This window comes from Musca vetustissima, unplaced genomic scaffold (assembly GCF_032173495.1).
Source record: "Musca vetustissima isolate MV318-11 ecotype Yass unplaced genomic scaffold, APGP_CSIRO_Mvet_v1 utg1268, whole genome shotgun sequence".
Classification (NCBI taxonomy): Eukaryota; Metazoa; Arthropoda; class Insecta; order Diptera; family Muscidae; genus Musca; species Musca vetustissima.
The window spans coordinates 54,375-301,968 of record NW_026882850.1 but is presented as its reverse complement, the minus strand read 5'-3'; the positions used below and the strand labels follow the sequence as shown (position 1 = coordinate 301,968).

General features: G+C 34.2%; 14 protein-coding genes across 16 annotated transcripts; 8 read left to right on the top strand and 6 right to left on the bottom strand.

Annotated features, from left to right (window-relative positions):
• Positions 1-73,729: 73,729 nt before the first annotated feature.
• On the top strand, positions 73,730-75,488 carry LOC133329524 (ADP-dependent glucokinase). Of its 2 annotated transcripts, XM_061538000.1 has the most exons (4): positions 73,730-74,117; positions 74,194-74,358; positions 74,434-75,166; positions 75,228-75,488. In XM_061538000.1, exons 1-4 carry the CDS (start codon positions 73,762-73,764, stop codon positions 75,486-75,488), a joined length of 1,515 nt encoding a protein of 504 aa, XP_061393984.1. In that variant the 5' UTR covers positions 73,730-73,761. The 2 variants fall into 2 exon arrangements, with proteins under 2 accessions (XP_061393984.1, XP_061393983.1); XM_061537999.1 differs by lacking the exon at positions 75,228-75,488 and having other exon boundaries at positions 74,197-74,358; positions 74,434-75,181.
• A 1,701-nt stretch (positions 75,489-77,189) lies between these two features.
• On the bottom strand, positions 77,190-78,699 carry LOC133329537 (HMG box-containing protein 4). Its single transcript, XM_061538012.1, has 2 exons — positions 78,675-78,699; positions 77,190-78,598 (listed from the first exon to the last, which is right to left on the bottom strand). The coding sequence occupies exons 1-2, from the start codon at positions 78,697-78,699 to the stop codon at positions 77,190-77,192; spliced, it is 1,434 nt and encodes a 477-aa protein (XP_061393996.1).
• A 4,512-nt stretch (positions 78,700-83,211) lies between these two features.
• LOC133329521 (phosphatidylserine synthase) lies at positions 83,212-98,279 on the top strand. Of its 2 annotated transcripts, none has more exons than XM_061537995.1 (7): positions 83,212-83,526; positions 92,434-92,692; positions 92,762-93,214; positions 94,590-94,702; positions 94,772-94,982; positions 95,077-95,161; positions 98,172-98,279. In XM_061537995.1, exons 1-7 carry the CDS (start codon positions 83,264-83,266, stop codon positions 98,222-98,224), a joined length of 1,437 nt encoding a protein of 478 aa, XP_061393979.1. In that variant the 5' UTR covers positions 83,212-83,263; the 3' UTR covers positions 98,225-98,279. The 2 variants fall into 2 exon arrangements, with proteins under 2 accessions (XP_061393979.1, XP_061393980.1); XM_061537996.1 differs by lacking the exon at positions 83,212-83,526 and adding an exon at positions 86,419-86,518 and having other exon boundaries at positions 98,172-98,257.
• Positions 98,280-101,760: 3,481 nt separating this feature from the next.
• LOC133329523 (vesicle transport protein SFT2A) lies at positions 101,761-105,570 on the bottom strand. Its single transcript, XM_061537998.1, has 4 exons — positions 105,476-105,570; positions 102,164-102,333; positions 101,976-102,093; positions 101,761-101,902 (listed from the first exon to the last, which is right to left on the bottom strand). The coding sequence occupies exons 1-4, from the start codon at positions 105,545-105,547 to the stop codon at positions 101,771-101,773; spliced, it is 492 nt and encodes a 163-aa protein (XP_061393982.1). The 5' UTR covers positions 105,548-105,570; the 3' UTR covers positions 101,761-101,770.
• Positions 105,571-108,365: 2,795 nt separating this feature from the next.
• LOC133329536 (possible lysine-specific histone demethylase 1) lies at positions 108,366-111,270 on the bottom strand. Its single transcript, XM_061538011.1, has 2 exons — positions 109,580-111,270; positions 108,366-109,513 (listed from the first exon to the last, which is right to left on the bottom strand). The coding sequence occupies exons 1-2, from the start codon at positions 111,268-111,270 to the stop codon at positions 108,373-108,375; spliced, it is 2,832 nt and encodes a 943-aa protein (XP_061393995.1). The 3' UTR covers positions 108,366-108,372.
• Positions 111,271-113,830: 2,560 nt separating this feature from the next.
• Positions 113,831-126,257, top strand: LOC133329534 (PAX-interacting protein 1). Its single transcript, XM_061538010.1, has 11 exons — positions 113,831-113,906; positions 114,194-115,606; positions 115,670-117,220; positions 117,413-117,642; positions 117,760-117,994; positions 118,298-119,900; positions 121,052-121,272; positions 121,636-121,720; positions 121,820-122,842; positions 125,332-125,554; positions 125,621-126,257. Exons 1-11 carry the CDS (start codon positions 113,832-113,834, stop codon positions 126,255-126,257), a joined length of 7,296 nt encoding a protein of 2,431 aa, XP_061393994.1. The 5' UTR covers position 113,831.
• A 13,121-nt stretch (positions 126,258-139,378) lies between these two features.
• On the top strand, positions 139,379-144,240 carry LOC133329533 (uncharacterized). Its single transcript, XM_061538009.1, has 2 exons — positions 139,379-140,434; positions 143,683-144,240. The coding sequence occupies exons 1-2, from the start codon at positions 139,379-139,381 to the stop codon at positions 144,238-144,240; spliced, it is 1,614 nt and encodes a 537-aa protein (XP_061393993.1).
• A 3,210-nt stretch (positions 144,241-147,450) lies between these two features.
• On the bottom strand, positions 147,451-175,027 carry LOC133329532 (alpha-protein kinase 1). The gene is made up of 12 exons (XM_061538008.1): positions 174,353-175,027; positions 163,266-164,423; positions 157,439-157,747; positions 157,013-157,399; positions 155,848-156,913; positions 151,487-151,665; positions 151,048-151,338; positions 150,076-150,213; positions 149,755-150,004; positions 149,405-149,688; positions 149,147-149,329; positions 147,451-147,550 (listed from the first exon to the last, which is right to left on the bottom strand). Exons 1-12 carry the CDS (start codon positions 175,022-175,024, stop codon positions 147,470-147,472), a joined length of 4,998 nt encoding a protein of 1,665 aa, XP_061393992.1. The 5' UTR covers positions 175,025-175,027; the 3' UTR covers positions 147,451-147,469.
• Positions 175,028-178,932: 3,905 nt separating this feature from the next.
• On the top strand, positions 178,933-179,622 carry LOC133329531 (clathrin light chain). Its single transcript, XM_061538007.1, has one exon. It carries the CDS (start codon positions 178,933-178,935, stop codon positions 179,620-179,622), a length of 690 nt encoding a protein of 229 aa, XP_061393991.1.
• A 2,435-nt stretch (positions 179,623-182,057) lies between these two features.
• Positions 182,058-182,711, top strand: LOC133329530 (probable deoxycytidylate deaminase). Its single transcript, XM_061538006.1, has one exon. The coding sequence runs from the start codon at positions 182,058-182,060 to the stop codon at positions 182,709-182,711; it is 654 nt and encodes a 217-aa protein (XP_061393990.1).
• A 9,099-nt stretch (positions 182,712-191,810) lies between these two features.
• Positions 191,811-196,383, top strand: LOC133329529 (phospholipase B1, membrane-associated-like). The gene is made up of 5 exons (XM_061538005.1): positions 191,811-191,864; positions 191,943-192,283; positions 192,345-192,798; positions 194,714-194,840; positions 196,235-196,383. The coding sequence occupies exons 1-5, from the start codon at positions 191,811-191,813 to the stop codon at positions 196,381-196,383; spliced, it is 1,125 nt and encodes a 374-aa protein (XP_061393989.1).
• A 15,707-nt stretch (positions 196,384-212,090) lies between these two features.
• Positions 212,091-215,990, top strand: LOC133329522 (phospholipase B1, membrane-associated-like). Its single transcript, XM_061537997.1, has 5 exons — positions 212,091-212,210; positions 212,264-212,604; positions 212,668-213,121; positions 215,640-215,766; positions 215,832-215,990. Exons 1-5 carry the CDS (start codon positions 212,157-212,159, stop codon positions 215,978-215,980), a joined length of 1,125 nt encoding a protein of 374 aa, XP_061393981.1. The 5' UTR covers positions 212,091-212,156; the 3' UTR covers positions 215,981-215,990.
• Positions 215,991-231,102: 15,112 nt separating this feature from the next.
• LOC133329528 (glycosyltransferase 25 family member) lies at positions 231,103-238,501 on the bottom strand. The gene is made up of 6 exons (XM_061538004.1): positions 238,260-238,501; positions 236,785-237,013; positions 236,100-236,680; positions 231,977-232,105; positions 231,654-231,911; positions 231,103-231,586 (listed from the first exon to the last, which is right to left on the bottom strand). Exons 1-6 carry the CDS (start codon positions 238,499-238,501, stop codon positions 231,103-231,105), a joined length of 1,923 nt encoding a protein of 640 aa, XP_061393988.1.
• Positions 238,502-243,377: 4,876 nt separating this feature from the next.
• Positions 243,378-244,423, bottom strand: LOC133329527 (cytochrome c oxidase assembly protein ctaG-like). Its single transcript, XM_061538002.1, has 3 exons — positions 244,181-244,423; positions 243,803-244,126; positions 243,378-243,539 (listed from the first exon to the last, which is right to left on the bottom strand). Exons 1-3 carry the CDS (start codon positions 244,421-244,423, stop codon positions 243,378-243,380), a joined length of 729 nt encoding a protein of 242 aa, XP_061393986.1.
• Positions 244,424-247,594: the final 3,171 nt, after the last annotated feature.

Here is a 247,594-nt window from a genome sequence, read left to right as displayed (position 1 = left end):
TAAACAATAAAAAATGTTCCACAGAAAAGATTTCTAAATTAATTCAAAATGTTCAAGCCATTTTCATTAGCTTATATTAAAGCTACTGAAATCTGTTGTTTGGAGACCTATAGTGAAATTCGCTAGGGAATATTTTTTCCACTCACACCCTTCCCCTAAAGTGTAGCAGATTAGAAGATATAGGTTCCAAATTGAAATTACTAAAAAAGTAACCATGAAAATAAAAGTTTCTCTACAAATCGATTTTGGACTAGGTATTTTGACTATATATACCTAGCCTACAGATTTTTCTTCTTCGGTGACTTATAGTGAAATTCGATGAGAAATATTTTTTCCATTGGCATCCCTCCCCTAAAATGTTGCTGAGTGAGAGAAATTGGCCCCGAATTGATATAACTACAAAATTGTGCATTGTGGCGTATACGTTGTGACAATAGTTATACGCAACCAGGTCCATATGTGAAGAAAGTCTTATTTTATTTTTATAAAAATAATTATTTTTTATAAAAAAAAAATATTTTTATAAAAAATGAGAACTGAAATTGATGGGGAAACATGTTTCCCTTAACACCACTCACATAAAATGTTGCTGAGTGCGAGAAATTGACCCTGAGTTGATAAAACTACGAAATGATCATGAAAACCTTTCATTTTAAGACTAATTTTGATCTGATATAACAACTGTATAGATCTGATCTACAGATATGTGTTGTTCGGGAACTCATAGTTAAATACGATGAGGAATATTTTTTTCATTAGCATCACACTCCTAAAATGTAGCCGAGTAGGAGATATTGGCTCTGAATCGATATTAAAGAAAATAACCAAGAAAACATATTTTCGTTTTTATATCGATTTTGAACTCGGGATTTTGACGATATATACCTAATCCACAGATTTCTCTTATTCGGGACCTTATAGTGAAATTCGATGAGGAATATTTTTTCCATTAGCATCCCTTCCCTAAAAAGTTGCTGAGTGGGAGAAATTGGACCTGAATTGGTACAACCACAAAATTAGCTTGGTATTATTCTATTTTTTTAAATGCGAAATTCGATCGTATCTAAAGTGTATATAGAACTTATTTATAGATTTCTCTTGTTCGGAAACTCATAGTAAAATTCGATGAGGAATATTTTTTCCATTAACACCTCTTCCATAAAGTGTATCAGAGTGGGAGATATTGGCTCTATATTTACATAAATTACAAATTAACCACTAAAATGAATTTTCATCTATATATCGATTTTGGACCAGGAAATTTGACTATATTTACACGATATACAGATTTCTCTTGTTCGGTAATATATAGTGAAATTCAATAAGGAATATTTTTCCGTTAACACCCGTCCCCTAAAATGTAGCAGAGTGGGAAAAATTGGCCCTGCATAGATATAACTACAAATTTCGCATGGAAAATGTGTTCCCTTTGTAAGGCGAATTTCGTTCTGAGATATCGACTATATATATCGTAGCTACAGATTTCCTATGTTCGGAGACTTATAGTGAAATTTCATGAAAAATATTTTTTTCATTAACAACCCAACCCTAAGATGGTTCAGAGTGTGAGATATTAGCTCCAAATTGAAATACATAAAAAATTAACCACGAAAATAAAATTTCATTCAAATATCGGTTTTGGATGAGATATTTTGTCTATATATATCTAATCTATAGATTTCTGTTGTTTGAGAACCCACAGTAAAATTCGTTGGAGAATATTTTTTCCATTAACATCCCACCCCTAAAATTTTCCGAAGTTGGAGAAATTGACCCGGCATCGATATAACTACAAAATTAGCATGGAACATTAATTTCTCTGTAAGGCGAATTTCGATCTGAGATATCGACTATATATATCTTAGCTACAGAATTTCCATGTTCGGAGACTTATAGTGAAATTTGATGAGGAATATTTTTTTCATTAACACCCGTCCCCTAAAATGCAGCAGAGTAGAAGATATTGGCTCTAAATTTATATTAATAACAAATTAACCACAAAAATGAATTTCCATCTATATATCGATTTTGGACTAGGAAATTTGACTATATACAACTTATGTACAGATTTTTCTTGTTCGGAGAATTATAGTGAAATTCAATGACGAATATTTTATCCATTAACATTCCACCCCTAAAACGTTACGAAGTTGGAGAAATTGGCCCTGAGTTGACATAATTACAAAATTTGCAAGGAATATTTTTTTTCATCTGTAAGACCCATTTCGATCTAAAATAACGACTATATATACCTCATCTATAAATTTCTCTTGTTCGGAAACTTATAGTGAAATTCGATGAGGAATATTTTTTCCATTAACTTTCATCCTCTAAAATGTTGCGGAGTGGGAGTAATTAGCTCGGAATTAATATTAATAAAAAATTTCGTTAATATTTCGATTTTGAACTTGGGATTTTGTCTATATAAATCGTATCTACCGATTTCTCTTGTTCGGAGATATACTCTGAAATTCAATGAGGAATAATTTTTCCTTTAACTCCCAACACCTAAAATGCTGCTGAGTGCGAGAAAAATATCAAAAATCAAAGTAAAGGTAATTATTTTAATGAGGGTGAGCTGTGGCGTATACATTGTGACAATAGTCATACGCACCCAGGTCCAAAAAGAGAAACCCCTTATTTTCTCATTATTTTTCATAGAAAATTAAAATTTTATTTCCCTAAAAAAACATTTGTTAATCCCTTTTGCCTTTTAGCCCATCCCAAATAATGTTCTCACATTTGTTTTACAAACTATTTAGCCCCTGAGATATTTGCATTACACATATCTTGGCAATTAATTTTGTACCTATTTTAATACTTTTAATCCGGAGAATATTTATTCGGAATTGTGTTCGGAATAATGATGAAGAGAGTAAGTAATTCAGCTCACATGTATGAGTAGCAGTTTATTTGATTGTAACAAATTTTATTTATTGCCTGTGGGCTACTAATAATTCCCAACACATGATGTTCTCGTGAAACTGGATTAAGTAATGAATTTCCTTTGAAATGTAAAACTCATACACACAATTTTTATTTGCATAGTAAATTTTCCTGAGAAATCGAAGAAGAAGAAGAAAAAATTATTCAAAATCACTTTTTCAAACTAGTTGTTCCCCCCAAATTATTCTAAATTCGAAACGAATTCTCATTGACAAAACTTATAATTAGTTGGCAGGGCAAGGGAGAGAGGAAGGAAGGAAACAGGAAGAACACTTCTTGGTTACATGTGTGGCCCAAAAATTTTAAATTACTTTCCGTGAAGGGAAGTAGGGGCTCAACATCACATGCCTGACTAGTTACGTGCGAGAGTAATTTAAATTTCCATTCTAACGAAAAAAAATTATTACAACTGTAATTAAAGAAAAAGCACGTTCCAAGTTGTTTTTGTTTTAGTTGAAGGATGTTTGAGAATTAAGTATTGTGTGCTCGCATGCAACCAACGAACCAGAACATTGTATGGAGTCATAAACTCTCAAAGCTAATTAGGTAAAATAAATATGTTGGCAATAAAGAAATTTTAAAACAAGAAATAAAAATGTGTTGGTAAATTTTTCAATTTGCTGTCTACAAACATGCAATTTTTTCTATAGAAGATTTTTACTTCTGAAATTATTTTCCATTGACAGCAAAAACCTCCCATTTTTAGTATAAAATAATAATTAAATAAGGCTTTTTTTACTTATGGACCTGGGTGCGTATAACTAGTATCACAACGTATACGCAACAATTCCCTATTTTGTAGTTATATCAATTCAGGGCCAATTTCTCCAACTTCGGAACATTTTAGGGGAGGGGTGTTAATGGAAAAAATAATCCTCATCGAATTTCACTATAAGTCTTCGAACAAGAGAAACCAATAGATGAGGTATATATAGTAAAAAATCGTAGTCCAACATTGATAAAACGATTTTTTTTTTTGTCGTTAATATTTTATTTATTAATATCTAATCCGGGCCAATATCTCCCACCCTGGAACATTTTAGGGGAGGGGTGCTAATGGAAAAAATCTTCCTTATCGAATTCCAATGCATATATCCTAACAAGAAAAATCTGTAGATACGATATATATACTCGATATGCCCGATCGAAATTTGTCATGCAGATGAAAAAAAAGTTTCATGCTAATTTGGTAGTTATATCAATTTAGGGTCAATTTCTCCAACTTGGGAATATTCCAGGGGTGGGATGTTAATGGAAAAATTGTTCCTCATCGAATTTCACTATAAGTCTCCGAACATGGGAAATCTTTAGCTAAGATATATATAGTCGATATCTCCGATCGAAATTTCTCTTACAGATGAAAAAAAAGTTTCATGCGAATTTTGTAGTTCTATCAATTCAGGGCCAATTTCTCCAACTTCGGAACATTTTAGGCGAAGGATGTTAATGACAAAAATAATCCTCATCGAATTTTACTATAAGTCTCTGAACATGGGAAATATGTAGCTTTGATATATATAGTCGATATCTTTGATCGAAATTCGTCTTACAGACGAGAAAAATGTTGCATGCGAAATTTGTAGTTATATCAGCTCAGTGTCAATTTCTCCCTCTCAACCACATTTTAGGTGAGGGATGTGAATGAAAAAAAATATTTCCCATCGAATTTCACTATGGGTCCCAAAGAACAAAAATCTATAGATTAGTTCTATATAGACAAAATATCTCATCTAAAATCGATATATGAACGAAAATTTATTTTCGTGATTCATTTTTTATGAATTTCAATTTAGAGCCAATATGCCGTACTCTGATCTATTTTCGTGGAGTGGTGTTAATGGATAAAAGATTCCTAATCGAATTTCAATATATATTTCCGAACAAGTGAAATCTATAGGTATGGTATATCTAGTCGTTAGCTCAGTTCGAAATTCACCTGAAAACGAAATAAAGTGCTTATATGCTAATTTTGTAGTTAAATCGATTCAGGGTAAATTTATCCCACTCTGCAACATTTTAGGGAAGGACTGCTAATGGAAAAAATATTATTTATCAAATTTTACTGGATGTTTCCGAGAAATCTATAGAAGCTTCAAAGAGAAATCTATAGATAGGATATATAGTCCTTTTTCAGATCGAAATATTTTTAAAAAGAAAAAAAAATATTACCCTAATTTTCGAATTATATCGATTCAGGTTTAATTTCTCTCACTCAGCAGCATTTTAGAGGATGGATGTTAAGGGAAAAAATATTCCTCATCAAATTCCACTATAGGTTTCCGGATAAGAGAAATTAGTAAGTAAGTTGTATATAGTCGTTATCGCAGATCGAAATTCATCTTTAAACGGAATAAAATATGTCCAAACCAATTTTGTTGTCATATCGACACAGACTCAATTTATTTGTGAAAAAATTCTTGTCTAGCCTCCGAAAATATCATGTGCTAAATTACATCGATTTTGATTGGGATATGTGGCTAAAATCGTCAAAAAGCTTCAACTTCGATGCCATTTATATGGAGGTACCCCAACCTTTCCATGAGCCGATTTGAAACCAATTCCATTAAAACATGTGGCTTAAATCGTCAAAAAGCTTCAACTTCGAGGTCATATATAAAGGGGATCTATGACGAAATGTAAACCGATGCCAATAATTTTTTTGCATAGAGGTTATTTAGCCTCCGAGAACTTCCTGTGGCCAATTACAGACAATTCGCGTGGAACATGTGTCTAAAATCTGTAAAAAACTTCCACTTCGAGGTCAATTATAAAGAAGTCTACCCCTTAATGTGGATCTATCTTCATAATTTTTTTGACACAGGTTGCCTAGTGTCCGAGAACTCCATGAGTCGAATTACAACCAATTCCATTAAAAAATGTGTCTTATATCGTCGAAAAGCTTCGTCATTTATAAAGGGGGCTATGCCGAATTGTAAACCTATACCTATAATTTTTTGCATAGAGGTTCTAAAGCCTCTGAGAATGTCATGTGCCGAATTACAGACAATTCGATTGACATATGTGTCCAAAATCTTCAAAGAGCTTTAACTTCGAGGCATGTATAAAGGAGACTATGCCTAAATGTGGACCTATATTCATAATTTTTTGCACACGGATTGGTTAGTGTCCGAGAACTTCATGTGCCGAATTACATCTAATTCGATTGGCAAATGTGTCTAAAATCATAAAAAACCTTCAATTTCGAGGTCATTTATAAAGGAGACTATCCAAAATTGTGGACCTATGACCACAATTTTGTACATGAAAGTTTTTCAGGCTCTGAGAACTCCATGAGCCGTAATAAAATCAATTCGATAGAAAAATACTTTTAAAATCTTCTAAAAGCTTCAACTTCGAAATCACTTATAAAGAGAACTATGCCGAATAGTAAACCTATACCTATAATTTTTTGCATAGAGGTTATACAGCCTCCGAGAATATCATGTGCCGAACTACAATCTAATTCTCATAAAAAATGTGTCTATACTCTTCAAAAGGCTCCAACTTCGAGGCAATGTATAATGGAGGCTATGCCTAAATGTGGACCTATATTCATAATTTTTTGCACACATGTTGCCTAGTGTCCGAGAACTTCATGTGCCGAATTGCATCTATTTCGATTAATAAATGTGGCTTAAATCGTCGAAAAGCTTCAACTTCGATGACATTTATAAAGGCGACTATGCCGAATTGTGACCCTATAACTATAATATTTTGTATACAGGTTCTATAGCCTCCGAGAACTTCATGTACCGAATTACATCTAATTCGATTGACAAATGTGTCTAAAATCTGTAAAACAGGTTCTACATCGAGGTCATTTATAAAGGGGGCTATCCCAAAATGTGGACCTATGACCATAATTTTTTGCATGGAGGTTCTCTAGCCCCTGAGAACGTCATATGCCGCATTGCAACAAAATCGTTTCAAAAATAAAAAATCAGTTGGTCCTCCAATTTATTTCTATGCGATTAAAATGTTTTTAACTGTGTCCATTAGTGCGTATAACTGTTGTCACAACGTATACGTCACCGCAAATATGTTCCGAGTTGCTTCTAATTATATTTGCCTCAACACGCAACTGAAGTTATAATTCACTCACGTTCTCTGTCTATTTTTGTTGGCAATGCGGAAACTAATGGCTTTGCGGTTTGGAGGGCTATGATAATCGCCATTATCGTGACTGGTTATTTGGGAACATTTTCCTCCGTTTTGTTGGACAATGATGATAAATGGCAAATGTTGAATGGGTGTTGGGATGTAGATGTTCGAAGTAACTGTATACCTAGAGCTAATTAGAAGTTTTTGTTGTTAATTTGCCACCATAATTAGAAGTTGAGCAGGGCAAATGAAGGGGTTTTTCTGATTAATTGGTGAGAAAGAAATTTTGGGTAAATAATTTTTCCACAGAAAAAAAAAATGGAATTTAATTTTATAGGGCGGATCAAAAATGCCAATTTAGGATCACATTTTTTGGACGAGTTCTAAGAACTCCAACTAAAGTTAATTTCATTTGAATATTAATCGGATATTCAATTGCAACTCATCCCTTCTCCTTAAAAGTCTACTTCATCCCATAAGTATGCAACAGATTTTTCAGCTTCCTTTTCCCTCAGCCTTTAAGTCATACAAAGAAAAAAATCGGATATAAGAAAAAAATGTCAACAAGAAAATTTCCATAGAATTGATATGATTATACGATTACATACATAGTAAATCGGATTTTGATTTATCGATTCATCCTTCGTCAAATTGTAAACGAGACTCTTAAGGAAGGTATGACAGACGTAGCAGGACTCAAATGCATGACAACTTTTTATTATTATTTTTTTCCGCTTCCATCGTGGATTCAACGGAACGACACAGCAACCTTTAAGATGGCTTTTTTCCTTCCTCTATATCCCTCTTCCTTGCCTTCTGTTTATCTCTCTGCTCATTGTATATTGTAATATAAGATTATGTCGAGCATCTGATCCGAACTGCTACAATTTCCCATCCTCCCCGATTGCCTTGTTCCGCATCACCATCTTCATATCAGCCACATAATTTCCAATCCTCCGTCGTTTTCTTATCTTCCTCTTCTTTCGGATTACAAACACAAGTTCGCCTAGTTTGGCCATATGTGCCAATACTGCCGATGCAGATTTCCTATAATGAAGTAACTTTTCTGTAATTCAATAACGTGAATGGAAAACTAAGGCAATCGTTTTTTTCTCGAAGATAAATCCTAAGAAGATGATGAGGTGGAAAAGTTTTTCTCTTCTTCCTTCTCCGTTTTCAGGGCTGAAGTTAAATTAAAGGCTAAAGAATTTAATGGAAGGCTAAAGACGTATACGTTGTGGCAATAGTTATACGCACTAAGGGCCAAAATAAAAAAAATGTTTTTTAACCATTAAGTGTCAAGCGAATTGTTTGAAATTCGGTATATGGAGTTCTCGGTGGCTAGACAACCTCCATTAGGGTCCAATTAGGGTCATAGGTTTAAATTTTGGTATAGCTCTCTTTATAAGTGGCCTCGAAGTTAGATCTTTTTTGAAAATTTTAGATTAATTTTCCTATCAAATTTACTGCAATTCGACACACAGGGTTCTCCGAGGCTGGACAAACTATGTGCGAAAAATTAGGGTCATATGTTCGCATTTTGATATAGCCCTCTTTATAAATCACCTCGAAGTTGAAGCTGTTTGAAGATTTTATACACATTTTCCAGGCCGAATTGAATACAATTCGGCAAATGGAGTTCTCGGAGGCTGGACAACCTCCATGCAAAAAATTATGGACATAGGTCTATATTTAAGCATAGCCTCCTTTATAAACGTCCTCGAAGTTGACGATTTCTGGCGATTTTTACCACATTTTCTTATACAATTGGTTTTAATTCGGCACATGAAATTCTCAAAGGTTTTGGTACCTCCATGCAAAAAATTAAGAATATAGGTCTACATGTCGGGGTAGCTGCCTTTATAAATGACATCGAAGTTGAAGCTTTTTGAAGATTTTCGACACATTTATCAATCGACTTGCCTGAAATTTGTTTCATGAAGGTCTCGGAGGCTGCGGAACCTCCACGCACAAAAATATGCTCATATGTCCACGTTTTGGTGTAGCTCCCTTTGTAAATGACACCGAAGTTAAAATTTTTTTTAAGATTTCGAACACATTCTTCAATGGAATTCGGTTCATGAAGTTCTCGGAGGCTGGGAACCTCCACGCACAAGAATATTCTCATAGGTCCACATTTCGGCATAGCCTCCTTTATAAATGAACTCGAAGTTAAAGCATTGTAGCGATTTTAGCCACATTTTCCAACCGAATTGGCTGCAATTTTTCTCAAGGAGTTCTCTGAGGTTGATCAACCTCAATGCAAAATATTATGGTTCTAGGTCCACATTTCGGTATAGTTTCCTTTATAAATGACCTCGAAGTTGAAGCATTTTAACGATTTTAGCCACATTTTCCAACCGAATTGACTGTAATTTTGCTCAAGGAGTTCTCTGAGGTAGAACAACGTCAATGCAAAAAATTATGGTCCTAGGTCCACATTTAGGTGTAGCCTCCTTTATAAATGACATCGAAGTTCAAGATTTTAAAATATTTGAGACTCATTTTCTTATCGAATTGGATGAAATTTGTTTAATGGAATTCTCAGAGGTTGTCGCATCACCATGCTAAAAATTATGGTCATAGTTCCACTTTTCGGTATAGTTCCCTTTACAAATGACATCGAAGTTCAAGATTTTTAAATATTTAAGACTCATTTTCTTATCAAATTGGATGAAATTCGCCACATGGGATTCTCAGAGGTTGGACAACCTCCATGCAAAAAATTATGAGCATAGATCCAATTTTCGGCATAGGTCCCTTTACAAATGACATCGAAGTTGGAGCATATTGAGGATTTTCGACCCTAATTTGCTAAAATTCGGTTCATGACGTTCTCATAGGTTGAGGAACTTATATACTAAAAATAATGATTATAGGTCCTCATTTCGTTATAGCTTCCCTTATAAATGACATCGAAGTTGAAGCTTTTTTGAGGTATTCGGCACATTTTCCAACCGAATTGGTTGTAATTCGGCACATGAAGTTCTCGGAGGTTGAGGAACCTCCATGCTAAAAATTATAGTCATCGACCCATATTTTGGTATAGCTGTCTTTATAGATCATATCGAAGTTCACGATTTTTCAAGATTTTAGCCTCATTTTCTTATCAAATTGGCTAAAATTCGGTTCATGGTGTTCTCAGAGTTTGAGGACCCCATATGCTAAAAATAATGTTTATAGGTCCTTATTTCGTTATAGCTCCCTTTATAAATGATCTCGAAGTTGAAGCTTTTTTAAGGTATTCGGCACATTTTCCAACCGAATTGGTTGTAATTCGGCACATGATGTTCTCGGAGGTTGAGGAACCTCCATGCTAAAAATTATGGTCATGGGTCCGCTTTTCGGTATAGGTCCCTTTATAAATAACATCGATTTTGACGATTTTGAAGATTTTCGGTACATTTTCAAACGAATTGGTTGTAATTTCTGCTCCCTTACCCTATCCTGTGATCCTGCCTACGTTTTACCAATTTCATGCCGTTTTCGAAAAGATTTCCCCCTTCCACCCCATTCCAGTTCCATTTGTTTACACTTCGTGCCAAGATTAATAGTCGCTATAAAAATAATCCTAATGTGTCTAAATTGTTTGTGAAATGTCCTAGTCATGACTAGATATCCTGATTTGAGCACAGTCATGTAGTGCCTCCTGTTGTGAGAGAACGGCGGGGAGGGTCATTTCAAATGTGCTACGTGAGTGACTAAATGCCAATGTATTGTGAGTGTGTGTGTATGTGTGTGTCTGCAAATGTCACATGCCACCATGTCGAATGACTATATGAATGGGCATGAAAACAATGTTAACTGAATATTTCACTAATATTTACCCCACCCTCCTCGCTTCACCCTCACTCTTCGACCATATCATTTGTCCAATGATATTTGCAATTACATCTATGAAAATCCACTTGAGTAGGACATTTATCGATAACTTCTACTCCAGATACGGATATTTGTGTAATGTAAACATATCCTTCACATGTATGTGAGAGTGTGTGTATCTGTGTGTCTCTGTGTGTGTGCATTTGCGTGTATGCCTCCTTCATATCCTTAATTGATATTAAGTGCTTCAGAGATTATGTCGAATGTTATGGTCTTTTCTGGCTGCAACATTGCATGTCCGAACGTAACGAAGGAATTCAAATTACTTCTTCAACTCGGTTGTCAGTCAGTCTGTCTGTCAGTATGTGAGTCCATCAGCCATCCAGTCAATGATAGTGGTTGTTGTTGCTGATGTCAGGAAGCTCAAAAGCGAAAGGCGATGGCCAAAGGAAATGATATAGAAATTTGTATTGATGTCTTGGGCGGAACTTTTCGAACGGAAATTTTCAATTTTTCAAAAGGATTTTGGCTAAGTTCTCCATCCATGCATAGCATGTGTGGACATGGAGGGCAGGATAAGCGAACATTAAGTGGTAATTTTCCACAAAAATTCAAATAGGAACCCTCAAATAAAATGATTTAAATTATTACCAGGAATCCCATTGCGTATACGTAGTGACAACACGTATACGCCACCACCACCATATGTTTAAGAGAACATCGAACAAAGACATTCCCTGTGATATTTTCCGCAACCCAAAGAATCTTTCGGAATCCCAAACTACTGTCATTTCAAATAAAATATCTAATAATTTGAACATTGTTAGTTAGATGACACGCCGGAGAAGAAGAAAAAGAAGAAGCAGAAGACTATATGCCATGAATGCGTAACATGGTAGTTCTTCTATGCTTATGCATTCATCCTGAATGAAAGATTTCATGTTGCAACATGACACGTTTTCCTTTGAAACAATTTTTTGCTTCGCACTCGGTTGCCGGCTGACGGCAATCTGTTGAGGTTCCATCGGGGAAAATATTGCAATTTTTATGGTGTAAAGTTTGTGGCATGCATAAGCAATTTCCTACAGAGATTTTCCGCAAGCTATTTGTGAGCTCACAACACAATGTAAATGTTTGTTGGAGGCAGAAGGCTTACAAACAGTGGAAGATAGGAAAATAAATATTAAAGATTTTTGTATGGGAACTTCATGGGCCGAATTACAAACGATTCGATAGAAAAATAGGGCTAAATTCTCCAACTTCGATGACATTTATAAAGGGAGCTATACCGAAATGTGGACCTATATTCATAATTTTTTGCATAGAGGTAGACCAACCTCTGAGAAGTCCTTGTGCCGAATTACAAACAATTCGATTGAAAAGTGTTCCGAAAATCTTCAACTTCGATGATATTTATAAAGGGAGCTATGTCTAAAAGTAGACCTATATCCATAATTTTTTGCAGGAGGGTTGCTCAGCCTCAGAGAACCACATGTGTTGAATTATAACAAATGCGGTTAGAAAATGTGGCTGAAATCTGCAAAAACCTTCAACTTCGATGTCATTTATAAGGGGAGCTATGCCGAAATGTGGACCAATATTCATAATTTTTTACATGGAAGTAGACAAACCTCTGAGAACTCCTTGTGCCGAACTACAATAAATTTGATTGAAAAATGTCCCGAAAACTTCCAAAAAACTTCAACTTCGATGGCATTTATAAAGGGAGCTATGCCTAAATATAGACCTACATCCATAATTTTCTGCAGGATGGTTGCTCAGCCTCAGAGAACTACATGTGTTGAATTATAACAAATTCGGTTAGAAAATGTGGCTGAAATCTGCAAAAATCCTCAACTTCGATGTCATTTATAAGGGGAGCTATGCCGAAATGTGGACCTATATTCATAATTTTTTGCATAGAGGTTGTGCAGCCTCTGAGAACTCCTTGTGGCGTATTGCATCCAATTTGATTGCAAAATGTGCCGAAAATCTTCAAATAGCTTCAACTTCGATGGCATTTATAAAGGGAGATATGCCTAAAAATAGACCTACATCCATAATTTTCTGAAGAAAGGTTGTTCAGCCTCAGAGAACTACATATGTTGAATTATAAGAAATTCGATTAGAAAATGTGACAGAAATCTGCAAAAATCCTAAACTTCGATGTCATTTATAAAGGGAGCTATGCCGAAATATGATCCTATAACCATATTTTTTTGCATAGAGGTTGTGCAGCCTCTGAGAACTCCTTGTGGCGAATTGCATCCAATTCGATTGGAAAATATGCCGAAAATCTTCAAAAAGCTTTAACTTCGATGTAATTTATAAAGGCGGCTATACCTAAATATATAGACCTATGGTCATAATTTTTAGCATGGAGTTTATGCAGCCTTCGAGAACTTCTTGTGCCAAATTACAACCAATTCGCCGAAAATCTTCAAAAAGTTTCAACTTCGATGGCATTTATAAAGGTAGCTATGTAGGTAGGAGGGTTGTTCAGCCTCTGAGAACTACATGTGTCGAATTTTAACTCAATCGGTTAGAAAATGTAGCTAAAATATGCAATAACCTTCAACTTCGATGCCATTTATAAAAAGAGCTATGACTTAATATGGGCCTGTACCCAAAATTTTTTTCATAGAGGATGTACAGCCTCCGAGAACTTCATATGCCCAATTTTATCCCATTCCTTTGGAAAATATGTCTAAAATCTTCAAAAATCTTTAACTTCGATATTATTTATAAAGGGAACTATGCCGAAATATATGCTTATGACCATATTTTTTTTCTCAGCGTTTGTCCGGCCTCCGCGAACTCCACGTGTTGAGTTACAGCCAATTCGCTTGGAAAATGTGCCGAAGATATACAAAAAGCTTCAACTTCGATGACATTTATAATAGAGCCTGCACCGAAATGTTGACCCACGACAATAATTTTTTATATGGAGGTTCACTAGCCTCCGAGAATTTCTTGGGCCGAATTACAGGCAATTCCAACGAAAAATGTGCCGAATATCTTCAAATAGCTTCAACTTCGACATCATTTATAAAGGAGGCTAGGGTAAAATGTGGACCTATTTTCATAATTTTTGGCATAGAGGTTGACCAGCCTCTGAAATTTTTTTGTGGCGAATTACAACTAATTCGGCTAGAAAACGTGCAGAAAACCTTCAAAAAGCTTCAACTTCGATAACATATATAAATAGAGGTATATCGAAATGTGGTCCTATTACTATAATTTTTTGTGAGGAGGTTCACTAGCCACCCAGAAGTCCATGTGCCCAATTACAGCTAATTTGATTTGAAAAATGTGTCTAAAATCTTCAAAAATCCTGAACATCGATGTCATTTATAAAAGCAGCTATACCGAAATGTGGGCCTATTTTCATAATTTTTTGCATAGAGGTTGTCCACCCCCACGAGAACTTCATGTACCGAAATACATCCAATTTGATTGAAAAATGTGCCCAAAAACCTACAAATAGCTTCAACTTCGATGTCATTTATAAAGGGATCTATAGACAAATATGGACCTATGACCATAATTTTTTGTATGGAGGTTCACCAGCCTCCTAGAATATGATGTGCCGATTTTCATACCATTCGTTTGGAAAAGGTGCCGAAAATCTTCAAATAGCTGCAACTTCGATGTCATTTATAAAGGGAGCTATACCGAAATTTTGGTCTATGGCCATAATTTTTTGCATAGAGTTTGCTTAGCCTCTGAGAACCCATTGTGCCGAATTACTTACAATTCGATTTGAAAAATGTGCCGAAAATCTTCAAATAGCTTCAACTTCGACGTCATTTATAAAGGGATCTGTAGACAAATATTGACCTATGACCATAATTTTTTGTATGGAGGTTCACCAGCCTCCTAGAATATGATGTGCCGATTTTCAACCCATTCGTTTGGAAAAGGTGCCGTACATCTTCAAATAACTTCAACTTCGATGTCATATATAAAGGGAGCTATATCGAAATGTGGACCGACGACCATAGTTTTTTGTATGGAGGTTCACTAGCCTCCGAGAACATCTTGTGCCGAATTACAACCAATTCGATTGAAAAATGTGCCGAAAATCTTGAAATAGCTTCAACTTCGATGTCATTTATAAAGGAGGCTATGCTTAAATGTGAACCTATATCCATAATTTTTGGTATGGAGGTTGTCTAATCTCAGAGAACTCCATTTACCGAGTTGCAACTAATTCGATTGAAAAAAACCTTCAAAAAGCTTCAACTTCGATTTGATTTATAAAGGGAGCTATGCCTAAATAAAGGTATATATGGATAATTTTGGGTATGAAGGTTGACCAGCCTAGGAGAACTCCATGTGCCAACTTGCAAACAAATCGGTTGGAAAATGTGCCGAAAATCTTCAAAAAGCCTGAACTTCGATGCCAGTTATAAATGAGACTATACCAAAATGTGGACCTAAAACCAAAACATTATGCATATGTATGCCGGACAAACATTGAGAACTCCACGTGTCGAATTACAACCAATTCGTTTGGAAAATATGCTGACAATCTTCGAAAATCTTCAACTTCGATGTCATTTATAAAGGAGGCTATGCTTAAATGTGAACCTATATCCATAATTTTTGGTATGGAGGTTGTCTAATCTCAGAGAACACCATTTACCGAGTTGCAACTAATTCGATTGAAAAATGTACCGAAAACCTTCACAAATCGTCAACTTCGATGTCATTTATAAAGGAGGCTATGCCAAAATGTGGGCCAATGATCATAATTATTTATATAGAGGTTGCTCAGCCTCTGAGAACTCCTTGTGGCGAATTACAATCACTTCGATAGGAAAATGTGTCCAAAACCTGCAAAAATCGTTAACTTCGATGTCATTTATAAAGGCGGCTATGCCTTAATATAGATCTATGACCCTAATTTTTTGCACAGAGGTCGTCCATCCCCCATGAACTTCCTATGCGGAATTATAGCTAATTAGATTGGAAAACGTGCCGAAAAACCGCAAAAATCATAAACTTCGATAGCATTTATAATGGGAACTATAGAAAAAGTTGGACCCAAGACCATAATTTTTTCCATAGAACTTATTTAGCCTTCGAGACCTCCATGTACCGAATTACAGCCAATTGGATTGGAAAATGTGTTCAAAATTTTCGAAAATATTCAACTTCGATGTCATTTATAAAGGGACCTATACCGAATTATGGGCCTATAGCCATAATTTTGTGCATGGAGGTTGGCCAGCCTCTGAGAACTCCTTTCGGTGAACTACAGGCAATTCGACTACAAAATGTTCCTAAAACCTTCAAAAATCTTCAACTTCGATGTCATTTATAAAGCGAACTATGCCTAAAAGTAGACCTATATCCACCATTTTTTGCATGGAGGTTGTCCAGCCTCTGAGAACTCCATATGCCAAATTACAATCAATTCGATTGAAAAATGTGCTTAATATCCTTCAAACAAATTAGCCTGTTACCCGTTGCGTATGACTAATAACATTACTTATACGTCACCATAATTAATCATCCGAAAAATTTGGCATGTCATTTCACTTTTCCTATTATTTTTTGTTTTCTATTTTTGCCAGCCTAGGAGAACTCCATGTGTTGAATTACAACCAATTTGATCGGATACTGTGCCAAAAACTTTCAAAAAGCTTCAACTTCGATGCCATTTGGAAAGACGGCTATAACGAAATATGGACCTAAAACCAAAATATTTTGCATATATGTCGACCAACCATTGAGAACTCCATGTGTGAAATTATAGACAATTCGGTTGGAAAATATGCCGACAATCTTTCAAAATCGAAAATTTCGATGCCATTTATAAGGGAGGCTATGCCTAATTATAGACATATTTGCATAATTTTAGGTATGGAGGTTGACCAACCTCTGAGAACTCCATGTGCCGACTTGGAAGGAATTCGATTGAATAATGTGGCGAAAACCGTCAAACAGCTTCAGCTTCGATAACATTTATAAAGGAGGCTATATCTTAATAAGGACCTATGCCCATAATTTTTGGTATGAACCGAGAACAATCTGTGTCGAATTACAATTAATTCGTTTAAAAAATGTGACGAAAATCTTCAAAAAGCTTCAACTTCGATGTCATTTATAAAGGCGGCCGTACCTAAATGTGGACCAAATCCCATAATTTTCTACATGGAGGTTTACTCGCCTCCAAAAATTACTTGTGTCGAATTACAACCAATGCGATTGAAAAAATGTGCTGAAAATCTTCAAAAAGCTTCAACTTCGATGTCATTTATAAAGGGGACTATGGCTAAATGTGGACCAATTTTCAAAATTTTTTGACTGGAGGTTATTCAGCCTCCAAGAACATCATTTGCCAGATTACAGTAAATCCGGTTAGAAAATATGCCTAATACCTTCAAAAACCTTCAACTTCGATGTGACCTATATATATGCATAATTTTTGGTATGGAGGTGGAGCAACCTCTGAGAACTCCATGTGCTGACTTGCAACCACTTCAATTGGATAATGTATCTAAAACGTTCAAAATATTTCAACTTCGATGTCAATTATAAAGGAGGCTATGCGAAAATGTGGTCCTATGATCATAATTTTGGTATGCGAGTTTTCCAGCCCCGGAGAACCTCTTGTGTCAAATTAGAACCAATTCGAGTGGAATATGTTTCTAAACTCTTCAAAAAGCTTCAACTTTTTGTATAAGGAGGAATATGCCGAAATATGAACGTATGACTATAATTTTTTGCAAGGAAATTGTCCAGAATCCGAGAACTCCGTACACCAAAAAAAATCGAATAAAAGAACCATCTAAAAGCCTGCAAACAACATATTACCCGCTGCGTATGACTGATGTCATAACGTATACGTCACATTAAAATAATTTTTAGTACCAGTAGAAGGTGTGTATTTATAAAAGAATATTTTTTAATGAGCCTATTGAAGGCGTGGATTAATAAAATAATATTTTTTCATGGACCCATAGAAGGCGTGGATTTATAAAAGAATATTTTTTCATGGGCCCAGAGAAGGCGTGGATTTATAAAAGAATATTTTTTCATGGGCCCAGAGAAGGCGTGGATTTATAAAAGAATATTTTTTCATGGGCCCAGAGAAGGCGTGGATTTATAAAAGAATATTTTTTCATGGGCCCAGAGAAGGCGTGGATTTATAAAAGAATATTTTTTCATGGGCCCAGAGAAGGCGTGGATTTATAAAAGAATATTTTTTCATGGGCCCAGAGAAGGCGTGGATTTATAAAAAAAATAATTTTAAGGACCTATACAAGGCGTGGATTTATAAAAGAATATTTTTTCAAGCCTAGAGAGGGCGTGGATTTATAAAAGAATATTTTTTCATGGACCCATAGAAGGCGTGGATTTATAAAAGAATATTTTTTCATGGGCCCATAGAAGGCGTGGATTTATAAAAGAATATTTTTTCATGGGCCCATAGAAGGCGTGGATTTATAAAAGAATATTTTTTCATGGGCCCATAGAAGGCGTGGATTTATAAAAGAATATTTTTTCATGGGCCCAGAGAAGGCGTGGATTTATAAAAGAATATTTTTTCATGGACCCATAGAAGGCGTGGATTTATAAAAGAATATTTTTTCATGGGCCCAGAGAAGGCGTGGATTTATAAAAGAATATTTTTTCATGGACCCATAGAAGGCGTGGATTTATAAAAGAATATTTTTTCATGGACCCATAGAAGGCGTGGATTTATAAAAGAATATTTTTTCATGGACCCATAGAAGGCGTGGATTTATAAAAGAATATTTTTTCATGGGCCCAGAGAAGGCGTGGATTTATAAAAGAATATTTTTTCATGGACCCATAGAAGGCGTGGATTTATAAAAGAATATTTTTTCATGGGCCCAGAGAAGGCGTGGATTTATAAAAGAATATTTTTTCATGGACCCATAGAAGGCGTGGATTTATAAAAGAATATTTTTTCATGGGCCCAGAGAAGGCGTGGATTTATAAAAGAATATTTTTTCATGGACCCATAGAAGGCGTGGATTTATAAAAGAATATTTTTAAGGACCTAAACCAGGCCTGGATTTATAAAAGAATATTTTTTCATGGACCCATAGAAGGCGTGGATTTATAAAAGAATATTTTTAAGGACCTAAACCAGGCCTGGATTTATAAAAGAATATTTTTTCATGGACCCATAGAAGGCGTGGATTTATAAAAGAATATTTTTAGGGGCCTATAGATGGCGTGAAATTATAAAAGAATATTTTTTCAAGGTCCCAGAAAAGGCGTGGATCTATAAAAGAATATTTTTGAAGACCTAAACAAGGCGTGGATTTATAAAAGAAGATTTTTTTCATGGGCCTGTAGATTTTTTATTTCAATAATTTTTTTCATTTATTTTCCAATAAAAAATATTTAAAACATTTTTCATATCTTTTCTTAATAATTTTTCTTCCTCACACATTTTCCTGCTGCATCGAAAAAAATTAATGTCTTTGCCAGAGATTTCATTCATTTTGCATTGTTTTTTTATAATTTTTGGCACTGTGCCCATTATCATTTCCAAATATTTTTCTTTTTGTTTAATTTCTAGACAATTTGGCAATAAAAAAATTCAGCGACACGACATATTAACAATCTGTGGTCCAGATGAAGAACAGATATTATATGTGTAATAGCCAGCCAGTCATTGAATGCTTTCACTCAGGGGAATGTCATAAATAATTTTCTTTGGAAGAAAATGTATATTTTTTTTAAATATAATTTTTTTTATCTTATAGACCCACTTAGCTTCTAGCTATATGAGAAAATTTTTTAAAATTAAAAATAAGGAAAATGAAAGTAAAAAATTACATTGAAAATTATTTAAAATACCGATGAAGCCATTGTGACGTATGAGTGCCGACATGACTCATACGCCAACATGGGAGGGCAATTAAAGGGAATTGATTTGAAGTCAAATTTTTAATGAGAATTTAAATTTAAAAATTTTTTATTTACAATTCAATAAAAGCATCTGAGGGTCCTTGTAACAAAATTTCCCCATTTTTATAAAAAAAAATTGAAAATACCTATGAAGCCATTGTGACGTATATGTGCTGACATGACTCATACGCCAACAGGGAGGGTAATTAAAGGAAATTGATTTAAAGTCCGATTTTTTTCATAGAAAATTTAAAATTTTTATTAACAATTCAATAAAAGGATCTGAGGGTCCTTGTAATAAAATTTCCTCATTTTTATAATTTTTTTTTTACCATTGTCCCCCCTGTAATATTATTTACGACTTAACATCAATAATTTAATTTTGTTGTTATTTATTATTTGTGTCATGAATATTTATTGCAAAATAAAAACACAACTCAACGATAGCCTCCTCCTGCATTGCCTTTAAATAATTGATTTATATAACACATAAAAATTACCACTGGCCTCTTGACCTCTAAGGCCTACACAAACACACAGCCTACACACCACACACACAGAGCAGAACAAAATGAATTATTGGCCTATTAGTCAGTGATATCCTGGCAGTCCCATTTATTGTTTGTTTTTTTCAATTTTGGTGTGAGTGTGGTATCACTCATACACACACACACATACCCACATTAGTTACCATTTCTATTCGCAGTGACAACATTTTAGGCTGCCGCCACCAACCCATCCATTAGAAAATATCCATTAAACTATTAGCCAGCAACAAAACACACACACACCCACAATAATAAATGTTTGCAGAATTTTTTTCCTCGCTCTAAATTTAATTTAAAATGCGGAGCACATACAACAATAAACAATTAATTTCTAACAAATTAAATTTAATAAAAAATACAAGTTAATGGAATTTCTAAAATTTTGTTAAAGGAAAAAAAAACAAATATTTACTAAGGAGGTGAGAAATTAATTGTGGGGCATGCGTGGCGTATGAGTAGTGACACTACTTATACGCCGTGGTAGTATAGGAGTTATTAACGTGAAGCTCCTTAAAAAATCTTCTTTTATAAATCCACGCCTTCTCTGGGCCCTTGAAAAAATATTCTTTTATAAATCCTCGCCTTCTATAGGCACATGAAAAAATATTCTTTAATAAATCCACTCCTTCTATAGGCCCTTGAAAAAATATTCATTTATAAATCCATGCCATCTATAGGCCCTTTAAAAATCTTCTTTCATAAATCCACGCCTTCTATAGGCCCTTTAAAAATCTTCTTTCATTCTCTGTGCCCTTGAAAAAATATTATTTTATAAATCCACGCCTCCTTGAAAAATATTCTTTTATAAATCCACGCCTCAGTTGGCCCTTGAAAAATATTCTTTTATAAATCCACGCCCCAGTTGGCCCTTGAAAAATATTCTTTTATAAATCCACGCCTCAGTTGGCCCTTGAAAAATATTCTTTTATAAATCCACGCCTCAGTATGGCCCTTGAAAAATATTCTTTTATAAATCCACGCCTCCTTGTATGGGGCCCTTGAAAAATATTCTTTTATAAATCCACGCCTCCTTGTATGGGGCCCTTGAAAAATATTCTTTTATAAATCCACGCCTCCTTGTATGGGGCCCTTGAAAAATATTCTTTTATAAATCCACGCCTTCTCTGGGCCCATGAAAAAATATTCTTTTATAAATCCACGCCTTCTCTGGGCCCATGAAAAAATATTCTTTTATAAATCCACGCCTTCTCTGGGCCCATGAAAAAATATTCTTTTATAAATCCACGCCTTCCTTGGGCCCATGAAAAAATATTCTTTTATAAATCCACGCCTTCTTTTATGGGCCCATGAAAAAATCTTCTTTTATAAATCCACGCCTTCTTTTATGGGCCCTTGAAAAAATATTCTTTTATAAATCCACGCCTATTGTAGGCCCATGAAAAAATATTCTTTTATAAATCCACGCCTATTGTAGGCCCATGAAAAAATATTCTTTTATAGATCCACGCCTTCTCTGGGCCCATGAAAAAATATTCTTTTATAAATCCACGCCTTCTATGGGGCCCTTGAAAAAATATTCTTTTATAAATCCACGCCTTCTCTGGGCCCATGAAAAAATATTCTTTAATAAATTTCAACTTCCATACCACCATAATGTATACGTACTGTCACTCCTCATACGCCACCCATGTCTCAGAATTAATTTATTCGATAAAATCTTAAAAATACCCTCGCAGACTACCTTTAAAAAATATTCCTAAACAAATCGAGGCTTCGACAGCCTTTAAAAATTATTCTTTACAAAATCTAAATCTTATAGAGGCTTTGAAAAAATATTTTTTATGAAATACACATTTCTGTAGGCCCTTGGAAGATATTAAATAAATCCAGGCCTCCAATATAGGCCTTTAAAAAAAAACTTTTTTTATTTAGTTTCAGTGACGTATAAGTAACAACAGTACTAATACGCTTCCAGTACTATTAGTCCCGTGATTCCTTTTTTTGAAATTCAGGCCTAGTTCAGATCTAAGAAAAAATATTCTTCTGAAAATCTACGTCTTATATGGGCTAAGAAAAAACATTATTTTAAAAATCCACGCCTTATATGGACTTTAAAAATGATCTGTTTTGGTCCTTAAAAATATTCTTAAGAAAATCCACTCCTTTTATAGGCTCATGAAAAGTTATACTTAAATAAAAATGTGTGGGACCTTAAAATGTTCTTTAAAAAAATCCATGGCTTGTATAGGTCCTTAAAAAATATTTCAATTGTAAAAATAATGATCCGCTAATTCTTGTGACGTATAAGTAACGACAGTAAGCATACGCCATCAGCATTTTTCATACTGCACTTTCATTGTTTTTTTTAATCTGGTCCTTGTGGCTGCCTCTAGAAATGTTTAAGAAAACAATACAGGCTTTGGGAATGTTTGAAAAATATACTTTAAAAAGGGCTAGGTCTTATGGATGCCTTGAAAAATATTTCTGAAAATATATACGCCTATGTGTCCTCCCAAAAAAAATTTTTTCAATATAGGACTGTCTGGCGTCTTAAAATAGTTTTTAATCATAGATTAGCTCTTTGTAGAAAGACGTTTTTTAATAACCATTTAAAACTTTTATCTCTCCAGCCTCCATAACGTATAAGTATTGTCGCTACTCATACGCCACCCATGACCCATAAATAATTTCTCACCTTTGCAGTAGATATTTGTTGTTTATTTTCTGATTTCTGTCTCTGGTCCTTGTGGATGCCTTCAAAAATATTCAAGAAAGAATTCCAGGCTTTGTGGATGCCTGAAAAATATACTTCAAAGAGGTCTAGGTCTTGTGGATGCCTTGAAATATATCTTCGATATCATATACGCTTATATGTCCTCCCAAAAAAATATTTTTTTCAAATGTAGGGCTGCCTTGCTTCTTAAAATGAAGGTTCTTCTAAAGGTTTTTAAATTAGTTTTTTTTCAAAAAATACCACATTTATCTCTCCAACCCCCATAACGTATAAGTAACGACACTATTCATACGCCACCCTTAACCCATAATTAATTTCTTAACTTTGCCTTGTAAATACTTTGGAAAATATTTAAGAAAAAAATTTCAGACTTTGTGAGTGCTTGAAAAATATACCTTAAAAATTCCAGGCATTGTGGATGCCCTGAAAAATATTTTCGAAAATATATACGCCTATGTGTCCTCCCAAAAAATATTTTCTTAGCAATCTAGGACTGTTTGGCTTCTTAACACATGTTTTAATCCCAAATTAGCTCTTTGTCGAAAGGTGTTTATTAATAAACTTTAGAAAATTGCCATTTTTATGTTATTTATTTTCTGATCTCTGTCTCAAGGCCTCGTGGATGCCTTCAAAAATATATTTATGAAAAAAATTCCAGGCTTCGTGAAGGCTAATAAAAAACTTTGTAGAAAAAATATCCCTACCAAAATTTTGCTTGCAATCTAGGGCTAATTTTCTTCTACCAGATAAGCTCTATGGAGAAACGTTTTTTTAATTACTATATAAAAATTACCTTTAGAAAAATTTGCATTTTTATCTCTCCTGCCACCATAACGTATAAGTAACGACACTACTCATACGCCACCCATGGCCCACATTCGATTTCTCACCTCTTCAGAAGATATTAGTTATTTATTTTCTGATCTCTGTCTCTAGGCCTTGTGGATGCCTTAAAAAATATTTAAGAGAAATTTCAGGCTTTGTAAAGGCTTGAAAAATTTACGTTTAAAAACTCCAGGCATTGGGGATGCCTTGAAAAATATTTTCGAAAATATATACGCCTATGTGTCCTACAATGTAATATATCTTTTTCGAAGGTGGGCTGCCTGGCGTCTTAAAATATTTTTTAATTAGCTCTTTGTAGAAAGATTTCTTTTCATAACCATTTAAAAATGTCCACTTTTATCTCTTTTACCACCATATCGTATAAGTATCGACACTACTCATACGCCACCCATGGCCCATAATTAATTTCTGACCTTTCCAGTACATATTTGTTATTTATTTGCTTTATTCTATTTCTGGTCCTTGTAAATGCTTTACAAAACATTTAAGAAAAAACTCCATGCATTGTGGATACTTTAAAAATGTACCTTAAAAACTCGAGGCATTGTGTATGCTTTGAAAAATATTTTCGAAAATATATATACGCCTATGTGTCCTACCAAAAGAAATTTTGCTTGCAATCTAGGGCTAATTTTCTTCTAGACAATTTTTTAATCCCAGATAAGCTCTATGGAAAAACGTTTGTTTTTTAATTACTATATAAAAATGCCCACTTTTATCTCTCCTGCCACCATAACGTATAAGTAACGACACTACTCATACGCCACCCATGGCCCATAATTAATTTCTCACCTCTTGGGTAAATATTTGTTCTATTTTTCTGATCTCTGGCCTTCTCATAACAAATACAATTACTTACTAAATAGAGATTTTCAATTTCACTTATCCTTTCCAAAATGTGCGCTTTATTAAGATCTCTAAAAAAACATTTTTAAAAAAATCCAAAATCCAAATCCAAAATTTTTTTAGAAATATATTTTTTGAAGTTTCCGATTAAAGCTCCAATAATCTCAAGAAAAAATCCCAAAAAAATGTACATCAAAAACTCGAAATCAAATAATTTTTTACTTTGGTCCCTGGTGACGTATAAGTAACGCCACTACTTATACGTTATCGGCATTTTCCACCCTGCTGGTCGGTTTCTCGTGCATTTTCCCAACAAAAAATCGTTAATTGCTTTCTCTCCTCGTAAATTTATTTAACTTTTTTATGTTTAAATTGAATTTCCAATACAACTCCAAGGAAACTCTATTAAGGGTATGCATTAGGTACAGGTCTCCACCACAACTCCTCCCTCCGATGATGATGATGATGATAATAACTTTATAATAATATTATTCCATTAAAAAATTACTTCAACTTCGTATATCAAAAAAAAATAATAAAAAATGTATTTTAAGAGGACAAAAAAAAAATAAAATAAAACAAAAGCGGTATATCTCCTTGTAGTTCTCCTCACAAAGTCCTGTGTGTGATGGTGAAAAGTCAAAGTAACCATTTTCAAATGAAAAGGTGTTCAAGGTAAAATAAATTTCACTTTGTCTTTTTGGGAAAAGCAAGGGCGTTGATTGTTCGGATGTGACAGAAGATTCTCTCCCTCATTCTCATTCTCTCCCTCTTCCTCTTTGGTTTATATTCAACGTATTTGGAAATTGAACAAGGATAATTATAAGATGCTAAAGAGCGTCAGGGTGCTGTCAGGGAAAGTACATTGCCTTTGTGCCACAAAAATGTTCACAATGATGATGGAGTCGAAGTCGTCAGAGACATCTTTTCATGCCACTTTGTGGCTGATGTTAACATTTCAGGTGTTGACTTTTACACTTTCACCTTTGGCTCAAACGATAACACGATAAATGCATTTTCATTTCGGGGAAATTTCGATTGTTTTATCTGCCAAAAATATATATATCTGGTGGTGGTGGTGGTGGAGGTTTGTCAGAACGTCACTTCCCAATTCCTCTTAACAAAAGAAATGTTTCCAATTGTCTTCTCAGCGTTATTTTTGGTGAGGTTAAATTTTTGTCGTGTGTCTTTTTTTTTGGATGTGTGTTAGCTCTGAGTATTTCATTATTTTTTCCATTCAAAATAAATTAATGCAATTTATTTTGTTCGGTTCCACTTTAAGCCAGATTTCAGGTGGAAAAAAGTGTCTTGCAATTAATAATGAAATTTAGTAGAAAATGGAGAAGTTTTTTTTCATTTTTTTATTTGAAAGAATAAGTGAAATTGGAAATCTCAATTTAACCAGTAATTGTATTTGTCATGAAGGATCTCTGTCCTTCAGAAACAAAAAAAACAACAAATAGTTACTCAAGAGTTGAAAAATTAACTACGGACCATGGGTGGCGTATGAGTTGCGACAACACTCATACGCTATGGCGGCTGGAGAGATAAAAGTGGGGAATTTCTAAAAGAAATTAAAAAACTTTCTACAAAGAGCTAATCTAGGATTACAAAAAATATCTTAAGAAGCCAGGAAACCCTACATTGATGAAAGAATATTTTTTGGGAGGACACATAGGCGTATGCATCTACAAGACCTAAACCTATTTAAAGTATATTTTTCAAGCATCCACAAGGCCTGAAATTTGTTCTTAAATATTTTTTGTAAGGCATCCACAAGGCCTAGAGACAGAGATCAGAAAATAAATAACAAATATCTACTGCAAAGGTGAGAAATTAATTATGGGCCATGGGTGGCGTATGAGTAGTGTCGTTACTTATACGTTATGGGGGTTGGAGAGAAAAAAATAGGTTTTTTAAAGGAATTAAAAAAAACCTTTCTACAAAGAGCTAATCTACAATTAAAAATGTGTGCAGAAGCTAAGCAGTCCTACATTGAAACAAAATATTATTGTGTGGGACACATAGGCGTATGTCTTATCGAAAATATTTTCAAGGCACCAACAAGGTCTTGACTATAAAGGTTAATTTTCAGGCATCCACAAATCATGAATTTTTACTAAATATTTGTTAAGGCATCCACAAGGATCCTAGAGACAAAAAACAGAAAATAAATAACCAATATGTACTGCAAAGGTGAGAAATTAATTATGGGTCATGGGTGGCGTATGAGTAGTGTTGTTACTTATACGTTATGGGGGGGTTGGAGAGATAAATGTGGTATTTTTTGAAAAAGTAATTTAAAAAAACCTTTAGAAGAACCTTCATTTTAAGAAGCCAGGCAGCCCTACATTGGAAAAAAAACTATTTTTTTTGGGAGGACACATAGGCGTATATGATTTCGAAGATATTTTTCAAGGCATCCGCAAGACCTAGACCTCTTAAAAGTATATTTTTTAGGCATCATCCACAAAGCCTGGAATTTTTTTCTTAAATATTTTTTTTGAAGGCATCCACAAGGCCTACAGACAGAGATCAGAAAATAAATAACAAATATGTACTGCAAAGGTGAGAAATTATTTATAAGTCATGGGTGGCGTATGAGTAGTGTCGGTACTTATACGTTATAGAGATATGAGAGAGATAAAAGCGGTATTTTTTAAATGTAATTAAAAAACGTTCTCCAAAGAGCTAATATTAAAAATAATTTAAAAAGCCAGGCAGCCCTACATTGGAAAAAAAAACTATTTTTTTTGGGAGGACACATAGGCGTATATGATTTCGAAGATATTTTTCAAGGCATCCGCAAGACCTAGACCTCTTTAAAGTATATTTTTTAGGCATCCACAAGGCCTGAAATTTTTTTCTTAAATATTTTTAATCATTCACAAGGCCTAGAGACAGAGAACAGAAAATAAATAACAAATATGTACTGCAAAGGTGAGAAATTAATTATGGGTCATGGGTGGCATATAAGTAGTGTCGTTACTTATACGTTATGGTGGTTTGGAGAGATAAAAGTGGAGTTTTTAAATATAATTAAAAAAAGAGCTAATCTATGATTAAAACATGCGTTAAGAAGCCAAAGAAAATATTTTTTTTTTTTGGAGGACATATAGAGGTATATCTTTTCGAAAACAGTTTTCAAAGCATCCACAAGACCTAGACCTCCGTAAAGTATATTTTTCAAGCATTCGCAAAGCCTGGATTTTTTTTTTTTTCTTAAATATTTCTAAATGCATCCACAAGGTCCAGATAAAAAACAATGTAAGGGAAGTATAAAAAATGCTGATGGCGTATAATTACTGTCGTTACTTATACGTCACAAGAATTAGTCTGAAGAATTAGCGAATCATTATTTTTACAATTGAAAAATTTTTTTAGGACCCATACGAGGCATGGATTTGTTTAAAGAACATTTTAAGGTCCTACACAAGTCGTGGATTTTTTTTAAGTATAATTTTTCATGAGCCTATAGGAGGAGTGGATTTTCTTAAGAATATTTTTAAGGACCAAAACAGATCATTTTTAAAGCCAATAGAAGGTTTGGATTTTTTAAGCCCATATAAGGCGTGGATTTTTTAAAGAATGTTTTTTAGCCCATATAAGGCTTGGATTTTCAGAAGAATATTTTGTCTTAGATCTGAACTAGGCCTGAATTTCAAAAAAAAGGAATCACGGGACTAATAGTACTGATAGCGTATTAGTACTGTCGTTACTTATACGTCACTGAAACTAAATAAAAAAAGTTTTTTTTAAAGGCCTATATTGGAGGCCTGGATTTTTTTTAATAATATTTTTCAGTGGCCTACAGAAGGTGTGGATTTCATAAAAAATCATTCCGGGACCTATATAAGGCGTGGATCTATTAAAGAATATTTTTCAAGGGCCAACTGAGGCGTGGATTTATAAAAGAATATTTTTCAAGGGCCAACTGAGGCGTGAATTTATTAAAGAATATTTTTTCAAGGACCTAAACAAGGCGTGGAGAGGTAAAATAATATTTCTTCAAGGCCTTATAAAAGGCGTGGATTTATAGAAGAATATTTTTTCATGGGCCAATAGAAGGCGTGGATTTATAAAAGAATATTTTTTCATGGGCCCATAGAAGGCGTGGATTTATAAAAGAATATTTTTTCATGGGCCCATAGAAGGCGTGGATTTATAAAAAAATATTTTTTCAAGAGCCTATAGAAGGCGTGGATTTATAAAAGAATATTTTTCCAAAGGCCTATAGAAGGCGTGGATTTATAAAAGAATATTTTTCCAAAGGCCTATAGAAGGCGTGGATTTATAAAAGAATATTTTTTCATGGGCCCATAGAAGGCGTGGATTTATAAAAGAATATTTTTTCATGGGCCCATAGAAGGCGTGGATTTATAAAAGAATATTTTTTCATGGGCCCATAGAAGGCGTGGATTTATTAAAGAATATTTTTCAGGGACCTATATAAGGCGTGGATTTATAAAAGAATATTTTTTCACGGGCCCATAGAAGGCGTGGATTTATAAAAGAATATTTTTTCACGGGCCCATAGAAGGCGTGGATTTATAAAAGAATAGTTTTTTTGGGGACTATACAAGGCGTGGATTTATAAAAAAATAGTTTTTTAGGGAAAAGAATATTTTTTCAATTTTATATTTTTATAAATTTACTTACTTATTATTGCATAATTTAATTGATTTTTATACCTGAAAATAAAATAATGTGAGTTATTTTAATGGCATGTCTATTTATTTCCGAATCAATTAACAAAATTTATAAAATAATCTAAATTAATTTATGTACATGGCTGCGTATGAGTTGTGACGTTGCTTATACGCCACTTTATACAGAAACGGTGTATGGTAGCGTATGAGTTGAGGCGTTACTTATACGCCTGATGTAACGAAATTGATTTTAAGCCCTCTGGGCAACTAGAATTTAATTCCATTGCAGAAAAATTAAACATATTCAATTTTTATTTTTTTAAACGTTTTTATTTTTTAATTTTTTCTATTCCCAATATAATTTGAAAATTTATTTCAGCGTTTTAAATTATGAATAAATATCTTTTTTTCCCAAGTCTAACAATGTCCTGTAATTTGTGTACCTATTAATTGTAATACGATTAAGAAGTTTTCTTACCACCACCAAAAAATTAACAACAATAATAGGAACCTCTGAAAATACCCACCATCGTTATCTGCTGACAATCTTATTTTTGTCATCATAATAAATTTGAATTTCAATTGCCGGGCAGGTGAGGTTAGGTGGGTGAGAGCGTGACTGACTGACTAAGTTTCTCAAGCAGTTAGAATAAATTATTTTTTGGCACACGTGCCCAGTTGTGTTGTGAGAGACTTTTGTCATAATTCATTATTTTGTTGGCAAAACGATAAAGTCTTTAAAGAAGTAATTAATTTAGGGCAATGAAGAGAGACAAATTTTTGGAGAAGGTAGTTGCATATATTTAAAACAATATTTCAGGTAGTAAAATAACAATAACAGGTACCGGGTCCAATAATATCCTATACGATTTTTTAGAAAGTAAATTGAAAATCTCCATATAGTCAATAATTGTATTTGTCACGAGGACAGAGGTCAGAACAATACAACAAATATTTACTTGAGAGGTGGTGAGAAATTAATTATGGGCCATGGGTGACGTATGAGTAGTGACAGTACTTATACGTTGTGGTGGTGTGAGAGTTAAAATTGGGAATATTTCCAGGGGTTTCTTCAATAATGTGTAAATAGGCCCACAGGGCCTGGATTTTTTTGCCACGCATCTTTAAGCCCTGTATTTTTTAAGGGTCAATGGATAACGTTTATTTTTTAAAGAATATTTTATCAAAGGTCAAAGGTATTTACTTGAGAGGTGGTGAGAACTTAATTATGGGTCATGGGTGGCGTATGAGTAGTGTCGGTACTTATACGTAATGGTGGCAGGAAAGATAAGGGGGTTTCTTCAATAATGTGTAGCTAGGCCCACAGGGTGTGGATTTTTCTTTTTGCCAGGCATCTTCAAGCCCGGCATATTTTTTAAGTGTAAATGGAAAGTGTATATTTTTTAAAGAATTTTTTTATCAAAGGTCTTTATAAGTCGTGGATTTTTAAAAAATATTTTTTAAAGGCCTTTATAAGGCGTGGATTTTTAAAGAACATTTTTTCAAAGGCATTTATAAGGTGTGAATTTTTAAAGAATATCTTACATTGCTCGTATTTTATAAATCTGAACCGATTTTCACGAAACTTAACACCCATCACTCTAGACTCAATTCAGTACTCTATGCCAAATTACGTGCAAATCGAAAGATATATAGGGACTTTGGTGCACCATTTACCTAAAATCGGACGAGAAAATATATGGAAGCTATATCTAAATCTGAATCGATTTTCACAAAATTTAACACACATCATTCTAGACTCTATCCAGTAAGCTATGCCAAATTTCGTGCAAATCGAAAGAAAAATAGGGACTTTGGTGCGCCAATTACCTTAAATCGGATGAAAACATATATGGGAGCAATATCGAAATCTGAACCGATTTTCAGAAAACTTAACGCACATCATTCTAGACTCAATTCAGTACGCCATGTCAAATTTCGTGAAAATCGAATGATATATAGGCACTTTGGTGGGAGCTATATTTAAATCTGAGCCGACATTCACGAAATTCAACACACGTCATTCTAGGCTTAAAATCTGAACCGATATTCATTTAACACCTATCACTCTAGACTTAATTCAGACGCCATGCCAAATTTCGTGCAAATCGAAAGATAAATAGGGACTTTGTATAAAATCGGACGAAAATATATATGGGAGCTATATCTAAATCTGAACCGATTTCCACGAAATTCAACACACATCATTCTAGGCTTTATTCAGTACGCCATGCCAAATTTCGTGAAAATCGAAAGATATATGGGGACGTTGGTGCGCCATTTACCTAAAATCGGACGAAAATATATATGGGAGCTATATCGAAAACTGAACCGATTTTCACGAAACTTAGCACACGTCGTTCTAGACTTAATTCAGTACGCAGTGCCAAATTTCCTGCAAATCGAAGGATATATGGAGACTTTGGTGCACCATTTACCTAAAATCGTACGAAAATATATATGGGAGCTGTACCTAAATCTGAACCCCGGAAACATATATTAAAAATCTACGCAGTACTGTGGATCTTTACTTTTTTTTAATCTGGACCTCTTTGACATTTTTTTCTTTCCTACAAAAATGTATCATTCTGTTCTTTTAATTTATCTGTCATCATCATTCCTTGGAGTATTTTTTTCTAATGATATCCCAGCAGGATAATTTCACATATATAATAGCATAGCATATTTACTTAGATATAAACATCAAGTTCGCACATACTCTCGTTAATATCTGGCGGCAATGATTAAAAGATTATTCTTAATGAAAATGAAAGTGTATTTAAACTTTGACCTTTTCAAGACAAAAAGACGTCCGGATCCTCTATTTAACATTTCACGCCCTTATGAATGTTACTGCAAAACATAATGATTTGTTATACTTCGGCGTGTGTGTGTCTGGTTGTAGAGGTTGGGGTTAATGGAGCGGTTACTTTGAGGTTGGTTAACTGGCAAGTTTCGCCAACAACTAACTAACTTCGGCAGCATACCCACCAAAGGACCATAAACCATATCAGCAGCAAAAAGGAAAGGAAACAAAAAAACAACAAACCATAAAAGAGCTAACTGACATTGGGACTCATCCAACACACACATGAAGTTTACTGTGTGTATGTGTGTGGCAACACAGTGGCAAACAAAACAATAGAATCACATTTTAAGTCGATTTATGCATGTCCGTCCGTCTGTCTGTCCATGTTAAATTGTAAACAAAGTACAGGTCGCATTTTTGATTCGAATTGGATGAAATTTGGCACAGCTCATTTATTTGGCCCACGGACGAACTCTATTGAATTTGGTTCCGATTTAGATATAGCTCCCATATATATTTTCTTCCGATTTTAGGTAAATAGTGCAGCAAAGTCCCTACATATCCTTCGATTTGCACGAAATTTAGCATGACGTACTGACTTAAGCCTGGAATGATGTGTGTTAAATGTCGCGAAAATCGGTTCAAATTTAGATATAGCTCTCGTATATATTTTCGTCCGATTTTACGTAAATGGTGCATTAAAGTCCCTATATATCCTTCGATTTGCTCGAAATTTGATATAGCGTAATGGATTAGGTCTAGAATGATGTGTGTCAAGTTTCCTGGAAATCGGTTCAGATTTAGATATAGCTCCCATATATATTTTCGTTCGATTTAAGTTAAATGGTGCACCAAAATGTCTATATATCCTTCGATTTGCACGAAATTTAGCACAGCGTACTGAATTATGTTTAGAAAGATGTGTGTTAAATTTCGTGAAAATCGGTTCAGATTTAGATATAGCTCCCATATATATTTTCGTCCGATTATAGGTAAATGATGCACCATGGTCCCTATATATCCTTCGATTTGCACGAAATTTAGCACATCGTACTGAATTGAGTCTAGAGTGATGTGTGCTAAGATTAGTAAAAATCGGTTCAGATTTAGATATAGCTCGCATATATATTTTCGTCCGATTTAAGGTAAATAGGGCACCAAAGTCCCTATATATCCTTCGATTTGCACGAAATTTGGCACAGCGTACTGAATTAGGTCCACAATAATGTGTGTTAAATTTCGTGAAAATCGGTTCAGATTTAGTTATAGCTCCCATATATATTTTCGTCCGATTTTATGTAAATGGCTCACCAAAGTACCTATATATTCTTCGATTTGCACGAAATTTAGCACAGCGTATTGAATTATATTTAGAAAGTCGTGTGTTAAGTTTCGTGAAAATCGGTTCAGATTTCGATATAGCTCCCATATATAGCTTCGACCGATTTTAGGTAAATAGCCCACTAAAGTCCATGGAAACGAACGATGAGTGTTAAGTTTTGTGAAAATCGGTTCAGATTTAGATATAGCTCCCATATATATTTTCGTCCGATTTTATGTAAATGATGCACAAAAGTCCCTATATATCCTTCGATTTGCATGATTTGAATTAAGCCTAGAATAGTGCGTTTTGAATTTCATGAATATCGGTTCAGATTTAGATATAGCTCCCATATATATTTTCGTCCGATTTAAGATAAATGTTGCACCAAAGTCCCTATATATCCTTCGATTTGCACGAAATTTGGCATAGCGTACTGAATTAAGTCTAGAATGATGTGTGCTAAGATTAGTGGAAATCGGTTCAGATTTAGATATAGCTCCCATATATATTTTCGTCCGATTTAAGGTAAATGGGGCACCAAAGTCCGTTCGTATCCCTCGATATGCACGGAATTTGGCATAGCGTACTGGATTGAGTCTAAAGTCCGACTTTACTACTTTCCTTACTGGTTTTAATTTCAAAATAGCCTTAACAAAATTTTTTGAAACATTTTTTTCCAAATTTTGTCCTCTACTGTTAAAACTCCTTTCAATTTTCCATGTCATATCAGTTGTGTTTGTGTGTGTGTGTGTAAGATTCCGTTTTTCTCGCCCACGAAAAAAAAATTATTAATCATAAAAAGTTAACTCCATTGATAATCATAAATATTCGTTTCCAGTTTCCATTTTTCCAAATGGTTCGGAAAAGTATGGCAGGCAGCTGAAACTAGTTTTTTGGGAAATATTGACATGGCTATGAATTTGGTTTCGGAGTTTATTTTTTTAATTTAATTCCATACATCTGTGTGGCACACACATAACCAACTAACCAGGCACTCCTAAAATTCCCCAACAGAAAGCTATAATTCCAAGGTGCTCCTAAAAGGCTGCTATAGTCACACACACACTTTGCAAATGAATGTAAAAGAAACAGACGTACCGAAGCTACCGACAAAAAAGAAACCCCCCTATCAATGTAAGATCACCGATGCGTGATGGTGTGTGTAATTTTTTTTTTTTTTTTTTTTTGCTGAGAAATAAAACAGATGGCAGTCACAGAACAAAAAATAATAATAATTTTAGAGCATACTTTTAGGAGACCAGCAGCATGTAAATTTGCTGTACTGCCTTTTTATGAAAGGGGTGGGTCTAATAAGAATCGTATGCATCATTAAATATAAAATATGCAAGATATAATTAAAGTAAAGTAATTTTATTTTTTTGGAAAATACAAATTTTGTAGCATACTTTTAGGAGTCTGCTTAAAAATTAAATATTTAAATAAATCAATATTTATTAATCAAAAATATCAATGTATTTATTTCGAGGCTTATATGAGGCGTGGGCTTATAGAGGGCGTGGATCTTTTTAAATATTTTTTCTAGGGACCTATAGAGGGCGTGGATCTTTTTAAATAATTTTTCTAGGGACCTATAGAGGGCGTGGATCTTTTTAAATATTTTTTCTAGGGACCTATAGAGGGCGTGGATCTTTTTAAATAATTTTTCTAGGGACCTATAGAGGGCGTGGATCTTTTTAAATAATTTTTTCAAGGACCTATATAAGGCGTGGATTTTTTAAATAATTTTTTCAAGGACCTATATAAGGCGTGGATTTTTTAAATAATTTTTTCAAGGACCTATATAAGGCGTGGATTTTTTAAATAATTTTTTCAAGGACCTATATAAGGCGTGGATTTTTTAAATAATTTTTCTAGGGACCTATAGAGGGCGTGGATCTTTTTAAATAATTTTTTTCAACGACCTACATAAGGCGTGGATTTTTTTCCTTCCCCAATGTTTTATTGTTGTTGTTGTTGTATTTTTTTCTCCACGTCACTTTAAATTATAGTTGATGTTCCGTGTAGGCTAGCGGAATTTTTTTCCTCCTATTTTTTTTTTTTTTTTTTTTTTGGTAATGATTTTTTTTTTTCTTTCCTCCCACAAAGTATGTTAACAACAAAACGAAATACATGGCATATCCCTAAAAGTATGTCACAGGCTTTAGAGTTGGTTTTATTTTTATTATTGTTTGTTGTTATAGTTGGTTTGTTGCTCACACACACATTACCAAATGGGAGGACAGTTGATGTGATAATTTTTTTTTCTATAGGCAACAAGTTGAAAACTATACATCAGCCGAACCACTACTTTGGTTGGTATCTGCGAACGGATATGAAAGATTTATATTCTGACAAAGGGGGATATTTAAGGCGAATAGGGGGAGGAGGGATTCACTGAACCCAAATTAGAATCTGTGTGTTATATGAAAATTTGAGAGATATGAGAATAAGGGAATCATAAAAGTATGCTTTAAAATATTAATTATTTCCACATTCTATTTTAATTGAAAATTAAAGCATACTTTTAGGTAAATTGAAATGGCCTATCTTTATTATTTCTACGAGAAAAAATCTTTAATTTAGAAAAAAGATAATAAATTAGAAGAAAAAAGGTCATTGAAATAATAGTTTCAAAAAATCTACGCCCTCTATAAGTCTCTAAAAAATTATTTAAAAAAATTCTACGCCCTCTATAGGTCACTAAGAAAATTATTAAAAAATATCCTCTATGGGTCCCTAAAAAAATATTTACAAAATGCCCTCTATGGGTACCTAAACAAATTATTTAAAAAATCCACGCCTTATATAGGTCGTTAAAAAAAACTCTTTAAAACCAGTAAGGAAAAAAGTAGTAAAGTCGGACTGGGCCAACCATATGATACCCTTCACCACTTTGGGTATATTCTACATATATATCCTAAAACACATCATTCTAGACTTAATTCAGTAGGCTATACCAAATTTCGTGCAAATCGAAAGATATATAGGGCCGTTGGTGCACCAATTACCTAAAATCCGATGAAAATATATATGGGAGCTATATCTAAATCTGAACCGATCTTCACGAAATTTAACACACAACTTTCTATACTTAATTCAGAACGCTATTGCAAATTTCGTGCAAATCGAAAGATATATAGGGACTTGGTGCACCATTTACCTAAAATCGGACGAAAATACATAGGGGAGCTATATCTAAATCGGAACCGATTTTCATGAAACTTTGCACACACCATTCTAGACTTAATTAAGTAAGCTATGCCAAATTTCGTCCAAATCGAAAGATACATAGGGACTTTGGTGCACTATTTACCTCAAATCGGACAAATATATATATGGGAGCTATATCTAAATCTGAAATCTGAACTATGGGAGCTATATCTAAATCTGAACCGATTTTCACGAAATTTAAAACACATCGTTCAAGACTTACTTTAGTACGCTATGCCAAATTTCGTGCAAATCGAAATATATATAGGGACTTTGGTGCACCAATTACCTTAAATCGTATGAAAATATATATGAGAGCTATATCTTAATCTGAACCGATTTTCACGAAACTTAGCACACGTCGTTCTAGACTTAATTTAGTAGACTATACCAAATTTCGTGCAAATCGAAACATATATGGGGTCTTTGGTGCACCATTTACTTAAAATAGGGCGAAACTATATATGGGAGCTATATCTAAATCTGAACCGATTTTCAAGAAATTTAACACACATCATTCTAGACTCAATCCAGTAGGCTATACCGAATTTCGTGCAAATCGAAAGATAAATAGGGGCTTTGGTGCACCATTTACATAAAATCGAACGAAAATATATATGGGAGCTATATCTTAATCTGAACCGATTTTCACGAAATTTAACACACATCATTCTAGACTCAATTCAGTAGGCTATGCCAAATTTCGTGCAAATCGAAAGATATATAGGGACTTTGGGGCACCATTTACATGAAATCGGACGAAACTATATATGAGAGCTATATCTTAATCTGAACCGATTTTCATGAAACTTAACACACATCGTTCTAGACTTAATTCAGTACGATATGCCAAATTTCGTGCAAATCGAAGGATATATAGGGACTTTGGTGCACCATTCACCTAAAATCGGACGAAAATATATATGGGAGCTATATCTAAATCTGAACCGATTTCCATGAAACTTAGCACATATCATTCTCGACTTAATGCAGTATCCTATACCAAATTTCGTGCAAATCGAAAGATATATAGGGACTTTTGTGGACCAATTACCTAAAATCGAGCGAAACTATATAAGGGAGCTATATCTACATCTGAACCGATTTTTACGGAACTTAGCACACATAATTATAGACGCATTTCAGTAAGCTATGCCAAATTTCGTGCAAATCGAATGATTTTCAGAGACTTTGGTGCACCAATTACATAAAATCGGACGAAACTGTATATGGAAGCTATATCTAAATCTGAACCGATTTTCATGAAACTTAGCACACATCATTCTAGGCTTAATTCAGCACGCCAAGCCAAGTTTCGTGCAAATCGAAGGACATATATAGGGCCTTTGGTGCAAAATTTATCTTAAATCGGACGAAAATATATATGGGAGCTATACCTAAATCTGAAAAGATTTTCATGAAACTTAGCACACATAATTATAGACGAATTTCAGTACGCTATGCCAAATTTCGGGCAAATTGAAAGATATATAGGTACTTCAGTGTATCGTTTACCTTAAATAGGATATATATGGGAGCTATATCTAAATCTGAACCGATTTTCATCAATTTCAATAGGCTTCGTCCTTGGGCTAAATAAATGAGCTGTGCCAAATTTTATCCAATTCGAATTAAAAATGCGACCTGTACTTTGTTTATAATTTAACATGGACAGACAGACGGACATGCATAAATCGACTCAGAAAGTGATTCTATGCATCCCATCCAAAAATTATTATCTGATCATCATCGAAAATTATAGGCATTGTCCTTGTCTATACCAGGATCCTCATGGACAATTTCAAAGCGATCAGCGCTATATTGTCGCCCTCTAATGTGGTAATGGGTTACTAAATAATATATGAATACGTAAGCACCTGTAAATATAGAAGTGTAACTCGCACATCCGAGTACATACGACAATATAATTGTTATCAATTTAAAGGTCAACCACTCCTCTTCGATATACTATCAACTTCTAGGGTATGCTTCACGAGTAAATACATACGCCATCGAATACAAATTTTGTCATTTTTCACACAAAAGTTAGGGTCCATTTGACCCGCAAAATATTGACCGATCTTTATCAAAACAGGCGGGCATATTCTTTGGCCCGATTCCTTTCTCCATGTAAAAACTATTTGTGTTTGGGATGTTTGGGCCATAATTACGGCCTCTGGAGCGACCAGAAAAACCGACAAAAATAACGTTTTTGGTCCATTTTATCCCCTAAATATTAACCGATCTTTACCAAAAACAATATAGGTCATCATTGGCCAGAACCCATCCTACATGCAAAATTTCGTGAAGATTGGTCCATAACTGTGTCATGTATCGTGTTTACAATTTATAATGGACAGACGGACGGACACACATGTCTAGATCGACTCAGCTAGTCGAGATATGACGATCGGTATACTTAAAGGTGGGTCTAGGACCAATATTTTGGGGCTGCACAAAGCTATAATACCCTGACAATATATTGTATAGGGTATAAAAATCTGACCTCTATAGGTCCCTTAAAAATGTATTAAAAAAATCTACGCCCTCTATAGGTCCCTAACAAATTATTTTAAATAAAACCATACTTTTAGCCAAATATAAATTTCTGAGCAAAAATCGTTAATTCAAATAAAAAAATCCTGAATTTGAACAGAACCTAGTACCCTCTGCTTATTGGTTTACATAACCGTTTAACAATTTATTTAACTTTTAAGCCAAACGAAATAAATAAACAATTAAATTCTAAGTAAAGAAATCCCTTTCGTTGTTGTTGTTGTTTTTTAAGAGGAATTCTTACAACAAATTTTGTAAGGATTCCAAGGATTTGCTTTCATCTTAATTCAATACTCAATAGTCCTCAATAGTGGGGAGGAGGCAAAGGGTAGCGCAAAAAAATTGATGACCACCAAAAGAATCGGGATAAGTGGCAATACAAGTTTTACAAATTTTTGTAGCCATTATGGCCATTGAATTTTTTTGCGAAGGATCCGCAATTTTTTAGCTGAGATGGATTTTTTTTCTCTGCCACCGAAAAATATGTTATTGAGTCGGAATTAAATGTTCGCAGCAACGATTTAAATTGTATACAAAATGTGCCTTTTTGTGAAAGTTGTTTTCTAAGAGGTTCGGTTTCTAAGAGGTTCGGTTTCCTCCAATGCCTATTGAGGACCTTTGGCATTTTCTTTTCCTTGTGGTATTTTTTTTTATTTTTTGTTGGTTTTTTCTCTCTTTAATGTTTCTTCTTCCAAAAAATTGAAAATTATGCACAAAAGAAAATTTGCTGATATTTCCATATTTTTCTTCTCTTATTTATGTTCCCGGCCAAGAGCTGTGAAAATCGAAAACAAACTGAGGCAAGAAATTGAAAACCCCCTCAAGGTTGTTTAGGGGGGAAAATAAATTTATTTAAACTTAAAAAAATATATATGGGGGTATTTTTTCCTCTCATGTCAAGGAAGCTAAAAAAAACCTCCATGGGCAAGATAAAGGCATCCTCACTAGACCAAACTGAAAATACGCTTTATATGCTAGCAGAATGGGGGTCTCTTCTGCTAGTCTATAAAGCGTATTTTCAGCTCGTCTAGTGAGCCTGCCATTATAGTGCCCATAGAGGTTTTCTTTAGCTTCCTTGACACGAGAATATGTTTTCCTCTCAAAATTTTTCAATTTATTTTTGAATTGAATGTATTTCAGCCCAATATGTATTCAAAATTCAAAGTTATGCTACACAACTTTGGCGCCTTAATGTTAGGCAATACTTTTTTAAAATTTAAAAATATTTTTCAATTGTTGTTCTATGACCCCAAGGGAATTTAGTTCTCTAATATCACACACACACCCAAAGTGAAGAGAGAGAGAGAGGGAGAGAAAAATTGTGTAGAGAGAGAACAAACTAATTCATTCTACCCCATATTTTAAATTGTGGTACCTAAAAGTATGCTTCATTTATATGTTAACAATAACCCATTCTCTTCTCTATTTAATATGTGTTACCCCAAAAGTATGCTTCACATTATGACAATACCTAAAAAGAACTGAAATAAATACCTTCTAATGGCAAGGGCAGTTTGCGGTTTAAATTCCAACACTCCATCACCAGAAAAAGAAATTATTTTTCAATTTAAAAAGGATTATTTTTATTGTGACACCAGCACACACACACACCCAGGATACCCCAACCCGTCACCTGTTGCCATGAAAATAAATTAAAAATTGTACATTTCATTAACCGAAACACTTGACGCCTTTTTTGTTGCCTAGGTGTCACACACACACACATGTTATTTATAATTTATTTTCAAACACTCCCTAAAATAAGGCTATAAATATTTTGTGTGGTGTGGTGAAAATTGAAAACAAGGGTAATGGGAACTGAGGCGATAGAAAATATAAAGAATTATTTTCTGTAGACGAAAATAGGTCCTTGAAAAATATTATTTAAGAAATCCTGCTTTTCTGATCGCCTCTCATCATACATAAATAATTCCCATTATTTCCTACCTTTATGGGCAATGGGTGGCGTATACCTATTGTCGTCATTCATACGCCACCCCATGTCTTTGTTTTTATTTCGATATTTTTATTTTATAATAATATTAAAAAATATTTTTTAACCCATTGCAGGATCGCATAAGCAAACAAATTTTTCTATTATGTTGTTGTTTGCTTTTTTTTTGTTATTTTTAAAAATATCTATCAAACACACAGACCTATACACTCGGAGTGTGGCAAACACAAATGTAGATAATTTGTATTAATTTTTTTTTTTTGGGGGGGGGGGGGGGGGGGGGGGTGTTTGGGTTCCAGGACTTATACAAGGCGTAGATTTTTAAAAAAACTTTTTTCCAGGACCTATACAAAAACTTAGATTTTTTAAACAATTTTTTCCAAGACCTATATAAAGTGTAGTTTTATATACCCTTCCCCACACTGTGGTACAGAGTATTATGTATTTGTGTATATGTTTGTAACAGGCAAAAGAAAACGAGATAGACAAATGGTTCCTTTTGAGAATATGCATAGAATCACTTACTGAGTCGATTTATGCATGTCTGGATGTTAAATTGTAAACAAAGTACATGTCACATTTATGATCGAAATTGGATGAAATTTGGCACAAGTCACATTTGACCCAAGGACGAACCCTACTGAAATTCAAGAAAATTGGTTCAGATTTAGATATAGCTCCCATATATAGATTCGCCTGATTTAAGGCAAATGGGGCACCAAAGTCCCTACATATATTTGGCAAAGAGTACTGAATCAGAATGATGTGTTCCAAGTTTTGAGAAAATCGATTCACATTTATATATAGCTCCCATACATATTTTCTTCCGATTTTATGTAAATGGTGCAGTAAAGTCCCTAAATATCCTTCGATTTGCACGAAATTTTGCACAGCGTACTGAAATAAGTCTAGAAGGATGTGTGTTAAATTTTGTGAAAATCGGTTCAGATTTAGATATAGGTCCCATATATATTTTCATCCGATTTTAGGTAAATGGTACACCAAAGTCCCTATATATCCATCGATTTGCACGAAATTTGGCATAGCGTGGTGAATTGAGACTAGAATGATGTGTGTTAAATTTCGTGAAAATCGGTTCAGATTTAGATATAGATCCTATATATATATATATATATATATATTCGTCCGATTTTCTGTAAATGGTGCAACAAAGTCCCCATATATCTTTCGATTTGCACGAAATTTGGCAGAGCGTTCTGAATTAAGTCTAGAATGATGTGTGTTTAGTTTCCTTGAAATCGGTCCAGATTTAGATATAGCTCCCATACATATTTTCGTCAGATTTTAGGCAATTGGTGCACCAAAGTCCCTAATTATCCTTCGATTTGCACGAAATTTGGCATAGCGTACTGAATTAAGTCTAAAAAGATGTGTGTTAAATTTCGTGAAAATCGGTACAGGTTTAGATATAGCTCCCATATATATTTTCGTCCGATTTTAGGTAAATGGTGTAACAAAGTCCCTTAATATCTTTCGGTTTGCATGAAATATGACACAGCGTAATGAATTAGGTCTAGAATAATGTGGGCTGAGTTTCGTGAAAATCGGTTCAGATTTAGATATAGCTCCCATATATATTTTTATCCGATTTTAGGTAATTGGTGCACCAAAGTCACTATTTATCTTTCGATTTGCACGAAATTTGGCATAGCGTACTGAAATGCGTCGATAATTGAAATATAGAGGGCGTAGAATTTTTAAAATGAGACCTATAGAGGGCGTAGATTTTTTTATAAATAATTATTTCAATGACCTTTTTCTTCAAATTCATTATCTTTTTCTAAATTTACGATTTTTTCTCGTAGAAATAATAAAGATCGGTCATTTAAATTTACCTAAAAGTATGCTTTAATTTTCAATTAAAAAAAGAATGCAGATAATAATTAATATTTTAAAGCATACTTTTAGGATTCCCCTATTCTCATATCTCTCAAATTTTTATATAAAACACATGTTCTAATTTAGGTTCAGTGAATTCCTCCTCCCCCCCCCCCCCCCCCACAGCCTTAAATACCGGCCTTCTTCCAGAATTTAAATCCTTCATATCCTTTCGCAGATAACAACTCACTATTTATTCGTTTCGGTTGATGTCTTTTTTCAACTTGTTGCCCATGGAAAAAATTATCACATCAACTGTCCTCCCATTTGATAATGTGTGTGTGAGTAACAAACAAACTACAACAACAAAAATAATTACAATAATACCAACTTTGAGGCATGTGACATACTTTTAGGGATATGTCATATATTTTGTTTTTGTTAACATACTTTGTGGGAGGAAAGAAAAATAATCTACTGCCAAAAAAGTAGGAGAAACAATTCCGCTAGCCTACAATGAACATCAACTATAACTTGAAAAAATTATTTAAAAAATCCACGCCTTATGTAGACTCTCGAAAAAATTATTTAAAAAATCCACGCCTTATGTAGACCCTCGAAAAAATTATTTAAAAAATCCACGCCTTATGTAGACCCTCGAAAAAATTATTTAAAAAATCCACGCCTTATGTAGACCCTCGAAAAAATTATTTAAAAAATCCACGCCTTATGTAGACCCTCGAAAAAATTATTTAAAAAATCCACGCCTTATGTAGACCCTCGAAAAAATTATTTAAAAAATCCACGCCTTATGTAGACCCTCGAAAAAATTATTTAAAAAATCCACGCCTTATGTAGACCCTCGAAAAAATTATTTAAAAAATCCACGCCTTATGTAGACCCTCGAAAAAATTATTTAAAAAATCCACGCCTTATGTAGACCCTCGAAAAAATTATTTAAAAAATCCACGCCTTATGTAGACCCTCGAAAAAATTATTTAAAAAATCCACGCCATATGTAGACCCTCGAAAAAATTATTTAAAAAATCCACGCCTTATGTAGACCCTCGAAAAAATTATTTAAAAAATCCACGCCTTATGTAGACCCTCGAAAAAATTATTTAAAAAATCCACGCCTTATGTAGACCCTCGAAAAAATTATTTAAAAAATCCACGCCTTATGTAGACCCTCGAAAAAATTATTTAAAAAATCCACGCCTTATGTAGACCCTCGAAAAAATTATTTAAAAAATCCACGCCTTATGTAGACCCTCGAAAAAATTATTTAAAAAATCCACGCCATATGTAGACCCTCGAAAAAATTATTTAAAAAATCCACGCCTATACTAGTCCTGCTTCTCTGATCGCCTCTCATCATACACAAATACTTGCCATTATTTCCTACCTTTAATTCCAGCAATGGGTGGCGTATACCTATTGTCATCAGTCATACGCCACCCCATGTCTTTCTTCCTATTTCGATATTTTGATGAAATAATAATAATAAAATATGTTTTTAAACCATTTCAGGATCGCATAACCAAACATTTTTTGTTTGCCCTCTAAAAAATACTTCAAAAAATCCTCGATAATTGGCTCCTTGGAAAAATATATCTTTAAAAAAATTATGCTTGACCTAGTCCTTGAAAATTTGTTGACGGTTGTTGTTAGTTGTAAATTTGTACCTTCCATCAACACCTACAGACACACACACAGTCATAGCCCCAGCTTGGGCTCAGACTTCTTGACCATCATATTAGCATGACTAGACATCTTCTACTTTAAATATATGGAATATCATTAAAATAAAGCAAACAAGAAAGTTGCGATTTCGAAACTAAATCAATTTTGAGATGGTAAATTAATTTTCCATAGGATCTGGGATGGGAAGGGTATGATGGGCTTTATACCAAAAATTTTCTCAACAAAGTTCTGCTAGTGATTTTCAACTTAAATCGAATCAAATTAAAAACTCTTACAAAATAAGAATACCAGAAAAGGAGGGCTCTTGCTGTTAGGCTTTCAAAGGACTACTCCTCAATTTTCAGGTTTTTTTAAAGAAGACTTCAAGGCCTTGTTAGCACATTTTTCAGTATGGTGGTGACATATTTTTTATTTATACCACATTCAAATATTCAACCCCAACTCTCAACCTTCCATGTATCCCTTCCAACGTGGCAAATAATGGTCTGCTAAATGACCAAGGCTTTTATGTTACGCCTAGAGGAAGTAGCCGTACCGATACGATGGCTGCTCCATTCTATTGAAATATTTCCCTACGTAGGGGATTATAAAAAAATAAAAGGTCTGAGGGTTGGAGTACGGGGCGTATGACTGGTGACAATATGTATACGCCACCCATAATACAAAAGAAATTTCCAGGACCTATACAAGGCGTAGATTTCTTAAATAGCTTTTCCAGGACCTATACAAGGCGCAGATTTTTAAAATAATTTTTTCCTGGACCTATACAAGGTGTAGATGTTTAAAATAATGTTTTCCAAGACCTCTACAAGGCGTAGATTTATTAAAGAATATTTTCAGCGACCTCTACAAGGCGTAGATTTATTAAAGAATATTTTCAGCGACCTCTACAAGGCGTAGATTTATTAAAGAATATTTTCCAGGACCTATACAAGGCGTAGATTTTTAAAATAATTTTTTCCTGGACCTATACAAGGTGTAGATTTTTAAAATAATTTTTTCCAAGACCTCTACAAGGCGTAGATTTTTTAAATAATTTTTTCCAGGACCTATACAAGGCGTAGATTTTTTAAATAATTTTTTCAAGGACCTATATAAGGCGTGGATTAATTTAAATAATTTTTTCAAGGACCTTTATAAGGCGTGGATTTTTTAAATAATTTTTTCAAGGACCTATATAAGGCGTGGATTAATTTAAATAATTTTTTCAAGGACCTTTATAAGGCGTGGATTTTTTAAAGAATATTTTTGTTAAGGACCTATACCAGGCGTGGATTTTTTAAATAATTTTTTTCAAGGACCTATATAAGGCGTGGATTTTTTAAAAAAGGTTTTCAAGGACCTATATAAGGCGTGGATTTTTTAAATAATTTTTTCCAGGACCTATACAAGGCGTAGATTTTTTAAATAATTTTTTCCAGGACCTCTACAAGGCGAAGATTTTTTAAATAATTTTTTCCAGGACCTATACAAGGCGTAGATTTTTTAAATATTTTTTCCAGGACCTATACAAGGCGTAGATTTTTGAAATAATTTTTTCCAGGACCTATATAGGTTCTTTGAAAAAATGTATTTAAAATCCCCGCAATTTGTGAATTTTTAAATATTTTCTTTTAATTTTTCATTCCTTAAGACCATCGTGCCGTATGAGTTATTTAAATTCATGACACCACGGGTGTCCATGGGTTGGTATGAGTAATTGAAATTTACATAGTTGTCATACGCATAAATATTAATTTTTAAATATGAATGGAGGAAGCCTGTCAGCCAGCCAGCCAACCAGCCAGTCTCTTAGTGTGGGTGTGGGTGTGCATGTCAATGTTGTGACTGTTGTGAAAAAATCCTTAAAAAGAAAATCCTCAAGTGAAATTTATTTTTAAAAATTTTGTTTTATTTTATGCTGGCAAAGCCGCTGATGCTGCCAGAGTAAAACCCAAACATATGGTTACATATGTCATGTTATTGGGAACTTAACTTAAACCATGTCAGAATGGAGGATGGCATTTTTAAAGGATATACATATTTATTTTTAAGGATGTGTGGTGCTATTAATGTGTGGTGTGACACCAAAAAAATCGAAAAACATAATCGTTATTTTAACATGATAAGCATGGCAAATGTTGTGTTTTTTTCCAGGGAGGGGTTTTCAGATGATAAGGAAGGAGGTTACCATTCCTCCTTTGCCTCCATAAAAATGCCATGAAAATATTCCTAAATACTAACACCCTCATAAATATCAAGTATGTGGAAAAATATTAACATCAAATGTTTACCATCACCCCCACCACCACTCATAAATACCATTAATCAAATTTATGTTGCATATGTTAAGGCGCATATGAAAATATGTATTTTTATACATATTTTTATGATGTCATCAACCTAGAGCATCAAAATTTATAGCCAACGACCATCATCACTTAAATCCTCATCATATTTATTTTTCGCATTAAAACTGATTTTCTCCGACATTAAGGTGTTAAACGGTTGGTCTACCCTCCCTCCCTTCCTTCCCCTTCCCCAAAAAGTGGGGAACCTCTTGTCCAGCCTGCCTGAGTATAATATGTCTAGACAATCGTGATGACATTAATCAAAAAGTTTTTTTTTGCACCGAAACACTTGAAAAAATAATTATGACATGGAAAGACCTCTCTCGCCCTCTACCCCGACATACAATAAAAACTTAACGAACAAAACTTTACTACTGACATTTTGGCGAGGAAATCACAACTTTTGAATTATTAAACTGACATTTAGGAGATCATAAAAATTGCGATGGCAGGCAGGCAGGGTCATTATTATTATATCAAAAATAAAGGCGAAATAAAAGATTTGAGGGGGTGGAGTATGAGGCGTATGAGTGGTGACAATATGTATACGCCACACGTAATCTATACTAATAAAAGAGTAAAGAGATTGACTGACTGATTTAACGATCAACGCCCGAATCAACGCCCAGACGGAACGGCTGAAGCTAGAATCTTGAAATTTTGGGTGAGGGTCACCATTGGTCCAAAGGTGACAGATAAGGCTGAGTTTTTGGAAATTCGTACTAGAACGGTACGAAAAGTACTAAAAAATACTAAATATGGTATCATTTGTATATGACGAACCAGTTGAGCTAGAAATCTGAAATTTGGATTGAGGGTCACTGATGGAGTGTAGAATAGACATATCAAAGGAAATTCGAACTATAAGTATCGGAAAAGTACTGAAATTTACTAAATTTGGTACAATTTCGTAGCAAGTGAATGGATAGAGATAAGACTTGAAATTTGGAATGCAAATTAAGGTTGAGAATTAGGGTCGATATGAGGAGAGTTTGGAAAGCGTGTACTCATGTGTATGAAAAGTACTATATTTGGTACAAATTTGATTTGGAGGTACAAATCGAGCTGGAATCCTGGAATTTGAAATTAAAATTACAGTCGGAGTGTAGGATTGGGATATGATAGTTTTGGAAATTTGTTACGTATGTGTACGAAAAGTACTAAACCGTACTATAATCGGTACAGTTTGGATTTGGGTGATCTATAGAGCGGGAACAATGAAATTTGGAGTCAGGATCACTATAGGGGTGTGGGATTGGAGTCAGGATTCAGTTTACGAAAATAATACTTATGGGTACTAATTGGTATTAAATTTGGTACAATTTGAATTTTAGGTGAATCAATTGAGCTAGAATCATGAAATTTGGAGCCAGGATCACTGTTGAGGTGTAAGATTGAGATATGTAGGAAGTTTTAGAAATTTGTACTAATGTGTACTAAATTTGGTACAATTTGAATTGTGAGTGAACCGATAGAGTTGGAATCCTGAAAACTTGGATTTGGGATCACTGTGGGGGTGTAGGGTTGGGGTATGAAGGAAGGTTTAGAAATTTGTACTAAGTGTACTAAATTTGGTACAATTTAAATTGTGGGTGAAGCGATAGAGTTGGAATCCTAAAATTTTGATTTAGGATCACTGTGGAGGTGTAGGATTGGGGTATGTAGGAGGGTTTGGAAATTGGTACTACTATGTACTAAATTTAGTACGACTTGATTTTTTGGGTGAACGGAAAGAGTTGGAATCTTGAACTTTTGATTTATGAACACTGTGGAGGTGTAGGATATGTAGGAAGATTTAGAAATTGGTACTACTATGCACTAAATTTGGTAGAATTTGAATTATGGGTGAACCAATAGTGGGTGGGTGAATTTTGGCACTGCTGTGTACAAAATTTGGTATAATTTGAACTGTGGGTGGACCGATAGGTTTAGGTGTAGGTTTGGGGTAAGTAAGAGGTTTTTGGAAATTCATACTACTGTGTACTAAATTTATACAATTTGAATTGTGGGTGAACCTATGGAGTTGGAATCCTGAAATATGGATTTAAAATCACTGTCGGGGTGTAGGTTTGGGTTAAGTAGGAAGTTTTGGAAATTCTACTACTAAATTCGGTACAATTTCAATTGTGGGTGAATTAATAGAGTTGGAATCTTGAAATTTGAAGAAGGACTGCATTTTCTAAATAGTTTTTAAGGAATCTTAAAGCGTGGATTTTTAAATACTTTTTTTAGGGTCTGAAATAAGGCATGGATATTTCAAATGATTTCTTCATATTTTTTATTTATTTAATTTCAAAAATGTTGCAATCCCAAAACCATCAAGAAACCCATGGTACGATCGGGAGTGTCGTAATGCTACTGATGTGAAAAACACAGCGTATAGGGCAACTCTGCAGACAGAAGCAACAAGTAATGTGAAGGAGAACTATCAGAAGAAAAGGAGAGAGAAGAAACGTGTTTCAGAAAAAAAAGAAGAAAAATGTGAGCGTGAGCAAGTCGAAATGTACAGGAGTCAGAATGAAGTCCGAAAATTCTACCAACGGGTAAAACACCAAACCGAAGGCTTTGGCGCAGACACATCCTCCTGTAGAGATGAAGAAGGAAACCTGGTGACAGATTCAGACAGTGTGCTGAGGATCTGGAAGGAGCATTTTGAAAAACTTCTGGTATCAAATATTAGCGGTGAAGTGGATACCCCAGAACCTATAATAGATGACGGTATAGAGCAGCAACGACACAGGATTTCATTTCGGGGGGCGGGACCGGTAGTACAAAATGAAAAAATTCGATGTTGCAAACATAAATTTACTGTGAAAAAAATTCATTTCAGGGGGGGCGGTCGCCCCCCTGCATACCTCCCTGGTATAGAGTGTATACCACCTAGCCAAGATGAAGTCATAAAAGCAGTTAATCGGCTCAAGAACAATAAAGCAGCAGGAGCCGACGGGCCGACGACAAGCCCAACTATTCAAGATTGGTTGTCAAATATTGGTATGGAGCATGCACCAGCTGATTAGTACAATTTGGCCAGAGGAATGCATGCCCAATGATTGGAACCTCAGCATCCTGTGTCCCGTGCACAAAAAAGGAGACAAGACGATATGTGCCAACTATAGAGAAATTAGCGTTCTTCCCATCGCATATAAAGTGCTATCCAACGTATTGTGTGAACGATTGAAGCCAATGGTCAATGTCATTATTAAACCATACCAATGCGACTTCAGACCTGGCAAATCCACCATTGACCAGATTTTCACTCTGCGCCAAATTCTGAAAAAAAAAACCCACGAAAAACACATCGACACATACCACATATTCGTCGACTATAAAGCCGCATGCGACAGCCCTAACCGTTCAGAGGTGTTTAAAGCCATGTCTGTGTTCGGCATTCCTGCAAAATTAATACGGCTAGGCAGCATAACTTTAAGTGGCACAAGTTCAGCAGTTAAAGTCGGAAAGGACATCTCGGAGCCCTTTAATATCGAACGAGGATTCAGACAAGGTGATAGTTTGTCGTGTGACCTTTTTAACATCCTGCTGGAAAAGGGGTCATTCGAGAGGCAAAAGTGAACAGAAATGGCACTCTGTACACCAAATAACACATGTTACTCGCCTACGCCGCCGATGACATCGACATAATGGGTCGAACATTGAGAGCGGTAATATCCACCTTTGAACAAATTTAGAAGTGGGTTTCCCAAATTGGATCCGGCAGTAAACGTCGAGAAGACCAAGCTGATGGTATCAACGCGCAAGACGTCCAGTACACTTGGACCAACTGTGAAGAGAGAGAACTACAGCTTCGAGGTAGTTAAAGATTTTATATACCTTAATAGCGCCATAAATAAAACGAATGACATCAGGTTTGAAATTTGGAGAAGGATAGTGATGGCCAACCGATGCTACTATGGTCTGAGTAAGCCGTTTAGAAACAAGGCCACCTCCCGCCAGACCAAACTCACACTCTACAAAACGCTGATACTACCCGCCGTGTTGTTATATGGATCCGAGGCATGGCTACCAGCGCAAGCAGATGAGTAACACTTTCTATTCATTTGGGCAATATTTCCAACCCCGAAATTTGTATACAAATTATCTACATTGTATGTCCATGTGTGTGTGTGACAGCTATATTTAGAAATCACACAAAAAACAACAACTACAACAAAATGGAAAATCAATGAACTTTTTGTTTATTTGGTTGGTTGGCAAACATGTGCGTTACACTTTTTTTGCTGAGCCATTGCCACAATTTTCCGTTACGGAAGGGTGTGTGGGGTATATTTGTAAAGGTTTCATTGTTTCCGTACACTTTTTAAAGGTAGGTCGGTTTCTATTCCAGACAAAAATTGGCAAAAAAATAAATCCCCTAAGTATGTTGGGAAATATTTCAATTGAATGGAGCAGCCAGCCAGCCTGCAGTGCGGCTGTTTCCTCGAAGCGTAACATAAAAGCCTTGGTCATTTAGCAGGCCATTATTTGTAATGTAGGAAGGGATAAATGGTGGGGGCGGGGAGTGGGGCTGAGCATTCAACTGAATGTGAGATAAAAAGTGTGTCACTCTACAGAAAAAAATCTGCTAACAAGATATTTTTCTTCGAAAAAAAAATAGAAAAATTAAGGTGGAGTCGCTTTGAAAGCCCTTTTCAGCAGGTCCCCCTTTTGTATTCTTATTTTGTAAGAGTTTTAAATTAATTTGGTTTTAAATGAAAATCATCAACAGAACTTCGTTGAGAAACTTTTTTGTATAAAGCCAATCCTCCTTACCCTTCCCACCATAGATCTCCAAAGAAAAATTGGTTAAGTTTTGAAAATGAAAGAATTGGTTTTGAATGCGAAATTTTATCTTTTTGCGTTATTTAATATTTTTTATATATATATATATTTAAAATACAACATGTCTAGTCATGCTAATATGGTGGTCATGAAGAAGAAGCTTAAGCCTAAGCTGATGGCAAATTTTTGTTTTACAAACCGTTGAGTTGAAAATTATTCCCCTGTGAGCGATTTGAAAATGCGATGTAAGTTGACCACTAGACTGAAATGAAATCATTTAGCTTTTTTTGTTGTAGGCTAGGAATGTAGGTATGTGTAGGTGAGTTATAATGGAAACTACATGTATAAACATACAACAACAGACATAAATACATTTTTAAGGATTTACAAGGGCTTGGACTTTTCAAACTTGTTTCTTTAAGGCACCTAGCAAGGAAAGCATTTTTTCAAATATTTTTTTAAATGATCGCTAAAGGATTTTGTAGAATCTGAACCGATTTTCACGAATTTTGACACTCATCGTTATAGACTTAATTTAATATGATATGCTCAATTTCGTGCAAATCGAAAGATGTAAAGGGACTTTGGTTCACCATTTACCTAAAATCGGACGAAAATATATATATATGGGAGCTATATCTATATCTGAACCGATTTTTACGAAACTTAACACACATCACTCTAGACTTAATTTAGTATGCTATGCAAAACTTCGAGCAAATCGAATCATATATGGGTACTTTGGTGCACCATTTACCTAAAATCGGATGAAACTATATATGGGAGCTATATCTAAATCTGAACTGATTTTCACGAAATTTAACACACATCGTTATAGACTGAATTCAGTACATTATGCCAAATTTCGTGCAAATCGAATCATATATGGGTACTTTGGTGCACCATTTACCTATAATCGGAAGAAAATGTATATGGGAGCTATATATAAATCTGAACCGATTTTCCTGAAGCTTACTAGTCATCATTCTAGACTCAATTCGTTACGCTATGCCAAATTTCGTGCAAATCGAATCATATATGGGTACTTTGGTGCACCATTTACATAAAATCGGACGAAAATATATATGGAAGCTATATCTATATTTGAACCTATTTTCACGAAATTTAACATGCTTCGTTATAGACTTAGTACAGTACACTATGCAAAATTTCGTGCAAATTGAATCATATATGGGTACTTTGGTGCACCATTTACCTAAAATCGGAAGAAAATATCTATGGAAGCTATATCTAAATCTGAACCGATTTTTACGAAACTTAACACACATCACTCTAGACTTAATTTAGTATGCTATGCCAAATTTCGTGCAAATCGAATCATATATGGGTACTTTGGTGCACCATTTACCTAAAATCGGAAGAAACTATATATGGAAGCTATATCTAAATCTGAACCGATTTTCACGAAATTAAACACACATTGTTCTAGGCTTAATTCAGTACGCCACGCCAAATTTCGTGCAAATCGAAGGATAATAGGGACTTTGGTTCACCATTTACCTAAAATCGGACGAAAATATATATATATGGGAGCTATATCTATATCTGAACCGATTTTCCAGAAACTTACCACTCATCATTCTAGACTCAATTCATTACACTATACCAAATTTCGTGCAAATCGAAGAATATATATGGACTTTAGGGCACTATTTACCTAAAATCGGAAGAAAATATCTATGGAAGCTATATCTCAATCTGAACCGATTTTTACGAAACTTAACACACATCACTCTAGACTTAATTTAGTATGCTATGCCAAATTTCGTGCAAATCGAATCATATATGGGTACTTTGGTGCACCATTTACCTAAAATCGGATGAAACTATATATGGGAGCTATATCTAAATCTGAACTGATTTTCACGAAATTTAACACACATCGTTCTAGACTTAATTCAGTACGCTATGCCAAATTTCGTGCAAATCGAATCATATATGGGTACTTTGGTGCACCATTTACCTAAAATCGGAAGAAAATGTATATGGGAGCTATATATAAATCTGAACCGATTTTCCTGAAACTTACTAGTCATTATTCTAGACTCAATTTATTACGCTATGCCAAATTTCGTGCAAATCGAATCATGTATGGGTACTTTGGTGCACCATTTACATAAAATCGGAAGAAAATGTATATGGGAGCTTTATCTAAATCTGAACCGATTTTCCTGAAACTTACCACTCATCATTCTAGACTCAATTCATTACGCTATGCCAATTTTCGGGCAAATCGAAGAATATATAGGGACTTTGGGGCACTATTTACCTAAAATCGGAAGAAAATATCTATAGAAGCTATATCTAAATCTGAACCGATTTTTACGAAACTTAACACACATCACTCTAGACTTAATTTAGTATGCTATGCCAAATTTCGTGCAAATCGAATCATATATGGGTACTTTGGTGCACCATTTACCTAAAATCGGATGAAACTATATATGGGAGCTATATCTAAATCTGAACTGATTTTCACGAAATTTAACACACATCATTCTAGACGCAATTAATTACGCTATGCCAAATTTCGTGCAAATCGAAGAATATATAGGGACTTTAGGGCACTATTTACCTAAAATCGGAAGAAAATATATATGGAAGCTATATCTAAATCTGAACCGATTTTCCTGAAACTTAACACACATCACTCTAGACTTAACTTAGTACGCTATGCAAAATTTCGTGCAAATCGAATCATATTAGGGTACTTTGGTGCACCATTTACATAAAATCGGACGAAAATATATATGGAAGCTATATCTATATTTGAACCGATTTTCACGAAATTGAACATGCTTCGTTATAGACTTAATACAGTACACTATGCCAAATTTCGTGCAAATCGAATCATATATGGGTACTTTGGTGCACCATTTACCTAAAATCGGAAGAAAATGTATATGGGAGCTATATCTATATTTGAACCTATTTTCACGAAATTTAACATGCTTCGTTATAGACTTAGTACAGTACACTATGCAAAATTTCGTGCAAATTGAATCATATATGGGTACTTTGGTGCACCATTTACCTAAAATCGGAAGAAAATGTATATGGGAGCTATATATAAATCTGAACCGATTTTCCTGAAACTTACTAGTCATCATTCTAGACTCAATTCATTACGCTATGCCAAATTTCGTGCAAATCGTAGAATATATAGGGACTTTAGGGCACTATTTACCTAAAATCGGAAGAAAATATCTATAGAAGCTATATCTAAATCTGAACCGATTTTTACGAAACTTAACACACATCACTCTAGACTTAATTTAGTATGCTATGCCAAATTTCGTGCAAATCGAAGGATAATAGGGACTTTGGTGCACCATTTACCTAAAATCGGATGAAACTATATATGGGAGCTATATCTAAATCTGAACCGATTTTTACGAAACTTAACACACATCACTCTAGACTTAATTTAGTATGCTATGCCAAATTTCGTGCAAATCTAAGTATATATAGGCACTTTGGTGCACCATTTACCTAAAATCGGGTGAAAATATATATGCGAGATATATCTAAATCTGAACCGATTTTTTCCAATTTCAATAGGGTTCGTACTTGGGCCAAATAAGTGAACTGTGCCAAATTTCATCCAAATCGGATCATAAATGCGACCTGTACATTGTTCACAAAAATACATGGACGGACATGGACATGCATATATCGGCTCTGAAAGTAATTGTATGCATATTCTTAAAAGGAACCGAGGGTCTATCTCGATTTCTTTCCTAGATGCTTGGGGTGGCGTATGAATGATGACAATATGTATACGCCACCCATTGCTACATATATAAAGGGATGTCAGCCTACATAAGGAATGAATATTTAAACAAATTAGTATTTCAATGGGCCTACATAGGGCAATGATTTTTTAAAAATATTTTTTGTCGAGGCCTATATAAGGCCTGGATTTAAAAAAAAAATATTTTTTTTTTCATTTTTTCTTTCCATCAACAACGAATAAAATTTCGTAAATAAAAATAAAAAAAACTTTTTTACTGCCATTGAACTAATTCGAATATTACCATTCATTTGGAAACATATTGTCCTTTTGTTCCGCCATTTCGGCAGGTTCCTCCATCCACCTTTAAATGCCAAATAATAATCATTTAATATGCCATGGTAAAAACAAAGTTCTTCAAAAAAAGTTTTTCTTTTTTTTGGTCTATAAAAGAATTTGAATTCCTCAGCTTGTTCTGAAAATTCCCGAAGAAGGGAAACAATTTTCTTATTGTTTTAAAGCCGATTTGCAATTGACAGATTTGTTTCAGTTCGCTTCGGTTTGGTTGTGTGTGGCGCTTTTGGTTGTTGACAACTTTTTTGTTTTGTTTTTTGTTTTTTTTTTTTTTTTGGGTAATTCATAAATATTGAATATTGTTGTGATGAAATGCAGACGTGGCGGGACAGGGGGGAGGGGGAGGAATTGTTGTTGTATATGAAATTGAAATTATATACCCAGAAGTTGTTTTTCATTTGTAATTGTTTTCCAGCTACAGCCACTTTTCGGATGGTGGTATTGACAGTTGGAGTTGTTTTCCGGTGTGGTGTGAAGTGAGCGGGAAGTGGGGATGTTTCTTACCCATCAGTCATTTGAAAAGTTTTTGGTTGTTGTTGAATTTTAAATGAGTTGGAATTTAAAGAGATTTAGGGAAATTTGAATTGAAATAAGTTAAATAAATACAACAGGGATTACAACATTTTTTTGGAATTAAATAAATTTTAAGAAGAATTAAAGAAATATTTAAAAGAAATCCGTTGCCTGTGTTTGTGCTTTAAAAATATTTTTTTAAAAATCCACGCCTTATATAGACCTCGAAAAAATATTTTTTTAAAAATCCACGCCTTATATAGACCTCGAAAAAATATTTTTTTAAAAATCCACGCCTTATATAGACCTCGAAAAAATATTTTTTTAAAAATCCACGCCTTATATAGACCTCGAAAAAATATTTTTTTAAAAATCCACGCCTTGGCTAAAGCTCCAAAAAATATTTTTTGAAAAATCCACGCCTTATATAGACCTCGAAAAAATATTTTTTTAAAAATCCACGCCTTATATAGACCTCGAAAAAATATTTTTTTAAAAATCCACGCCTTATATAGACCTCGAAAAATTTTTTTTTTAAAATCCACGCCTTATATAGACCTCGAAAAAATATTTTTAAGAAATCCACGCCTTATATAGGCCTCGAAAAGATACTTAAAAAAATATTTTTAAAAAATCCACACCTTATATAAGTCTCGTGAAAATATTTTTAATAAATCATTGCCCTACGTAGGCCCATTGAAATACTAATTTCTTTAAAAATTCACTCCTTGGCTGTCATCCCTTTATATTGAGCAATGGGTGGCGTATACATATTGTCATCAGTCATATGCCACCCCAAGCCGTTATTTTTATTTTGCGTTTTTTATGTAATTCTAATCACCCTGCCATTAGAATTTTTATAATCTACAAAGTCTTTTGGCGATCCTTTAAAAAATATATTTTAAAAATTTCTTTCCTGGTGAAAAAAAAAAAGCTTTTGTAAGTCCTTTCATCGTGTGTTGATGGAGCCATCATCCCTCATGAACATTCCTAAAAAAATTACAAAAAAATCCACACTTTTCCTGGCGAAATATTTTGAAAAAATCCACGCCTTATAATCGAAAAAATTTTTACAAAATCCAAGGCATTGTAAGCCCTTATATAGTCCTCAAAAATATTTTTAAAGTCATTGCCTTATGTAGGCCCATTGAAATACTAATTTGTTTAAATATACACTCCTCATTTTGGCTGCCATCCCTTTTTATGTAGCAATGGGTGGCGTATACATGTTGTCATCAGTCATGCGCCACCCCGAGCGTTTCTTTTTATTTCACGTTTTTTATGTAATTCTAATGACCCCGCCAAGAGAATTTTTATAATTTACGAAATAATTTGGCGATCCGTAAAAAAAAATAACTTATCTACACATACACACATTCCTAGGCTACAAAAAATGCTAAATGATTTCATGTCAGTCTAGTGGTCAACCTGAATCGCCTTTCAAATCGCTCACAGGGGCATAATTTTCAACTCAACGTTTTGCAAAACAAAAATTACCCCCAGAATAGGCTTGAACTTCTTCTCGTCCACCATATTAACATGACTAGACATGTTACAGATTTCAAAGGAAATACCTATTTTTCCTTGGGATCTAAAATGGCAAGGGTAAGATCTGCTTTATACACAAAATTTTCTCTGCGAAGTATTGTTAATGATTTTCATTTTTAATCGAATTAATTTAAACCGATTACAAAATAAGAATACAAAAAGGGTGGGAGCTGCTGAAATGCCTTTCCTTATTTTTTTTCTTGCCTTAAAATTGAAGGCTTCAACGCCTTGTTAGCACTTCCTTTTCGGTATGGTGGTGATGCTTCAATCGAATGCTCAGCACCATCCCCAACCCCCTACATTTATCCCTTTCCTTCGTGGCAAATAATGGCCTGCTAAATGACCAAGGCTTTTATGTTACGCTTCAGGGAAGCAGCCGCACTGGCTGGCTGATCGATTCTATTGAAATATTTCTCGGACTTATTTGGGGATTTTTTTTTTGCAGAGATTTTCGTCTGGAACAGGCCTACCTTTAAAATAGTGTACGGAAACAAATAAACCCTTACAAAATTAGGCCATTAACAAAGGCAGTGGATATAAACAACAAAGCGTAGGATTTTTTAAATATATTGCTTCGAGGCGTATAAGTAACGTCAATAGTTATACGATCCCATGTACCACTAGAAAGGATGGAAGTGGATTAAAATTAAATATTTTCTGGGGCAAAATATAATTTGAACTTTTTATACCATACACAACTATGTTGCCAGGTTATTATAGCTTTGTGCAGCCTAACGCCGCGAAATATTCCACCTTTAAGCTCCTATTTCGATGGTCCGACACATGTGTGTCCGTCCGTCCGTCTGTCCAAATTTTTACACGATAGTGGCCACTGTTATGGACCAATCTTCACGAAATTTTGCAAAAGATCGGTTAATATTTAGGGTGAAATCGGAAATTTTAAATTTTACATGGAGAAGGGGATCGGAAATTTTACACGATAAAGTTCGGTCAATATTTAGCGAGTCAAATGAAACCTTACTTTTGTGTGAAAATGCATACACATTTGTTTATTCTGTAGCGTATATATTTACCCCTTTTGGGACATAGACCCGAGATGTTGATAGTATATCCAAAAGGAGTGGTTGACCTTTAAATTGATACCAGTTATAGTGGCGTATGTACTCGGATGTGGGAGTTACACGTAACTATTTACAGGTGCTTACGTATTCAGATATTATTTAATAAACCATTACCACACTGGAGGGCGGAATTATAGTGCTGATCGCTTTGAAATACTCCACGAGATTCCAGTTATGGTCAAGGACAACGCCTATAATTTTCGGTAATGATCGGATAATAATTATGAGATGAAGTAGATCGAAAACTTAATTTTTTGTGTTTTTTTTTTCGATTCGGTCCATAGGCTACAATTATAAGGCGAACATTACAACATATTTTTTCAGGTATCTATACAAGGCGTAGATTTTTTAAAAATGTGCTTTCGAGGCCTCTATCAGCCGTGGATTTTTTAAAGAAATTTTTTTTCGAGGCCTCTATATAAGTCGTGGCTTTTTATACCCTTCACCACACTGTGGTACAGGGTATTATGTTTTATGCATATGTTTGTAACAGGCAAAAATAATCGAGATAGACCCATGGTTCCTTTTAAGAATATGCATAGAATCACTTTCTGAGTCGATTTAAGCATGTCCGTCCGACCGTCTGTCCATGTTAAATTGTAAACAAAGTACAGGTCGAATTTATGATCCGAATTGGATGAAATTTGGCACAGCTCATTTGTTTGACCCAAGGACGAACCCTATTGAAATTGGGAAAAATCGGTTCAGATTTAGATATAGCTCCCATATATATTTTCTTCCGATTTAATGTAAACGGTCCCTATATATCTTTCGATTTGCACGAAAATTGGCACAGCGTAATGAATTAGGTCTAGAATGATGTATGCCAAGTTTCGTGAAAATCGGTTCAGATTTAGATATAGCTCCCATATATATCTTCGTCCGATTTAAGGTAAATTGTGTACCAAAGTCCCTATATATCTTTCGATTTGCACGAAAATTGGCACAGCGTAATGAATAAGGTCCAGAATGATGTATGCCAAGTTTCGTGAAAATCGGTTCATATTTAGATATAGCTCCCATATATATCTTCGTCCGATTTAAGGTAAATTGTGTACCAAAGTCCCTATCTATCTTTCGATTTGCACAAAATTTGGCAGAGCGTAATGAATAAGGTCTAGAATGATGTATGCCAAGTTTCGTGAAAATCGGTTCAGATTTAGATATAGCTCCCATATATATCTTCGTCCGATTTAAGGTAAATTGTGTACCAAAGTCCCTATATATCTTTCGATTTGTACGAAATTTGGCACAGCGTAATGAATAAGGTCTAGAATGATGTGTGCCAAGTTTCGTGAAAATCGGTTCAGATTTAGATATAGCTCCCATATATAGTTTCGTCCGATTTCATGTTAATGGTGCCCCAAAGTCCCTATATATCTTTCGATTTGCAGGAAATTTGGCACAGCGTAATGAATTGGGTCTAGAATGATGTGTGTTAAGTTTCCTGAAAATCGGTTTCGATTTAGATATAGCTTCTATATCTGACCAAATGAAAAATTTAGTATCGGTTGCAGAATGACATGTTTATGGATCCAATTTCATTTTACTGGTCCTTTAAAAATGCGACGTCTGTTAGGATTCATCTGTTGAATATACCCAAAGTGGTGAAGGGTATCATATAGATTTTTTTGAGCCTATATGAGGCGTATATTTTTTAAGAACTGTTTTTTTTCCTTACTGGTTAAAAATAATTTTTAAGGCATCTACAGAAGGCGTAGATTAAAATTATATACTTTTCACTTAGGTCGTATAAGTAACGTCATTAGTCATACGATCCAATGTACCTTAGAAATTGTTACTGACTGATATAAGTTCCGCAATGCATTTTTCCCAATTGCTGATTGAACTGTTTTGAAGTGAACTGCAAATACAGAAATGTCAAAAAGGATAACAATACACACAATGACAGTAAAAGGATAAAATCGCACAGACAGCTAAATTCCTTTTAAAAAATACATTTTTTTATTTTCAAAAAAATAGTGTATCAAGAAAATCGTTTCTTTAAAAAACGCACGTTTTAGAACGTGCCATAGAATAATGTGTACAAATTTACTCGGGAATACGTGGCAGTTGAAATGTTGTTCTCTTTTATTGTTGTTGTTCTTGTTAAATTTTGTCTTCACACACACGAATTATATTCACATATAGTGGCCTGAGGATGTTTCGTTGAAAAAAAAATAAAGAAACCCCACGAACATCCCCAGTGTTTATAGCTGCTGATATATTCTATCCCGTTTACCAGTAGCTCTCTTAAGGACAATAAGAATTTGAAAAAAAAAAAACAGAAAAAACTGACATAAAGTAGTGTCCTCATTCATTCATATATGTATGGCATATATGGCACCCATGGCAGTCCACGATGTGTTCCGACAATTCCATGTCCTTAGGCTAGCTGGCCATAGATGTTAACATTACCTAGGCCACAATCACACACACACCCGACTGCTAGTATTTTATTTCAGTTGTAAAAGTTCCTCCAAAAAAACTCTCACACACACACGGAAATATCCACACACGAACACTCACTCACTAACTCGCATTTAGCTGAATGTTTTATAGCCCAACAACAGCTTTGGAGGGTAGAATTTTGTTTCCGTTTATATTTTAGTCCTGTTCTTGTTGTTGTTGGTGTTTTGGTGAACTTTTTTGTTGGTACGTGCTTAAATGTTAAAGTTTTTTCCCATTATTTTTCGTTTGTTGTTAGTTTTTTTTGTTCTTCTTTTGGATAAGAGTAAAATAGCTCTCTCTCTCTCGCTCTTAAATGCGGGACTACTTGTTAAAGATACATTAAGACCAATAACTTAAAGCTATTTCAAGAAGAAAGCAGGCTAAGGGAAATTTAATAAAATGATCGCAACAACAACAACAATAAGAAAAACAACAACAAAGAAAAACGATGATGATTGCCTTTTTATATAAAGTGTAAAGATTAATAGTCATTTATATGGCATTTGTTTCGGAGCGTATAAGTAACGACAATAGGCATACGACCCAATGTACCAGCGGATTTCACACAAGGCTTCTTTCTAGACTTAATTGAGTAGGCTATGCCAAATTTCGTGCAAATCGACAGATATATAGGGACTTTGGTGCTCCATTTACCTTAAATCGGACGAAAATATAAATGGGAGCTATATCTAAATCTGAAGCGATTGCCATGAAATTTAACACCCGTCTTTCTAGACTCAATTCAGTACGCTATGACAAATTTCGTGCAAATCGAATGATATATAGGGAATTTGGTGGCCCATTTACCTTAAATCGGACGAAAATATATATGGGAGCTATATCCAAATCTGAACCGATTTTCACGAAACTTTGCACACATCATTCTGCACCTAATTTAGTACCCTATGCCAAATTTTATACAAATCAAAAGATATATAGGGACTTCGGATGAAAATATATATGTGAGCTATATCTAAATCTGAACTGATTTTCCCGAAACTTACAACTCATCATTCTAGACTCATTTCATTACGCTATGCCAAATTTCGTGCAAATCGAAGGATACATAGGGACTTTGGTGCACTATTTACCTAAAATCGGACGAAAATATATATGTGAGCTATATCTAAATCGGAACCGATTGTCACAAAACTTGGCACACATCATTCTGGACCTAATTCAATACGCTATGCCAAATTTCGTGCAAATCGAAAGATATATAGGGACTTTAGTGCCTATATCGGGCAAAAATATATATAGGAGCTATATCTAAATCTGAACCAATTTTCACCAATTTCAATAGGGTTCGTCCTTGGGCCAAATTTCAACTTTGAAAAACACGCTCAAGTACCCCAAAATACCCTTATATGGGGTCTATCCGAAAAAAAATTGACCTATATTTATAATTTTTTGTCAAGAGATTTGGAACCTTTTAAGAACTCCAAATACTAAACTACAGACAATTCGGTCGAAAAATACGATCAAAACCCCCAAAATACTGAAAATTAGTGGAAAAAAAAGTGGACCTATACTTATAATTTTTTGTGGAGAGTTTTAGAACCCAATAAGAACCCATTGTAGCAAATTTCAGCGAATTCGGTTGAAAAACGTGCTCAAGAACCCCAAAATACCGGAAATTGTGGGTACCCTTATATGGGAGCAATGCCTAAACGTGGACAAAAAGATAAACCTATACAAAATTCCAGCACCCTATATCAATTCCCTCAGAAGATAGCGTGATTACAATAGACAGACGGACGGATATGGCTAGATCGTCTTAGAATTTTACCCTGATCAAGAATATATATATACTGTATAGGGTCGGAAATGAATATTTCGATGAGTTAGTAACATAATGACAAAATTAATCCACAATAGTAGTGGAGGGTATAAAAATTCCTAAGGTCCAACAAGTCCGAATTTAAAAAATAATATTTGTTCATAGCCTCAATAAGAAGTGAATTTTGTAAATCCTGAACTATTCACCTAAAATAATATTAATAAAAAATCTCACTTATTGTTCTTTCAATATTACACTCCACCACCCCCTTTGGGTCGTATAAGTTTTGTCAATACTCATACGCCACCCCCTTGCTCTTGAATTTATATTCAAAAAAAAAAACCCCTTGGCAAAATATCTGCTACTCACGCATTTTACATAAATCTAAAGAACCGAAATAGACAGGCTTACCCTCGAACTGCAGAATTCAAACAAAACACACCTGCTTTCCTGCCTTCGCTTTTGCATTATAATTTCCAAAGTAGAAAAAAAAACAAATAAATTTCGCCAAATGTTTGTTGTCTGTTCGACAATAAAACTTTACTTTAATTTACTTCGACAGACAGACAGACACACACACGCATGCAGAACCACCTTTACATTGACATTGTCAGGAAAGTGGTGGAAATTATATTCGTTAAACATGCGTTTGCCATTTATTTTGGCGGTTTGTGTCTGGTTTTTAGCTCAAGGACATGTTCGGAAAAGTTGCGTGATATTTATTGATTTTTTTTTTTGCTGTTCTACCTTGTTTTGAGGAGGAGTCGGAAAATGGAGAAACATGTTAAAGGTGATATATCTATTAGGCGAGAAAATGTGTTGTTTGGAAAATTAAATGGATTGCAAACAAGCCCGAATTAATGGGAAATAAATCCGATATTATTGGATTAGGTATGAAAAAATATTTTTAAAAATTTAACGCCTTTTGATGCCTTAAAAAATCTACGTTTTGTTGAGAGCTTTAAAAAATACTACAAAAATATTTAAATATTGCCCTCAATACCTCTGGGGTCGTATGAGTTTTGTCGTTACTTATACGCCCTATTACCAAAATTAAAGCTTCAGTACATGCCTGAAAAAATATTGAAAAATAGAATACTGAGTCGAAAGTAGACTGCGGCAAGGAAGAAGGTGGTGACGGCGAGACATTTAGCCAGTGAAGCTTCGATTCTGAGCATAGCGGCTGCAGATGAAAGGAAGGAAGCGATGTAGTCGCTTACCCTAGAAGTAAACCTAGGCAGAGTCTCGGCACCGACCCAACTTCAGGTGGAGATAAACAATCTACTAACGAATATTTACATGTGCGCAGAGGCTATCGATGAAATGGATACGAATGTGAATATGCGGGAGATACATGACTTTATAGAAAGTTTGGTGAGGGACGAATCCGATGAAGTGAAAGACGATCCTATGGTTTGGGATCGGTGGATGGAGATATTGGAGAAGAAATCCAATATGGTATGGAGGTTTTAGGCCAGCCCAAAAACAAATGGGCAGCCTTCAATGAGCATTGGAGGAAAAAATCCGTGACGTGCCGGAGTTACAGGCAAGGAATAAAGAGCTAGAAGTTGCTCTAAAAAGATCGGAAGACGCCAATGGTTGCCTTAAAGAAAAGGGCACAGGCAAATTATAGAGAGGCTAGAGATATATGCATCGACTTGGACTATCAAGTTTGCAAGTTTAAACGTGAATTGGCGTGGCGACGGCAGAGATAGCCCAGGCAGCAGAAAAATCATGGGAGGAAGAGAAAAGGACGCTTTTGAAAGAACTGGATCTTTCGGAGAAGAACTGTCGATCAACAGAGACCGAACGAGATAATTTGGCCAAGCAAGTGGTCGCTAATGCCGCAGACATTATGGCAGCGTTGTTCGCGAATTCCTGTGGAGTGCAGATAGAGAAGCTGCATCGAATTGGACTATCAAGTTCGCAAGTTTAAACATGAATTGGTGGCGACTGCAGAGAAAGCCCAGGCAGCAGAAAAATCATGGGAAGAAGAGAAAAGGACGCTTTTGAATGAACTGGATCTTTCGGAGAAGAACTGTCGATCAACAGAGAAAATTTGGCCAAGCAATTGGTCGCTAATGCCGCAGACATTATGGCAGCGTTATTCACGAATTCCTGTGGAGTGCAGATAAAGAAGCTGCCTTGGCACTTTGGCGGAGAAGTCACGAAAAACAGCAGAGGCCGAACCTGACCAGTTGGCCAGACGAATGATCGTCAATGCTAGTAAGGAGCAGCAAATGGTAAGTAATATCCCAGTTGCTAATATTTCTACATCACAGAAATTAGCTCCAGTCGAATTGGCCATGGAAAAGAACGATGCGATTGCTGATGCGGATAAACCAGTTATGGAACAATGTCCTGCAGTTGGGAAGTTGCGTCGCCAGTGGGTACATGTTTTGTCGGTAGGAAGATGAAGCTGGCGGAAAATAGCGCTGAACCCACAACTAAATATGATTGTGGTGGCAGAAGCAGAAGCCGCTAGTTACGGATGCTCTGGCCAAGAAGATTGTGGCTATAAATCCTGAAACTGCGGCCGAGAAAATGAAGTCCGTGGACAAATGCGAATTTCAGAATAAGAAGGAAATGGTGGATATGACAAAGCCGGCGGAAAATAGCGCTGAATCCACAACAAAATATGATTGTTGTGGTAAGCAGAAGCCGCTAGGAAGTGGTAAGCAGATGTTCCGGCCAGGAAGATTGTCCGTGGAGTCCGTGGACAACGGCGAATTTCAGAATAAGAAGGAAATGGTGGCTATGACAAAGCTTGCCGATGATACCGCCAATAAGACGAACAACGACTATCCTTCTTCGATGAAGGGGTTTGTGGATGGATATGCCGCCCTCTAAGATGAAGAAGACGGCCAAGCGTAGTGAGCAGTTAATGAAAGATGTGAAACAGAAAAAGAGGATTACCGATTGTCCAACCATAAACATGGAGCGAGAAGCCAAAAATGCGAAGAAGCTGATGAAAACTATGTCATATGGTTCAAGCTGGAAGAAGAAACCGACAGAGACAAATATGAGGTTCAGCCGAAGAAGGACATATTTGGTGCCAATGACGGTTGCAAAGCACAAGTGAGGATTTTCCCACCCAACATGGTGTCTGTGGTCAGAAGCAAGAACAAGATGAAGAATGAAGTCGAAATTTTAAATTTCATAATATCGAGAAAAAATAAAATATTGTTTAAAACATGAAAATGTTTGCTGCGGTAGCGTATAAGTAACGACAATAACCATACGCCCTAATGTACCACCAGCAATAATTAAATTTTTAAATAATCTACGCCTTATAGAGGTCTCGAAAAATTTTTTTAAATAATCCACGCCATATAGAGGCCTCGAAAATATATTTTGAAATAATCCAAGCCCTAAATACTTACATAGCTGGCTTGTGACAGAACTTTCGTTCCATAAGCCGAGCTTAGAAAATATTTCCAGGAGCGTCGGTCGGTCTTTTGCACATTTTTTCCAATTTGAAAGAACTTCCCCTTCTGCGTGAACCATCAGCTGGTTCGCTTTTATATGCCTTCTGGGCTGGGGCATTTTCATCCATTCTCACAACATGACCTAACCAACGTAGTCGCTGCAGCTCAATACGTCTAACAATGTCGATGTCCGAGAATAGCTGGTACAACTCATGATTCATTTGACGGCGGCGATATTCACCGTCAACGCAGATCGACCCATAGATCTTTCGGAGAATTTTTCTCTCAAACACTCCTCAAGAGCTGACTCATCTGCTTGCGTAATTAGCCATGCTTCAGATCCATATAACAGCACGGCGGGTAGCATCAGCGTCTTGTAGAATGTGAGTTTGCTCTGGCGGGAGGTGGCCTTGTTTCTAAACTGCTTATATAGACCATAGTAGCATCTGTTGGTCATCGCAATCCTTTTCCGAATTTCAAAACTGATGTCATTCGTTTGATTTATGGCGCTATCAAGGTATATAAAATCTTTGACTACCTCGAAGCTGTAGTTCTCAAGTTCCACAGTTGGTCCGGGGTCTACTGGACGTTTTGCGCATTGATACCATCAGTTTGATCTTCTCGCTGTTTACTGTCAGACCCAATTTGGCAAACCCACTTCTCAATTTGTTCAAAGGTGGCTGTTACCGATCGCAATGTTCGACCCATTATGTCGATGTCATCGGCGGCGTAGGCGAGTAGCATATGTAGTTTGGTGTACAGAGTACCATTTCTGTTCACCTTTGCCTCTCGTATGACCTTTTCCAGCAGGATGTTAAAAAGAGCACATGACAAATTGTCACCTTGTCTGAATCCTCGTTCGGCATTAAAAAGGCTCCGAGAGATCCTTTCCGACTTTAACTGCTGATCTTGTGCCAGTTAAAGTTATCCTGCATAGCCGAATTAATTTTGGAGGAATGCCAAATGCAGACATGGCTTTAAACACCTCTGAACGGATAGAGCTCGAGTCGAATGCGGCTTTATAGTCGACGAATAGGTGGAATGTGTCGATGTGTTTTTCGTGGGTTTTTTTCCAGGATTTGGCGCAGAGTGAAAATCTGGTCGATGGCGGATTTGGCACGTCTGAAGGCGCATTGGTATGGTCCAATGATGTCATTGACCATTGGCTTCAATCGTTCACACAACACACTGGATAGCACTTCATATGCGATGGGAATGAGACTTATTCCTCTATAGTTGGCACATATCGTCTTGTCTCCTTTTTTGTGCACGGGACACAGGATGCTGAGGTTCTCAGAATTGGGCATGTATTTCTCTAGCCAAATTGTACTAATCAGCTGGTGCATGCTCCTGACCAGGATCTGACCAGCAGACATGAATAGTTCGGCTTGTAACCCATCGGCTCCTGCTTTATTGTTCTTGAGCCGATTAATTGCTATTCTGACTTCATCTTGGCTAGGTTCTGGGGTATCTTCTTCTTCACCGCCCCTATTTGATAGCAGAAGTTTTTCAAGCTGATCCTTCCAGATCCTCAGCATGCTGTCTGTATCTTTCACCAGGTTTCCTTTTTCATCTCTACAGGAGGATGTTCCTGCACCAATGCATTCGGTTTGGTGTTTTACCCGTTGGTAGAATTATCGGACTTCATTCTGACTCCTGTACATCTCGATTCTCGCTCACGTTTTTCTTGTTCTTTCTTCTTTTTTCTGTTTTTATTTGCTTTTTCATAGTAGGAGGGGTTTTCCGATTTTCGGTATTTTGAGGTTCTACAGCGCGTTTTTCAACTGAATTCGCTGAAATTTGGTACATTGAGTTCTTATTGGGTAGTAAATCTCCCCACTAAAAATTATAAATATGGGTCCATATTTTCGGATGGCCCCCATATAAGGGTACCCCCAATTTTGCGGTATTTTGGGGGGTTTGATCGCATTTTTCGACCGAATTCGCTGAAATTCGGTAATTTGAGTTCTTATTGGGTAGAAAATCTCTATACTAAATATTATAAATACAGGTCAATTTTTTCGGGTAGCCCCCATATAAGGGTACCCCCCAATTTTCGGTATTTTAGGGTTTCTGAGCGCGGTTTTCAACTGAATTCGCTGAAATTTAGTACTTTGAGTTCTTATTGGGTAGCAAATCTCTCCACTAAAAATTATAAATATAGGTCCATTTTTTTCTGGTAGTCCCCATATAACGGTACCCCCATTTTCAGTTTTTGGGGGATTTTGAGCGCGTTTTTTCAACCGTAATCGGCTGTAATTTAATACTTTAGGTTCTTATTGGGTAGTAAATCTCTCAACTAAAAATTTTAAATATACGTCAATTTTTTTGGGTAGTCTCCATATAAGGGTACCCCCCAATTTTCGGTATTTTGAGGCTCTTGAGCGCGTTTTTCAACCGAATTGGCTCAAATTTGGTACAATAGGTTATCATTGGGTAGCAAATCTCTCCACTAAAAATTGATAAATATAGGTCCATTTTTTCTGGTAGTCCCCATATAAGAGTACCCCAAATTTTCGATATTTTGAGGTTCTTGAGCGCGTTTTTCAACCGCATTCACTCAAATTTGGTACAATAGCTTCTTATTGGGTAATAAATCTCCCAACTAAAAATTTTAAATATAGGTCAATTTTTTTGGGTAGTCCCCATATAAGAGTACCCCAAATTTTCGATATTTTGAGGTTCTAGAGCGCGTTTTTCGACCGAATTTGCGGAAATTTGGCATTCAACTAAAAATTTTAAATATAGGTCAATTTTTTCTGGTAGTCCCCCGAATTTGCTGAAATTTGGCATTTTGTAGTCGGATATGGTAGCAAATCTCCCCGCCGCAAAATTATTAATATTCTCTTCCTTTTAGGGGTAGTCCCCATATAACCCCCTCTTTATATTTAAACTGATGCCTTAAAAAATATTTTTAAAAAATTTACGCCTTGTGGTGATGTTTTAAAAATATTTAAAAAAAAATATTTTTTACAGCATTTAATTCAATTTCAATAAAATTTTTTTTATCAATTTAATTTTTTTCTTCTAAAAATATTCAAATTTCCATAATTATGTGTTCCCCCACCTTCTTCCGTTTTTCCTAATTCCATTTCTAATTTTTATTTTCCGAGAGAGAAAGAGGGAAAAAATCCCTCTCCTCTCCCCCATTCCTTTTAACAATTAAGCCGTCTAATTATTATGGCAAATTGGACTTACCTTTTTAGTGCGGCTACCGGTGCTGCTGCTGTTGCCTCGCAAAAAAACAAGAACAAACAAGCCAACCAACAAACATAAATGATGTTGTCTATGGTTAGGCAGGCGGGTTGCGAGAAGAATAACGGAACGGCAACGTTTTTCACCGCAAACAAACAAGAAAAAACAAAACACAGCAAGTGGCAAAAATTCCACCCACACACACAGAAGGTGGCCCGAAAACAAATTTATGGATGAAATAAAAATTTTTTGTATTTAATTTTTTTGACAATATAAAAAATTTGGGTTATTCTTATGAAGGGACACTTTTTTAATGGATTATTCCCTTTTTGGCTATTTCGTGTGGCCCAGTTTCATTTTTACTTTTTTATTTATTTATTGTTTTTTTTTTTGTATTATTTTTCTAGGTTTTCTTTGGGCTTTAACATAATTCCATTTTGAAAGAAAAAAAATCGAAACAAAATTGAAAATAAATCACAAAAATAACAAGGAAGGAATTGCTAAGACACTTTTTGTTGTGAAAGTGCGTGAGAGAGGTGGGTGGAGGGAGGCTTGGTTGGGGGTCTTTGGGGGTCAGCAAGTAAACAAAATGTTGGAAATTTATGTAAACACACACAAAAAAAGAAAAAAAACACTATTTGGATCAATCACGCTTGAATAAACAACAACAAACTAATTGAGTGACAGCACACGGCAACAAAATCAAACATGAAAAAATAGCCGGTATGGAGAAAGAAAAAAAAATTTTTTTGGCAAAAAATAAATAAAAGAAAATTATATACATATTAAACAACAAAATGTTTCTTTTTTCAAACAAAAAATATTTTAAAATGGCCTCATAATTGTTTTCAATTTTTTTATTTTTTTTTTCATTTTTATGTATTTTTTATTTTATTTAAATTTTTTCTCACTTGCTCACATTTATTTCACTTTTTCTATTTCTTTACTCTCTCACACTTTTCTTTAGATCTTATTTTTGTTTAATAATTATTATTTCAATTTATATTTCTTTTTTAATTTAAAAATATCACTCATACGTTTAGCGTTCGACCCCCACAAGGAAAAATTACCGTAAGAACACAACACAACCGTCTCCGTGGCGCTGTGTTCAAGAACTGAAACAAAACATAGATTGCCATTTGTCAAACAGTAAACAAGAAAGCCAGCGGCAGCAGCAGTCACAGCTGCGGCGGCGGCAGCATTCAAACAACAAACCAACGGCAGCGACGGCTACGGCGTCAGCATTCAAACAACCACCGTTGTGCAGTGTATTTTTTTCCAATAACAAAACAAAAGCAAGCAAAAACAACAACTACAACATCCTTTCATGTTGTTATTGTTGTTCTTGTTGTTGCTGCTGTTGTAACAATGCTCTACGACAATTTCTATGCCGTTATCGTGCCATGTGTCGTATACGTTATACGGTGTATTAGAGTGTGTGTGTGTATGAGTGCGTTTTGTGTGCAAGAAGCGCCAAATTCCATATGATGCGAACATGTGATTTTTGTTTTGTGTGTTGATATGTGTGTTTGTGTGTTATTGTTTGGTTGTTGGAGCTTTGTGACACACATCTGTTAACTCTCACGCAGACTCTGGGGGATTTTTTGTGCATGCATGCTCTGGAAAATGATAGAGAGAGATAGAGAATGATGAGATATAAAGCAAACAAACGATATTACCGGCATCTGAAGGCAAAGGAGAGCAACTAAATTAAAATGATTAAAACTCAACGGAAAAATTGAAATAAAATTATTTTAAAGGCCTAATAAAGATGGATTTTTACATATTTGAAAAGTAATAAAAATATAATAGATAAATTGGGATATTTAAATAATTTAAAAAATAAATAAAATAAGAAGCGCCAAATTCCATACGATGCGAACATGTGATTTTTGTTTTGTATGTTAGTGTGTGTGTTATTGTTTGGTTGTTGGAGCTTTGTGACAAACATCTGTTAACTCTCACGCATACTCTGGGGGATATTTTGTGCATGCATGCTCTGGCAAATGAGAGAGAGTGTGATGAGAAATAAAGCAAACAAACGACATTAACGGTCTCTGGACGACAAATGGGAGAAATACAAATTAAAATGATTAAAACGCGACGAAAAACTAATAAAGAGGGATTTTTTATATATTTTAATAGTACTAAAAATATAATAAATAAATTGGGATATTTAAATAATTAAAAAATAAATAAAATATTTTTAAAAGCATGACAGTGAGGGATTTTTTGAGGTTTTAAAAATAACACAAGTTAAATAAAAAATAAAAAAAGACAATAAATTTTTTACTACGATAACATTTTTTCCTTTATTTTAAAAATTAGTAATTCAAAAAAATAAAGAAAATAATTTTATAATAAATAAATGGTAAGGTTTAAATAATTAAAAAATAAATAACATATTTAAAAAATAATTATAGTTATAAAAAAAATTAAAAATTAAATAAAATACCAATATATGGGGAAATTTTAAATAATTAAATGATAATAAAGAAAATTATTTTTAAAACATAAAAGGGATTTTTAATATATATATACACAGCATTAAAAAAATGACATTAAAAACTCAAATGAAGCTATAAAAAATAATAGTTTCTTAATAATGCACGATTTTTACATATTAAAAAATAATAAATATTGATAAATGGCGATTTTTAAATAATTTTAGGAACCCAATATATGTGATGTTTCTATAGATTTTTGAGAGCGGACCATATGGGGATTGTAAAAAAGTAAGGGACGCAATATAATTTAATTTTTAATGTTTAGGGCACAATAAAGGCGATTTTTTTTAAATATTTAGGAGATCAATAAAACAAAAATTTTAAAATATTTTTGGAAGCTCAAAAAAACTTGTTTTCTTTTAATATTTTTGAAATAATTTGAAGAGTCCAATAAAATCTTTCCAAGATCTATTAATAAGTTCACCCTACAGGTGAAAGTCAGCTGTTTTTCTCAAGTTTAATGTCAATAATTTTAAGTTGTTTACGTTTTCATAGTGGAAGTCAATTCACAATAATGGATTTTGGCAGCAAACTTGAGAACCAGTACGGGAACATACCATATATTTTTTCGTTCACACCAAGTTATCGATTTTTTTTATAATAGTTTATTTTTAATCTTTATAATTAATCTTTGATAACTTTGTATTTAATTTTCTCAATTCATCGATTAAAATGAATAAAGGTGTCCTTTAAAATGATTTATTATTTTAAAATTATTTATTATTTATTCTCTCTCTCCCCCTTTATTTCAGTATTTCAATATAACTTATCTTAACTGTCATAAACGATAACTGGTTTACAATAGGAATTTATTGATTTACTAGAAAACGCCATTATCGGTCTATGGATCCCTTGCCCACTGTGGCATATACCGGCATAGTGGCAAACGTATTTAATGCAACGGCGTTACTCACAAAGGCTGTCACAGATTGACCTCCTCTCTCTCTCTTTCTCTCCCACTCTCACTAATTATGCGGAATAGCGGTATTTATTTTATGATTTCAAGAGCAATTTTCTTCCTTCTCATTAACGATAACTGTTTTATTTGCTATGATTATCGATTTACTAGAAAACGTCACTTATCGATCTATACATCCCTTGCCCACGGTGGCATATACCGGCAAAGTGACAAACGCCGTCAAACGCTATCAACGTAACAGCTCCGTTTTTTCATTACTTCAGTCGATTTATTTCCAAGTTCTTGTTTTTAAATTTGTTTTCTCGATATTTTGGTTTAATAACAAGAAAACCCCGATAAATATCACCTATATGTCGTAGAGGATCACTCGAAGAACCATGACGTTGCTCAAATATATGTCCCTGATAACAACCTGTTCGGTATTTGCAGCCTTAATATCGATTGTGTGGCAGGCATTCCTATCGTTGAAACAATTGAATAAGGTGACACAGATTTTAACCAGTTTGCTGGCCATTGAAAGTCAACTGAAACGACCTTGGGAACCGAAACCCAAGGTGGCATTGGGTTATGGTGCTTGCAGTGATTTGGTAATTAGTGGTACGGAATTTCTTAACTATTCCAGTGCTATTGTACCCGATGTGCTGGGGCCAGAGTTTACCGTTGATGAAATCAATGATGAGGCGGAATTGTTGCAGACATTTGGTTATTATTTTCAGAATGGAGCAGCGGCAGAGTGAGTAGGGGGAGGGAGGTTGTAAACTTTTTTTATTGGTATTGATTGATTTTTGTTGTCGTTGTTTTTGTTTTAGAAGAAGTATGCCAAACCCCTATTTGTTTAGGAAACTGATACAAATTGCCAAGAAACAGCATCGTGATCGCATACAATGGTTTATTGGGGGCAATGCCCCCTTAATGGGTATACGCTTTGATAAGGAAGGCTGGAATGTGTTGTTGGGGGCACGCATGTCACACAAGTAGGTGGAAATGTATTTAATATTTAGAATACTTTTAATTAATTTGTTTGTTTTTTATTATTTCCTCTTGTTTAGACTTCGCCGTCTAATACCTAATAATATCAAAATTGCCGGTGACCAAGTGGAGGAGGATGATATCCATTTGATATTGGAATATAAGGCTGGTGAACAATGGGGCCCCTTTACAGCTCCACGTGCCAATCGTTATATCCTGCACAACGATCAAAATAATCCGCATTTAAATTCCCTGGAACAACTGCAGAAAACGGTGAAAGACTATCAACCGGATTTGTTTGTCATCAGTGGCATACAAATGATGGATAGTTATAAATTTGAGGTGGGCATACGGGAGGAACGTTTGCTAAAGGTTAATAAACAAATCAATGAACTGACACCACGTACCCAGATACACTTTGAAATGGCCTCATATGTGGAAATAGAATTACTACAGCAATTGAGAAAATACATTTTACCCTATGTCGATTCGTTGGGTATGAATGAACAAGAGCTGGAAAATTTGGTCCAGGTAATGGAATTTGGGAAGACAAGTTTTGCCACGGATAGTAATCCTCGTGTCGGAGCCACCTTAGATCATATGCGTACGGTGTTTAGTATATTGGCTAAGGACTACTATCAAAATGCCTCAAGTGTCATAAAGACGAAACGACGTATGGTAACACGTATCCACTTGCACACCCTGGCTTTTCAGGCCATGCTCACGGTGAAGAATAGTGCTTGGAAAAATACACAAATTGGGGCGGCCAAGGCTTCGCTTGTGGCCCATCGTTATGTGTGTCAAACGCAAATGGTAAATTGAAAATTTTCAATTTAAATTTTTTTCATTTTAATTTCAATTAAAAATCTTGCAGATCAACCCCGAATCCGCCACCCTAATATTAGATGATAGCTTCTCCACATCTTTGGATGCTGAGAAATCGCAACGTATTCTTTTAGATCCCCAAAATGCTGTACCCTGCTGGTCGGAAACATTACGCATAGAAACCTCAACGGCACCAAGGGATGTTGAAATTGAAATTTGTGTGGCACCGGTGTTGGTTTGTCGGGTGGCCAAAAAGACAGCTGGGGCTGGGGATAACATATCGGCGGCCGGGTTATCACAACAATTGTAGGGGAGAGCACTACTCTCTTTTGAAATGCCATGTTTTACTTAATGAGACTGTTTAGCGCAGAATAGAAGACATTCTCTCTCGGACTAGATTTTTTGTTTAGTTCCCTTTTTTTTTGCATAAACATGACGGCAATATTTCCCATTCCTTAAAAAGAACCCATTACCACAACCTCTGTATATCTATGGGCAACGAAGAATTCCTAATTTTTTTGTAATTTTGTGTTCATAGCAAAATTTTGTTTTTTTTTTTAATTTTAAGTTTAATTTTTTTCTTGTGTGTAGCTAGGTGTTGAAAATTTATCACTCAATATTTAAATTTAAGACAAAAACGAAAAAAGGTATTGGATATTGTTTTTACCTTATAATCTCAAACATTCCCCATGTGTTTAATTTTTTTTTTTAATTTGTATGTCTCTCTAAATAATATTAAGTAATTTGTTTATGCCTTGATAAAAAAATTGCCATAATTAATCATAATTATATATAAAAGTATATATTAATAAATATAGTTAAAAAATACAACAACAAACAAATTTGTTTCAATTTTTAAAAACCAAAAAAATCTATAAGAAATATTTTAGAGTAATTAAAAAAATTGAAAAAAAATCAGAAATAAAAATAAAAAAGTTTAAAAAAATCCAAAAATAATAAAATAAAAAAATAATTTTTAAGAATATTTACTCATTTAAAAAAAATCTACAATTTCTGTTTTCTGAAAAATTTTCAAAATAAAAACTATTTTTTATCAAGATTTACTCAATAAAAAAAATTAAAAAAATGATTTAAAGTACTTAAAAAAATTAATAAAAATTTTATCAAAATTCAAAAATAAAAATAATTTTTAACAAAAAATTAAATTTTTTTGCAAAAAAAATCCACAATTCCTGTTATTTTTTCAAAACAAAATATAATTTCCCAAAATTCAATAAAAATATTTTAAACGAAATGTAATCGTTAAATAAATAAAGAATTTTTATTTTTAGAAAATTGTTTATATTAATTTTTAAAAAACAAAAATTTCAAAAAAAAAAATTTAGAGTAATTAATAAATTGAAAAAAAAAATTAATAACAATTTTAGCAAAAATTCAGAAATTAAATAAAAACAATTTAAAAAAATTAATTTTTTTCAAAAAAAAATCACAATTCCTGTTATTTTTTCAAACAATTTTAGATAAAATATTTTTTAAGTTTTTTTATTCAAGCACCTTTGATTAAAAATTAGATATTTTTGAAAGTGAAAAAAAACATTGCGAATTAAATTTTTCTTAATTTTTTAAAATTGTTAAAAATATATTTTTTTCATTTCACTAATTTCTAAGATCTTTTTTTTTTTAACTTTTCATTAAAAGTTAGATATTTTTGAAAGTGAAAAAAAAAATATTTTTTCAAATCCACTATTTCTCTTTTTTTAAACTTTAATTTTGGGGAAATTTTGAAAAAAAAATATTTTTTTCAATCCACTAATTTCCATTTGTTTTAACCTTTGAAATCACAATTTATTAAAAAAAAAAACACTTATCCTGAAAACCCTTTTAAAAAACTCGTAAAGAAGCTGGGTTTAAAAATCCATGGGATACTTTATTTGTTATATATAATCTATATACTCTATATGTATATCATTTCAATACTCTTTTTTTTTTAATTGCACTCTTAAACTATTATAGCATCCTTAAACAAAAAGATATATATAAATCATCCTCACTAAAGCCCCGGCATAACATAGGCAATATTATCCAGGGTCACGGCTAAATTAGTTTTCAATTTAGTTTTCTTCTCCAAACCGGGCAGACATGTGGTAAGGCACAGCAGGGGACCCAGTGAACATAGCAAACTGTCCAGCAGTACTGACAAACTACCCGAGACAGCAATTTGCCCTTCATGATCTTTCAGACGTTCACCAATAATTGTCAGACTTTCACCCAACAGTTTGAGATGGGCAGCTGCATCAATGGGTTCTATGGTGGGAAGTGGAGTTGAATTGGAATTATATAACGATGATGATCCTGCCATCAGATCATAATTAGAGCTAGAACCATTGGCATATAATGCCACAGTATTTGAATTTTTATTTGAAGATCCTCCGGCGGCGGCGGCTGCTGCTGTCGTCGATTTTCTATTATACGAGTTATTACGTGTTCGCCGAGAGGTGGGCGTCTGGTTGGACACCTTTGTTTCCATACTTTCTTTGGCTTTTTGTTTCTCCTCTGCTTGCAGCTGTAGTTTTTTGGTACGACTTGTGGTGGGACGATTTATAAATGTTGAATTCGCCCCACTGGCTGTGGGTGATGACTCCAGTTTTGCTTTATCTCTTGCCGCACCACCTGACCTTTCCATTGCCTTGGCTTTGGTGGCCTGTATTTTTGCCTTGCGACGCCAATTATTTTTCTCCTTATTGGATACGTTGGCCCACAATTCTCTACGGGCTGTGGTGAAATCTACCTCCTTACCGAAATTTGCAGTTTTACGATATTCACGAGCCCACAAACTATACGCTGTGTAACGGGACTTGCCCTTATCTTTACGTTCCAAACGTCCTCCATCTTTTCCGGAACGTTTTTCACTCATATACAATGATTTTCGAACATTTGAATCGGATTTTTGTGCACCCCGTTCCATTGCCGCAGCACCACCACCCTCAGTGCCCACCAGATCGGCCACCAATTCACCAAAGCCATCATCATCCGACTCTGTGGCATTGTTGGCCAATACATCATCCAAATGCTCATCATCATCTAAATCATCATCAACTACGTCATCGTCGTCGCCGATATTATCATCATCATCGCTATGCATTGGCTGGGTGCTGTCCATTTTGTCATCCAACTCATTTTCATTGTCCATATCATCATCATCCTCAGCCACATCATCGGGATCACCAGCAACTGCTTGTTGTCCTCCTGACGTTCGTGGTTGTTTGCGTGCCTTTAGGGTGGCCAAACTGGGACGTCCTCTGCCACCACCATTTCGGGCAGCAGATCGTGAACTCGACGACCCACTCGATCGTTTATACATTTTCCTTTGTATACTTTCGTCAGGCGATTGGAAATCCAATAGTTTGGATGACTTCTTGCGTATGCGTCCACTTCTTGAGACGCCCGTTACCTCAAATTCTGTAAAACAAAAACAACAACAATTACTTTAATGGATCTATTCTGGTATCCACCTCCCCCATGTCCACCACATTACCTTTGTTATTGCTTGGGGTTTCCATTGCCTGTGCCAGTATTCTTTACTGTGTCTTTTGCCTGCGTCTTCTGCCTGTACCCAAACGAGTTCAATTTAAATGAATAATTCTCTGAAATGAGCCAAACGGAACTATTTCCGAATGAATGATACGAATCAAAGGAGACAAAAGAGAACGGGCGTTAAAAAAGAAGCAGCACAAAATAAAATCTCTGTTTACGAATGAGTGTAATGCATAGGTGCCCAAAATTAAAATGCGTTAGTATGTGTGAGAGAAAACAGAACAGTACCGAACAAAATTGTGTGTACATTTTGGTGGTCGGAAAAATTATTGAAGAATTTAATTTTGGTTATTATATAAATTAAAATCATTATTAAAAATATTTTTATATGAATTACAAACTGTATATGTCACAAAAATCTAATAAAGATTATAAAGTAGAATATACCGAGATAATCATATTGTAATATTAAATATTAATATTAAATACTACGATAATTATCAAATAATTGTTCTGTTGTTTTTAAAAATTTTTAAACATACAAAACGCATTTTGAATAATAAAATAAAAATCCAAATATACTGAAACACTTTTATCCCTAAGTGTTATTTCGTTGATTTTCTAGTTCTGCGGACACGACGTCGTGCGCGCACCCCAGCATGTGTTCATTCGTTGCCTGTCAAACAACGACTGACTGAAAGAGCATAACAATGCGTGTGAGTAGGCAGCTACTTTAAAGTATACTGATGGGCACCTATGGTGTAATGTGTACTATATTTGTTTAGAAGGAGACATGGCAAATCAAGTGATAACAATACAAAATAACTATGGAATGAAAGAACACGTATAGTTATGTTTTTCTCCACAATAGGGATGTGTAGATCGACTTTTGACTTTGCAATTGATATCAATGTGGAGCGTAAAGATGAGTACACATTATACGTTTCGAATGACAGATTTTTTTTTTTAAGATTTCCAATATCCATGATGGCGGGATGATGAGCTTGTAGTATGGCCTCAATACAAATAAATTGGCAGGGCCTCCACAAAATTAAGAACGCCATATATGGCACGATCATGTACTGTAAGAATGTACCAATTTGTATTATTTTATCGATATCAAAAAGGAAAAAATTGTTTTCGTATTAGAATTAAATTTTTCCGGTGCTGCACGAATCTACTACATTTTGCTACTTTTTCGATGTCATGTAGGAAAATTCGTTACTGGTAGTAAAAAGTAGTAGATTCTTGTAGTTTTGGGTTCTGGAAAAGACACATTCTCCACAATAGGGATGTGTAGATCGACTTTTGACTTTGCAATTGATATCAATGTGGAGCGTAAAGATGAGTACACATTATACGTTTCGAATGACAGATTTTTTTTTTAAGATTTCCAATATCCATGATGGCGGGATGATGAGCTTGTAGTATGGCCTCAATACAAATAAATTGGCAGGGCCTCCACAAAATTAAGAACGCCATATATGGCACGATCATGTACTGTAAGAATGTACCAATTTGTATTATTTTATCGATATCAAAAAGGAAAAATTTGTTTTCGTATTAGAATTAATTTTTTCCGGTGTTGCACGAATCTACTACATTTTGCTATTTTTTCTTTGTCATGTAGGAAAATTCGTTACTGGTAGTAAAAAGTAGTAGATTCTTGTAGTTCTGGGTTCTGGAAAAGACATACATTCTCTGTTCCCGTACTACAAGATTAGTAAATTCTTTCAGTATGGAAACAGATCAACAGTGAACTTTCGATAACGTGACCTTGTGGAAGCTTATCTACCAGCTTATTTACCGTTAATTTCCTGAGTTTTTCAATACTTTAATATCAGTTTCATTTTTTGTCCATTAAGAGGAGGTGGAAACCATACCGAAATAACCGCCAGCTTACTACCTTGTCAATGGAGGTCAATTTTATTGTATTCGTAAAAAAAGTGCAACGAAGTCGTAAAAAGTGAATTGGACAAACCGAATTGTCCGACGATCATATTCCTTGGATCTGAAAGTGGTCCTTCGGGTACCTATCGACAAACCGAATGATATAGACAAACCGAAAGTTCTGACTATCAACTTCATTGGATTAGGTTCCTATCGACTAGCCACCTATGACCTGTTATAATGGAGATATCGTGATCATCGCGGCGAATGAATGCTACTCGCTTGTCTTCAGTGGCCCTTAAACGAAAGGTTTGGTTTTTTGGCTCTTCCTTACAGTCCCTGGCAGTAGTCTGAAGCAGTTTGTCGTGCTTCATGCGACTGTCTGGGTCCTCTCGAGGCTGTTTGCAACTCATACGAAGACCGCATCCTTTCACAGCCAATGGTTGTTTTTTCGGCACTTCCTTCAAGCGAATGTCTGGATCTCATCGAGGCAGATTGTTGCTCATCCGAAGACCGCAACCTCTTCTGAGCCAATGGTAGTGGTAAAGGTTTGGTTCCCAGAGATTCAGTCGTCGTAGAAGTCGGCACTTTTGTCGCAAGATCTTCCTGCTTCGCGTTTGCCTAGCAGCCTATGTGCTTTTATAATGGAGCCATCGTAATCATCTTGGTGAATGAATGCATCTCGAAGGTCTTCAGTGGCTTGTGATTGTTCAGCAGTATCACTATGTTTCGGTTCTGGTCTCTACTTCTAAACGGAAGGTTTGGTTTTTTCGGCTCTTCATTACCGCCCTTGGCAGTGTTCCCAAGAAGTTTGCCATGCTTCAAGCGACTGTCTGGGTCTTCTCGAGGAAGGTTTCAATTCAATTTATTTCATAAACGAGAACCTAGCCCAAAGGGCCATGAGCGATTCCAAAAACTTTATTACATGGACTACTCAAAAAGCGAAGACCGCATCCAATTCACAGCCCATGGTCGTGTTAAAGGTTTGGTTCCCAGAGTTACAGCCGTAGTAGAATTCGTCACTTTTGTAACAAGAACTTCCTGCTTTGCGTTCACCTAGCAACCTTTGAGCTGTAATTTTGGAGACATCGTGATCATCCCGGCGAATTAATGCGACTCGCAGGATGTTTCGGTTCTGGTCTCTGCTTCGAAACGGCAGGCATTTTTCAGCTCTTCCTTTACGCCCTTGGCAGTAGTCTGTAGCAGTTTGCCATGCTTCAAGTTGTTGCTCATCCGAAACCGAAACCTCTACTCAGCCAAAGGTTGTGTTATAGTTTTGGTTCTCAGATCATGGTATAATAATAGAAGGTAACAGCAAGTGTTGTTGTACAAAAAACGATACAACAACCACATGGAAATTTGTTGTTGTAAGTTCTACTAGTGTCAACTCATTTGACAGAAAAATGTAAACAAACAAACAAATTATCATCAAATTATTTTTATTTTGAAAATGAAATATTTTCGAATCCTCAAAATAAAAATTGAAAAACATGAATGAAAATGTATCAAATTTATATTTCTATCGCTTCCACATCATTCCTATAATTGAGCCATTGCCATATATATGTGTAACACATATGAAAATGCTGGGAATAGCGAGTTATTCCTTGAAGAAAGATTTGCTTCCTTAAACTTGCCCAGCAGGCAGATTGAGTAAATTGAATACAAGAGCACATTTAATAAAGAACATTTTCAAATTGTATGCGTTCCTAATTTTCCTGTTGGGTGATTTTTAAAAACATAATTTGTCAAATTCATATTGACACTAGTATTACGTTGGAATCAAATCAGCTGGGATTTGCTGTTACCTTTTATAATTGTACCATGTTCTCAGATATGCCGTATTCAAACGCAAAGTATTAGGAAGAGGACTAAATAACTTTAAGTTGCCGTTTTATTATTACTTCCATTTATCGATCTATAGAAACCTATTTAATGAAACCCATAAAATAACACAATTACATTTCAATTTCAATTATATATTAGTTGAAAAGAATTGAGACAAATTAAAATAATATACTACTGGTTAAATAATAATAATACTGGATAATGTTTATAAATTTTTATTTATTTAATTGTTTATATCATGGTATGTCATCGATTTTCAGAAACCTTAAACGTATGATGGATGACAAAGTTCACACATTTCATATAAGTGAATAGATCAATTGAACTATTGAACATTGTGAGGCGATACCACCGCTCATCTGATCATCATCTTCATTATTTTCCGGCATTTCTCGCAAAAAAGACGTGTTCTGTCGGTTTAGATTCTTTCAGTAGCAGTATCACCGAAAATAAAGTGAAATTATGAATTAAAGGATTGAATTTGTTGAGAGTTACAACAAGTGTTGCGCGTTTTGGCCCCCCACCCAACTACTTGCTCCTTAAGAACAATTCAAACGTGAACGTGCTGGATTGACTTTGTTGAAGAACAAAATAAAACCCGCTCTCTTTTTGTGTGGCTGACTGACGGATTCCTGCTGTTCGTTCACTTACTGTCAAAGTAAATTAAAATTGCATTTGAAGGTGGTTGTTGCGCAACTCTCCTCCCCCTTGCGTATTGTTGTGCGTTTATTTTCTTATATGAAAGAATATAAATGCAAATAGAATTTTATATTTAATTAAAAAAATACGGGTAATATGAAAAAACGTTCAAGTTCACGTGGTAGTCCGGATACTGCCGCCAACACCACCACCATGGAATCGAACAATATGAATCAATCATCCACAACTGTCAAATCTGGAGCATCCAGTGCTCCAACAACTCCAACAAAAGCACGTGCTGCTGCAACTACCTCCACGAACAATGTTAAACCAAAGCCGGAAGAAATTGCCGAAACGTTTTTGGTGGTCAATGAAAGACCTGTCGATGATATATCCCTGGATTTCTTTTATAAACCGCACACAATTACCCTCTTGGCTGTATCCGTATTGGCTGTTATGTATTTTGCCTTTGTCAGGTAAGTGGAAATGATTTTGATGTTTTAATTTTTTTAATTTTAATTTAATTAAGTTATAAAATTTATAGATGTATTGCGTTTTAGGATAGATTTTCAAACAATAACACAAAGGGTAACTCTTGTGAGTCACTTGGAATTTGTTTTGTGAGGACAGAACCTTTGGGGAATAATTTGGAATTTTAATAATCAAAACAAATATTGTAACAAAACAAGATTTCGCATAGTTTCCGTTTTTTGTTTAGAACACCCCCAACCTACCCGCATTTATTGCATGTGACACTTCAACGTATCCATATCATCATGTTGTGATTCCAAAATGAAGCGGAACAATGCGCAAATGCTAAAACTGCAAACAAAAATATTTCCTAGTCAGTGGCGTGTGTTTCCAAAGAGAGGGATAAGGATATTCTCAATAGGGGGTATTTTGAAAATTAACGAAATTCGTACAGGTTGCAGAATCGCATTTTTAAATTAGAATTCTTTGGTTAGAGGTTTTTAAAATATTTAAATCAATTTCAATATTTATAAAATTATTTTATTAATTAATTTTTAAGCTTTTTTTTAGTATTTTTTTTAAATTGCAAATGAATTTGGAAATAATTTCAAGGTGCATCTCTGAAGTTTTGAGAATTATTAAAGGATACGCCTATCGGTTCTTAGGTTTTCCAATTATGAATTTCGAAGGATAACTTTAAAATTTGAATTTTTGATGCGGTGTAATATTTTCAATATTTTTAGAAATATTTAATTTACATATTTTTTTTAGGTTCAGGTGAAACAATTTCGGTCCACATTTTCTCTAAAGGATATAAATTTAAAATATTCTGGATCAGGAAAAAAAATGTATAGGATGCTGAAATTTTTACATCGAGGTATTCCTAGAGAAAATCCATCCACAGAACTGCGGAATTTTTGCTATAGAGAAAATTATACTCCTCAGAGAACTCAGGATTTTTTTTATAGAGAAAGGTCTTCTTAGAGAAACGAAAAACTTTTTTTTTATATAAAGAAGTCTTTTCAGATAACTGAGGGTTTTTTTTAGAAAAAAGCCTCCTCAGAGAACTGATGATTTTTTTGCTACTGAAAAAGGCGTCCTCAGAGAACTGAGGATTTTTTTCTATAAAAAAACCTCAGAGAACTGAGAATTTTTTTTTCTATAAAAAAACCTTCTCAGAGAACTGAGAATTTTTTTTTCTATAAAAAAACCTTCTCAGAGAACTGAGAATTTTTTTTTCTATAAAAAAACCTTCTCAGAGAACTGAGAATTTTTTTTTTTCTATAAAAAACCTTCTCAGAGAACTGAGATTTTTTTCTATAGAAAAAAGCCTGAGGAACTGAGGAATTTTTTTTTCTATAGAAAAAAGTCTCCTAAGAGAACTTAGGAATTGTTTGTATAAAAAAAGGATTATATAGAGAAAAAAAAACTTCAGAAAAAAATTCTCAGTTACCCGCCCCCTTTTGCTACCACGCTCAATTGTTCGCCAATCCCTTTTTGTTTATTATCTACCCATATTTCTCCTGTCCATTGCTGCTGTTCTGTTCTGCGTTTGGTTTGGTTTAAGGTCCCAAAAAAAAATATTAGAAAATCCACGCCTATTTAAGGTCTCCAAAAAATATTTAATGTCTCCAAAAAATATTCTAAAAAATCCACGCCTATTTAAGGTCTCCAAAAAATATTTAATGTCTCCAAAAAATATTCTAAAAAATCCACGCCTATTTAAGGTCTACAAAAAATATTTAATGTCTCAAAAAAATATTCTATAAAATCCACGCCTATTTAAGGTCTACAAAAAATATTTAATGTCTCCAAAAAATATTCTAAAAAATCCACGCCTATTTAAGGTCTCCATAAAAATATTTTAAAAAATCCATGACTATTCAAGGTCTCAAAAAAATTTAAGGTTTCCAAAAAAACATTTTAAAAAATCCAGGACTATTTAAGGTCTCAAAAAAAAAAAAAATTAAGGTTTCCAAAAAAACATTTTAGAAAATCCACGCCTATTTAAGGTCTCCATAAAAATATTTTAAAAAATCCACGCCTATTTAAGGTCTCCAAAAAAATATTTAAGGTCTACAAAAAAAATATTTTAAAAAATCCACCCCTATTTAAGGTCTCCAAAAAAATATTTAAGGACACCCAGAAAATATTTAAAAAAATTCACGCCTATTTAAGGTCTCCAAAAATATTTTAAAAAATCCACGCCTATTAAGGTCTCTTCTATAGAAAAAAAAACATCCTCAGAGAACTGAAGGATTTTTGGTATAGAAAAAAGCCTCCTCAGTGAACTGAGATTTTTTTTGCTATAGAAAAAAGCTTCAGAAAAAAATTTCTCAGTCCTGCTCCCTTTTGCTACCACGCTCAATTGTTTGCCAATGCCTTTTTGTTTGTTACCTACCCCTATTTCTCCTGTTCTGTGCTGCGTTTGGTTTGGTTTGCTCTCCCCTTATTCACAATATATATGGAAAAGGTCGCTAAAAATTCATGTTGTAGTTTTTCTTCTTTGGCGTACACTTCCTCCTTTCTTTGGCTAATGGCAGAAAAAAATTGTGTCATTTCTTTTTAGTTTCCAATTTGCTGTTCCAACGTGTGATACAACATACAATTTATACAAATCATACTTCCTAGAATTAAAAAAATATCCAAAAACAAAAAAATTTAACACATTAGAAGAAAAAAATACCCTCTAACCACAAATAATTTTATTTTCTCTAAGAATAGTCAGCAAATGAAAATAACATGTTACTAAATCGATTACAATGGTTACTATTTTCAATAACAACAACAATAATACAAATACAAAAAATGATTAAAAGTTAAAACATGCCACAAATTAAGAAAATAAAATTCTAAAACCACAAGGTGAAACAAAACAAAATCAACAACAACAACAGCCAACAAAACGAACGTCACACACAAAATAGAAAACAAATTGCATTTATAGTTTTTGGCCAATGCTTTTGCATACATTCCAGGAATATCTAAAATGGATGCGTAAGTTTGTTTTTTCAAATATATTTCAAATTTGTTTAAATTTTTTATTTTATATTCTCTCTAGACCAACAAAATAAGTTGTAATTAAAATTGACTCGCATTGCTGCGTTAATTGCTTTATTTTTTGTTCCAAAAAAAATCACTCAACCTTCATCATCGCCATCATCACGTTACACACGTTACGTATTGATTATCAGCCAGTCCCAGTCGCAGCCATACTGCCTGCCTTTAACAACAAATGTGCAAGGAAGCCCATACATGTACTAAAAAATATATTTAGATATGTGAAAGTGAAATGGGTGTGAGAGGGGAGGGGCGCGGTGACATTTTCTCATTTTTTTCAGTCTCGCCGTTAAGTGTTTAATTCTAGTTGCTACTGTTGTTGTTGTTATGGAATAGAAATTTTCATTTTATTTCAAACACACCATGTGGATCGATCTGGTGATTGACAGTAGATACACGATGGTCGGTCGGTATGAGCAACGACCACATTATGACAAACAGATTTGTTTGGAATTATAGGAAGCGAATCTTAGCGACAATGAGGAAAAAGGAGAATTTTAAATACTAAATTATAGGCAATTTGATTAAGAAATGTGCCCAAACCCAAACTCCCCAAAAGACCACTATAATGGCGCTATCCGTTCAATGGAGGCTATCTTAAAAAGTTGGGCCAATATCGATGATTTTTGAGGGAGGGAGATTTGCAATTCAAAGTATGTACTAAATTATTACCAATTTAATTTTCTAAAGAAAAAAATCCTCCTCAGGGAACTGAGGATTTTTTTCTATAGAAAAAAGCCTCCTCAGGGAACTTAAACATGTTTAAATAGGCATGGATTTTTTAAATGTTTTCATTTGAAACCTTAAATATTTTTTGGAGACCTTAAATAGGCGTGGATTTTTTTAAAATATTTTTGGAGACCTTAAATAGGCGTGGATTTTTTAAAATATTTTTTGGAGACCTTAAATAGGCGTGGATTTTTAAAAATATTTTTTGGAGACCTTATATAGGCGTGGATTTTTAAAAATATTTTTTGGAGACCTTATATATTTTTTTGGAGACCTTAAATAGGCGTGGATTTTTTAAATATTTTTTTGGCATCTACAGAAGGCGTGGATTTTTTAAATATTTTTTTTTTTTGGTCTACAGAAGGCGTGGATTTTTTAAATATTTTTTTGGAGACCTTAAATATTTTTTTGGAGACCTTAAATATTTTTTTGGAGACCTTAAGTAGGCGTGTATTTTTTTAAATATTTTTTTGGAGACCTTAAATATTTTTTTGGAGACCTTAAGTAGGCGTGGATTTTTTTAAATATTTTTTTGGAGACCTTAAATAGTCGTGGATTTTTTAAAATATTTTTTGGAGACCTTAAATAGGCGTGGATTTTTTAAAATATTTTTTGGAGACCTTAAATATTTTTTTGGAGACCTTAAATAGGCGTGGATTTTTTAAATATTTTTTTGGAGACCTTAAATATTTTTTTGGAGACCTTAAATAGGCGTGGATTTTTTTAAATATTTTTTTGGAGACCTTAAATATTTTTTTGGAGACCTTAAGTAGGCGTGGATTTTTTAAAATATTTTTTTGGAGACCTTAAATAGGCGTGGATTTTTTAAAATATTTTTTTGGAGACCTTAAATAGGCGTGGATTTTTTAAAATATTTTTTTGGAGACCTGCCGTAGGCTTGAAGAGGGCTCACATGTTTATACCCTTCACCACACTGCGGTACAGGGTATTATGTCTTTGTGCATATGTTTGTAACAGGCAAAAGGAAACGGGATAGACCCATAGTTCCTTTTGAGAATATACATGAATCGATTTATCATGTCCGTCCGTCTATCCGTCTGTAGATGTTAAATTGTAAACAAAGTACAGGTCGCATTGGCATCGGGTACTGAATTAGGTCCAGAATGAAGTGTGTTAAGTTTCGAGAAAATCCGTTGAGTTTCAGATATAGCTCTAATATATAGTTTTTTGTCCGATTTAAGGTAAATGGGGCTCAATTTCGTGTCAATGTTCCTTCGAAAAGGCGACGACGTCTCTTAGGATTCATATGTAGGTTATGCCCATAGTGATGAAGGGTATCATATAGTCGGGCCAGTCCGACTATACTGATTTCCTTACTGGTTTTATTTTATTAAAAAAAAATATATACTTCCTTAATATTTAAATGTATGACTTTGACCTCCACCATCCAACCAGCCCTTCTTATGTTTATGTACATACATAGTTCCGTTTTCTATTTTCATCATCGTCATCATTACCATCATCGTCAAAATAGAGATAAGGTTAATAACCCCCAAGTACTTGAATGAATATTTGTTGCAATGCGGGATTTTTGGTGTTTGGTTTTCGGAAGCACGTTTTTATAAAAGATTAATTATTTTTATTGTAATTATAAATGTTGTTTAATAATACAAAGAGGGTGGTGTGGTATATTGAAATATTGAAAATTCTTAATTGAAAATGATAGGGGTCCTATATAAAAATTGATTTTTTCCAATTAATAGAACAGGCATTGATAAGAAGATTTAAATTACATGACATCTTTTACAAAACAATAATTTTTTAATGGAATTTATTTTTCTCCATCCAAAAAAAAAATACATTCTGTTACCAAAGCTATTCCATGAGCTAGTCATTCGATTAATTTGAAATTTGTTTCAAAATTTCATTTTTTATTTATGTATATTTTTTTGTTATTTCACAATCTTATCTCTTGTCATTATTATTTTCTTTGTTGTTGAAATTCTATTCTAAACAGAAAAAAAACATGTGTTGTGTTTCAAAACCCCTTTCACTTGAAGATCCGCCTTTAAGGAAATTACTCGCCGGTCCGGTCAAATGTCATAGAAAAACCTTATCATAATTTCGAAAATTTGTATTAAATCCCATTTGACAAGAATTATCTCTGCTTTCGTCGTCGTCGTGTGTTGTGTTGTGTGTGGTGGCAACAATCTATGTTCCATGCTTTATTATCTCCTGATATTACAGCTGATTATTGTGAGGTTTAATCATATTTAAGATGAACATTATGGCGCCTACAAGATCCATCCTACTCACAGTGAGACCTTTGGAATCTCCCATGCCATTTGCTTGGAATCATGCGATACTTTTTCTGTGACGTAGTCTATGTTTTTTTCTGTTTAATTTTACCCCAGCTGATGTAGTTGTTGGTTTTATTTTTGTTGTGGTTTTTTTCTTTTGTTCTTATTTTAATTTACTTCAATTTCAAAATCTATATGGGGTTTAACGAAGATTAAAATAAATTTCAAAATTATTTTTGCAATAGACTTGGTTTTTTTTTTAAATATTATTTATTTATTTATTTTTTTTTTTTTTTGAGGACCTGTCATAGGCATGGATTTTAAAAATGAATTTTGCATATTTTATGGAGATAGGAAAGCGCGGATTTTTTACAAATATTTTTGTCATAGACTTGGATTTTTTTTAATATTTTTTTTGAAGACTTGGCAGTTAAAAAAAAATTAAATACTTGCTTTTTACAAATATTTTTATGGAGACTTGGAGTTAAAAAAAAAACTATGTTGTCAGGGGATTATAGCTTTGTGCAGCCCCAAGAGTTTGTAACGCTGCGAAATATTTGCCCTAGACCCACTTTAAGTATACCGATCGTCGTATCTCGACTAGCTGAGTCGATCTAGACATGTGTGTCCGTTCGTCCGTCCGTCTGTTCATTATAATTTGTAAACACGATACAGGCCACAGTTATGGACCAATCTTCACGAAATTTTGCATGTATAATGGGTTCCCAGTGAAGACCCCTATTGTTTTTGGAAAAGATTGTTTAATATTTAGGGGTATTTGGTCTATACTTAATTTTTGTCGGGTTTTCTGGTCGCTCCAAACATCGCAATTATGGCCCAAACATCGCAAACATTTGTACCCCCGTCTAACTATACTCCGCTCACTGGTTAAAAAAAATTTGGAGACTTGGATTTTTTAAAAATATTTTTTTGTAGACTTGGATTTAAAAAAAATATTTTTTTGAAAACCTGAATTTTTAAATATATTTTTGGAGACTTGGATTTTTTTAATATACTTTTTTTTGAGACTTAAAGTTTTTTAAAATATTTTTTGGAGACTGAGTTTCTTAAAAATATTTATGAAGACTTGGATTTTAAAAAAATAAATTTTTGGAGACTTGGATTTTTTTTAAAATCTTATTTTGGAGACTTGGATTTTTAAAAAAATACTTTTATGGAGACTTGGAGTTTTTTAAAAATTGTTTTGAAAAAAATTTGTAGACTTGGAGTTTTAAAAAAATATATTTTTGTAAACTTGGATTTCTTTAAAATTATATTTTTGGAGACTTGGTTTTATAAAAATATGTTTTTGGCGACTTTGAGCTTTTTAAAATATTTTTTTGGAGACTTGGATTTCATTCAAATTATATTTTTGTAGACTTTGAGTTTTTTTAAATATTTTTGAAGACTTGGATGTTTAAAAATATTTTTTTGGAGACTTAGAGTTTTTTTAAATATTTTTTTGGAGATTTGGATTTATAAAAATATATTTTTGGCGAATTTGAGCTTTTTAAAATATTTTTTTGGAGACTTGGATTTCATTCAAATTATATTTTTGGAGACTTTGAGTTTTTTAAAATATTTTTGGAGACTTGGATGTTTAAAAATATTTTTTTGGAGATGTGAATTTTTAAAAATATTTTTTTTTAAATCTGGATTTCTTTAAAATTATATTTTTGGAGACTTGGAATTTTTAAAAATATTTTTTTGGACACTTGGAATTCCTAAAAAATATTTTTTGGGGACTTGGAGTTTTATAAAATATTTTATTTAGACTTGGATTTTTAAAAATATTTTTTTGGAGACTTGGTTTTTTTAAAAATATTTTTTGAAGACTAGGATTTTTTGAAAATATTTTTTTGGAGACTTGGATTTTTTAAAATTATATTTTTGGAGACTTGGATTTTTTAAAACTATTTTTGTAGTTGATCTTTTAAAAACATTTTTTTGAGAGACTTCGATTTTTTAAAAATATTTTTTTTTGGTGACATGGATTTTTTTTAAGATTTTTTGCGACCCGCCATTGGCCTAGTTTTTTAAAAATATTTTTTTTTAAATGTCTGATTTTTGTCCGAAAAATTTTTTTGGAGCTCGTGGATTTTTTAAAATTATATTTTTGCAGACTCCTCAATTTCTTCAAAAGTGACTTTTGTAATGTTGATTATATCGATCATCGGTGGTGTAAAACATTTTGTTTGGTGTACAGAGTACCATTTCTGTTCACCTTTGCGCCTCTTATGACCTTTTCCAGCAGGATGTTAAAAAGATCGCACGACAAACTGTCACCTTGTCTGAAACCTCGTTCGGTATTGAAGGGCTCCGATAGGTCCTTTCCTTACAATGCTGACAGAGGCGTGAATTTACTTAAAATATTTTTTTAGAGATCTGCCATAGGCGTGAATTTAGACACTTTCTCTAGTCATAGATTAAAAAAAAACATTTCTATGGCCTGGATTCATTCAAAAAAAATGTTTTGGAAGCCTTGAATTTTTTAAAAATAATTTTTAAAGATCTGCCATAGGCGTGGATTTTTTAAAAATATTTTTATAGCTTTAGCAATAGCCGTATATTTATAAAAAAATTACAACACCATCAATAGTCTTGGGTTTGTTATAAAAAAACGTGTGTCACCCTGTTCTTATTGGTTCTTTATAAATCAATTAATATCTAAAGCATACTTTTCGGCTGAATAAGATTTTCCCCCAGCAAACATTGGAAGTTTCATACAAACATTACAACATCATTAGGTGCAGGGGTTGGAAACTTCGAAACTTCATATCGGTATCCTTATTATGGAGGCTATATAATTTCAGATTATTTTCAATATTAAAAAATGTTTTGTGTTGTGTTCTTTATTTCCAGGGACGAAGGTAATTTCGAGGAAAACATTTGGGCTGGCATATTGTGCGTGGTATTCTTTTTCCTAATCATTTCGGTATTGACATTTCCCAATGGTCCATTTACACGGCCGCATCCGGCAGTATGGCGTATACTCTTTGGTTGTTCAGTGCTTTACCTAATGGCCTTGCAATTTCTAATGTTCCAAAATCACAAGACTATTATGAATATATTCTATTGGTTGGATCCGAAACTGCGGGATTTCCACATTAATATGGATAAGGTAAAACAATTATATATAATTTTACAAATTATATTTTATTTATAACTAAAAAAATGTATTTATTTTTAGGAATACGGTGTCAATTGTTCCGATGTCTCTTTGGAACGTGTCAAAGGTCATTTGGATGTTTTCGCCTGGGGCCATTTCTTGGGCTGGGCTTTCAAGGCGGTGCTGATACGTCACATGGGCATATTGTGGGCCATCTCGATAATGTGGGAAATCACCGAAATTACCTTTGCTCATTTATTACCGAATTTCGTGGAATGCTGGTGGGATGCTCTCATTTTGGATGTTTTAATTTGCAACGGTTTGGGTATATGGGTCGGTTTGAAAATCTGTAAAATTTTGGAAATGCGTGAATACAAATGGGCCAGTATTAAGGATATCTCATCGACTAGTGGTAAAATTAAGCGTGCCGTATTACAATTCACACCAGAAAGTTGGACAGCCATTAGATGGTTGGATCCTAAATCGACTGCTATGCGTTTTGCAGCTGTTATACAGTTGGTAATCTTTTGGCAGGTAAGTTTCGCGTGTTGTCAATCTAATTTGTAAAATTTTAAAAATATTGCTTAGGGTCTTTATAAAGGTGGGATTTTTTTTAAATATTTGTACTGTCATAAAATATGTCTTTGGTCGGACCATCCGGTCAGAGCATGGGTGCAAATGAGACTGATGTAGAATAACTTCGCTTTTATATGGATTATAGACTTTCCCTCATCTACTGGAGTAAATCTGGAGACGATGTCTTTTATTCTCCTGTTAACCATAAATCCACAGCCAAATTCACGTCTCTTTTCATGGCAGCTATAATACAGGACGTAATCTTCAGATTTACTTACGCCAGTCACTTTCCATCGCATGAGTTGAAAGAGGCACATAGATAAGCCTGGACTTCGCCATGTTAAAGTTAATTAGAGCCGTTCCTTGGTATCTATCATCCCCATACGCCATTCCCTAAATGTTTTTAAGGGCATTTTTGGCCAAATTGAAAATTGTTAGAATTTAACCTAAAATTTTATGTACCCAATTTGTTAGAGATATTTTTTATGGATATATATGTCAGATACAGATTTCTTTTATTCGCGGACCTCTAGAAAAATTTACCGTAGAATATATTATTCTTTGCCACCAGCTACTAAAAATGCCGTATTCTTGGAAATTTTGGCCAAATTGGAAAATGTTCGAATTTAACCTAAAATTGTATGTAACCAATTTGTTACCGCTATTTTTATAAATATCTATGTCAGATGCAGATTTCTTTTAGTCGAAGACCTCTAGTGAAATTTGATGCAGAATATATTCTCCTTTGACACCTGATCCCTAAAAAGCTGTATTCTTGGAAATTTTGGCCAAATTGGAAAATGTTCGAATTTAACCTAAATTTTTCTGTACAAAATTTGTAAGAGATATTTTTAAAGAAATCCAAATTGGAAAATGTATATTCTCCATTAACGAAATTAAAAAATTTTGCCAAATAAAAAAATTAACCTAAAAAAATTATGCACCCAATTTAAAACAGATTTATTTTAGATATCTATGTCAGATACAGAATTCTTGTGGTCAGTGACTACTAGTGAAATTTGATGTAGAATATATTTTTCTTTGACATCAGTTCCCTATAATGTAGTTTGCTTCGAGATTTTGGCCAAATTGGGAAATGTTCGAATTAAACCTAAATTTATCTGTACGAAATTTGTAGTAGATATTCTTAAAGGAATCTATGTCAGATACAGAATTCTTGTGGCCAGTGACCCCTAGTGAAATTTAATGCAGAATATATTCTCCATTAACACGCGCTCACTAACATCCGCTCACTAAAAATTTGCCAAATCGGCCTTTTTAAAACCTATTTACTAATGTGTTTTTTTTTCTTCCTTTTTATTTTCTTTTATAGGTAACTGAACTGAACACATTCTTCCTAAAGCACATATTTGAAATGCCACCAGACCATTATATTGTCATTGGACGTTTGGTATTTGTGGGCCTGTTTGTGGCGCCATCTGTTAGGTGAGTTAATTTGTTTTTTTTTCTACAAACTTGTAATTAAATATTTTTTTTATTTGTATACCTTTCCAGACAATATTATACCTATGTTACGGATACACGTTGTAAACGTGTCGGCACCCAGTGTTGGGTATACGGTGCCATTATGGTATCCGAGGCAATTTTATGCATTAAAAATGGCAAAGAACTGTTTGAACGCACGCAAGCCATTAACATTGTTATTTGGCTGACGGTACAAGTTCTAATATCCATAGCATTTGTATATGGCTGTATATTGTGGCAGGTATGTTATCCTAGTTTCCATTTTCCCACCCTTCTAAATTTGTGGACATTTGCATTAATATGTTGCGTGTGTTTTTTTTTTTTTTCACTTGTAGCGCATGATGGACAAACGTAAGGCCAGCAAAAATCAACAATCCCCTGTTAAAAAACTTAAATCCCAAGACAGCAAGGAATCAAAAGGTATGTCCATTGTTGTTTACCCCTCCTCTTTGTTGCAAACACATAAATGTTTTTTCCACCTTTCTTTGTGTTGAGAAAAACAAAAACTGAAATAATTGTTTTATTTCTTCAATACTTTTTCTTTTTCTATAACTGAATTTAAAGTTTTCTTTAATATATTTACTTTTAATTTGGATTTCACCTCAAATTGGTAATTGAATTAATTTTATTTAAATTTATTTTTTTACCACAAACCCTTAAAATGTATTTAATTAACAAAAATCAGCACATTTATTGTATAAACATTTTATATGCAAACTTCTTCATTATGATGTGACATGTTCTATTTTCTTTCTTTCTGTGTGTTTGTGTTCTTTTTATGTCTGTGTACTTTCATGCTATCCTTGCCATATTTGTTTTAAAAAACTATAAAAACAAACAAAAAAAAAAATAAATAAACCCTCCACCACCACCACCGACCAGGTCCCATTTACATGATACATCCTAGAATCATAGAACATGCACGAGGAAAGTTAAATAAGACCATTAGCAAACATGTTGATATTGAAAGCACACCTTATGATATTAAAATAAAAATTGTCTAGTTTAGTATATTTTAAGCCAAAAAAGAAATGGATTTGTTTTAGCCGTTTTTTTTTTTCATTTTTTATTTGATAACTTTATGGTGCTGTTTTGAAATTTAAAGGCATAAAAAATATTTATATTACTTTTTTATGTAGCTAATAAGGTATTGAAATAGAGGTTTTTTATAAAAAAAAATAAATTTGAAATCGCCGAGCGTAACCAAATTGACCGAATGAAATTAACATTTTGTTTATTGACCTCTACTCTAATACAGTTTAAAAGATTTAGAGAAAAATATTACCATTTTAAATTTACCAAAACAACCTATATACCCAATAACTACAGATTTCTTTTGGTCGATGACCTCCAATGAAATTTGATGTAGAATATATTCTCCATTGACACCAAGCCCATGAAATAAAGTTTTATGGAAGATTTTGGGCAAATAAAAAAATACTTCAAATTGACCTCACATTCTTATGTACCAAATTTTCCAACTATTATTTTAGACTTTTCTAGTAATGTTACAGGTTCCATTTGTTCAGCGACCTCTAGTGAAATTTGATGTAGAATATATTCTTCGTTGATACCAAGCCCCTAAAATGAAGTTTTATGGGAAATTTTGAGCAAATTCAAAAATACATCAAATTAACCTCAATTTTCTATGTACCAAATTTGCCAACTATTATTTTAGACTGTTCTATTAAAGTTACAGATTACATTTGTTTAGCGACCTCTAGTGAAATTTGATGTAGAATATATTCTTCATTGACACCAGCTCCCTAAAATGCCGTATTCTTTGAAATTTTGGCCAAATTTGAAAATGCTCAAAATTAACCTAAAAAAAATTATGCACTCAATTTGTTACTGGTATTTTTATAGATGTTTATGTCAGATACAGATTTCTTTTAGTCGGAGACCTCTAGTGAAATTTACCGTAGAATATATTTTTCTTTGCCACCAGCTACAAAAAATGTCGTATTCTTGGAAATTTTGGCCAAATAGGAAAATGTTCGAATTTAACCTAAATTTTTCTGTATGAAATTTGTGATATTTTTTTTTGTAGATATCTATGTCAGATTCAGATTTCTTGTGGTCAGTGACCCCTAGTGAAATTTGATGTAGAATATATTTTCCATTGACACCAGCTTCCTAATATGGCATTTTCTTGAAGATTTTGACCAAATTGCCAAATGGTCGAAATTAACCAAAAAAATTGGGCACCAAATTAGAAACAGATATTTTTATAGATATCTGTGTCAGATTCAGATTTCTTGTGGTCCGTGACCCCTAGTGAAATTTGATGTAGAATATATTCTCCATTGACATCCGCTCCCTAAAATGTCGTTTTCTCGGAAATTTTGGCCAAATTGGAAAATGTTCGAATTTAATTTAAATTTTTCTGTACGAAATTTGTAATAGATATTTTTTAGATATCTAAGTCCGATACAGAATTCTTGTGGTCAGTGAACCCTAGTCAAATTTTATGTAGAATGTATTGACACCCGCTCCCTAAAATGTCGTTTTTTTGAAGAAATTTGCCAAATTGGAAAATGTTCGGTTTTAACCTAACATTTTACGTACCCAATTTGTTACTCATATTTTTGTAGATGTTTATGTCAGATACAGATTTCTTTTAGTCGGAGACCTCTAGTGAAATTTGACATAGAATATATTTTCTTTTCATACCTGATCCCTACAAAGCTGTATTCTTGGAGATTCTAGCCAAATTGGGAAATGTACGAATTTTACCTAAAAATTCGACACCAAATTTGAAACACATATTTTTAAAGAAATCTATGTCAGATACAGAATTCTTGTGGTCAGTGACCCCTAGTGAAATTTTATTTAGAATATATTCTCCATTGACACCCGCTCCCTAAAATGTCGTTTTCTTGAAAAAATTTGCCAAATTGGAAAATGTTCCAATTTAACCTAAAATTTTATGTACCAAATTTTTTACTATTATTTTTATAGATATCTATGGCAATTACAGATTTTTTGTGGTCGGCAGCCCTTAGTGAAATTTGACATAGAATATATTTTCCTTTGACATCAATTCCCTAAAATTGCAGTTTCCTTTGAGATTTTGGGCAAATTGGGAAATGTTCGAATTTAACCTTAAATTTTTCTGTGAAGTTTTTCGAATTTGAAAAAAAATTGAAATGCCTTGTTAGCAATAAATAAATATTTATATAAATTTCTAAAAATTAAAATAATTACAGATATTAATAATTAAAATATTAAATTTAATTATAAATAAAATATTAAATTTAAAACAGCAACCATATTCCCAAAAAATAAAAAATGTTTCTTACAATTATAAAATAGCACCCCCTATATATTAGTCTAATACATTGGTTAAATATACATTTTTAATGTAATTTGTTTTTTTTATTTCTTCTATTATTTTTTATATTTGTTGTGTTTTTTTATTTATTTCTAGGCAAAGTATCGCCCAAAAAATCCCAAAAACGCAACGACAAGAAGATTGAATAAATGATTTACAACCAACCAACAAACCATCCATCCCACAAACCAAACATATAAAAAACAGACTTTATTTTCAAAACAAAAACCTCTCCCCTCCAAAAAAAAAAAAAAAAAAAAAAAATTCTCCTTACCAAGCAATTTTGTTTTTAGTTAAAGAATAAAACAAAAGCAAATGCAAGTTATGCAATAAGTTTAACTTATTATTAACTAACGTATATAGAGATATGTATGTCTATTTTTTTAGCCATTATTTTGTACTGATTAACTTAATAAAAATGAAGGCAAATAAAAAAAACAACTTTACGTTAACATTTAATTCTTAAGAAAGAAAAAAAAAACAAACATTGTAAACCAAAAAATAAAATAATCAAATAAATCATACATAAACAACAACAACAAATGTAAACAACCACCAAACATATTTATATATACAACATCAACTTTCATCAGCAAAGCCATTAACTATCTTCGAATTACAAAAAAAAATCAAACTACCGTTAAAAAATATATACACATTTCTTTTGATATTAAACAAAACAAAAAAAACGCAATTTGTTGTAATTAAAAAAACCAACCAACAAACATATATACACATAACTTAAATATAATTTTTATTTAGCTTAAGTTTTTTTCTCCTCTTCTTCTCCTGCCTCCTTATGATGAAAATCATGTTGTTCTCTTATGCGTTTTAAATTACTTAGTTAATATTACGTTTCTTTTTTTGTTTCTGTTCACATTTAAACTTAAGTAATAATAATACAAAATTTGCCTTTACAATTCTAGGCAGTCAGGCGGGGGCATCTAACTTGAAATGTTTTCATATATTATGAAACCATCTAAAACGGCCTCCTAAATAAAATAAAACCAAACAAAAGCTCTTTAAAAACAAATAAATTTAAATAAAAATATTTATAAGAAACAAACAAACTTATACCATTTTGTTAAGGCTAAGTTAATTCTTTTCTTTTGTAAGTAAATTTATACTACTTAGAGAACAAAGAAACAATAAAAAAAGAATGAACTGTTGGCTATATATTTTTAATGAAAAAAAAATTATGTATGTATTTTTTTCTCTTTATTTTGTTAATATTCTTATATATAAATAAAATGCCAGAAAAAGGAATTAAATATTGAAAAATAAATGTGTTTTTGATTTAAGAAATAAAAAACATAAAAAGCCAATTTGTTACAGCTATTTTTAGAGATATCTATGGCAATTACAGATTTCTTTTGGTCGGAGACCTCTAGTGAAATTTATCGTAGAATATATTCTCCTTTACCAACAGCTCTCTAAAATGACGTATTCTTTGAGAATTTGGCCAAATTGACAAATGTTCTATTTTAACCTAAAATTTTATGTATCCCATTTGTTGCTGCTATTTTTATAGATGTCTATGTCAGATACAAATTTCATTTGCTCGGTGACCTTTAGTGAAATTTATCGTAGAATATATTCTCCTTTACCAACAGCTTCCTCAAATGCCGCATTCTTGGAGATTTTAAACAAATAGGAAATTTGTTCGAATTTAACCTAAATTTTTTTTATTCAATTTGTTACAGATATTTTTATAGATATCTATGGCAATTACAGATTTCCTTTCTTAGGAAACCTCTAGTGAAATTTAGCGTAAATTAAATATTTCTTTGACAATGGGTCTCTAAAATGTCGTATTCTAGGAGATTTTGGCCTAAATTGAAAAAAGTTCAATTTTAAAGTGAATTTGCTTGTACCCAATTTGTTACTGCTATTTTTATAGATATCTATGTCAGATACAGATTTCTTTTGGTTGGGGACCTCTAGTGAAACTTATCGTAGAATATATTTTCCTTTGCCACCAACACCCTAAAATGCAGAATTCTTGGAAATTTTGGCCAAATTGGAAATGTGTTCGAATTTAACCTAAATTTTTTATATCCAATTTCTTACAGATATCTATGGCAATTCCATATTTCCTTTGCTCAGTGACCTATAGTGAAATTTATCGTAGAATATATTCTCCTTTACAACAGCTCCCTAAAATGCCGTATTCTTTGAGATTTCAGACAAATTGGAAAATGTACGAATTTAAATTATTTTTTTAATCCAATTTGTTACTGCTATTTTTATAGATGTCTATGCAAGATTCCCATTTAATTTGTTAAGATACCTCTAGTGAAATTGACTGTAGAATATATTCTCCATTGATACCAGCTCCCTTATTTGCCGTATTCTTTGAGATTTGGGCAAAATTGGAAATTTGTTCGATTTTAACGTAACATTTTACGTACCCAATTTGTTAATGCTATTTTTATAGATATTTATGTCAGATACAAACTTCATTTCGTCGGAGACCTCTAGTGAAATTTAGCGTAGATTATATTCTCCATTGACACCAGCTCCCTAAAATGCCATATTCTTTGAGATTTCCACCAAATTGGAAATTTGTTCGAATTTAACCTAATTTTTTATATCCAATTTGTTATTGCTGTTATTATAGATATCTATGTCAGATACAAATTTCTTTTGGTTGGGGACATCTAGTGAAATTTAGCGTAGACTATATTCTCCATTGACACCAGCTTCATAAAATGCCATATTCTTTGAGAGATCAGCCAAATTGGAAAATGTACGAATTTAAACTAAATTTTTGTTACTGTTTTTTTTTTTTATAAATGTCTATGCAAGATACCGATTTAATTTGTAAGGAGACCTCTAGTGAAATTTACCGTATAATATATTCTCCCTGCCACCACCTCACTAAAATGCTCTATTCTTGGAGATTTTGCACAAATTAAAAAATGTTCGATTTTAACCTAAAACTTTTATATCCAATTTGTTACTGCAATTTTTATAGATATTTATGTCAGATACAGATTTCTTTTGGTCGGAGACCTCTAGTGAAATTCACCGTAGCATAAATTATCCATTGACACCAGCTCCCTGAAATGCCTTATTCTAGGAGAGTTTGGTCAATTTGAAAAAAAGTTTGATTTTAACCTAAAATGTTATGCACTCAATTTGTTACGGATATTTGTATATATGTTTATAGCAATTACAGATTTCTTGTGGTCGGTGACCCTTAGTGAAATTCACCGTAGAGTATATTTTCCTTTGACTCCAGCTACGTAAAAATACCCAATTTATAGCTGTGTGTATAAAAAATATAGTTTATTTGAAAAATATATTTTTTTATTTTACAAAAACTTTTTATAAAGCTTATTAGTTACGAATTTAATTGTTATTATTAATAAAGAGAGAACTAATTTCCATTATTTCGTCAAAAATTGTATTGACTTATAAACAACAACAAAAAGTTGTGATACATAATATCTTAATATTGAAAATAATTGACATATGCATGTTTCCGTTAAATATAAATAACGGGCATTATTCACATTAATACTATTATATAAGGTATAATACAATATTGGAGAGTGTGTTAGTAGTTTGATCAAAATTTAATAATAAATAAAAAACAAAACGGGGGAGAAAAGAAATAAACAAAAAAAATGGATTAGAGTAGAGTTAAGTAATATATAGACTAAATCTAAAAGAAAAAAGTTCCAAACTTATTAAACATCCAAAACAGCGGATAAGGTTTTCTTTACAGCATCTCTAGCATAGGGAATGTATGATAATGAATACCATGTCATGGCTAGTGATTGTATGATAATAAATATCAATGTTAAACCAGCTTTATGTAACTAGAAAAAATAAAATTAAACAAAAAAAATTAAAAAAAAAAGAAAAATTAACAAAGGGAACTCTAAATCATACCACAATAGATGCAATTAGGGTCATTATTATGGAAAATATCACAATACATGTGGCAATGAGGCGTGTATCAGAAAACATTTTCTTGATTTGTTTGAATGGGCCCATTAAAAAGCATGTGCTGTAAAAAAACAAATACGAATAGAATGTTACATTAATTAAGTTGTGGTTTAGATTTTCAACGAACATACCTTGCCATTGATATAATATTACCCAGGGTGTAAAACACAGCAAATGTTACAATGCCCAAGTGCAGGAATAACATTACCGAACCAAGTATAGATAATACAATACCCAAAACAAAGCAGATTATGAAACCTCTGATACGTGTGGACCAGCTTAATGTTGACATGTCATTTATCTGAAAAATTAAAAAAATAAAAATAAAAACGATTTCAAAACTGCTTGAAAATAACCTAAAAATACGTAACATAAAAAAAAATTGTAACCAAATATCATTGTGATTTTTATGGATATCTATTAAATTATCGATTTCCTTTGCTCCGTGACCTCTAGTGAAATTTGATGTAGAATGTGTTCTCCATTGACCCCAATCCTCTACAATGGCATTTTCTTGAAAATTTTGATCTAATTCGAAAATTATTCAAATTAACCTAAAAAATTTATTGGCCAAATTTTTTGTGGCTTTTTTAATGTTATCTATCATAATTATCGATTGCTTTTGTTCGGTGACCTCTATTGAAATTTGATGTAGGATATAGTTTTCTTTGATATCAACTCTCTAAAATTACATTTTCTTGAAAATGTTGATCGAATTCGAAAATTCTTGCAATTAACCTAAAAATTATATGTACTCAATTTGATTTTGACTTCTTTATGATGATCTATTAAAAATACCGATTTCTTCTGGTCGGTGACCTCTAGTGAAATTTGCTGTAGAATATAATCTCCTTTGATCCCAACACCCTAAAACGGAATATTCTTAAAGATTTTTATTGAATTCGAAAATGCTTGCAATTAACCCAAAAAATTATATGTACCCAAATTTGATTTTGACTTTTTTTTGGTTATCTATTATGGTTATTCCGATTTATTTTGTTCAGTGACCTCGAGTGAAATTCCCTTTAGAATATGTTCTCCTTTGACACCAGCTATCTAAAATGTGATATTTTTCAAGATTTTGATCGATTTCAAAATAGCTTGTAATTAACCTAAAAAATTATATATACCCAAATTGTTTGTGACTTTTTTATGGTTATCTACTCCAAATTCCGCTTTCTTTTCTTCAGTGACCCCCAGTGAAATTTAATGTAGAATATGTTCTCATTTGACACCAGCTACCTAAAATGTCATATTCTTCAAGATTTTGATCGATTTCTAAATAGCTTGTAATTAACCTAGAAAATTATATATACCCAAATGGATTGTGACTTTTTTATGGTTATCTATTACAACTACCGATTTCTTTTACCGATATCTTTTGGTCGATGACCTTTATTGAAATTTGCTGTAGAATATATTCTCCTTTGATACCAGCCCCCTAAAATGACACATTCTTGAAGATTTCGATTCGATTTCAAAAATGCTTGCAAATAACCTAAAAATTATATGTACTCAATTTTGATTTCAACTTTTTTATAGTTTTTTACTATAAATTCCGAACTCTTTTGTCCAGTAACCTCGATTGTCCTGGGTTCCAGGACATAATGATATTGAAGGGAATGAAATAGCCGATAGCTTGCAATTAACTTCTGATTGAGAGATCTGTGAAACCCCCAATAGCTTCGCTGCTGTAAAAGAACGTCTTCGCTGCTGGATCACAGCAAGAGGGAGATCAAAATCGTTGTGGGGATCATTACTGGTCACTGCAAAGTTAGATCTCTCACTTCTAAGTGGGACTCCAGTGGAGAGGATTACTGTCGTCTATGTGAGATATATCCTCTGCAAATGTCCATCGCTGATCAGCAGAAGACATAAACAGTTTGGATGCTATGAAATTGATAATATGAAATTGATTCTCCAAAATAGACCCTAACCAAATTCTAGGCTTTGTCAAAAAATTGACTTGGCTAAAATAATGTCTCTTTCGCTTCCTCTTTCTCACTATTTCTCTCTCTACTCTTCCACTATTTTTTCTTCTTCTCTTTATAGGTATACCTATACATAAAGGATGATCACAATGGACATAGTTTCCGAGTGGACGGCTGTTAAAACAGCCGTACATCCCTAACCTAACAACGATTTCAAAATAGCTTGCAATTAACCTAGACAATTTATATGTAACCAAATAATTTGTGAATTTTTTATGATGATCTACTACACATTCCGATTTCTTTTGCTCGGTGACCTCTAGTGAAATTTGCTGTAGAATATATTCTCCTTTGACACCAGCCCCCTAAAATGACATATTCTTGAAGATTTTGTTCGATTTCAAAAATACTTGCAAATAACCTAAAAATTATATGTACTCAATTTTGATTTTTTACTTTATCTATTATAAATACCGATTTCTTTTGTTCAGTGACCTCGAGTGAAATTTGCTGTAGAATATGTTCTACTTTGACACCAAGCCCCTTAAATTAGATATTCTTGAATATTTTAATCAAATTTGATAATTTTTTAAATTAACGTAAACATTATTTGTAGCAAAATTTGATTGGGAATTTTTTATGGACATATAAATACCAACTTATTTTGGTCGGTGACCTCTAGTAAAATTTGATGTAGAATATATTCTTTTTTTGCACCATTTGCAAAAAAAAAACTTATTCTTGAAGATTCTGATCGATTTCAAGAATACCTGCATTTAACCTATAAAATTGTACGTGACCAATATGATTGTAACTTTTATAGATATCTATTATATATACAGATTTCTTTTGTTCGGTGACCTCTAGTAAAATTTGCTGTAGAATATATTCTCCTTTAACCCAAGCTCCCTAAAATAACATATTCCTTAAGATTTTGATCTAATTCGGAAATGCTTCAACAATGCTTATTTATTTTAATCTGTATGTTAAGCTTCTAAAAATCGAAGTTTTCTTTCTATTCCCAGTTTAGAATGGGTATACATGAACCGCATATGTTTCAGGGTTTCTTTTTCAATTTGGCTTATCATAAAATTTGCTATTGTTATTTATTTATTGTATGGGGTCTTTCACCCCTTGGCCACACAATTTAATCTTTATTAACTTATATACCACATAGTTGCGCATTAAAATGCAATATTCTAAAATACATTCCTAAAGAATTTTTCACTGCAAATCTTTATCCCAAATGGTCAAGCTTGTGACTAAAATATCTGAGTGTGAATAGAACAAATGATGAGAGTAGTAATAACCACACTAGTTATTTTTAACCACCGGTCTTAAGACAGGTCATCATTTTCATAATGAATCTTTTGCCCAGCAACAGGTAAACCACTGAAGCCATATACATGAATTCCAAAGCCTATTGTTCTTATTAGAAATATTTGGCGAGTCTACTCCCCTAAAATGGTTACATTTATTCCATGTTTCATCATTTTGTAATGGTTTTCTTACCTGTGTAATTATGCTTCCCTCCTCTTCGGGAGTACTATCATTACCGCTCAAAACTTTGCGTAACTTGTCCATGACGTTTGCAATTGGTTTTGTTTTTAAGGCAACAAACAAAAATTATTTTACAAAACTAAAAGAAAAAAACATGAAAATAAAAAATTACTGAATTCTAGGGAGCACAAAAACACGATAACATAAAGAAGAGATCAGTAGATCGATAATTTTGTTTATCGTTATGTGTGCAGAAAGTTAAATGGCTGGACAACACATCCAATTGATTGTAAGTAAAGTATATCAAATGGACTGACAGGCATCGTGGGGAAACTGTGAAGCTTTTAATTAACCTCCAAATATGGGCTGTGTCAACCTAGGTCCATTAAATAGGTTGTATAGAAGCCTTTTTGGTTGAAAATCCCCCACTAAGGTATATTAATATGCCATACAGAGAGATCAGCTGACTCTTAAGTTTGCTGTCTAAATCCGTTATTGTGAATTGACAGCCATTATGAAAACATTAACAAAGTCCGAAATTTTCGACATTAGACTTGAGAAAAACAGCTGACCGTCGCTAGCTGGGTGGCCTTATTAATATTAACAGACCTTGATATTTTTTGTTTACGTTTTCATACGATTAATTTTAAATTGAATGGATTTTGACAACTCGGGTGGAGTCATCTGTTATTACCGTTTGACTTTATAATTTGTAAAAAAAAAATATTAACAGCTCTCAAGGCAGGGATTTTTAAAGAATATTATTCGCTCTAAAGACATTTTTTAAAACAATATTTGTAACTCCCAAATCTCTAAAATTACAATTTCTTGAAAATTTTGATAGATTTCGAAAATTCTTCCAATTAACCAAAAAAGTGTATGAATCCAATTTTAATTTTGAATATTTATGATGATCTATTATAAATACGGATTCGGTGATCTTTGTGAAATTTGCTGTAGAATAAATATTTTGATCGATTTCAAAACAGCTTGCAATTAACCTAGAAAATTATATGTACCTAAATTGATTGTGACTTTTTATGGTTATCTACTACAAACTCCGATTTCTTCTGGTCGGCGACCTCTTGTGAAATTTGCTTTGGAATGTGTTCTCCTTTGTCATCAACCCCCTAAAATGACATAATCTTAAAAATTTTCATTGAATTGTAAAATTCTTCCATTTAATCTAAAAAAGTATATGGACCTAATTTGGGATTTTGAATTTTTTATGATGATCTATTACAACTACGGATTTCTTCTGGTCGGTGACCTCTAGTGAAATTTGCTGTAGAATATGTTCTCCTTTGACATCAGCCCCCTAAAATGACATATTCTTGAATATTTTGTTCGATTTCAAAAATTCTTTCAAATAACCTAAAAATTATATGTTCTCAATTTTGATTTTTACTTTTTTATGGTTATCTACTACAAATTACGATTTCTTTTGCTCGGTAACCTCTAATGAAATTTGCTGTAGAATATTTTCTCCTTCGACACCTGCCCTCTAAAATGACATATTCTGGAATATTTGGATCGATTACAAAATTGCTTGCAATTAACCTAGAAAATTATATGTACCCAAATTAATTGTGACTCTTTTATGGTTATCTACTACAAATTCCGATTTCTTTTGCTTGGTGACCTCTAGTAAAATTTGCTGTAGAATATGTTCTCTTTTGATACCAATCCCCAAAAATGACTTATTATTGAAGATTTTGATCGACTTTGAAAATACTCACATTTAACCTATAAAATTTAGTATGTGACCAATTTATCAATGCAGAGATTTTTGAAGAATATTGGGCTGCAAAATTCCGACAAATAATAAGCAAAGGTTGTATATATTTTTTTTAATTACATTGTTTTTTTATTTTCTGTATTTTAAAAATATATATGTATGTTTGTATATTAATTAATTCATATGATACCTTCCTAGGAAAGCAAATGTGACGATTAGACAGAGACAGGAAGTAATACAAAATGTAAAAAAAAAATCTCTCCTGACACCCTTAGTTTTGTCTATTCACACAATACGCAAATGATCGAAACCTGGTTTCGTTGCAGATGGTAAAATTATCCAGATTTTTTTTATATATCAATATTTACATGAGGCTATAGAGATGGTGAAAAAGAAATTATAACTAAAATAATATAATGAAGTACTAAATATTTCGAGCATATGGGAAGATGTAAAATGCTAAAAAGAAAACTATCTAATAACAAAGTCAACAAAAAAACCCTTAATTGAAATGAAATAAAAAAACTCAAAATAAGTCCTGATAAGGCCTATTAATAAAGTTATCCAAGGAGACCAGCTGGATATTAGCTGCTTGTCAAAATCAATTATTGTGAATTTATTGTAAAATTTTTGACATCAGACATGAGAAAAAAACCTGATTTTTGTTTGCTGGGTGATCTTATTAAGAGATTTTCCTGATCAAGGCCCCAAAAGCCAAAATCAGCTGTTTTTTCTAAAGTTTTATATCAAAAATTTCGATGTTGTTTACGTTTTCATAACACACTTCAATTCACAATAATAGATGTTGACAGCTAACTTAAGAAGCAGCTGATATACAGCTGGTCTCCCAGGGTGACCTTATTAATAGGCCTTGGGTCCTGATTTATATTTTTGGTCCTCATTTACATTAGGCGTTTCTTTTCATCTCTCCAGCTTCGAACTTCTGTAGTGAGGCCATGGAAATTTGCCCAATGTTAATCAGGTGTTAGAAAATGTTCTTGCCACAATTCCCATTTTGTAGATGAGGAGGAGGCCATACAACGCTCAATTGTCCCTCTCTCACAGGCAATTCCAAAATCATGGACTAGGATATTTCAATTTCAAAACTACTATTACAACTACTACGACGACTACTACTACTAGAAGAAGAAAATAAATGTGAAACTATATTTCACTCATTTATATCGGCAGGATTTGACTTATCATCTGAGGTCTTTGATGACGAGTCCGTCGAATGGGCTATATCCACTAAATCCACGGTGTCACCCACGGAAGCGGTATTTGCCGCCTCCACCACCGAATAGCCAATGTCGGGTGGTGTACCCTCTGGATATCCCAAATAATAGTCAGCAATACGTCCGGCTTCACGTAGACCGCTCAAAAAAGCACCATGCACCGTGGCGGGATAATTGCGTATTGTATGTTCACCGGCAAAAAAGAGCCGTGGCAACTCATCCAATTCCTGATTGGGTTTGGGATTATTTACGTTGGGTGGTATAACAGGGGCGGCCAATAGATCATAATCACTGCCCGATGAACCGACCGATACGAAGCTATATGAACCCCGAGCCCAGGGATCGGCACGCCAGCGTGTCACAACTGTTTCCTTGGGCTGCGGCACCGAACCATTACCAAATATTCCCTTGAGTACGGCAATGCAGCGGCCCACAATCACATCGTCGGAGACATTTTCCATTATGGCCGCGGAACGTCCGGCCACCAAGGCTAGTAGTACTGGCGATGAGGATATACTCCAAAATAGAAACAATTCACCACGACTGGCCGTGGTGCTGCCCACATGACCAAACAAATTTGTATTTGGATCCCAAAAAATGCGATCGAAACACAGCACCACTTTATTGAGATTACCGAAACCCAAACGTTGTATGGCCTGTTGTTTCCAATCCGGTAGCGCAGGTTCAAATTTCACAGTATTCGCCTGTTGTGACTGAACCTTGGCGGTGGCAATTTTCAGCACCCCTAATGTTAGGGTACACAAAACCAAATCAGCCTTATAAGTAACCGATGAATTGTTGGTTTTTAAATTCTCCGCCACAATCTCAACACCGGTTGGGAAATATTTAATGGTTTTAACGGCAGTATTGACGCGAATATCCAAGCCCTCGGTCAAGGCGATGGGAACACAAGAATAACCATTGCGCACAGTGGTGTGATTGCCAATAAATTCGAAATCATCATCTTGATCCCAGTGCTTGAGCGAAAGATTGCACAGTGGGGTGGCATTGGCAAATTCCAAATTGGCAAAATGCCAGTCGAGTATTTGGCGATCTTTGGATGAGAGGTAAACATCGCTGGGCGGAGATAGAAAGAAAAACGATTATTTCTCCAATTTCCTTCGATTTTTCGTATGCACTTACCTTGGTGGGTTCGTTTCCAATTCCTTGAGTTTATTCTGCAACACTTCCTCCTCCTTTAGAAGTTCGTCGTATTGTTTGCATGCCTTCGTCCATTCATAGTGGGTGGAACGTATTTCGAACTCATGTTCGGCATATGCACTGCTGCTGCTGCCACCGCTCTCACCCTCCACACGTGGCGGCCGTGTACGCAACAACTTGGCATGCTGACTCTTCAATTGACGTATCCTTGTCAAAATTCTCGAAGTTTTCGTTTGATTGTCAATTATGGCCTTTTGGGCCTCACACAGCTGACTCAGATACTGCACCTGTTTCTCCTTGACCGATTTTTCTTGCAGCTTTATAATCCATTCCAAAGCTTGACCCAAAGACACCGGATTATTACCGGCATAATTGAAGTCCAATTGGTGGGATAGATAACTGGCCGATTCCAATAGACGATTGAACTCCCGCTCCACCATATCATCCTTGTGTTTGGGTACAGGTTTACCACCAGCCCCATATAGGGGACATGCCTGTCGTATTGGTATCATTTCCATGCCAATTTGTTTGCTAAGTATTGTCATGGGATTACCCCAGACACCGGTCACAACCATGGCGCCCAAATCGGCAATGTAGTTATTTTTGCGAAATGTGGCAATACGACCTCCCACACGATCCCTGGCCTCCAAGACAATTACATCCATGCCAAATTGTTGTAACTGTTGAGCGGCAGCCAAGCCCGAAATACCCGCCCCAATAACAATGACCTTGCCCAGCTTTTTGCTGGGTATGGGGCGGAGACGTTTAAAAATGCCGAAGTTTATAAAACCATGACGTTCGAGAAAGGAATGGATACGTTTAACTAAATTCGGATCACTATCAAACGGTGGTTCCATGTCCTTGAGGGCATTTTCCAATATCAGTTGTTGTTTTGGATTTTCGATCCACATTTGCAGCAGACGATTTCTTATATTAAGGAACACACGTTGGGCCACCAAACCCGTCTTGGTGATATCTGGAAAGCAGGCTGCCTCATTTGAGGTCATTTTATCAAAGGGTAGCCTTGACTGAAATGCTGCACCCTCCAAGCCGGTCAATATCTCCTTGTATGCCTCAGCAGCGGCGGCGGCCGCTTCCCGGGGATCGGTAATCTCTTTGGCATAGGGACTTTTAAGGGATTCAGATTTTCTGGAACGAGAATCGGATTTCTTTTCGGAATTACTGTGAACACTTGCGTTGGACGAATGATGATGATGTCCCGCCGCTCCGGCCGCAGCTCCGGATGGTGTAGCTGGTTTTTCATCTGCATTTGTGGTGGTGGTAGTACTTGTTTTATTTGTATAATCTACACGGGGTTTGATGCGGCGACTTGTGCGTCGTTCATCATGATGGCCATCATTGGAATCTTCACCCGCAGCCCCCTCAGTGGTATATTTTTTGACACTACTAGGAGCGCTACCGCCGCCAACATGGGTGACGCTTGTGATACCTCCTCCACCGCCGCTACACGTTGTAACATTTGACACTGCAGGTTTTCGTTTTGGCGATGGCTCCGTATCCGAATCATCACTTATCAATGTGACCACTTCGATGGGTTCAATATTTGTTAAGAGTTTGCCACGTTCATTAGATGTTAATGTCGTCGTAATGGGTGTTAAATTCGTATCCTGTGACAAAACGGTGTCACCAGTGTCAGTATTACTGTTGGACATTTTCTTTATTCTTTCTAATTATTGATTTAGTGTCTTTCTTTCGAATAAATGCAGGTTAGTTTTTTTTAATTTATGATAAAAGAGTCGTATTTTCCATATCAGGAGCAAAAAAAAGGACTTGATTTGGAGCAATCCTTAAGGAGACATTGGCACACAACAGTCCTTTGCAATTGTTTTGTTTTTTAAGAGTTCAAAACAACAATTCACTTTAATGAACAAATATGAGAATTAAGAACTAGTTGCATTTAGTTTAAGTCAATACTACAGTTCAACGCTAATTGTTATTCAATAAATGCGGCTATGGATGAACGGCTGGTTCAATTGATTTGTTATTCACTAAAAGGAACTGGGGAGAAACTTTCCATATTTCAAGCAATAAGCAATAATAAGGTAAATGCATAGTACAATAAATAGGTAGTCCATTTAGCGCATCTGATGTCAAAGTGCGTAATTTCTACTTGAATTCAATGTGCAATGTTGGCAACCATGTGAAATATTATAAGGACAAATTTGGCAGATGGTCGAAACAAAACCAAAGGTTTTTGTCTTGATACATCACCTTATTATTGCATCATGGGTAAATGGGAGTACAAGGCCTATAAAAAAGGTCATCAAGGTAGACCATTAATAGATCTTGGGAAAGTACACACTACAATTTTTAACTGTCAGTTCTATAACTCTTCGGGCAGGCGTATCATTCAAAAAAATATATAGTCTAAGATCCATTTGTTTAAAAATTAATTTTACAACATTGTTAAAAAGAAATTTATGATTTGTGGATGAATCAATATCTAAATCATTTTCCCAACTCGATTTTGAAAAGAAACCCTGAAATTCCATTCATTTTTTGTGTTGTGTCCGTTGCTGGGGTCTCGATAGATTCCCCATCGTCGGACATCGGTTCAGTCGCAGTCTGTCTTTGAAACTTATTGTCGGTATCCCCACCCAGACCTGTAAGTCGCCCAGTCTTGACTAGGTTTGACTAGATTTGTTTCATCAAATCAAAGTACATATTTTATGTATGTGTGTATTGTTTTGAATACTATGTCAAATAAATTGAATTATATTAAAATTTAATTGAAATGAAAATTATGTTTTTAATGCATCCGTCTGGAAGTAATTACTTTGTTATGGATGAAATGAATATTTCATGGTATTCCCTACTGGATTTTGGAAAGAAATCATAATTGTTCGCGTTTTTAGTTATGTGTTGAAAAAATGTAAAAAAAATATTTGACAGAACAAGCCACCACCTACATAGTTGCTTTATTGTTATTCAACTCAAGCTGCCCTACCTTGTATTATTGTACCATGGTTTGACATAGGTCAGCTCCACTCTGCACATCGTAGAAACCCACTTCCCATCCACCACCCCCGAAAAAAAGCGCCTAGTAGGAGATTGGCAACTTCCCATAAATACCCTGTAAATATTACCAAGATAGGCAATTATTTTGTCATGGTATAATAATAAAAGGTAACAGCAAGTGTTGTTGTACAAAAAACGATACAACAACCACATGGAAATTTGTTGTTGTAAGTTCTACTAGTGTCAACTCATTTGACAGAAAAATGTAAACAAACAAAGAAATTATCATCAAATTATTTTTATTTTGAAAATGAAATATTTTCGAATCCTCAAAATAAAAATTGAAAAACATGAATGAAAATCTATCAAATTTATATTTCTATCGCTTCCACATCTATCCTTTAATTGAGCCATTGCCATATATATGTGTAACACATATGACAATGCTGGGAATAGCGAGTAATTCCTTCAAGAAAGATTTGCTTCCTCAAACTTTCCCAGCAGGCAGATTGAGTAAATTGAATACGGGAGCACATTAAAAAAGAACAATTTCAAATTGTATGCGTTCACAATTTTCCTGTTGGGTGATTTTTAAAAACATAATTTGTCAAATGCATATTGACACTAGTATTACGTTGGAATCAAATCAGCTGGGATTTGCTGTTACCTTTTATAATTGTACCATGTTATTTTGTTTATATTTGTTCAATGAGCTATTTATTCACTGAATGGAACCAAAAATGAACTTTCCTTCGTCTGCTGTTTAATATCAAAACACATCAAAATGTTAACATGAGCATTCATCCGGAAATGACAACACATTGTTTTGCGAGAGAGAGAGTCACAAAAACGATCTAACTCACCCTAATCACCTAGTACAGTGTGTGGCGTTCTTTTTTTGGTTTGATTTAATTTGATTTAGCAGACACGAAATAAACGAAAAATACCTTATTTTAATTATGTTTAACGCTATAAAAAGATGTGCACAGTACAAATAAACTTGTCTTGTTGTGTTATTAAATGAAATTTGGCCATTAATTGCATTCGAACGACGTGAAAATTGTGTGTGATTAAATTTGTGGGGCTGCTGTGTTGTGTGTCCCAGCGGAAAGCAAGAAAAAAACACGAAGAGACACGCTCGCGCTTAGCCATTTAACACAGAAAACAACAAAGAAGTCTGCCTGCCCGTTTTGGTTGCTTGCTTGCTGATCAATGTGAAAATAAAGCGGAAAATAAAACGAAGCAGAAAATCATCATGGAAAACTTAAAAATCAGTGAAAATTTGTTTACAAATATACGCTATTTTGTTGTGGGCAATCTAGAGGAGGAGGTAAGTAGAGTAGGGCCAATGGCAAAAAAAAAAGAAACAAAAAAAATTGGAGGGGTTTAGCCAATTCTAATGATTAAAGGCGCTTAGTTTTGACAATCAGTTGTCAGGCTGTTGCTGTGAATGTGTGTGTTCGTTCTTGTGCATGAATGCGGTTAAAATGTTATAATTTTGAGACAGGGTGACACATGGAAAATATTTACACAATTTCCAAAGGAATTTCGTAAATTTTATATATATTTTTTTATTTTATATTATTCTAATATGCTGTTGTTGTTTTCTTATTGCAGATCGACCAATTGCTAAAAAATGGCGGTGCCCAGAAAAAACCCTTTCTCACCGATATGGTTACACATTTAATATGTGCTCCGAATTATCCGGAAGATGAATTGGTTATGAGTTTGGATCTCTACACAGTGATACCCGTTACCGAACAATGGGTAATACACAGTGTCAAATTGGGTCGTTTGGCGTCCACGGCAGCCTTTGACCCCAGTGTTAATCGTCTGATGAAAAATATTTCCGTGGCAATTGTTAATGTCTCCGCCATGGATCGTAAACGTTTATATGCCATGCTGACATATAATGGGGCACAGGTCACCACTAATTTCACCGGTAATAATAGTCATTTAATTGCCGGTATGGCTGGTGGTCCCGTGTATGCGAAAGCTATTGCTTTACCCAAAAGTGCCATAAGCATTGTTACACCCGATTGGGTATTGGATTGTTTGAAACAAAAGAAATTATTACCATGTGATGGATATCATCCGCGGCTATTGAAAATTGTCGAGAAACCGAAATTACCTCAAATATCAGCGGCGACAGCCTCTGCATCCATCACATCCAGTGGAACTAACAATAAAGTAGTAACAACACCAACTCCAGCAACACCAACTACATCAACGCCAACGAATGCCAGTAATCTCCCGCCTTCAGTAGCCACACAACAGGCGTCTCAGCCACAGCCACCTCCACAACAACAGCAGCAGCAACAATCCACAGCTCAATCAACTGTCGTCCCGCCCTCAGTTGAACAAACTTTATCCAATATTTTAGGTTTTGATGATGATACCCTCATAGATAAGGCCACCGAATCGACATCGGTCTCAACATTGGATGCTGCACAAAGTATAGCCAATATAAAATCGCAATTACAGGCAGCAGCTGTCCAAATCACGGCTGCCGCTGCTAAAGACAACAATAAGACTGCCCTAACTCAACAACAACAACCACAACAGCAGCAACAGCAAACCCAATCAGCTCTATCAACATCCTGCTCACCAACGACACCGGGCACGTTTGTTGCAGCTACAACTACCTCATCTTCTTCCACACCCACAACAGCAAAAAGTGATATACCACCAGCCTCAACAATAACAACGTCAACATCATCATCGCCTTTTGGAGGTAATATCTCCTTGGATAATTCCATAACAACGACCAATTTACAATTACAACAACCACAGCCACAACCACCACCTCCTCCTCCTCCAGCTCCAGCTGCCTCACCACAACACCACCAGCAGCCACAACAACAATCACAAATTGTGTTTGTGCGGCCACGTAGTGTTAATCAGCAACAACAACAACAGCAACAACAACAAATGTTGCAACAACAACATCTCATGCAAACATCACAAGTTTCACAGCAGCAGACGGTAACAGCAGGTACAACAACAAGTGCCATTACCACACCGGGTATGGCCGGTGGACCACCTCAGCAAATTATTTTGCAACAAAAAATTATACCAAATGTTAACCTGCAGCAGCAGCAACAGCAACATGTTCAACAACATGCCCAACAACAACCCTTGCAACCCCTACAATCACCCAACCAGGCACAATCACAACAACAACAATTTATGCCACAGCCTCCACGTACCCCCACCTCTAGCAATCCCGACTCGAGGACACCAACCCCCCAGCCGGGTACACCACAACCTCCACGCACACCGCAACCGATTAGTGGTCGTCAAACACCACAGGCCCCACGGACACCACAACCTTCGACCACACCACAACCACCTGGCCAGTCGCCGCAACACATCTCTCAAATACAAATGTCTCCCTCCAACAACACCACCCCGACGACGATGAATCAGCAACAATCGGGGGTGGGTCAAGTGATACAACAACAGCCTAGTCCCCAAACGCAGCAGCAGACTATTACCATGTCGCCACAAATGCTCAATCAACACATCCTTAGGCAGCAGCACATTTTGCAACAACAACAAATGCAATTACAACAGCAAATACAAAGTGGACAAAGTTTGACACCCCAGCAACAGGCGCTGCAGCGGCAAATACAACAACAGCAGCAGCAATTGGTGCAGCAACAACAGCAATTGCAACAACAATTACAAATGCAGCAACAGGCTCAACAGCAACAACAAATGCTACAACAACAGCAACAACAATCACCGCGTATGCAACAACATCCCTCACCCCGCCAGCTGCAGTCGCCAGCACCACAAATGACACCACCCCCGCCACCACAATCACCTGGCATGGCTGCTACCCAGCAACAACAACAACAGCAACAGCAACAATTGCGCCAACAATTGCAACAAGTAAGACAATCGCAACAACAACAGCAGCAGCAACAGAGACAACAGCAGCAATCTCCCCAGCACATGATGTCTCCGCAACCCTTCCAGCAGCCCCAGCGTGTTCAATTACAAATGCAACAAATGCAGCAGCAACAACAACAACAGCAACAACAATCTCCACAACATAGAGCCTCACCGGCTCCACCATCTCCCAGCATGCAACAGCAGCAGCAGCAAACGAAAATGCAAATTTCAAGTCATAAGCCGATAGATCCCACCGATCCGGTACAGGTGGCTCAAATTCTAAGTCGTTCGGCACCCAGTCCCAATCATGAATCGCTGATAATGAGAACGCAACAAATGAAACAACAACAGCAATTACAGCAGCAGCAACAATTGCAACAGCAACAACAACAACAGCAGCAGCAACAACAAACCCAAGCTCAGTCCCAACAGCCGCAGCAACCTTCACCACAGCAGCAGCAGCCGCAGCAACAACCTCAACAACAATCTCAGCAACAACAACAACAACTACTTAACAATTCCAATTCCAATCCAAATGTTGTTGTTGGTGGTGGTGGTGTTGTGGGCCAACAACGGCAGGTCATCAATACGGCCACAGTTCAGGGCCAACAAATTATACAAAGTCATATGGTGAATGTGCAACAAAAACAACAACAAATGGTGCAATTACAACAACAACAGCAAGCGGCACAGCAACAAATTATACAACAAAAAACGGGAATGGTGTCGCCACAGCAGCAACAGGCAATACAGCAGACCATAATAGGTAACCCGCAACAACAACAACAAATACAACAGCAACAAGTTGTCCAGCAGCAACAACAACAAGTTGTCCAACAATCCCCCACTCACCAACAACAACAAATGCAATTTGTGGGTACCTCACCCCAGCAGCAGGAGCAACGTCAGCAACAACAGCAATTAATTCTGCAACAGCAGCAGCAACAACAATTAATACAGACACAACAGCAAACTCAGGCGGGAGTCGGCGGTGGGGTTCGTATTATCCAACAGACCATACAACCGGCCCCCGGTACCACCACCACATTTCAAACATCTAACGCACAACAACAACAACAGCAACAAATATTACAGCAAAGACAGGCTCAGTTGCAACAGCAGCAACAACAACAACTACAAATTCAAAATACTCAACAGCAACAACAAGTGACAGGGGGACAATTACAGCAACAGGTGGTCCTTAACACAGCGGGTAATACTAACACCGCGGTAACACCTTCTCCTCAGCCACCGGTACCCCCTGGTGGTGGTGGTGGTCAACCAAATAAACCCAAATATATTATTAGCCAACAACAATTTAATCAATTAAGTCTGCAACAACAACAACAAATATTAACACAAAATCAACAGAATCAGAATTTCTTTATTGTGAATCAGACAAATGTTACGGCAATGCAACAGCAGCAGCAACAACAATTGCAACAACAGCAGGCAGCGGCAGCCGCGGGGCAACAACAACAACTCCAACAGCCTCAGCAGCAGCAAATGCAAACGGTGGTAGGACAACAACCCCAACCTCAACAACAGCAGACACAAATTGTCCAACAAATTGCCCAAAGTCCAAATCAAATGATGAAACAGCAGCAACAACAACAACCCCCTCCAATGTATGGGCAGAGACCCCAACAACAGCAGACAATTGTACATCAGCAACAGGTCATGGATTTGGAGGGCAATGTAATTCAAGCATCCCCACAGCAGCAGCAGCAGAGAATACTTTTGCAGCAGCACCAAGTGGCGCCCAATGCTTCACCCCAACAACAACAACAAATTCAGCATCAAACTCCTCATCCACAACAGCAGCAACAACAACAAATTGTTATCAATCAACAAATTATCAATAATCCGCAAAGGTTGCAATATTTACAGCAGCAACAACAACAATTGCAGTTTCAACAAAAAGCCCAATTGCAACAGCAACAACAGCAATCCAATGCAATTGTTGTGGGTCAGCAGCAGCAACAACAAACAGGTCCTGCACAGCAGCAAATTGTACAACAACAAATTCTACAGCAAAGTCCCCAGCATCCGGGGCAACAACAACAGCAACAGATCATAATACAACAAACAATACCACAACAACATATTTTGAGTGGCAGCCAGACGATTTTACAAAGTCCACAACAGCAGCAGCAACAACAAATTTTGGTGCAACAGCAAAAACAGCAGCAGCAGCAACAACAAATGCAAATCCAGCAACAACAGCAAATAATAGATTCTCAACAGCAGCAGCAACAAATAATTCAATCGCCACAGCATCAACAACAAATTATTTTACAACAACAACCCACCATACAACAAACAGTGCTCATTCAGCAGCAGCAACAGCCGCAGGGTCAGCGGATGCCTCAACAAACACCACCGCCTCAATCACCCCAGCAACAACAACAACAAATATTAATACAACAAGCCACCTCACCACAACATCAACAGCAACAACAGCAGCAGCAACAACAACCTCATTGGTCACCACAAAGTCCGGCGCCGGGTACACCCAATTCAAGTGGCGGCGGCGGCCTACAATCTCCCCTACAAGGCCAACAATCACAAATACAACAAATCATACCGCCGCAACAACAACAGCAACCTCAACAGCCGCAGCAACAACAACAATTTATACGTTCCATACGTCCCACCACACCGGGTCAATGGCCCGGCCAGGCAGCCGGTCTTCCCCCCGGCGCTCAACCTCAACGACAACTAATCCAGCTCGATGATAAAACTCATGCCCATTTCATGTCCTTGGATCCGATTAAAAAAGCGGAATACATTTCGAAATTGCAGCAGAGTAAACAACGGGTAATGGTGCGGCAACAGGTTGCCTATCCACCAAGACCGCCGGGGGCACCAAATGTTGTGGCCGCCAGTACATTGGGTACACCACCAAGGCCAATGCAGGGACCCACAACGCAACACATCATTGTCCAGTCACAAATGCCCGCAGGACTGACGCAGCAACAACAGATACAATGGCTGCAACAACAACAGCGGCAAGTTGTAGTGCGAACGGCGGGTAGGGCACCAGGTTTAACGCCCATTGCCACTCAGCAACAAATTAGCACGGTCGGAGCACAACAACAACAATTACAGCAGCAGCAACAACAACAACAAATGTTCAATCCCAATGATCCCAATCAACAACAAATCCTGCTACAACGGCAACAATTACGTGTTCAATTGCAACAACAACAGCAACAACAAGCGGCTCAACAACAACAGGTGGTCCAGCAACAAATTATTAGTCAAAAACCTGGCCATCAAACTGTACAAGTTATTACCGGTCCCGGTGGCCAGGTTATCGAACAGCAAACAATTATCCAACAGCCTCAGCAGCAGCAAACGGTGGTAACCAATCAAATGGTTGGAGGTCAAGGTCAAGCAATGCAGGGTGGTGGTGGTCAAGGTAAGAAATTTATTTTTTTTTAATTTAATCTTATTTTTTATGAGTTACGAACACACCTATTATCGCCGAGAATGGGCGCATCCAGCCTGCGCTCTTACCAAATATATCAATATTGGCCCACATTTTAAGGTAGATTTTATTTATTTTTTCAAGGCCTACACAAGGCGTAGATTTTTTTAAAAGACTATTTTTTCAAGGCCTTATCAGGGCGTAGATTTTTTAAAGAATATTTTTTCAAGGCCTAAACAAGGCGTAGATTTTTTAAATGACTAATTTTTCAAGACCTAATCAGGGTGTAGAATTTTTAAAGAAGGCCTTTTCAAGGCGAACATTTTTTAAATATTTTTTCAAGGCCTTCCCAACTTCTATTTAACAGATCGTGGGCATGTTTTTCAAACCGAAATAACTGAAATTTGCTATTTTTCAAGGCCTTCCCAACTTCTATTTAACAGATCTTGGGCATGTTTTTCAAATAGAAATGACTGTAATTTGGTATTTTTTCAAGGCCTAATCAGGGCGTAGATTTTTTAATAAATATTTTTAAGGCCTAATCAACATTTTTTTCAAGACCTAATCAAGGCGTAGATTTTTTAAAGAATATTTTTTCAAGGCCTTCCCAACTTCTATTTAACAGATCTTGGGCATGTTTTTCAAATGACTGTAATTTGGTATTTTGTGTTCTAATTGAGTAGCAAATCTTCATTATCAACAATTATCGGCATTATTAAATTTTTTTAGGTTTGCTCCCCATATAACGGAACCTCCTCAATTTCGTTATTTTGGGAGATTCGACAGGTTTCTCAAAAATTATTAAATTTTTTTAGGTTAGCTCCCCATATAAAGGAACCTCCTCAATTTCGTTATTTTGGGAGATTCGGCAGGTTTCTCAAAGCGAAATGGCTGCAATTTGGTATTTTTTTTTAATATTGGGTCACTTTTTAGGGTAGTTCCCATAGAACGGACTTTCCAAATTTCGGTATTTTGGAGATTTTGGGCACGCTTTTAAATCGATTTTTATTTTTGATTGTTTTTTTTTTTTTGGTTAAAAGAATAAAATGAATACCCGAAGAAATCCGAATTTTTAACTAAGATATCGTGTTGTATGTTCTCTTTTTTTTCTTTTCTTGTAATTTTTTTTCTCCAATAAATAGCTCTTCAAAATTCTGGAAATATCATTACAACATTAGCCCCACAAACTGTGGTAATGACAAATCAGGGCATACCATCATCCGTCGGTGGTGGTGTTGTTGGCGAGGCCCAAATGCAACAGCAACAGCAGCAGCAGGTTAATATGCCCCAGACCCAACAACAACAAATGAATTTGAATACCAAAACGGCCCTGGCCAAAATGTTAAATAGTCGGGTCCAACAGCAGCAACAACAACAGCCAAATCAACAGCAACAGGTGGTACAACAACAACAGCAATTGCAGCAGCAACAATCGATGATACAAATGATACAAGATCCCAACACGGGTCAATTACAACAACAACAGCAGCATCAACAGGTATTGGCCGCCAAACAGCAGCAACAACAACAGCTTCAACAGCAACATCCCCAATTACAGCAACAACCACAAATTATACAACAAACCCAAGTTGTTGTGGCCGGACCACAACAACAACAACACATTCTCATGAATCAACAGCAACAACCACAACAACAATTGTCCTCAGCTGGTCAACAACAACTCCTTAATACCGGTGGTATCCAAGCATCAGCTGGTGGTGTCATTGGTGGTGGTACTGCTGCTGGCCAGCAAACAATGGAAGCCAGTGCCGCTGGGACATTACGCCTAATGACCCAACAACACAATGCCAATATGCAACAACAACCCCCTCCTCCATCTCCCATCCATGCCAATGCAGCAGCGGGACCAGTCAATCAAATAATTAGCCAACAGCAAGTTGGTGTTGCGCCTGGTGGTGTTGTGGGAGTAGTTCGTAGCCAACAGGAATTGCTGCTCCTACAACAGCAGCAGCAACAACAACAGCAAATGCGCCGACCCATTCTGCAAAGTCAAATGTCAACGGTCGGCGGTCCAGTAGCTGCCAACAATATTATTGCCGCTGGTGTACCAGGACAACCCCAGCAAATTGTCCAACAACAGCTGATAGTAACAGCCGGTGGTGGAGCTGGTGGTACAGTACAGCAGCAGCAGATTGTTGCAGCTCCTGGACAATTGCATGGCCATGGTCATGGCCAGGGGATAATGACCCCAGCCGGTTATATTCAACAGGGTCGTGTTGCTCAAATCCCCATACCCCAAAGGCCACAATATTATGGTCACAATCCCAATTTAAAACTACCTCCCGATCTCTTTTTGGTCGGTTGCACCTTTTACATTGTCGAAGAGTATGAAGAAACCGATGGTGAAGAGTTACCCATTTGGATGGAAACGATACGACAATTTGGTGGTGATATTGAAAAGGTCTATTGTCCGCGTGTCACCCATGTTCTGTGTCGTACCCAACGTCACGGTGTCGTTATGCAGGCACTGCGTGAATCGAAACGATGCATAACAGCCTATTGGCTAAGTGATATCTGCCTCAAAAAGCAGCTGCTGCCACCTTGGCAACCCCTACATTTACCCTTTCCCAGTCAATTTGGTCATCAGAAACCCTTGGAACGGCATATAATTGCCTCAAACGGTTTCGAACCGGAAGAGGAACATCGTATTAAACAAATGGTCCAAGAATGCGGGGCAATCTATACGTCATACCTGTCGAAAATGAATACGGTATTGGTGTGCAAAAAGCTGGAGGGGGAAATGTATAACGCCGCCAAAGAATGGAATATACCCATTGTCAACACGTTGTGGTTAAGTGATATAACCATTGGAAATTTAAGTTCCATGTCCCAATACGATAATCAAAAATATCAACAGTTTACCATACAACCGCCATTCCGTATTGATTATGGTCTGGTGCCACATCTAATGGGTAAGTTTTGTGGGGTGCGCCTCTGTTTGCTATTGAAAATAAGAAGAAGCATGCATATTTACAATCATTCACAATAGTCAAACCATATGTTTGTGAATAATGTCAAACAAAACACGACTGAGAGAATTGGAAGAAAGTATAAACAAAAGAATAAAAGATGATGACAGGAGTTTTTCTTCCTTACGAAATGGATAAATTTCGTTCCTTTTTGATTTGACCTTTGATGAAGATTGGTTGTGTGGCCCTGATTGGAGTGAAGAAAATACCTCTTTTTTAAATTTCAATTCGAACTTTTTTATTGTGGAATATTGTTTTTGAATTTGAAAGACAACACAAAACAGCAATACAATACAAACAGAAACCAATTGAAGGTGCATGAAAATATTAAACATTTGAAAATTAATTTTGCTTAAAATAAAATTAAAAAGAAATATCAGGAGCCACAGCATCGCACATCCAATCCAACGAGGGAGAATCAGCACTTTATGGCATGACCAGTCCGGCATGCCCAGGTATCTTGCCAAAGCGACTACATACTTTGAACGCCGGACGGACAGACGGACGACCAGCTTCGAATTTGATATATTCCAAAACTGATCTTGCTATAAAAAAAAAATGAACAAAGTTAAAGGGTGAACAAGTGCATTTTCTTTATATCAATTGTGGTCACCTGTTGTTTTTTATTGTTCTAATTCGGGGTTGAGCTCAGGCCAGGATTAGGGACCACCAACATAGACAGCCTTTGAAGTGTAAAGGCAGACACGCCTTGGTTGCCTCTTTCTGTATATTTGAAACACAAAAAAAAAAAAAGAAATTAGAAAATATAAAAATACTGGAATGTATTAAAAAAGGCTACTATATACTTACGAACATACCATACGCGAGCTTTGGGGAAGATTACCCTGAAAATAGTGGAGAAAAAAATATGGTAATTAATGATATAATTTTCTGTAAATAAATTGAAATGTATTTGGTGTGAAGAATATTTTAGGCGGGTGGTAGGGATGTGGTAAAGGAGAGGAAGGGGTAGGTCAGATTAGGGACACAAAAATGTGTCATGGCGAGAAGGAATCTCGGTGGGTGGGAGTTTCCTCGGCAGGTTAACCGTCGGGGAACAACTGTTTCTATACTTATAGGTTGGTGTAGTTAAATTACAAGCATTATTTTTTTATATTTTTTTCTTCATTTTCTTTTTCTGGCATATTTCGGGTTTCCCAAAATTTCATTAATTTATTTCAATTAAAAGCCCGGTATGATTTATTTTTTTTTTGTACAGCCGTATCGTTTATTGGTTGGCAAGAACCACCCCTCATCCGGCGAGCTTTAGCCGCGCAAAACGCCAGCATACCGGCAAAGCCAATCAACGAACATAAAATATTAACCTTTTCAAAACATCGGCAGTTACAGTTTTTTACATATGTACTTCTAATTTTGTTTGGTGGAGGCTAACATACATTTTTTTTATTCTCTGATGACATATAACCGATATCTTTGTTAACTTTTCAACCCTTGAACATAACCTAAAATTTGATTTCCCAATTTCTGTATTTTGAGGCAAGTTTTTCAACCAAAATGGCTGTAATTTAGTATTTTGGGTAATCATTGAGTAGGAAATCTTCCTACGAAAAATTGTTAATATTGGTCCATTTTGTTGGGCAGATCCCATATAACGGAACCTCCCATATTTTAGTATTTTCGGGAGATTTGTTTTTCAATCCGAAATGGCTGTAATTTGGTATTTTGAGTATTTGTTGGGTAGTAAATCTTCCTTCCAAAAATGATTAATATTGGTACACTTTCTAGGGTAGCTCCCATATAACGGAACCTCGCCAACGTCGGTTTTTTTCAGATGTTGGGTACGTGTTTAAAACTGAAATGGCTGTTATTTGGTATTTTGAATACTTAATGGGTGTTAATCTTCCTACATAACATGATTAAAATTAGTCAAATTTTTAGGTTAGATCGGTTATAACGGAACCTCTCCAAATTCCTTATTTTTGGGATCTTGGGCACGTTTTTCCAACCGAAATGGCTATAATTTTGCATATTGGGTTCTCATTGGGTAAAAAAATTTCCTACCAAAAATTATCAATATTGGTCAAATTTTTAGGTTAGCTCCCATAGAACGGAACCTCCGAAAATTCCTTTTTTCCGGATATTTGGCATGTTTTTCAGTCAAAATGGTTGTAATTTTATATTTTGTGTTCTCATTGGACAATCTTCCTGCAAAAAATGATCGATATTGATCCAAGTTTCGGGGTACCCTCCATATATCGCTACCCCCATTATTCGATATTTTCGCAAATTTTTAAACCGAAATTGCAGTTTTTGGATATTTTGGATTCTCATTGTCAACCTACAAAAATAAATCAATATGGGTCCAATTTTTAGAGTACCCCTGTATGACCGAACCTCCCAAAATTTTTTGAATTTTCAGAATTTTTTTCTTTCAGATTTTTTTAATTCACCAAATTTCTTATTTTTTTCAGCTGCCTGGAAGGCACCCATCAACCTAACCCAAGAAGCTCACGAACGTGTTAAACGCTATTTAGCCGATCCATATTATGAAAAGGCTAAGCGTCAGAAAATTTCACCATATCAAGAAGAGATACCTGAAACCATACTCTGTGTTGAGTATCCACAAACGGCCAAACCGCCCAAGGTTTTGTTTTCACAAGTTGCCGATCCGGAATCGCTTAAAAAGGCTGTTGTGTAAGTTGGACTTAAATAAATAACCTCAAAAGAAATACTAATAAATTATTCCATCTTATTTTACAGCTCCCTGGGTGGCATTGTTGTTGACAATCCCGCCGATGCCACCTATCTCGTAATGACACGCGAAAGTCGTACCTGTAAACTAATACAAGCTGTCTGCCATGTCGATTATGTTCTGAAATCCCAGTGGTTGGTGGAAAGTGCCAAAGCGGGTAAATTTCTACCACCCGATCCGTATCGTATCGAATATATACCAGTCGATGAAAATTTAAAATTCCATTTGGATACGGTACTGCAATCGACAACACGTTCAACACTTTTTGCGGGCCGTTATTTCTTTGTAACGCCCGATGTTTTTCCGGCACGTTCGGAAATTGTTCGGATGATTGAATCATCGGGTGGTAAGGTTGAAGAGAAACGTCGTACGGGCCAAGCTATTGCGGAGATGCATTCACAATCACCAAATGCCTACATCATTGTCACCTGCCCCAATGATATGCATTTGTGTGTAGATTTGACACGTTTCGGTAACCCGAAATGTCCGATTGTATCGACGGAGTTCGTGATGAGTTCGATACTCAAACAACAATTGGAAATTGAACCAAATATTATACCGTATTTGTATAATAACAATAATAATAATTATTCGAATCTTACCAGCAGCAGCGGCGGTAGTGGTGTAACAAAAACATCTAAATAGCCTTTAATGAGAGGTGGAGGTGGAGGAGACGGCGGGGGAGGTGGTGCTGCTGGTTGTGGTGGTGTTAGAGGTGGTTCATTGCTACCCAATGACATTCAAGTCTATGATGATTTCCAAAGGTATATGGATTTAATGGATACATTATTGGAAGATGGTTCGGAATCATTGTTTTAGGTGGAATCGTGGGAGAGGATTAATTTTTTTAATGCAAGATATTTTTTATTTTGTATGAATTTTTTCAAAGAAAACAAAAACAAAAAAAAAACTATGAAAAGAAAAATATTAATTTGTTCCTAGTAGCCCAAAAAAATATAGTATTTTTCAGAAGTTGAAAAATAACCTGCCTTTTTTGGGTTTGACCCCAGACAACTTGTCTGGAAAAAATTTCCAATGAAATAATGAATTAACAATAACTATGGTTACATGGATACAAGGATTTTTTTATAATAATTATGATTTGTTGTTAAAATAAATTAAAAGTTAGGTTATGATTTTTTATAACCTCACTTTTTAGTGGTTTTGCCCCAAAAACATTAATTTTGAGCTATATAAACTGGAAAATTGGAATACTAAATAATAGCTTACATGGATTCATTATTGGGAAGCAATATTTTTCTTTATAAAAACTTCGAAAGGCAAAAAACATAACCTCACTTTTTTGGTTATGGCCCCAAAAACCTGTCCTAACCTCACTTTTTGGATTTTGACTAAATTGTTTTCTTTTTTTAATATTTCAATTGGTAATCTTTAATACAAAATATTTGAAATATTCTGTAACTAGAGAAAATATTAAATATATTTTTTTTTAAATTTCCAATGGAAAATTGAATTTTTCCTCCACATAACCTGGAAAAAATTTTAGGTTATGAAAAATTATTTTTTTTTCAAAAATTTAACAATTATATACACACAAATGGTATTTTCTTTCAAATACATTAATTGTGTATTTTTTTCAATTTTTTTTCTTTTTTTGTATAGAATAACGATATTTTTTCTCAACCTAACCTAAAAAATGAGGTTATAAAAAAAAAATAAATTTTAATAAAACTTCAAGGTGCGAATATAAATTAAATAACTGAAGAATATATATATATATTTTTTATTAAATTGAAATTTTCTCCACATAACCTAAAACAAATAATTTTTTATAACAAAAAAAAAAATATTTCTTTTTAAAAAATACATTTTTGAATTATTTTTAAAATTTTATTTTATTTTTTTTTTTGTAAAAGAAAATCTTCCAATTAAGTTCTTAAATTTCACTTTGGATCCCTTTAAAAAAATTATTTTTATTTAAATTATTTTTTATAAAATTATTTTTTTATAAAAAATTATTTTTTTATATATAAAAAATTATTTTATAAAAAATTATTTTTTTATAAAAAATTATTTTTTTATAAAAAAATTATTTTATAAAAAATTATTTTTTTATAAAAAAATTATTTTTTTAATAAAAAATTTATTTTTTTGTGAAAAATTAATCTTTGAATTATCTTGCAATTAAAGTCTAAAATTTCACTTTGGAACCCCTTCTATACCACCACCAACCAAATCGCTTTTCAGACCACAGAGAGACTCCTGCCGCAAAACCACACACACTCACCACAACGCCACTCAAAACCCAAAAATAAATTAAATGAATAAAACCCCAAACTGTAATTAAATAAAAAAAACTTTATAATGTATATATTGTATACCGCTTATATAAAAAATATATATTTTTTAGAACGTGAAAAACCCCAATATTTGTAAATCGTGATCATTTTTTTTGCATAGAAAACGAATAACACCAATTTATTTACAAAAAAAAAAAAAAAAAAAAAAAAAAACTAAAAATTTCTAAAATATAAACCATTTAGGTTAAAATCACCCTTGGAATACGCTTGTAAATTACAAATTTCTAATCTAATATTTAAGACAAAAAAAAAAAAATCACAAAATTATATTCATGAATTTTCAATATAATTTCCCATAGATTCTTATTATTATTATTATTTTGATTTTCGTTTTTTTCTTCTTATTCTCCTTCTTATCGTATACGATTTAATTTAGAATATCCATAAGTTTAAGTTTATTCATAATAATTATTAGTTGGTACTTAAAATTTAATTGCAATTATTTATAAAAACGAAAAGAAATTATATTAAAAAAAACAACAAAAACAAAAATACAACAAAAAATGTATATTTTGTAAAGATTACAAAATTGAGGAGTTTTATTTTTTTATATTTTCAAGGACCTACACAAGGCTTGGATTTATTTATTTTATTTCATACAAAGAATGCAGAGCTGTTACCAGCCTAATAATTACATTACATAATTACATTCCAGGGCCTGTGGTGATGTTGCGAGACTAATCAGGCAGTTGGCTGTCGAAACGGATACTGGTACTGATGAGAACTCCGTCGATAAGATGGATGATTCATCAGTACCAGTAACTACTAGGCATGTCGATGCCAAGGAGATCGCTGCCAAGAAGATGTACCAGAGAACAGTTGACTACTGCAACCGATACGTCGGACGGGACAGCGACTCCATCACGGGAAAGGTGTTCCTTTTAATCAAGAGGAACCTCAAATTTATCCGGAAGTTGTCCAGGAACTATCCAAACGATATTGAGAGGGACTTCTTGATTGATAGGTTCCCCCGACCCTGTACTAAGATCACCACGGTCCGGGGTTTTGTTTGTGCAGGTCGAGGGGCATACAATTCCGACCACCAACTACCCCAAAATACTCGAGGTCACATTCGACAGCATGTTCAAATCGTCCGCGCAAACCACAGCTATCTGCGATAAGTTGAAAAGTAGGAACAAGGTCCTCAAGTCGCTTGCCGGCAGCACTTGGGGCGCAGATAAGGAAACCTTGTTGACCTCTTACAAAGCGATAGGTCGGTCTGTGGCTAGCTATGCGGTTCCAGTGTGGTCTGCGAATTCTAGTGATACGCAATGGAGAAGTATTCAGACCTGTCAGAATGCCGCTCTGAGGACAGCGACCGGGTGCCTCCTCATGACACCAGTGGACCATCTTCATGAGGAGACGAAGATCTTTCCCAAACGTCAGCAATATGCTTTCGTTGCAGTACCTGCTCGGGTGTTTCAGGGACGAGCATCTAAACCATCATATGGTGGATAGGACTCCCCCACCCAGGCGTGTTAGGAAGGATTTGCATGATCTAGAGAGAGAGATCCAACAATACAAAAGGGAGCCACAGCCCACGGCTGTCAAGAGTATGAGGTCCTCGGAGGAACAACAACCTGCTGCAAAGAGACCAACGCAGTCGGGGGCTGTACAAAGCTCTGATTCGTTTGCGTCGAAGGAGAAACCTGCCTAGATCAAGTTGCCTATCGAGCAGGTCTGAATGGCATTCATACAGATGCAGTAGCCGCAGCGCTGAATGGTTACAAAGTGAATGCCGTCTTCGGAGCTCACCCCCCAACCCATAGCAGATGAAGAACATCAGCTGCCCAGACAAACCAGAGTAGTTTTGGCCAAGTTATGTTCTGGATGGTGCAATCGGCTCAATTCGTATTGGGCACGGATTGATGACCAGGTGCAGGATGTCCGCCCAGCACGTGGTACTGGCCCTTATACCACACTGGATTTATTCAATTGTCCAGCCAAATCTACTCACCTCACTCCGGAAGATCTGTGGTTACAGCCAGTGGAGGTAGCTGCATTTCTAAATCTGGAGACAGAACTTGAGGAAACTTAAACAGGAAAATATACAATTCATATAAACTGCTACAACATCAACAACCACCACCAAATCTCGGCCACAGCCCACGGCTGTCAAGAGTATGAGGTCCTCGGAGGAACTACAACCTGCTGCAAAGAGACCCACGCAATCGTCGGCTGTACAAAACTCTGCTTCGTTTGCGCCAGAAGGAGAAACCTGCCAAGAGCGGTGATTGTGTTGTGGAAGCCAAACACGCTGTTTCGAAGAAGGTAGCCCAGAAACCTACAACGAAGCTTAGCGACTCTGCTGCTCCAAAAGAGGTTCCGGAAGATCTGCCAGTAGCAATTATGGACCGAGCTGACGCTGACGGGATCATCAGCGAGGATAAATGGTTGCTGGTTCGACAGCCATCTGAAAGACATCGTCCTATCCGACGATATTGATCGACAGAGCCTACGGTTTGGCCACACCTCCTTATACAAAGGGGTCAAGGTTGTTAATTGTCGCACTAAGGAGACTGCGGACTTCCTTAAAAAGACAATTAACAACCTGGACCCTCTTTGGGAAGGTAGCAGACTGGCAGCTGTAGCGGTCCAAAAGATGTCAAGCGGTATGGTAAACTCTGTGTGGATCCCACCACCTTTTAAGGGGTTGGAGAATACTGGAGATGTGTGTTGGCGTCGGATGTGACGCCAACACAAGCAGTAACACCAACACGAGAGGTGAGTCCATTTTTGAGTTTATACTTAGCTATAATCTTAGAATTTGTAATAGGGGCAACACACCAACGTTTGTAAATAGGGTGAGAGGTGAAGTCATTGACATAAGCCTCACAAATATGGACGACTCTGGGGTCATGAACTGGGAGGTGTCTGAGAAATGCTTATAGACTGATCTTGGTTTATAGCAAACGCAATGTACTTATTTTTGAAGATTGTAGCAGGCTACGAAAATATACGCAAAATGATGGTTCCAGAGACGGGCAACTCTAAACGTAAATGATCGTTCAAAGATTAAAGAGGTAAAACGAGGAATTTGTAATTGTGTTCCAGTCTAGCGTGCAATTAATTTCAGACCCTAAATTTGTAATTAACCCATCCCTAAAGAATAAATGCATATCATCTGCATACAAATACGGAAGCCAATACTGACTAGCAATGCAGTTTACTATATAATTTATGTACTGTAGCCAGTAGCCGGAACACCCTTACTTATACACCCGTTGACTAGAAGAAACTCCCTTTAAAGAAACAAACTGTATACGATCAGAAAGGTATGAATATACTAACTTACAAGCAGATCTATCAAACAGAAAATCATTTTTCAACTTCTCCAATAGCGATATGTAATCTACCTCTAGAGTCGGTTAGATGAAAAAGATGTGTAACGGTACAAGTTCTTGTCTTCCAAATTTCGAAGTTTCTTGAGAATATATAAAAAATCAATGGAGGCAAAATTCAGCAAGTCATGAGAGATTGATGGACATTGAAGTTGCCCAGAATACTTCAGGAGGACGACTTAAAAGCATGAAGGCAATCAAAGAGGACGATGTATGCGAAACATCAAAATGGGTAGGAAGAGTGTTATGGACGTCCCAATCTCATTGATACATCCCTCATTTTAGCTGATTTTACAATGATAAATAAATTCTCTATCCAAGGCGTGGATTTATAAAAAATATTTTTAAGGAAAATATTTTTTAAGGTTTATTATAGTTGTAGATCTTTTCAAAATATATTATCAAGGTCTTCATAGTAAAGACCACTCTTTTAACTTCGAAAACCCTTGGGAAGGTCTTCTCCTTAGTAGATAGAAAACCAAAATCAATTATTTAACATTCGAAACAAAAGCCCCATCCCTTGTTGCCAATGAATGCTGCTAACGGAAGTCACGTTAACCATGATCACGATCGTTCTGGGTATATCCCCACACAGCAATTGATAATTATTTCTAATAATAAATGCAATTTATTTTGCAAAAAAAATCCAAGTCATTGAACTTCTCTGAGCAATTTTTAGCGCCAACCTAAACGAAAGGTTATTGAACGGTATCTAAGAGAATTTACCTCCCTTTCAAATAAAACTACAATGAAATGCAATAGGACAGAACATCCACCACCCCCATTTACCGCATAAATGGAATATTTCACACACTCACACCCATACACACACCTTAGCGAGATTGGGAGACCCGAAATCTCAAAGCTTTTTTATTTTTTGGATCCCCAAATACTTAAAGCTCTCTCACTTTCTAATCAGTGATAGCTGCAAAGTACACACCGCCAAACATCGAACTAACTTCGTTCGTTCGGTTGGTTGCTTGCCGGTTTGGGAAGCATAGCGGCTAAGCTTTTTGTTAAGCTCGCACTCTCTCCTGCGTTCCCATCCGCATTGCAGTTTTTTTTTCTATGGTGTGGAGGGTCCAAACGAAGTAGTAATATGCGGCGGGGTATTCCTCAATCGATCAACAACCAACACACCTTTGGGTAGGTGTTGTTGGGATATTTCAAAATTTCGTTTTTTTACTGGCCTTGATCTAACTACGAGTAGGGAGAGAGATCATTGACATTTGCGGCATAAATAGTGTGATCGATGCGTTTCTCTTTATGTTCGGCACACGAATCCGATGAAATTATTTACATTCGAACGGTTTCTATTTATCTATGTATGTCTACTTACCTACCTACCACGATGACTTTCGGTGTGCATAGTAATGTTGAAAAGTCCATGAATTGGTTCGATGACTTCGTTCAAGACATGCCGTGGGAAACTGGTCTTTAAAACGCTCATCGTCATAATTTGAGACTTCAATTGAGAGTTGAGACTGCATATCGGCTATTTTAGTGCGGGACTTTTTTTCCGAATAACTAATATTTTTTTTTACATTAGGATGTAATCACATTTTTTTCAGGTGTCTTAATGAAAAGTTCATTCCCAAAGCGGGTAAACCAAGTCACTCTGCACCAAAGGACTATAGACCTATTATTCTATCGTCCTTTCTCCTCAAGACTCTCGAACGATTGGTCGTCCTGGATATTAGGAGTCGTGTGGACACCACCTCTCTTTGCAATTCGCAGCACGCATGTATAAATAAATAGTTAAATTATAAATTCAAATGTGGGGGATACGAAAATCAGGAAAACAGTAACAAGAGGTACTCCTCAGGGTGGGGTGCTTTCACCGTTGCTATGGCTATTGGTAATCAACAATATTCTGATGGAACTGGACGGGAAAGGTATCAAAGACGTAGCCTATGCGGACGACATGTTGATATTGATTTCCGGAAAATTTCCGCCAACACCGGTTGTATAACACGGTGGTAAGGCCCATCCTTTCCTATGGTTATCTTGTATGGTGGCACTGCATGCGCCACAAGTCGACATCCAGAAAACTAGACAAGGTACAAAGAGCCGCCTCGATTCTAATAACTGGAGCCCCACAAGCAGCTCTGAACGCAATGCTGAACTTAAGGCATCGCGTAGTGCCCTACGGCTGCATGAACAAAATCTATGGCGAAATTGTACATGAACGAACTAGGTATGACATTGGACCAACGCGAAATCCTAAAAACCCTCCCCTGGACGGTCTGGCTTTCTATACAAACGGATCCAAGTTGGAAAAAGGTACAGGGGCTGGCGTCTACTTTGAACGGCTAGGCCTTGAGCTTACCTACAAGCAGGATAGCAACTGTAGTGTTTTCCAAGCTGAAATAGTCGGGCTGCTCTTAAAGCCATAAAATCCTGCAACATCAAATCTGAGGTCTTCCTCGAGTGTATAGCAGTTTAGGAAACACTTTTTTACATCCATCTATCGGCGGTACCAGGACACTGTGACATCACGGGTAATGAAAAAGCTGTCGAATTAGCAAGACGCGGATATCAATCTACAGATCTAGCAATCTAGCATTTTCACTCTGCACCAAATCCGGGAAAAGACCTATGAAAAACACATCGACACATTTCAGCTGTTCGTCGACTATAAAGCCGCATTCGACAGTCCTATCCGTTTAGAGATGTTTAAGCCATGTCTGTGTTCGATATGCAGGATAAGTTTAAGTGGCACAAGATCAGCAGTTAAAGTCGGAAAGGACCTATCGGAGCCCTTCAAACCCGAACAAGGATTCAGACAAGGTGACAGTTTTTCGTGTGATCTGTTTAACATTCTGCTGGAAAAGGTCATACGAGAGGCAAAGGTGAACAGAAATGGCACGCCGACGATGATTGATATAATCTGTCAAGCGTTGCGAGCGGTAACAGCCACCTTTGAACAAATTGAGAAGTGGGTATGGCAGTAACTGTCGAGAAGACCAAGCTGATGGTATCAATGCGACAGACGTCCAGTAGGCTCGGACCAACGGTGAAACTTGAAAACAACAGCTTTGGGGTAGTCAAAAGTCTTTATATATCTTGGTAGCGCCATAAATAATCTAATGACATCAGTTTTGAAATTCGGAGAAGGATAGTGTTGACCAACAGATGTTACTATGGAGTCTATGTAAGCAGTTTAGAAACAAATTTTCCGAAAGATCTATGGGTGGATAATGGTGAATATCAACGTCGAATGAACCATGAGTTCTACCATCTATTCTCGTACATCGATAATGTCAGACGTATCGAGCTGCAGCGATTACTTTGGGTAGGTCATGTTGTGAGAATGGATGGAGGATGCCCCCAGCACAAAAGGCATATAAAAGCGAGCCTACCGATGGCTCATGCTGAAGGGGAAGGCCACGAATCCGATGGAAAGATCAAATAGAAGACAACCTCTCGGAATATGGTCTTTCAAATTGGAAGAGATGCGCACAAGAATGACGCGCGGGGAAATCTTTTTAAGCTTTTAAGTAAGGTCTCTCGTCGATTACAGAACAGGTTCCTCTGAATACCGCTTCATTTTCAAGAACATTACTACTACTTATTACTACATTACTTCAACTCTACGGGCTGAAGTCAGTCTATTTATACTATTCCTCTGAATAGGCAAAAATGCCGTCAATTTTTTTAAGATTCAAGAACATATCTTCTACTACCGATGTATTGATATTTACATTTTAAATAATAGGGTATTGAGATTTAGGATTTCTGTATTGACTCTCTGGGCGTCAGCTGTCTATACTATCTGTATCATTTAAGACTCAGTTCATATCTTCCATAGATTCCGCGAATAGGTTTTATATCCCGCCCAATCAACCACCAGTACACCATGACAAAGCATCTACTAAATGTCAAGTGCAATATCATTAATTTTATAGTTGTTATACGCAAATCGAACACCGATACCCACAGCAATATGACGACGGCGAAAACAAAAACTACACGCGCCAAACAGTCATTGACCGCATTCAAGGATGGCATTTCTAATATTTTGTGCCTCGGCTGCGCTATGCAATCACACAATATACATGTGTACAATAACAACATAAGCCGCCTCATAGACATACATACATCCGATAATTCATAATAGTAGTGGTAGCCGCAGGTGAGACGACACACTCTCTCATTCAATGCAATCGTGTTTATGCCAGCTCCCACAATAAAACATTAGAAAAATAAGTCAATGACCCGTAGCGATCAAGGCCATCATATTTCTCTAAAAAAAACAAAATATTAGACAAAATAGGTTTGCCTGCCGGTTGGTCGGTAGGTCAGACCAGCAGTCATTTGCTGGGTACATGCTAAAATAATGACACTGCTCAACTACACAAAAAATCCACAATTGCAATGCGTACGACGCCAATTCATTACCAAATTCGAAGAGATAAACAAAAAAATTGGAACAAGTACGAAGTAGTAGTGAAAGGTGGCGGTAATCGTGCAACGGCAACGAAAATTAGCACAAGAAAACGAAGTTCAACGATTAGTTTTTTCTTGTGCATGTTATCACACACATAATAGATTAGAAGAGAAGAGAGAATATCGACGGAGAGGTAAAGCTTTTCAATAATCTCTCGGCCTGCTAATAATTGCATGAGAGAGTAACAAAGAGTGTAAGGTACACCCAGAGATCTTCGAATTGTGAGAGAGAGTCAAAGAGTGTGGGGGCGTTCTTTGCTCTCGTGAATTCTAATTGGAGAAAAATAGTTTTTTTTATGCAACTACAACTATCTTTGGAAGGGGTATTATAGACTGATTGATAATAGTGGGAAATTTTTAATCAATTTTTTCGTTTTTTTTTTAGTTTTTGTAGTTCATTGACCCATTTACTTTTAATCAATATCTGGGAGTTCATTGAACTTATAGTTTTTGTTACTACTTTTCAGGTGTAATTTACTGATATCGTGGTTGCGGATTTTTTGTTGTTATAGAAAAATAATCAGTAAAAATTTCTATAACCACTTTTGTGCTGATAGAGATAAATTTTCTCAAATCACGCACGTACAACCAATTTAAATTTTTTGACATATATACTTATCAAAATAAATGGATTTTTGTTAATAGATATGATTGCCAATATTTGTTTTTAGAAATTCGAAAATAAAGAACTTTCCATAATTATTTTTTATAGTTTGGAATTCCTAGTTAAATATTAGATCCAGAGGTCCACAAAAGAGCAAAACAAAATAGTCCAATAGTAAAAAAAGTCCATAAAGAATGGTTGCATTTCACCGTGTTATGGAAAATACGCCTAAGAATATCTAGCTGAACTTTGCCAAGATTCAAAAGAAGATGATCAAGACAATGAGAATTTAAAAGGCAAAACTATATCACAAACCATAAACAAAAATGTATACCCTGACTTTATGTTACCTCCATTGACTCAGGGGACTTCAAAAGTATAGAGATTCATTCCAACGTGTTATGAAAAATAAGCTTCAGGGATCTTTAAACAAATTAGGACCTACTTACTTTTACTTAGCTTAGTTCCATAATCCGAGCTTAAAAAGATTTCCAAGCGCATCTGTCTTGTGCGCATCTCCGCATCAACTTGAAAGACCATTACAAGCGCTCGCTGAATTTCAGCTCGTCTATATTCTCAGTTCAGTTCGCCTTTATCGGTTCATTGGGCTTCAGTTCGACTACGTAGACTCACACCCGATTACAGTTCGCCTGTATCGATTCGCTGGGTATCAGTTCACCAAGGTATATTTGATAAGGTAGCCGCAGCGGCCCAGCTGTTGGAGTAAATAAATGTCAAAAATGTGGTTGTAATGTTGAACCAAAAAATTAAAAAAAAAAAACAAAATTATAAATGAAAATCTTTGAATTTCGAAGAACTTGTTTGGCAATACTTTTATTAACACTTTCTACAAGAATTTGTGTAAAAAATCTTGTCAATCTGTATGTTTTGGCAAAATATTTTTGACATATCAAAATACAACAACCGATGTTTGTTGTAGAAATTCGCCAATGCGGCTACCTTGTATATCTACCTTGAGTTCGACTTTTCATCGGTCTTCAGTTCGGCTTAGATTCACTGTTCTCCAGTTTACTTGTACAGACTCACAGAGTTTCAATTCGCCTGTATCGATTCGACTACTTAGACTCACCGGGTTTCAGTTCGTCTGTACCGATTCACTGGGCTTTAGTTATACTATACAGACTAACCGGGCTTCACTTTGCCTGTAACGATTCATTGGGTTTCAGTTCGACAATATAGACTTGCTGGGTTTCAGTTCGTCTGTATTGATTCATTGGGCTCCAGTTCACTTGTTCCAACTAACAGGGCCTAAGTTCGCCTATATCGATTCACTGAGTTTCAGTTCGACTGTATAGACTAACTGGTGCTTCAGTTCGCCTATACAGATTAACTGGGCATCAGTTTGACAATTTAGACCCAACGGGTTTCAGTTCGACTGTATCGATTTATTGGAATCCAATTCGCTTGTTCCGATTCACTGGGCTTCAGTTCGCCTGTATCCATTCACTGGGTTTCGGGCTTTAGTTTGACTATACATATTGACTGGGTATCAGTTCGACTACATAGACTTACCGAGTTTCAGTTCAATTGTATCGGTTTATTGGACTCCAATTCGCTTGTTCCGACACCAATATAGATTCAGGTAGACATCAAATCACCTATATGTCTGTATCGATTCATTGGGCTCCAGTTCAGTTGTTCCGACTCGCTGGGCTTAAGTTCGCCTGTATCAATTCCATGGGCTTCATTTCGACTGTATATACTAATCGGGCTTCCGTTCGCCTATACAGACTCACTTGTTCGACTACATAGATTCACCGGGTTTCAGTTCGTCTGTATCGATTCATTGGGCGCCTGTTGGCCTGAATCCATTCAGTGGTCTCCAGTTTGCTTACACCTACTCAAAGGGCTTCAGTTCGCCAATATAGACCCAGGCATCAATTCACCTATATGTCTGTATCGATTCGTTGGGCTCAAGTTTGGATGTTCCGACTCACTGGGCTTCAGTTCGACTTATGGACTAACTGGGCTTCAGTTCGACTACATAGACTTACCGTGTTTCAGTTCAACTGTACATTGGGCGCCAGTTGGCCTGTATCCATTCACTGGTCTCCAGTTTGCTTATACCTACTCAAAGGACTTCAGTTCGCCAATATAGACTCAGGTGGACATCAAATCACCTATATGTCTGTATCGATTCATTGGGCTTAAGTTCACTTGTTCCGACTCGCTGGGCTTAAGTTCGCCTGTATCGATTCCATGGGCTTCATTTCGACTATATGTACTAATCGTGATTCAGTTTGCCTATACATACTCACTTGGTATCATTCGACTACATAGGCCGCGGTTAAGTTCGTCTGTATCGATTCATTGGGCTTGCCTATATCAAGCCACAGGGCTTCAGTTCGCCTATATAGACTGAGGTGGACATTAAATAACCTATATAGACTTACTGGTCATTAATTCGTCTCTATCGAATCAGTGGTCTCAAATTCGTTTATGTCGACTCACTGGCCTGTATCTCGTCTATATCGATTCACTGGGCTTCAACTGGTCAATATAGGTAGCATAGAGCCATATCATGTCCACATTGACTCCCTTTGCCTTAGCTCTTGTTAATCACCCCGTTGTGGGTGTTAATAATTTTTTTTGGCAATGGGCGTTACCAAAATATGTCACATCCTATATTTGATTTATCAATCCGATCCGGGAGGGGGTTCACCCGTACGTAATTTTTTTATTAACTTATTTTTTTGTTGTCAAATAACTATTCGTGTCGTATTTGTTTAGAATTTCTTTTACCCCGAAATACAAAAAAAGCTTTTATAAACACAAAGAAAACTCCCGCACTCTCTCATTCGCTCTCTCTCTATGCACTCGGTACTCAATCAAAACTAACCACTATAAATACTGGCAATATTAGTGCAGGTCTTTTAGTTGTCTCAAAAATAGCTAACGAACGGGTTCGACGGGCGGTCTATAAAAAACACGGTCACCTAAAAAAAATAATTCCCCTTTTTTTCGTTTCGATTTCTTCTCTTCCCCTCAAAAAAAAAAAAAAAAAAATTATTCCCAATTTTGTGTGTAATTATGGCTGACAATAACAACAACAATCAAATTACAATAAACAGTAATCAAAAAAATAATAACAACACAACCAAACATGCCCAACAACAACCACAACAAAAACTTATCGTCGTTGAGAATGAAGAAATTCTAACAAAACTTTCTCCAAAAGTTTTGCAAGCTTATGAGCAGCTGGTGCGAGAGCGAACAACCGTACTCTCTCCCTCCTCCTCCTCCTCCTTTTGCTCACAGTATGTGTTGACAGCTAAACCGGTCTCGGGAGTTGGTGAGAATTCTTACGGTTTGATAATGCAAGTGTGTGTGCGACCAATGGCAGAAGAGCAACAACAACAAAAGCATGCCACCAATGGCGAAGAGAATGACAACTCTGCGAAGGAAACGGAAGTGGCCACCACAAAGCCATCAACCAATGAATTTTATAGCATTCTAAAGTTATCACCGAAAAATCCAGCCTTTCGTGATCATAGCCACATTCCGGAATTATATCATCGAGAAGTGTTTTTATATCAAACAGTTTTCGACGAATTCCGCCAATTATGTGCCGGAGGGGAATTTGATATAGTACCTGAAATGTGGTATAGCTGTCTCGACTATATGGATGAATTCCTTATCTGTGAAGATTTGGGGCAAAGTGGCCATCGGCAAAATGTTCGCACTCAAATGCCCACAATTGATTTAGCCTCAGCCACATTTCGTTCCATTGCCAAATTTCATGCAATGTCATTTATTTTGCAATCGAAGAAACCGCAGATTTTCCGAAATTTAATTAAAGATTTTTCCGATAATCTGTTCAACGAAAATATCGATCCGATTACCATAGAATTTGGTAAGAAATATATAAGAAAAACAAGGGTAATGTTGGAACAGGATATGCAGCGTTCATCGACTTCATCTTCCTCCTCATCATCATCGATATTGAAACAAATTGAGGCTTTACAAAAATTGGAGGATAATTTTAAAGAGGTCTCAATGCAGTGTGTCAATGGTGCGGCAATGGCTCCATATGCGGTCATTTGCCATGGGGATTTTTGGAATAATAATATGCTGTATAAATATGATGTAAGTGTACCCGAACAATTTGAAAAAAAAAAATCAGATTAAAATTTATTTCAGTTTAAAAAAGCGGAATTAGGAAAAGATCGATTCAAAAAAATATTCCAACGTAAATTGGACTTACAGTCGAACTTTCATAACTCAAAGTTCCACAAAAACAAAATTTCTTTTAACTCAAAGTTTTTTTTTTTGAAAAATTGTTGCTTCGAGTTATCGAAGTTCGATTTTATCAATTAGAGATTGGATTACTTCCAACGTGTTATGAAAATTTGAAATACTTTTGATTTTTTTGACCAAATCCTGTCTTACAGCTTGTCCATATAGACAATATGTTGTACGTTCCTAACTCGAAATTTTTTTTCCGATTAAAATGTTTTTCAGATCAAAAGAACGGAATTCGGTGAAAATCGATTCAAAAAATATTCATACATTGGTTGGAAATACAGTAGAACTTTCATAACTCGATGTTCCATAAATCAAAATTTCTTGTAACTCGAAGTTTTTTCTCGGAAAATTGGCGGTTCGAGTTTTCGAAGTTCGATTGTATCAATTCTGTATTGGATTCCTTCCCTAACTCGAAGTTCCATAAATCAATGAATTAGGTTTCCGAGCGAAAATATGCAATTCAACTTAACTGAATATGGTTTGTGATAGGAATTGTAAAATTTCGTCTAGCTGAATTTATTTTCCAAATGAAAATCTGCAAAGTCAACATAGCTGAATTAGGTTTTCAAGCGAAATTCTTCAAATTCAGCATAGCTGAATTAGGTTTTCCTATATGAATTTTTCAATTCAGCTTAGCTGAATTGAAAATTTTCAATTCTGCCCAGCTGTATATGGTTTTAAACAAAAAATTTACAATTCAGCATAGCTTAGGTTTTTGAGCGAAAATGCAATGCAATTCAACTTAGTTGAATATGGTTTGTGATAAGAAAATTCTAAAATTTCGTTCAGCTGAATTTGTTTTCCAAGTGAAAATCTTCAATTCAGTTCAGCTGAATTGGGGTTTGGAGCGAAATTTTGCAATTCAGCTACACTGAATTAGGTTTTCAAGCGAAATTCTTCAACTTAGATTAGCTGAATTATTTTTCCTGAAGGAATTTTCCAACTCAGCATAGCTGAATATCGTCTCAGAAGGGAAATCACTATCATATCAAAAATTTCGCTTAGCTGAATATGGTTTTCGATAGGAAATGTAATGGTTTACCTCCAACGTGTTATGAATATTCGCAATGCTTTTGATATTTTTGGGACCAAAAACCCTGTTGTAGAGCTTGGTCATATAGACTCAATTATTTCCTCTTCTTGGAAATCATCCGAATTTCAACAAATAATTTTCCAAAACTATCATCAAAAATAACGAAAGGATATGCCGTATATTCGGATATCACCTTAGCTATATTTTTATGGTGGTTCGAGTTCGAGTTATCGAAGTTCGATTGTATCAATTATGGATTGGATTATCTCCAACGTGTTATGAAAATTCACAATGCTGCCAATTTTCGGGACACCAAATTATTTTCCTCTATAGACTCCCAGGGCATCAGGTTGTTCATATTGAATCACTGTGTTCAGTTCGGCCATAAAAAAAATTCTTTAATGGGTCTTCCCAGAGAAGAGCTTCATCTAACGAGAGGGAATAGCATCGAAGGATCTGATTTAGGTAGAAGGAACTCCATCGGATTTTTTTTTTTTTTTTAATTCAAAGAAGACCTTCTATAGACTGAAAATCTTCAGCAGACTTGGGAAGGGTTTTTGCAGCTTCAGAAGGTCCCCCTATATACAGAAGAGAGGGCTTCTAAAGATAGCTTGTCTTCACGCATACAGAAGACTTCTATAGACAGAAGAGCCTAAGAAGGTCCTCAAATGAACTTCTAATGTCAAGAGACACTTTTAAAGAAATTCTATAGACTGGAGAGCTTCTACAAACAGATAGAAGACCTTCAAAAGGTGCACTGTACACGGAAGAGATACCGAAGGGCTCCTAAAGATAACTGACTTTCAAGAGGGTCTTTACGTAGAGACTTTTCAAAGGTCTTCTGTAGACAGAAGAGCCTCAGAAGGCCTTCAAATGAACTTCTAATGACAAGAGACACTTTTAAAGAAATTCTATAGACTGAAGAGCTTTATGAAATGTTCTACGGATAGGAGAATTGTAGAAGCTCTTCTACATACAGAAGAGCTATAGAAGGATTTCAATAGACAGAAGAGCTACGAATTGGTTTCAATAGGCAGACAAGATACAGAAGGATTTCAGTAGGCAAAAAAATACCCAAGGGCCTCTATAGGAAGAAGAGCTCCAGGAGGCCTTCAACAGACATACGACTCTCCAGAGTTTCTCTATAGACAGAACAACTTAAAAAACAGACATAAGAAATTCACTAGATTTTCAATTGACAAAAAAGCTTCAGGGCATCTTTAAGGGTTTTTTTATGGTCTTAATCATTGTTTAATTTCTTGGTAACCCCTTCGAAATATTTCCCATAGTGAGAGAAAACTTTCAGATGATCTTCAGTTGACTTCGAAGAAGTAGATTTTAACTCGTGACTCGGAGGATCATTTTTAGATAGAAGATAAAATATGATCAAGAACCCTAAAATCGGAAAATATCGTAATGGCAGCTATATGAAAAATTAAACCCAGAATGATAATTTTTTGGATATACATCATTTGTCCACTCAGATCTCCAATTACCAAATTATAGTCGATTTGTTTGACAAATGTTTCCAAGAACCCTAAAATCGGAAAATATCGTAATCGGAGTTATGAGAAATCTTGACTCAGAATGATAATTTTTTACGACCACTAAAATCTCCAAATGACAAATTACAGCCAATTCTTTTGACAAATGTGGCGAGGAAACCTAAATTCGGAATGTATCCTAAAGGGGGCGATATGAAAATTGGTACCCAGAATGATAATTTTTTGCATGGAGGTAAGATCTCCAAATACCAAATTACAGCTAATTTGTTTGACAAATATGGCCATAAACCCCAAAATCGGAAAATACCCCAATGAGAACTATCTGAAAATTGGGATCCAGAATGGAAATTTATTACATGGAGGTTGTACGCCCAGTAAAATCTCCTAATGACAAATTACAGCCGATTCGGTTGGAAAATATGATCAAGAACCCTAAAATCGGACAATATCGTAATGGGGGATATATGAAAATTGGAACCCAGAATGAGAATTTTTTTTAAATTAATTTTTTAATTCTAAAAAATCCTAATTTTCCTTTCCTCCCGTTTTAGGACCACACAAATGAAGCCGTAAGTGCCAAGCTAATTGATTTCCAGCTATCCCGTTATGCCTCTCCCGTTGTCGATCTAATGCATTATCTTTGCACCAGTACCGATCATGATTTACGCCGTGTTCATTTCAATGAACTACTCGATATCTATTATGCCGAATTAACCCGGCACATTGAACAGCATCAGCTGCAAATGGAGGATATCTATCCGAAGAAAGTGTTTTTCGAACAATTGCATTCAATCGGCATCTTTGGTCTATGTATGGCAGCATTTTCTATACCCTTTTTTATATCGAATTCCAGTGAGTTGCCCGATTTAGATGAGGTAGCCACAGCTATAAGAGATATATCATCGTCGTCGTCGGAAAATTCTGAAGAGGAGGAAGGCGGGGCAGGAGGAGATGCCGATGTGCAAAGTGCCAATGCCAAGCGTCAGGAATTATTGGATGAATATGATTTGCTAACGGAACGTACCTTGCCCATTTTCAAGAAGCGAATGTGCGGCCTGGTTAGGGATTTGCAGGATTACGGCGTATTGGAGGTGGTTATGAAATTGTAAATAAAAAAATTATTAATATTTGGAATGTACAAAAAGAAAATTACAACAATTACTTACCTGGTATAATGTTCCCGTATTCCCCTGTTATCTTAATTCCTGATTCTTGCTGTTGTTTTTGTTATTCATGTTGAAAAAATTGAATTGAAGCCAGTATTTTATTTTTTTGTTTCGATATTTATTGTTTCATTTTTTATTTCTCTTTTCTCTTTGTTTGCCTTTCTTCTTGTTGTTGTTCTTGTTTCTTGTATTACTAAAGTATATTATTATTCTTCTTCTTATTGTTGTATTTTTTGTATTATATATATGTATATATATTATCATTTCTATAAATAAATTACAAAAACATAAAATCATTTTTTTTAATATTATTATTATTATGTATTTAAAAAATAATTATTATTTTTTTAAACATTATTTTATATAGTTTTTTTTAATTTTTTCTGTTGTTGCTTTTAAAAAAATATTTATGTATATGTAAATTATGTATATATGTAATAATAGCACACCAAAGTTACAAAAAATAAAAAAAAATAAACAATGAAAAACAACAAAATATTTTTTTGAAAAAAAAATAATTTTATTTTTTTCTAAATGGTTAGCTATTTTTTTAATTAATTTCAAAACTTCTATAATCAATATTATACAACCTGACAACTTTGTGTATAGATTTTATATTGCTGAGAAGAGGAGTTATTTGTTCGGTTGGAAAATATGATCAAGAACCCTAAAATCGGAAAATATCGTAATGGGAGCTATATGAAAATTGGGACCCAAAATGATAATTTTTTGCATGTAGGTTACTTGTCCACAAAGATGTTCAAATACTAAATTACAGCTGATTCGGTTGGAAAATATGGTCGATAACCCTAAAATCGTAAAATATCGTAATCGGAGCTATGAGAAATCTTTGAGCCAGAATGATAATTTTTTGCATGGAGGTTGTACGACCACTAAAATCTCCAAATAACAGCAAATTAGTTTGACAAGTGTGACTAGGAACCCTAAAACCGGAATATACCCTAATGGGGGCGATATGAAAACTTGGGCCCAGAATATTTTTTTTTCGTGGAGGTTATGTACCTACTAATACCTCCAAATACCAAATTACAGTCGATTCAGTGTGAAAATATGATCAAGAACCCAAAAATCGGAACATATCGTAATGGGAGCTATATGAAAACGTAGACCCAGAATGATAATTTTTTGCATGGAAGATGTTTGTCCACTAAAATATCCAAATACCAAATTACAGTCGATTCGGTTGGAGAATATGATCAAGAACCCTAAAATCGGAAAATATCATAATGGGAGCTGAGAGAAATCTTTAACCCAGAATGATAATTTTTTGCATGGAAGTTGTACGACCACTAAAATCTCCAAATGGCAAATTACAGTCAATTCGTTTGACAAATGTGCCCAAGAACCCTAAAATCGTACAATATCGTAATAGGAGCTATATAACAACTTGAACCCAGAAAGATAATTTTTTGCATGGAGGTTAATTACCCACTGATACCTCCAAATACAAAAATACAGCCAATTCGGTTGAAAAATAAAACCAAGAACCCTAAAATCGGAAAATATCATAATCGGAGCTACGAGAAATCTTTGAGCCAGAATGATAATTTTTTGCATGGAGGTTATTTGTCCTCAAAGATGTTCAAATACTAAATTTCAGCCGATTCGGTTGGAAAATGTGACCAAGCACCCTAAAATCGGAAAATATTGTAATCGGAGCTATGATAAATCTTTGAGTAATGGGAGCTATACGAAAACTTGGTCCCAGGATGACAATATATTGCATGGAGGTTATATGTCCACTAAGATCTCCAAATACCAAATAACTTAACCTATATATTTATAACACCTGTAGAAAACCACATACAATAAATTATTCGGTTGGAAAATGTGACCAAGCACCCTAAAATAAATAAATAAATCTTTGAGCTAGAATGATAATTTTTTGCATAGAGGTTTCACAAAGTTTTCTAAACAAGGAAGACCCTTGAAAAATGCTCCTATAAAGGGCTTTGAAAAAAATCAAAATTATTATATTTCAAAATTATTTCATATATTTTTTATGAATTATATATATATATATATATATATGGGTGTGTAATTTCGTGGTGGTGTATTGTTGTTAAAAAGGGGAGCATTTTTTTATTTGTTTTTTTTTTTTTTAAATTAATTTTTTATTTTTATTTATAAAATGTTAGGATTTTATTGATGTTTTTTGATTGGGGTTTGGTTTTTATACAAAAAATATATATATAGTTTTATATAAATATTTTTTCATTTCTGTGTGGATGCAGGTGTAAATTCTTAGACAAAAAAAAAACTTAACTTTATACAACTAAATACAAAAAAAAAAAAAAAAATAATTATAATATATATTATTTATTTTTTTATAAATGATGAATGATGGATATTTTATTTTTCTTACAAAAATAAAAAAATAAAACCAAACAAAATCATAGAATAAAAAACAAAATATTTTTTTTTTAATTTTTACCTCATAGTTTATTTTATTTTTTTAATAATGATTATGCTCTCTCATGGGGGGTAGTGGTTAATAATGTATTTTTTTATATATGTTTTTGATTGTTTATAAACTAATTTAAAAATTTAGTATTTAAAAAAATTAATTACTAATAAATCATATTAAAAAGAAAAAAATTTGCCTTTTTCTTTTAAATAATTAAAAAAAAATTAATCCTCATTTTTTTAATTATTAACGCTGTGTGATATTAAAAACAAAAATTCTTAATTTTTGTATACTAAATTATTTTGTTTTTAGTAAAATTAAGTGTGGCTTTCTAGTTGTTGTTATTTTTAATATTATAATTAATATTATTTTTTTATATATATCATATGTATACGTTTTTTATAGTTTATTTTAACATATATTTATATTTTATATATTTATAAGCAAAACTAATTTGCTTTTAATTATGTTTTTTATAGTTCTTTTGTTGCTGTTTTTTATATTAATTATTATTATTTTTTTAATAAAACCTTATCATTGAATAGTTTAATTTGTTGTTGTTTTTGTTTTCATATATATGTGTATTGCAGAGTAGAAGGAATATGTAGCATCCATAATCCACACACGACCATTGTGAGTATGTTTGTATGTGTGTTTATATTTAGCGATAATAAAAAAAATAATAAACGAAGTCTCTCTCATTAATGTCCAGCAGTTGCCTTGTGGTTGTTGTTGTCATTTGATTCACTGTGAGACTTCTCTAAAGCGTTTTTGCCTTTCGAGACTTTCGACCTCGGCCCAGGAATTTCTCATGTTACGGAAGAGCTGGAAAAAAATAGGGAAAAGAGATAAAAATTAATATAAAAAATATTGATAAACTACGACCAAGAACCCTAAAATCGGAAAATATCGTAATGGGAGCTAATATAAAACTTGGATCCAGACTGATAATTTTTTGCACGCAGGTTATTTGTCCCATAAAGTCTCCTAATAACAAATTACAGAAGAATCGGTTAGAAAATATGATCAAGAACCCTAAAATCGAAAATTACTCCAATGGGAGCTATGAGAGAACATGGACCTAGAATTTTAATTTTTTGCATAGAGGTTATTTGTTCACTAAGATTTCCACATAACAAATTACAGCCAATTCGTTTGGCAAATGTGGTCAAGAATCCTTAAATCGGAAATTACTCCAATGGGAGCAATATTAAAACTTCGACTCAGAAGGTTAACTTTTTGCATGGAAGTTATTTGTCCACTGATATCTACAAATGCCAAATTACAGCCAATTCGTTTCACAAATGTAGCAAAGAACCCTAAAAACGGAAAATATCATAATGGGAGCTATCTGGAAACTTGGACCCAGAATGTTATTTTTTTGCATGGAGGTTATTTGTTCACTAATATCTTCTAATACCAAATTACAGTCGGTTCGTTTCACAAATGTGGCCAAGAACCCTAAAATCGGAAAATATCGTAATGGGAGCGATATGAAAATTGGTACCCAAAATGATAAATTTTTGCATGGAGGTTATTTATTCTAAAAGATCTTCAAATACTAAATTACAGTTAATTCAGTTGAAAAATAAAACCAAGAACCCTTAAATCGGAAATTACTGCAATGGGAGCTTTAAGAAAATTTGGACCTAGAATTTTAATTTTTTTGCATGGAGGTTATTTGTTCACTAAGATCTCCAAATACCAAAATACAGCCAATTCGGTTGAAAAACACGATTAAGAGCCCTAAAATCGGAAAACATCGTAATGTGGAGCTATATGAATATTGGTACACAGAATGATAATTTTTTGCGTGGAGGTTATTTGTCTACTAATACATTCACATACAAAATTTCAGCTGATTATGTTGACAAATATAAACAAGAACCCTAAAATCGAAAATTATCGTAATTGGAAACTATATGAAAACTTCGACCCAGAATGTTAATTTTTTACATGGAGGTTATTTGTTCACTAATATCTTCTAATACCAAATTACAGTGGATTCGGTTGGAAAATAGGGTCAAGAAACCTAAAATCGGAAAATATCGTAATGTGAGCTATATGAAAACCTGGACCCAGAATAATAATTTTTTGCGAGGAGGTCTTGTGTCCACTAAGATCTTCAAATACCAAATTACAGTCAATTCGGATGGAAAATATGTTCAAGAAGCCTAAAATCGGAAAATATCGTAATGGGAGCTATACGAAAACTTGGACCCAGAAAGACAATATATTGCATGGAGGTTATATGTCCACTAAGATCTCCAAATACCAAATAACTTAACCTATATATTTATAACACCTGTAGAAAACCACATACAACAAATTAACCTAACTCTATTGGTTCCATTTTCAAATAATAAAATAAATTAAGAAAAATATTTTTTTTACCCTTCCACCACGTCGAGTCATATTTACCTCATCGATCCAATTGTGTTCGGCCAGCAAATCATTTAAGATTTCCGTCGAAGATTTGTTGGGATTTTCCGCCTGCAGTTCGGATACACGTCGAGAACAATTTACATAAAGATTATATTTTTCATGGGCAATTTTATGGAAAATATCTGCACGGGCGGCACAAATGCGACACAGTAGAATGTCCTGGAGAAGTGGAAGAAAAAAATAAAAATTAAAAATAAATGAATTAAAAAAAAAAATAAAAAATATAAAAATTACCTTTTCATAGGTCATGCGGGCATCTGTGGGTATTGTCTGCATGGTATTTGAATTATAGGGTTGACCGAATAATAGAAAACGCACCGATATGCCCGGCTGATGGCAGCCGGCACAATTTTTTTGTGTTAAATTATTTTGTCCCCATTCGGAGAAGACATGACACTTGGGCCAGGTTTCTATTGAGGTAATAACACTACGGGTCCAGGGTGTTATCGATAACAGCTTACGTTTACAATTTTCTAATATTGTATCCAAGGCACGAACACTGCCTAAAAAGTATTCATCTGGAAAAAAAGAGACAAAAAAGAACATTATTTGGAATTCCCTTCCCTTCCATTTGTTTCTCTTACCCTTTTCCCTGGTTATTTCCGAAAAGAAACTTGGATCTAATACTTGTGATATCATTGTTTGTATATAAATTTCAAAATGATCTCTATACGATAAATAGTCCTCCATGATTTTCTCGATAAATTGCTCAGTGTCATCGGCTATTAATTCCGATCTGAGAAATTCCACAATTGTTTCGGTATGAGATTGAACTTGTATGCGTACGGGGGCTTTTAAATATAATTTCTTCGTGTCCAAATTCCAGGAAGCATACTGTAAAAAAAAAATAAATTTAATTATTTCGATTTTATTTATTTTTATTATTTTCTTTTTCGAAAACTTACCTTGGACATATTGCGATAAAATGTTTTACCATTCTGATAAAAGGCTTCATATTTTTGTAGAATACATTTGGAATCCACCTGCCATATGGTGGGCCAATCATTAACCAAATCTGTACGTAAAACTATAAAATCACCGGTCTGAAAAAAACAAACAAATTAATTAAAACCCAGTAAGGAAGGCAGCGACAATATGATGCCCTACACCACTAATACCAAAAAATCGACAAATACCCTAATCGGAACTATATGAAAAGTTGCAGCCAGGATGATAAATTTTTGCAAGGAGGTTATTTGACCACTGGGAATATATAATATAATACCTTAAAAAAATCGGAAAATACCTTAATCGGAGCTATATGAAAAGTTGAAGCCAGGATGACAATTTTCTGCATGGAGGTTATTTTGACCACTAAGTCTTCAAATACCAAATTACAGTCGATTCGGTTGGAAAATATGGCCCAGAACCCTAAAATCGGAAATTTCCATAATGGGAGCTATATGAAATCTGGGACCCACAATGATAATTTTTTGCATGGAGGTTATTTGTACACTAAGATATCTAAATACTAAATTACAGACGATTCGATTGGAAAATATGATCAAGAACCCTAAAATCGGAACATACCCCAATGGGAGCTATATGAAAATTGGGACCCAGAACGATAATTTTTTGCATGAAGGTTATTTATCTACTAATACCCCCAAATACCAAATTACAGTCGATTCGATTGGAAAATATGATCAAGAACCCTAAAATCGGAAAATTCCATAATGGGAGCTATATGAAAAGTTGGACCCAGAATGATAATTTTTTGCATGGAGGTTATTTGTCTATTGAGATCCTCAAATACCAAATTACAGTTGATTCGGTTGAAAAATGTGTTCAAGAACCCTAAAATCGTTGAATCGGTGGTGTAGGGCATTAATTTTTTTTTTCATTCCAGAAAAAAATTTATTTTTTTTTCTATTTACTTTAAAATTATCTGATCCGGCGCCAGCACCAGATGAATTCGTATAACTTGTTGATGTATTGGCCATATCATGATTTAACGTGTAACCATCATTGGTGGTGACGACAACGGGATTTTGTGAGGGCTGTTGTTGCTGCTGTTGAACCGGTGATTGTTGTAACGGCTGCTGGTGTTGTTGTTGCTGTTGTTGTTGGTGTACAACTTGCTGCATTTGCTGTTGATTATAATGTTTACGTGGTGAACTTTTTGTACGTCTGGCCATTTTTCTTTTAAACCCCTTGCCATCTTCACTCTTTGAGGAGGACGAGTGGGAGGAGGAGAATGATGAAAAATCAAAAGAAGAAAAACAAAATATTAAAAAATCAAATTGTTTTTATTTAGAAATTTAAGAGAAAATTTCAACTATCTATGAGAGTATGAGATGAAATTCATGGAATTACATCTTCTTCCTGTGGTGTCCACACTGGATCCGTATCCGAATCGGCAAATTCATCTGGCTCAGCCATGACATCGTCTGTGGGACCGCTGGTAGCTGCCGCTGTCGTACCTAATATAGCTATACTGTTGGTTTTGGCCTTACGTAAACATTGTTCACGCCTGGGTGGGAGTGTTAGTGGATCTAAATAATACATCGAGGGGGGAATCAAAGAAAATTTTTCATTTAGAAAAAAATAAAGGATTTTTATAAAAAAATTATATATAGAGTAGCATCTCATGGGCTTTTCAAAACTCTACTACAACGAAACATATTTCTCACCACAATATTGTTGTTTGTTGTTTTTGTAGTATTTGAAAAAAAAACCTTGGAAAAATAAATTTTTATTAGGGGTAAAAATATTTTAAATTTTTTTAGATATTGAAAAAATATATGTAAAAAATATTATTATATTGAAAATGGAACCATGGTTTTGAGTTATAAAATCTAAATATTGGAAATTAACACTTTAGTGTTAAAATGGAACTAAAATGGGTTTCGGAACATAAAAAAGGGAATCGATTGGAAAATATGACCATGAACCCTAAAAATAAACTTGGACTCAGAATGATAATTGTTTGCATGGAGGTTTTTTTTACACTAAGATCTCCAAATACCAAATTTCAGTCTATTCGGTTGGAAAACACGACCAAGAACCCAAAAATCGGAAAATACCCTAATGGGATCTATATGAAAAAATGGACCCAGGGTGATAATTTTTTGCATGGAGGTATTTAATACACTAAGATCTACAAATACCAACTTTCAGTCTATTTGGTTGGAAAACACGACCAGGAACCCTAAAATCGGAAAATGCCCTAAAGGGAGCTATATAAAAACTTGAACCTAAAATTATGATTTTTTGCATGGATGTTCTCTGCCATCTAAAATCTCCAAATATTAAATTACAGTTGATTCGGTTGAAAAACACGAACAAGACACCTAAAATCGGAAAACATCCTAATGGGAGCTATATGAAAACTTGTACCCAGAGAAATACTTTTTAGCATGGAGGTTCTCTGTCTTCTAAAATCTCCAAATACTAAATTACAATTGATTCGGTTGAAAAATATAACCAAGAACCCTAAAATCGGAAAATACATTAATGGGAGCTATATGAAAACTTGTACCCAGAGAAATAATTTTTTGCATGGAGGTTCTCTGTCTTCTAAAATCTCCAAATACTAAATTACAGTTGATTCGGTTGGAAAATATGGCCAAGAACCCTAAAATCGAAAAATAGCGTAATGGGAGCTATATGAAAATTTGGACCCAGATTGATAATTTTTTTTCATAAAGGTTATTTGTCCACTAAGATCTCCAAAAACAAAATTTCAGCCGATTCGGTTGGAAAATACGAACAAGAACCCTTAAAACAGAAAATACCGTAATGGGAGCTATATGAAAACTTGGACCCCGAGTGATAATTTTTTGCTTGGAGGTTGTTTGTCCACCAAGATTTCCAAATACCAATTTTCAGTCTATTCGGTTAGAAAATATGACCAAAAACCCTAAAATCGAAAAATACGGTAATGGGAGCTATAAGAAAATTTGGACCCAGAATGACAATATTATTCATGGAGGTTATTTATACGCTAAAATCCAGAAATACCAAACTACAAATAATTCCAATTAATTTTTAGCCCTATGAATCAATCTATTTGTCGTCCATCCTACGATTATTAATTTTTTGTTTGTTTGACATAACCTCAATTTAATTTTTTTTCTTATTTGTAATTTTTAAATATTTCAATTTTTCAACATATTTTTACAAAATACGTTAAGGCTAGAACAGTATAGTTATATTTTAGGTATGTATAAATAGAGTTAGGCTATCAGTAAAAGCACTTAAAACTAAGAAGAAGAAGAAAAATACTTAAAAATAAAAGGAAAAAATTAAAAATTGTACAAATAAATGAGGTTAGATTGATTTGTTTTAAATCGAATCTTTTTTGTAGCCAAAATAAATAGAAAATAAAATATATATTTCCATAAAAATAACAACAACGACAACCGAATTCCATTCCGCACGCCCACAACATAACATCATACCACCATCATCAATCAAGTCGGCTTTTCATTCCTTTTCTCTCTCTCTCTCTCTCTCTCTCTCTCTCTCTCTTGGTTTTCCATTTTGACAATTAAAAGATGTTTTTATTTACATAGAAGTTTTTTTATTATTTTTTGATTGCTTTTTATTTTTTAGTCTTATATATAAATATAAGATTATTATTTTTTTTTTCATATATATATCTTGACTATATAAATTATTTTTGTTTTATTTTTTTTTTTTTAGTAAAAAAATAAAAAAAGGAATACTTTTTTGTGTTTTTGTTTTCTCAAACATAATTAGAGATAAATTAAAAAAATACACTTTTTGTACAGAGAAGAAACAGAAAAGAAGAAGAAAATTTACAAAATTGAAATGAAAACAATTTAAGGAACAATTTTGAATTTTTACGTATCTTTGTAATGGGGCTCTCAGAGGTCAGATACATTAGAAAAAAATATTTTTTTAGGTATTCAGAGAGCTTGGATTAAAAAAAAATCGGAGGTTATTCGTCCAATAAGTTGTTCAAATACCAAATTATAGCCGATTTGGTTGGATAATATGATCACGAAGAATAAATTCGGAAAATACCCAAATGGGTGCTATTGGAAATCGTGGACCCAGAAGGATAATTTTTTGCATGGACGTCATTTGTCCACTAAGATATCCTAATACCAAATTACAGCCGATTCGGTTGAAAAACATGCCCAAAAACCCTAAAATCGGAAAACACCCTAATGGAAGCTATATGAAAACTTGGACACAGAAGGATAATTTTTTGCATGGGGGTCATTGGTCCATTAAGATCTCCAAATATCAAATTACAGCCGATTCGGTTGGAAAATATGACCAAGAACCCTAAAATCGGAAAATATGGTAATGGAAGCTATATGAAATCGTGGACCCAGAAGGATAATTTTTTACATGGAGGATATTTGTCCACTAAGATCTCCAAATACCAAATTACAGACCGTTCGGTTAGAAACTATAATCAAGAACCCTAAAATCGGAATAAAAGCTAATTGGAACTATATGAAATTTTGAACATAAAATTATAATTTTTTGCATGTGGGCTATTTATCCACTAAGATACTCAAATTGCGAAATTGTAACCAATTCGGTTAGAAAATGTGACCAAGAACCCAAGATTCGGAATACACCTCCAAGGGAGCTGCATGAAATGTTGGACCCAGAGTTAAAATTTTTTACATGGAGCTCATTCGTCCACTAAGATCTCCAAATACCTAATTACAGTCGATTCGGTTGGAAAATATGATCAAGAACCCTAAAATCAGAAAATACGGTAATGGGAGCTGTGAGAAAACCTAGATGGATAAATTTTTGCATGGAGGAGATTGGTTCACTAAGATCTTCAAATACTAAATTTCAGCCAATTCGTTTGAAAAATGTGCTCAAAAACTCTGAAATCGGAAAATACGGTAATGGGAGCTATTAAAAATCGTGGACCCAGAAGGATAATTTTTTCCATGGAGGTTATTTGTTCATTAAGCTCTCCAAATACCAAATTACAGTCAGTTCGGTTGGAAAATATAATCAGGAACTGTAAAATCGGAAAATACGGTAATGGGAGCTGTGAGAAAACTTGGACCCAGAAGCATAATTTTTTGCATGGACGTCATTTGTCCATTAAGCTCTCCAAATACCAAATTACAGGCAATTTGGTTGGAAAATATAATCAGGAACCGTAAAATCGGAAAAAAACTCAAAGGGAGCTACATGAAATCTTGGACCGAGAAGGATAATTTTTTGCGTGGAGATTATTTGTCAATTAAGCTCTCCAAATAACAAATTACAGTCGATTCGTTAGTAAAAAATGAAAAAATTAAATGGCCGATATCGAAAATGGGGACAATAACTTGTTTTTTTGAGTACCAAATATATATAACTATTCTATATATATAGTTGAGTTGTATGTATGTATATATATAATGCGATTGGTGTTTTTTGTCATTTGAGGAAATCATGTTTTGTTTTGTTCTGTTTTTTGTATCATCAAGGGGCTTGGAGAGGAGTTAGCCCGCTTTTTCTTTTTTTTTTCTATTCAAATTTTCAACGCCATGACCAGAGAAAATTTAAAAAATGATGATGATTGTTGTGTGTTGGTACGCTAGTGGCGGCGGAAGAGGAATTATGGTGAGGAGCTGTACTGGTAGTAGTAGAGTTGTTGAAAGCATTTAATGGAGGACTACGGCTAGTAGGAGGAGTAGTAGTAGATGTATTGGTAGAATTGGATTGTTGGTCAAGTAGCAACATACCTTGACTGGTGCCGCCGGCGCCTCCAGTTGTGTTGGATGTGGCCGCTGCTGCTGCAGCTGCTGGTGTTGAGCCATAACCCATTTGTGCACAGTATTGCTGCTGTTGTTGTTGTGGATGATGTTGGGGCTGCTGCTGCTGATGTTGTCCATAGGGACGGAATGATTGCTCATGTTGTTGTTGCTGCTGATGTTCTGAATGCTGAGGATGCTGTTGTATTACCGATGTACCTGTATGCGAATTCGAATTATTGGCCGCAGCCGCCGTCTGTTGCTGCTGCTGGGCAGCCGCTGCAGCAGCAGCTGCCTGCATTTGGGCATGTGGCCGCTTTTTGGGCAAAATTTGTGTCTGTGATAGAATTTTGATTTGATGGCCATCATCACCGGTTACCATTTGCTGCTGCTGACCATGCTGTTGTTGTTGTGTAGCACCACCATGGGGATCTATGTGGCCGGCTGCCACCGCCGCCGCTGCTGCTGCCGCTTCATCATTTGAGGGATTTAGGTTTTGTTGTTGCGTTTGGGCCTGCTGCTGAGCTTGTTGTTGTTGTTGTTGTTGCTGCTGGGCTTGTTTACCTCGTTTGCCTCCACCACCACCACTTCCACCACCGCCGCCGCCAATTCCCCCACCACCACCTCCAGCATTTGTCTTGGCATAATTATTTTTCCGGCCACCCTTGGCCGTGGCCGCTGCATCCTCCTCGCGATCACCTTGCAAGAACTTCAAATAGCTGTCCATAAATTGAGTCTTCTTTTCGCCAATGGAGGTGCCCACCACCGGCTTCTTTTCGGGAGGCACATACGATGTTGAATTGCCGCTGACACCGATGCTGCTGTTGCCCAGTACACCGAGACCGACACTGCCACTGATATTCGATTTCGCCGACATTTTACTGCCGGTGGAATCGTTGCTATTCGTATTCGGATTGTAGATGCCTATATTGGTTGGTTTCGTCGACGTATTGCGTGCCGTGTCACTGGCACTGGCATAGCCCTGTTTGGGTGTTGAATCGGCCAGGAAATCCAATTCTTCTTCGATATTCGGTACAATGACTTTATTGCTGGCTGCCTCTTGGGCGGCTTGTTGTTGCTGTTGTTGTTCGTCGGGTTGTTGTGGCTGTTGTTGTTGCGTGGCAGCCGATGCGGCAGCAGGGGTTGACACCACAGCCGCAGGTGTGGCAGCAGCGGCAGCTGCTGTTGCAGCTGTATTTTGTTGCTGCTGCTGATGCTGTTGTTGTTGCTGCTGCTGTTGTTGTTGATTTGCCGCCGCAGCTGCCGCCGCTTGCTGCTGTAGTTGCTGATGCTGATTGAGATTGTACAGGGTATGCTGTATGGCTCCGGCAGCAGCTGCTGTCTGTTGCATGCATGCGGAATATTGTGAGGCAATTTGTTGTGTAAAATTGGGATAGTACGGCGATAGATTGGTCAGATGGGATTGGGCTTGTGATGATTGTAGATGAGCTGGTTGTGGCACTTGTTGTTGCTGTTGCTGCTGCTGATGAGCCACGGCAGTCTGTTGCTGCTGCTGTTGTTGTTGCTGCTGCTGCTGTTGTTGCTGCTGCTGCTGGGCATGCTGTTGGGTATGCGGATTAACATATGTGGGTATATTTATTGCGGGCACCTGCACAGCCGCCGCCGGTGTTGTTGTATTATTTTCCTGCTTCAATGTTGTTGTATTCCATTTGTTATTGAAATCATAATATGTGGCTTGTTGTTGTTGCTGTTGAACATGCTGTTGTTGTTGTTGCTGCTGCTGTTGATGATGACCTGCTGCCGTTGCATCCTGCTGTGAACTTTGCTCAGCCTCGTAGTCATTTGTGATAAGCGTCTTTTTCGGCTGTCTCTTACGCGGTGTTTTGGTGGTCTTCGTCACCATTTGTTGTTGTTGGTGTTTTTCCTCAGCCTGAAAATAGAGCGGAAAAAAAAGAAAATCATTAATATTAGAATTTTTAGTAGTTAAAAAATATATATTTTAAAATGCAATTTGAATTGAAAACAAAACAGAGAGTGAAGACGGAGTGTTGAGAAGAAAAGGTAAGCCAGTGTTTGTTGTTGTTGTTTTTTGTGTAGATTAAATTCTTATAATTATAATATTAAATAAATTAATTAATTTAAATAAGAACTATAAAAAATGTGTTGAGGCGTCAGTTAGTTGCCCACACTCGGAAAACCGAACCTACTATGAAAAAGCAAAGAAAAAGAAAACCAAGCACCCCCCTCCCCCCATGGTAGGAGATTTTTTAATGCAAAAATCGGAAGGGGGAAAAGAATTGAGTTTGTTTGTCCCCAATTATATCCAAATTCCAAACTAACCCAATTCGGTTAGAAAATATGCCCAAGAACCCTAAAATCGGAAAATACCACAACGGGAGCTATATGAAATCTTGGACCCAGAAGGATAATTTTTTGCATGGAGGTTATGTATCCACTAAGATCTTCAAATACCAAATTACACCCAATTCGATTAGAAAATATGCCCAAGAACCCTAAAATCGGAAAATACCACAATGGGAGCTATATGAAATCATGGACCCAGAAGGATAATTTTTTGCATGGAGGTTATGTATCCCCTAAGATATTCAAATACTAAATTGCAGTCGAATCGGTTGGAAAATATGCCCAAGAACCCTAAAATCGGAAAATACCGTAATGGGAGCTATATGAAAACTTGGATCCAGAAGGACAATTTTTTGCACGGTGGTTATGTATCCACTAAGATCTTCAAATACAAATTTCTGATCGAATCGATTCAAAAAGATGCACAAGAACCCTAAAATCGGAAAATGCGGTAATGGGACCTATGGGAAAATTTGAAAAAATTGAACCAATTTTTTACATGGAGGTCATTTGTCCATTAAACTCTCCAAATACCAAATTACAGCCGATTAGTTTGGAAAATATGACCAAGAACCTAAAAATTGGAAAATACCTAAAGAAGGATAATTTTTTGTGTGAAGGTTATTTGTCTATTAAGCTCTCCAAATAACAAATTTTAATCGATTCGGTTGGATAATATGATCAGGAACCGTAAAATCGGAACATACGGTAATGGGAGCTGTGAGAAAACTTGGACCCAGAATAAAATTTTTTACATGGAGGGTTTTTGCCCACTAAGACTGACTGACATAACGATTCATCAACGCCCAGAAAAAACGGCTGAAGCTAGAATCTTGAAATTTTGGGTGAGGGTCACTCTTGGTCCGAATGTGACAGATAAGGCTGGGTTTTTTGAAAATTCGTAATAGAAAGGTACGAAAAGTACTAAATGTGATACCATTTGTATTTGGCGAACCGATGGAGCTAGAACTCTTAAATTTTAAATGAGGGTCACTGATGGAGTATAGGAAAGATGTAGCAAAGGATTATTTGGAAATTCAAACTGTAACTATCCGAAAAGTACTAAAATGTACTAAATTTGGTACAATTTCGTAGCATGTGAATGGATAGAGCTAAAAATCTGAAATTTGGAATGCGAATTAGGGTTGGGTTCTGGATTCAGTTTAAGCAATTTATATTCATGGGTACTAACTGATACTAAATTTGGTACAATTTGAATTTTAGGTGGACCAATTGAGCTAGAATCATGCAATTCGGATCACTTGAGGTGTAAGATTCAGATATGTAAAAGTTTTAGAAATTTGTACTAATGTGTACTAAATTTGGTACAATTGGAATTGTGGGTGGACAGATAGAGTTGGAATCCTGAATCTTGGATTTGGGATCACTGTCGGGGTGTAGGTTTGGGTTAAGTAGAAGGTTTTGGAAATTCGTACTACTGTGTACTAAATTTGGTACAATTTGTATTGTGGTGAACCGATAGAGTTGTAATCCTGAAACTTGGATTTGGGATCACTGTGACGGTTTAGGTTTGGGGTAATTAGGAGTTTTTAGAAACTGGTATGTAGAAATTTTTGGAAATTGGTACTACTGTGTACTAAATTTTGTACAATTTGAATTGTGGGTGAACCGATAGAGTTAGAATCCTGAAATTTCGATTTAAGATCACTGTGAGGGTGTAGGATTGGGGTATGTAGGAAGTTTTGGAAATTGGTACTACTATGAACTAAATTTAGTACAATTGGAATTGTGAGTGAACCGATAGAATTGGAATCCTGAAATTTGAAATTGGAATCATTGTAGGGGTGTAGGATCAGGGTACTCAAATTTAATTTATGGTCGATATTAATGTGTGGATAGCATAGTTTTTCTGACATATACTGTTTTCTGTGAAAATACAATTATATGTTAATACATGTTTAAATATATCCCACATTCGTTAACGAAGTAGCGGGCATATGCTAGTTTTATGTATTTTTTTGTTTTTATACATTTTTTTATTTTATATTTTTTAAAATTTTTATTTTTATGTTAAATATTTTTTACGTTCTATATTTTTTATTTTACATATTTTTTGCTTTATATATTTTTTTTATATTTTTAATTTTATATATTTTTTCTATATTTTTTATTTTTTATATTTATTTTGTTAGTATATATTATATTAATAAAATGTAATGATATATTTTTGTATTAATAATAAAAAAAAAAATTTTTTTTTAAAAATATTTTTCTTTAAAAAAATATTTTTTATTTATATATTTTTTTTTAATTTTGTATATATAATTTCTAATATATATAAAATTATTTAATATTATTTTTGTTTTATATTTAAAGAAAATGTATTATACAAAAAAATAGATTACATTTTTCTTACGTTCATCATCTTCCTCAACGTGGCATACGTTTTTTGGTTTTTTCATTATTTCTATATTTATTTTGGTTTTGGTTCAAAAACAAACGTCACAGGTTCAAATAGGTGTTTCAAAATGTTTTATGGGTTTAATATTTAACAAAAAAAAAAATTACAACAACAAATTACCAAGAAATTAATAACAATTTTTATATATTTTATTAAAAATATAAACATATATATAATTTGTATATATTAAAAAAAAATAGAAATAAGTGTTAGTGTTTGATATTATTTACAAGAAGTAGAAGAAAAAGAATAAAAAAAACAAACAACAACAAATTTAAATGTAATAATACAAACACACACACAAAAAGGGCGGAATAGAAAAATAGAAATAATTAAAATTAAATATACAGTTTAATTCCTATTATTCGATATTGATTTTGTAAAATAAAAAAAATAGACAAAAAAACACAAGAGATAAACAATTTTTAGTCAAAAGAGAGGAGAAGGAAGTTATAAAAATCTGTTCTCCACTCTCTAATAACAGGCATTTTTTTAAATTTTCAAATACTTTATATCGAATAATCTTAATTCAACTGTATTGATATGAGGACCCCATCACCCCCTTAACAACACCATTTATATTTATTATTAACATTCTAAAAAAATTTTAAGAAATTCTCAGAGCGATTTAAAGCTGAGAGAGAGGGAAGGGAAGTTAAATTTAATATTATTTTTTTTAAATACACACAGAAGAGGAAGATGATTGCTTCTATTTTTTTTTTCAATACATTTTCTTTTATTGTTATTTCAAAATAGTACTTTAATTACTTTCTATATAAAAAAAATCTTTTCGCTTTTTATAAGGTGCAAATTAAAAAAAAATGTATAGATACATATAATGGCAGGATTGGTTTATTGGCTAGAATTTTTCCTAAAGGAAGCTAAAAGGGATGTGGTAAAAAAGAATGGAGGTTGTTTGTTCACTAACATCTCCAAATTCGAATTTACAGTCGATTCCATTGGAAAATATGATCAAGCTCCCTAAAATCGGAAATTCCTTTAGTGAGACCGTAATGGGAGCTACATGAAATCTTGCGCCTAGAAGGATAATTTTTTGTATGGAGGTTATGTATCCACTAATATCTTCAAATATTAAATTACAGCCAATTCGGTTGGAAAATATAATCACGAACCTTAAAATCGGAAATATGCTCAATGAGAGCTATATGAAAAAATGGACCCAGAACGGCAATTTTTTGCATGGAGGTTTTTTATTCACTAATATCTGCAAATACTAAATTACAGTCAAATCGGTTGGAAAATATGCCCAAGAAACCTAAAATCGAAAATATACCCAAATGGGAGCTATATGAAAAAATGGAACCAGAAGGATAATTTTTTGCATAAAGCTTATTTATGCACTAAGATCTCCAAATACCAAGATGCAGGCGATTCGGTTCGAAAATTTATACACTAATATCTACAAATACAAAAATCGGAAAATACCGTAATGGGAGCTATATGAAAACTTGGACCTAGAAGGATACATTTTTGCATGGAGGTCATTTGTCCATTAAGCTCTCCAAATACTAAATTACACCCAATTCGGTTGGAAAATGTGATCAAGAACCCTAAAATCGAAAAATGTCCCAATGAGAACTAAAAGAAAATTTGAACATAGAGCGATAATTTTTTGCATGGAGGTTATTTGTCCACTAAAATCTCCACACAATTTTTTGCATGGAGTTTAGTTATGTACTAATGTTTCCAAATACTAAATTACAGTCGATAATTTTTGGCATGATGGTCATTTGTCAACTAAGATCTCCAAATATGACCAAGAAACCTAAAATCGCAAATATACCCTAATGGGGCCATATGAAAAATTTAACCTACAGGAATAATTTTTGCATGGATGTTATTTGTCTATAAATATTTCCAAATGCCAAATCACAGTCCAATCGATTGGAAAATATGACCAAGAACCCTATAAATCGGAAAATACCGTAATGGGAGCTATATGAAAACTTGAAGCTAGAGGTATGATTTTTTACATGGAGGTTATTTGTCCACTAAGATCTCCACACACCAAATTCTGATCGATTCGGTTGGAAAATATGCCCAAGAACCCTAAAATCAAAAAATACCATAATGTGAGCTATATGAAAATTTCTACCCAGCATGGTCATTTTTGGCATGGAGCTTATTTATGCACTAAGATCTCCAAATACCAAGTTGCAGTTAATTCGGTTAGATCCCTAAAGATCCCCAAAATCGGAAATTACTCCAATGGGAACTATATGCAAATTTGGACCCAAAATGATAATTTTTAGTATGGTGGTCATTTGTCCACTAAGATCTCCAAATACCAAATTTTGGCCATTTCGGTTGGAAAATATACCCAAGAACCGTAAAATCAGAATATACCCCAAATGGAAGGTTAAAAAATGTGTTGCCTATTTTTAGGCGTTATTGATTAAGGAGTGGGGAGAAATGCAAATGAAAAAAACAAAGGCGGCTTGGCTTGGCTTACCCTCCTCATTCACTCACAATTCTTCAACAGAAAAAAACATTTGTTTTTTTTAGAAATTTAAAAAATGTGATGTGAAAATTAAAAAAAAAATTGGAAATGAAAATAAAAGTTAAAAAAAATGATTAATAAAAATGTCTAAATAAAAATAAATAAAATGTAGAAATAATAATAAGAAAAATAAATACAAACCTTAGAATTTATTTGAATCTGTGACGTTGTTGTTGTTGTGTTGCCTGAGCTTGACGACGTTGCCTGATGGGAAGACGAAGAAGACGTAGAAGAATTGTGGGGATGCTGGGGGTGGTGATGGTTATTTGGCGAAGCTGTGGAGGTGGTGGCGGCGGCGGCGGCGGACGGTGACATTAACATATTGGCAATCATGTGCTGGCGTCGTTTCTCAGCAGCTGCTGGCTGCCGATTTTGTTCATTATTATAGAGATGTTGTTGTTGCTGCTGTTGCACCAGCAAATGTTGCTGATGCTGTTGGTGTTGTTGTTGCTGCTGCTGGCTGTGGGTGTGTTGCAATACCGAATTTGCTACCGCCACAGCAACAGCCTGTTGCTGCTGTTGCTGGTGATTATTGTTATTCACCATGGTCTGTTTGATTTCCAAACCGGGTGGCAAATTGAAAATTAAATTTTCACTCAGCACAACATTATTGCCCACCAGGGCGGTATTGTAATCTAGATTATGGTGTTCCTGTTTAACCTGCAGCTGTAGTACATTTTTAACATCCTCCTGCTGCTGCTGGCCAGCATTTTCATCTTCTTCAATTTTCCACATGTGGATTTGTTGTTGTTGTGGATTGTGTTGTTGTTGCAGCTGCTGTTGATGCTGCTGCAATGTACTTTGTATCACAGATGAATAGGCAACGGCACTGTTGTTGTTGTTTGTTGCAGGCGAACCAGCGTTTGCAACATGTCCACGACCACCTCGTATGGGTGTTTCATTCGATGCCGCCGTTGTTGCCGCAGCCGCTGTCACCCCTCCTGCCGGTGTTTTATAAACAATAACTTGCGGTGGGGTGGTGGCGGCAGCCACATTATGCAGGGCTGCTGGGGAGGAGTTGCCGGTGGAGCTTAGAGCCGGACTGGCATAAACCGGATAATGTTGTTGGGTGGTGGTCGACGAAGCTGGACTAGGATGTTGTTCGATTTGTAATACATGCTGCTGTTGCTGTTGGGGTTGTTGTTGCTGCTGCTGTTGTTGCGTCTGTTGCTGAGATTTCCGTACAATTTTATAATGCTTGCCATCGATATAGATTTCCTCCTCCTGCTGTTGCTGCTGTTGTTGTTGCTGTTGTAATTGTGTGAGGTATAACAAATCATTGTAGGCCTTAACTTGAGCCTTAGTACACTGTGTATTTTCTTGTTTGATTTGCTAAATATTTTTGGATTTTCGATTTTTTTTTTCAATTTCGAAAAATTTTTGAATTTTTTTTTTTTCAAGAAATTTTATTTTTTTTGGAATATATTTGTTGTTGTTTGTTAAAAGAAAAAAATAAATAAATTGGAAGTAGAAAGGATATTTGTTTTGGTTTGTTGTTGTGATATTACAAAAAAATGATTTTTTGAGATCATCAGGTTAGGTTATGTGTGAATATATATATGTGTGTGTGAATGTGTAGATTTAGTTATATTATAAATACGAAGAAGTATGGAAGAAGAAGGATGAAACTTGTAAATACATAATAAAAAAATAAAAATAAATCTAGTTATGGACACGTACATATGTATTAAATGTACTTTTGCACACAGCATGCCTCATGTGGTATATACAACCAACACAGTAATATGATAGGGCGTTACATGTAATATGTGTGTATGTGAATTATATACCTTATAGTCTTGGATAAAATATTTAAAAAAAATGTATACATATTAAAGAATATTGAAAATAATATACTGCATACTTTCAGGCATTTAGGAGAAAATATGGACCCAGAATGTTAATATTTAGCATGGAGGTCATTTGTCCACTAAGATGTTGCAAATACCAAATTAGAGGCGATTCGGTTGGAAAATATGATCAGGAATACTAAAATCGGAAAATTCACCAATGGGAGCTATATGAAAACATGGACCGAAAATTATAATTTTTTTGCATGGAGGTCATTTGTCCACTAAGTCCCCACATAACAAATTACAGACAATTCGATAGGAAAATATGCCCAAAAACCTTAAGATCGGAAAATACACCAATGGGAGCTGTAGGAAAATTTGGTTCCAAATTTGGTTCCACTAAGATATCTCCAAATATCAAATTACAGTCAATTTCAATTGGAAAATATGACAAAGAACACTAAAATCGAAATGGGAGCTATGAGAAAAATTAACCCCAGAATGATATTTAGCATGGAAGTCATTTCACCACTAAGATCTCCACATAACAAATTGCAGTCAATTCGATTCGAAAATGTGATCAGGAACCCTAAAATCGGAAAATTCACCAATGGGAGCTATATGAAAACATGGATCTAGAATGATAATTTTTTGCAAGGAGTTTGTATGACCACTCAGATCTCCAAATACCAAATTAGAAGCGATTCGATTGGAAAATATGACCAAGAACCCTAAAATCGAAAAATACCCCAATGGGAGCTATATGAAATCTTGGACCCAGAATAATAATTTTTTGCATATAGGTTATTTGTCCCCTAAAATCTCCAAATACCACAATTAGAATCGATTCGTTTGGAAAATATGCCCAAAAACCCTAAAATCGGAAAATACATCAATGGGACCAAAATGAAAACATAGTCCCAGAATGGTAATATTCTGCATGGATGTCAAATGTCCACTTAGATACCCAATTACCAAATTAAAGTCGATTCGATTGGAAAATATGGCAAAGGACCCTAAAATCGGAAAATATCCCAATGGGAACTATATAAAAACGTGGACCCATAATGGTAATTTTTTGCAAGGAGTTTGTATGACCACTAAGATCTCCAAATACCAAATTACAGCTAATTCGCTGGGAAAATATGGCCAGGAACCCTAAAATCGGAAAATACCACAATGGGAGCTATATGCAATCTTGGACCCAGAATGACAATTTTTTTCATGGAGGTTGTGTGACCTCTAAGATCTTCAAACACCAAATTACAGTCAATTCGTTTGGAAAATATGACCAAGAACACTAAAATCGAAAAATTCAAAAATGGGAGCTATATGAAGAAAATGTGGAACCAGAATTTTAATATTTTATCCAGAGGTTATTTGTCCATAAAGATATCCAAGTACCAAATTACAGCCAATTCGGTTGGAAAGTATGACTACGAACCCTAAAATCAGAAAATACACCAATGGGAACTATATGAAAACATGGACCCATAATGATAATTTTTAAATCCTCCTTATTCGAATCCAATTTACAAAATACTTTATCCATTCAACTATAAAATATAAAATTCAATACAGTAAAAAAATATTGATATTCTCCAAAACCATCTACAAAAATATCATGTAGGGGTTTTGAGGATAAGATATATATTTTTTTCATTATGAATGTAATTGTTATAAATGTATGTAGTATGTGTGTTATGTATGATTGTCCGTCTGTCTGTCTTGCATGAAAATATTTGATTTTTTGTTGTGGTTGTTTTCATTTCAGTACAGTAAAATTTGCAATATTATTGTTGTTTGTTATCGGAAAATATAAAATCTTGACCAGTGACAATACGATTGTGCACAATGTGCAAATGTGTGTGTAAATAATATATATATATATATATATATATTATAAATACAACACACACATAATATATATGCATGAATTTTATATGTATAGGTGTGTACATATGTTTATGTCCTCTTGTTCTCACCATCTCTGGTGCCTAGCTGGGTAGATGATATCTGTGAAGTTGTCATTACTATTTACTGTGTAGTATATAATATAGTATATAAGTACAAAATACATATATATATATACTTTTTATACACACATATGCATTACAATACACATAAATATTCATTGGGAAATGCTGCTGTTAACTGTCAGACGCACGCACACACCAGCACACAAACAATAACCCCCCTGAAACATATGAAATGTCTGTTTGGATATATTATTGCTGTTGTTGTCGTTGTTATTATTGTTGTCGTCTGGCAGGCTGACTGGCTTCTATGTCAAATGCGATTCGAGAAGATTTTGGTCTATTTTGAAAAAAATGCAAATGCGACAGATAGAATTGCAGCAGTTGCAATATGAACTTGATGTCGGTGGCAATCAGGATAGGTATATCCTTTTCGCTTGTGTAATAGATAAGGAAATCCTATTTAAAAATCGACAAGGAGAAGAAATAAATAAACAAATTACAGTTGATTCGATTGGAAAATATGACCAAAAACCCTAAAATTTGTCTGTTAGAATACACTCAGAACTCCAAATACCAAATTACAATTGATTCGATTGGAAAATATGACCAAGAACCCTAAAATCGGAAAATGCCCGAATGGGAGCTATATGAAAATATTGACCCAGAATGATAATTTTTAGCATATAAATTAATTATCTACCAAGATCTCCAAATACCAAATTACAGCTAATTCGGTTTGAATATATGTCCAAGAACCCTAAAATCGGAAAATACCTTAGGTTAGGTTAGGTTAGGTTTGGGGGATGTGCAGTCACGTGTATGACTGCAACACTCTGAGACCGGTTAGGTCCGTTGTGATCATCCACAAGAAGAGAAGCAGCGAAGTGAAGAGATAAGGGATAGATCTGTAGGGGAGAGAAGATTTGTGAAATTAAAGGAGTGAAGAGTGAGGGTCGATGGTCCTATGAGTCTGACAGAAAAGTGTTACGTGCCAAGGTTGTGTGCTCCTAACCACTTTATGCTTCTAATTATGCTGTAGATTAGAGCAGGTTCGGTTGTTGAGAAGAGGCTGAGACTAGGTAGAAAGTGAGCCCCCATTAGTCTGTGCCGCCTGTAAGCAAGGGCTGGGCACTGGCACAGGAGATGCTCAATTGTCTCCATCTCCTCTTCGTCAACACAGAGTCTACAATAATCAATTGCATCGAGGCCCCATTTACTAGTAAAGGCCCTGATATTGCAGTGACCAGTGATGATTCCTGTCACCACTCTAATTTCGGCTTTGCTCAGGTTCAATAGTTTGCGCGTTCTTTTGGTAGACAGAGTCGGCCAAATGGATCTTGACACGTTGCACCTAGGTTCGTTGTGCCAAAGTTCGCAGGCTGTTTCGTCAAAGAACGCCTCAAAGTTCCTATAGAAAAGACATATGGGTGGTTTGATCGAGTCATCAGTTTCTAGATCAGTGGATTGAGATCCTCGTCTAGCTAGTTCATCCGCTCTTTCATTACCCAAAATGTCACAATGTCCTGGTACCCAACACAACCGATAGCTACGGTTAAGTTCCTCCAGAGCTGTTCTACACTTGAGGACGGCTTCGGATTTGATGTGACAAGATTTGATGGCTTTAAGAGCCGCTTGACTATCTACGAAGATAGTCACCGGTTCAACAACCTCAGAAAATACCTTAATAGGAGCTATATGAAAACTTCAACCCAGAATGATAATTTTTAGCATGGATGTTAATTGTCTACTAAGATCTCCAAATACTAAATTACAGTTGATTCGATTGGAAAATATAACCAAGAACCCTAAAATCGGAAAATGCCCCAATGGCAGCTATATGAAAATATTGATCCAGAATGATAATTTTTAGCATATAAATTAATTATCTACCAAGATCTCCAAATACCAAATTACAGCTAATTCGGTTGGAATATATGGCCAAGAACCCTAAAATCGGAAAATACTCCAATGGGAGCTATATGAAAACTTGGACCCAGAATGATAATATTTTGCATGGAGGTTATTTATTCACTAAGATACCCAATTACCAAATTATAGTCGATTCGATTAAAAAATATGACCAAGAACCCTAAAATCGGAAAATATCCCAATGGGAGCTATAGAAAACTTGGACCCAGAATGAAAACATTTTGCATGGATATTCTATGACCACTTAAATCTCCATATGCCAAATTACTGCCAATTCGGTTGGAAAATATGGCCAAGAACCCTAAAATCGGAAAATATCCCATTGGGAGCAATGTGAAAACTTGGACCCAGAAAGGTAATTTTTTGCATGGAGGTTGTATGTCTACTAAAATCTCCAAAAACCAAATTACATTTGATTCTATTAAAAAATGTGGTCAAGAACCCTAAGATCGGAAAATATCCCAATGGGAGCAATATAAAAACTTGAACCCAGAATGATAATTTTTAGCAAAGATTTCCAAATACCAAATTTTTGTCGATTTGATTCCAATATGTGAAATTTCAGACCAGTCTGAGCATTAATTCATTTCTATTGGGATCAAGGTGTCGCACCTCCCACCTCTTAAGGCGGATGTTATGCCAGTCCTTGAAGAATTTTCCTTAAGATTTTGCCTAAACAAAAAGGAAACAAATAAATGTGAATGCAATTAGTTTTTAAAGTTTGTAAGGAGGAGGATGAGGAAAACATGCATATCTTTTCCTATGTGTGTGTGCTAATGCAATCCGAACGGCTGCCTTGTTCGCCAGGTAACGAGATTAATATTAAATACTATATGTGTGTGTAAAACGAATAACAAACAAAATAAAACTCCATCGTACTCCTCCTCCACCACCTTGCCACACAACATTGTAAGCTTGCTGGCTGCTGCATGGCTGAGGAGGAGGTGGGTGAGAGAGTATAGGTGGCTTGGCACCAACAACAAACAAATAACATCTAAATGTTCGGATCAGGATGAACACACAAAAGTAATGTGTGGCCTTTTTGTAGATAGTATGTTGTGCCATGCTGGCTGGCTTGCCAGGCTGACTGACATTGCTTGCCCTGCGTATGCTGCTGCTTCTGCTGCCACATGAAGAAGAACAACAAGAAGGAGAATAACAACAAAAAATAAAATAACAAGGGAAACATTTTCGAAAAAAGAGATCCAAAGACAAATGTGTGTTACCAAACACGTACGTTGGTATGTTATATATGAATGTGTGTGTGCATATGTGTATCTGTTTGTGTGTGAAGTATCTGTGTATTTCGCCTGTCGCATATGTGTAATAAAATATAAAGAAGCGGGGCAGAGGAAAATGCAGTATTAGGGATGCTCACAGTAATAACTCGACATACGAACGAACGCACGCACAACATAACGACAACAACAACACAAAACAGAGGGAGAGAGAGTGAGAACAACAACACAAATTTTAATGATTATTTCGAAACAAAGGTTGTTGGAATGAACGAATCATACTATCCCCAAAAACATCTACTAAGATCTCCAAATACCAAATTACAGACAATTCGGTGAGAAAATATGGCCAAGACCTGTAAAATTGGAAAATACCCCAATATGGGAGCTATGTGAAGTCTTAGACCCATACTAATAATTTATTGCATGGAATTCATTTATCCACAAACGTTTCCTAATACCAAATTACACTTTATTCGTTTTGAAAATATGGCCAAGAACACGGAAAATACCTCAATGGAAGCTATATGAAAACTTTAACCCATCATGATAATATTTAGCATGGAGGTCATTTGTCCACTAAGATCTCCAAATACCAAATTACAGCCAATTCGGTTGGAAAATATGGCCAAGAACTCTAAAATCGGAAAATACCACAATGGGAGCTATGTGATGACATAGACCCAGAATGATAATTTATTGCAAGGAGGTCATTTGTCCACAAAGGTTTTCAAATACCAAATTACAGACAGATTCGATGGGAAAATATGACCAAGAACCCTAAAATCGAAAATACCCCAATAGGAGCTATATAAAAACGTGGAACCAGAATGATAATAATTTGCCCAAAGTTTTCCAAATATCAAATTACAGTCGATTCGATTGGAAACTATGACCAGGAAACCTAAAATTGGAAAATATCGCAATGGGAGCTATGTTAAAGCTTAGACCCAGAATGATTATTTATTGAATGGAGGTTATTTATCCACTAAGATTCCCAAATACTAAATTACAACCAATTTGGTTGGAAAATGTGGTCAAGAACCCTAAAATCGGAAAATACCCCAATGGGATCTATGTGAAGACAGGATTCTAGACTCAATTTAATATACAATGTAAAATTTCGTATAAATCGAAAGTGGGCCATTAACATAAAGTATGATGAAATTATTCCCTTCGAGAGTTATCATGCGCACCAGCCGCCCAGACGGACAACGGACGGACATATGTAAATCGACTCCGAATTTTCTGAAACGGATTTGGTCCAAAAAACATTGGGTCTAAAACCAATATTTCGATGAGGCACATTTACGCCGTATCAAAGTGTGTATAGGCTGAGGATATAAAAACTTATAGACGCGAGTGATGTAGAAAATATTTTTTCTATAAGTATTTTAATACGCCATTCTGTTTATAGAGAACTTAGAAAACATATTTAGACTATTGATGTCGATCTATTTTTGATAAGGAGACTAAAATAAAATTTTCTGTATACAGATATAAATATGGAAAGTCTTTTATCCAAGTTTCGAAAGCTACACCACTTTCATCTTAGTTGTCCCAAACCCACTACTCTGTTTGTCAATGCAACTTGGGCAACTACGAGTGGCGGGTGATCTCCGAGAATAGTATTCACTCTGTATCCTTGCATTGCTTCTAAAAAATGGATGTTAAGAGATTTCAACAATTAAGATCTCCAAAGTAATTTGGCCGTTGAGGAGCTCTAGTTTCTTGGGACCGAAGTAAAAAAAAAAAATAGACGGGTGCGGATTGAGAATAGTATTTGAGGCAGATTTTTGGAGTGGTACGAAAAAAAAGGATAAGCATTTCCCACTAATTTGCCCGCTTATCCTAGAAAAATTTTGTTGTACTCACACTCTAAAAGACGCTGATACCATCCGTGCTGGTGTATGGATCTGAGTGTTTGAGAGAAAGATCTACGAAACGATCTGCGTCGTCGGTGAATATCGCCATCGAATTTACCATGAGTTGTACCATCTATTCTCGGACATCGACATTGTCAGACGTATCGAGCTGCAGGGATATAAAATCGAGCCAACTGATGGTTCACGCAGATGGGAAGGCTACGAGATCGATGGAATGGTCAATTATGAAAGAAATCTTCTGTCTCAAGCCTAATACAAGGTTTAATAAAATCATGAATGGATTATTTGCAAATGTATGGGTCTTATAAACAACCTTGTATGAATCATATATGACTTGAGAAAAGTATTTTATTTATATTTTTTTAGTCTTGAATGAATCATATATTCCTTCAATGGTATTGTATGGCACCTGAAGGATCACCAAAATCTTTTAATTGGACACCGAAGAGATCTGATAGGATATTGGGTAATACAAAAAAAAAAAGACAAAGACATACATAAAGTCCACAAAGTTGTACTATGTGTCCTTTAACCGTATCAAATCTCATACAAGGCTTCAATAGTCCTACATTTGCTACAGCAGGATTTTAATTTATTTTTATCATATGGATCATATATAATCTTTATTGGTCGTATAGAGCGATAGTACTTCGAAGGCCCTATAATTGTAATAGTAGATCTCCAAATGTTTGTAGAGGTGATTTTGTGGTTCTGTGTGAACCATTGACAAGCATGGCCTCAGAAGATCATAGTTTTTATATGAACAATACAAAAACACAAACAAATATTTTTATGGAAGTAATCAAAGGTTTTTGTGTCGATCGCAAACCATTAATGAAGCATATTGATTTTCTTTAATTCACATCTAGTATTTCAAATCATCATATAAGATTTGTCTGCAATTTCTCAATGAAGATATGTGAGAGATTCTTGTATGGAGAACTCAAAAAGATCTGTATGGCTTAAAATTATGAACCGTAGAAGAAATCCAAAGGAAATGTGTAGGTCATGGAAGATCTCTGCAGTTTTTGTAGAACGATAAAATTTCGTAAATATTTTAGAATTTCTAAGGCAAAAAGACTTGTATGATATATAGGTAATCTTCTACATACCATATAATATGTGAAGGCACCCTGTTGCAGTTCGCAGAGCGGTGTTTTGATTGGTCTGAATACTTCTCCATTGCCTAACACTAGTATTCGCAGACCTTACTGATACCGCATAGCTGGCCACAGACAATCTATCACTTTGTAAGATGTCAACAAGTTGTTCAATTTATGGCAACTAGCTGTAATTTGCGCGAACGATTTGAAAATTCTGTCGAATGTAAACCCGAGAATTTTGGGTTAGTTAGTGGTCCGAATTATATGTCCCTCAACCTGCACAATAAATTGAAATTGAGCAGATGTGGCATTTTCCCATGGAAGAAGGCTGATTCAAATTGACAGGACTGTAGTTCTGGGAGGGAACGACCTACATGGGACCCTTATCCGGAGGAACTGCTACTAAAAGCTGGAAACTACGGTGATTCTGGCCAAGTCTACACAGGAGGATTGTTGCATCAACGAAGGAAGGGTAGATTGTCTGACTCCAACAGGTCATGTGTCGGCAATTGCCGACAATAAGCTTCAAAGGCAGACCGCGACTGCAGCGATGTCCGACGACGGACAACGATTCAAAGGTCGGAACGGCCCGAGAAGCATCCAATGCGAAGCACTACAAACGTACTGTATCGTATCTTCGTAAGCTCGTTGAATGAAATGCTAATTTGCTTTCGGAGAGGTATGTTCATCTCATCATGGGTAAGATGAGATTCGTAAGGAAGTTCATCGTGAGCTCGAGATGGAGAAAATCTCCCTCCCGAAACAAACAGCTCGATCAAAAATCTCTATGGAGACCTCTGATTCGATTCGAAAAGTAGTAGAATCAGCAAAGCCCACTGTCTCTGACTTGGGATCCGTTCATCCTTAAGGATGATCCACGTGTGAAAGGCTCAGTCTCGAAGCCCGATTATGAAATGTAAATAAAATATTGCAAATTTTACTGTATTATAAAATAAAAACAAACCAAAAAAAATCTGTGGTGAGTTTTGTGTTTCGAAGAAATTTCTGTGGTGAGTTTTGTGTTTGGAAGAAAATTGTCCAAGAGGGCCTAAAAGAAGGTATAGTTGTGAAATTCCCTAAAGAAGACGACACACAAATGGAGGAAATGATGATAATGAAATCGATGAGATCAGATCACGCTCTCGATCTATCTCTCTAGTATGCATATAAGGTATGACTTATGATTCTAATTATACAAATCTACATACTACTAACTCACCACCTTTTCTGCCGCCGCTAAATTTAATTGTTGTTGCTGATGTTGGGCCTGCTGCTGTTGGGCGGCCTGTTGTTGAGCCGCCTGCTGCTGGGCGGCCTGTTGTTGGGCGGCTTGCTGTTGAGCCTGTTGCTGCGCCTGTTGTTGTTGCTGCTGCTGCTGAGCTTGCTGTTGTTGCTGCTGCTGTGCCTGTTGTTGCTGCTGCTGTTGTTGCATAGCCAAAAAGGTATTCGATATCATTGGCGAATTCCAACTTAACGTTGTCGGTGTTATTGTTGACGTTGTGGGTGATGGCGAAGCACCGCTAGACGATGAATTCTCCCCATAATAATTGGTGGCCGCCGCTGCATTATTAACAACGGCTGCTGCTGCCGAGGACACAGCCGCTATGGCAGCCTGATTTTGGAATGAGGTTAATTGTTTATCCAATGTGGCGGGTATTTGCAATTGTCGATGCGGTGTATTGACAGCCGATGAGGCATAATGGGCAGGTTTCGGTTGTACAGCACTGGCGGCGGCCGCATGATGATAGATTTGTTGGAAAACTGGATTATAGCCGCTGATCGGTGAGGGGGAGACAAAACTGCCGCCACCCGCTGCTATGTTGGCGGCAATATTTGTGTGGGCCTGTAGCAGTAGGGATTGGGCACTGGAGGCCAGATGGGGATGTTGAAAGTCATCGGCGGAACCGCTGGTGCCGCCAGCCGGTACTATACGATTGTAAGCATATGGCCAGGGGCTTGAATTGGGGTCCATGGTGAGTCAGAGGCACACGGACAGACACACACACACAGTTTTGTGGGCACACAAATGGTGGTGTACTGGTGCTGGCTGCTGCAAACAACAACAAAACAAAAATATTATTTTCTTCAACAACAACAAAAATTCTACTCTCCACTAGGGTTTTTTGTTTTTTTTTTTTTAATATTTCAAATTACATAAAAATGTCATGATACCAACCTTTGCAAAGCCCTTTGGCTTAGCTGCAACTATCCAACAATTCTCCAATCGCCGCCTCGGGTCTAGGAAATCTTTGCAACAAACTTAAACTGCACATCCAATCCACAAAAAACAATAAATAAATGTTTTTCTTTCGTTCTTTCTTGCTGTTTTTGTTGCACCCCAGTAAAATAACCTGTGTGCGGTGGTGCCGTCTTTGATTTTTTTGTATTTTTCTTTTCTTTTTTCGCTACTTTCGTCTACTATTCAATTTTTTGACGTTTTCTCTGTTTCTCTGGGTTCGCGTAATTGTCCACCTCTATTTTTTTATTTTTTGCCGTCAGTTTCATATATTTTTCTTTATTTTTTTGTTATTTTGGGGTTCTTTTCACGCACTCACACACACACTCGGTGTATAGGAAGGTGTTTGTGTGTGTATGTATGTGTATCGCGTTCTTGGTAAATTGTCGTCTCTTCTTCTCTTCCAACATCAATCACACACGCTGAACACTTTTTTCTTCTCGACACTACTAATTATTTGTTATTTTTCAATGAAAAATTTGAACATTCACTCATGTTTTTGCATGAATATTTTACCCGTTTCCTGTTCAGCACTATTTACACTAACCGTTTGCATAAAGTTTTATTAAATTTTTTTAGTTAATTCGTTGTTATTTTATATAAAAAAATATTACTTCGTTTTCGTTCTTCTCATCATAAAGCAGCGCCATTTTAGATGTGACTGACTGAGGGGAGTGTTGCCAGATGTGTGTGTGCCAAAGGGATGTCAAAGTCGACTATCGATTAATGATGGTAATCGAAAGACAAAGGAAAGAATAAATATCGAAGAGAATGTGTGTGTGGGTGGGGAAAAATGAATATTTTTATAGATTTTAATAAAATTTAATATAGAATTAATAAAAATACATAACATATGTATTAAATATACGGATTTGTAAGTCGACTATCGATTAATGATGGAATGTTAATCGAAAAACCAAAGAAAATTAAGGAAAGAGAAGAAATATCGAATTGATTTTGTGTGGGTGGGGAAAAATGAATATATCTTATATATAAAAGTTAATATATAATTAATAAAAATTTATAAAATATTCAAATATAGAGTCTGTTCCTGCACCAAAATGTTAAAACTATTTAAATATATAGAAAATAAAAAATCAAAATTAAAGGAAAAATAAATATAGATTACACATTCAATGGGGAAAATTGAATATTTTTTTATATATTCATAACAATTAATACATAATTAATAAAAAAATATGTAATATAGGGTATGTTCCCGTACTCAAAATGTCAATCTATACTAATAAAAGAGTAAAGTGATTGACTGACATCAACTCCCAGACGAAGCGGCTAAAGCTACAACGTGCAAGACGTCAGTTTGGTCTTCTCGTCATTTATTGCCAGAACCACATTGGCAAACTACTTCTTAATTTGTTCAAAGGTGGCTGTTACCTCTCGTAATGTTCGACCCGTTATGTCGATGTCATCGGCGTAGGAGAGTAACATGTGTTGTTTGGATACAGAGTGTCATTTGTGTTCACATTTGCCTCTCGTATGACCTTTTCCAGCAGGATGTTAAACAGGTCACACGGCAAGCTGTCACCTTGTCTGAATCCTCGTTCGGTATTGAAAGGGCTCCGTGAGGTCCTTTTCGACTATAACTGCTGACCTTGTGTCACTTTAAGTTTAAGCTATGCATGATTTACAGGAATGCCGAACGCAGACATAGCTTTTTTCCTTATTAACTCCTTTCCTACCTGGCTCACGCCCTATTAAAAGAAGCCATCTAAAGCCATCTTTAAGCGCCTCAGAATGGATAGGGCTGTCGAATACGAATTAATAGTCGACTAATCGATGTGTGGGTCTTTTCCAAGACCTAGCGCAGAGTGAAAATCTGGTAAATGGTGGATTTGCCAGGCCTGAAACCGCATTTGTATGGTATGGTCCAATAATGTCATTGACCATTGGCTTCAGTCGTTCACACAACACGCTGGATAGCACTTTATATGCATTCCTCTCGCCAAATTGTACTAATCAGCTGGTACATGCTCCTGACCACCATCAGACCACCACTTGAATAGTTCGGCTGGTAACCCATCAGCACTTGCTGCTTTATTATTCTTCAGCCGATTGATTGCTAATCTGACCTCATATTGGTATTGTATACACTCTATACCGTCATCTCTTATTGGTTTTGTTTTAATTTGGTATGTCAAATATAGGGTCCGCGGATAATACTTTTAGAGATATGGGCCTCCAATATTTTTGAAAAAGATAATTTAGGTTTCTGAGATTTTGTTTTTAAATAAAATTAATTTTTTTTGACAAATATAATAATCGATTTTATTATTCCGAAAAATTAAACGAACACACCTATTACACTGTTATATTATTTTTCGCAGTACCAAATTTTATGATAAACGAACAGGTGGAACATTATATTAAATTAACTTATTTTCATACATCAATTTTTTGAACTTCAGACGATCAAAGCCAGGAGATGTCTATTTAATGTTTACATTTTCGTAATCAAGGAGTTGAGATCTAAAACTGTGGTAAAAATTTCAAAAAAAAATCAAAAAATCGCCTCCTAACCTAAACATAAGCCAACATGTGAACCATAACCTAATCCACACGCATACAATGTGAACCCCATTGCTATTGTTGTTTTGGCGCCAAAAACAAAACATCACAATACGTCATTGCAATTTTTTCCTTATACTTTCGGTTCTACGGGTTGTGCTAATATTTTGTATTTTATTGATTAATAACTGACCAAAAGAAAAAAATAATAGCTAAGAAAAAACAAGAGAGACAGTTCATTTGTTTTTTTAATATTAAATAAATATATGTAAGTAAATATTGTGTATAAAATTCTAATTTATTATAGTGGGCCTGATTGTGCAAAAACAAATGAAGTAAAAAAAGAATAACAACAATTATGTTTAATGCGAAACATGCTAAAATATGAACAAAAATTAGTGTTGTTGTTTGTGTTTTCGGCCACATGTTCTCTCTGTGTGTGTGTTTGCTAGATGTGAGAGAGAGTGAGGGCGGTTCACACATACGGTTTGTGCTGCCAAAGGGCGTTTTTGTTACCGGTCGTCATTACACCATAGTCATTGGTTGCCTAAGCCATTGGCATACAAATAGGAAATTGTTTGTATACATGTATATATATATAATAATATTTTATTATATATGTTTCTATAATTAAAAAAATATTCCTTTTGTTTTTTTTATCTTGTGCGTCTTTACACCACAGGGTTGTATTTGCTTGTTGTCAATTACTCGACTACTCGAGTAACTGTTACCTCTCAGTGTTATCTCTAATGACAGCGAGAGAGGGAGAGAGATAGAAAGAGTGACAACAAGAGAATGTACCATTAACACGAAAAAAATCTTTGACTGCAGAAAAACAAAGTGAAAACGTTAATAAATTAAGGAAAATAGAAGAAAAATAATTAAATTAATTAATATAAAATTGTTTTTGTTGTAACACACACACACATAAAAGGTAAGAAAATAGTGGAAATATCAAACAAAATGCATTTTTAACGCCCCCCAAAAAATGTTATCTTCTTTTCTTTCTTTTCGATTATTTTCTTCTTCTGTGTGTTACTGCTTTCTGATGTGTCATCAAACTCCCGTACAACTAACTGTGAATTGAACCTGCTAATTGATAAAAAAAAACAGAAACCATGGATTTTGGTGATGATTTTGTAGCCGCCCCCACCAGCACCTCAGCCGCAGGTGAAGAAGTTGATCCAGCTGCTGAATTTTTGGCCCAAGAAAAAGCAATTCTTGGCGATTTGGAAGCTGAAATCAGCGGCAGCACCACCGCTAATGTCATTAAAACAGCCGCTGCCGTCTCCGATGATGCGGGCCTCTTGGGTGGTGACATCAACGAATTGGCCGGTAGCGGTGGCAGTGGTGGCCTTGAATCCTCCACCGGTAGCTTTGAAATGATCGGCGGTGATAACAATGAAATTAATCCGATTTCTGGTCCACCACCATCCCGTATTGAACCGGAAAAAATCCGCAAGTGGCGTGAGGAACAACAGCAACGGCTCGAAGAGAAAGATCGTGAAGAGGAACGTAAAAAGGAGGAATTGCGTCAGCAGGCCAAAAAGGAGTTGGAAGATTGGTTGCGACAAACCGAGGAGTCAATTGCCAAAACAAAAGCCGCCGCTCGCAATGCCGAAAAACAAGCGGCTGCCTTGGAAAATGGTGGAGCCATGGAACCGGGCACCGAATGGGAACGCATTGCCAAGCTGTGTGATTTCAATCCCAAAGTTAATAAGTCCGGCAAAGATGTGTCACGCATGCGTTCCATTTATTTACATTTGAAACAAAATCCCATACCTGTTAAGGCTGCCCAGAAGGCATAAAACAACAGCAACAACAACAAACATACGAACGAAGGCAGCAAACTGATTACACATCCTCCCCCTAATTTGATAATTAGGTTTTGAAAAATCAGAAATCAGTTTTGTCTATGCTTTTTGTTGTTAGTAGAGTATTCACAAACACCTATGTTTTTTTTATTAAAAAAATTATCTCTTCTCTATTATTATTATTTTTTAAAATAATGTTTATTTTCAAACAACAATTCCATTTAAAACTAAAAATATATATTCTATGTTACAAAAATTATATATGAAAACAAATACACACACAAACAAAATATATTATGTTGTAGATTTATTAACGAAATTACAATAATAATAATAACAATTATATTCAAATAATGAATAACTAAAAAAAGAAATATATAAAAGAAATTGTATTTAAATATATAAACAAAAGATTTTGAATTATTTTTTTTTTCAAAACAATCATTAAATGATTTTTGGAGATAACAAAGGCTCTTAGGTGTATCTATTCTGGACTAGATGCACTGGATGGCCCTTTGTTGCATAATGGATGTCCCTGGAGGGCCAGCTTTTTTAGTCCAGGTGCCCTAAATAGCTATATATTCTAGGATAGATGTATTGAGGGCTATATAATCTAGCCTATATGTTTGAATATTCTAGATTAGGTGCTTTAGAGGCACACCCGTGTCTAGACATGATGCCCTGGAGGGTCATAAATTCTAGCCTCGATGCCCTGGAGACTCATATTGATACCCTGTAGCGATATATATTCAAAGCTAGTTGCCCTGGAGGGTCAACAATTGTGGAATATATGTCCTGCAGGGTCATCTATTCTAGGTTAGGTGTCCTGTAGGGTCATCTGGATGCCTTGGAGGACAATCTATTCGAGACTAGGGTATTTAGTCTTTAGTCTAGGGTCATCTGGATGTCCTGAAGGATCATATATTTTAGGCTAGGTGCCCTGGAAGGTCATACGGATACCATAGATGACCTTATATTCTAGGTTAGGTATTCTGGAGAACCACCTATTCAGGAGGGTCATAAATTCTAGACTAAATGTCCTGGAGGCTCATATTGATACCCTCTAGGGATATCTATTCAAAGCCAGTTGCCCTGGATGGTCTTCAATTGTAGAATATATGTTCATGGTTCTATACTAGGTGTCCTGTAGGGTCATCTGGATGCCCTGGAGGATCATATTTTCTAGACTATGTGCCCTGGAGGGTCATCATTCTATGTTAAGTGCCCCTGAGGGTCATATGGATACCACGGATAAACTTCTATTTTGGGCTAAATGTCCTGGAGGACCATATATTCTAGATTAGATGCATTCGAGAGCAACAGAGGCCATGTATATGACCTGGAGGATCATCTGGATGCCCTCCAGGACAATATATTCTAGGCTAGATGTCCTGTAGGGTCATCTGGCTGTCCTGGAGGACCATATATTCTAGCCTATGTGCCCTGGAGGACCGTAGATTCTAGCCTATGTTCCCCAAAGGGTTAGATGTCCAAGAGAGCGACAGCGGCCATCTATTCAAACCTAGTAGCCCTGAAGGGTCATCATTGGTAGAATATATGTCCTGGATGGTAATTGATTCTAGCCTATATGACCTGTGGATGCCCAGGAGGACAACTAAATTCTAAGCTAATCCCCTGGAGGATCATACATTCTAGACTACGTCATCTATTAATTGCTAAGTGCCCCGGAGGGTCATATGGATACCATGGAGGACTGTCTATTCTAGATTAAATGCCTTATTCAAGGCTAGTTGCCCTGCAGGATTATTAATTAAAGACTAAATATCGTGGATGGTCATCTGTTCTGTGTCTGGGACCTATAGACTAGAAGGATATTTAAAAAAATTCATGCCTGAAAAAAATATATTTAATTTTTTTTAATTTTATTAAAAAAAAATCCACGCCTTAAAAAAATATTTTTAAAAAATCCAAGCCTTGAAAAAATATTTTTTTTAAAATCCACGCCTTGAAAAAATTTTTTTTAAAAATCCACGCCTTGAAAAAATATTTTTTTAAAATCCACGCCTTGAAAAATATGTTAAAGAAATACACGCCTTAAAAAATATTTTAAAGAAATACACACCTTAAAAAATATTTTTAAAAAATACATGCCTTGAAAAAATATTTCCAAACAAATTCACGCCTTGACAAAAATATTTTTTTAAAAATCCACGCTTTGAAAAAATATTATTAAAAAATCCACGCCTTGAAAAAATATTTTTAAACAATCCATGCCTTGAAAAATATTTTTAAAAAATCCACGCCTTGAAAAAATAAATTTTTTTTAAATGCAATTTTTAAAAAAATCCACGCCTTGCAAAAATATTTTTAAAAAAATCCAAGCCTTGAGAAAATATTTTTATATTTTTAAAAATTAATTTTTTTATTAATTTTGTTCTACTCTTTCTAGTTCAAATAGGATCAACAAAATGTCCCAAAACGGCTTAACAACATCGACGAAATCACCCTTAAAACTAACCCCTTTAATAAATTGCAAACGACAAGATTATCTCTATTGGGAAGATTATTTTATGGCCACTGCGGTGCTCTCGTCACAGCGCAGTAAAGATCCAGTGACGCAGGTGGGAGCGGTTATCGTTAACGAAGATAATAGGATTGTGGCCATTGGCTATAACGGGTTCCCCAGCCGTTGTGAAGATGATGAATTCCCCTGGTATAAAGCATCGGAAATTGAAGAATTGCTCGAAGAGGATCAACAACTTGATCCTATGCAGGATAAAAAAATGTTTGTCGTCCATGCCGAGGCTAATGCAATATTAAATAAAAATTGTGCCAATTTGAAGGGTACGCGGATTTTTACCACCCTTTTTCCCTGCAACGAATGTGCGAAGTTAATAGTACAATCGGGTATTACCAAGGTGTATTATATATCTGACAAGTATGCTGATAAGCCAATATATCGTGCATCGAGGTTAATGTTTGCCAAGGCGAGTATAGAATGTGTACGCTATGTGCCGAGGCAAAAGAAAATTGTTATCGATTTTGAAAGGATTTTGGATGAGGATGCAGCCGCAGCAAAGACACAGCGTTTGTCACAAGAAATTGCAAATATTAAATTGTAATGAAAAAGGGGAAAAAACACACACTCACAAAGAGTGGTGTTAGAATTTTTGTAAATTAGAGAACAAGGAGCAATCTCTTAGATAATTGTTTATTATTATTATTTTTTTTTAATGGAAAATTTATTTAGGCAATAATATTGAGTAATTAATTACTATAAATGTATGTAATTGGTTGTAATTGTTTATTTGTTATAGATTTTTTTTAATTGAAAAAAAATTGTATTAATATTATTGACATGTAATTTTGTATATTATGCATTAATAAAACAAAATAGGACAAACAAATGTTTTCAAAAAAAGTATATTAAATATTTAAGATTCAAATAATATGAAGAAATTCCTTTCTTTCCACTTTGTAAAAAAATATAATTTTGTTTAGTCAGAATACACCCTAATGTATTATAATTACAGATTTGATTTGTTCAGAGACTTATAGCGAAATTTAATGGAGAATATTTTTCCCTTTAAGACCACTGCCCTATTTTGAAGTCTAGAGGGTAAAAATCACTCTTTTTAATAACATGTTCAACATAACCTAAAAATTTCTAATGATAATTTTCAAAACCCAAATAGATCCCAATACATTATAGTTACAGATTTGATTTGTTATAGTGAAATTTAATGTAGAATATTTTTTCCTTTAACATCTCTGTCCTAACTTGAGGTTTAAAAAGTAATTTTCACGCGATTTAGGAAATTGTAGAATATAACCTAAAAAAATTATTGTGACAATTTTAAAACCTCCAATAGATCCTAATGTATTATAGCCACAAATTTCGGTTGTTCAGAGACTTATAGTAAAATTTAATGGAGAAAATGTTCCTCTTTACTATCATTCCCCTAACTTGAAGTACAGGTGGTAATTTTCACTGTTTTTCAGAAAGAGTGCCACAAAACCTATAAAATTTAAGCTATTATTTTCAAACCCCCCAATAGATCCTACTGTAATTTAGTTACTAATTTCATTTGTTCAGAGGTCCATACAGAAATGCAATGAAGAATATTTTCTTCATTAACACCACCACCCTAACTTGAAGTCTATGGTGTCAATTTCAACCGTTCGAGAAAAGTGTGAAAAATAACCAAAAAATTTTTAAATACAATTTAAAACCTCCAATAGATCCTAATGTATTATAGATACCGAATTCATTTCTTCAGAGGTTCATATCGAAATTCAATGACGAATATTTTCTCCATTAACACCGCTACCCTAACTTGAAGTCTAGAGGTTAAATTTTACCCGATTCAGAAAAGTATGAAAAATAACCTAAAAAATTTTAGTGACTATTTTAAAACCGCCAATAGATCGTAATGTATTATAGGTACAGAATTCATTTCTTCAGAGATCCATATCGAAATTCAATGCAGAGTATTTTCCCCCTTAACATCATTGCCCTAACTTCAAGTCTAGGGGTTAAATTTCACCCGTTTTAGAAGATTGTGCAAAATAACCTAACAAATTGTAAGGACAATTTTAAAACCGCCAATAAATCATAATGTATTACAGCCACAAATTTCGGTTGTTCAGGGACTAATAGTAAAATTCAGTGGAGAAAATGTTTCCCATTATTATCATTCCCCTATGTTGAAGTCTAGGATGTGAATTTCACTGATTTTCAAAAAGATAATTTTCAAACCCCCAATAGATCCTAATGTATTATAATTACATATTTCATTTCTACAGAGGTCTATATCGATATTTAATGGAGAGTATTTTTCCCTTTAACACCATTACCCTAACTTCTAGTCTAGGGGTTAGATTTGATCCGTTTTAGGGAAGTTGGAAAAATAACCTAAAAAATGTAGATACAAGTATAAAACCTCCAATAGATCCTAATGTATTATAGTTACAGAATTCATTTGTTCAGAGGCTCCTATTGAAATTAAATGGAGAATATTTTCTCCACTAAAACCCCTACCCTATCATGAAGTCTAGGGTCTCAATTTTAGTTTATAGAAACGTGCAAAATAACCCAAATATGTATATTGTCAACTAACCTAAAAATGATACAACCAATTTTCAAAACCCAATTACTCCCTAAAATATTATAGATTCAGATTTCTATTGTTCGGAGACTCGTATCGAAATTCTCTGGAGAATATTTTTCCCTTTTACTCCACCACCCTAACATGAAGTTTAGAGGTAGAATTTCACCTGTTTTAGGAAAGTGTGCTCAACTATCCCTTAAAATGGTATTGACAATTTTCAAAACTCAATTACCCTCTAAAGTATTAAAGTTGCAAATTTCTTTTGTTCCGGGACTTATATCGAAATTCTCTGGAGAATATTTTACACCACTACCCTAACTTGAAATACAGGGGCTATATTGCATTCGATTTAAAAATATGTACTCAACTAATATTAAAAATTATAAAGAAAATGTTCAAACCTCAATTGCACCCTAAAATATTATAGATTCAGATTTCTATTGTTCGGAGACTCGTATCGAAGTTCTCTGGAGAATATTTTTTCCCTTTTATACCTCTGACCTAACTTGAAGTAAAGCGGGTAAATTTCACTCGTTATAGGAAAGTGTGTTCAACTAACCTAAAAAATGATATTGCGAATTTTCAAACATCAATTACACCTTAATGTATTAATGTTGCAGATTTCTTTTGTTCGGGGACTTATATCGAAATTCTCTGGAGAATATTTTTCCCTTTTATACCACCATCCTAACTTGAAGTCTAAGGGTAAATTTCACCTGTTTTAGGAAAGTGTGCTAAAGTAACCTATAAAAATTATATTAACAATTTTCAAACCTCAATTACACCCTAATGTATTACAGTTGCATATTTCTTTTGTTCAGAGACTTAAATCGAAATTCTCTGGAGAATATTTTTCCCTTTTATACCACCAACCTAACTTGAAGTCTAAGGGGTAAATTTCTTTCGTTATAGGAAAGTGTGCTCATGTAGCATAAAAAATGATACAACCAATAATTAAAACCCAATTACACCCTAATGTAATAAAGTTGCAGATTTCTTTTGTTCAGAGACTTAAATCGAAATTCTATGGAGAATATTTTTCCCTTTTACACCACTATTCTAACATGAAGTTTAGAGGTAGAATTTAGAATTAACCTAAAAAATTATATTCACAATTTTCAAACCCAATAACACCCTAATATATTAAAGTTGCAGATTTTTTTTGTTTCGAGGCTCATATCGAAATTCTTTGGAGAATATTTTTTCCTTTTATACCACCAACCTAACATGAAGTTTAGGGGTAAATTTCACACGTTTTAGGAAAATGTGCTCAGTTAACCTTAAAAATATACAACCAATTTTTAATGCCCAATTACACCCTAATGTATTAGAGTTGCAGATTTCTTTTGTTCCGAGACTTGTATCGAAATTCTCTGGAGAATATTTTTCCCTTTTATACTACCAACCTAACTTGATCTCTAGGGGCTAAATTTCACCTGTTTTAGGAAAGCGTGCTCAACTAACCTAAAAAAATATACAACCACTTTTCAAACCCCAATTACACCCTAATGTATTAAAGTTTCAGATTTCTTTCATTCCGAGACTTGCATCGAAATTCTCTGGAGAATATTTTCCCCCTAAAATGAAGCCGAAGGGCCATTATGGCAAACATTTCCATGACAAACTGTAGGCGATACATTACTGTAATACAATACGGTATTTTTCTCGCTCTCTCTCTCTGTAAATTAATTAATGTTGATCGTTGTAATTTAATCTCTTTATTATAATTATAAATTTCAATGACGAAAACAGCAGCAGCAACAACAACAACAATTGCAATGAAGGTAGTAAATTGATGAAATGCATTTCTAAAGGTGGAAATTGTTTAAATCAATGAAGTTTTTATTGAAAATAAAAGTGGGTTTTCTGTTGTTGCTTTTTGTTGTTGTTGTAATTAATTACAAGCTATTTTAGATGACTTGATGATTGAAATGATTGGAAGTATTCTAGCCGTTAGTTAGCTGTTAGTTGTTGAGCGGATATAGTGCGAGGAATCGAAAGTAAATTCGAACGGATCGGGTAAAAAGGAATAAATAATTTTTTAAAATATTTAAAAAAAGTGAGTCAAAGTTTTAAAGGAACAAAATATTTGATTTAAAAAAAAAAAAAAATTAAGAAAAAAAATGTATTAAAATGGTTATCAAAATTAAGTTAAATTTTGACTAAATAATGCGTTAAACTTCTGAAATCATACGCAAAGTACCTTCAACTTCGACCTTAGGATATTAAAAGTACCAAAGTGCAAAGAAAACCGTCGATAAAAAAATTAATAGCTTCGTTCCTGCTAATTTTATAATTTTTGTAACATTTAATTTGAAAACCGTTCACGTTTCCATCGTCAAGTTGCTCAGTAGCCATCTTCGGGGAGATTCTCAATATTTTTATAACCATTGGGCGCCACCTACTGTGGCGCTATGATCTAGTAGAGTTTGAGACTCTTAATTTCAGCGTCATGGATTTGGGCCCGTCGTTGGACGCCATATTGTCATGTTTCAGAGAGTTCATGTTTCGGTAGAGTTTGAAACTCTTAATCTTAGGGATCGGGTTCCCCGTTGGCCGCCATGTTGTTTTGTTCCATTTACTTTGGTTCAATGGTCAACAGTCCGGCTTGCTTAGTCGGCAGATTTTAAAACTCATGATCTAGGGTCGTAGGTTCGAACTCGACGTTGGGCGGCATGTCGTTATATTCCATCTATGTTTAACAATCCGGCTAGTGGGTTCGGATCCCATGTTGGGTGCTAAGTTCTAATGTTCCATCTTCTGTGCCGCTTTGTCGGTAGAGTTTGAGATTCTTAATCTCAGGGTCGTGGGTTCGGATCCCACGTTGGGTGCCATGTTCTTATGTTCCATCTTCTGTGGCGCTTTGGTTAACATCGCGGCTAGCTTAGTCGGTAGAGATTGAGACTCTTAATTTTAAGGACGTGGGTACGGATCCCACGTTGGGCGCCATATTATTGTGTTCCATATATGTGGCGCTATGTTTAACAGTACGGCTAGCTTTTTCGGTAGAGTTTGAAACTCTTAATCTGAGGGTCGCGGGTTTGGGTCCTACGTTGGGCGCCATATTGTTACGTTCTACTTAATCTGGTGCTATAGTTATGAGGGTCGCAGGTTTGGGAATGATGTTAACAGTCCAGCTAGCATAGCCCGTAGTGTTTGTGACTCTTAATCTTAGGGTAGCGTGTTTGGGTCCGACGTTGGGCGCCATATTGTCACTTTCTACCTATGGTGTGGCGTTATGCATACCAGATCGGCCAGCTTAGATTGTAGAGTTTGAGACTCTTATTGTCAAGTTTTACCTACTGTGACGATATGGTAAAGGATCGGCTAGCTCGGTCTGTAGAACTGGAGAGTCATCATCTCAGAGTCATGCTTGGGTTCGGGCCTCACGTTGGGCGCCTTTTTCACCTACTGTGGCACTACGGTTAACAGCCCTGCCAGCTCAGTTGGTAGAACATAAGACTCTTAATCTCAGGGTCGCGAGTTTGTGACTCTTAATCTCAGGGTAGCGGGTTTGGGTCCGACGTTGGGCGCCATATTGTCATTTTCTTCCTAATGGTGCTTAACGGCTAGCTTAGACGGTAGAGTTTAACACTCTTAATCTGTAGGTCGCGGGTTTGGGCTCCACGTTGGGCGCCATATTGTCACGTTTTACCTTCTGTGACGATATGGTAAAGGCTCGGCTAGCTCAGTCTGTACAGCTAGAGAGTCATCATCTCAGGGTCATGCATTGGTGCGGGCCTCACGTTGGGCGTCTTCTTCACCAAATGTGGCACTACGGCTAACAGCCCTGCTGGAGATTCATAATTTCAGAGTCATGCATGGGTTCGGATCTTATGTTGGGCGCCTTACTCACCTGCTGTGGCGCCCTGTCAGTTGAGTCGGTAGAACATAAGATTCTTAATCTCAGGGTCGCGAGTTTATTAAACCAAACTTGGTTTAATAAAACGCTTCATTTAGATTGTTAATACCATTTATAGGTAACCTTTAAGATCACGTGTTCCGATCACGTGAATACACATTACGTCAATGGAACGCAATGCGAGAAATTAACATTCGGAATGCAATAGGAAATATAAATGAATAATTATTTTTAATTGATTGTTAGATCTGCAAGGTTGTCCGCAGAATTAACTTTTTGTAAGTAAAATGTTTGCTGAATTTATTTTTTTGCAAGGAATGCGTTTGCAAAATTGCCTTTTTCTATCGAAAATGTTTGCTGAATATCATTTTTATAAGGACTACGTTAGCTGAATTTACTTTTGCAAAAAATACTTTTTTATAGAAAATGTTTACTTTTCAGTGAAATAATTCCGCTAAATTAACTTTTGGTAAGAAAATGTTTGCTGAATTGACTTTTTTTAAGGAATACGTTTGCAAAATTACTTTTTTCCATCAAAAATGTTAGCTGAATTGGATTTTTATAAGGAAAACGTTAGCTGAATTTACATTTCCTAGAGAATACGTTGGCAAAAATGACTTTTTTTGTAGTAAATGTTTGCTGAATTGAACTTCTATGATGAAAAAGTTAGCTGAATTAACTTTTTGTAAGGAAAATGTTTGCTAAATTGACTATTTATACCCTTCACCACACTGTGGTACAGGGTATTATGTCTTTGTGCATATGTTTGTAACAGGCAAAAGGAAACGAGATAGACACATGGTTCCTTTTGAGAATATGCATAGAATCACTTTCTAAGTCGATTTATGCATGTCCGTCCGTCCGTCCGTCCGTCTGTCCGTCTGTCTGTCTGTCCATGTTAAATTGTAAACAAAGTACAGGTCGCATTTATGATCCGAATTGAATGAAATTTGGTATAGGTCACTTATTCGGCCCAAGGACGAACCCTATTGAAATTGGGAAAAATCGGTTCAGATTTAGATATAGCTCCCATATATATATTTAACCGATTTAATGTAAACGGCCCCTATATATCTTTCGATTTGCACGAAATTTGGTACAGCTTAATCATTTAGGTCTAGAATGATGTCTGCCAAGTTTCGTGAAAATCGGTCCAGATTTAGATATAGCTCCCATATATAGTTTCGTCCGATTTCATGTATATGGTGCCCCAAAGTTCCTATATATCTTTTGATTTGCACGAAATTTGGTATAACGTACTGAATTAAGCCTAGAGTGATGTCTGCCAAGTTTGGAGAAAATCGGTCCAGATTTAGATATAGCTCCCATATATAGTTTCGTCCGATTTCATGTAAAAGGTGCCCCAAAGTCCCTATATACCTTTCGATTTGCGCGAAATTTGGCATAACGTACTGAATTGAGCTTAGAATGATGTCTACCAAGTTTGGAGAAAATCGGTCCAGATTTAGATTTAGCTCCCATATATAGTTTCGTACGATTTCATGTAAATGGTGCCCCAAAGTCCGTATATATCTTTTGATTTGCACGAAATTTGGCATAACGTACTGAATCAAGCCTAGAGTGATGTCTGCCAAGTTTGGAGAAAATCGGTCCAGATTTAGATATAGCTCCCATATATAGTTTCGTCCGATTTCATGTAAATGGTGCCTCAAAGTCCCTATATAACTTTCGATTTGCACGAAATTTGGCATAACGTACTGAATTAAGCCTAGAGTGATGTCTGCCAAGTTTGGAGAAAATCGGTCCAAATTTAGATATAGCTCCCATATATAGTTTCGTCCGATTTCATGTAAATGGTGCCTCAAAGTCCCTATATAACTTTCGATTTGCACGAAATTTGGCATAACGTACTGAATTGAGCCTGGAATGATGTCTACCAAGTTTCGAGAAAATCGGTCCAGATTTAGATATAGCTCCCATATATAGTTTCGTACGATTTCATGTAAATGGTGCCCCAAAGTCCCTATATATATTTTGATTTGCACGAAATTTGGCATAACGTACTGAATTAAGCCTAGAGTGATGTCTGCCAAGTTTGGAGAAAATCGGTCCAGATTTAGATATAGCTCCCATATATAGTTTCGTCCGATTTCATGTAAATGGTGCCTCAAAGTCCCTATATAACTTTCGATTTGCACGAAATTTGGCATAACGCACTGAATTGAGCCTAGAATGATGTCTACCAAGTTTCGAGAAAATCGGCCCAGATTTAGATATAGCTCCCACATATAGTTTCGTACGATTTCATGTAAATGGTGCCCCAAAGTCCCTATATAACTTTCGATTTGCACGAAATTTGTCATAACGTACTGAATTGAGCCTAAAATGATGCTAAGTTTCGTGAAAATCGGTCCAGATTTAGATATAGCTCCCTTTTATTATAGATTGATTTTAAGTAATTGACGTACTAAGGAACCAATAGAAACAAAACGTTCTGAAATTAGTATAACCTAACCTGTGACAAGTTTGTTTGAAATCGCTTAATATTTGGATAGAGCTTCCATATATATTTTCGACCGATTTCAAGTAAATTGGGCATCAGACTCCTCATGTTAGTCAGATTGACATCAAATTGTGCACAACGCACAAAATTGAGCATACAATTACGTAGTTGCGTTTTCTAGAAGTACAGACATAGCCCAACGGACTTATTTATATTTGTTTGAAGTCAATTAACATACTTTATGGATAGATCTAGGTAGATTCACATTTAGATAAATATTACTTTTTTTCATCCAATTACATGTTAATAGTCCTGTTTAATATACCCATAGTGGTGAAGGGTATCATATAGTCGGCCCCGTCCGACTTTACTACTTTCCTTACTGGTTTTAAGGAACATTTTTGCTGAATTGACTTTTTTCTAAGGAATATGTTTGCAAAATTGCATTTTCCCATCGAAAATGCTTGCTGAAATGGATTTTTATAAGGAAAACGTTAGCTGAATTTACTTTTCCTAGAGAATACGTTTGCAAAAATTACTTTATTCATACTAAATGTTTGCTGAATTGAACTTTTATGATGACAAAGTTAGCTGAATTGACTTTTTCCTTATTCCTATTCATTTTTCATTTCAGTTATAAGCAGCAGATATGCTCCCAAAGAAAATTCTCCTACCTCTGCTCCTAACAATATATACCGGCAATGAAGTCCATTCACAACGCACCGTTTTGGATACAGCCCTGGGATTGTACTTTAGGCAATACCGTTTAAATCTTCTAAATACCATGGGGCGAAGTGGTAAAAGTGCGGCGAATTTAAATCTGCTACGAAGGAAAGGTGTTCGTATGCCGAATCTATTAGCTATACAAAATTTCAAAATATACCGAAAATATCTTCTTATTTTTTATGTTCTATAGCGAACCCAATTAACGGATAAATTAGCCAAGACCACTAGCGAATTTTGTGACATCAATGGTGCGGGAAAACGTAGCGCTGAGCCACCAAAATCAGTTCACCGTTTAAGACCGGGAGATATTGATATTGTTGCTGCTATGGGTGATTCTTTGACCGCCGGAAATGGTATATTGGGTACAAATCTGCTGCATTTGGTCCATGAAAATCGTGGAGCTTCATGGTCAATTGGTGGTCAAGGCACGTGGCGGGAATATTTGACATTGCCAAATTTACTCAAAGAATATAATCCGAAGTTGTATGGTTATGCCCTAGGGGATGCCATTACCGCCGAGAGGGATTCAAGGTAAGTGAAGAGAGAAATTTGGTTTTCACATTTTGTAATCGAAAACTTACTTTTCCTCTAGATTCAACGTGGCCGAATTGGGCGCCATGTCCCGTGATATGCCCTATATGGCCAAGGTCTTGGTAAAACGCCTACTCAACGATCCCGATGTCAATATGACACATCATTGGAAATTGCTTACCCTAATGGTGGGTAATAACGATTATTGTTCGGAGGTCTGCTACATGCCGGATCCCATGAAAGCCATTGATGATCATGAGAGGAATATGTTGAAAACCTACCGTTATTTACGTGATAATGTACCGCGATTAATGTTAAATGTTGCTCCAGCGCCGAATCTTTTACTTTTGACAAAACAAAAACAAATACCCGCACAATGTCAAATAATGTTGACGTTTGAGTGCCCCTGTATATTTGGAAAATCGGCAAAATATCAACGATTTATGGGTATATTTATGGACAAATGGGCTCAAAGGGATATTGAAGTGGCGCGGAGAGAGGAATTTAATACAGAGGTGAGTAAATAGAGATAATGCACATCAAGGTCTACTTATAAGGTCACCCAAAAAGGAATTTAATCATAAAGAAACTGCTACATGATCGCATCTAGGTACCACCGCCGACTCTCTAACCAACTTCTCCTATTGGCACCTACACCTTTGTCTGCTGGCTTCTTCTTTTATCCTGAACCATATTTAAGGCTGGACACATTTCTTATTTAAGACTGAACAATTGGCAATCCTCTTCTTCAGCTGCTCCGTACGTTTGATCCGCATCTTCATGTTCCAGGGTGGCACATCCTCAAACCTCTTCATAGTGGCAGTGTAACCACTTTTTCTTCGCGGCTCTGAATCTTCGGCTGCTGTCTTCATCTTAATGGCCACGCCATTCACATTTTTCTGCTTACCCACCGTGTCCACCACTTTCAACTTCCAGACCGCATTTCCAGGCTTCTTTATCATACAACCTTTATCCCTGGGGTTCACCTTATTGACCAAACCCTCTGTTTTTGTCTGCTCAATTCCTTCTACATTCAATTGCCAATCCTCTTCTTCAGCTTTTCACCGGTTGTATCTTCCATTAGGTGCTCCGTACGTTTGATCCGCATCTTAATTTTCCTGGGGCGGCACATCCACAAACCTCTTCATAGTGGCAGTGTAACCACTTCTTCTTGGCGGCTCAGAATCTTCGGCTATTGCCTTCGTCTTAATGGCCACGCCATTCACCTTTTTCTGCTTACCAACCGTGACCTCCACATTCAACTTCCAGACCGCATTTCCAGGCTTCTTTATCATACAACCTTTATCCCTAGGGGTTCACCTTATTGGCCAAACCCTCTGCTTTTGTCTGCACAATTCCTTCTAAATTCTTATTGGGAAAAAATCTTCCTTTGAGTGCTCTTCTTTGTCCATAGGCTCCAACTTCCCGGCCGCATTTCCAGGATTTATATAAACCCGTTTGATCTTCCTGGCAGGAATATCCATATTTAACGGCTTCTGCTTTTCGGCCCAAAATCGCCATTGTCCGCCGGCTTTTCTTATCTGCGCAAATGGAATATTACTTACCACTTGCCGCTCCTTACTGGCATTGGCGACCTCAAACCTGGCCAACTTATTACGTTCCGCCTCTCCTATTTCTCGTGCCTTCTTCGAAAGTGTCAATTCTACAGACAGCTTTTTTATCTATACTCTACAGGATTTCGAGGTGTGGTTCGCTGCTATAATGACTGAGGCATTGGCGACCACTTGCTTGGCCAGCTTGTCTTCGGCTTCGGCCTCTGCTGATCGACCGGTCTTCTTAAAAAGATTCAGTTCTTTCAAAAGTTTCCTTTTCTTTTCTTCCCACGATTTTGCTGCTGCCTGGGCTTTGTGAACTTAATATTTGTGAACTTGATATTCCAATCGAGGCGTTCAACTTTCCTGCAACTTTCATTTTAGGCAACCATTGACGTCTTCCGATATTTTTAGAGTAACTTATAGCTCCTTGCCCGTAACTCAGCCATGTCACGACTTTTCTCCTCCAATGCTTCCTCATAGCATTCCTTAAACATCTTGGACACAAACTTCGCAGTGCTGAGTTTTACCGATTGAAGGCTGCCAATTTGCTCTTGGGCTGGCATAAACCCTCCTGCCATATTGGATTTCTTCTCCAATATCTCCACCCAGCGATCCCGATCGTATTTCACTTCATCGGGTGCGTCCTTCACCAACGTTTCTATATAGTGCCTGTACCACAGTCGTATCTAGTCGATCAATATCTCCTGCTAACGTGTCAATATTAGTTAGTAGAGTGTTATACCTAATTGCAGTTGGTTCGGTTCGATTTTTTAAAACATCTGACTTTCGCTAACTGTGTGACCTTATTAATTGATCTTGAGTGGACCTTATTAAAATGCCTTGAAGAATAAAAAAAATTCTTTTTTTATTCCAGACCTTCACCATCAATATTGAACATTATACAAATCAATATAGGTTGCCAACCTTGGCGAACGGCAATGCTGATACCACCTATACGTCAGAGGATTGTTTTCACATCAGCCAAAAGGCCCAGGCGGCAAGTAAGTTCCATTTTTTTTTTCATAATTTCAATAAAAAGCGCGTCGATCTTGGGCGCATCTCATCCAATTTGAAAGACCATTTTCCGAGATGTTGTCTTCTACTTGATCTTTCCTTCCCCTTTCACTTGGCTATAAAATCGTTCACTAACTGTATTCAAGTTGTATTTTTCAAGTTCCACAGTTGGTCCGAGTCTACTGGACCACTTGCGCGTTGATATAATCAGCTTGGTCTTCTCGCCAGTTCCACTTTGGCAGACTCCTTCTCAATTCAATCAAAGGTGGCTGTTGCCGCTCGCAATGTTCGGACCATTATGTCGATGTCGGTGACAAACAGAGTACAGAGTACATTTTCTGTTTACATTTGCATCTCGTATGACCTTTTCAGGATGATAAACAGGTCCCACGACAAACTGTCACCTTGTCTGAATCCTCGTTCGGTATTAAAGGGCTCCTAGAGGACCTTTCCGACTTTAACTGCTGATATTGTGCCACTTAAAATTATTCTGCATACCCGTATTAATTTTGCAGGAATCTATAGTTTGCATATATCGTCCTGTCTTTCCTTTTGCGCATTGGGCATGCATTCCTCTACCCAAATTGTTCAAATGAGCTGGTGCAGGCTCCAGACCAGCATCTGACCACCCGTCTTGAATAGTTCGGCTGGTAATTCATCGTCACCTGCTGCTTTATTTTTCTTCAGCCGATTAATTGCTTCTCTGAACTCATCTTGGTTAGGTGATGTACGCTCTATACCGTCACCTCTTATATACACTCTATACCGCCACTCTTTAATACCAGAAGCTTTGCAAAATTATCCTTCCAGATCCTCAGCGCGCTATCTGTATCTGTCACCAGGTTTCCATCTTCACCTCTACAGGAGGATGAGCCTGCACCGAAGTAAAATAACAGCTGACTGTGAAATGTTTATAATTTTAGAAGCCATAGTCTAAACGTTCTTTTAATCCTACATATAAATCCAGTAGATTTAATTTGTATTTCGTAAGTTCTTCTCGATGTATAGAGCATTAAAGCGCGCATAGACTATTAACCTAAATCAAAAAGCGATAAAGTGCGTTTAATGAAGTGTAGGTTTTTAAAGGCAGATCAGCTGTTCAGGACCATCAGCTGGTATTCTTGTTTGCTGTCAAAATACATTATTATTGTTCAATCAAAATATATTAATTGTCATTTTAAAGGCAGATAAGCTGTTCGGGACTATCGGCTGATATTATTGTTTACTGTCAAAATATATTATTATTTTTCGACCAAAATAAATGAATTGAATAATTTAGTTGGTCGAATATGCCCATAAAATATATTTTTGTTTTCTGTTCTTTTTCATTTAATGTTTTACTAATTTAATTTCGTTTACTTATTATTTCCTTTTATAATAGGTGCCCATTCATATTGGAATAATCTCTTTGAAATGCCCGAAGAAAAGCGTACATTTCGTAAGAATATTTATGAGAATTTTCTATGCCCGACGGAAGAGCATCCCTATATAATAACACGGGTTAATAGTCGTAATGATTTTAAGATTTAATTTCAAAACACCATATAATAAATAGACTGTGATATAATGAAGAGTTTTCAAAGAGAAACGGAATGAGAAATAAAATAAGTTGATTTCTTTCTAATTTTCTTAAAGGCTAAAATACAACAATTTCTAAAAGCACATTTGCTAAAACGCGCTGCTCGATTTACCATAGAAAATCTTATTATTATGACAATTGGAAATGCATGTAAACAAATAACAGCTGACTATGTCAGTCAGCTGTTTAGTTAAGTCTATCAGTTCAATACTAATCTAAACAGTTAGGATGTAATTGCTTGCTTTATAAATAGATTTTATTTAGAAGGTATATACTCTAAACATTAAATAAATCGAACAAAATGGCATCCAGCCCCAAAAAGTGACATATTGTGAGAGAATTTTGTTTTAAATTAAAAAATACCAAAATGAATCAAAAAATTCCCCCTTGATGCTCCTAATGTTAGTGAGATTTTAATGGTTATATGTTAAAGCTACAAACTTCTTTTGTTAAAAGACTCATTGTGAAATTTAATGTAGAATATTTTCTTCATTGTCATCGAGCCCAAAAAAGTGGTATATTAAGGGAGAAATTTGGTCGAATTCAAAGTATACCCAAAATGGCCCAAAAAACTTCCCTAAATGCCCAAGATACTAATGAGATTTTAATGGTTATATATTAGAGCTACAAGCTTCTTTTGTTAGAAGACTTATAGTGAAATTTAATGTAGAATATTTTTTCCACTGACATCGAGCCCAAAAAATGGCATATTAAGGGAAAACTTTGGTCGATTTGAAAGTATACCCAAAATGACCGAAACAAATTCCTCTAAATGCCCAAGTTACTAATGAGATTTTAATGATTATATATTAGAGCTACAAACTTCTTTTGTTAGGAAACTCATAGTGAAATTTGACGTAGAATGTTTTTTTCATAGACATCTAGCCCGAAAGTTACATATTGTGGAAGAATTTTGTTTAATTTTAAAAAATACCAAAAAGTACCCAAAAATGCCCTTTAATACCCAATTTGTTAGTGAAATTTTAATAAAATGTGGAATAGCTAGAAAATTATTTTCCGGGAGGACTCTTAGTGAAATTTTATGAGGAATATTTTCCCCATTGACATCTAGACCAAATAGTGACATATTGTGGGAGAATTTTGGTAATTTGAAACTATACCAAAAATGACCCAAAAAATCCCCTTAAATGCTGTCCACATTATTGGTACAATTTTAAGGGTATATATAATAGCTAGAATATTCTTTTCTTAGGAGACTCTTAGTGAAATTTGATGTAGAATATTTTCTCCATTGACATCGAGCCCAAAAAGTGGCATATTAAGGGTAAATTTTGGTCAATTTGAAAATAATACCAAAATGACCCAAAAAATATCCTTAAATGCCCACATTGTTGGTACAATTTTAAGGATATATATAATAGCTAGCAAATTCGTTTCCTAGAAGACCCATAGTGAAATTTGATGTAGAATATTTTTTCCACTGACATCGAGCCCAAAATTGGGCGTATTAAGGGATAATTTTGGTCAATTTGAAAGCATACCCAAAATGACCCAAAAAATCCCCTTTAAATGTCCACATTGTTGGTACTATTTTTAGGGTAAATATATTATCTAAAAAATTCGTTTCCTAGAAGACCCGCAGTGAAATTTAATGCAGAATATTTCCTTTATTGGCATCGAGCCCAAAAAGTGGCATATTAAGGGAAAATTTTGATCAATTTGAAACTAATACCAAAATGACCAAAAATGCCTATTAATACCCAAATTGTTAGTGAGATTTTTAATAAAATGCAGAAGAGATAGAAAATTAGTTTTGTAGAAAACTTTTACTGAAATTTTATGTAGAATATTATGTCCCTTGACATCTATTCCAATATGTGTCAAATAAAGGGTGAAATTTGCTCAATTTGAAACTACTACCAAAATTTCCCCCACAAAGTCCCTTAAAATTTAAACTCTTATTTTTATATACTATTTATTTAAAAAAAAAAAACGTAATATTTCAAAAATTTCCTAAGAATTGTATAAATCTTGTGAGTATTTTTTTATTTTTATTACTAGTCTTTTGATTACCATGTATTAGCATAATTAGATATATACATTCCAAAACAATTCAAAATAAAAAATTGATTTCCGATTCGGCCAAAAAGTTCAACGTACCCAAAAATCAAAAAAAACAATCCAAAGATCACGTAACGAAAACTGAAACTAAAGATTTGCGAACTTTGTTCTGAAAACATCCAAAATCCACAATTAAACACCACCAAAAAAAAATAATTGACTTAAAGATGAACCAGAGACATGGCAAACAAACTCATCCATCATTTATTTATATGAAAATCGTACAAACAATACACACCATTGTTGATTGCAACCAAAAAAAAATTGAAACTCTAATAGTTTCAATTAGCGGAAGAATGATATTTGCAAAAATCGAATTAAACACGACTCGTGGAGGAAATGAAGTAAAAAATCTACTGGCTCTTAAAAAAAGATTTATCGAAGTTTTTTTTCATACACTTCAATTTAAGAATAAAATAAATTACATATACATATAAACATAATATATTTAATTTTTATTTAATGTGAACCCATTAAAACCAATTAGACATGTCACTCACTTTTTAACTTCCACTTTTATTTATCGTTTATTTTTTGTGGTAGTAAATTATATTAATCTCGTAAGTAATATTATTTCAAAACCAATTTATTTCATAATAATGCCTGCTCCCTCCTTTTTCCCCTGCCAAAAATCCCCAACACATCATATGGACCCGGTTGACATGCATTATCATCAGTATGAAATATTTTAGTTATTTTTGTTTTTTTTCAGTTGCTGTCACGCTTCATTTTCAAGTGCATGGCCAACAACAAAATAAAAGGCTACCTGATAGTTTCTCACCATAACACTACTACTGATTCATAAACAAACCGGTTTAATGTAAACAACGTCATAACAGCTGATGCTTGCATGCTTGTCATGTCATACCGTGTAAAAACGACGTCATGAATGTTGTTAACATTATTTTTGTTTTCTTTTGTTTTTTTTTTTTTCTATAAATAAATAATACAAAAGGCGTGGAAAATTATACAACAATTTGTTGACATTTTGTAAAATTTATTGTAAAATATTTGTCATGTCATTAAAATGACATTTAAGGGAGATTTGGGTAAAAGTGGGGAAACAAAAGCAAAATCCCCCAAAAAACGGGGTATAAAATATCCAAAATGTTTAGAGGTATTTTAATGGTTTATATTATAGCTAGAAAAAATGTTTCTTAGAAGACTCACAGTGAAATTTACTAAAGAATATTTCTTTCATTAATACCTACCTCAAAAAGTGACATATTAAGGGAGAATTTTGATTAACTTAAAAGAAATACCAAAATGACCAAAAAAGCTAAATAACCAAATTGTTAGTGGAATTTTAATGATTAAATATTAGAGCTACAAACTTCTTTTGTTAGAAGACCTATAGTGAAATTCGATGTAGAATATATTCTTCATTGACATCAAATTCAAAAAGTGACAAATTAAGGGTGAATTTTGGTCAATTTGAAAGTAATACAAAAATGACCCAAAAAATGCTCTTAATGCCTAAAATGTTTAGAGGGTTTTTTAATGGTTTATATCATGGCTAGAAAAATATATTCTTTGAGGACTCATAGTGAAATTTGATGTAGAATATTTCCTTCATTTACATTTACCTCAAAAAGTGACATATTGAGGGAGAATTTTGGTGAATTTGAAAGTAATACCAAAATTACCAAAAAAGGAAAATACCCAAATTATTAGTGACATTTTAATGGTTATATATTAGAGCTACAAACTTCTTTTGTTAGAAGATCTATAGTGAAATTCGATGTAGAATATATTCTTCATTAACATCAAGCTCAAAAAATGGCATGTTAAGGAAGAAACCCGGTTCAAATTGGAAATAATACTAAAATGGCCCAAAAATGCCAATTAAATACCCATATTGTAGATGACATTTTAATGCAGTATATTATAGAGCTATAAATTTCTTTTGTTAGAAAACTCATAGTGGAATTTGATGTAGAATATTTCCATCATTTAAATCGAGCCCAAAAAGTGACATATTAAGGGAGAATTTTGGTCAATTTGTAAGTATACACAAAATGGGCCAAAACAAAATTCCCTTAATGCCCAAAATATATAGAGATATTTTATTTGAAGACTCATAGTGAAATTTAATGTAGAATAGTTTCTTCATTGACATCCAGCCCAAAAAGTTACATATTGTGGGAGAATTTTGGTCGATTTGAAAGTATACCCAAATTGACCCATAAAATTCCCCTATATGCCCATAATGATGGTAAGATTTTAAAGATATATTATTAGAGCTATAAACTTATTTTGTTAGAAGACTAGTGATGAAATTTGACGTAGAAAAAATTTTCCATTGACATCAACATCGAAAAGTGACATATTAGCGTAAAATTTTGGTCAATTTGAAAAAAATACCAAAATGACCCAAAAATTCCCTTTAATACCCAAAATGTCAGTGTGTTTTCTAGGTTATGTATTATAGCTACAAACTTCTTTTGTTAAAAGACTTATAGTGAAATTGAATGTAGAAGATGTTATACCTTGACATCGAATCGAAAAAATTACAAATTTGGGGAGAAATTTGGCAAATTATAAAAAATCCCCGAAATTGACCAAAAATTTAGAAAATCCAAATTTTTAGTGTTATTTTAATGATTTTTATTATAGCTAGGAAATTCGTTTGTAAGAAGGATCATAGTGAAATTTGATGTAGAATATTTCCTCCATTGACATCAAAATCGAAAAGTGACATATAAGTGTAAAATTTTGGTCAATTTGAAAAAAATACCAAAATGACCCAAAAATTCCCTTAATACCCAAAAATGTCAGTGTGTTTTCTAGGTTATGTATTATAGCTACAAACTTCTTTTGTTAGGAGACTTATAGTGAAATTGAATTTAGAATATTTTGTACCTCGACATCGAACCGAAAAAATTACAAATTTGGGGAGAAATTTGGCAAATTTTACAAAAACCCCAAAATGCACCAAAAAATTTAGTAATTCCAATTTTTAGTGTTATTTTAATGATATATATTATAGCTAGGAAATTATTTTGTAAGAAGACTCATAGTGAAATTTGATGTAGAATATTTTTTCAATTGACATCAACCTCGAAAAGTGACATATTAGTGTAAAATTTTGGTCAATTTGAAAAAAATACCAAAATGACCCAATAAATTCCCTTAATATACAAAATGTCAGTGTGTTTTCTAGGTTATGTATTATAGCTACAAACTTCTTTTGTTAGGAGACTTATAGTGAAATTTGATGTAGAATATTTTCTACCTTAACATCGAACCGTAAAAATTACAAATTATAGGAGAAATTTGGCAAATTACAAAAAATCCCCAAAATGGACCAAAAATTTTATTTTTTTTTGTTACACTTTCCTCCATTAAAAAAATATTAGCTATCTCACTTTTATGATTGAAAAAAAAAATGTTCCGGTATCTAAAAATAAAAGCAAAACGATGTTATAAAAATTCTCTGCAATTAAATTCGGTATTAAAACAATTTTTAATTGTTGTTAATTTTATTTTTGTATATTAAAACAGATTTATTTGTTTATAATTCTTTTGTTTCTATACATGTTTATTTTTTTATCACTTTGAGGCAGTTATTTTATATGTGTGACATAAAATTGTATATAAAAAGTGTCACTACTGAGTAATCCAGAAGCAAATAAATAAATAAAAAACAAATAAAAGGAGACAAAAAAAAAATACAAAATACAAAATCGTCCGCACAACAAAAAATTAAAACATACGACGTCACAGTTAACAGACATTTATGCAAACAGTTATAAATATTAAATAAGACTGACTGCCAGCCAGCCAAACCGCCAACTAGCCACCAGTCAGAACAATGTGTGTGCGCGCACTGGAACGGCGTTGAAATATTTAATTAATTGCCATACATGAATTTGAACTGAACAACCAGCAACGATTTGTTAGTGTCACTACTGTAGTTGTCACTTTAATTTAATTTTTGTCTGGACAGAAGAAATGTGACGAGGGTGGCTAGAAGGAGGATGGGGGTGGGATTTTTTCCAGGGTTTCCATAAGGCGTGGATTACGTAAAAATATTCTTTATCAATAATGTTTAATTTTTAATAACTAAATAACCAGAAATTGGGCATTTAAAAAAAAATTTAGTCCGATTTGGGGTTTTTGTAAAATTGGTCAAATTTCTCCCCAAATTTGTAATTTTTACGGTTCGAAGCCAAGGTACAATATATTCTACATCAAATTTGACTATAAGTCTCCTAACAAAAGAAGTTTGAAGCTATAATACATAACCTACAAAACATACTGACATTTTGGGTATTAAAGGGAATTTTTGGGTCATTTTGGTATTTTTTTCAAATTGGCCAAAATTTTACAATAATATGTCACTTTTCGATGTTGATGCCAATGGAAAAATTATTCAACATCCAATTTAACTTAACAACATCATTAAAATAACACTAAAAATTTGAAATATCTAAATTTTTTGGTCTATTTTGGGGTTTTTGTAAAATTGGCCAAATTTCTCCCCTAATTTATAATTTTTACGGTTCGATGTCAAGGTATAAAATATTCTACATCCAATTTCACTATAAGTCTTTTAAAAAAAGAAGTTTGTAGCTATAATACATAAACTAGAAAACACACTGACATTTTGGGTATTTAGGGAATTGTTGGGTCATTTTGGTATTTTTTTTAATTGACCAAAATTTTACGCTAATATGTCACTTTTCGATGTTCATGTTAATGGAAAAAATATTCTACATCAAAATTCACTATGAGTCTTCTCACAAAAGAAGTTTATAGCTCTACATATATCTTTAAAATCTTACCTACATTATGGGCATTTAGGGGAATTTTTTGGGTCATTTTGGGTATACTTTCAAATTAACCCAAATTTTCCATCAATATGCCACTTTTTGGGCTGGATTTCAATGAAGGAAATGTTCTACACTAAATTTCACTCTGAGTTTTCGAACAAAAGAAAGTTGTAGCTCTATAAAATACTGCACTAAAATGCCATCTATATTATGGGTATTTAATTGACATTTTTGGGTCATTTTAGTATTATATCCAAATTAACCCGGGTTTCTCCCTTAACATTTCAATTTTTGAGCTTGTTGTCAATGAAGAATATATTCTACATCGAAATCCACTATAGGTCTTCTAACAAAAGAAGTTTGTAACTCTAAAATTCAATCATTAAAATTCCACTAACAATTTGGGTATTTAGCTTATTTGGTCATTTTGGTATTAATTTCAAATTCAGCAAAATTTCTCCCTTAATGTGCCACTTTTTGAGTTAGATATCAATGAAAGAAATATTCTATAGCAAATTTCACTATGAGTCTTCTAAGAAAATATTTTTCTAGCTATAATATAAACCATTAAAAAGTCCTCTAAACATTTTGGGCATTTAGGCCATTTTTTGGGTCATTTTGGTATTACTTTCAAATTGACCAAAATTCTCCCTTAATATGTCACTTTTTGGCATTTATGTCAATGAAGAATATATTCTACATCGAATTTCACTATAGGTCTTCTAACAAAAGAAGTTTATAGCTCTAATATATAATCATTAAATGTCACGAAGAATTTGGGTATTTAGGTTTTTGGTCATTTTGGTATTAATTTCATATTCAGCAAATTTTCTCCCTTAAAATGTCACTGTTTGAGGTAGCTGTCAGTGAAGGAAATATTCTATAGCAAATTTTACTATGAGTCTTCTCAGATAATATTTTTCTTACTATAATATAAACCATTAAAAAAACTCTAAACATTTTGGGCATTAAGGGCATTTTTTGGGGTCATTTTGGTATTACTTTCAAATTGACCAAAATTCTCCCTTAATTTGTAACTTTTTGGCGTTTATGTCAATGAAGAATATAATCTGCATGAATTTCACTACAGGTCTTCTAACAAAAGAAGTTTGTAGCTCAAATATATAATCATTAAAATTCCACTAACAATTTGGGTATTTAGCTTTATTGGTCATTTTGGTATTAATTTCAAATTCAGCAAAATTCTCTCTTAATATGTCACTTTTTGAGGTATATATCAATGAAAGAAATATTCTATATCAAATTTTATTATGAGTCTTCTAAGAAAATATTTTTCTTACTATAATACAAAAAAGTAAAATACCTTTAAACATTTTGGGCATTTAGACCATTTTTTGGGTCATTTTTGTATTACTTTCAAATTGACGAAAATTCTCCCTTAATATGTCACTTTTTGGATTTTATGTCAATGAAGAATATATTCTGCATCGAATTTCACTATAGAACTTCTAACAAAAGAAGTTTTTTAGCTCTAAAATTTAATCATTAAAATGTCACTAAGAATTTGGGTATTTAGGTTTTTTGGTCATTTTGGTATTAATTTCAAATTCAGCAATTTTTCTCCCTTAATATGTCACTTTTTGAGATAGATATCAATGAAGGAAATATTCTATAGCAAATTTCACTATGAGTCTTCAAAGAAAATATTTTTCTAGCTATAATGTGAACCATTAAAAACTCCTCTAAACCTTTTGGGCATTGAGGGAATTTTTTTTGGTCATTTTGGTATTACTTTCAAATTGACCAAAATTCTGCCTTAAGTTGTCACTTGTTGGCCTTTATGTCAATGAAGAATATATTCTGCAGCGAATTTCACTATATATCTTCTAACAAAAGAAGTTTGTAACTCTAAAATTTAATCATTAAAATGTCACTAAGAATTTGGGTATTTAGGTTTTTTGGTCATTTTGGTATTAATTTCAAATTCAGTAAATTTTCTCCCTTAATGTGCCACTTTTTGAGTTAGATATCAATGAAAGAAATATTCTATAGCAAATTTCACTATGAGTCTTCTAAGAAAATATTTTTCTATCTATAATGTAAACCATTTAAAAAACCTCTAAACATTTTGGGGCATTTTTTGGGTCATTTTGGTATTACTTTCAAATTGACCAAAATTCTCCCTTAATTTGCCACTTTTTGAATTTTATGTCAATGAAGAATATATTCTGCATCGAATTTCACTAAAGGTCTTCTAACAAAAGAAGTTTGTAGCTCTAAAACTTAATCATTAAAATTCCACTAACAATTTGGTATTAAGGTTTTTTGGTCATATTGGTATTACTTTCAAATTGACCAAAATTCTCCCTTGGGGTAGATATCAATGAAGAATATATTCTACATCAAATTTCACTATGAGTCTTCTAAGAAAATATTTTTCTAGCTATAATATAAACCATTAAAAACTCCTCTAAACATTTTGGACATTAATGCAATTTTTTGGTCTGTTTTTCCCAATATCATCACCCTGCCTCCCTTATTACCTGTTGATCACTGATAACGCCATTAGATGACAGCTACATTGTTCGGTTCTGGCAAATTTTTTATTGAAATTGATAAGCATTTAACGTTCGCGGTATAGTTTTTTTTCTTCGTCTTCTTCTACTTTGGCTACTTAACAGTGATGTTCGTCGGGTTTTTCACTTTTTTTTGCTTTGCTGCTAAATTAAGAAAGAGGTGTGCGTCCCCAAACGGAATCGCTCAGTCACGTCACATTTATAGATTGAAGAATACGAACAACAACACATAATAATAAAATCACCAAAATCAAAAGCAGACAAGTGTGGTGGTGGTGCGGTGGTCAGCATAACTACCGGCACTACTCCGTCACAAAGAACCGACAAATTATGTGTCCAAGCGGCTGCATATGTGTGTGTGTGCGCACGAGTGTGCCTGTGAGTGAGTGTATAGAATAAATGTTGAGATCTATAAAAATAATCACATTCAGAATATATTTTCCAGTGTTCTTCTTCTTCTTTCAAGCAGCGGCATCGTTTTTCGTTTTTGGGATCGGATCGGAATATCGGTTTGGTTTGGATTCTATGGCATTGCAGTAGTTAGTGTTCGGTCGTTGGGTGGCGAAGGACGTGTTTTTTTGTGCAACAAAAAATTAAAACAAAAAGAAAAGAATTTAAAAAAAAATAAAGAGAGATTATACGACAAAATTTTGAAAAAAAATTATTAATAAAAATAGTGCTATAATAAAAAATTAAATAAATTAAAAAATAATATAAAAAAAATATTTGTGTATTAAAAAATCTAAAATAAAAGTAAGTTTCTTAAAAAAAGTATGAAAAAAAGAAATAAAATAAAATCATAAACCAAAGTGATATGGCAACTCTTGAAAAAATATTTTAAAAAAAATTACATATGTTTCCTTACAATAATTTTTTTGCTTTGCGATACTCGACAATGCAATTCAGCAAACTTTTTCTTAGCTGAATTGCAATTGTATGCAATTCAGCAAGGTTTCAATTAGTGGAATTGGTGTACTAGAGCAATTAGCATAGCTGAAAGAATGTTTTGGGGTCTATTGAAACAATTCAGCTAAATTTTATTATAGCTGAATTGTAGTTTTATTAAATTTATCAAAGTTATTAGTAGCTGAATTGGTGTTTGATAAGTGTTACGGCAATCCAGCATCGTTATAATGCATAACTGAGCCTAAAACTGCAATTCAGCTAACTTTTTCACAGCTGAATTGTAATTTTATGCAATTCAGCTGAGTTTCAATTAGTCAAATTTGTGTTTTAGAGCAACTAGTAACACTAGAAGTATATTCTGTAGTTTATTGAAACAATTCAGCTAAATTTGTTATATATGAATTGTAGTTTTATTAAATTTATTTTATTTATTTATTTATTTATTTGAATTGGTGTTTGATAAGTGTTACGGCAATCCAGCTTCGTTATAATGAACAACTACGACTAATACTGCAATTCAGCTAACTTTTTCATAGCAGAATTATAATCGTATGCAATTCAGCAAGGTTTCAATTAGTGGAATTGGTGTACTAGAGCAAGTAGCATTGCTGCACGATTGTTCTGGGGTCTTTTGAAACAATTCAGCTAAATTTGTCATAGCTGAATTGTAGTTTTATTAAATGTATAAAAGTTATTAGTAGGCGAATTAGTGTTTGATAGGAGTTTCTGCAATTGAACATGGTTATAATGCATAACTACGGCTAATACTGCAATTCGGCTAACTTTTTCACAGCTGAATTGTATTTGTTTGTAATTCAGCAAGGTGTCAATTAGTGGAATTGGTGTACTAGAGCAGTTAGCATAGCTGCAATTTTTGGTGTTTTAGAGCAATTCAGCTAAATCTTGAATTGTAATTGTATGCAATTCAGCTGGGTTTCAATTAGTGAAATTGGTGTTTTAGAGCAACTAGCATTGATGCACGATTGTTCTGGGGTCTTTTGAAACAATTCAGCTAAATTTGTCATAGCTGAATTGTAGTTTTATTAAATTTATCAAAGTTATTTGTAGCTGAATTCGTGTTTGATAGAAGTTTCTGCAATCGAACATTGTTATAATGCATAACTACGGCTTATACTGCAATTCAGCTAAATTTTTCACAGCTGAATTGTAATTTTATGCAATTCAGCTGGGTATCAATTAGTGGAATTAATGTTTTAGACCAACTACTATTGCTAGAAATATATTCGGGGGTCTATTTGATAAATTCAGCTAAATTTTTCGTGGGTGAATTTTAATTTTCAGCGATTCAGCAAAGTTTTTATTAGCTAAATTGTTAATAGAGAGTAGTTAGTATGATAAGAACGATATCATAATATTCTACGTTAGTTTTTCAGGTCAAAAATAGGCGTGTACAATTTCTTGTAATTTAAATAACATCTCTCACTCTCTTTCTCTTTCTCTACGTAAAAGACTTAAGAAACGAACATGACTCCATGCAATGAGACGTTGGCGTTTGGTGCTTGTTTCTTAAGTCGTTGGTTTTTTTGCTCAAGTTAATCATTTATTTCGAAACAAAAATATTTATTTGTTTATTTTAAAACAAATAAAACATTCTGTTTACGTTTATACTACTCCAATCTAAATAATAATAAAAAAAAATTGAAACTATTTTTTTATTAGCTTTTCTAGAATTCTGTGCCCATTTTTTTTGTTATTTATATTCCGGCCTGCTAATGAGCTGCTGTTAGAATTGATAAAAATTAACATTACCATGTTAAATCAATATCAATAATAAAACAACAACAACGACAACAAAGAAAGACAAATAATAAGGCACATGTAAACATAATAATACTAATAATAAAAACAACAACAATAACAACAACTCAGCCGGCATACATACGTAAATTGGATTTTGTAAATATGCGAATATTTTTTTTTCATTTTTTATTTTTTTGAATTTGATATTTGTTTACAAATTGGTTTGATTTTTTTCATTATATCTCTTAGATACGGCCTTCAGATGAACAATAAAAAAAAGTTTTGATTCTTTGAGAAAAATCAAAAAATAATGAAACCGGTTTTTGAGAAATTAAATGAAAGAGGAATTTGTAAAGATTGCGGAATTTTGAAAAGTGAAATTAATGCTCAACACAATTCCAAAATTGGGTTCTTAACCTTTAGATGTTGGTAAACAAAATTATTTTCGTCTATACTGATTAGCATTTCTCTTGGTAAAAAAACTTGGGATTGAGGATGGAGAAGAGGAAACATAAATAAAAATATCAAAAAACGTTGTTTAATAAAAACTCCGATTTTTACAAATATTTGTTCAATGACTAACAATTTGTGTGGATTTTTTAAAACATATTTTTTTACTGATTCCAATCAACCTTGAATTAAAATATAAATATTTTTAATGGTGAGCCTTGAATTTTTTTAAAAATTTATTTTCAATGATTTTCGATAAGTGTGGATTTTTTTAAAATGATTTTTCAATGGCTACCAATAGGCATTGTTTTTAAAATATATTTCCGGTTTCAAAGTTTTTCTTGAAGTCATGAAGTTTTTAAAAATATTTTTTTTCAAAGCTACTTATTGGCCTGGATTTTTATACCCTTCACCACACTGTGGTACAGGGTATTATGTCATTGTGCATGTGTTTGTAACAGGCAAAAGGAAACGAGATAGACCCATGGTTCTTTTTGAGAATATGCATAGAATCACTTTCTGAGTCGATTTATGCATGTTCGTCCGTATACCCATGTTAAATTGTAAACGAAGTACAAGTCGCATTTATTATCCGTTTTGGATGAAATTTGCAACAAGTCACTTATTTGGCACAAGGACGAACCCTATTGAAATTGAAGAAAATCGGGTCAGATTTAGATATAGCTCCGATATATTTTCGTCCGACTTAAGGTAAATGGGCCCACCAATGTCGCTATATATCCTTCGATTTGCACGAAATTTGGTATAGGATACTGAATTAGATTCAGAATGATGTGTGCTAAGTTTCGAGAAAATTGGTTCAGATTTAGATATAGCTTCCATATATATTTTCGTCCGATTTTAGGTAAATGGTGTCGCGAAGTCCTTATATAACTTTCGATTTGCACGAAATTTTGTATAGTGTACTGAATTGAGTCTTGAATGGAGTGTGTTAAGTTTCGAAAAAATCGGGTCAGATTAAGATATAGCTCACATATATATATATATATATATATTTTCGTCCGATTTAAGGTAAATGGGGCACCAAAGTCTCTATATGTCTTTCGATTTACACGAAATTTGGCATAGGGTACTCCGAGGATACCAGTATAGTAAAATACCCTGTTATAAAAACTTACATCAATCTATATGGTAACAGATAAGCTCATCTGAAACATCTGAAGGTGTCTCAAACCTTCAATGTAGTAACAGTAGATCTGAAATACTCAAAGTGTCGTATATATGACATCTGAGAATTCCTGAATAGCAACGGAAGGTCTCTGAGGACATTTCAATGGCAGAAGGTCTCTCAGTCTTTAGTGTTTTAACAGAAGACCCTCTATATCATACTTAAATGCCTGCGGATCCATCTCTATCGTAACAGATGACCTCAGAGGATTTCTTAATGGCAATATAACGTTTCGGAGGGCTCTAGTATAGTAACATTTTATCAGAATTTACATTCTCCTTCAGCATAACAGATGAGCTCTGAGTCATCTGAAGGTCTCTGAGGTCTTCTGAATGGCAACAAAAGGTCTCTGAGGTTTTCAATATTGTAGCAGAACATCTCAAATACCCTCTCTACCGTATATATGGTCTCTGAGAACTCCTGAATTTCTTAACTGAACTCCTGAATTTTTAACTAAAGGTCTCTGAAGACTTTGAATGACAACAGAAGATCTTACAGGTCTTTAGTGTAGTAATAGAAGATCTATATAAGCATCTATAGCGTACCTAAAGCCTCATATTCCATCGATATCAAAACAGGTGGCCCCTGAGATCTCTCTATGACTTTTGAAAGATAGAAAGTCTATGAGGATTTCTTTGTCAACAGAAGGTCTCCGAAGGTTCTAGTATGGTAGCATACCCTGTTATAAGAACTTAAATCCTTCCGCAAAACTTAAAAATGAAAACCTCTGAGCGGATTGGGTCTTTTCCAGGATTTCAGGTGCAGTGTGAAAATCTGGTCTATAGTGGATTTGCCCAGATCTGCAGCCGCATTGATAAGATCCAATAATATCATTGCCCACTGGATTCAGTTGTTTACACTGTCCGCTGGATATTAGTTTATATGCGATCGGAATGCGACTAATTCCTCTATAGTTGGTACACATCGTCTTGTCTCCTTTTTTGTACAAGGGGCAAAGGATGCTGAGATTCCTCAGTATTGTGTAGGCAATCCTCTAGCCAAATTGTACTAAACATTTGGTACATGATCCTGATCAGCTTCTGACGGCTTTAAACACCTCTGTGCGGATTGGGCAGTTAAATGCGATTTTTCTTGGGTATTTTCCAGAATTTCAGGTACATTGTGAAAATCTGGTCTATAGTAGATTTGCCCAGGTCTGAAGCCGCAAGTCTTTTAAATAGAGAAAGAGAGAGGACATTTTTGTTCAAATTACAAGAAAATCAGAAGAAAATCATTGAAGGTCTTGAAGAAATATTTTTAAAACATCAACGCCTATTTCTAAACCTTGAAACAATATTTTTAAAACATCCTCGCCTATTTGTAACCCTTGAAAAATATTTTTAACAAATCCACGCCTATTGAAAATTTCGATTTTTTTTATCAATTTTTTACTTCATTAAATATTTTTTTATAAAATTCCATTCATTATTTGATTTGATAATTGACATAGCGAAGCATGCCAGCGATTAATTTTGAACATCTGTTAGATTAGCACGATTTTGAAAAAAATACTACAACAATTTCCTTGTTATTATTTCAGAAACACAGAAAAACAACAACAACATCAAAATCTGAATTTTAAAAATTAATGATGTGAAACAAAAGACTTAAGCTACAAACGTCATCACAATTTAATCGATTGAACAATACGTTTTAGCAAAGGTTCGTGTCTTAAGTCTTTTGTTTTTTTCTTTACTTCCCTAAACACAGTAATTTTCGGTATTGAAAACGAAAATGATTTTTATGCAAATTTTGAAATATTTTTTTTACATATTTTTATTCAAAAAAAAAAAAAAAAACAAAACAACAAATCTGCCAAATCAGTTCAGTGACCTCTGAGGAATTATCGATTCTACTTTTTGGTTAATTTTTTTATTTCAGAACCCAAAATGCTATTTCGAAATATTTTTGCACTTTTATTTTATTGCACGATATTCCACGTGCGAATAGAGGCCCAGAGGACAGCACTCGATACAAATTTGGGTGGCTTTGTGAGCCTGCTACGGCCGTTAATTTTGGATGTAATGGGCCGATCGGGTGATGTGCCCAGTAATGTGGCTCTACATCGAAGGAGAGGGGTAAGAGGTGAATTTTATTTATTTCGAACATCCGATAATTTGTATTTCTGCAGAAAACCCAACAATCCGATAAACGTGCCAGATCTGTAAAGGACTTCTGTGATGTAAATGGTCCGGGAAAACGTAGCCAAGTGCCACCGACTTCGGTACATCGCTTGAGGCCGGGGGATATCGACATTATTGCAGCTATGGGTGATTCCCTGACCGCCGGGAATGGTGTAATTGCCAATAATCTAATGCAGGTTATTCACGAGAATCGTGGTGTGGTTTGGTCTATTGGTGGTCAGGGTGACTGGAGGCAATATCTAACATTACCCAATCTGCTCAAGGAATACAACCCCAATTTGTATGGCTACTCTCTGAAGGATGGTTTAGGGCGGGATAGGACATCAAGGTATGAAGAAGAAGAAAAATTAAAAAAAAATCGCATTTTCTATTAACAAATTTTCCCCTTCAGATTCAACGTTGCCGAATTGGGCGCCATGTCACGTGATATGCCCTACATGGCCAAAGTATTGGTGACCCGCTTGACGCACGATCCCAATGTGAATATGACCCATCATTGGAAATTGATAACCATGCTGATTGGTAATAATGATTTTTGTTCCGATGTTTGCTATCTTGCCGATCCAATGAAATCGATTGACTACCACGAACAAAATATGTTGAAAACTTATCGTTATCTTAGGGATAATGTACCGAGGTTAATGCTGAATGTTGTACCGGCACCAAATCTACTGTTGTTGACCAAATTAAAAGGTTTACCGCCACAGTGTCATATAACGTTGCCATTCGAATGTCCCTGTATTATAGGAAAGACAAAGAAACGACATGCCTATATGAATAAATTAATGCAGAAATGGATAAGGAAGGATTATGAAATAGCCAATCGGGAGGAGTTTAATAGTGAGGTAAGATTAAAACGATTTTTAATTAAAAAAATATATTCGATAACAATGATTTTTAGAGAAAATATTTTCGATAACAACTATTTTTTAAAATTTATATTCGATAACAAATTTTTTTAGGGAAAAATCGTTCGACAACAACATTTTCTATGAAAAAATCGTTCGATAACAACATTTTCTATGAAATTTTTTTTCGATAACAATACTTTCGGTGAAAAAATCGTTCGATAACAAGGATTTCTTTGAACAAATTTATCGATAACAACATTTTGAAAAATCGTTTGATAACAAAATTTTCATAAATAAAATCGTTCGATAACAAGGTTTCTTTAAACAAATTTATCGATCGACAACAACATTTTCTATGAAAAAATCGTTCGATAACAACATTTTCTATGAAATTTTTTTTTTCGATAACAATACTTTCTGTGAAAAAATCGTTCGATAACAAGGATTTCTTGGAACAAATTTATCGATAACAACATTTTCTATGAAAAATCGTTTGATAACATAATTTTCATATATAAAATCGTTCGATAACAAGGTTTCTTTAAAGAAATTTATAGATAACAAAATTTTCATAGAAAAAATCGTTTGAGAACAACATTTTCTATGAAAAAACCTTTCGATAACATGGTTCTTTGTGAAAAAAATTTATCGATAATAAAATTTTCATAAAAAAATCGTTTGATAACAAGGTTTTCTATGAACAAAATTATCGATAACAATATTTTCAATGGAAAACTTGGTGGACGATTCGATATCTATAGTTTCTATAGATCATAATGTCGATAACCAACAACTATTTTATAACATTAACATTAAAAACTATTTTATAACGATATTTTTAATCGAAAATGTCATCGATAACAATATTTTCTACTGAAAATGTAATCGATAACAATATTTTCCACTGAAAATGTCATCGATAACAACATTTTCTAAATGAAAATGCAATCGATAACAACATATTTCTATATAAAATATCTCCGATAACATTTTTTTAATAGGAACCCTATTCGGTAACAGCATTTAAAAAAAATTAATTTTCGATAACAAGTTTTTCTAAAGAAAATGTTATCGATAACTAAATATTCTACAGTAAATGTCATTGATAATATTTTCTAAATAAAATGTCATCGATAACAAGATTTTCTATATAAAATAATTACAATTCTATAGAAAATTACATTACTAACTACATTTTCTATATGAAATATCTCCGATTCTAGAGAAAATGTCATCGATAACAACATTTTTCTATATAAAAAACCCTATATGAAATTACCCTCTTCGGTAACAGCATTTAAAAATAATAATTTTTGATAACAAGTTTTTTTCTAGTGAAAATGTTATCGATAACAGCATTTTCTTAAGAATATTTTTCTGAAGAAAGTATCATCGGTCACAACATTTTCTATAGAAAACTTCATCGATAAAAAAAGGAAAATGTTGTCGATAAAAATATTTTCTATAGGATATTATCGATAATTAAATTTCATACAGAAAATTTTATCGATAACAACATTTCCCACAGAAAATGTTATCGAACAACAACATTTTCTGCAGGAAATGTTATCGATAATAACATTATCTAGAGAAAATGTTATCGATAATAACATTATCTAGAATAAATGTTATCGATAATAATATTATTTACAGAAAATGTTATCGATAATAACATTATCTACAGAAAATAACATCGATAAAAACTATCTACAGAAAATAACATCGATAACAATATTTTCAACAGGAAATATCATCGATAACCACCATTTCTATATAAAAGATCTCCGTTAGTAATATTTTTAATAGAAATCCTTATTCGATAACAAAATTTACTATTGAAACACTGTTCGATAACAGCATTTGATTTTGAAAAGTTGTTCGATAATAATATTTTCTATAAAAATTTTTGTCGATAAAAACATTTTCTATATAACTTTTGCGCGATAACAATGTTTTATTTAAACAATTTATTCGATAACAACATTTCCTAGAGAAAAGTTGTTCGATAACAATATTTATTACAAAAAATTATATCGATAAAAGAACTTACTCCAAAAAACTATACCGTTAATAAAATTTTTTGAAAATAATTTGTCGGACAACACCATTTTCTATAGAAAAGTTAATCGATAACAAAATTTTCTTTTGACATGATATTCGATAACAATATTTACTGAAAAAAGTTGTCCGATAACAACATCGTATATATAAGAACTATCCGATAACTAAATTTTCTAACAAAAAGTTGTTCGATAATATGATTTTCTTTTGTTAACTTGTTCGATAACATCATTCTTTATTCAAAAACTTACTTCTTTTATTGTAATACCATTCGATAACAGTTTTTTCTATCGCAATATTCTTCTATAATAACACATTATTTTTAAAATGTGTCCGATAATATTATTTTCTTCTAGAAATTAAAACGATAACTCATATTTCCTACATAAATTAACTTCGATAACAAATTGTTAATAATTTTTTTTAATTATTTGTTTTTTCTTCCTTTCAGACATTCACCATCAACATTGAACACTTTACCAAAGATTTTGTTTTCCCCACACTGCCAAATGGCAACACCGATACCTCGTACAGTTCCGAAGATTGTTTTCACATCAGCCAGAAGGGTCATGCAGCAAGTAAGTATCACATCTGTCGATTATAATATTTTTCAAAATTATTATTATATTGTTTTTTTTTTCAGGTGCCAATTCCTATTGGAATAATCTCTTCGAAATGCCCAATAACAAGTCATCGTTTACGAAAAATATTTACGATAATTTCCTGTGTCCCACCGAAGAGCATCCGTATATAATAACTAGAGTTAATAGTCGATCCGATTTTAAAAATTAAATCATTAGAATTAATTGCAGTGGAATGGGATTATAAAACAAAATTTATCGATTAAGGGGAATTTCGAAGTGAATTTTATTCCCTTTCCCTTTAAAGGGTTTACAAGAGAATTAAGAAGGAGGATTTCAGACATGACATGTTAAGTTGGCATTGTTTATTGTAAACGTGTTAAAAGATAACGGCGTCCAAACTCAACGTTGACTTTGATATTCCTTTTACAGATTGACATTTAATACAATGCAACTTAAAGAGACATGCCTGAAATCCTGGTATGTGTTCCCCTTTTAATGTTGAACTAGAAATATATTTTTAGATAAGTTTTAATCGTGCTCCACTGCACTTTTTATATTTTTAGTCAATTTCATGCATTTCTATCATAAAAAAGGAAACTGTGATAATTCATATTCATTTTTTATATCTCCTTAGGATAAATAAACGAATAAATTTTTAATAAAATTTTTTATAAAAATATTGTAATTTTTTTTTATTAAGTTGTTGGGAGGATAAAATCTTTTCTGGTTTCTTCTGGGAAAAATAGTAGCTGGAAGCTTTTTTGATAAAAAAAAACAATATTTTGTAGGAAATATCCCGCATTTAAATAAAGGTAACAAATTCGACCAAATAACATTATTTCCATATACCAAAATTGAAACTCGATTTTATCAATACATGGTGAAGCTAGCGATAACTTTTGTTCGGAGTCATTTAGTGAAATTTTATGGAGAATATATTTTTCTTTGACATCGTGACCCTAAAATGACATATTGTGGCAGAAATTGACCAAAATTGAAAAATACTAACAAATTTCACCCAAACTCTAACGATTAATTTTATTTACGCAAAATTAATAACCAAAATTTATCGATATGTGTTATAGTTAGCGATATCTTTTGGTCGGAACTTATAGTGAAATTTTATGGAGAATATATTTTTCATTGACATCATGACCCTAAAATGACGCATTATGGGAGAAATTGACCAAAATTGAAGAAGACTACCAAATTTCACCCAAACTCTAACGATTAATTTTATTTACTCAAAATTAATAACCAAAATTTATCGATTCATATTATAGCTAGCGAAATCTCTTGTTCGGTGATCTTTAGTGAAATTTTGTGGAGAATATTTTCTTCATTAATGTCACGTTCCTAACTTAAATCATTGTGGGAGGTTTTACTAAATTTCTGAAAAATCACCAAATTCGACCAAAATTAGTCATTCTCATTTAACTAATTTGTTGTTAATATTTCATAGATAGACTTTATAGTTATCGATAACTTTTGTTCAGAGACCCATAGTGAAATTTTTTTGAAGAATATATTTTCCTTTGACGTCATGACCCTAACATGACGTATTGTGTTAGAATTTGACCAAATATAAAAAAAGAATACCAATATAACCAAAAAATAACCATTTTTGTTATGTATTCGGAATTGCCACTCAAAATTTATCGATATATGTAATAGTTATCGATATATTGTGTTCGGTGACCCTTAGTGAAATTTTGTAGAGAATATATTTCTCATTGGCAACATCCCTTCAAAATCCATTTCTATTGGAGAATTCGGTACAATTTGGAATTTCTAACAAATTCGCTAAAAATTAGCCATTTTTATATATACCAACATTTGTTGATTAAATTTCATAGATAAATATTATTGTTATCCATTCAGTGACATTTTATATATATACCATAAAATGACAATTGTGTTAGAATTTGACGAAATATAAAAAGTATACCAAAATCCTCCGAACAATTAATTATTTTTTTTAATATACATAAAATTGTCGCTCAAAATTCATCGATATATATATATATATATAGCAAAATCTTTTGTTCGGTGACCTACAGTGAAATTTTGTAGAGAATATTTCTTTCATTGGCGGTATTCCTTCAAAATGAAATACAGTCGGAGAATTCGGTATAATTTGGCATATATAACAAATTCGCCCAAAATTAGTCATACTTCTATACCAGCATTTATAGATTATATTTTATAGCTAAATATTATAGTTGTCGATAAGTTTTGTTCAGAGACCTTCAGTGAAATTTTATAGAGAATATATTTTTCTTTGACATCATGATCCTAACATAACGTATTGTGTTAGAATTTGACCAAATGTAGAAAATATACCATATTCGTCCCAAAATGTAAACATTATTTTTAATATACACAAAATTGACACTCAACATGTATCGATATATATTGTAGCTAGTGGAATCTTTTGTTCGGTGACCTATAGTGAAATTTTATGGAGAATATATCTCTCATTATCGTAATCCCGCTAACATGAATCACTGACTGAGAAATTTTGTACAATAAAGATAATTAAAAAAATTCCCCCAAAAGCAGAAATTCATATATACCCAAATTTATCGATAATATATCATAGGTATATATTATAGTTATCGATATTTTTTGTTCAGTGATCTATAGTAAAATTTTCTGGAGAATATTTGCATCCTTAATACCTTCCCCCCTAAAGTGAATGATTATGGATGATTTTGCTCGATATTTAAAAAAGTACCAAAAATTTCAAAATTCTTCCAAAACCACTCACACTTTTTATATACCAATTTTCATAAATATATTCAATAGCTATCGATATATTTTGTAAGGTAAATTTTAATGAAATTTTATGGAGAATATTTCACTCATTGACTATATCCTCTTGGAATGGAAAATTGGCAGAGATTTTGCGAAAATTCTAAAGAAGTAGTAAATTTGAGCAAAAATATCCATAAGTAGACATTCGTATGTACCAACATTGTCGATAATAATTGTTAGATAAATGTTCGGAGACTTTTAGTGAAATTTTGTGGAGAATATTTTTCTCCTTAATAGCTTTCCCCTAAAGTGATTAGCTATGGGCTATTTTGCTTGATTTCTAAAAAGTACCAAATACCGAAAAGTAGCAAATTTGAGCAAAATTTGCCATCATTTGTATATACCCAATTTGACAATTAAATTTTATATGTATATATTACATCTACATAAAACTTGTGTTCGGTGACCTATAGTAAAATTTTGTGGAGAATATGTCTGTCCTTAACATCGTCTCTCAAAAACAAATAAATAAGCGAGAATTTAGTAAAATTGGGAAAATGTAACAAATTTCGCCCAAAAGTAAAGTGAATAAATATTATAGTTATCGATAGTTTATGTTCGGTGACCTCTAGTGAAATTTTGCGGAGAATATTTTTCTCCTTAATAGCTTTCCCCTAAAGTGAATGGTTATGGGCTATTTTGCTTGAAAAAATACCAAATACCGAAAAGTAGCAAATTTGAGCAAAATTAGCCATCATTTGTATATACCCAATTTGACAATTAAATTGTATATGTATACATTATAGCTAGACAAAACTTTTGTTCAGTGACCTATAGTAAAATTTTGTGAAGAGTATTTCTTTCTTTAACATCATCTCTCAAAAAATAGTAGATAAAGGAGAAATTAGTAAAATTGGGAAAATGCAACAAATTCGCCCAAAAGTCGACATTATTATGTACCAACATTGTCGATAATATTTGTTAGATAAATATTATAGTTATCGATAGTTTATGTTCGGTGGCTTTTAGTGAAATTTTGTGGAGAATATTTTTCTCCTAAATAACTTTCCCCTAAAGTGGATAATTATGGGCTATTTTGCTTGATTTCTAAAAAATGTACCAAATTCAATTAAAAAAATTATACATTTCCCTTTCCCAAATTGTAAATGATATTTCATAGATAAATATCATAGCTACCGACATATTTTGCTGGGCGATATTTAGTGAAATTTTATGGAGAATATTTTTTCCCTTTAACACCTTTCCCCTAAGTTAAGTCATTCCGTCAGTTTTTTACATTTTCTCATATGAACCTTAAAAAATAACTGTTTAAAATCAACGTATCATATTAGAAATGTTCGTTTGTATTAATTAATTAATATAAATGTTACATTAATTAATAACTTAACTACAATAGTAAATTAATTAATTTGTTTAACTAACATTACATTGAATAAAATTTTAACCATTAATCAACAACAACAATAAGAACATGACATGGCAAAATAAATGTTACATTGTCTGAGCAAATGTCGACTGCATCAATTACAGTTATTTAAGTTATGAAGGGTATAGACATTGTTGTATTCAAATTAAATATTAATTAATAATTGAAAACTGACCACTTTATGATAATTGTGAAAAATCGGGTGTTATAATCTATAATTTTAATAATAAATTATAGACATATTACTAAAAATTTATTTAAGAATTCAAAATAGCAACATGTGTTGCTAAACTCATGTATAATTTTTTTTTCGAATGCAGATTTTTAAGTTTTTTAAATTCAGATTTAAGGTCCCGATAGGGAAAATGCATTTCAAGCACGTAGAGGTTGTCTAGATTCTCAGCTCATTTTGGCATGCTTACTGAAGCTGTCACTCTTTTCAAACCCAGCTATTAAAAACATAATAATAAATTATTAAAATCTTTCCTTGACAATTGTTGTACATCATGTCATGATGGCATTCGATGCAGGTAAAAAATTCTGAAATTAATTTCTCTTATTATGTGTGTTAATTGAAAAAAATACCATTCTATTTAAGCGATTCTCAGTGCACACTTTTTTCTAATCGCTAATGTTATAATTATCATATTATGAATAAGTAAAATTTTGTGATGTAATAGGGTGGTTCCAAAAATGCAGAAATAAAATTTATTTTGGGCGAAAAAAATCTAAAATTTGCTTTTGAATATAAGGGATTATCGGATATTTTATATTTAATAAACAACTATGCAAAATGGGCCAACAAATTTTTTCGCCATATACCCAACAAGGTATACCCATTTTATAAATATACATTATACCTAGCGATATATTTAGTTTGATGACCTATAGTGAAATTTTATGGAGAATATTTCTCTAATTGGCATCACCCTTCGAAAATTAAGAACTATGGAAAAATTTGGTAAAATTGCGAAAATGTAATAAATTCGCAAAAAAAACTAGTCATTCTCATCATATACGTAAATAATCGATAATATTTCACGGATAAATATTATAGTTATCGATTTCATGTGTTCGGTGACTTATAGTAAAATTTTATGGAGAATATTTTCCTCTTCAATACTTTTCCACTAAAGTGAATAATTACGGTAGATTTTATCCAATTTCTTAGAAAAGTACCAAAATTGACCAAAAACTAATCATTCTCATATAGCCAAATAATCGATAATATTTCGTTTATAAATATTATAGTTATCGATTTCATGTGTTCGGTGACCTATAGTAAAATTTTATGGAGAATATTTTTCTCCTCAATACCTTTTCCCTAATATGAATAATTATGGCAGATTTTAACCGATTTAAAAAAAAAAATACCAAAACCGACCTAAAAAACTAATAATGTTAATATAGCCAAATTATCGATAATATTTCGTATATAAATATTATAGTTATCGATTTCATGTGTTCGTTGACCTATAGTAAAATTTTATGGAGAATATTTTCTTCCTTAATACCTTTTCCCTAAGATAAAAAATTATGGCAGATTTTAACCGATTTATAAAAAAAAGTACCAAAATTGAGCAAAAAACTAGTCATTTTCATATAGCCAAATTATCGATAATATTTATAGTGTTATCGATTTTATGTGTTCGTTGACCTATAGTAAAATTTTATGGAGAATATTTTCCTCCTTAATACCTTTTCCCTAAGATAAAAAATTATGGTAGATTTTACCCGATTTATAAAAAAAGTACCAAAATTGAGCAAAAAACTAGTCATTTTCATATAGCCAAATTATCGATAATATTTATAGTGTTATCGATTTCATGTGTTCGTTGACCTATAGTAAAATTTTATGGAGAATATTTTCCTCCTTATTACCTTTTCCCTAAGATAAAAAATTATTGTAGATTTTACCCGATTTCTAAAAAAAGTACCAAAATTGGATATCATATATCCAAATTATCGATAATATTTCACAGATAAATACTACAGTTATCGATTTTATGTGTTCGCTGGTCTATAGTAAAATTGTATGCAGAATATTTTTCTCCTCAGTACCTTTTCCCTAAGATGAATAATTTTGGTAGACTTTAACCGCTTTCTAAAAAAAGTACCAAAATCGAATAATACGACAAAAAAAACAACTATTTTTAACTTGCATTTTTATAACCGAATTTCATGGGTAAATATTATAGCTAGGGAAATATTCTGTGAGAAGTCTAATAGTGAAATTTTATGTAGAATATTTTTTTCATTGATACCATATTCATAATATGAAGGATTGAGTGACAATTTCTTAGATTAATGAATATAGTACAAAATTCGCCCAAAAATAAACATTTCTTTTATGCCAAAAAATTGTTAACGATTTTTCATGGGTAAATACTATAGTTACGGAAATATTCTGTGAGAAGTCTAATAGTGAAATTTTATGTAGAATATTTTTTCCATTTTTAACATTTAGCAAATATGAAGGTTTCCAATAGATTTTTCTACATATCTGAGTTCATATCCAAGTTCACCCAAAAACATACCATTTCCATATAAGCAAAATTGTTAATGATTTTTCATGGTTAAATATTATAGCTACGAATATTCTCTGTGAGAAAACTTTTAGTAGAATTTTATGAAGAATATTTTTCCCACGAATACCATCCTCCTAATATAAAGGATAGCGGGAGATATTTCAACTTTTCTGAAAACAGTCTAAAATTCGACCAAAAAAGTAGACATGATTTATACCCACCATTGTGAATGATATTTCTAAGGATAAACAAAGCTACCGATCTGAATGTTGCCAACTGCTATACCCAATAACCTTTAACTGATCTTGGGTCCTTCAACAAATTTAAAATTAGTTTTTTATTAAAAAAAAAATCTGTTATAAATTTTTTTTCTGCCAAATAAAACCCCTTTCTAAATGGAAGAACCGTAGAAAAATTTTCACACTATCTTCATCTCATTTCTATTAATTTTTTTTCGAAATAATTTTCTCCACCTTAATATTCATTGAATGACATGTCTCCACAGTTAGCAGATATTATCTGGCCTAGACATTTTAGACAGATTTTTATATCGGTTTTAAATAGCTTGTAGATTTGTCTCTATTTTAATATGCAGTGTAACACACGATGTTAAACATTACAGGCGCATATTAATTTCAAATCAAAAAACGTACGATATCTGTGGCAAAAAAATATAGTTTTTATTAGAATCCAACAAAAGTTTTCTTTTTTTTAAATTAATATTGAATTTAAATACAGCACGGTCTATTCTCTTTTTATCTCAAATAACTGTAATAATGCTGTCATTTCGACTGGCAATGTAACAATTTTTTTGTCTTGTTATTCTCTTGAGAATGTGATCAAATCTCCAACAATGCCACAACTTAGGGGGAGGGTGTTAAGGGGAGAAATATTCTCCATAAAATTTCACTATAGGTCACTGAACAAAAGAAATCACTAGGATAATATATATTTAATAAAATATGTATAACAAAATTGAGTATATATTGAGTTCTTCATACTGAATATAAACAAACATTTTGTTATTTATATGAGAATGTAGAAAAATCTCCAACAATGCCACTACTTAGGGGGAGGGTGTAAAGGGAAAAAATATTCTCCACAAAATTTCACTATAGGTCAGCGAACAAAATAAATCGCTAGGTATAATATATTTTAATAAAATTCATCTACCAAATTGGGTACATGGAGAAATATCTATTTTTTGGTCAAATTTCTTGGTGGTTTACAAAATATAGTAAAATCTCCAATAATGCTTGATTATAGGGAGATGATGTTAAGGAGTAAAATATTCTCCATAAAATTTCACTATAAGTCACCGAACAACAAATATAAATAGCTATAATATTTATCTATGAAATATCATTAAACATTTTGGCTATAGAAATAGTGTATTTTTGGGCGAATTTGCTTCTCCTTCAGAAATGTAAGAAAATCTCCCGTAATAATTTATATTATTAAAAATGTGTCAATGAGTGAAATATTCTCCATAAAATTTCACTATACATCGACCAACATAAGATATCAATAGCCATCGTATATACCTTTGAAAAATATTAACAATTTTAAATATAACAAAATATATATATTTTTGGTCGATTTTGGTACTTTTTTTTTAGAAATTCGCCAATATTTCCCTTTATACTTCACTTTTGGGCAAAGATATTAGAAAGGAAAATATTCTTCATAAAATTTTACTATAGGTCGTCGAACAAACGGTATCGATAACTATAAATTTTATATATGAAATATAATCGACAATTTGGTTATAACAGAATGTTTGGGCGAATTAGTCACATTTTCCTAAATGTAGCAAATTCTCCCAGTGTACTACTTTTTTGAGCGATAGTGGCAATGAGGGGAATATTGTTCACAAAATTTCACTACTGATCATCGAACATAATTTTTGTGTAGCTGTTATACATACCAAAACAAATTAAAATGTAAATGTATTTTTTGTGTGTTTAGACGAATTTGGTGCTTTTTGGTACTTTTCTTCAAAATCGTTCATAATCTTCCATTATCATTCACTTTGGGGCGAGGGTATTAAAGAGGAAAATATTCTTCATAAAATTTCACTATAGGTCGGTGAACAAACGATATCGATAACTATAAAATTTATATATGAAATATAATCGACAATTTTGGTATAACAGAATGTTAACTTTTGGGGCGAATTTGTTACATTTTTCTTATTGTAGCGAATTCTCTCACAGTACTACTTTTTTGAGCAATAGTGTTAATGAGAGAAATATTCTCCACACAATTTCACAATATATTACGGAATACAACTTTTGGGTAGCTGCAATACATATCAATAAAATTTACAGGTAAATTTGGAAATATACATGAAATGATTACGTTTTTGATCAAAAGTTGGTATTATTTTAGAAATTCAGCAAAATCTACAAAAATTGTTTATTTCAGGATGATGATCTCAATGGGAGAAATATTCTCCATAAAATTTTACTAAAAGTTCCCGAACAAACTATATCAATAGCTATTGAATATATCCATAAAAATTGGTATATAAAAAGTGTGTGTATTTTGGACGAATTCGGTGCTTTTTGGTATTTTTTTTAGAAATGGAGCAAAATTTCCAATAATTTTTCCCTTTAAAGGGATGGTATTAAATAGGAAAATATTCTTCATAAAATTTCACTATAGGTCGCTGAACAAACGATATCGATAACTATAATATTTATATATGAAATATAATCAAAAATTTTGGTATAACAGAATGTTACTTTTTTGGGCGAATTTTGTTCAAGTTTCCTATTTGTAACAATTTCTCCATCAATGCTTCATTGTAGAAAGATGATACCAAGAAAAGAAATATTCTCCACAAAATTTCACTATAGGTCAGTGAACAACAGATTCCACTAGCTACAACATGTATCGATAAATTTAAACGGCAATTTTGGGTTTATTAAAAATAATTCATATTTTTGGGCCATGTTCGGTATATTTTTTATATTTGGTCAAATTTTAACACAAAGCGTTATTTTAGGTTTATGATGTCAATGAAAAATATATTCTTCATTAAATTTCACTACAAGTTGCCGAACAAAATTTATCGATAGCAATAATATTTATCTGTGAAACATTATCGACAATTTGGATATATAAGAATGTCATATTTTGTGCGGTTTTTTGTTACATCTTACAATTTGGACGGAATTCTCCCAACAATAATTAATTTTTAAGGGATGTCTCAAATGAAAGATATATTGTCCACAAAATTTTGCTATGGGTTACCGAACAAAGGAAATCGCTAGCTGTAACATATATCGAAAAAAAAAAATTAGTATCAATATTGTAAACATACAAAAAACTAATTTATTGGGCGATTTTTGTTATTCTTTTTTAATTTTGGTCGAATTCTAAAACAATACTTTATTATATGGTTGTGATGTGAAAGAAATATATATTCTTCATAAAATTTCACTATAGGTCTCTGAACAAAATTTATCGATAACAATAATATTTATCTGTGAAACATTATCGACAATTTGGATATATAAGTATGTCGTATTTTAGGTATATTTTGTTACATTTCCAAATTTGGACGGAATTCTCCAACAATAGTTTATTTTTTAGCGATGTCTCCAATGGAAGATATATTCTCCACAAAATTTCAGTATGGGTCACTGAAAAAAAGATATCGATAACTATAATATATAGCGATAAATATTAAGTATAAATTTGGTAAACATTCAAAAAATTATTTATTGGCCAAATTTATATATTTCTTTTAAATTTGGCCGAATTTTTTTAACAATACGTTAATTTATTGTTGTGATGTCAGAGAAAAATATATTCTTCATAAAATTTCACTATAGGTCCCTGAACAAAATTTATCGATAGCAATAATATTTATCTATGAAACATTATCGACAGTTTGGCTATATATAAGAATATCATCTTTTGGGCGGTTTTTGTTACATTTTCCAATTTGGACGGAATTCTCCCACAAATATTAAATATTCAGGGATGTCACCAATGCAAGATATATTCTCCACAAAATTTCACTATAGGTCACCAAACAAGTGATTTCGCTAAATATAACATGTAGCGATAAATTTTGAGTGTCAATCAGGATACATACGAAAAAATTATTTATTGAACGAATTTATGTATATATTTTTAAATTTGGTCGAATTCTAACACAATACGTTATTTTATGATTGTAATGTCAAAGAAAAATATATTCTTCGTAAAATTTCATTATAGGTCCCTGTGCAAAATTTATCGATAACAATAATATTTGTCTCTGAAATATGGTCAACAAATTCGCATATATTGGAATTACTTGTTTTTGGCGGTTTTTTTTTTTTGTTACATTTTCCAATTTGGGCCGAATTCTCCCATAATAATTAATTTTTAAGGTATGTCACCAATGAAAGATTCCCCACAAAATTTCACTATAGGTCACCGAACAAAATATGTCGATAACTATAATATATAGCGATACATTTTGAGTATCAATTTGGTAAACATGCAAAAAATCATTTATTGGGTGAATTTATATATTCTTTTTAAATTTGGTCGAATTTTAAAACATTAAATCATTTTAGGGTTATGACGTCAAAGACAATTATATTCTTCATAAAATTTTACTATAGGTCCCTGAACAAAAGATATCAATAACTATAATATTTATCTGTGAAATATTGGCGAAAATTTTTTGGTGTCTACGAATGACTAATTTTGGGCGATTTAATGATGACAATTGTAAAGATATTTTATGAAATTTCAAACTTTTTATTAGCCCTTTCGAAAAAATATTTTTTTAAATAACTTCGACCTTTTTTACAGCTGTTTAACAAATATTTTCACAAATTCACACATGTCAATAGCCCTTTTGAAAAAAAAATCATCAGCTATTAAAAACCTCACACATCAACGCCAAAAGACTTTAATTATCTCCCAATGTTCATCGCTTCAGATATTTTTTTGTTCGTTCTTGCTTTTAGCTGTAACTGACTACCCTCTTACAGAATGACAGCTATGCAGACAATGCACACCGTTGTTATCCGCCACTTACAGACATACCAAACTACCATATCAATGCGAAACCCGCATTCCAACAATGGTCAAAGTCAAGGTTGTTTCGTTTCTGCTGCTGCTTGGTAACTTAACTGCTGCCGCCAAAGTTATGAAGACTTTTTCTTGCGAAGTTTATTTTTAGCGCTGCCTGACAAGCCCTCTCTGCACAATGCATTGCTGCTCCCCAAAGATTTTTTCTCTGTGTGGTGCATTTTTCAATGGTAATTAAATTTGATATGAATGAAAAAAAAACCGGTTCCTTTTATTTTTGGTCACAATTAATGACGATTAACGATTAGAAGAACTGACCTGCAGCAGCAGCAGCAGCTCTGGGTCGGGTATATTTTTGGTATGCAACGTGTGACTTATTAAAAAAAAAAACTAAAATTCTATTCTTGATCAGGAAATGACGAAATCTCTAGAACATATTTTTTTTTTTAAACTCAAAACTGTTTTGGATTCCAAAAATAAATTTGTATGGTTCCGAAATGCATTTATTTAAAGTCATTAGCCATTAAAAAAAACTTGTTTAATACATATTTTATATTTTTTTTTTAAATCTATAAATAATCCGCAAAACAGAAGCATGAACTATGTGCGGCAGGTCAGTGCCAAATGGGTGTTAGAGATGATTAATGGTGCTTAGGAAAATAAAATAATATTCGTGTTGAAATCTGAAAATATTTCATCAAAATATTTTTAAAAAATTGGAAGCTTGAAAAAGCATATTTTTGGAGGTTTCTGAAAAATATTTTTAATACATTTTGGTTGACCACCACCAAAATACCGAATATTTTTTAGAGTACCGTCATATATGGGCCACTTTAAAAATTGGACGAATGTTGATAATTTTTGGTCGGAATGTTTGCTACCTAATGAGGACCTATAATATTAAATTACATACAATTCGGTTGAAACACTTTACAAAAACCTCAAAAATTCCGAAATTTAAGGGGTACCCTCAATGGAGATCACCCCTAAATGTGAACCAATATAATTAATTTTTGGTTGGAAGATTTGCTGCCCAATGAGAAATGAGAAATATTAAATTATAGGAAATTCGGTTGGAAAACGTGTTCCAAATATCGAAATTTGGGGGTACTATTATATGGGAGCTATACGAAAGCTTGGACCAATATTTATCATTTTTGGTTGGAAGACATGGTACCCTATGAAAACCCAAAATATCAAATTGCAGCCAATTCGGTTGAAAAATGTGGTCAAACTCTCAAAATATCGAATATTTAAGGGTACCCTTATATGGAGGCCACCCTTAAAAGTGGACCAATATTAATAATTTTTGGCATGAATATTTGCCACCCAATGAGAACCCAAAATACCAAATTACAGCCAATTCGGTTTAAAAATGTTACCAAACTCCCTAAATATCGAATATTTAAGGGTAGCCTTATGTGGAGATCACACTAAAAATTGGAGCAATATTAATCATTTTTGGTGGGAAGATTTTCTACACAATAAGAACACAAAATATCAAATTACAGCCAATTCGGTTGAAAAAGGTGTTCAATCTCACCAAAATATCGAAATTTGGGAGGTACCGTTATCCGGAAGCTACCATAATAAGTGGACCACTATTAATAATTTCTGGTGGGAAGTTTTGCTACCCAATGAGAACCCAAAATGCCAAATTACAATCAATTCGGTTGAAACACGTTCTCAAGATCCTCAAAATACTGAAAATTGCGGCTACCATTAAATGGGAGCTATACGAAATTGTGGACCAATATTAATAATTTTTGCAATGAATATTTGGCAGCCAATGAGAACCCAAAATACCAAATTACAACAAATTTGGCTGAAAAAAGGTCCAAATCTCTCCAAAATATCGAAATTTCTAAGGTATCGTTATATGGGGGCTAGCCTAAAAAATGGACTGATATTGATTATGTTTTGTAGGAAGATATGATACCAAATTAGAACCCAAAATATCAAATTATAGGCAATTTCGTTGGAAAATGCGCCTAAAATCCCCAAAATACCGAAAATTGAAGGGTACCCTTTCATGGGGGCTATACAAAAGCGTGGACCGATCTTGACAATTTTTGGTAAGAAGATTCGACACCTATTGAGAAGCCATAATACCAAATTACTGCCAATTCGGTTGAAAAATGTGCCCAAAATTCTAAAAATATCGAATTTTGGGGGTTATCGTTATATGGGTGCTATACCAAAACGTGGACCTATCTTGACAATTTTCGGTAAGAAGATTCGACACCTAATGAGAATCCATAATACCAAATTACAGCCAATTCGGTTCAAAAATGTGAAAAAAATCTAAAAATATCGAATTTTGGGGGTTATCATTATATGGGGGCTATACGAAAGCGTGGACCGATCATGACAATTTTTGGTAAGAAGATTCGAAACCTATTGATTATCCATTATACCAATTTACAGCCTATTCGGTTGAAAAATGTGCCAAAAATCTGGCAAAATATTGAAAAATTATGTTATGGTTATATGGGGGCTATACCAAAAAGTGGACCAATGCCAATAATTTTCCGTAGAATGTGTTGCTATTCATTGAGAATCCATAATACCAAATTACAGTCAATTTGGCTGGAAAACGTGTCTAATATTCTAAAAAAAAAAATATTTTTTGGGGGTACCATTTGAATGGGGCTATACCAAAACGTGGGCCGATATTGAACATTTTTGGTAAGAAGATTCGACACCTATTGAGAATCCATAATGCCAAATTACAACAAAATTAGAGCCAAAAATGTGCCCAAAATCTCCAAAATATTAAAAAATAATGAGGTTAGGGTTATATGGGGGCTATACCAAAACATGGACCGATATATCCGATTTTCAATACCAAACATCCTAAGGCCTGTGACAATGTATGAAATTTCAAAGCTGTTAAATTTTTGGAGATGTTTAAGGGAGGTTTTAAAAATCAAAGGCAATTCCTCATTTAAATTAGACCCCTCTTTGGAACCCTTGAATACTCTTTTAATATTTTTTTTTTTCATTTTTCTTTTCAATAAAAAATTCAATATTTTAGTTAAAAAATATGTTTCAATTTTCTTTTCATTTTTTTAATATTAGAATATTTGGTTTCAATTGTTTTCGTAGTTACTTTTCTGTAAAGTCGTCTTATAATTATTACAATTTGTGTGTGAGTATGTGTGTGTGGGAGGAGGGATGTTGTATGTGTGTGTATTAGTAGTACATAAGAAAATGATTTGAGATTCCTTATTTTTTTTTTCTATGAAAATAAACTTAACTTAATTATTTCTTAAATGTATTTGTATAGAGAAAGGGGTTTCGAGAATGTGTTTTTGTTTTTGGTTGATGATTGAGTACATTTTGTTGTTGTTATTATTGCTACAAATACATTACAAACTACTAAGGCACATATAAAAATTCGGCAAGGAGCCTTTTTTACTTATATTACGAAAAAATAAACTCGTTGCGTGTTTATTTCTTAAAAAAACTATAAAAGCAAATTGAATATTTGGTATGGATTGTTTTGATTTTTACGAAATGTTTACGAAAAATAATTTGGCAATTTTAATGGCAACCTTAAAATTCATCACGTGTTGCTGCCGCTTCTAATTGTGGCTCGGGTAAATCGACATTTTTATTATCGAGTCGTGGTTCAGCCAAGAAAGCCCTTTCTGGATCACTTTTCAATTGGGCGGCAGATGGTGACTTGTTCTTTTGATGTGCCTCAATAACATAGGAATCTTCTGTATCGGAAATATAACCATAATCTCCAGTATAGTGTGTAGGATATAGCAACAAAGGTGCAGCACTAAATGCCAATAGATCACGTTCAGGGAATGCTTCGGACCAAGTTTTATTCGGATGTCTATTAAACATAATGGGTAGGAATTCATCTACAGGCAAGAGTTTTTCCAATGGTTTGGCTTTCAACAATTTCTCGGCACCTTTTAGGGATAGGACATAACCCAATGTCCAATAGGAATAGCCAACATGTACCAAATTTTCGGTGTTTTCAACCCAAGGCTCAACCTCATCCTTTAGGCGTTTGCGGCCAAAGTAACTAGAAATCAAAAAATATTCAATTAATCTTCAAAATTAATTAAATATTTTTTTTGTTCAATACTCACACCAAATCATAATCGATAACCTTGCGTACTTGTTCCATAACACCCAAAGCCTTCTCGCGGAAATACGCTTCGAAGCGTATATCATCCTCTAGAATCAATACCTCCTTTTGTTGTTTCTCAACCATGGTTTGCCAAATATTGTAGTGGCTCAAGAAGCAACCAATTTCACCCAGAGTCATGGGCCTTTGATGATAGGGATCCTCATAGCCGGGCAGAAATTTAATACCGAGCTCCTTGATCATTTCGGGGGTAAGGCGCCTGGAAGAAAAGAGAAATGAATTAGATTTTTTTGTCATTAAAATGGATTTGAAAATTTAACTTACTTTCCATCCACAGCTGGGAAATATTCAACATCCAGATTTAGGGCATCGAAAAGTTTCAACATTTTATCACGTCTTTCAGGGCGACGTTCAAGGTTGATCATATAGATGTGGTCTAAGCCAAGTTTGTCTCTGGAAATAAAAGAGATGAAAAAAAATTAGATTTTCAATAAAAATATTAAAAAAATTTAATAAAAAAAAAATTAAAAAAAATTGAAAAAAAAATATTTAAAAAAATATATTTAAAAAAAATATTTAAAAATATTGAAAAAAATATTAAAAAAAAATTCAAAAAAAATATTACAAAAAAAATTAAAAAAAATACTCAAAAAACAATTATTAAAAAAATATTTAAAAAAAATGAAAAAAATATTTTAAAAAAAATATTAAAAAAAATGTTTAAAAAAATTTAAAAAAAATGTTAAAAAAATATTTTAAAAAAATTAAAAGAATATTTAAAAACCAGTTTCTTCAAACTTGAAAAATCTAGAAATTCAGTACGTTATGCCAAATTTCGTATATAAAGATATATAGGGACTTCACCACTATGGTATATTCTACAAATATATCGTAATCGACATCGCCTTTTTCAGAAACATTGAAATTGAAATTGATTAGGCTGTACCAAATTTCATGTAAATGTAATCTTTATCTATTTACATGAAATCGACTAACATATATCCGAGCTATATTCTAAAACCTATGCTAATTTTCATTTCACTCAGGCAGAATTACATTCGTTTGCGTAAATGATTAGGCTGTACCAAATTTCGTGCAAATCGAAAGATATATGGGGACCGTTTACATTAAATCGGTTAAATATATATATGAGAGCTATATCTAAATCTGAACCGATTTTTCCCAATTTCAATAGGGTTCGTCCTTAGGCCGAATACGTGACCTATGCCAAATTTCATCCAATTCAGATCATAAATGCGACCTGTACTTTGTTTACAATTTAACATGGACAGACAGACGGACGGACGGACGGACGGACATTCATAAATCGACTTAGAAAGTGATTCTATGCATATTCTCAAAAGGAACCATGTGTCTATCTCGTTTTATTTTGCCTGTTACAAACATATGCACAAAGACATAATACCCTGTACCACAGTGTGGTGAAGGGTATAAAAATCGAAAATATATATGTGAGCTATATCGAAATCTGAACCGATTTTAAGGAAACTTGGCAAACACGCTTGCCAAATTTCGTGCAAATCGAAAGATATATAGGGACTTTGGTGGATCATTTACCTTAAATCGGACGAAAATATATATGGGAGATATCTAAATCTGAACCGATTTTCACGAAACTTAGCACACATTATTCAAGGCTTCACTCAGTACGCTATGCAAAATTTCGTGCAAATCGAATGATATATAGGGACTTTGGTGTACCATTTATTTTAAATCGGACGGAAATATATATGAGAGCTATATCTAAATCTGAACCGATTTTCAAGAAACTTGACAGACATCACACTATGCTCAATTCAGTACGCCATGCCAAATTTCGTGCAAATCGAAAGATATATAGGGACTTTGGTGCCTATATCGGACAAAAATATATATGGGAGATATATCTAAATCTGAACCGATTTTCACGAAACTTAAAACACATCATTCTGGACCTAATTCAGTACCCTATACCAAATTTCGTACAAATCGAAAGATATATAGGGACTTTGGTGCCTATATTGGACGAAACTATATATGGGAGCTATATCTAAATCTGAACCGATTTTCACGAAACTTGGCAAACATCACTCTAGGCTCAATTCAGTATGTTATGCCAAATTTCGTGCAAATCGAAGGATATATAGGGACATTGGTGCACCATTTACCTTAAATCGGACGAAAATATATATGGGAGCTATATCTAAATCTGAACCGATTTTTCCCAATTTCAATACGGTTCGGAAGGGCGGACATAGCTAGATCGTCTTAGAAATTTACCCTGATCAAGAATATATATACTTTATAGGGTCGGAAATGAATATTTCGATGACTTACAAACGGAATGACAAAATTAATATACCCTCCATACTATGGTGGAGGATATAAAAATCCACGCATTTGAAAAAATAATTTTTTTTTTAAATACTCGACTTTGAAAAAATAATTTTAAAAAAATCCACGCCTTTGAAAAAATAATTTTAAAAAATCCATGCCTTGAAAAATTAATTAAAAAAATCCATGCCTTGAAAAAATAATTTTTAAAAAATCCACGCCTTTGAAAAAATAATTTTTAAAAAATCCACGCCTTTAAAAAAATAATTTTTAAAAATCCACGCCTTTAAAAAAATAATTTTTAAAAAATCCACGCCTTTGAAAAAATAATTTTTAAAAAATCCACGCCTTTGAAAAAATAATTTTTAAAAAATCCACGCCTTTGAAAAAATAATTTTTTTTTAAATACTCGACTTTGAAAAAATAATTTTTAAAAAATCCACGCCTTTGAAAAAATAATTTTTAAAAAATCCACGCCTTGGAAAAAATAATTTTTAAAAAATCCACGCCTTTGAAAAAGTAATTTTAAAAAAATCCACGCCTTTGAAAAAATAAATTAAAAAAAATCCACGCCTTTGAAAAAATAATTTTAAAAAAATCCACGCCTTGAAAAATTAATTTTAAAAAATCCGAGCCTTGAAAAATTAATTCAAAAAAAGTGCACGCCTTGAAAAAATATTTTAAAAAAATTCACGCCTTTGAAAAAATAATTTTTAAAAAATCCACGCCTTGGAAAAAATATTTTTTAAAAAATCCACGCCCTTGAAAAATTAATTTAAAAAATCTAAGCCTAGAAAAAGTATTTAAAAAAAATCCACGCTTTGAAAATTTAATTTAAAAATCCAGGTCTTTGAAAAAAAAAATTAAAATCCTTCATTGAAAAAATAATTTTTAAAAATCCACGCCTTTGAAAAAATAATTTAAAAAAAACACGCCTTTGAAAAAATATTTTTTAAAAATCCAGGCCTTTGAAAAAATAATTTGTAAAAATCCGTGTTTGAAAAAATAATTAAAAAAAAACACGCCTTTGAAAATATAATTTTTAAAAATCCAGGCCCTTGAATAAATCATTTTAAAAAAATCCGGCTTTGAAAAAATAATCTTTAAATAATCCGTCTTTGAAAAAAAATTTAAATCCGTCTTTGAAAAAATAATTTTCAAAAATCCACGCCTTGAAAAACTAATTTAAAAAATCCAAGCCTTGAAAAAATATTTTTACAAAATCTGTTAGTTCTTGGAAAAAATATTTCAAAATCATTGTCTTATAGTTCTTGCAAACAAATCCATTTTTTTGGAAATGGTGTACATGAGAGTAGGGTAAAAAATAAGAGATTTTTTTCAAATTAAGAGTACTATTTGTTTACATTCAAATCTCCAGCGATCTGCTGCTGCCATAGCCAATTGAAAAAATTATATCATGAGGATACAATGTGCATTCTAATGGATACATAAAAAATATTGTATATCAGTATACACACTGCAAAAAACAAAAACAGATTGCATGTGCAAAGAAAAAAAACGACACACACACAAACCATGTGTTCTAAATAGTTTTGTAATTAAATACAATTTATGTGTTTATGCTTTGGCATTCGTATTTTTTTTTTTTATTATTTTTGATTTAGAATATTGTCTGGTTACTAAGACGGGAATACTTTTTTCCAAGAACATTTAAAAAAAGGAAATTCATTTTAAAATATGTTTGTAGTCGACCCTCCAAAATTTGGACATGCATGCCATGCCGCCACCGGCATAAATATGTGAGAGAGTGTTTGTATTTTCAAAACTGTATCACATCCATGTATTGGTAAAAGTCAAAACAACATCATTAATGTATTCATGAATTGTGTGAAGAAAATTTGATCTGATAAAAAAGAGGGAAATATGATCTCAGTGACATGTTTTGGTTGGTGTTGTTGTAAAAATTAAGAAATGGGGTTTTACTGATAAACAAAAAAATAAGAAATTGAATTTTGGATGCAAGGGGTTATCAGCGAAAAACATAATTTTGAAATTTAGTTTTATCAGTAAACCAACATGTTTTATATGACTAATAATTTTTAAAGTGGATTTTCAAAATAAAAAAAAAATAAAATTTTCAAATACTACTCACTTTTCCTCTTTCCTTTCGAAGGGCTTCAAATAGTCCTTAACCTCAGCCACCTTGCCCAAATCATTTATAATATTCGTTTTGATATTCTGCAACTGCTTATAATCCTGTTCCAGTTGTTCGGTATTTTCCAATGGTTGTAAAATATAACCAAATGGCACTTCATTCGTTATGAACAACGGTATTCTTGAACAATTTGCCGATATGGCAAAAACAATAATATCATCGACAGGGCCATCATACAAACGACACTGTTCACCCAAACTTGCAGCATATTCCAAACCATTCTGCAGTTGTGTTCTCAAATTATCACGATCGAATGTCAAATATGGTGCGCCATTATAATTGACATTTATCAAAACTGCACTATGGATCATGGGCACTTGAAAGATACCCTCTTGATGGACATTATAAATCTCCCGATACATATCAGTACGTAAGTAATAATAGTCAGGGGTCATGCCACACCAGAAATTTGAATACAGACCCTCTGATAAGAGCATGGGTGCGACAATGGGTAAATTCAATTCGGTTAAATGTTTAAGGGTACGGGGTTCAGTCAGCAAGACATCAGCATCCAAATACTAAGAAAAAAATGAAAGAGATTAGAAAAAAAGAAACAACATAAAATGCATAAGTGGCACAATAGTCGAAGGAGATAAGACTTGCGATTGAATTCAATACTTACAAATATATAATCAGCCCAGATTTTTTCTGCGTACACAAATGCTTCTTCTTTCAATTTGATAAGATGATGAAAACGTGCTTCGGGCCAATCCAATACCGACTTTTCGTTTTCAAAACTTGTCTCCGTGTCATTGAATACTTTGTCCACGCTGTGATATTGGCGTTTCACATTTTTCAACCATGTTTCTAATATTTCCACGCTGGCATCTGTATTGTGATCGGAACGAATCCTGTAATGAGATATAGGGGAGACATGCAATTAGTTAAATGTTTGAAATAATATTAGGCAAAAAATTGCAAATTAAATAATTTTAGAAATTTAAAATATTTGAGAAATGTAAAATATTTAAAAAATTTTATATTTTACAGATTTTAGAAAAGTTTTTGTTTCCAAGTTCAAATACTTTGGAAAATTTTGAATATCATCGAAATTTTAAATACTTTAACAATTTTAAGTATTTTTGAAAATTATTTTCTAATTTGTGAAATATTTTAAATTTGTAAAATTTCTTAAATATCTTAATTTCTAAAATATTTTTAATTTCCAAAATATTTAAAATTTCCAAAATGTTTAAAATTTGTAAAACATCTTAATTTCTAAAATATTTAAAATTTCTAAAATATTTAAAATTTCCAAAATATTTAAAATTTCTTTTTAATATATTTAGAATTTTTCAAATTTTTAATATATAATAGATATTTTAAATATATTTGGAAATTTTAAAAATTTTGAAAATTTAAAATATTTTTGAAATTTAATATATTTTGAAAATTTTAAATATTTAAGAAATTTAAAATATTTTACAAATTTTAATATTTTTATATATATTAAAAATATTTCATATATGAAAATAATGTCCCTAAAGTAATCAGATTGTCACTGGGCTCTACAAATTCAGACATGCGGGACTATCATCTATAGATAAGCTTAGATCAATTTATCAATATGTCACGTGGGTCATACTCCTAGGGTTATTTATCAAATTGAAAAATACAACTTCCGACTAAGAAGGATCATAAGATTGTAATAAACCCCTGTGTACTTAGTAGCGACAAAATCCAAAAATTCCCGAAAAAAGTTTTGGCCCATTTTTATATTGCTCAGTTTCACCGCTCGTTAGAAGCGTCATCGGTTTTATATTCAAATGTGTACTGCTATTAGAATACCCCGATTATCTAAACAATTTCAAATCTTCTATGCTCACTGCTCTTCTGTTGAACCACATTGTGGTTAAATTATGCTGGCATATGTTCTGCTTTACAGAAACCATAAAAAATTCCTAAGCAATAAAATTCCCGCACATAAATATTTTGGATGCTGGAGTGTCATCTATAAAACAGAACGATCGCACTGAAACTCAAAATACAATATCCTTAACTAACATGCAGTGTTGGATCTATCCCCCATATACCTTTAAGATACACCAAACAGATATTATAAAAATAAATTAAAATAAAAAAGTATTTCAAACTTACCACAATGCAATGCGATCCTTGGGATAATCCAATTGATCCAAATAGGTAAGAAACAGCGGCAGGACATGAGCCTTATTACGCACCAGCAAGGCTATCAATACTTTGGGTGGCGATTCACCCAAATCTTCGGGCAGCAGATGGGCAATACGTTGCACCGATTCGGGTGGTGTCTTACCGTATGTGCCGGTCCATAGACCACAACAACATCCGGTTATGAGAAAAAATATCCACACAGTTTTCATTTTAATAAAAATTCTGTTTTTGTTTAGATTATAGGGATGTGTGAATGGGAGGAGTGTGTGTTTGTGTTTGCGCGGCTACGGTGCGGGTGTGTACCAGAAACTGTGTCTGGTTGTGCCGCTGGTTACTGAACAACTGATACTGAATGAATATTATCCGTGCGCTACATGAGTTTTTTGTTTTTCTTTTCTGAAAAACTATCTCTTCGTTTTTGTTTTGTTCTTGCTTTTACTGTTCTCTTGTCTTTTGTTGTTGTTGTTGCACTGTGTGTATTTTTCGTTCCTTATGGGGCAGGTTTAGACGTTGAATGTTCTTGCTGAAACTTGCACTAGACAGTTTCATTAAAGGCGGATTTGTGTTTTAACGGTGAAGAGAGGGGGAATTGTTGTTGTTTCTCTTCTTTGTCATCATTATTCTATCATGAAATAGACTGCGCGCAACATGATATGTCATTTGTTAGAGAGGGAAAGGGATAGAGCCATCAATTCTATTTGGCGCCAACTAATCCACGCATACTGTTTCTTTACAATATTCCATTGAATTAGTATGATGAAGCTTATCTCCTCCTTCTTTTTCTTCCTCCCCTCCACTATCACATAACAAACAATTTATTTTTTTCAATAAAACTTTGTTCCAATTGCATTCACTTCGTGTTTATGTCAACGCCGGCAACTGTTATATTGTGCCGGCGTCATTCTTCACGTAAAACGTAAACATATGACAACGGGCAATGAAACAGTGATACTTAAATAGATACGTCAATAAAATGGCAGAAAACAATGCCTGTTATGTATTTAACGGAAAATTTAGTAAATATTTGAATTAAATTGTATTAAAATGAGATTTAATTAAATATTTGATATTTTATTATGTCAACACCGTCATCTATTGTATTGTGCCGGCGTCATTCTCAACCAAAAACATAAACATATGCAAACCGACAATGAAACAGTGATACTTAAGTGAATACGCATTTAAAATGGCAGAAAACAATGCAATTCAATGAGTTAACGGAACATTTAATAAAAAATGGACTTAAATTGTGTTACAATGGGAATTAATTAAATACTTAAACTATTATTGTCATAAAATTTATAAATTTTAATAAACATATTTTATATTTATTATTTATCAAATATATGAAAAACAGTTAAATATGTCACCGAAGAAGTGGCTTAGCTATCATTTATATTTTATTCTGAAGGAGTTTTTTTATACTCTATTAATTAATGTTGCTGACATTTAGCCATTCTTTGAATCATACATAGGCCCGACAGGGGGAATTTGGCGAACTGAAAATATTAAATCGCTTCTGAAATGGCCTGCGACTTAATAACTAAAAAAGGGGATGATTATAATACCCCTGTAAGGGAAATATAATGTGTTTGACATCTTAGTAGATAGTAGTACTGTGTATGTTCCAGCCATGTGGGTCATCTGGAGCTTTCTTTTGTTTATTAATAAGGCCATTCTTCTGTTTATTAATAAGGTCATCCAGGGAGACTAGCTGGATATCAGCTGATTCTCAAGTTTGCTGTCAAAAACCATTATGAATTGACTTCCATTATAAAAACGAAAACAAAGTAAAAAAACTTGACTTTATATTAAAAAAACAGCTGACTTTTGGTTGCTGGGTGACCCTATTAATAGATCTTGTGTGGGGAAGACAGTGAAACGCTGGAATATTTCCTGTACCACTGCCCAGCATTTACATGCCTTCAGAGACAATTCTTGGGAAATGACACTCTTCACGGACTAACCGATGTGAGGGGGTGTGAATGGAGAAGATTGAAGGAGTTCGCAAAAAAACAAGGAATTCCTAGATTCATAGGGGAATCAAACCCAAATGTTTTTTATATAAACTTTCATTAATTCTTGACTTTCTGCGCATTTCTAGACCCCACAACAGGCCTCAAATGGCTTATGTGTATGTCCTTCTCATGTTGGACATGTTGTGGTATCACCCATCCCTCTTTTCAACCTAACCTAATAGATCTTGATATGTAGACCACTGCAGTTAATTTGATAAATCTCTTTTGAAATTCTATGCATCGTATAGTATGTTTACATTGTACCGGATTCATTTAATCCAGTAGAAAAATTATCATTATTTATTCACGTTATAGGTTAACGGAACCCCATATATTCGATATTTTGAATATCTTGGACACCTTTTGCCAACGAAATGGTTGTTATTTGATATTTTAGGTTCTCATTGGGTTGTAAATCTCCCTACTAAAAACGATCAATACTCGGTCCACGATCAAGTTGAGTTCCCATATGGAGCTACCACCAATTTTTGGTGTTATGCGGTTTTCGGACAAGTTTTTGAGACTGTAATTACATATTTTTTAATCTTATTTGATGGTAAATCTTCCCACCAAAAGTTGTCAATATTGGTCCACGTTTTCCTATAGTCACCATACAAAGGTACCCACCAATTTACGATATTTTGGATATTGTGGGAACGTTTTTCAACCGACAAGGTTCTTATTCAATATTTGGTTTTCTTAATCGGTGTTAAATAATAATTATAGAAGGTAAAACTCCTTGTACATTAGAACTTTTTACCGGGGTTAACCTACTTTATGAGGATTTATTTGACATATATGGAAAGGAAATGGCAATTGAAACCCACTGGGTTAACGAAATCCGGTTAAATGTAAACGTACTGTAACAGCAAATCCCAGCTGATTTGATTCCAACGTAATACTAGTGTCAATATGAATTTGACAAATTATGTTTTTAGAAATCACCCAACAGGAAAATTGGGAACGCATACAATTTAAAATTGTTCTTTATTAAATGTGTTCCTGTTTTCAATTTACTCAATCTGCCTGTTGGGAAAGTTTGAGGAAGCAAATCTTTCTTCAAGGAATAACTCGCTATTCCCAGCATTTTCATATGTGTTACACATATATATGGCAATGGCTCAATTATAGGAAAGATGTGGAATAGATAGAAATATAAATTTTATAGATTTTCATTCATGTTTTTCAATTTTTATTTTGAGGATTCGAAAATATTTCATTTTCAAAATAAAAATAATTTGATGATAATTTGTTTGTTTACATTTTTCTGTCAAATGAGTTGACACTAGTAGAACTTACAACAACAAATTTCCATGTGGTTGTTGTAACGTTTTTTGTACAACAACACTTGCTGTTACCTTCTATTATTATACCATGGTTTTGTTATAGCCTCTCCATAGAGGTGCCCCCAAAAATTTCGATATTTTAAAAACTTTTTTTAAAGAAAAGGGGTCTATTGTGTTCTCATTAGGTAGCATATCTTCCTACCAACAATTATGAATATTGACCCAAGTTTCAGGTTAGCCCCCCTATATCGGTGACCCCAATTTCTGTATTTTTAAGATTTTGGTCTCGATTTTCAACATAATTGGCTGTAAATTAATATTTTTAGTTCTCATTGAGTGGAAAATCTTACTACCAAAAATTATGGATATCGGTCGAAGTTTCCTTATAGCCCTTAGGTGGAGATTTTGGGATCGTAATTCAACGGATTAAGCTGTATTTTGATATTTTGGTTTCTCATTACTACCAACAATTATGAATATTGGCCCAAGTTCCAGGGCAGTCCCCATAAAGCGGTGGACCCAATTTCCGAGTTTTTTTAAAGATTTTGGTCTCGTTTTCCATCACAATTGGCTGTAACTTAGTATTTTGAGTTCTCATTGGGTTGAAAATCTTCCTACCGAAAATGATCGATAAAGGTGCCCCTGAATATTCGGTATTGTGGAGATTTTGTCACGTTTTCAACCGATTTGGCTGTAATTTTATATGATGGGTTCTCAATATATAGCAAAATTTCCTATGAAAAAATTTCGATATTGGTTCTCTTTTAAGGGGACCCCCCCATTCTCGGTGTCAAAAAATTTTTTGATTTAATTCGAATCTACTCTAATTCTAGAATGTTCCTACAAAATTTCAAGTGAAAATCTCAAGAACTCTTGAAGATATAGCCGATTTATTGTGTCAGCATCAAGTGACGGCTAAAGGGCTTCTCAACCTTTAAACGCGTTTTTCTCAAAACGAATGGCGGGCACGATAACTCAAAAACTAGTAATCCAATCGGTTTCAAATTTTGACACGTTTCTCTGGGAGTGTGTAGCTCTCGTATGAACTAGGATAAAGCCAATCGGTGAAGATCTTCCTTATTTTTTAACTTAGTTTGTGGTAAAAAATAGGCGATTTTATATAAAAAAATTTTCAAAGTTCCGCCATTTTGTTAATTGTTGTGCGAAGTCAATAATCCTAGTTCATACGAGAGCCAGACATGTCCTCTTTCTAACACAGTTGGAATTTTCGGATTCCGATGTTCCAGTGAGGAGTTATCATGCCCGCCATCGAAAATATCGTCTTTTCTTTGAACCCAAAAAACAACAACAAAACAACAACAACAACTTTTGGTAAATTATTTTTCTTCTTCTTTAAATCTTCAAATATATATGTGCCAAGTTACAAACCTTAACAAGCATTGGTATTCATTTAACAGCCAATTTAAAATCTTAAAAATAAAAAATGGAGAATGGGGGGGGGGGGGGGGGGGGGGGGGGGGGGGGGGGGGGGGGGGGGGGGGGGGGGGGGGGGGGGGGGGGGGGGGGGGGTTCCCTTAAGCCTAGTCCCAAATATAACAATACTTCCCAAATTTCGATGTTTGGCTGTAATTTGATATTTTGGGTTCTCAGTAGATATCAAATCTTCCTGTCAAAAATCATCATTATTGGTCGACTTTTTAGTGTGGCCCCCACTTAGGGTTTCCATATATCGTTTTGTTCGATTTCATATCTCAAATTTTGTTCACAACAATTTCAAAAATTTATTTACAATTATTAAATAACAAACAATTAAATTAGGTTCACGCTGCCGCTGTATGGGGTTTTGCATAAGCGGGGAAATTTAATTTCAAACCTTCTCTAGCCTCAAAGAAGGTATAGGACAACGTAATGCTATCGACATTTTCCAATTTCGGATCTTTGACATACTCAGGGTCAATGTAGAAGAAGACAGGCATGTCGACCTAAAATTAACAAAAAAAAAATTGTGAGAAAAAAATCAGGCATAAGTAGAATATAGGAGCTGGATTGGGATCGATCCGATTACGTCAGGGTGTGGGGGGAAGTTAATAAATTCCCGATATATGTATATGACACCGAAAATCCCTTCACTGATATTCCATTAAAATTCATACACTGTGCTAATAATTTTTGTACCAAGGGTAGATCAAATCGATCCCAGTCCATCTCCATAGTTTCAAAAATTAATTTTAAATACAAAACCCACCTCCTCGTGTGGATTCAATTGCTGCTCCTCGAAACAAAAGCATTGTATCTTATTAAAATACGCCCCCGCCTCGAATGGCACCACATTATAGGTACTTATACCAATGACCGGATGATCTGTAGGATTTTTTGCCGTATAAAATGCTAAAGCTGTCTCACCCGGAGCCACTTTAATTTCATATTGTTGGGGACGGAAATTCCAACGCATCGAAGAGGCAACATCGGCATTGAAACGCACTTTGATAATGCGATCTTTAACCTTTTCCATTGTTTCGACTTTTTCGGCATCGTGACCCTGACTAGTGGTGCCACCATAACTATAGGCCTACAAAGGAGGAAGAAATATTTTATGATTTTCTTTTCATATCGAATTGCTTACCTGACAGAACATTCGGTATAGCGGCACGGCGGCATAACTTAAACCCACAATTAAAACACCTCCCGCAGTGACATAGTAAAGTGTGGACCTTAAATTTGTTTTCCTAATAGACTCAGCACCCGGTCCACTACCGCCTGTTCGTTGTGATGGTCGTGGTGTTTGCAGCGAATATGAACGGGTTGTTGTTGTTTTTACACTGGAACGCAGACATTTTGAACTTAGCTGACCTATAAAGCGTAACATTTTATTTAATCTAGGTTGGAAGTGGGTTTAAATGGGTCTCTTTTTTCCGAGGAGTCTGTCGTTCCTGAACGTAGTGGTGGTTCAAAGGAACTATTCACTAAATGGAATTCATTTTGTAATCATTGCGAGGTTAGAACAGCTGTTAAGTGTTACGAAAGGGGTGGGAACGGCTAAAAGAAGAAAAACAGCTGAGCTAAAAATTGAGTGTCAAGAATACGTGTGGAATGGGGGAATCAACAAGATACCGGTCGTGGAGTTAAAACTTAAAACTTATAGATGCTGCCTTTCAAACTGTAATGCAGGGAATGATTTATTTAATATATTAATTATTGTTAATATTTTACTAACGGTATTTATTGACTAAAAATAATATTTATTTTTGAAAAATTTCCCACCAAAAAATCCTGGATTTAAAAAAAAAAAATTTCTTCAAAAAATTCAAAGCAATTAATAGTTCTTTCGTTTATAGTGACTTTCAAACTATAGCGATTGCCAAGAAAACGGTAACATTTGTTACAGGGTGTTTGTTCTTAATATACAATATCACCCTGTTTTTTACAATTTGAAGGCTTTAAAAATACAAAAGTAATTAACGTTTCCTTCATAGTGACTTTCAAACTGTAACCTTTGCCAAAAGGACGCTAATAATTGTTACAGGGTGTTTGCTAATAATATACAATGTCACCCTGTTTATTATCATTTGAGTGTTTTCAAAAATATCAAATCAATTTTCCGTTCCTTTCGTTCATAGTGACTTTCAAACTGTTACAGTTGGGTGATTGCTCTTAATATATAATGTCACCCTGTTAATTATCATCTGAGTGTTTTCAATGGCAAAACAAGAGGTGAATCAATGACAATGTAACGGTTGCCATGCGAACGGTAACAATAGCAACCGCCATGTCACCCTGTTATTAAGTGGTTGAAGTGCTTTCAATGGCAAAACAAGAGGATTTGTTGACAGAAAAGGAAGTAAATAAAAATATATAATTAATTAATGAAATAAAATCAAATAAATTTTATTTTGTAATTAAATAAACTATTAAAATTGTGAAATAAAAAACATCCTATTATTTAATAATATATTTAAATAATTGAGATAAGGTAAGTGATGTAAAAGTGATAAAAGCAGTATTTTTGTTTACCTTCGTTGGAGATGGCGTTTTTACACTACGGCGTGAAAGGCGTGTTTGCATTTAAAATCAGAAAGATGAGATAAAATATATTTAAAATGGAAAAAAAGTGTCTCGCATTGGAAAAAAATTCTGAAAAAAATTTTTTCGAATATAAAAAATTCAGCAACAACTTTTTTGAATAAAAAATTCAAAAAAAAAAAAAATGTTTTCAAATAGAAAAAATTCAGAAAAAAAATTCATAAAAAATCGTATATAGAAAATTTTTTTAAAAAATATTTATTTCAAATAGAAACGAATTCGGAAAAAATATTCTTTTTATAAAATGTGCAGACAAATTGTTTCGTATAGAAAAATTAGAAAATTTGTTTTCGGATACAGTTTATTGGTTTTAAAAAATTGAAAAAATATCTCCATAGAAAAAATTAAAAAAAAATTTGATCAATAGAAAAAAATAAATATAATTTTTAATATTTCTTTATTAAAAAAAGTTGAAAATTTTCTGAAACAAAAAAAGTTTTTTTTCTCTGGAAAAAATCGGAAAACAGAAAACAATTTCAAGAAATTGCATATAGAAAAAAATTATGAAAATTTATTCATATTACTTACTTAGCCGAGCTTAAAAAAGATTTCCAGGCGCATCGGTCTTTTGCGCTGTTTTTCCAGTTTGAAAGATCATATTCGGCAATGTTGTCTTCCACTTGATCTTCCCATCTAATTCGTGATCTTCCCCTTCTGCGTGATCCATTAGCTGGTTCGTTTTTATATGCCTTCTGGGCTGGGGCATCTTCATGCATTCTCACAACATGACCTAGCCAACGTAGTCGCTGCAGTTCAATACGTCTAACAATGCCGATGTTCGAGAATAGCTGGTACAGCACATGGTTCATTCTCTCAAACACTCCAAGAGCTGCCTCTTCTGCTTGCGTAAGTACCCATGCTTCAGATCCATATAACAGCACGGCGGGTAGTATCAGCGTCTTGTAAAGTGTGAGTTTGGTCTGCCGGGATGTGGCCTTGCTTTTGAGTTGCTTACTCAGACCATCTGTTGGCCAAAACAATCCTTCTCTGAATTTAAAACTGATGTCATTAGTTTTATTTATGGCGGTAACAATCAATATAAAATCTTTGACTACCTCGAAGCTGTAGTTCTCAAGTTCCACAGTTGGTCCGAGTCTACTGGACGTCTTGCGCGTTGATACCATCAGCTTGGTCTTCTCGCCGTTTATTGCCAGACCCACGTTGGCCAACCCACTTCTCAATTTGTTCAAAGGTGGCTGTTACCGCTCGCAATGTTCGACACATTACATCGATCATCGGTGGCATGGGCGAGTAACATGTATGGTTTGGTGTATAGAGTGCCATTTCTGTTCACCTTTGCCTTTGTCATACGAGACCTTTTCCAGCAGGATGTTAAAAATATCACACGACAAATTGTCACCTTGTCTGAATCCTCGTTCGATATTAAAGGGCTCCGAGAGGTCATTTCCGACTTTAACTGCTGACCTTGTCCCACATAAAGTTATCCTGTATAGCCGTATTAATTTTGCAGGAATGCCGATCGCAGACATGGCTTTAAACACCCCTGAACGGATAGGGCTGTCGAATGCGGCTTTATGGTCAACGAATAGGTGGAATGTGTCGATGTGTTTTTTTCGGGCAGGTCTGAAGCCGCATTGATATGGTCCAATAATGTCATTGTCAACGAATAGGTGGAATGTGTCGATGTGTTTTTTTCCGGGCAGGTCTGAAGCCGCATTGATATGGTCCAATAATGTCATTGACCATTGGCTTCAGTCTTTCACAGAGCACACAGGATAGCACTTTATATGCGATGGGAAGAAGGCTAATTCCTCTATAGTTGGCACATATCGTCTCCTTTTTTGTGCACGGGACACAGGATGTTGAGGTTCCAATCATTGGGCATGCATTCCTCTAGCCAGATTGTACTAATCAGCTGGTGTATGCTCCTGACCAGCATCTGTCAACCAGTCTTTAATAGTTCGGCTGGTAACCCATCGGCTCTTGCTGCTTTATT

Bases quoted from the DNA above. Each gene is read 5' to 3' on its own strand.
- LOC133329524 (XM_061538000.1), top strand. From the start codon at position 73,762: ATGACGTTGCTCAAATATATGTCCCTGATAACAACCTGTTCGGTATTT. The intron at 74,118-74,193 runs GTGAGTAGGGGG...TTTTTGTTTTAG, and splicing joins CAGAATGGAGCAGCGGCAGA to AAGAAGTATGCCAAACCCCT. The intron at 74,359-74,433 runs GTAGGTGGAAAT...CCTCTTGTTTAG, and splicing joins GGGGCACGCATGTCACACAA to ACTTCGCCGTCTAATACCTA.
- LOC133329521 (XM_061537995.1), top strand. From the start codon at position 83,264: ATGGAATCGAACAATATGAATCAATCATCCACAACTGTCAAATCTGGA. The intron at 92,693-92,761 runs GTAAAACAATTA...ATTTATTTTTAG, and splicing joins TCCACATTAATATGGATAAG to GAATACGGTGTCAATTGTTC. The intron at 93,215-94,589 runs GTAAGTTTCGCG...TTTCTTTTATAG, and splicing joins AGTTGGTAATCTTTTGGCAG to GTAACTGAACTGAACACATT.
- LOC133329536 (XM_061538011.1), bottom strand. From the start codon at position 111,270: ATGTCCAACAGTAATACTGACACTGGTGACACCGTTTTGTCACAGGAT. The intron at 109,514-109,579 runs GTAAGTGCATAC...ATCTCCGCCCAG, and splicing joins TTGGAAACGAACCCACCAAG to CGATGTTTACCTCTCATCCA.
- LOC133329532 (XM_061538008.1), bottom strand. From the start codon at position 175,024: ATGGACCCCAATTCAAGCCCCTGGCCATATGCTTACAATCGTATAGTA. The intron at 150,005-150,075 runs GTAAGTTTTCGA...TTTTTTTTACAG, and splicing joins TTTATCGCAATATGTCCAAG to TATGCTTCCTGGAATTTGGA. The intron at 147,551-149,146 runs GTAAATATGACT...ATTTTTTTCCAG, and splicing joins AACACAATTGGATCGATGAG to CTCTTCCGTAACATGAGAAA.
- LOC133329533 (XM_061538009.1), top strand. From the start codon at position 139,379: ATGGCTGACAATAACAACAACAATCAAATTACAATAAACAGTAATCAA. The intron at 140,435-143,682 runs GTAAGTGTACCC...CTCCCGTTTTAG, and splicing joins ATATGCTGTATAAATATGAT to GACCACACAAATGAAGCCGT.
- LOC133329523 (XM_061537998.1), bottom strand. From the start codon at position 105,547: ATGGACAAGTTACGCAAAGTTTTGAGCGGTAATGATAGTACTCCCGAA. The intron at 102,094-102,163 runs GTATGTTCGTTG...GTTTTTTTACAG, and splicing joins AATATTATATCAATGGCAAG to CACATGCTTTTTAATGGGCC. The intron at 101,903-101,975 runs GTATGATTTAGA...TATTTTTTCTAG, and splicing joins CCCTAATTGCATCTATTGTG to TTACATAAAGCTGGTTTAAC.
- LOC133329530 (XM_061538006.1), top strand. From the start codon at position 182,058: ATGTCCCAAAACGGCTTAACAACATCGACGAAATCACCCTTAAAACTA.
- LOC133329531 (XM_061538007.1), top strand. From the start codon at position 178,933: ATGGATTTTGGTGATGATTTTGTAGCCGCCCCCACCAGCACCTCAGCC.
- LOC133329529 (XM_061538005.1), top strand. From the start codon at position 191,811: ATGGGGCGAAGTGGTAAAAGTGCGGCGAATTTAAATCTGCTACGAAGG. The intron at 192,284-192,344 runs GTAAGTGAAGAG...CTTTTCCTCTAG, and splicing joins ACCGCCGAGAGGGATTCAAG to ATTCAACGTGGCCGAATTGG. The intron at 194,841-196,234 runs GTAAGTTCCATT...CTTTTATAATAG, and splicing joins CCAAAAGGCCCAGGCGGCAA to GTGCCCATTCATATTGGAAT.
- LOC133329522 (XM_061537997.1), top strand. From the start codon at position 212,157: ATGGGCCGATCGGGTGATGTGCCCAGTAATGTGGCTCTACATCGAAGG. The intron at 212,211-212,263 runs GTAAGAGGTGAA...GTATTTCTGCAG, and splicing joins CTCTACATCGAAGGAGAGGG to AAAACCCAACAATCCGATAA. The intron at 215,767-215,831 runs GTAAGTATCACA...TTTTTTTTTCAG, and splicing joins CCAGAAGGGTCATGCAGCAA to GTGCCAATTCCTATTGGAAT.
- LOC133329528 (XM_061538004.1), bottom strand. From the start codon at position 238,501: ATGAAAACTGTGTGGATATTTTTTCTCATAACCGGATGTTGTTGTGGT. The intron at 237,014-238,259 runs GTAAGTTTGAAA...ATCTCATTACAG, and splicing joins AAGGATCGCATTGCATTGTG to GATTCGTTCCGATCACAATA. The intron at 232,106-236,099 runs GTGAGTAGTATT...TTTTATTTCCAG, and splicing joins TTCGAAAGGAAAGAGGAAAA to AGACAAACTTGGCTTAGACC.
- LOC133329527 (XM_061538002.1), bottom strand. From the start codon at position 244,423: ATGTTACGCTTTATAGGTCAGCTAAGTTCAAAATGTCTGCGTTCCAGT. The intron at 244,127-244,180 runs GTAAGCAATTCG...CCTCCTTTGTAG, and splicing joins TATACCGAATGTTCTGTCAG to GCCTATAGTTATGGTGGCAC. The intron at 243,540-243,802 runs GTGGGTTTTGTA...TGTTAATTTTAG, and splicing joins AATTGAATCCACACGAGGAG to GTCGACATGCCTGTCTTCTT.
- LOC133329534 (XM_061538010.1), top strand. From the start codon at position 113,832: ATGGAAAACTTAAAAATCAGTGAAAATTTGTTTACAAATATACGCTAT. The intron at 113,907-114,193 runs GTAAGTAGAGTA...TTCTTATTGCAG, and splicing joins TGGGCAATCTAGAGGAGGAG to ATCGACCAATTGCTAAAAAA. The intron at 122,843-125,331 runs GTAAGTTTTGTG...TATTTTTTTCAG, and splicing joins TCTGGTGCCACATCTAATGG to CTGCCTGGAAGGCACCCATC.
- LOC133329537 (XM_061538012.1), bottom strand. From the start codon at position 78,699: ATGGAAACCCCAAGCAATAACAAAG. The intron at 78,599-78,674 runs GTAATGTGGTGG...TTTGTTTTACAG, and splicing joins AACCCCAAGCAATAACAAAG to AATTTGAGGTAACGGGCGTC.